We start from the raw sequence: 246,570 nt of genomic DNA on the forward strand, positions 1-246,570 counted from the left end.
GAAGTATTTTATCTTTTGTCAGCATTCATGGGTAGTGAGCTGCTACAGTGTTGTATTACACAGAAATAGCCTGCCGTGCCCCAGTCTACTCTTTGGTTAATTTATATTGAGGAGCAGGAACATCAGCAAATTACGGGAAATAAAACCAAAGGATACTTGGTCATCTTGAGCTTTTGGTGCAGGAAAAGGGTTAGTAGCGACTGTGTCTTGTTTATATTTGTTACATTTAATCTCTTGCTGCTGTTTTTAGTATTTCTTATTAAATGGATTTATGGTGAGTTTTAATGGGATTTTCTAATCCTGAACCATTTCTTAGACAAGGTATTTTTGAAAAATTCTGTTGTTATTTGCTGAGTTTCCTTTAATAAATTAGAGTTTTAAAAACAAATACTTTTTTTTTTTTTTCTGGTTACATTGTATGGATCCTAGTTTAATTTATTAATAGAACAATTCATTAATTGAAGGCCTAATTTGAAGGTTTAATTTGAGGCCTAATCCAAAGTCTTTGCCATTGCAGGCATTTTCATGTGTGCGACACAGATATTGTATAATGCCCGCCCGTGTTTGGCAAACACGAGGTAGAAAGAGCCCTGTACTCGGTACAGAATGAATAGCTGTTGGAGAGTCAGTGTGGTGTTCAGGAAAGGTAAGAGCAATGGCAAATGAAGCTTGTTTTCATTCACTTGGTATGGGCACTCACTGTCCATGGAGACTCTGGGTGCTGTTGTGACAGTGTATCCCGAGACAGGTCTCTGGAGGACTGCCTTTGCAGGGTCATTCCTGCATAGTATTTAGTCTTTCTACTTACATTAATTCTTTAATGCAAACACATGTTCATGTGGAACTTGACTGAAAGTTGCTGCTTCATCTGAGAGGGGCCAAGAAGGAACTGTGACAAATCATCGGGCGTATGGCAAATTACCATTATTCCAAGCATTTCATCACTTGAGTGAAAAATGCCACCTTTTCCACTTGTGAAGATTTAGCTTCCAGATTAACCGATCAGATAAAATAATTAATATTGTATAACTGATGTGTGTTCCCCAAAACTTCATACCTGTTACCCCTCTTAAGTACGCTGTTTTCCTATTAATGTAATCCCCTGCTATAGTATTTCTTGTTGTGGTTTTTATTCTTGCAAAGTTGGGACCCGAATGCATCCTCTGTACGCAGTCTCTCTGAATCTCCCATCTGATAGTTCCAGAGCGTAGACAAGCTGGGAAGTTAAGATACCAGCGTTGAAATCTGGGTTTGCATTTAAGATAATGCCTAGTTCAACTAATCTAGCAATAATAAAGTGCCTTAAAATGGCTGCAAATGTATTCCTGCCTACTCAAAGACATCTTCTCACTGGTAGCACATTATAGAGGATCTGTAGTGTAGTTAAGAGTTGGATCCTTGCCAGTAGATGGAAGCATTTTTTAGCGTCTCTTCATGCCTTGAGCTTTTTCCACATTTTTTTAACATAGTATCAAAATTGCCTCTTTTTCAGTCCCTTTCCATTTATTATAAGCTATTCCAATTTGTGCTAGTTCAGATTACTTCCATTTGACATTGTAAATATTTTTTACATTCTTTTTTATGGAAGATATTTCTAATTTTATATTTTTAGAGCTCTTTTCTTCTGTTCTTCATCCTCTCTTTATTCTGAGCACGTCTCTGCTTGTCAGATTTCTCTTCAATTTCTGTTTTGCTTTTGCAGTAATTGGCAGTCACCCTCTTGGAGCTCCTGAGGGAAATCATGCATGTAGGGTATAACCAAAGCAGCACCTGAGTGATACCACTTTAGGGCAGGAGACAGAAGAGTTCAGCCAACCATCAGCAGAAGAGATAAGAAACTGTGAAATGCTCAAAGTAAGCAAACTGGAACAGCAGAGACACGGGGTCTCCTTCATTTATAATGATCTTAGGTCTCAGTAGGCACATAATTTTTAGGTGGAAATGTATGTACTTTTTTTCAAGTGTGATGGAACCCTTTTTTAGCAGTGTGTATAGTTCGTGGAAAATCTAATAATCACTGGGTTATACATTGTTGTGAATATTCTTGACTCCCCTTTGTAGTTATTCTTTTTGTCCTTGGTTTTTATTTTAATATAATTCTTACACTAACTTTGTATTAGAAAAAGAATCCGTCTCTGTTGTCAAGTTCTTCATTTTTTCAGGAAATCCAAACCTTATAATTTACTTCTAAAAATTGCTTTTTGTTTAAATATATTACATTCATATCTGTAAGCATGCTTTGATTTTTGCATTGATCTTTGTAAGGGGAAACGGCTGCTGAGAGTAAATGTTGAATTGTAAACAAAAAGCTCTAGGACCTCCAGGTAATATCTTTTCAAAGTGTTTTTTGGAGACTGGTAGCAGTTGATTAGATCTGTGTTCTTCTGTGTTGAATGGTTACGGACAAAACAGTTATTACCTGGGAAGAAAGGAACAAGGAAGGTGGATCAGAATAAAACCAATGAATAATAAAGCTGTACCGTTGCCCTGAATATCACTTGCCCATAAGGCTTGTTGGCTTAGAGCACTGGTAACAGCACAGCACGTTTCAACGGTAGGTTGCTATCCATTTCAGATTAGTAAAGATTGAAATTTGTGGTTAATGTATGACTGACTGGTTCGTGTGAAATGTGTTTGATGTTCATGATGCAGTTGACAGGCCTTGTCGTAAATCACAAACAAAATTGTCATTAATTGATCCATCTTTTCAAAGGGGTAACGGAAACTGAATCATTTTCCTCCACCTACAGACCAAGAGGGGACATGGTGGTGGTATAGATAATCTTGCCCTGCCTCCATAGGTATTTCATATCCCTTTGAAAAAGCTTTCAGTCCAATTAAATTTTCCCTCACCTCCATTTTTGCATGCATATAAAGCCTCTCTGAAGAACTTTGTAATATACTAATTTCTACTATTTCCCAAATATCCAAAATTCATCTTAGCTTACAGAGGTAGAAATATACATGGCATCAGAAATTGCACTTGGATATGGGAATGGTTTTGTTGGCATACAAAGCTGTGAGATTTTATTCTGAGTTTGGAAACAGTACTATTAGGAGTGCTACTGTTCAGTTCATTAGTTTCCTGGAATTATTACTGTAGCTTATTTCTGAAAAGAATAATAAACAACCCTGGGAAAATTGTAGTATAACACTGACTATCACTTTCATGCACGGAGAACTGATTTTTTTTTTTTTTAGCTCTGTTCATTTTGCTGGAGTTCTAAGATATTTTTTTTTTTCTAACATATGCTCCTTCATCAGGGCGCTAATAAGTATTTCAGCTACCTAACAGGTCAAATACCAGCACCAACAAATCTTAAAATATGAATATAACTTATCTAACTCCTTGTTCTTCTTTCACTGCCATAAACTAGTCTCTTTTCTTCACTCGTGGCTGTGTTGGGTTTCTGAGCTATGTCGACTGTTAGGATGCAGCCTGTGGAAATGAGCACCTGACCTATAGAAATGCTGTAGTTTGGAGAACAAGACAGTTTTTTCTGCAGACTCTTTTTGCTTCGATCCTCCCTGCTATTGAAGGTAGATGCTATTGTGGTTTTTGAGAGAAGAAGCCTTTAGGAAATGAAGGGAGCCTAAGATTGTAGGGGGAATAATTTGAAGACAAACAGTTGTTTAGCTGTAACAAAATCAGTGGGAAGCTGATGAATACAGTTTACGGAATTCAGAGGGACGTGAATTTTTGTTGAGTATCAAAGCTACTAGCTCTTTATTTTTGGAAGGCCTATTGTAGTGTAATATAATTAACTTCAGAGGCTAGTTTTATAAATTAAGCGTTACAGTCAAGGTCATCAGGAATACAAGGACGCTTGAGTTGCTGTCTCACTCTGTGGGTTTACAGTTAAATGAAGAATAATAGTAGGTAGGAAGCAATGTGTTTTTTATTAACAGCTTTTTTCACCATAAAATTGGAGTGCAATAGTGGCATTGTGCATAGATCCCAGAATTTAAAGCCGCAAATGTAATCCAAATCATTTGAAGGCTTGCAGCATTTGCCAAATGTGCCTGTGCTAGCTGCAGTCATCAGTTGAAAAAACATGGTTTTGTGGCAGAATTACCAATCATAAAATACATGTTTATATTTTCTTTCCAGGATCAAGTAGAACACACTGATTCAGCAGAACTGGCTGGTTGTGCTGCAGTCATCATGAGTAGGCACAGGGTCATTCGTTTCTTAACATATGTATAAGAGAAAAAGGTAAGAGGCAAGTTCTGCTTTAGAATATAATGATTCAGGGGTATGTACTTGAAATGCACGTATTTTTATGTATGCTTATGGATATATATTTATATACACACAGCTCTATATATGGATATATAACTTATATAGAAGATGATGGAGTATTTTTAGCATTTTGTTGTTTTGGTTTTTATTGAGAGTAATTGCCTTGTTTTAGAGCAAAGATGTGTTTTATTTTGTTTGGGAGGGGGAAGTGGGCACAGTCTTTCTTACTCAGTCTGTGCTGTAGGCAGATCTCATCAGTTAAAAATACAGTTATTGCTGAACTCTGAACAAGCTGTTCATTACAGCAAAGGTGCTTGACTTCTTCCTCCCAGGGGCAAATAATACAAAGGTCAGTAAAGGAAGCTGGAACAATGTGTGGACTTGACCATTGTTTCTTGGGGTTTAAGGAAGTCCTCAGGAGCACTAGATCTAATAAATTAATTTGTCCAGTTGATATGTAATTCCGTGTTGTCATGCTATGGGAAAATGACATTTTCTGGACGTCTGTTTTTTATTGGGATGAACGAGCAATGTTTGGCTTCAGTTTGATAATGCCCCTTGTGGCTTTCATCTTAGGAGTCTTTCATATATATTTTTGGTGAGGACTATAATAAACTACTTGAGTATTTTGTTTAGTAAGAGTTTACTGAAATGTGTATGCTCACAATTTCATATTGAAAGAGTGTTCTACACAGGAGAGCATGATAAAAAGTCCTGAGATCTTACTCTGGTTCTTTACATACTCTCTGATTCTTAGGCCTTTGCTTTGAAGCTAATAGATGTATTTTGGTATTATTTCCTTTCGGTGCATTTTTTATTATAGAGTTTTAACGTGATTGCGTGCTGGTCACTCACAGTTAAGTGTCAAGAAAATTTGAAAGACTGAAGGCTGTCAGTTCCAGTGGTGAAAAACTCTTGAGAGTAATTTCAGATGGGCAATGCAGAAGATCATGGGTTACATAATTCCTTATTGTAGAGACCAAAACAAATCCAAGTCTTGCCGCTTTGCAGGTATAACACAAGACCTTACCTCTTTGCACGGATCATTTCCCAAGAAGCAGCTGGCATGTGGGATATCTGAGCTGTCTTGAGAGGCAGTCTCTAAGGTTAAGTCTGCTCAGAATATCATCTAATTTTAAGGAAGGTTTTTCTGTCCTTTACTTCTGTCTCCTTCCCTCCCCACTAATCAATTAAAGTTTGTTTTATGTCTAAATGCTATGATGACTAGGATAGTAATTCTGGATACATATGACAGACATTCTGGTACATGCTCCTTTATATTTAGACATTAGGGGAGAGTAGAGCTTGTAAGCTTGATAAAACGTAAGTTCTTAAGTTTTAGAGATGAAGATGATGATGTCCATACTGTTGTATGAAGAATTTGATAAGTAAACCACAGTTTCTGAATTACCCATAAACTGTGATCCAACACGAGCTTGAAAATAATCTGATTGACAGGGTGCGTATTTTCATTTGCTTTTTGCCATGAAAGGCAGGAGCCATTAACGCTCAGAAAGTCATTAAATTTTTTTTTTTTTGGATACAGAATGAAAAAAAAATAAATTGGCTATTTAATGGGGTTTTTGGCTATAGTTAGTCTCTGCCAAATCTTTGCATGGAGGACTGCATTTTTGAAAAACCATCTTATGCTTTTCCCTGGATTGGTGATTTATGTCTCCTTTTCCTTGCACTGGCACAATATCCTCTTCTTTACATTGTTCATCCCAATATACACTAACTTAGGAAGTGTCTCCTTTTTGGCAGCATACAGCTAAAATTGCCATTGAAATGTCTTCCTGATTTGCTTATGGTTTTATTCTCACTTTTCCAGAGTTTGAGTTTTGTGTTTGCTCATCAGCTTTTCTCCATGCCGTGGCTTGGAATAGTTGAGCAATGCTAAAGAGTTTCACAACTGTCAAGGATCGTTTAAAAATGTAATTTCAACCTTTATACTAGGAGGAAGTTTGGGACTAGAATAATTCTAAAACTGTTCCAAACTTTTATAGTGGTATAGTGGTGAGTTACAATCAAAGTTTCCAAAGATCTGTAAAGGAATATGTTTCTTTTTATTTATGCTGGGTATTTCATAAAAATATTAAAAATAAAATTAAATTCTAAACCACAGGGAAAACAGCTATCCAATTATTATAGCATACTGTGTTGAGAATGTTCTTTTTCTGTGTTGATCTTGAGTTGCTGGCTATGCAGAGTTGAAGCATTAGACCTTAAACTGGCAAAAGTACGAGTTGCTGACAATATATTGGTCAAGAAGCATTGCGGGTATCTCTTAGGAACATGAGCACTCGTCCTTCTTTTCGGTCAGGAAGAGGGCAGTAAGGACTTTTGTGGATTTGGCAGTGGGTTTTGCCTTTGGGCAGAAACTTCTGCAAAAGCTCGGGGGAGTTGTTGTGTTCTTTTATATAATAGTAATAATTTTAGATGTTAGACCTGAAGATTTGCAGCTGACCTTTTCTGAGAAATACCTACTTGCATAGATAATGAGATCTCAGTTAGAGTGGCTGTCAGCTTAGTGATTGTGAGTTTAAAAATAAAAGATTCTCTGTATATCCTGGTACATTGGTAAATAAAATAACAATAATGATATAAAAGGTCTTTTCTCTCTTCAGTTTGGACTATGAGCATCCATCAGTCTGGATTTTGGCTCACTGCATGGTTGTGCACCAGTATTTGAGTTTCAGAATTCATATGGTTACATATGTTTGTTTACACATAATTCTTTCTACTTAGAATTTTTAAAAATATAGAAAAGATCCCTCTGTCATATTGAGCCAAATTTAAACTCACAAATATTAGATCTTTAATATTAGATAATACAGATGTTAATAAAATAATAATTTCACAGAGATGCTATGAAGTATTAACTACATTGGGACTGTAAAGGCGTGGGAACAAAATTTTACGTCGTCTTTATATGCTCTTGTTATTGTTAAACATGTGGTCTCCTAAGTCTGAATTTCTGTATTTTTTCCAAATCTATAAATTGACACAATATAAAACTTAAAAAGCCAAATCCTGACTAAAGTCAGTTAAAATGATTATATTTATTATTAACTTCTAACACTGCTTTCTTTGGTTAGGCATATCTTGTTCCTGATTTGTACGACAATGAAAAATTTAGGAAATGTTAGGGACAAATGTGGCTTATATTCTACTTACTCTAAAGTGCATACATTTGAGTTAGTTCTGAATTTTATCAAGCTTTCAGTCAGATTTTGAAGTTGTATGAATGGTCAGGTCTGAATTTTTCTAAACATTTGAAAGTTACACAGAATCAAAATGCAGTTGTCCAAAGAGTTACTTAAAATCGTGTTTTCAGCAACTGTATAATCAGCATAGGGCTCCTTCCCTATCAACTTGCTTGTCAGTAATCATTATCTTCTCTTAAATAAACAAAACAAAAAAAATCAATGCTTGTAGCCTATTTCTTTAGGGCCACCCATGTTGCAGAGTTTGTGTTTATGTCCTAGTGAATGCCTTGACTGGATGCGCTTTTTCATGATGAAAGTGCGTGGAAATCTGCGTGTGGTGGCTTCAGACAGCATCACAGTTTAACTTTTGAAAACAAAAATTTTGTGTGACACTTTTCAGACAAATACTATTTGCATCATTGACCTTAGTAGTAGGACTTTGCCTAGGAATAATTATTCACATCTTTATCAGTTGTTTGCTAGACTGGAATGTCATCATTAGAATGTAAATTAAATACGTTATAAATGGATGTGAAATTATATGGTATTTTGTACAAAACAGTCTTACAATAGTGAGTTAATTTTGGTTGTTTAGAACTCTTGACTGGAAAAGAAAAATTCAAGTGAAATATTCATTGGGACAGGTTCTAATTAACTTTTCAATATTTGATATTTACTGAGCTGGTAAAGATGCTTCCTATTAAGGAGTTGAAATGAGGTGGAGAGAAAGGTGCAAGAGAACCTCCAAACTCTCAGTTTGGATGTAGTTTGAATGAATTTAGTATTTGTATGTCTAAGGAGAAGCATCTGCTTTTTAAAAATATTGTGGTTGAATTCTAATGTGTGTGGTAAACTTAATTGTTTCAGTTAAAATGGTATGAAATATTTTTAATACAATGACTTGATGGGCAGATTGGTTAACTCAGGAAGACCTTACAGTAGGTATTTACGAGATCATAGAGTACACTCTCATGGTTAGAGGTCAGAACATGGCTTTGGGTACAGAATGTAAAATGTTGAGGTTTTTTTGACTTCTGAAATGCAGCCTTTGATCAGGGTGGACAGCTTCTTCATTGCTTCTGTTATAATCTTTGCATCTGTATACAGTAAACGATATGGCCAATCATCTGTTTTCCTTGACGAAGGAGTTAATCTGAAATACCAGAAGAGAGGACAAATCTGAGAGTCTGTAACGTGACAAGTCTAGTTTAACTCAGAATTTCTTTGCAAAGTGGTCTTTTTTGAGGTGATACTTATTGCAATTTCTAAGTTGCCATTACACAAATTTTCTTTAAAATTGGCTTTTTGCATCTATCTTCAAAACTTAACTTAATCTGATTCTATTTAATAACAATGTATTTATGTCATAACGCGGTCATCTTTTAAAAACACCATGTGTCAAATTTGAGGTCAACCTCAGAAACCTGAACTCTGCATTTTGTGATATTTTAATGCATGATCTTTTTGTACCAACGACCTAATTGTAACTGTCGCCCACAATAAACACAAAGCCATATTTAATCTTGTAATTGAAATTAAACTGGTTGATGTTTTCCTCAAATCCAGATACTATGGAGGTAATGTTAAAGTGAAGTATAGTTTTAAATCGGAAACTTCCTCTGACGTGTTTCTTGTGTCTGTTGTATCTCTAGTGTAAAAGAGCAGGTTTTTAATTGAGCTGGAGTCTAGCTGTCAGGTCTAACACTGTTTCTTACTGCAAAACAAGGTTCTCACCCTCTCCTCCTCCATTTCCTTATTTCACAACATTGAAAGCCAACTCTGAAGAGAATAAGGCTGTTTTGGATGATGTTCAGAGAACAGATCAAGTCAAGGTCTCTCTTTATGGTATATAGGTTATGGCACATATTTCTCAGTAAAAATGGCTTCGCTGGTAGTGAATGTTTTTAAGAAATGAATCAGGGTGGCTTGTTGCTACAAGCCTTTGGTAGCGAGAATACCATATTCCTACTGTTAGGGCAAAAATGTTATTTATTATGTGAAGTTGTAGAAAGTTATTTAATTACTTAGTGTTGGGGTTTTTTTCATTTCTCCCTAGTCATCTTCCTTTCTAGCCTGAGAGTATTATCTTTTGATGAGACTATTTACTTCTGTGCATTTTGCTAGATTTCCAGTGCATGCCTTTCAGGGGAACAAGAATTATTAAAGCAGACATTTTAAGAGCTAGCACAATTCAAGAAACACCCATTAGGTCCTTTAACAACTTTTACAAGTATGAATCTCTGAAGCATCTCTGGGAAATGAGGAGTGACACAGAATACTGCTAGCCTAGTATACATTAAAAAATCAGAAGCACGGAGAGTTTAAGCTACTTGTTCAAAGCCACATGAGCTAATTAGTGGTAGCACAGAACTGAAAGCCTGATCTTGAGATTTTAGTTGGGTTTCCGGTTCTCTAGACTGTTATTTTCTGACTGGAGCAATTGGAGCAATTTTGCTCTTACCATTACGGTAGTTCTGGTGGTTAGACACATGAATGTGGCAATGCCACCTTAATGACGGCATTACACTGCCGTCATCATTTGGGTTTTGAAATATCTTAAAGCTATTGTTCTGTTTAAAAGTTCAGGTGGAGGTCAGTGTTTTCCTTGGATGTGAGAAGCTGAGGCAATGCCTTCAAACGCTTGGAGAGGCATTGATAGTAAGCTGGGAGGGCCAAAGCATGGGACTGCATTTGACGTTGTTCAGTTAAACATATCCTTGATCATCTCTTACAGTGGCAGTGCTTTGGTAACTACTGGTGAAAATTCTTCCTTTTCACTCTTTCCCTGTTTATTGTGGTGGAAAAAAATCTGTCGTCTAAATAATAATGAAAATTGCACTCATATGTAATAAAAATATAAGCTTGAGATGTGAGAAAAATTGTTTCCTATATAGGTGGCATTTTACAGATCCTAAGCAAACATTGCTTGAGAAAGAACTACGCGACTTTCATTTTTGTTACATTACCCTGAAGAGAAGTTTCTAAGCAGTCAGGGAATTTCTGAATTGCAGGATTCAATTGGATATGCTGCCTGTATATAACTTTCTGCCAAATTCTGAAAAAAAAGTTTCCTTTTATTTTGGCCTCTCAAAAAGATCTGTCACACTAAATGGAAAATGCATTGAATTAAGCACAGGGACAGATATGCATATTGTTTTAAAGTTCTATGGTGTGGCATACATTCTACTTTGAACTGACATGGATTCACAAACTCAGTTTGCTTAGTATTCTTTTATTCATCTGATGGGGATATTTTCTGTTGCTGTGACAGCCACCATGTAAAAATGAACATGTATTCTTCAAATGTTGTTGCTGCAAACACCCGGTTCACATCAACACATTTACTTTTTTTATTTGTGTGTGGCAGGATTTTTAAAAACATTATTTTGTAAGTGTTTGCAAATACTATGATCTTAAAGAAAAATCTGGGTGTTGCTTAAATTTTAACATTTTAAAAACCATATTTATAAACTTGGAGACAGGAGGTAATAAAATCCAATGCAAGTCTGAGGAGGCTGTTAATCTGAATTAAGCAAGTTTAAGTGCACAAAAAATTTTTATTCCTGGAAAATACTTTTGATTTATGCATGTAACGTATGTAAAATTTGATTTACAAAGGACTACTTTTCCCCTTAAATCAGGGCAATATGTAGTAGAAGACTGCTGACTGAAGGTTAAATATCTGATTGTAATTTGTTCTCTGGCAGGTTCAGACAAGAATCTGGTGGTCTTTCCCTGACAAATGGAGAACTATTTCCAGGCAGAGGCATATAACCTCGATAAGGTTTTAGATGAATTTGAGCAAAACGAAGGTGAGTAATTTTGAACAAGATGGTAGATGCACATTAGATATATTCTACAGAGAGCACCATTGAAAAGGGAGAGTTCTGTGATATCCTGTTTGGTTTTGAGTTTTAAGTTAATCTCAGAACTTGCAAAAAAACATCTGTTAATTTTGCATGGTGGATCTTCAGTATTTCTTAGTTTTCTCTTCTGTTTCCATTAGTCTTGTTTATGTTTTTAAAATTTCTTGCTCTTTTAATAGAAAATCTTCTGTACACCTTTTAAAGAAAGGTTTTGTGAAGCTTAATCTCAGTGGCAATATTTTAATCATTTATTTTAAACAAATTAGACAAAATTTATTTTAAGCTTCTGCCGTTTTGGGAGACTCAAGCATAGAAATGTTTTATTAGGTCACATAAATCATATACTGAAAGTTATCATATTTGAAGTATTAAATTTTTTTCTTAGTCTAATTGCTACTTCTGTGCTGTCAAGGAAGTTGAACATTTTATAGGAGTGGGAATCTTTCTAGGCATTTCTAGCTGTCTAAAGTACATTAATCAATAGCTTAAAGTTGCTTGTGCAAATTCAACCTGACACCAGTTGGTGAGGCTCTAAACTTCCTAAGTTCCAGAAACATTTTGCAGTTACGCTACTAATAGTTGAACAAGGATGTTAGTTATGGCAGATGTGTTTTACTGTTGTACTCATATTTGAACATCTCCACATTTATATTTGGGGCAATGAAATGCAACAGAACCTGTAATAGAACCTGTAGCGTTAATAGGACAGTAAGTTCTCTTCTTCAAACACTTTTTCAGATGCCGCTGTTTCACCTGCACTACCTGCAAAGTGGAATCAGATTCTAGATCCGCCTTCTCGTCGCCTGTCATTTAACCCTACCGTGGCCAATGTGAATGAAGCTACAACTCCTAATGAATGTCAGCAGAGATTAAAGTCTTTCTCCTTGTCTCGTTCAGTCACTACACCAACGGGAGAAGGGGATCACTGTGCTAATGGAAAGGATTTTAGCATAAACCCAGAGGTCCCAGTCATGTGGATTGACGATCAGGCAGCAGCAGACGATCAATTGATTAAAAGAAATAGTAATCGGGATGATCAGTGTAACACTGTGGAAACAGGAGAAAAGAAATGTGGAAATATAACTTGCTTGCCAGAGGAGAAAAATGTACTAGTGGTGGCAGTCATGCATAACTGTGACAGAAAAACACTACAAAGTGGCGATTTGCTGGATTGTAAAAATTACAACAGTCAGTCCCTAATGAACACTATTAGCTTTACACTGGATAATGAAAACCGACAGAGTGATCAGTTTAGTGTTACTGTAAATGGATCCACAGAAAAAGATACAGATACAGAAAAGCAAGTGAATCAGCTGTGCACTGAGGATGACTCTATAAGTCATTTGATTAATGCTTCAACTGAAAGCCTGACTGTTGCATGTCCCTCCTCTCGATTAAAGGATGACTTTAATATGAGTAAAGATTCACTGTTTTCAGAAGCTACAACTTCAGGGATTAATGCAGTGACTCTCTTACAGGCACCGGTTGATGGTACCGTTAAAATGCAAGAAAATTGTGTATCAGTTGAAAATTTTACTAGTAAAGCCATTCCCCAGAGAACGGATCTAGAAGCTAACAACTCTTCTTCTGGTTCAAGTAATGGAAGCTTAATCGTAGAACAGGAAACAACCCAACAGTTACAGTCTAGACTATCTGGGCTCACCGAAACTTGTCAACCTAACGTGGCTGGAAGTGGCAATTACAAGGAACTTGTTGCAGAGCACTTTGCCCCTGAGGATGTTAGTGCCACTGAAAGCGAAGTCACTGAATGTGATAAGAACCTTGGCACAACAGAATTGCTCAGCGTGGCAGAGTGTTACCCTGAATCTCAGGAGATGGCTAATTGGGAACTGACAAAGTTGAGTGAGACGAATAATAAGCAAACTCTGGGAGACAATGAAAGACTTTTGCAGGCAAAACAGCCTGATGAGGCATGTAGTAGTAGTAAAGAAGGTGGAGATGGGATGATGGAGGCAGGCATAGACTTAAAAGGGACTGGTATAGAGGAGCTTGAAGGGTCCAGTCTCTCTGATGTGATGGCTACATCAGCAGCAAGCTCTCTGTCTAATGGTTGTGATTCCTATGGAATGCAGAACCCAGTTGTTGCTCATGTTCCAAAGACTTTACCCTCCAAGGAAGACTCAGTAACAGAGGAAAAGGAGATAGAGGAGAGCAAGTCAGAATGTTACGCTAATGTTTATGAACAGAGGGGAAATGAGACCACAGAAGGGAGTGGTCTTATTTTAAACAGCACTGGTGACCACATAAAGAAAAATTATTTACGTAATCTTTGTAGTCAGGTTTCATCCATGCAAGGGCAAACTTCACCAAAACCAGTGACTAATCTGCAATCTATCAGTGTTCCTTTCGGTGGTGCAAGACCTAAACAGCCTACAAATCTTAAACTGCAGATTCCGAAGCCATTATCGGACCACTTACAAAATGATCTTGTTCCCCCAAATTGTGGAGGAAATAGCAAAAACAAAAATGTCTTTGGTAAGACACAATTAGGGGATACAGCAGATGCGTTTCCGGGTGGAGCATCTTTAAATGCCTCTGGTACTGATGCTAATGGGGAACATTTGGAAGAGTATGAATCTGGAGTCTCTACTAGTCCGTGCCTTGCAGTAGCCCCAGATAGTCCAGATAATGATCTCAGAGCTGGTCAGTTTGGAGCTCCAGCCAGAAAGCCTTTTACAACTTTGGGTGAGGTGGCTCCAGTCTGGGTTCCAGATTCTCAAGCACCAAACTGTATGAAATGTGAGGCCAGATTCACATTCACCAAAAGAAGGCATCATTGCAGAGCTTGTGGGAAGGTAGGTTTGTATTCTGTGAGTAAGCTCCAAATACCTTTTCTTTTCCTGATACTGCTTAAAATCAGAGGACTTCCTAAGCTGTAGTTACCTGTGACATTTCCTAAAGAGCCGTGTTTGATCTGTGAAGGAAAAAAAGAAGTTTCTAAGCTGCAACCTGTTTAGGGTTCTCCTTGAGAATAACTAATTGTTATTTATAAGTGAAAGAATTATTAGCCTGTATAAGCAGTGTATTAGGTGATTGCAACAATCAACATCATTGGATTCATGTAGAACTGCTGTAAAATGGGTAAGCGCAGGAAAGTAGTTTGCAGAAATTACTGCATCAATAATCCCGTTAAAGATACTGAAACATATTGATGGGAATTGGAATTGCGCTGTTGAATTGCTGGCATTCCTGCTGGTTTAGATGGCTGATCAACTCAGTTCTTTTAAGTCTTCTTTATTAACTTTTCTCATATTGCTTACATTATTTTAAAGAATATGCATTTCTTTCTGGAAAAAAATATAGTAAAGTATGTGTAACCTGAAATACGTACACATGGTGAGAAATTTTGTAATGCAGACAACTCAAACATATTTTCTGTATCATCTTGTGTTGTGTAAGAAATATTTTATTGTTGACTTTTTTTTTAATACATTTTATATATGTGCCATCTAGATCAACACAAATTCTTTTGTGGCAAGTTTATAGTAAATGAATGGTTTGTAAAGTATTTCCAAATATCTTGTTACTGAAATACAAGTCAGTGACACGTGGGAAGTAGGAACTTAGGAAAAAATACGATGATTCAAAAGCGGTAAACTAACACTCTTGTCAAGTAGTTACTAATGAATATTTTTAAGATGAAACACTAAAGCCCACTAAAAACTGGAGTAAAAGTAATTTTGGTTAATTTAGGCCCTATCCAAAGGTTTCTGAAGTTGATTGAAAGACTGCTATGGGCGATAACTTTTGCTACTAGAAGAGTGCAGGGAAGCAGAATGACTTGAACAAAGGATGTAAAAGAAGCAAATGTATCTGGAGTGCTCAAACCCTTGTGCCGCCTGTTTCTGGAAGCAGCCTAGCAGAAAAAACAGGCTTGCTCCTCTGTAATGGACTATGTATGTGTCCCATTTGTCCCTTTAGTAACCAAAATGCATAGCACTCGGTCTCCTTGCTGCAACACCGGATAAATAGATTTTATTCAAATTTGATTTTGAAAAATGCTGAAAAATCTTTCCCATGATACTTTTAAAAGCTGAGCAGATATTCATTGTGCACTGGTCCAGGACTTCCAGTTGCTTGCTTCTGGCCATCCTCTTGCAGGTTGTTTGCAGTGGAAGTCCTGGTGTGGAGCTAGTAACCACAGGAGATCAATAAGCATCGTATGAGGTACCTGCCTACCTTTTGTGTACCTTTTGGTTAGTATCAAAGGGCTCAGTCTTTCTCATTGCAGTTAAGGAGAATCTGTAAGTCATATAACTCAATGTCCATCATTTTAGCTTTGATATATTAACTTATATTGTCACTTATATAGGTGATTATTTTGTTCTTTGTGAGTTTAGCAAATATGACTACAATTTTAATTTGCAGTAATGTTTTCTCTTTATTTTTGTGTGTTAAACAAGTTCATTGCTTGGATTTAATTACTTCCCTGTAATGACTGAAGCCCTGAATTACACAAATGAGAAGCAGAAAATGAAAATATCTGTAAACAAAATTGATAAAACATGCACAGATAGAGCAAGGCCAAAAAATGTAGTGTGGGTTCTTTTTCTTTTTTTTTCTTTTTAAACTCCTGAAGACAAACCTTGAGAAGAACAAGCAGTTTTGTTTTGGGTGATATGTGGGGAATGGATAAAATAAAAGGTCCCTCTGCTCTGTAGACAAACTTGTTTCTCCGATGTGAAAAATTCACCACCTATTAGTATTTAATATTCTTAGAGTATTCTCACAACGATCCTCAGAATGACTTGTTTCTAGAACTTTTGTTAGCTAAATTTTGCCTGGGCCAAATTTGCACATATGCAGTCAAGAGATGTGGCAGAAAATTCCGATATTTCATGCCTTCATATGTTTCTTTCTCTAAAAAAAAGCACTTATACTGATTCTTGGTATTTCTTAATAAGTCAAATGACAATTAGCACTTACAGCAAATTGTTTTACAACACCTAATTCCTGTAATGGTTCTGGGAGAAAAGAGATCAAAGGCTTTAGCGGGCAAGCTTTAATGAATCTAGCTGTAGTGCCTCGAGGCATAGCTATTCTCAGCTGCCTGCTCTTGCTCTCTGGTGAAGATAACCATCCCCAAAGCAAGTCGTGTTGACCATGTGCCTGTGGTGAAGGTCCTGAATCACAGTGATGCTTCCAATGTTTCTATTAAATGTTTGAATCTCGCTTAAAGAACTGGGGAGATTAATGTCTTCAGCTCTTGCAATTAGTTGTTTCTAGGAGGAGTCACAGGACTAGGTATTTTTGAGCACAAGCTTCAGCACGACAGTTTATTTTTAAGTTTAATTAGCATCATGACAAAACATTGTAGTAGGGGTGAATGCATCTTTCTCATTTGGGAATGAAAATTGCATTTAAAAATAGTTCAGTGGCACCTGGGAAGCCTGTCTCGGTTTTTAATTTCAGGATAATAATTGCAAAATTAATGGAAGATACGAACCTCAGGGGAGTGGTAGAAAGTAATACACTTACAGTAAATTTTGAATTAAAATTAGGAACTTGAAAAATGTGTGTCAACACATTCATACATTTTACCATATGTATTTATGTATTTTCTATTGTCAGATGAAACAATCATCCTTGATAGGAAAAACAGAATATTTGTGTGTCATCTTTTTACTGACAACCAAAACGATATTTTTCCACTAAAATACAAAAAAATCACCAACTCCCCTAGCAGCTAGTGCTTTAACAACTCCCAGTGAACCTGAAAACCCGAGTAACATAGAAACTTGCTTTCACACTGGTATGTGATTTTTTTTTTTTATAGCATGAAATACTGAGTTAATGACTTGGTGATTGTTAGTAACAAGACTGAATTGCCAGTTGTGCTGGCTTGTGGTCTCCCTCTGCATTACTACTGATGCAGAGGAGGGGTAGATAATCTGTCACTGTGTCTATTTTCTCTTCTAATATTTAGATCATTGCATTTGGGAGCTTTGCTGAATGCACGATGTATTGTTTGATTAATAATTAGATATTCATTTGCTTTAGTCCTTCATTTATGGTTGACGACGTTGACTTTTCCGTGTTCGATACTGAGCTTCTGACTGGAAGTTTCTCCCAGAGAACTGAAATGATGTCAAATGTCTCGAAAATATGCTGTGGTGGTGTCCCTAGAATGCTTGTAAATTGGGTTAAGGTGTAAATGCAGAAATGAGATTTTTAAAGTACATTTGAATTTTTGTTTTTTAGAAAGTTTTCAGATGTGGAAGGGTCTTTTTTTATTTTTGCATGAAAATGCCAGTGTATACACACTTATATTTTGTTTCTGAAATGTTTGAGTTGACATAATTAGGAAACATTAAAACTGTTTGAAATGAGACAGGGTGAGCTCTTCTTTCTTACCGTTCGATTTTCAGCTCTCATGGTGAACTCGGAGCTTATTTTATATGTGCATATTTTAAACACTTGCCATTAAAAAGCTGTGGCAAGCATTTGGTATGATCTTTAACTTGATTGAAATTTAGTTAGGCTTATATATATTTATATATGAGAATCTTACATAGTTTCTTGTCTCTGTTACAGAAATACTGCTGTTGTAGTGATGATGGAATAATTTTTTGGATTAAGAAAGCATTACAGATCATCATAACGCATAATGATTTGTAGTTATAATACCCACCTAGAATTAAAATTTGAAATTCTCTCTTGATATCTGAACTCCTTTGTTAGGTAGCTGCTGCTGTTTCTGGATTTCCTGAGTGTGACATTACCTTTCTGCATGAAACGGGTATTCATCTGTATCTTCACATGTCACCAGAATAACAACCTTGAGGAAATACCGATTTCTTTAAACAAAGCAGTTATTCTTTAAATAAGAAATCATTAGGGCACCCTGATTTGTCTGTTCTGCAGGATTTTGAGATTACAGTTGCTATTGTAGAATCATATCTGCATGCAAGTGTTTGTTTTGGTGCAAAGCCATGCTTATACTTTATGGTTTTGCTTCTCTGGAGGAAGCCCCACCACTGGTTCCTGGCCAGGACTGGGGAGTTGTGAGAGCTGGTTCAGGTGAGAAGCTCTGGCAACACAACTGCATCTCCGCAGCAGATTCTTCACAGTTGAGATGCTGTAGTGTTTGTAATCATGTAAATACAGGCTTTATTTAAAAAAAAAATATATAAATCGAGCAAGATTTTCTTGCAGTAGCAATGTCAGTCAGCTTTTTTAGATGTCATTTTATATGTCGAACACTTAAAACATTTTGCTACATCCACTTCAGTCCGAACTGAAGAATAGCGCGTTATATATGAAGAGATTTAAAAGGTAGAGTTGCCCTGCTGCAGATAAAAATGACTTGTTTGAATTAATCTGTGCCACAGCAATTTCTTATACAAAGAAATCTTGTGCATTTAAACATAGTTAATTCTAGAAGTACTCATGCTTTTTCTAAGACTGAAATTAATTCCCAAATTGTTAATTCTGTGAGAGATTGTAAAGTGGTAGGGATTTTTATTAACCCATTGTCATTTATGCCAAACATATTTTAAAAACACCACTGTGCAGTGTCAGCACAACACGCATTTATAGGTTCCACATAATACTGCTTCATCAGGATTAGTAGGAAAGGCATTGGTATTGCTTACTGTGGCTTTAATGGGAAAATACTGGTTATTCACCTCCTTGTTTTGCATGTCTAGAGCTTTACAGATATTCTCTTGTCTGAACTCATCTGTTCATCACATATTTTTGAACAACACTTAAATTGTTTCCCCTTTGTTTCCAGGTTTTTTGTGCAGCGTGCTGTAGCCTGAAGTGCAAGTTGCTGTACATGGATCGAAAGGAAGCTCGAGTCTGTGTAATCTGCCATTCAGTGCTAATGAATGGTAAGTGGAAAGAGAATCTGAGGTGCCAGGCTTCACTGGCTTTGTGTTGAGCTGCACTGATGGTGTTTGAAAAATAAAAGAAATAAAAATATTTTATTTGTATGGATAAGTATGCTAAAACAGCAAAGGTTCTTGAGAGATCAGTATGGGGTCCCTGTAGAGCATGGGGATTCCTAAACTAAATATGATTAACAGAAGGCAAAACCTGTTAAGATTGTGATGAGTTTGGAAGCTTTCATTTGAGAGTGCTATACCAAGATTGCCAAAACTGTGATTTTTTGGTGGGTTTTTTGGGGTTTTTTTTGTTTGTTTTTAATTCGGGAGCCTACTCCCTGTCCTTTGATGGCTGAGTGGATAACCTGTGACACTTTTGTATGGGATGCCAAAGAGAAGAGTAATGCAGTTGTGCCTCTAGATTATGCACTGCAGGAAACTGAGAAAGTAGTATTTATCTACAAATTAATCCAACTCTTCTTTCTCCTGAACTCCTTGGTGCTGGAGTAGGAGGCCTTGTCTAAAAACCTGTCCACAGAGTGGACAACAGATATTGCTTTGGGCACGTTACTGGAGAGTCTGTCAAACCTGGGATGGTGCTGCAGCTAAAAGGCTGATGTGAACGTGGCATGTAAGAGAGAGGTCACAAGAGTTATGAAGCAGAACAAACAAGAAGTTACATTACCTCTGCTTGGTGTAAGGTTTGGTTTTGACCAAAGGGCCATGGAATCTATGTTGTGTTTTGTAGATAATACTTTATAGTGTGAACACTTTAGATATGTGGTATAAATATGGACAAACACAGAGTATTCTCCTCACTGTTTCTTGAGGCTTCTGAAAGTTTCAAGAACTTCCTGAGCTGGCAGTTACCTTTGGGCGATTATGCTGTCCAGTTGACTTATTTCCATGACACCGAGACAGCTGTTGTTGAAAGACTTGACTGTCAGATTTTGTGTCTTAAATTGAGAAGGTAGAAAAATTGCATTAGGTTGAGAGAGGATCCATGTGAGTGCTTAAGCCATGAGAAAACCTGCCTCATCATGAGAAATTCCAGGCACTCTGTCTTTGGTTTCTTAATGGAAAGGTGAATAGGTGACTTGAGCTCGAGGTTTAAATATATATCTGGATAACTGAAACTTGATGACAGAAACTACTTCGATTGTAGAGGAAGGTCTGACAGGTGCATACTAACATGTACTAGATAGAATGAGAAGTCAGACAAATTCAGGTTCTAAAAGCAAATTAATCGTTAGGATAACTAACTATCCCGGTCATTACTGAAAAGTTACCATGGAATCTCCATTGCTGCAAATGTTTAGTTAAACTTTGGAGACTTTGATGAAGGATTGCTGCTGTAGTTTTAACCAAGAATTAGTTAGGAAAATTCTGTTTTATGTCAGTGTTCAGACAAGGTAATTTTGATGGTATCTTTACATGCTACTGTATAGTAGATTATTTGAGCTTCTGTTTTCAGAAAGATCTGTTAATTTGTTGAGCATCTAACTAAACTTAGATGCTGATAGCTTTATTTTTTTCCAAAGAAGTTCAATATTATGCAGGTTCAGTTGAAAGGAACTTGAGATGAGCATCCAAAATTAGTAGACAGTTTCTGTTATTAAACAGGAATAATTTTTTTCTGTTTTGAAGAGATTAAAGATTAATCAGTTTGCAGTGGTAGGACATAATTCTTTACTGTAGGCCAAATGCATAAGGTGACAGCAAGTTGTAGGTTGTAATATCTAGAAATTAAAACCAAGTCCTGATGATGATGTTGAAGGGGTGTGAAATGTTAAATTTTGAGATGGAGAAATTAGTATATTTCAAGGTGTACAAGAACAAGGATTTACACATACACCTGACAAAAGAGAGCTGGCTTCTTTTGGTGGTGAGTAAGATTTGCTTTCATCTGGGGGAAGGGAAGAATCTGAAAATATTTCAGTTGAAACCAGAAGTGTTCTTGTAAAAAGGCATAATAAAATTGATCATATTATAATGATTTCCTTTTAAAAGCCTTTCTGTCCTGTTGCCAGGACAGATACACATTAATGGCAGCGAACAGTGACAGCACTGCTTGGTTTATTACAGGGAGAGTGCTGCCTGCATACTTAGGTGTGCTTGCCTCAGGCTACCTCTCTGTTTCTGTCCCTGCTGCAGTGCTTTGTGATGATGCTTTTGGTTACGGGTTAGTTAACCTGTAGCCTGATCATATCTCATCCCTCCTGATCCTTGCAGTTTCTTTGTCGGTACAGGTTTGGGTTTTTTCCACTCAGTGCAGCAGGTTAAGCATTAATCTTTGCACAGTCTTGGAACCAGGGGTAGGAATAACACTTTAAAAGTAGTTATTTGATTTGGTTGCTTGGTATCTGCTTTGTGTTTCACTGGGGTGTGGGGAGAGGGTTGTGTGTTTTCTGGCACTTTTGCACTGCCAGGCTGTGCATTTAATAAAGTTCCAAATGCTATTTTTACTGTATTTTCAATTGGTAGATATGCTGAGTTGGCACTTCGCTTGATTTACAGAAGGCTTTAAAAATGTTCTTTTACCATGCTTGATTTTTCTAATAAAAGGATCCTGGAGATGTAGCTTTTTTTTGTGCATTTTTAATACTTTTATTTCTAAATGAATACAGAATTGCTGTTAAAAAAAATACTTCCATTTAATTAATCTTTCTCAGATTAAAATGTTAATACCTTTTCCATTGGTAGGCATTTCACTCTACTGGTTTTGCAGGCTGGTGGGAGGAAGCAGGAGGGGTTTGTGTTCTGTTGTGTTCTGTTTGGGGTTTTTTTTGGTCTTATTATTTTCACCTTGGTTTTCTGACAATTTGTAGCCAAAGGAAATATAAGTGCCCTGACAGCTTGGGTGGCACGATATTTATGCCTGACTAGAGGAATGTGTTTATTTGTATAATACTAATATGCTTGAAGGTGCAAGCACAGACATGAATTTTCTGGTACCTTTCATAGCTGCAAGCCTTCCTTCTAGACGAAGAAGAAGTAGTACTGTGGAGATACAGTCTGTTTCACTAGCTAGGGGAGAACTTTCCCTCTGATAGATCTTGTTGACAGTTTTATGTGTTATTGTTTGGGCATTGAGTTAAGGCTCAAGTCATGCATTCAGAATTAATAGCATAAGGGTGTTTTATTTTTTGTAGTTAAGAATATAAGTTCTTCATCTGTACTAATCTGCCCTGGATATAAAGAAATGCAAAGTGCTTTTTCTCATATACAAAACATAAATCTGCTCAAGTGTCCTGTAGGTTATAAAACATTTGTAATAGGAATGTCCATCTGTCCATACAGTGTGATAAATATACATATATATAAGAATTGAGTGTTTTCAGTTAAATCTTTGAAGAGGAAACAAAATGAACCATGAGGAACTAAGCATCATTCAGGTCAAAGTGTGTTGTTATAACTTTTAGAACTGATATTTTTATTGCACAGAACTATTGCTGTCTCTCCTCCTGCTATGCATTTAATTGCTTAATTACAGTCTCCTGGGCTTTTAAATAAAGTAAGAGAAATAGTCTTTGGAAGGTGGCAGGGTCTATACCTACTGTAGCTGAGAACCTAGCTGTATTTTGATCTGTTAGATACCTTCCTCTGTGCTCATGCTTCCTGTTCTTTATTTGCTTTAGCTCAAGCCTGGGAGAACATGATGAGTGCCTCAAGCCAGAGCCCTAACCCTAACAATCCCGCTGAATACTGTTCTACTATCCCTCCTTTGCAGCAGGCTCAGGCCTCGGGCGCCCTGAGCTCTCCGCCTCCCACTGTCATGGTACCTGTGGGAGTCTTAAAGCATCCTGGAGCAGAAGGTACAAGTATTTCTTTTTTTCTTTCCATTTAACCTGTAGTAAGAATTTGGAAAGAATATCTGCACTTTGTTCATTCCAAATACTCCAGCTAATGCCAGTTGTGATATTCCTGCCCTCAATAGGGACAGGCAAAGTATTCTGAGTGGATGGATGTGTTTATACGTGATGCTGCCATAGGGAATGCACTAGATGATGTCTTAAGTCCCTTCCAGTCCACATTTCTCTATTTTTTTATATTTTTTTCGGTTTTGCTCTTCCGTACTCAAATTTTCCAGTCAATGTTGCTGTGAGATCTTAAACCCTAGTTTTTTTGTGTTCTCTCCAGTGGCTCAACCTAGAGAACAAAGGCGTGTTTGGTTTGCTGATGGGATATTACCCAATGGAGAAGTGGCCGATGCAGCAAAACTGACAGTGGCTGGGACAACTTCCACAGGAACCTTAGCAGTGTCGCATGATCCATCAAAGCCCGTGGCCAACAACACTTTATCAGCAGAAGTAAGGAAGCGTTATGCTCTTCACCGCTCAGAATCACAAAATCGCAGAATCACATAGGGTTGGAAGGGACCTCTGGAGATCATCTAGTCCAACCCCCCTGCCAAAGCAGGTCCACCTAGAGCAGGTTACACAGGAACTTGTCCAAGCGGATTTTGAATATCTCCAGAGAAGGAGACTCCACCACCTCCCTGGGCAGCCTGTTCCAGGGCTCTGCCACCCTCAAAGTGAAGAAGTTTCTCCTCATGTTTAGATGGAAGTTCTTATGTTCAAGTTTGTGCCCATTTCCTCTTGTCCTGTCCCTGGGCACCACTGAAAAAGGACTGGCCCCTTCCTCTTGATACCCACCCTTTAAGTATTTATAGGCGTTGATCAGATCCCCCCTCAGTCTACTCTTCTCATAATACCATGCTTGCCTGGGTCATGAATAGTATATCAGCTTCTATGGTGATTTCAGTAAGACTGATCTAGGACATCTGTTGAGGTTTATCTTAGTATGTTGTGTAGCAAGTGTCCTTGCTTAATTTAGTATTTGCAGAGTGCTGAAACAACCGTATATTTTGAACTGAAATGAACTACTGTGGGGCAGAGCACCAAGCAGTGTTTGAAGTCTGTGTGCTAGGTGGCTTCCAAGTCTTTGGCTGTGTATGAAGGCTATTCGTGTAAAGCGTGTTTTTAAAAAGCTGAGTCACGGTCATGAAGAAGTTTGAAACAATAAGATTGTCATAGCACAAAGCAGAAAAATATTTTGTTTGACGCTTCTCACAAAATGATGTGTGCAGGAAAGTGCAGATAAAATCAACCAGTGTTAAATCCACCATACCCCATGTGAGTGGATTTGAGATTTTGCAGAAAGTTCAGATGGGCATAGGTACCTTCAGATATTGGAAGTAAATGGGTATGTGTGGGGCTGGAGGAGGGAGATGCAGTCTCTGTCTAAGCAGGCTTTTTAGTAATAGTTCAAATACAGGAGTCATTACATGTTCGTCTATTGTTAAAGAGCCAAATGACTTGGTTCTCCAGCAGACAGACTCCACCTACATCTACGAATCTAGTCAGCCAGCTCTTACATTTATATTACTTTTGTAATGTTGTCCTTTCTCATTGTTTGCTTCTTGTAGACTGATAATGCTTCTGTATTCTCGGGAAATATAACTCAGGTTGGCAGTCCTGTTGGCAGTGCAATGAATCTAATTCCTGAAGATGGTCTTCCTCCAATTCTCATCTCCACTGGAGTAAAAGGAGGTGAGGGTATAATTTGGCAGCTAAGCTTTTATGCTTACCAGTTGCAATTAACCTAATAGTTGCTGTGTTTATTTTAAAAATAAGATGCTGGCAATATGCTGAATATTTGAAGAAATTCACAGTGAGTACTTGTGCCTAAATGTTGTGACACTCATTTGCACCATTGATCCATATTAGCATCCAGGAAGAGCCCCATCTTGCAATGAAATAACTGTACGAAGTAAAACACAAAGCAAAAAGAAAATTAACTTCAGTCCAGAAATATGTGCTAATTTCTTCACTAATCGGACTGTGGGGAATGTTTCACGCAGAGATACATTTTAATTAGCTTTATGAATATTCATGTTTCCTTTCTCTGAAATTCTCTTGGAACATCCGCTCTGTCTGAGGCATCCCCAAGCACTGCATTCAACAGTGCAGTTGCACATCTTGGCCCACGGTGAAGCTTTTAGCAATTGTGATGCCCCCTCCCAGAGTATTTAAGTGGAGGAGAATTCAGAAAATTAAAAACTATTTTTTAAAAGGTTAAAAAAATGTATGTATTTGTTTATCTGACAGTTGCTTTCCACAGTCTGATTCATGATATTTTTTAATACATTCCTGGGGTTAACTTGTTTTTTCGTCTTTGATTTTTTTATTTCTATTAAATATTTTGCTGATACAGTGCATTTCTGATGTTAAGCTGGAAGTAACCTTTTATTGCAGGATAGTGTGAAAACAAAATGTGAGCAGCATTTAATTTCAAAACAAATCTGTTCCATCCTGTGTTAGCTGTTCATGTGGGTGCCTGATTATTCAGTCTCCTCCACAAAAAAGGAGTGAAACTACAGTATACTTTTCAGCTTTTGTGTAGATAACCTCATATAAATCGTATTTTGCATGCAAAGTTGATTCTGTTTCATATGCTGTCACATAGTGGATTTTCTTTGCAGCATTTTACTTCTGATATTCTAATTCTATTCAAAAAGATTCCAAAAATATTTTTCACATTAGAAAGCCAAATTACCTTTCTTTCTAGATAATTTTAGCTGGAAAGGAATACATTTATTTCAAAATCTGTTTTCATCGGTGTAACTATTTGTCATTAAAGCTTAAATGCAGAGTAGATTGTAATCACATAAATGAAAAATTTTAATTTGCTGGTCATCTAGGTCTAATCATAGAGGGACACTACAGACATCTTTAAAGTTTCATGTTGGGATCTATTTTACACTGGATTTAGACCTTCTATGAGTTATGAAAAATGCTGTTTTGTATAGTGTTCCCCCCTTTGTTATCTTCCCAGTAGCTAATGCACAGAAAGTGTAAGTTATGTGACATAGAGAGAGACCATGTGTTGGTGTTTGTAGTCCAGGACTGATGCTCTTGTGCTTTACTGTGATATAAATGACAATTGTTAAGTTTTTTCATTTGGGATTTCAGTTGGCACCATGACACATTTCTCAATTTGATTTCCATTTTCTTCTCCAGTTGATACCAGAAAAAAGTTGATTTATAAAACAAGCTGTGCTTTTCTAAAGGATGTGCACGGGTTATGGACCTAAATGCTATTGAAGTTTGAAAATACCACCCTAGGAAACAATCAATCAAAAGAGCAATACTTAAATAAGTTTTTTTTTTTTTAAAGGTCAAAAAAGCAAAAAGCATCAAAATCTGGGTTATCTGATTATAATGTAGAGTACCGTGCCAGTAAGTTAAGGACTTCACCATGTGTTTATTTGTTTCTTTCATAGACTATGCTGTAGAAGAGAGACCTTCTCAGATCTCTGTCATGCAGCAGCTGGAGGATGGTGGCCCTGACCCTCTTGTATTTGTTTTAAATGCTAATTTGCTGTCCATGGTAAAAATAGTAAATTGTAAGTTTTTCTTATTAAATATGGCTTCGGGTATGAGAGGGGGAATGTTATATATATTATTAGTAGGAACAGCAGCATTTTTATTTGGTAGGTCAGTCTCTGAAAAGATGCATGGATTGAAAACTTTGTACTTAGCAATATTAAGTTAAATTATAAAAGGCTTTTTTCCAGTGCTTTAGACATCAATACAGATAATTTTGTGTAGAAAATATAAACTAGACTCTAGACTGATAAGAGTCTAGTGAATCTAGTCTAGTCTAGTGAGTCTCAGGTTTGGAGATCAGTGTCTTCTGTCCGACTTGGTAGGGCAAGGTATTTTATCACTCGTTCTTCCTTTGGTTACTTAACTCATTTTCCTGTCATCCCATTCTGGAAAAAGCAGTTAGGATCCGATCCTACTCGGGTTGTGTTCCATTGTGCACCTCTCCTGTCTTTTTCTGTGCTCTCTGTGTGTGCACATGTGCTGAGGGAGGGAGGAAGGAATGGATGGGGAGGCGTATAGATGGCTTCTCATGTTAGTACCTCTTCTCTGTTCATCTCTGCAGGTTAAAACATTATTTGAGAAATTGAGAAGGACAGTTTTGCTGTAAAATGTTTTGGTTCTGTGAAAAGGTCATACAATAAATTAAGATGTTTTTTCGACATCTGGTTAGATAGCAGTACAATATTTTACATATTTATATATAAATGTAATTAGTATGCATATATACACATATATTAGATGAAAGATTTGAATTCAATAATTTCGTATTCTCAACAACTAAATTGTGAAGCTTAGAGCGTGTGTCATCACTAACGTTCACAGAAGCAGAACAACACAGTGACATCTCATGAAGACACCTGACGTCCAGCTATCCATCTTACGAGAGAGTTATCACTGTCCGAAACCAGTTTAGCTGTCAGGATCATGATACGCACAGCCAACAGACTAGACTGGCTTTTTCCCAGGTTCCTTCATGCCCATTTAAATCCTGTCCTTTAATTTGGATACAGAAACTGCCAAAAGTCTGTTCTGTGGTGTTAATCCCACGATCCAACTGGGAGCTGTAATGCTCTGACTCTTCCTTAGCTGTAAACTGGGAATTACTGAGCTACTTTTGGTTTGGATGTGCTTGCTTGCAAGGTAACAGATTTAGAACCTAGTTTATCTGTGTGACAGGTATCACAACTAAACAAGCTGTAAAACTGATTCTTGAAAGAGCTATCTTCCTGTAGTGAAATTTACGCATATTTTATGAAATTCTGATCTTCTGTTCTGATATGTGTTTTCCTCTCTGCAGATGTGAACAGGAAGTGCTGGTGTTTCACTACAAAAGGCATGCACGCGGTGGGGCAGTCAGAGATAGTCATCCTCTTGCAGTGTTTGCCTGATGAGAAATGTTTGCCTAAGGACATCTTTAACCATTTTGTGCAACTTTACCGGGATGCCTTAGCAGGTAGGAATGCTCTCTTGTTGCAAATGGTTTGGATAGATGATGGTACTGGGTCAGATACTCACATTTTTGTCAGTTAGCAAATGGCTGTTTTTGTATAAAAGAATATAAAAAGAGAATAAGGATCAAAACTGACGGGGGCTGAGTTGTTATTGTTTATTAGTATCCAGTATTATACTGAACTCACCAAATAAAAGTATTAACGAGGTGCTGGTAACCTGGGGACCTGCTCCAAGGATCTTCCAGCCTTCCTCTGGGTGCCAGCAGGACAAGGAGTTTGGGCTATAAGGGCCGTGCATAGACTATCACAGCAGTGGAGCAGGAGGGCTCTGCCTGTGACAAGCTGGTGTTCAGCAGCCATCGCTGACTGTCTGCTCTGCCTGCTTCTGAAGGGTGCTGGGGGCAGAAGTTGAATATGGTTAACGTCTGAAATTAGTACGGTACTTCATTTAGCAGTAAGTGTAGTAAGGTACTCAGCAGGGCTCATGGGTACACTAATGACATTGCTTCTAATATTATTTTTTTTTTCAGCTTGAAGTCAGGGTAGCTTTTTTAAAGATACAGAAACAAAATTTTGAGAATCCTTGTGGATAGTATGTTAAATATCCCCGAACCAGGTAGTTTAGAAATTTGATTCCCACAGTGTGTGTGTCTATTGCCACATTAAGGAGCTACTATTTACATTATAAAGTAATACACATATGTATGTATATGTGTGCCTGGAATGAATTATAGGGCATTGCAGAAATTATCTCCAAATTTTGAATTTTAGTATCTCAATTACAAGATTGTGTTATGTAAACCTTTACACATTCTACGTTTGCTAAGTAATTTCCACTTTTAGCTATTGTTGGACCTTAGAATTTAAAAATTGTGTAAGGAAAAAAGCAAGTATTTCGTTCCACTGACTAGAAAATAAGGCTAGTTTTCCAGAGGTGAAATTGGATCGCATTAAGGTTATATACTGAAAATGTATTTATGAAGGCTTCTGCATATCACTTGCAATGCCTTTAGAGTGACTGAATCCAACACTTTAATAAAATAATGAAAAAGATCTTTATTTCCTAAAATGTCTTGATACACCAAAGGTCAGGTTGTTGGGAGAGGTTGCCAGGTTCAGAATGTGCCATTATCACATATTGTAATGGATCTCACGTACACTGGAAACAAACACCTTTCCACACCTCACTTCATTTGCAATGCTTTATCTTCTAATTATTATGTTGATATAGGTATGAAAAATTGCACACACGTGTGTGTGTGTGTATATATATATAGAGGAGATATAAATCCAGCTTGGTGTGTATATTGCAATGAAGTTCTGTACAATTACACTACAGAAATACATAATTTATAACTCCTACATAATGTATTTGGAATTCTTTTTTTAGTGCTCTAGTGGTAGTAATTTGATGCCCTACAATTGCACTGGTGGAAATAGCTGCCCACTATTGTACGATTCTTAATCAGAAACCAAATTTCACTGTTTAAGAACTCCCCTGTGTAATGTTCTTTTGGTAGGATTTGCTCTGTGTTGCGTTTCAGAGATGTGGTAGAAGTAGACAGACACCGGGAGTTGCTGTGTAACACCAGACTGCGTGGAAGTTTTTGCAGAACATAGCACCTTGATAAATTCCCATTGCGTTTTGTAATGCGCTCTCTCAATATCCATCCTTTTTTTCTTTCCGAGTTATGTGTATTTGGGAGGGAGAAGTATATATTAGCATATTTGTAGCTCAGGCTGTTTTAAACATCATTCAGGCAGAGAGAGGAGGATGGTTATGATGCTGCAGGGGCTTCGCTTTGGTGGCTTAATCCCTTGGAAGTGGTTAGCAGTTTGCGTGCTGTTGTAGATGGAGTCAGGCTTCCAAAGTTGTTCGTTTCAGAGGCACTGCACCTCTCCTGGCAATTAGATGATAGACATTTAGAGTAAACAAGAATTCCCATTAGAAGTTAGAGACTATTTAAAACCCTGCCTCGCAGTTTCATTTTTCATTATATAGTGTATTGGTTTAAATTTGTTTTGCCATCAAGAAACTGAAATAAATTCTGTGGATGTTTTTTATTTATGTCCTTTAGTAAATGTTTTCTTAAAAACAGTCATAAAATAAAAAGACACATATAGTATTTTTAATTGGAATGGAAACAGGAATTACTTTTAGTGGTGTTGATGTTGTTTTGGAGTGATTTTCTTGTTTTTGTTTTCAGCTGAAAAACACAGCATTCCCCTTTTGTTTATTTAATTAAATCCCAGATCTACAGCAATTTGTTTTTTCATGAATCACATTTATTTACCAGCTCTTCTTGCTCAAGTTTGGATTCTGCCTTCAAGCCTGCACAAACTTGTATGCACTTACACCTCTTCCCAGGTGTTTCTGCTTTCCTCAGAGGACAACCTGTTCCTTGAGGCCGAGTGGTGACCTCTGTGGTAGTTACTGCTCCCGGCTGTTGGCAGGGTATGGGTCTGGCATCTGCAGTAGCCCAAGCAGAGCTCAGGCCCACAGGCAGCAGCCTTTAGTCTGTACGCTCAACGCTTTGTATTTTGTCCTTCACACTCATCTGCTGTTTCAGCAGGGATTAGATCACCCTGGTGCAGGACCACCATCAACCTTCATCAGTTTTTCTTATGGGAAGTCCTCAACCTCAAGCTACGGTCTGGTGTTAGGACTTTATAATTGTTAAACAATGGAGAGATTTTGAAGGAAAAATGGCATTTTTCACTATAGGTTGTATGTATGTGAGTTAAAATAAATTGTGACTTTGTTAATTAAGGCAAGTATTAATTGCTGTTCAGTTTCCATCACTTCATTTTTCCTCTGGCCCTTCTGTCATCGAGCTCCCTGCTGTGTTGCTTTTCTTGTTTGGAAATTGAAAGCTAATGATTTCTGTTGTGGTTGTAGTAGTTGTACTGTTGTAGTAGTAATCCCATGATTATCCTTGTCTGTTGGCTATAAGCCTGGCAGGAGGTCTAGTGAATGGAAAAATGAGAACTTCTGTCCGTCTGAATGTGTTAATATAGAGCTGCCAGATATGCCCTAGTGCATCAACCCTTTGGTGGAATACAATAAATGCTACTGTTACTTTTGTAGTGAAAATGCAAATCTGGCAACCGTTTGAAATGGCTTTGTGATCTCTCTGGTTTTGGGGATAATCCAGGTGAGGGTGAATCTATCCCAGTCACAGTTCTGTGTATTTTTTACTCAGCCGGGTTTCAATTAGATAAGGTGGTAGCTAATACAGAGTAGATCTATAAAGAAGCCCATGTAGATGTTCTGAGCAGAGAACAGGTGAACTGAGTGAGTAATACACACCTGCAACTGTAATGTGGATGTCCTGTAAGGTGTGAGAGTGATTGTTTGGAATTCTGCCACAGGCTGGTCTGAGGAAGTTTCAGATGCTGGTAACTACTCCTCACAGTGATAATAAGTGAAGCATTATGTCCCTTGTCCCTTGTTCTTTCCAAATTACTTGCTGATGTGTTTGAATAAAAAGATGCTGATTATGTTCAGAACTTTGAATGTTGAGTTTCACGTGTTTTTTCCAAATGTTGGCATCTGCTATAGATGTGTTGTGCCATCAAGTTACGTTCACGGTCTTGTCTCTTCTGTGGCTCTTTGTGGCTCTTGGTGTGGTAGCAACTGGGTTTGTATTGCCTTTTCAAAGAGTATGTGCTCATTTGCTCTTGAAGAAAAATCCATCTGGCAAGATTGTTCCCAGGTGAATATTGCTCTGCATCTCTTGCTGCAGATCTGGGATGTTTGGGTTTTCAGGATGCTGGCATGGTGTTTGGTCCTTGGCAGTTCTTGTTATTGATGATGGTGGAATGAGGTTGGCCAGATGCAGGTAGCTTCCCCAAGCCACATATATGCCTTCCCTGAGACTGGATGACCTGGGATTAACCAAAAGATAGGAAGCATACATTAGGAATTTAACCTCACTGGTTTTGGTAAAATCAGCTAAGTAGCTTCACCACAGAATGAGGACAATAAACAAATGCAGGTATCTTTTTTTTTTTTTCTTTACCTTTCCTGATATAAACTATTTTATTTGAGTCCAGAATGGGTTGCCAAACTGATATGCAAAGTACATTGTTCATCAGAAGAAGATACCTAAGTGAAGAATTCAAAACAGCAAGGATCATGACTGAAGAGAAAGTCATATTGGGGGATAAAAGCATTGTTTTTTAAAGGACTTTATAGAGCTGCTTAGGATTTAAAGTCAAGGGTAACCCAGCATAATTGAGAAGAAAATAAGCACTGACCTCCCGCAGACCTGCTTTAGATGCATCATGCACACTTAAGGCACTTCCTAAATAATATCAACTGTCTGATGTCAGGTGCTGGAACTTAATATAAGGAAAGGCACCTTTCTGTTCATTCTGAGAGTACCTCTTCAGAAAGGAAGTTGTGATACTTTGTAAATTAAATTACATGCTTTTGAGTAGTGTAGCATTTTGGAAGGTCTTTCTGACAGCTACGCTTTCTCTATAAGCCTCTGAAACAGTTCTGTGCTTAAAATGTGTAACAGTGAGTGGGTTGGGTTTGACCACGTCAAGCTGGTAATAGCAACTTATCAGTGGGGCTTTGACTTGGAATCACCTTCAAAGCCGTGGCAGCAAAGGCGGACAAGTCCTGGTTAGCGCAGAAATGTTTGTGGGACTAGCCCAAAGTGGCTTTTTGACCTGGGTTTGCTGGTTGAAAAGGGCACTAGAGAAGTAGGTAGGAAAACGCCTCCTTGATTGTTCCCATGCTCTCCACACAGCAGGGTCTTGCATTCTCTTATAATAATGAATTGCAGCACAACTACCTAATCCCAATAGTTTGTTCTCTTAGTAGTGGTAACTACTCTGTGAGCTGCTTGTGTCAAAAGGAGTAATTTATAACGCTGTGGCTTATGGTAGCAAAGTGCTGAACAGCTGAGTCGCACATTCCACTCTGAGGGATTTTTTTTTTTTCATGTTTCTGTTGGCTGAAAAAATTCTTGTTAAGGCATCCCAAGCGTGTGAGCCTTGAATCTCCGTCTCCTGAAACGGAAAAAATAAGTAGTCGTCCCCTTCTGCTGCAGCACTTGGCATCAGTCACCAGTGGAAATGTCTGATTGCTTTGTCATCCCAGTGGGCAGTACCGCACGTCTCAGAACTATTGGGTATCCTACAGCTTCGCTTTGCCTAACCTCTTTCACGCAGAAAATACTTCAGAAAAGGGCGCAGAATTCGATTCAATTTAGCAGTTCATACACTTCATACATTTTCAAGTTAGAGAGGATTATTGTGGTCGTGTTGTTGGAACAGAGAAGCGCAGCAAGTAATTTTACTATCAGGCCTGTAGCTTCTATTTGGGTAAGAACAGATGGGAAGGCAAAAAGGAAGTATAAATGAAGAAGAGGAGATTAGTGAGGGTAGGTGGGAACTGCAAAAGCAAACGAGTGGAGCTGAGATAGAAAGGTGCCAGCAGCTATTTTAGATAAGAGAAAATCTTGTTCACGAACACCTATCGATACATTGGTTTGCACTCGCCAGCGAGATGCCCGAGTTGGTGCATTAGCAGGGCGTTCACTGAGCAGGCGATAGTGTCGCAGCACAGGCTGACAGAGAAATGCATTTGCACATGGGCAGGATCAATGATTTTCAGCAGCTGACAACATTTGATGTGGCTCTATTAATCACGTTAGTCTCTCAGTTTGATGAGTAGCTACTTTTCATCAAGTATGCTCAGCTGAGCATTACAGAAATTGTAGCCACTGTAAGAGTTCCGGAATTTGATCTGAGTTGATGGTGGCAGCTCTGGCTTGTGTGTATCTGTAAAATTAAAAATTGTCTTCACAGGGTAGTGGCAAGGTACAAATGAATCGCACCCTGCCGTGGGGTGCCTGGGCTGCCGAAGCTCCTTCCAACAGAGGACTTGAGAACTTGGTTTGTGCAGCACCTTGTGGGCGCAGGAAAACAAAAAATAATCCACTAAGCCCACAAATTTGAATAGCAAGGAATCCCCTGAACTTACTTGTTAGTCGGAGTGTAAAAGGAGCTCTTTGTCTACAGACCTGCCAGTAGCTAGATTTAAAGCTGGAGTTCCCAAGGTCATGTGCAGGAAGCAATACTCTGTGGTGACTGTGCCAAGGGGGTCTGGAGGAATGCAAAGCCGCATGGCCATGCCTCTAGAGGGAGGGCAGGTATGACTCTCACGCCGGTGCTGGCTTCATGGAGAGTTGCTGTGACTTGGGACTTTCATAGGGGTTCAGTGTAAAGGTCAGACTTGAAAGGACTCATTGGTTCACCTTTCCTTTGCTGGCCTTGCACTTGTAAATGTATGATTTTTAGGCTGTTTTGCAGTGTAAAAATAAAGAAGGCTCAAACTTGAAGGTCATACCTGTATTACTGAGGATGTCAAAGTTGCACGTCGGCGACTCATGTTTTCACTTAGTTAAAACCTAGTGTTTGTGTGTCTGTGTGTGTCTCCTGTGTGTAAAAGGGAGAAGCCCTCCAGTTACTGTCCAGTTGATGTGCATTTTGGAGACATGCACATCGCTGCCTTGAGGTCAAATACAAACACTCCATTATGAGGTGGTGGAGAAAGAGCAGAAACTCCTACTTAGCAGTCTCTCTGTCTGCGGGTGGGAAAGCCTGGGATTATTGCAGTAGCCCAGGAGGCCTGCAGGAGTGCCTCAAACCCACGCGATTCCTCATGAGTGGTGTGATCAACCACACCGTGCTCTCTGAAATTACTTGTGTCTTTCTTTGAGAGCAAATCAACACTATTAATATTCACATCTTCCTATGGAGAATTGTGATCAGCTGTTCTTTTTTGCAAACATTATTTGCATGCTGTTGTTGTCATTTGATAAAAGGAATCACACCGTGGTTCTCTGCTTCAATGTTAAATGCTGCGTTGGATGCTATAATAATCTAATCAGCATTCAGATTCATTCAGCCATTCCAGTGTAAACACTTTCGGAAATTAAGAGCATCAAAGAATAAAAATGTGAGTGAAAATTAGTGATGTTTCTCCCCTGTGTCTCTCTCAGTTGCGTTTTACATTAAGTATACTAATTAAATAAACACTCTTTTGTGTAATTCTTAAAGTGACCCAGATCTTCAATACATGTCTGAGCAGGCACCCCAGCGGTTTGCCTAAATGGAAAGACAACCAGTGGGCATTAATCATTTGACTGGGTGCACATCTCTTTCTAAAAGTTTAGTTCAGTCAACAACAGCTTCTGCAGTGGAAACCCCTTAAATATCTCGAGGACAATGAAAATAAGACTTTCTTGGGTGCTTTTGTAGCGCTAGGGGGAGACTGTAGGTACCGCTTCCTTAGAAGCAATGCTGGCCTGAGCTGCCCTTCCTCTTCCCTGGCTATCCTGGGATGCATCATCCCTTCCGTTACACTGCCTCTACCGCTTGAAACAAGCGGATCTCCATGAAAGAGGCAGGTCACAGGAATGGTTGAGGTTAGTGTCCCTCCCTGCTCTCTCAGGAAGGGTGGTGGGTCCATGGTTGTATGTACAGTCCTGGTAACACTTGCTGGCATGGCTCAGTCAGGTCCTACAAAACTGACTTCCTACTAGTGACAGTCGCCGAGTACATGTATTACTAAAGCTGGGTCAGCTGGAGATACCGTGGCTCTAGTCTGCAGCGGTTACTCCATAACAGACCTGAGCCCGTGTGCAGCAAATCATTGTTTCGTCTGTGATTAATAGACATCAGTGCTTCGGGAAGCAAAGCGAGTTTAATACGTATTTTTTTTTCCCTTCTGAAAAACTCTTTGACTTCTTGATACAGCTCTCAATCCAGTGAAGTAATGAGCATTTTTCTTCATAGGTAACGTTGTGGGCAACCTGGGACACTCCTTTTTCAGCCAGAGCTTCCTTGGAAGCAAAGAACACGGAGGGTTCTTGTACGTTGCAGCTACGTATCAGTCCCTGCAAGACCTGGTGCTCCCAACCCCACCGTACTTGTTTGGCATCCTCATTCAGAAATGGGAGACTCCCTGGGCTAAAGTGTTCCCCATTCGGCTGATGCTGAGGCTTGGAGCTGAATACAGACGTAAGTAACATGCGTTCTTCTAGCTGCAGTTATTCCTGCAGGAGGATATATTCTGGTTTAGAGCACACACCCCCAGCCCTAAATTGTTACCTATCAAAGTTGCACAAGCTTAAGCAGGTAATTAAAAATTGTATTTCATACCCATGTTGCATCCAGTTAACAGCATGGCAATCCTGAGCTTGTGATATAACCTCCAGCCTTTTTCCAACCGTACTGGTTGCTCAGGGAGATTTTTTGTGGAGACAAATCTATTTCTGAGCAGCTGTTTGTAGTTCACTTAGTGACCTGAAATAGTTGTGTGCGGAACGAGTCTTATTTAGCTGGTGTGGTTAGGACAAGGGAGAGCCATGGAGATGTTAAGCTTTTTCCATGCTGAAATGAAAGAGCGTTTGCTTTTAGGTTTTTAAAACCACGCTTATTTTCCAGAGAATAACAGTATGTGTGCAGGGGCAACGGAGGTGGCGGTTTGTTGCAAAAATTCTGTTGCAACTATTAACAAATAGGCCGGAGAGAGTGTTTCAGCTGAACAAAATCTTAGCAGTCAGCCTGAAATTAGCATAGAGTCGGGATAAAACCCTTTTCGAAAAGCATTTGCCGTCACTGGAGCAAAGAGATTATTGGAAGTCTGTCCACCACGATGGGCCAAAAATTTCCTGTCTTGCTCATCTGCTGTCTTAATCGGTACATCTTGTAAATCTGAATTACTGTCAAAATGGTCTGTTGTTAATTTTTTTTTCAAAACTTTTTAACAAAATAAGTTTTAAAATATACTTTATAGGGATTTGTAAATTTAACTTGTGACTCTTAAGGAACACTGGGATTTTTTTATAAAATACATATGCTACTGGAGAGGAGAAAGAAAGTCTTCAAAATTTGCTTCCTGCCCAAAGAAACGTTAGTGTTAAAGGTCTTTAAATTTTTGTGTGTATCCATGAGGTTTTTTTAAGTCGTGTGTTTATTCCTGTCAATGTTTAGAAAACCAAAGAAAGATGCTCATCTATTGGATGTGACATCTGTTTTTGAGCACAGAAACAAATGTTTTGATTTTCGCAGACAGAAGTACCTGCTCTGAATGTGCTGGGACGCTGGGGTTTGAATTATTTCTATACCTGTGGTCGGGGTTCAGGCATCTTCACTTCTGCTGTGACAGAGTTGACTGCAGATCACTTCCTCAGTCCCCTCTTGGAAACCTGTGTCCCAGGATTTCCTTGGGTACATCCTCTTTTCTGCTGGAATTGTCAGATTTTGTCCAGTGCTGCTGAACACGCAGCAGCTCAGGTGCAGGAGTCACTCTGGGTTGCTTAGCTGTCCACAAAACATCTGCTGAGCATCTGCAGGTCAACTCTACATCTCCAGCAGAGGGAATTCAATGCACCTGGGATGTAGCTGAGCTGCTGTGTGCACCCAGGGTGGTGGACATGGAAAATTCAGCACGTCTTGGTGCCTGAGGACACTGTGCACGAGCTGGTCAGCTGTCTGGTGCACGTGCAGGAACTACCATCTTTCCAGCTCACCAGTGCGCAGGAGCTGGAGCTTGTTTCTATCGGGAAATCGTGATGACGCTATTCAAACCTGCTGAGCGTTTTGCAGCCCCCTCTGACTACACAGGGAACTGTGAAGACGTGCGGCATTTTGGGAAATCAGGCTGAGTGTTTGCCTGAGGATAGTTTAGGAACCTTCCTTCAAACATGCGTTTAGAAAACCTTGGCATTACATATTACTGCATGAGTCATGTCTCAAGCACTGTTATGGCTTCTGCTGCAACATAATGCAATGTAGTCAGATCCATACGCTACACTTTGAATTGCATCATAGATATATGTGTGCCTGGCAGCCAAGGAATGCGGGTATTTTGCATTGCTGACATACCATACGTGTAATTTTAATTGTTTTTTATATACTCCTGTAGAGAACTTGCCACGTTCCTATGAAATTACGGAAACAGAAAATGAGATAATCTCACTATTATCGCTTGAATGTCACGTGTCAGCCACGGAAGCTAAAAGCTTATGATGCTCTAGTGGAGAGCAGCAGAATGGCCGTAAAAAAGGGGGAGGCCGTTTCCAAGAAATAGCCTGAGAAAAGCATTTAGAAAGGTCATCTTTGCAATCAGTGTCCCCATCGCTAGGTTTTGGTCCTGCAGTGTGGCACTTGTTGGCATTGCGCATAATTCTTCTCGCTGTTTATAGTGTGATGGGCAAGGAGCCATGACACACGTGTAAGGTGCATGATAATGTTAAACCCTTCTTCCCTTTTGCTTTTTAAACTCTGGTCTTCTTTCCAATCTCTTCTTTTGCTGCTGCTTACCATGTTCGACTGAGGACATGGTATTTGAGTCTGGTTTTGCAGAATCTCCGTATGCAAATTTGAATCTGATCCTTTCTGTTTTATTTTATCCTAGTTTATCCGTGCCCACTTTTTAGTGTCCGATTCCGTAAGCCTTTGTTTGGAGAGACTGGACACACGATTATGAACCTTCTTGCAGTAAGTGCCGGGACTGAGCTTGCGCGTTCCGTCGGTGTGGATGGATCAGTGTGGGGAGAACTTTACTCCCGTGGCACAGAGTAGCTGGCACGATTAGAAGATGACAGGAGGAAACAGGGGGCATTTGGGTGAATTTACCTGCTGTTACTGATATTGAATGGTAGCTTTTGACAACACGGTGAAGTGTAAAAAGGTACCCAAATCAATATCCAAAACCTGGCCACCTGGGAATGTTTGGATCCAGAAACAAGCGCAGTAGGCGCTGAGATTCCTCCCTCCGAAGTGCTGGGTCATCACAGTGTGCAGTCACAGCTCTCTGATTGTACTTCAACTGAAGCAAAGTTATTAGCTCTTCCTACTTCGCTAATGTTTTCAATATAGAAAATTCTCTTTGATGCATGACTTAATTTCACTGCTAGAAACACTAATAGCTCTATCCAGTAATGTAACAAAACACAGAGAGCAAATTTTCTTACATACAGTGATGACATTCAAGGCTGGAGAATAATAAATTTGATGTAAGAAAATCAGTGAAATGGCTAACAGTCGTGATGATGGGTTTTCATTTGTGTACTGCAATTATGTAGGTTACAAGCTGTGATGTCTCCATTCCTCCCTGCCTTTCAGTCACTGATTACAATTACTTTAATGGGCTAACTAGGAGTCACTAGGATAGTTATGAAACCTACAGTGCTAATGTTGATCATCATGCCTAACTTTTAAAAACTTGTTTTAATTACCAGGACTTCAGAAATTACCAGTACACACTGCCGGTGGTCCAAGGTTTAGTGGTTGATATGGAGGTCAGAAAAACCAGCATCAAAATTCCCAGCAACAGATACAATGAGGTAATGCTGAAAGCACTTATTAGTATTTTCTGGGTTGCTCTTTATTTTATGTAAAACTTCTCCCAACATGTAAATTTTCTACTTGATTTCTGATGTGAGAAAATCAGTGCCTTTAGGATTTAGTGCTGTTGAGAAAGTGTAGTGCCCGGATAATTGAACAATAATGAAAGCGAGCAATTGAGAAGGTGATGGATTTCGTGGTCTGTCTGAAGAGAAGGGGGTAATAACTTGGTGTTTTGAAACCAATCAGCGTTTGGGGTGAGAGCAAAGCTCCTGGGCAAAATGGCATTTGTAGAAGTTCTTGTAATATCAGAGCGGAATACAGCTTTATCTCAAGAGAGAATTTCCCCGCAAGAAGCGTTTGAGTAAAATAACAGCGAGAATAAAGAAATAAATCGGGGAAAAAAAGGAAAACCTCTTTTAATGTGAAGTTTTAAAAAGCTGAAACTGATGAAGCAAGAAGTTAAAGGGTGTGTTAAAAGGTGTGTTAATTCTTGACGCGGTTGTGAGAAAGAGGCAAAGGTCAGTAAAGTTTGCATGAATTAAATAGGGGTTGGCACACAAGGTGTCGTTGAATAAGTGTTAGCTGTGGTATTTAATTAGAAAACAGCATCACTCAAACTCTAGAAAGTGGAAAACTAATTTTAAATCTCATGCAGGAATTAAATGTGGAGAATCCAGACTGTAATTAACAAATTAAACATTAATATATAGTTTTTCTATTAAATATGTATTTTTATCTTCAAAACTATTTTAATTTTCTACAACTTCTACAACTTCCTTTTCTGAAGGACTAAAAGGCAACTAAATGACTGTCATTTTTTGATCAGTTGCCTTGTTACAAAGCACAGTTGCTGTTTCCCGTTGTTTCTTGTGCTAAAGGCAGCTACTGGTCTCCAGAAAGACGGCTGCTGTGGAGCTAAAATCTTGTTTCTGGAGCATGACATGATAAACGAGATAATGAAATACACTGTTGTCTGATGCAAAATCTTAATTAAGTTTCCTCCCCAAACATTACACCTGTGCACATTTGTCAATAGTGAGCCATCAGCTAATATTCCTGACGCTATAATTAAGGTTTTATGTTAGACTGAGAGAGACAAACGTGCTGTGTGTAGCGTGCGTGCTTACCAGCTACAGGAAGCAGAGGATGGGAATGAGTGCTGTTAAGAGATGTCAAATAATTCAGCATTTTCCTTCTCATCAGGGTTTTCACTGAAGGTGGGGGCTAATTTAATTTGCCTTTTTTTTTTTTTTTTTCTTTTAAGCAAACGTAGTTTTTGGTTTTGAAAAGAATTCCAGAGATAGATGACTCCCTCAGTTTTCTTTTGGATCAAAAATCTCATACTCTGAGCCTCCGTGAAGAGGAAGAGAGGAGAAAAGGAAAGAAGCTATAAAATTTACAAGAATATTCTGTCAAGGCACGTAACTAGGGTTTTGTTAGATGATAATCAGCAAAACTGAAGTGCAGACCATAGAATCACAGAATGATATGGGGTTGGAAGGGTCCTCTGGAGATCATCTAGTCCAACCCCCCTGCCAAAGCAGGTCCATCTAGAGCAGGTTACACAGGAACGTGTCCAAGCAGATTTTGAATGTCTCCAGAGAAGGAGACTCCACCACCTCCCTGGGCAGCCTGTTCCAGTGCTCTGCCACCCTCAAAGCGAAGAAGTTCCTCCTCATGTTTGGATGGAAGTTCTTATGTTCAAGTTTGTGCCCATTTCCTCTTGTCCTGTCCCTGGGCACCACTGAAAAAGGACTGGCCCCTTCCTCTTGACACCCACCCTTTAAGTATTTATAGGCGTTGATCAGATCCCCCCTCAGCCTCCTCTTCTCCAGACTAAAAAGACCCAACTCCCTCAGCCTTTCCTCTTAAGAGAGATGCTCCAGGCCCTTCATCATCTTTGTGGTCCTCTGCTGTGCCCTCTCCAGCAGTTCCCTGTCCTTCTTGAACTGGAGAGCCCAGAACTGGACACAATGCTCCAGATGGGGCTCACCAGGGCAGAGTGGAGGAATATAGTAGATGTAGTAGATATATCACAAACGCTTTTGGATGCTTTTTGGAGGTCTCCTTGGCAGAGAATTAAAATTATTTCTGGATGTCTATGATTCAGATCTTTTTTAAAAGTCATCAGATTGGGAACATAGATCCCAATTTCACCAGTTCATGCAGGGGAAGCACAGGAGACACGAAAGCTTTGGTGTCTGGTCGTGGCAGAACCAGGATTAAATGCCCCAAGTCTCAGTGCCCATCTAGCACTGAACTGTGGAGGCAGCATTTATCATTGATGTCATAAGCAACTGTAGTTGTGTGAACAAGCCAAATATTTCCTCCCAATGTTTTTCTAATGTGTTGGGTTTTTTTCTGTGAATTTATTTTTTTAAAAGCAGCCAGAGATAATAGCTTTTGCAAGCAGTATAGCTCAGCTATCCCTTATACCGCCTATTTTAATTACATAAAAGGCGGCACTTTAAAGCATCTAGATGGTATAAGACCTGAATCCTCTTTTCAAAAGCAGTTTATGGTTCTGAGTGCTAAAATCTGGCACGAGAATATGAGCCCTGTTGAGAAGCTTGCTCTGTCCCAGTAGACTGTTCCAAGAATCACCTATTTATGGCAGCGCTTGATGAAGCGGGTAGAAACAATCAACCTTTCTGTTTGCAGATGATGAAAGCCATGAACAAATCCAACGAGCACGTTCTAGCAGGGGGCGCGTGCTTCAACGAGAAAGCAGACTCGCATCTGGTGTGTGTGCAGAACGACGACGGGAATTACCAGACGCAGGCCATCAGCATCCACAATCAGCCCAGGAAGGGTGAGAAACCGGGGTTCCCTCCCGGCGCTCGGCGTGGCTTATTTGCCGTTCGTGTTACCGTTCCAGCGCTCGGCTTTGGGAATCGGTCAGAGCTGGGTTTGTCTGCATTTCACTGGGTTTCTCTTAAACGTTCAGAGAAAATAGTTCTGATTGCTGGCGTTACCGACCGGGCAGCTCTGAGTTAGACAGGCAGCACGGGGAATAGTATTGCGTCGCTCTGTCTGCACTTTACCCCTGTGGTGTTTTATTCCCCTTGGAGAGGCCGTGATCTCAGATGTCGGGGGGCGCACGGTGCAGTTCGCATCCTGCGTACAGTCCACATCACCCTTCTCTAGGTCAGTGCTGCTGTTTGAATTTGTCTGAGGGCTGTTCTAGCAAGTTCATAGATCAAGCAGGCCTAAAATAAAGCCCATAGCAGCTTGCTCCCTCGTAAATACGGTAGTACCGCTTGCACCACACAGCTCAGGACTTGCGGTGCTCCGGAGGTCACGGTGCTTAGGCAACATCTCTACATTAATAACGAGACCTGTCTCTGGCGTTGTTGGAGACCGCAGGGGAGGCTGTGCTTGCCTGTGCTTCACCTATCCTCTGTGAAAGGAGGGAGATGAGATTTAGTGTGAGAGAAAGGTAAATACGAATAACCAGGAGCAGCAGCATTTTAATAATGCATCTTCAAGAAACTCCTTGTGTTCACCTCAATTAGACCATCTAATTTCCTAGCTTTATTTTTGTTAGAGTAGGCTGAAAGGCTGCAGCAGCAGCGTGCTGAGAATTTGAATGTTGTGGGTTTGGTGAAAATTTCTGGCAAAGGCATTTCTACTATCTCCAAGCGAGAACAAGCAAGACAGAGGCCAACTTCTATGTTCAGCAAGTATCCCCGGTCGCTCCAGTGAGTATACTGGCGTGGGGTGTCACTCAGGACTGATGGTCTTACCTGACTTCTGTTCATTTTACATATGGGACAAGAAGAGGGATTTCCAGCAGGAATTTCATGATGCTTAGCGGTCATTTAAGAGATTTTTACTTTAAATCAGGTGGCCTTGCCCCTGACGTGGGTTGGTGTTACAGTGTGATCCATAAACAGCTCGCTCACAATCTTTGCCAGCTGTGTGGGAACATTTAGTAGTTATTTTCTTGGTTTACCTAAGTTAATAGTCCTGAAACTTAGAGGTGTGCATGGGGAGAGTGATGAAATATGAGCATTTATTAAGGTTGACAAAAACTGTTGTCCAGTTATTTTTCTAAACTGGGTGATTTGCCCTTCCGCATCCAAGCCTGTGACGTGCATTAATCACCATAATTCCCAGCAGCTTTTGTCCTGGTTTAGATTATCCGCCTCTCTGGATGATAGAGCTGTGATACCTGATTCTTGTGTAAGGCATTGTTTGACGAAAGCCTCGCTAAGTCACTCCTGTTGTTGTTGTTGTTGTTGTTGTTGCAGTGACTGGTGCCAGCTTCTTTGTGTTCAGTGGAGCTTTAAAATCCTCTTCAGGCTACCTTGCCAAATCCAGTATAGTGGAAGGTAAGAACTGACCTGCTTGGTTATAACCCGCGCCTTCCCTCTTAACGCGGCTCAGCTCCGGAGTTGCCAGGGCTCTGCTGTTACGCCTTGGGCATTTGAATCATTCTGCTGCTTTGGCTTTACCCTACTTTTTAGCCAAAAAAAAATCCCTGTTTTCTTTAATGAGGAGGAACTTGTCCAGATGCTGTAGAACTGGGACACGAGAAAATGAGGGTAAGATACGAAATACCTGGCTTGTGAGCCCGTGATCGGTTTACTGGTTTGGGCTGAGTGAGGAAACCGTGAGCCTAAGAAGTGGAACGTGTCCTCCACTGACCAGGAGAGGAAGCCCTGCTAAACTGAGTGCTCCCAAATAGCTCTGCGTTATGCCAGATTACCAATGTGCGTTGTTTATCTGCTTGTATGTGGGCAGACGAGAACGCGACAAGTCGAGATCGCTGAGCTGGCGCCTCTCTGATTTGGTTTGTTCTTCTTTTACCAGTTGTCGTATCACAGAAATAAACGCCGACTGCATTTATCGCCGGTTTGAAAGCCGTTACTGCTTGTTAGCTGAGCTCCGGAACTGCGTGGTGTAACCTCACCGCAGACGTGACACTGCAGACAGTAGTTTTTAAGTCTGCTCCTTAGAGTTTGTGAGTGAGGTGCGCAGGAAGCCCGTGCGTGCGGTTCGTTAGCACAGCTCCGCTGACGAGCAGGAACTCGTTAAGCTGTGCCAAATTTTGAGCTTGCAGCTGTCTGAGGGTGCGTTCCGCAGGTGAGCGGTCACTCGGGGCCGAAGAGCAGTCATCTGGCTGTGAGTCAGCGTATGCAGGGCATTGTACCGTTTTCTGTGTCTAACTGGGTGGTTCAGTACAAGACAGAGGTACAGGTGGATTCGTTGCTAAGTTAGTTCTGCGCTAATTTAGACTGAGCCAATCCAAATTCTGTTTCTTTTGCCACTGGTAGGCAAACATCGGCTTCCCAAAAGCTGGAGTGCTGCTTCCAGTGCCAACAGTGGTGCCACCAGTGCCAGGGGACAGCTGAATGGAGGGGGTCACACGGGATTTCTGAGGGTCGCCTAGAGCCGGTGCCAAGTCTTGAGGCAAACTAACGCAGCCGTCGCTGTAGCTTCACCTGGTAGAAGGACTTCACATTATCCTTGTGTTTTCCCTAGTCAGTGCTCATCAGCGCTCAATTTTAGGAATCGGAGAGTTCAGGAATGGTCTTACATAGCATTGCTGCCTCCGATTCTTAAAAATAGATGCTTAACCTGTTACAAAAAGAGGAAGGATGTTTATTTCTTTTTTTTATATAGGCTCTGTTCAGTGTGGCTTATCTTGGCTGATGAGGATTTGTTGGTTCCCTAGATGGAGTAATGGTCCAGATAACGGCCGAGAACATGGACTCTTTGAGGCAGGCCTTGAGAGAGATGAAAGACTTCACCATCACGTGCGGCAAAGTAGATGCTGAAGACCCTCAGGAACATGTTCATATTCAGTGGGTAGAAGATGATAAAAACTTTAGTAAGGGGTAAGTAGAGGAGCAATCACTTGACGTTGGGTGATGACTGACTGTATTTGTTAAAAATTTTAATTGATCGTATAAGGTGCATGAATCTTCAAATCAATAGGAATTACGACTCTGCGCCTTTATTTTGAGGGATAATATGCAATTAAACATAATGAAAATGGAATTGAGATACCAGAGCTTTGGGGCATCAATTTAGAAAGTTGTCAATGCTATGGATTTTTTTGCCATTGCTAATACCCAGTTATTGGAAACCACTGATCTGCCTCCAGTGCTCGGTGCTGAACCCTGCACATTGTGGTGCTCTCCTGCTGCTTAGTTTGCATTAAGGAGTGCTGGAAATAAAATTGCTGAACACCAACGGTATATTTGGACTCGTGACAGTTAAGCCAAAAGAAAGGTGTGTGTGGCAGCTTAAGTATTTCTGGCTGTTGTGATGGGTACAACGTTTAAGGACTCAGCATCTAGAAAGAAGGGTGTTTGTGTAGTTTCGTAACACTCGGTTATGAAATACCCTGCAAGGAGGCAGCTGGAGGAGTCGGGTGCAGCAGAGGAGCTGCCCTTCGATGCTGATGTAGTTCTCTTTTGCAGTGGACTCTGTTCAGCTGTCTTCTGCTAAGTCGGCACTTACCCTTTTCCCTCCCTTTCCCAGTGTTGTGAGCCCTATTGATGGCAAATCAATGGAGTCTATAACAAGCGTGAAGATATTTCATGGCTCAGAGTACAAGGCGAACGGAAAGGTCATTCGGTGGACAGAGGTAAGTCCATCACCTTGAGCTGCGTGTAAACCAGCACCTGGCATTCTGGGAGCGCAACCACAGCCTCGTCTTCCTTGGACCCGCTCTCCCGTCTCACCAGAATTGAACAAACCTGTATTCCCTTTCCCAGCTGGAAGTAAAGACTGAGTACGGGATTGCGCAGAATGAAATACCCCATCACTGATGTGCAGCTCGGGCTCTGTCCCAGCCCACTCTGTGTTGGCCACCTCTTCTCGCATAGGGTTGTTGGACGTGGGGGCAACCAGAAAAACACTCGCTCACTGCGTTACCCAAGGGAACACGTTATTCTGAGCCACCTTCTCTAAAACGTTGCAAGTTAAAGTGAAGGTGCTGTGGCATAAATGATGCGTGGTATCTGCTCCCTGAAGCAGGTGCTTGCACAGGTGACGTCAGCGGTGACGCTGCCAGCACACAAACGCTGCTCTTAAAAGATTTCCTGAAGCGTTTCACTTAACCTGCCCAGGAGGAACCGAGTTACTGACTGCAGTTTGCCACCCGAGTATTCTTTTTCCCAGGTCAGTTGGGGTCAACAGAGACAAGCTCAGTGACAACAACAATACACACCTTCAGGCTGGGGTGGCTTCTAAAAATTTGAATTTTCTGAAATTAACATCTGGTTAAAAGAAGGTTTTTATTAAAAACTATGTGCAATACGTAGTGAATTTCCATAATGAGGCTTTTGACCAGAACTGAAAGCTTTTTAGAACACAACTATTGAAATCTTTCTTTTGAAGCTTTTTGACTTTTTGCCCTCTAAGGGGGCTTGTCTTTGGGGGTCTTTTGCTGGTCTTCCCTGAGCAGCTCTTCTTGAAGTCCTCATTTGCAAAAAGTTTAAGTGACATCTCAGTAACCTTATTTTCTAGCGAAGCCGAGTGTTACGTCTTGGGTTAACTCTTTCCTTCAGGTGTTTTTCCTGGAAAATGATGAGCAACATAACAGTCTGAGTGACCCGGCCGATCACAGCAGGTTGACTGAAAACGTGGCAAAGGCTTTCTGTTTAGCTCTCTGTCCCCACCTGAAGCTGCTGAAGGAAGATGGAATGACTAAGCTTGGGCTGCGCGTTACGCTCGACTCCGATCAAGTAAGTCTCGGATAGTTTCGGTTTAACTGGGTGGGTTGTTCCCTCCTTTGTTCGCCAAAAAGGAAATACAACACTTCAACCATTCTCTTGGTTAAAGAAGTACCAGTATCGGGTGCTGACTGTCGTCTGGTGCTTCGGGCCAGCTGGTAAATTTGGAAAGCTCCTGCCTTGCCTGAGTTAACACCAGGCCTGACCCCCATATGACAGCTGACCCCCGGCAGCACCTGCTCTGTCATCAGAGACCTGTGAACCGCCCTCCCCAATTTGGGGAGACCCTAAATGGGCCTTTTCACCAGGAGTTAAAGACAGGAGGGTATTCAGTGTGTTCTCAGGTGAGCGTACAGCATTGCTCACAAGCGTGAGTTCACGTGACGTGTGAGGCAGAGAGACAGGCAGAAGGTCCCCTCCAGAGTGCTCTACAGCAAAAGCCACAAGCGGCGCGAAGGTCTCCTGGCAAGACAGCTGGCCTGGCCTCGCCGTTGATGTGGTCGTAGTATCCACCAGCTTTTAAATACTGCATGACTTAATCTGATAACGCAGGGTGCGGTTCCTGCTGATCTGAATGATCTGCTGGCATTGGAATGGGCTGCCCAGGGAGGTGGTTGAGTCACCATCCCTGGATGTGTTTAAGAGCCGTTTAGATGTGGTGTTGGGGGATATGGTATAGGGGAGAACTTTGTAGTGTAGGGTAGGTGGTTGGACTCGATGATCCCAAGGGTCTCTTCCAACCTGGATGATTCTATGAAAAAAAAACAGGCTACTTTTGTCTCAGTGGCCACTGGAAATATAGAGAAGAACAAAAACAAGCGGAAAAGCCACTTTAGTGCCCGCTCCATCCTGTTCGAGGGCCCGACTTCCCCGGGCAGAGGCCACGGCCCCTCACCCAGCTCATCACTCCCCACCGAACCGCGGCCCCGTGTCTTGCTCTCTGTAAACCCCCCTCTCGCTTTGTGTTTTGTAGGTTGGTTACCAGGCTGGGAGTAACGGGCAGCCGCTGCCCTCGCAGTACATGAATGACCTGGACAGTGCCTTAGTTCCGGTGATTCACGGAGGGGCCTGTCAGTTGAGCGAGGGGCCGGTCATAATGGAGCTCATCTTTTATATTCTGGAAAACATCTCATAAGAGGACTTCATTTTCTGTTCAGACCTGTTCCAGCAGCAGTTGTATCTGAATCATTTGCACTTTAAAACTGGAAAATTAAGCTTTTGTTAACACTATTGGGGGAGGGGGGGGAGGAGGGAGGGACAGTTGTTCCATAATTCTAAATCTTCTATGCATTGTCAACAACCAGAGGATCAGGGCAGCTTCTCTACAACATGGCTATGCTATCCTTGCAGCTAATACACTTCTGTTACTGTTTAGAAAAAAAAAAAAATGCTCATGTTTAAAGACTTACAGTCATGTACTCTCAATGCTCAGACGGGTGCAAAGATCACTGGGGAGTAAATAAAAAGTGAAACTCCAATCTCGTCCTGTTTGTAGATGGACATGTAAGAAAGAACACTCGAGACCTCCATTCTGACCTCATCATAATGCCGTTTGTGGTTATTCTGTAGACATTAAAAAAGTAACGTTTACATTATTTTTGGCCGGGTTATTGGTTGAAATACGCTTGGAGTAGCCCTTGAGAGACATGGAAAGATTATTTAGCCATAACTCCGTTTGTACGTGCGTCCAAAGGAGCAGAAGGGCAGGCGTCGCTCTGAAAGCGGTATTATGTGAACTGCAGTTGTGTGTGTGTGTAATAGGCTAGTTTACTTTTTTTATTTTCCCCTCTATTTACTATAAAACCCCATCACCTCGGTGGATTTCTGTAATCTCCTAGGACAACTCTGCGATTCTGTACTTTTGTTTACAAATCTGTATGAAGCAGAGGAAATATTAGCCCTCAAGTGCAGTTATATCCCGTTCCTCTTCCCCGGTAGGTCCTGCTTTTTAAAGACAAGTACCACCCAGGGCAGCTTTAAGTCTCCTCCTTGCTGTTCGCTGTAGTGTTAACGCCAGTGTCATGTAACGCAGGACAGCTCGCACTTCATATTAGCAGCACCGTGTAAAAGCTTACCCGTGATAAAAGTACAGAGTGGCTGTTTTTGCATGTTCTGCTGAAAAAGAAAAAAAAAAAAAAAAAAAAAAAAGGCTTTCTGGTCAGCTCTGAACACTTGCCCTTGGCCCAGCGCTCTCGGTCTCACCTGAGAGGGCTTTAGTAAGGAAAAATGCTTCGATGTTGAGACTCAGCCAGAGGAAATGTGGCTCCACGTTCTTACTGTCTCCCTGGAAAGCTGCTAAAACCAGTGGAAAGGGCTGGAAGCAGGAGAAGGGGTTTGGCTTGTTTAGCCAGAGGTGAGCAAAGCGGCTGTTGGAGCCCCTCCCAGGAAGCAGGGGGGGGCCGTGCAAAGGTTTCCCCTCCTGTCGATACACAATATTAATTTTGGGGCTAATGTACGGTGAACACAGTGTCTCAGACCTTGCATCGTCCCCTCCTCGCAGTCGGTTCTGGTGGATGCAGCAGGGATCGTTGTGCTTTTTGCTGTCTGTGAGTAACCCAGGCGTCCTTTCAAACATAAAGGGAAGTGCAAGGCTACTGTCAGAGTGATGCTATATTTTTTTAAACAAATATACAGCATTAGCTGGGCAAAGGAAAAGGTAACCGTACACGTAGCAATGTATTTTATGTAAAGACAGCACAGTGTATGTACGGAGTGCGTTGGTGAATAAATGGCTACTGCTTTTTTAAAAAAAAAGCAAAGTCTGACAAATCCAATATTGCGAGTTACAGCTGTCCCCACCCAGCACCAGGAGAAGGCAGGGCAGGGAACTGGGGGCCAGCTCCAGGAACACAAGCCAGAGGTACTGCCCGTCAAAGTGAAACCTTTCCTCTGGCGTTTGGGGAAAGGTGGAACGTTTCCTGGTGGAAACACCTGAAGCTGTGACACAGTCCCGCCCGTTCCCTGGTGTCTGTGTGGCGGAGCCGGGCTGGGGCTGCTCCCTGCCTCGCCTCTGCCCCCTGTTTCCCTAGGACACAGCACACACCACAGGGGGTAGGCAAGACCCAGCACCTGGAAGAACGTTCCATAAACTAATAACAATCTCCCTCCTAGAGCCCACACTCCAGCTTCGCCACAGCAGCGGCTTTGCCAGTGACCTTAGTTGCATTGTTACGCTTAATAATGCGGTAAAAGAGGTGAAAAAAAAATCTTTATCTTCTCTTCCTTTGCCCCAAAAGTCTTTTAGATTTGGATTATGTTTGTGCAAAACACTATCAACTGGTGACTGACATGTTTGCTTCAACCATAGCCTTTTAAATGACCTTAATTACCATGTTGTTAAGAAATGAGTACTTGTTTTAGAAAAAAAAAAAAATTGTACTTTTAAAATTCAGTTAGTTAACACTGCAAAAAACTGCATATTATATTTTTATTTTCAACATGTAGTTTTGTATATTAAATTTATTGAAATTGAAAACTAAACACTGTATTGTCTTCATCTGCTCAGAAGACAGAGGCGGCGCTGCCTTGTCTGGACTCCTCTCTGCCTGCAATCGCCCTCCCCCAGCAGCCGGTACGGGAGCGCCCCGACCCCCTTGGGCAGGCACGGCCTCTCCTCCCAGAGCGGCCCTTTCCCTTCGCTCACGGACATTTAAAACCAAACACTTATTTGGTACCACTTGTTGTGTGCTGCTGCCGAAAAGCATTCCTCAAAATAGTCACCATCCAGCTTCCTACAGGACAAAGGGGGGCTGCTTTCCCCGTCACCTGGGAGAACCGCAGAAGCCTATTTCTGTAAAAATCCAAGGACCATGGGGGAAGCAGCAGAGTCTAACGTGCTCTTTTTTTTTTTTTTTTCCATTCTTTTTTAAATTTAAAAACAGAAAAAGGATGAAGGCACAGTACCGGGGCTGCACTGAAGAGGCAGCGCGGCAAGCACGGCAGACAACTGGTAGCCAGAACAAAAAGGTAGCTCTGTAAACAGCCGCCGGTAAGAAGCCCTGCAACATCCCATTGAACTCCCCGTGCCAAGGGCACGCAGAGAGGAGGGACACGCCGCAGAGAGTTCTCTCTCCTCTATTTTAGGGAACAAAACAAAAAAAAGCCAACAAAAAAACCCAAAGAGGCCTTGCGAGGAGAGAAAAGCAGGAGCTGTTGACTGCACCACACTGGCTGCTCCTACGCTTGAAGGAATGAATTCTAGTGAAAGGTCTTACCTGTGGCTTGACTGAAAAGTTTCTGCACTGCCTCGGGGGGAATTTTTAAGGGGCTCAACTCCTCACCCACCGCTCTGCATAGTTAATGTAACATTCATCCTGGCGCTACGTTAGTAGTCCCGCGTTAAGGCAATTCTGTCTATTTTGCGTAGACGAGTGACAATCCCCTGCAGCAGCAAATTTCCAGAGCCTTAGGTTTGCCTTAAAAGTTATTAATAAGCACTATGGCTGTTATCAAAATAGACATTAGGTTCAGTAGTGCATTCGTTGAACATCTTTGGTGCTTGCAGCTAGCAGCATCTTCCCACCTACGGTCATCCCACATCTTCTAACATTTCAATGGATCTGGGGAAAAAAAACCAAAACAACAACAAATAAAACCCAATGAAGTTTCCGGATGCAGCACCGAACAGATGTTCACAGTTCAAGGTCACATTGTATGTAATTCGCTGACATGAATTTTCTGGATGGTCAACTAGAAAAAAAAAAAAAAAAATCGATGGAGCAAAATGATTAAGCTCTAGTGATGGAAAATGCTTAGTGTCCAGTCACGGCACGAGGCCAAATTGTCACTTCAGACACGGCCAAACGTGTCCCTTGGCCCAAACTGGAGCTCACTCACAGGCAGCTTCCTGATCCCCTGGGCTGTGAGGCAGAAATCGCTACACAAAGAGTCCCGTCGGTGCTACACATTCAGACTCCTGGATTGAAACGAGACCTCTCAACGTGTAAAATCCAACACAATTTGAAAGCAAAGGTGATGTCGCTGTGAAGTTCTGAAGTTTAAGTGCCATTTATAAATGCAAAACAACACGCTAAAGAAGAGGGAGCACAGACTTCAGGAGCTCCTGAAGCAAAGAAAGAAGGATTACTTATTAGAAACTTTCTATTTATACGTGGTCTGTTTTCCATGAGAAAAGGTGAGGTCTGTTCCATGCTCTTAGAGCAAGGTCATGGTCCAAGAGGAGGGTCTACCTGCTATTGCAGGACTTTCATGGGACAAAAATGCCCTTCTCTTGCTTCTGGTGGGGGAAGAAGGGTCCTTGCTAACTCTGAAAAGTGTTTTGCTACCAATACAGATGGACAGAAAGCGCCCTCCCTCCTAGAAAGGACTCATCAATCCAATTTTCTAAAATTATTCTAAATAAAGGTGATACTAGAAGCTCTCCCTGTATTTCAAGGGATTGTGAAATAGCATCTTTGATAGACAAACTAATCAGAGATTCTGTAACCTCATTTCTGAAATGATGTCAACTCACCACTGCAAATACAAAGATGGATGGTACCAAAGCCGGAGCTACGTAATTAGGTCAATGTCAACAAAAGACAAGATTCAGCAGAGTTTATCTGTAGCCCTGTCAGGTTCTGACCTGACCATCTTTAGGTGCAGAATTCATACCTCAGATAGAACTAATGTTCGAGGACCAGCCAATTTTCTGTAACTGTTTGAAGATCTTGACCGCTGAGGGGCTCCCTGAGTCTCACTTTTACCTCCAGTTTCCCTCCGGTGGGCTTTCTGCCATCAAAAATCTGCAAGAACCACAAAAGGAAGAGCAGTTAGTGCACAGAGAAACGACAATCTCAAACTATTGTGCCTCGGGCAACCACTGACTTTATATCCCCGTGACCAAAAGATGACAGAGATCACCTGCAGGTGTCACAGCCATGTGCTTTCCTGGACTCCTAATTCAGCAGAGCAGGTTGCCCACCTAGCCGGTGCAAGGCAGCTGTGCCACCGGCTGCACCACCTCTACAAACCCCAAGGTACAAGTGGACTCCCCGGGCAGCTCAGAGGACACTACGGGCAGCAGCGTCCCGAGCGTGGCTGTGATGCACCCAAGGGATTATTATTTTTGAGTAGTGATCTACTGGATCTTACAGCAGCTCCCCATCCACTCCGGCAGTCTTCACCTAACCCTCTGATCGGTTTGCAACAACACAAATAATTTTGGGAATCACCTGAATTTCTGATCCTGACAAAGAAAACTATCTTGCTACAGAAAACTTGGAAAAGGGAGTCCCCAAGAAGTTCCCAGTACCAGAACGGTCACAGCTAAGACAAGCTTCAAGAGATGGTAAAAGAAGCAACAGCCCGTGGTTTAACGAACTCATCCATTACAGAGCTGTCACCTCTTACAGATACATTTATCCAATGCAAACATTCCTTTTCCCTTTGTGCTCAAATAGCACTTATTAGAAGAACACACCTCCCCCAGAAAACATACCTCGATGATCTCTCTAACTTCGCATTCTGATTCCAGCTTTTCCAGTTTCAAGTGTGCTGTCCCCACCTGCTTGTCACTTCTGAAAAAGGACCTGTTTCAAAGACACCTCCGTTAATTGAACGGGTAAGGGTTTTTCAGAGCAGTAAAGAGAAAGCAAGCAGAGAGGTCACCATTATCTGCACCTTCACCGCATCCAGGAGGACCAGTCAAGATGTGCAACTTAAGAGCCCTACCAACCAGGCTGCAAGGGGCAAGCCCTTCCTGAACCAGACTACAAGGACAAGATATGGAAGTACTTATTTTTTAATTATTCTCTTGCAACCAAATTAAAGATGAGGACAGTAGTGAAGAAAAACAATCAACCAAACTAGCACTTGGAATGGCAGCGGTTTTTGTCCCTGCACAGGGTGACAGGGAAGAATGGCAGGGAGAGACAGCAACCTTCTGCTACGGGCTGTTCGATACAACAGGCTGAAAAACTTCCCAAGGAAGTCGCATCTCTCATCAAAACAAACGTTTCCCAGGCACATGCTGGTTTTGGCAAACTACTTATTAGGGAAAAAAAAAATAATAAATCACATGAATCATTCTGTTTCATTTTAAGAAATCAAACCACTCAATTTCAACAAGTAAGAACATTTCATTTCAGCTATTGTTTTGATTCACCTTCATCCTGGTAGTTTTAACAGTCAGGAAGTGTAATTTTAGAATGTCTAATCTGCTGAAATTAAACACCATTTTTATCCTGCAAGGAAAACAATCGACTTTTCCCTGCTACAGTCGCTTCTGTTTTAACAGTTTGATCAGCAAGAGACTCATCTTTACCTTAAGAGACAGGTGGTGCAATCCTCATCCAGACAAACTCCTCCAAAAGGCAACAGCTAAGACTAAAACACGCTAATTCCGAATAAATACTCAGCTCAAAGCACTGGATTTCTTTGCCTGCAGCCAAGCATTTCCCTGAATCGTTCTCCAAAAGGTTTGATAACTAAAATCTATAGAGTTTCTGGAGGTAGGAAAGCCAACCAGCCATGCCTTTTTTATGCCATTCTATTTAGGAAAAAACCCAGCAAGCAAACCAACAAACGTCCCAAGAAGAACCCAACCCCAAAACATCCACCCTTCTTCCTATTATCACTATCACTAAGAGATATTATGATGATATCAAGCAAGACTTGACATACGCAATGAGAACTCTGAGGACGATTATATGATCACGTCATCCGTGGCAACAGTCACCAGTATATTAACACACAGACGTGATGTGCCATCAGCTCCTGCAATTTCCAAGTGAACATCTGTGAAACCGACTGTCTAAAAATCTCTGATGGAAAAGGAGGAAGGTTGTTTCCTTACATCCAGCACCTCAATGACTGCTTCGTTCGTATGTTCTCCACACAGCTCATCTCAACTGCAGTTATAACCTCACTTTAACCTCACTTACTGCCTCCCATGTTCAGAAATAGCGTCAGGGATGCTATGGCTCATATAGCACCTAAGTCTCCATAGATCACAGAATCATAGAATTGTCTAGGTTGGAAGGGACCTTTCAGATGATTAAGTCCAACCATCAAACCAACTGACACTATGTCTACCCATCTTTTAAACACCTCCAGGGATGGCGACTCAACCACTTCCCTGGGCAGCCTGTTCCAATGCTTGATAACCTTTCCAGTGTAAAAATTTTTCCTAGTATCCAATCTAAACCTCCCCTGGTGCAACTTGAGGCCATTTCCTCTTGTCCTATCGCCTGTTACTTCAGAGAAGAGACCGACCCCCGCCTCTGTACAACCTCCTTTCAGGGAGTTGTAGAGAGCGAGAAGGTCGCCCCTCACCCTCCTTTTCTCCAGGCTGAACAACCCCAGGTCCCTCAGCCACTCCTTGTAAGACTTGTTCTCCAGACCCCTCACCAGCAAGTTCACAGGAGGGAGCTCACACACTTCTAGGTGGGATAAAAAAGTGCAAGACCACAACTACTCTGAATGCACTGGAACGTGCAGGGAGTCACTGTTAGGAAGTGCATCTCTTCCAAAAACCTGTTGCTGAAGGACTTGGAGGACTCCAGCTCAGTTGCTCAGGTTGCTTCTTACTTGTCAGTTTGTCCACCACAACACAAGTTGCTGCAGAAAAGGAAAAACAATGCCACAACGGCCAATAGTGCCACCTCCAAACACGATGCCTATGATTTTTTTTGAGAGAAAGCCTTCCAAAGATGGAACTGTATTTGCCATCGACGAGACTACAGTAGACTCAAAGTCGTTTAGAAAAGTTCACGATTTATTAGCTTACCCACTAGAAATCTTCCTTTACTTCACAAGCACCTTAAAATGAAGCAGGGTTACGTAAGCGTACTGCAGTATCTTGGCCACTTTTGCTCATAAACTTAAAAAGAGAATCAGCAATTCTTCTAGCTGTATTTTTTAAACCTTTTTTTCCATTATATAATTCAAGAAATAATAAAGACTGGTTCGTCCCTGATCAGTTCTAGGGGGTTTGCAGTGAAGAATGTGAACTTGCTCTAGGCCATGGCGTCAGAACCAGCTCTGGGGAAAACTTCTTTTATCTTCAGAAGCTTTTAGGAGAGGTTTCAGGAGAGACTTTTCCTTTGGAAAAACACATTGCTTGGGTTTCTACTTGAAAGCGTTTTTTTAAACTGAAGTTTAATATATGTGACCTGAAACAAGTCTCCTTTGCTCACCGAGAGAAGATAATTCTTGGGAGATGGTCAAAGAGCTATGAGAGACCCCAAAACTACAACATCTACAAGAATTTCTGAAAGTATTATTAATTTAATAAGTCTTGAAGGAAGAGAGGGAGCAGCCAGCCTTTAGAAGAGAGCCTGGATCACTGAGTCCTCTCCTCTCTCTGGGGAAGATGGCTGGGGGAAGGTGATCAGGGGGCACTTCTTTTTCTCCTTCCCTGTTACTATTTGCCCAGGGAACTGCCACCCCTCCACCCCAATCCAGAAACAAGCAGGTATTTAACTTCTCAGATTCCTCTTCTAAGAACAACAAATAATTAAAAAATCTCAGAATGAGAAAAGAGACATCCTGCACACATTTTTTTTGCTAATCTTCAAAAAGGCTTCCAAGGACAATCTGGAGCTAGCACCCAACTCATGAATCACTGGAGTTTCCTTATGGATGAACTTAAGCCTGAGCTCAGACCTTAAAAGCAAGCACAGTTCCAGCTGGTAAGAGAATAGGATACGCCCCATATGCACAACGGTATGCAAAAGAGAGGGAAAAATATTTTAAACAAATGTAAACACTTAACAGTTCTATGCAAAAGAGGCAGGATCCCTAATGATGGGATCTTGAACAAGAGAGTAGGGAGCAGTTGGGACTGACAGAGGAAGAGTAAGAAAATCAGCTTTTGCTTCAATGGAGGTGCAAATGGAAGATCTGGAGTAAAAAGAATGTGACTTTAGCTCACAAATTAAAACACCTACAACATGAAGACCATCTCGGAGAAGCTATGGATCATTTCTGCATGTCCCAGGAATAGAAACAAAGCACAGCACAAAGAGCCACCGAGACAAAACCAGGGTATCGAACATCCCACGCAAGTCACGGATCACAACCAACGCGGGGATTAGTGAATCTAGGCCACTCCGATGTTGAATAACTCAGTAACGAGCCGAGATGCAGGGCCATTTCCCTGAACGTTACCAATTGTTAACATCCACCTCATCATCCTGAGCTCCGAGATGAGGGGAGTCCGTCTCTCTCAAGACGGTCTTAACAGTTTGCTCGCAGTGTTCGGTAAATAGTGTAAGATCCTCAGAATGAAGGTAAGTACAAAACCGTAACGCTAGTTCTGCCATCATCTCTCATCTGCTTTACTCCTGGGAATGTTTTGCTGCCACTTGTACCGCGCTATTCTACAAAGTCATCCCATGTAACATTGAAATCTTCTAGTCCTGACAACTAAAACCAAATTGGTTAAGAGTCACAACAATTCGAAGCTGAATCGTCACCTTCTCAGTCTCATCAGTTCCTCTTAACGCACTGATCCTCAACTGATCTGCCAGTGCTCAACCAGCTTCACTGAACTTCTGCCTTTTTTTCACTCCCAAAGGGGAGATCCAGAGCTCAGGCACATTTTGAAAGGAGCTCTCAGACACGAGAACCAGACAACTCTTTACTGCTACCTTAAAGATGGTGCTTCATAAATTTCAGCTACAACACTCTTTTCAGCTGTTAGGAGAGAAACAACGAGAGGGGAGGAAATCATGGACTTACCCTTTATGAAATACTTCGAATTTAATTCCTTTGGACCGAATTGCTCGTCGGAAACCTCTGTGATTTCGGTTGATGTTCAACTTAAACAACTGGTTATATTCTACAGTTAAGATATAGAAAAATGAAAGAAAGCTGTGAAAGTCAGACTGTGTGCAGTGATCTATAATATGCACGTTCTCAGACCTGTTTCTCTGAGTTTGGCCCATTTGTGAGAGACACTTCCCATCCCTATGAATCTCCTTCTCAGGAGGTTATTTCAGTCATTAACAAGTTAGTGTCCCTGCGCAACAGCTCATCTGTCACCCCCACTTTACAGGGACAGAAACCAAACTGCAGAAAAACCAGGTCATCGTGAGAAGGCGACAGCAAGTTACTGGAGAGCCAAAACTGGAGAATCTAGGTCTTTTACCAATTAAACAGAGCGTCTGTGGCTAAGAAAAAGGTACAACATAATAAGGAAAAAGCATAGGAAGGTTGGAACGACTAGGAATTTGTTAACATAATTAATACTTTTTGAACACCAGTTTTATTAAGGAACGTGACAGGAACTATGCCACAGGACACCCTTTTATCAGGAAGTCTCACAACATCGTACAAGTGATGTTGAAAGACTTCTCTGCTGCGCTGCCCAGGAACACTCAGCTCTGCTTGTCAGCCCGGGAACCCGAACCACTGAAGCTAAAGTGGCCACTCAGCAAGTACGGATGAAGTTACTGGAAGATGTGGAACACGGCCCTCAGTATCAGAGCTTCAGGACTTCTAACAGAAAATATGTATAAACTCAAAAGGAAAAAAAAATCCAACATATATATATATATATGTATCTCTTTTGAGATAAATTCACAACTAGTAATTTGGATTCTGAATTCAAAGCTGTTTTGATACTAGATGGCTGCTTACTGTGAGAACTGAAAAAAAAATTAAAATAGCAGTAACCCAAACTCAGAGCGTAAGATTAATTCTAAAATTCATGATGAGTCTAATACCAGTATTCAATGCCTGGGTACAAAGAGGTATTTTTCAAAAGGTACAAATAAAAGTATTTTAGTTGGTTTCAAGATACGTTGCCTTAAAAAGAAATACCTATCGCTGCAATGATGCTTTGTCAGGTTCAGAAAGGTTAGCTGATTAGCAAAAATCATGACAGTGTGCAATCTCACAGGACACAAAATCTGACTGAAAAAGATCTGATCCATGGAGATATTAAAAATAATAATTTAACTTATTTCATAAAGGAAATGATTTATCTGGCCCCATCTCCCAGCAGGGATGACAGCAACAGCTGGAGCATGACCGGTAATGTGATAATTTTACTAATTCATAACACAGTAACTACCACCAATATTGGGATGAGGGTGAAGAAACTGCCAACACAGCGGGACTTCACCCTCCAACAAGCCCTTTCATAAGAAAGAAGAACAAAGGTGACGTGAGGTCCTCTGACCTCATGCACAGCATGAGACCGGCCTGTTCTCTCCAGTGATTCCTAAGGTGCAACATTTTCCCCTCTGTCCCAGAAAAAGTACTAACCTGGAGAATTGTTATTGTTAATTACAGGTGTTTTACTCTTTTGAGGTTGTTCCTATTAAGAGAGACACACATTACATAAAGCCATGAGAGATTGTTTCAAAATACAAAGTAGTAACCATTGTTATTACCAGCTCTTTTTTATACCTATACAAGAAACATGAGGTTTAGGGGTTTATCTGAACGATAAGAAGAGTCACGGTACATCCAAGACTAAAATATTTGGATTTCACTGTGGTAACAAGTATAATACTAGATAAAGAATAAGCCAAAACATTACATTAAATGTAAGAGCCTCAGATAAGCTACATGGTCACACTCAATTCAATCCAATCATCGTAAAGTCACTGACGGAGGCTGTTAAACTCCGTGATAAACTGTGCACGTTCCACGACACAGTAATTCTGTTCCTTCTGCGTTAGTTGGAATAATAAGCTACACAAGGAATTCATCACAAATCATTCAGGGAATTGCCCTACTATTATTTCGCCTGACAACCAATCTGCCACCAAAATGAATTAACTTTTAACCTACAGCGGAGTACAAACGAAATCTCTGGGGACTGAACAAGGACAACGTGACCTAATTATTGCAGCTACTTTGCGAAACTGATTTCAGCTCTGAAGGAGAAAGGTGGTACATTTGACTGTTGGCTCAGCAGTAGAGATCTGGCTTTTTTAAAAAACAAATTAAAATAGATTAAAAAGCAACTATGCTGATTCTTACTTATTCCCCAGAAAATTATTCACCCAGACCAATTCTGTCTTCTGCCACCTCGATGGTGGGGACTTCTCCATTGAGGCCTCATACAACCCAAACCTAAACACAAACCTGATCTGACCATCGCCAATTTCCCACAGGTAATTGAATTTATTGTAGTGGAATTGCTGCAAAATTTATTAGGAGGTAGAAATCTAGGCTCTGCACCCTCACAGGGCTCAGGATTAGTCCTGTAAGAGCAAAGATTGTTTTTGCCCTACAGAGAAGGCAACAGAAGCCCCAGCACTTCTACTGACAGTAAGAGTGGACAGTCCTCCTTAGAAGCCCTTCCAGCTCAATGGTTTCAGGATTTTTCAGACCACAGACTGCTTTTAAAGGTGAGAGGAACAGGATGACACAGGGAATTTCAAGGAAAGAAGCAATATATATACATATACATATTTTTTATATACATGCACATACACATAAGTATTAATTAGTCACGTCAAGAAACTCATATGGCTTAAGTCCTTTCTCCAGATACGCACATATATATATTTGATAACTAACCAGAAGTCACATGTATTTATTTGATGACAAAGATTAACCTTTTAAATCCATTTCTATAATTATAAGAGCAATGACTTTAAAAGCTTGTTTTCTTAAAAAACGGGACTCAGAGCGAGATCACACCTAAGGGGGCCCCCTCTCCCCTAGTGACAACTTTGTGCGCTCTTGTGTTTGGTTGAAGTTACCAGCGCATTTGCACTCCTGAAAGAAATGAACTTCTACAAATTTTGCAAACACTGGAAGTGGTCTGATTAGCATCTTTGGGGGTAAAAGGTGGGCATGGCTCAGCACTGTGAATGCTGTTCAGCAGTAAGCTGGCGGCCAGCCAGCCGGAGAACGTGCAAGCCTGAAGCAGACATCGCACCGCTAAGCGTAAGGTGTGGAGAACATCAAGAGAAAAGTGCAGCAAAGTTCAAATCCGCAGGAAACAGCTTCAGCAGTTCTGTTTCTCAAAAAAGCTTTCTGTTTTAAAAGTAAAATCAGGCAGTATGACTAGAAGTATTTTCCCTTTCTAGAAGAAAACCTACGCTTCCTCCTTGAAGCCCTCACAAGCTCATCCAGTGGCAAGGGCCACAGGCTGAGGAACAGAAGAGCCGGGACACACACTCACCGCACTGGGATACTGAAATTCAAACTTCACAAACGCATCCAAATCTCTTGGCGACACACCTGAATGACACAACAAACACCAAAACAGACATTTTCATTGTATCTGTGACGTTGAGCAGGATTTTCACAAGCACCGAACTGATTTTCTGTGGGACTCATGACCCATCTCTTGTGAAAAACCCATCAATCAAACCAAAATCCACAGAAAGCTGGCATCCAAAGGAAAACATCTGCTTTTCTCAGTGCTGAGCTCTAAGACCTGAGACAGTCTAGCACAGATGGTTTACAAGCTCCCAGAAACAAGGGACTAAAAGCAGTAACATTGGCAGGAGCAAACCCGCATACTGAAGGGTCAATATACATTAAGGTGGCAGGCACTCATCACAAAATAGGAGACAAACATGAAACTTAAAATATGACCCAGTTATTAGTGAACCCAGGACAACTTAAAGTTCTTCCATCTGTCCAGATGGAACCCAGATTCTCTTTAGTCTTTTGGTTTTTGTTGGGGCTTGTTTTTTTTTTTTAATACTGTTTAATGGGTTTGGGGGGCTTGAGCCTGAAACCGGGTTATTTTGTTTTAATGAGTGCTGGCTACAAAGGTCTTGACTCCTGAAATGGTCTTCAAGGTAGAAAAATCTCACTCCCCACTACTTTTCTTACCTACTCTGAGGAAAAAGCCCCCATGCCCTTTCGAGTACATACCTGGTGGCGCTGGGAGGTTTATCCCCCTGACAATAATAAGGTGCATTTCTGTGCTGTTGAGCTCAGAAAATATCCTGTGAAAAAATAAAGACAAAAAAAGCGTATTCATCCCAGTAGCCCACCACCACCTGATCCACTGTAGTGCGCTCCTGCACGGATCACCTTCATAAATTACCAAAGAGCAAGGAAAGAGCACAAACTCAGATAGAAACATCTCTGAGGTACAGTGAAAAGTGCCACAAACAGAATCCAAAGGCAACAGGATTGAGGGAGAAACACAGAGGAAGGAAGAGTGGCTGAAGCAGCAGGATATGAGATGGAGGTGAAGATATTTTGAAAACAAAAGAACCCAGAAGAGAAGATGGAGAACAACTTCTTTGTATTTAAGTTGTTGAGAGTGTCCCTAGGTGACTCCCGAGTTTGCTGAAGCCCACAACTCCCTAAACAAGAGCTGGAAACCAGAAAACTCATTCCAGCCTGTCTGAGAAATCCATTTGTTTTTCCACACCTTATCATTTTAAAGGTCCTTTCCTCGAAGTGATGGCTTGGAGGATCCATTCCTTGTGCTCGTGCAAGCTGTAGGATGTCCATGTCCTTTTTACAACCTTGTGCCAGTTTCTCAAACCTATAGAAAAGGAAAAAAAAAAATAATAACAGAAAAGCCACACGTCCTGGAACATTGAACAGAGCATTCTGCCAGATATAAGCCTCAGAGTAAGCCTCAGACCAGAGGTCTGAGAGCAACCTGGAGATGCAGCATAATGAGAAGCTTATCAACCATTATCTTTACGGGGTTCAGACAAGACTCAAGACTGAACTGACCACATTGTGGGATGATTAACAGCGGGCAGCGGGTCTTACCGAGTCGTTTCTGCTACGTTTCCCAGATGCATGAACTGCTTGGAATACTGCAAACACCTCTGTCAACAGAAACAAAACCAAAGAAATACAGATGCACTCAGTGATCCTCACACACACATTCATGACTGGCAGAGTTTTGAGGCTGACGAGAACCTAATTTAAGAAAAGCCAAGAGTTTTCCCAAGTTACCCAAAACCACCCTTTTTTAGGGTGTTTTGTCCTTTAAGTCCAAAGCTGGGCACAGCATTTGTTTGAGGTGTTCTACCCTATTACTTTTTAATCACTTAATTTCTAGGTGTGAGGTTCACCCAAGGGCGAGGCTTAATCATCCAGGTACTATTTTCAAACTTGAGTGCTCGTATTTAATAGCGATAACTTGATAGTCCCAAGCCTCCAAGCACAACCTCTGACTTCCACTAGTAGAGAATCCAACACTGAAAATTTTCCACTTTAGAACACATAAAACCAAAAGTATTTCAGAAGAAAAACAGAAAACCCTAGAGAAACTACGATGGGATTATAACATTAATAAAACCCAGAGAAATGTAAAAAGAAACCCAGAACATTTCTAAAAAAGATAAACCGGTCACCTCATGTTGGTCCTTCAGCAATTTTATGAGCTGTGCATATACTTCATCTGCTTTCTGAGACAGTCTGACGTCTTCATGGTGTATGAAGATAAAATCCCCCTCGTCATCTGTAGGGGGTGATGGCAGCTGCAACACAAGAACACCACATTTCAGAGCCCTTACAGGAAACAAATGAAGCAGACAAAAAGCAGTCAGAAGGTCAGCGAAGGAAGTGATGGGAAGGTCAGTGAAGGAAGATGGGTTGTTCTTCTCAAAACATTTCCAATCCAAGCACTACTTGCACCACTGCCTGACGACTGATAAAGTCATATAACCCTGCAGAACGTCTTACAGGCCTAGTTCCCTGATTATTCAGGTCAGGAGAGCTATTACAGTGCAGTTTGGCTTCCCCATCTACCCAAATACCAACAGAAACCAGGGCATCACTGTATCACGTGCACCTGAGCCTCACCCCAAGATGGAGTTAGGACACCGATAAGAGAAATACTCACACCCTGAGCCCAGGGAACGCTTCCAAGCTGCATGGTTTCGGTGTGCAATTGCAAATCAAGGAGCAAATGGTTCATGGAGACTAAATTTTCTCAAAATTTGGCACATTTGAGGAGCAGCAGAGGAAACAAAACAAAACAAAAACTAGAACAAAAATACAGGGGAATTTCAGGGCTCAGGAATTTTCAGATTTGTCATTCGAGCAAACTAACTTGTGTCAAAAAAATATCTATTAAATCATTCACTGTTTGAAGTAAGCCCTAAAATGTCCAAGAATATGAAACGAAGCAGAATACTAACAGTTCTACTAACCTTGGAAATATCAATGAGCTTGCCAGATTTTGCTTGCTCAATCTTTAGGTCAAAGCTCTTAGCTGTTCTGAGATACATCTTAGCCTGTTCAAGGTTATTTGCCTTCTTTGCTTTGACGGCCGCCTTCATGTATTGCTTCTTTCTGTTCTCCAGAAATTCCAGCTGTTCTCTAGCTGAAAAACAGTTGTATGAAAACCCTCACTCATCTGACACTGCCATGCCCCTGAAACAGGTTTATCATGTTCAGTTTATAGGCAGAAAAAGGTCAGTAAATGCACAGATACCAAATAAGGACATTTCCTTACTGCATTTAATTGTTTTTTGGCCAGTTTCAATTTCCAGTATTAGAAAAAGAAACAAGCTTCCTTCTGTCATGGCATCCTTCATCAAAAAACTTTACAGCACTTCACAAGTGTCACAACAGTAATTACAGCCCCTTATTTGCAGGCAGGAGACAGACTCCAGTACAGCTGATTGGTCCAAAGCAGATGCTGAAATCAAACTTTCAGCTTGACATCTTAACTTCTAAAAGTCAGTGATTATTATGAGCATCTTCAGTACTAATTTCCTTCCTGAAACCAGATGAACCAACGTGTGCAGGCACATTGAGACATACCCACTTCTGTTTATTTATTATTCCTTGCCATCTTAATTTCCTATTAATTCTTGGGTCTCCTCTTTCCTTCCCAAAACAGTAAGGACAACCTCTGCCTCTTCTATACCTCACTGCCTCTTCCTATACCTCACTTAGGAAACGGTACAGCATGAGCTGACTACAGCCATTTCCAAAGATACTCATATTGGATTCACCACTGTACTCTACTCGTCACCGCACAAGCTCAACAACACTTGCAAGAGGTGCCTGTCTCAGCAAACAAGTATACCCATGACTCTCATGCTATGGTCACTGCTGTCAGATGACGATCAACTTATTCCCATCCTCGCAAAAGAGCCTGCTGTCCTGCTGCTGTAAGCAATTTGCCCAATCAGCCAAAACCAAACTAATTAGACAAGGCAGGTAGCCCAGATTCCACTGAGACAAACAGTGTGCTCTGTGAGGCTGAGACACAGAACACAGGTATTTTCAAAGAAAATCTGCGGAGAATGGACTGAGCAAAGCCGTTAATCCAACCGATCCCGGCTCCTTGACTTTCCTGGTACAGGCCTTTAGTGCCACTGCTCCGCTCCATTCCCACACCTCCCTACGCCTTGCACTCTCCAACAAGAAGAGGGATAGGTTTTTTTTATAGTTGATTTATCAGCTACAGGCAGCTGTAAGCCGCACTTTGCAATTCTGGGGGGAAAGGTTACATTTGGATGACAGAATGCTCTTTGGTTAGTGAAACACAGGTTACAGTAGTGAAGTACTGACACTTTGTTGTGAAAAATCAAGAATCTCTCCAGGTTCTTGTTGCACCTATTGGTCTCTTCTTAGAATACTTGGAAGTATCATTTCAGGAGAGACTATTGTAACACCAGAGACCAGGTATTATCAATTCCTTAACACCGTAAGTCTAGGGCTATTCACTTAAGAGATTAACCTATCAGCTAAAATTGCAAAAAGACCAGATTTCCTAATGATTCATAGATTTTTCAAAGCCAAAATGGACAAGCACTGTATTTTAGCGGTCTTTATAAAACAAGTCATGGAATTTTCTAGGGAGAAGAGCTATGAACTAATCACAGTGGCCCCGTGAAATGCCTTTGCACTCTGCAAAAGAGCTCACCGCAGCCAACTAGGCAGCTCTGCTCTGCCCCGAGGAACTACCCAGGGCAGAATGGAAGAAGAATGATGGAGCCTCAACGCTGCTGGTGTGCGCCCAAATCACATCGTGAGGTGGTGGCTGTCCCTCACTATCTGAACAATTAATCTTGAGCAGACAACTGTTTAGTGACCTTAGCAACAGGAGGACTAGAGATTGATGAACCACCGCTTGTGTGCCAGTCTGAGATCCCTGGATGAAGCACGGCAGAAAGAAACCACTGTTTGATGTAGGAAGCCACGTTAGATCAATGAATAATTCACGCTGGCAAAGTCACCTACTTTAATGGGACTATACGTGGAGATCAACTGCGAGCAGAGTTAAACATCGTGAATCGATACAACTTGTTACATCAAAATTAATTAAAAACCCTATCACCCTTATAATTACACACGTTGCCTCTGTGAAATAAAGCTGCATGGCTGGTCTGGATCTGCCCTCCAGCAGACACATATATTGAGTCTCCTGTCAGAGGAAATCTATGCCACACATTCACAGGCTCATGTGTAAAATATAATGAAAAGAAGTCTTTACTGAGGTATTAACTAAACTAGTGCAAACGACTTGCATATGGATCACTAGGAATGATGATCCCTTCACCTTACCAGCTGGAGGGAGATGATCCATTGACCCTGCCTTGTCCTGGGTGGAGGGTGACGTAGCTCGTTTGACATGCTCAGGAGAGCTCTCCTCCTTGGCTACAGCAGATGGCACTGTAATTGGCTTAACAACCTGAGTCGGCTTTCCAGGCAGCTGAGCGGGCTTCTTGGCAACTGGGGCCTGTGTCAGAGGTTCATTCTAGCATAACAAAAAGAACTTCACATTAAATGCATAAAAATCTATTCCAGAGTTGAGGACAGCATCTCAAGCATCAGCAGCCATGGTTATCGCTACATCAGCCTTCTGGTACTGCTTTTGAGGGGAACATAACATTCCAGACAGCAAATTTTAACTTCTGGGGGTTTATGAGCCGTGCCACGCCAGTAGGTAGTTGACCTACACAAGCATCGAACCTCTGCTATCAAAGGGACAAAAGGAACGTTCACCAAGGCAGTAATTTCAAAAAAAGCAGGTGCATGCAGAAAAACCACCATCCAGGCACTCTGTCCATTAAAAGCTACTCCGGCTGAAAGCACAATCAGCAACCAAATCCAGAGAGATCAAGAAACCAAACTGAAGTCTAAAGGCTGGTACTGCCTGACAAAAAGCAGTAAGCATTGAACATCCTGGCAAAGCACAAACATAGGAGCTACTGGGATGGAGGATCAAAGTCAAGGATTCATTACATCAGAACAACATAAGGGGCGGCCAGGATCCGAAGTGTTTGCTTTGAAAATAAACCCACGTACAAGACACAAGAGAGCCAGACTCTGGACTCATAGACTCTGCAGGTACTGACTGTAATAACATCTTATCTTTCTCTCTCCCCCCTACACTTAATGCAAACTGAAATTACTACTGAGGATCCTGTACTCTTCAGAATTTTGGGAAGCATATTTCATCTCAGCACCTTTGCTCGACTGGAAATCCAATGGCCTCATCTCTGCATACCACAAGAGACAGCATTTTAACTTTTACACATCCTACTAACCTCCTCCTCTTCATCGTTCTCCTCCATGTTTGCCAGCTTGCTGGCATTTTCCAGAACAGCAGCTACTGTGCTGTCGCCATCCGTTGCTGCAACACCAGGAAGAGGGGGAAATCCTGAGGAAAGGAATACAGAGGCAGAGAGTTGCATAAAACCTGTGTTCTGTCTTCCATGTTTCTTTTTTTTTCTGCAAAGCTCTTTCTATCCAAGCGTCTATTATCTAATATATTTCAGAATTCAGTGTAACCAGACTGAGGCCAGGGTCACAAAGCCTTGCTAGATAAAGTCTGAGTGGTGGGCTTAAGATCAGATCTCACAGATCTACAGGCTTAAAGGGACAATGCTAAAATGACGCAATAACAGAGCACAGTTTTCGAAGTTGAACAACTGACAGCCGGCCAAGGAACCACACAACCTCAAGACTTTGGTAACAGAGATGCCCCCAGAAACAGCAAAGAATTTAGTCTCTGTCTTTTGCACAAAAGGACAGTGGATTGTACAAAATGTTGCTGACTCTTTTTTCCCCCCTCTCACCACTGCCCCACATTAGTGGGTACACGGTCCAGCAGAAAATCAGTGCTACCCCACAGAATAATAAACAACGCATTGCTGACATCTGGATAACACACAAAGCCTCTCCTGAAAATCTACTGCAATGCAGAGGTTGCAAAGTAAGGCCAAATCACAGAAGTTAAATGTGAAGTACACGAAGAAAAATCCTTTTATTTTATTATCCTTCTAGGGATAGGAGTAAGGCTTGATGATGGAAGATAAACTCTCACTTCCACACTACCAGTTCAGTGTCAGCTTCAAAGAACAGAGATCCAGAGCCACAGCTAGAAAATGTCTGTTAATAGGATTTATCTCATTATACGTAGCAGGTATTTTTGTTGCCAGTCTCATTAGAAGTGCTAAGAAACGACTGAACTGCTTCTAAACCTAGAGATGGCTGCTACAGGGACAGAACAAGTTTGAGGTACACAGGCAGGCAGAACACAGAATCCTACGCTGCTGCCACCATGTGACATTGGATCCATTACTCAGCAGCATTTCCATCTCCAAGGAGGTCAAGGCTGGCACTTATCATCATCCAGATGCAATGACATGCACTGCCAGTCCATTATAATCTCATTGCCGGTTCCAGTGACAGCCAAATGGTTGTCTTCAATGCAAATCATACGGCCTCTAAATGATGGCTGAAAAACAAGCAGCTACTGTACAAGGAAACCGAGGAGTTATAGGTGTAAATATAGAGTATCTCACTCTTACAGAAACTGATAATTAACAAGAAACAGATCGTGTTCTAGAACAAGGGATGCTAAACTGCTTTTCAGGGACAGCTTCAGAGCAGGGAACCTTCAAAGCAGCACATGACCTGAAAGAGCTGGCACTGCCTACTTTACTACTATTTCAGTGCTTGCCATTGCCACATTTGACAGTGACAAAAAAGCCACTAAGTCCATGTCCTTTTCCTAGGCTTGGTTTGGCTTTTTTTTTTTTTTTAAACTAAAAAAATAATATCTAGGGACCATTTTGCAGCGCTGAGTGTATCTTTTCAGAAGAACACATCAGGCACAAGATAGAAGGAATGATGTTTCCTAGGGGAGAAACAGAATCACGCAAACCAGAGGTGGAGCATTCATAGATGACCTTGCCCAAACCTTTGCAAACACAGCACTACACATTCTGAAGAAGAGACAAAAAGGACACAGAATGTCTCAAGAACCAGGTTCAGTTTCTGCCTCTGTTGCTGTCTCGGTGTGGCCACGGGCATGATTTGCTTCATCTGTGTAGAATACTTTTACTAGCCATGAGAGTTGCAATACTGATCTGACTTGTCAGGTGTTGCAAGATGTTTAAATTAAATACAGAGTTCTGAGGCTCCTGCTGGGAATAAATAGAATGGGAAACATCACAAACTTTTTCAGTTTCAAAAATCTCCTTCCAGTAAACTAAAAAGCCAATATATCCCAAGCTTACTCTTTCCTCTAGGAAACACAGAGGATAGACAGGTGACATTTTCAGCACCTGCCCATGGTTAAGTTGTTTAAGTTTTCAAAATGGCCAGTTTCAAGTTCCAGTTCTGTCAAACAGGCAGTCAGTAGTCAGGAATATTTACCAGCCTGAAAATTTGGGAGGGTACTAACACGCAGTTTCACAACACCATCAAACAGCAAGGCCAGCCTACTCACTGAGAAAAATGAGGAGCAGTTCCACAGGATGAGGAGGCAATGTCTGCACACCTCCTCCAGGGCCCAGTAGATATACAAAAATTGGTATTAGGACATTTATACTTGAACTTACCAGGAGGAACAGGTAGCTCAGAAAAATTCACTTTTCTCCCTGCTTTATGGGCTCTTATGGCGTCCTGGTATTGCTGTAATCAAAGGCACTCAGTAAGATATAAAAATCAAGTTGACTAGAAATCAGCAATCATCTGTATTTAACCAGCATAAATATTGCAGAATACACAGTATTTCACTATAATACATGCATTGTCTCTATTTCTCCTTCCTCCAAATGCTTTACAGCTTTCGTGCAGGAGCTCTTTCCAAACAGAAAGACAAGACACAAATTATTTCAGCCTTGAAAAAGTCTTCAGCAAGAAAACTAATTCAAATGGCTTGCTACGCTTTCATTTTACCTTGGCTATCCTCTCATGCATCCTGCCTTTCCGATCATCCCCGCTCGCTTTAGCCTGTGCTGCTGCTGACTTGTACTTCTCAAGCCTTTGCTGCAACGCTTCCAGCACTGTTTTTGGCTGCTGCAGGGAACCTTGAAATAGGACAGACAATAAAATGCCACAATTCAAATCTCAAAACAGATCAGCTGCCTTTTTCCCCACTTTCCTTACCTTCTGCAGAGACAAAACATCATTGCGAAGTCTTACTGTGAATACAATTCTTCTAAAGAAAGTTTATTAACTTCTACTTCCATCATTGATCCAGAACAAAAGCAGAGATGGGATCAGCAGCAAACAATATTCAGGAAAATTAGCCCGGTTTACTCAATCCTGCTGCAGTTCAGTGGGACACTCAAAGTGCCTTCCAGCCCTGCTATTTTTATGGCTTGCTACAGAAACCCAAAGTCCTACCTGAAGCTTCTTGGGTGTAAGGTTCAAGTGTTGGAAGCTCCTGGGAACTTCCCCCTGGAGCTGGTACCTTTTGCTTGGATGCATCTCGTACGTTTCCTTGGCTTTCAAGATCTGCAAAGCAAGGAAAGCAGAAGTTTCACAGTGTGTTCCACAAACAGCAAGTCAACTCATGTTACTCAGAAACCCATAAATTTGATCATATCATCTTCCTGAAAGCTTTTTGGCTTCAAACCAACATCTGCTTGGCTAGGTAAGTCTAAGGTTCCCATTACTCAGAGAAAATGCTTTGTAATAGAAAATCTCAAATGCTGATTTAATTTAGGTTAGTGCTGCTTGAAGGAAAAGAGGAAAAAAAAAAGTAAATCCAGTTCAAGTATTCTAAGAATTCTCACCCCAAAATATAACTTGGTATCTTGGCAGATGGAAAAGAGTGAACAAGATTGCTAATTGACTAAAATATCCTAGTAACAAAAGATGTACTGAAAAAGGGAAGCAAGTAATACCATCTATTCAGACACCCAAGCTTCTGGCATTGTATAATAGTGGTTATTTCAGAAAACTATAAAAATATCTGCTGCACTTCTTAAGGCAAGATTATATCGGGGTGAAGTTTCTCTCTAGTGCCATTTGGTGATCAGTTTATAGTTTAAGGAGCCACAAATCTCAATGACTTAATAGAAATAAAATAATCTGTCATTTAGTTTCTTAGAATAAACTAAAGTTAAGTTGTTTAAAACATTGAGTTACGCAGACCAAATATTAATTGGTGGTGGTGGTGGTACTAGATTATTTAAAAAAACCCACTATCTTACAGTGATCGAAGTATCTTTAATATTGATAACTTCCTTTAAGATTTAGACTTTAATGCACTGCAATCTGTTTGTTGATCTCTCAATCTGAAACATTATGAACTTCAGTTGAAACACATAACACCATCAAATATTATAGTAAACGTTAAGAATGTGCTGTTACCCTTCTTTCCCTTCCTCTTCAAATACTGGCTGCTATGAGATAAAGTTATAAAAATAAGAATATTAGACATTAATACCTGCCTGAACTTGCGATTCACAGAGAGTAACTTCAATATAAATAATGATACCTCATTTTTCTTCACTGGTCTTGATTAGAATTTGAATATGCAGTAAGACTCAGACCTAAGTGTTCTTTGATTCTTCTTTGCAATCAAATTCAGAATCATTCCATAACAGCACAGGGAGACTTCCTAAAGGTTTTTTGTAAGACAAGCCTTACCCTGAGGAGACGGAGGCATGTTCTGGAGGTCTATTGGCTGCCCACTATCCAAAGCTTCTAAGACCACATTAAATTTCTAATGCAGAAAAAACAAAGCAGAATACTTATTCTAGTATGTCCAAGACTTGCTACCTGCCACAATGAATATTTGGCACTCAATGCATGTGGGTACAGCATAGGGTATGTTTAGAACTCAGGATTTCTTGTGTGCATACCTTGCCTGCCCTCATGTATTCCTTCGCTTTCTCCAGGTCCCCTTGCTGCTTGGCTTTTAGAGCTGCTAATTTATACTCCTTCTGCCTCATAAGAAGTATCGCTCGTGTGCTGCTGTTCTGGAGATCTGCGAGAATGAAACAATGTTGAGACTTACGCAGAGCATGCAAGTGTCATGCATTCCTTGCTATGTCCATCTATTCAGACCTGCATTAGCCCTCTTTTGCTTTCAATCACACAGCCATCTTATAGAAGTCCAGAAATCCTACCAGACATAACAACCCCACTTCTCCCAATTAAAGAAAAAAAAAAAAAATAGAAACTGAGGCAGAGGAAAAGTAAAGTGAGAGATAGTGACACAGTGCATATAAGAGCTTTATATCAATAACTGACTCCACTGCCAGAAATTCAGCATCCCACTGACAACTCTATCTGAAACATTGAGCAGACAAGTTCCAACTTTGCTACACAATACAAATATCAAGAAAAATGTAACATTAAAATAATGTTGCAGCTGTTTATCCTCTCAGATCGTGGTACCTGTTTCCACAGTAGGGCTAGAAGCAGCATGACCCTGTAGAGACTCTGATTCCAGATGCTGCGCTGCCTCATGAGAGGTCTCCTGCTCATCGTCTGCAGCAGACTCGGCTTTACTCTCTGGCAGGACACTGACTGAATCTCCTGAATTCTCTAGCTCCACTCCTGTGGCTTGAGATAAGTGAGAAGAACTCTTTCCTGTTGCAACAGGAGGTGGCATTTCTTCCTCATTGATTTTTTTGCCTTTCTTCACCGCAGCCAGCATAGTTTCCAGCGTCTGGCAGAGATGGAACAGCAAAATCGATAGGTATTTTCATCAAACATATTACTAGCATAAAACCATTAAAACACAAATTCACTCCCTTATTTGTGATGGGCTCTATTACACACACCACTACAGATTGCTGCCCTTTAGCTGCCTATTCTTCTGCACAGCCAACTTCAGCATTAGTGAAAGGTGTCCCAAATTATCAGAGCAACACAACACAAAGGACTTGCTACCCAAACTACATCATTGCAAGTACCTCAACACCTGGAATCAGTGGATAGCTGATGGGGTCTGCTCAGCTTTGTCACAAAAAGTGACACCAAGGAAGCCATTTATACCAACTGTAGATGTCTTTAAGCCAAAATAAAATACACTACTATGAAATGTCACTGCCTGCATGGATTCAGGGAAGGAAGGAGCCTGCAAACCTATTTAATGCAATGAGAAAAGCCATTAAATACTAACAAAGGAAATGGAGCTGGTGAGCTATGGCAAGAAGCTCTCACCGTCTGTAACACAAGTTACAGATGGTGCTGCTGCTCATTTTTTCTAAAACCCCTTCATTCGCCCCAAATATAACCTTCCTCAGTACTTATTTATTTTTAATTTAAGGTTCAGACAGAAGACCACGATGCACTTTAAGCCAAAACAAAAGTTTTCCTTCTTTCATCTTCCACAGAAACTGAAATGGAAGCACAGAAAGACGACAACAAAATCTCATCACTGCTGGAATCACTACTATTTTTGGTTAGCCATGACATTGTCTGACCTATTAAGCAACAGTGGTAGAGATACTGTGGACTGACTACATGTGAGATTGGGGTTCAGACCAGTACAGCAACCCACACACAGCTCTCTATTCTCCATGTGTGGGATGACAGACTGACTGGAAATGGAATTAAACGCCGAGATTAAAGTTCACAGTTCCAAGAACTACGTACAAGAGATAACTGTAGACCATTAGTTGGCATGTCATTATGCTAATTAACGAACTGTGAGCTGTGAAGTGAGATCTAGTTTATTATCTTTAGCTACACTGCTTAGGCACAAGGAAACTCCCTACTTTGAAAAATAAAGGAAGTGGCAAACAGTGCATGAAGCTTCATTATTGGATGAAATAAGCTGGTTTGCCTCTCCCTCTTGCTCTCTGAAAGGTCAGGTGGTTTCATGTACATTCCTTTCACAGCTAGCAGGCAGTGGACACATGCAGACATCTCCTTTCTTGTGCATTTCCTCCCCTGGGTTTGGCCTCAGTTGTTCCTTTTGTGCCCTAAGACACCGGGTAGCGAGCGAGACATTACATTCTTCCCTCGGCGGACAGTGTTGAGCTATAAAGCTTTGCTCAACAAGACAGAGCTGCCTGAGGTGATGCAGGAGGCCAGATGAAAGCAAACAGGGAAATACAGGCACTCTGCACAGCGGGAATCACTCAGCACTACCAACTAACTACAAGCACGCCACCTGGCTGAAAAGATGCAAAGCTGAAGAACCCGCTCCCTGCCGCAATTTTTAATTGCCTTAATGAAAAATCCTGCTCTATTCATTTTCAAGCACAGCCAACAGACTCAGGGGAAGGTATCACCTTCCTTTGTCTCACAGAACTGAGTGGAAGGTTAGCTCATCTGTGATGAACCGGCACGTTTACGTATTAAGAAAGCTCCTAAAATTTGCTTTAAGGTAACACCAAACAGCCATCACAGGTCAAATTCAGCTCTAGACAGGAGGATTTAACATCAGCATTCACCACCAACCCTGCCTCCAGCTACCACTAGCCACAAGGCACACAAACAAAACTCATGCACAAAAGGCACTTGAAGTTACACTTTCTGTGTGCGTTTGTTACATCAGACTGGTAGTAAGTAACAAGAAATGTTTTTAAAGTAACTCAAGGCAGCGTATTAGAATTTCTCTCCCCTTTCAAAAAATTCCCACATCTGGAAAGACTCTGAACTACACTTTGGAGAACTGACTTTGCCTCCCCCTCATTCTCATACCTGAAGAACTCAACTTACCTTAAGGCCTCTTTCGTATCGGCGTATTTTGGCACCCTCACCTGACTCCTTTGCATTAGAAATTGCTGTCCTGTAGTCAGCAATTCTCTTCTCTATTGTCTGTTGCAGCTCACTGGTAACAGCAGGAAGTGAGGTGGTCTCAGAAAAAATAATAAAACAAAACAAGGAAACTTATTTCATCCAACTTTATATAAGTTTTCCCACAGCACTGAAACACAAATACTCCTCCTCACACACACTCCCGTTAATCAAGAGCGCAAGGACGAAACAGTCTCTAGAACAGAGGAGCACTTGTACTACGCTAACGGTCCCTGGATCCACCTCTGGATTTTCTCTCAAAGGCGTAATAGAGAAGAATGGGTGGAGACATTTAGAAAACTCACAGACAGGGGGTAATTGGAGCCATGTGGTTAGGGAGTAGGTGAAGAGAACAGTAAAGTCTCTCAAACCCCACACAACAGAGGGTGTGAAGGGGTATTTTGGCACAAATCTTGACTTTTTCCTTTCTTATTTTTAAAACATGCTAGTTTACTCCCTTCTGGGCTTCTTCAACCTGGTTTTACTACAAGAGCTCTTTTTCTTCCTCCTACAGCCTGGAATTAGTTCAACAACAAAAGCAGCCCAAGCAAAGTTATGAGCAGCCACTTACAAACACTCCACAGCTGCAAGACCTTTCAGATGGCTACTGATGTAATTATTGCCATTATCTCTATAGAAACGCTCTCAGACCCATTTACTAATGGGCCCAATGCACCAGGGCACTGGAATCTGTAGCACACAAGAGAAACATGGCAGTAACTGAATAAAGCATTTAACTGCACGAGGACTGACAAATTAAGCCAAGAAAGTTAATGCTACTGAGAAAAATTCCACCAAGATGTCAAAGATGCTGAATTATAAGAAGTGTCACAATTTCAGTGCACCATTCAAAACTCTGAGGGAGAAGATACGAACTCTGGAAGCCTGAACTGCAGTCTGCATGCTCATATGTATAATGAGGGACAAGACAAGACATGCTTGATTCCAACTGTTTACTTCCTCAATTCTATGCTAACATTAAAAATCACCCTCCGAACAAAGGAAAAAATTCACCTGTACCAATACAGCACTAGTTTCCACAGAGAAGACAGCAATAGTGCAGTCTTTCTTTCCACTGAGGACAAGGAGACCTCCCTAGATCCTTGTTTGTGACCCCCATATAAGCTGCATGACAACAGTGATTCAGCAAAACCGTGAGTAACACAAAGCTCTTTCCTACCTCTGGTTGCAGTTCAGGTTGCTCATTTTCTGGTTCGGCTGTGGATGGCTCCATTGCTATCATTTCGTCCTCACAGCTTCCTGTCTCACCTTCCACCCCCAGAACTTCTTGCAATTCGGCCTAAAGCAAAAATAAAAGTCAACAAAAGGCTTTTCCTCAAAATTTTCTACTTCCTCAAAAGACAAAATAAAACCAAGTCTCAAGCTCCAAAATCTCTGGATGGACCTTGAACCCAAACGAAAAGTCTAAACATCTTATATTCTGTTTTTTTTGGTCTGTATTCACAACAGAAAGCCACACTGCAGCTCCAGGATCACCACACAAGTTTGTGGTTAAAGATCAGAAGCTGGAGAAGTTCAGATTAGTACCTTTACACAGATTATTCAACCCCAAATTTGAAATTTCCAAAAAGCACCTATTAACAGTGGCAGTCAAGACCACTGCTTAACACTCCTTCCCTAAACCCTGGCAACTAGATCACTGAAATTACAAAGAATTTCTTGGGAGATATTCTCACAGCCCAAGCACCACTCGAAGCAGCAGCAAAAGGGTGACAGACATCACTTTAAGGAGAATGTCCCTGGCTGTATTTCACCAGCTGACATGGAACGGAATTCCTGCTGTTCCCCTCATTTCTCCAAGACCCTCACACACGAACGTTAGTTAGGAAATTCTCTTACTCCAGTGTGCAGGGGGTTGGATTCTAAAAAGCCTTATACCTAATGGAATGCTTTTGCAATATTTTAGCTTCTCACCACAAAGTTAACAGACATTTTTGCTAAATGCAGTTCTGTTTTTAAAAGAAACCAAAGACACACTAAAACCTTTTGCTAACAAAGTTATGCATACCAACAGGTCTGTATCTTTCTCCAAGTCTTCATCATCTGCTTCTTCCTCCTCATCTTCATTCAGGTCTTTCATACACTCTGCAGCCATCTTTTCAATATGATCCATGGGCAGAGGAGCTGTAAAAAGAAACCACAAGGAGCCACAAACCCTAAGTAACAGTTATGCAGTCACCGGATATAAATTCTGAAGGAGTTGCCACCAGCTGAAAGACAGCAGTGACTTTTCCTCTTGCATCCTCTTTATCTGATAGTGTCATAGGTAAATGAGAGTATATTCATGGATAAAGGGCAAAGACTGGGGAAGTGAACATCCAGGAAAAAAGCACTACTAGTGTTTCTGAGAGCGACAGTCAAGGCAGGCAGTAAGCCAAGGAAAATGACTGCATCCAATAACCTAGCTCAGAAATCAGATCTCAGGGAGAAATAATGGCTGTTTCCAATGAGCCTGAACAGCAAAACCATAAGCACCATGACAGACTAGCAGGTACGGTGGGACACAACAGTGCTCAGAAAGCGTGGCCACAAAAGAGAAAGATACTGTGGTAGGTTTGCACAGTAACGACATTTAAGACTGTGCGAGAAAGACAAGTAGGAGTGGATGAAACAGCTGCTTCAGGGAAAAATTATTAGAACTCACCTCCAGCTCCTAGGCTGATTTAAGATACAGCTAACTATGATATTATTCTATAATAATATTTACAAAAATAACTGGTAACAAACTTTGTCATTATGAAGAGTTCAATTTTCTGAAGAAAAACTGGAGAATGCTACTATTCTTGGATGTTATGTCAAAACTGTACTCCTCAGTTAAGATAAAAACCCATGGTAGCACAAAAGCAAATGAATATAAACTGTTGATGAATAAATCTGATTAGAAGTTTCTATCCATGAAAGGGAATTACTGAACAGCTTGTGTCCCCGGTAGGAATAAACATCTGAACTAGTTATAAGCTGTTGCTAGATATTTATGACGTGATTGTCCATATTAACAGGTCTGGACTCTGAAGCCTTGTCAGACCTTTCTGTTCTGTGTCCTTTGTCTCATGTCAGTTTATCCTAACAAAATGTAATTCACTCCCGCTGTAGCCCCTGACAGAATAAATTCCGACTCCATATGGAACTGAAGTGGTCCACATCCATTCATCTCTAAGTGCCAAGAAATCACTTCTTTTTCGCAGCTCTATCCCTTTTCTTCTCTCCCTCATGTTGAACTAATTTGAGTTAAAAGTACTGTAGTTCCCAAAGACCTGTGGATATGGATATGATCAAGTTAGCCAAACAGTGAAATGTATGAGATGCAAACACTTGCATTAAACACCCCAGCACACCTGCCGGTAAAACTTCTGTTCACATTTTCTTTCAAAGCCAAAAAATATGTTATTGTGTGTATTGCAACAGCACATACAGACATAAATCCGAACAGAGTTCAAGGCAGTTACCATAAATAGTGCTGAGCTCAAAGAGTTCCCAATAAAACTACAATTAAATAACTGGAGTTTTGTATAGGGTCTACAGTACACTTCAGACTACAATAGCTAATCTATTTTCTCAATCTACAGTCTTCAGCACAAGAATGTCTCTCTGTCTTAAACTGGGTACATATTTATTCTTTGAAACTGATGATGCACATTAACATCAATTCTAGAGACATACTGAACAGCACAAGCCATGAGCCAAACTACTGGTTGTTAACATGACAAGAAAGGAGGCACAGCGAACTATCCATATGTTTGAAGACAGCAAGAAAGGAAGACAGGAAAATCTTCCTACCTTGAGGAGTTACTTGTTTTATACATCAAACACTACTGCAAAGTCACACTTGGCCTACACAAATAGAATGCTCCAAATTCAAGGCATCATACTTGTCCTGATCGCAAGAGCAGCAGCAGCAGAACACTGGCACAGAGATCTGCTAAGCAGACCAGGAAGAGTGCTGTTCCTTCTGCCTCTCTAACAACACTTCTGCATTTTCTGCATTGCTGTCTCGTGCCCATGAGATTTTCCCTTTTCCAAATCTTTCTTGGCTACTTTGTCTGGCAATTTCTCTTCAAGCTTCTGGTCTCTACCCTGAAAACTCTACTTAACTCTTTCTCGCCCAGTTCTCTACTTCATGCTGTTCCAACCACATGTCCCTTAACTATCAACTTCCTCCACGCACTCTCAAAGGTGGAGCTATTTGCACACAAATCCCAGCTGTCCACCTAAATGCCTCCGATACTTCCCTATGCAGACATGTGACTGTGACTCACCAATGTCAGTAAATGTTGCATAAAATATAGATCTTCAGGACGGACTTTTACAGTCAATTTAAATGGATCTCAAATGGATCTCATTCTTCCCCTGCATCTGCTGAATCAGCTGAAAATTAACGCAGGTACAAAGCTGTTTCTGTTCCAATAATGTCATTTACCGTATTAGTGCTTCAGTACCTATTATCAAACATGTTGCTCATATATTTGACCCTTTGCAAAGCTCTGCAACTAAAACAGTAGCCCATATCCAAAGGCAACTGGCTGTACTTCAGGGGTCACTAGAGGCAAAAAAGCCAACCAAGCCTCCTCAGATGTTTGGTTCAGCTCTAATCCAGTATGGTGAGTTGAGGCTACAATTTCAAACACTCGAGAGGCTGACCAACTGGCATTTATCAGTCACAGATAGCAGAGATCTCTGTACGTAAGATGTTGCAACAGCACAGCTTTTGCTGCCTGCATCTTCAGGTTAGAGGCAGAGATTACTATTCCCCCATTCCTGATCACAGCTCTATAATGTTAATCCAGGAGTGAATTATTGCACCTTGTGCTCAGCCAAGAACCAAGCACTAGTACGTACTGTACTCCATCCCTTTTTTCTGACCCTCTCCAGACAGCATCTGTTTCTCCCCCGTCCTTACCATACCCTCCTCCTTTCCAGGTGCCAGCCTGCACCCTGTCCGCATCATGCACCATGTCCCCATCACTACACTGTAACTAGGTCTCAGGAGTCCCCAGTGCCAGTTGTCCAGTTGCTCATCTTCCACAAGCTTCTAACCTTTACACTCCCAATTCTACCAGGAAAACAGAACAGTTGTAAATGATTTCTTCTGAACCATAACACATACCTTGTAGAAAGCAGAGTAAATGTTAATTTTGCACCATCTGAAGCTTCATTTTCCTCTTATGAATAAAGAGACGGAAAAAACACATGAAGCGACATGATCAGGGTGAGAAAGAAGTCAGCACTTGAAAAGGTGACAACAATTGAAGAGCTCCCTACACACAGATTCATCCTCAAAACACTATCCTGCGTGTTTTAACCATGAGTAACCTATGTCCAATGGCAGAAGTGCCGCTATTGTGCTTATTAGCACAACTATACTTATTAGCTTTAAGGGCTTACTACAGTCTTGCAATCTGGCGAGTGGAAGCGATTTAGAATTTAGTTTTAGATACAAACACCTTCTCTGTCTCTCATCAATTACACTGGTTAGACAGTAATCTTTTCTAAATATTTTAAAATTCTTCATTTCCCTGTTGTTCTGTGTGATGTCCCTTCAAATATTACGGTCAAATTACTGCTGCTAAGCCTTCTTTCCAGCATCTGCTCACACACCTGTAGCAAGCTCCTTGCCCCGTCTTAACCACTTGCTGTCACCCCTCCCTTGCAGCGAGCCAGGTAGCAAAAGAGATCAAGGAACTGATTCAGCTGAAAACCTAGCACAACACAAGTTTGTTTTTATAGATCAGTTTCCTGAAGCAGCTCACCCTGCAGCTCCCCACATATGTCTACCAGCTTAGAGGCAGAGCATGCTCACTAGAGACTGCCCCTCTCAGCAGCAGTCCTGATTTACAGTAACCCTGTAAAACACTGCATAGCTGCATCCAAGCACCACCAGATTAAACAGATGCTTAAAATACTAAAAATAGTAATGATCCATTCCAAGATACACTCTAACCTAACACAAGCTACAGGATTCTCCCAGTAACTCTGTCAGTTCCAGGATTTCCCTCTGAAAAGAGTATTCACTTTTGGTTACAGACTCCAAGAGACTAAAAATACAATGTTCATTCAGTAAATTCAGTCTTTTAAAAAAACCCAGAAGAACAACCAAACAACAAACAACCCACCCTCCACAAGAAACACCATTTCCATTTTTAATTCTTCCAGCACCTACTACAACTTTTTACGACTTTGTAGGCTAAACAAGCATGTCTTAGTCATTAAACTGGCTAGCCTTCATATATCTTTTTCCTATAACTACAAAAACATAGACCCAAAAAAATCTTACCCCTTTTGTGGAGTAACACCTTAAACCTTTCAAAGTAAAAGGGAGAGTACTTGCAATTTCAAATGCATGATGAAAACACCTTTTAGATAAATCAGTGATTTGTAAATAGGCATGTTTAATAAATTATTCAGGTTGTCAATAAATAAAATCCAGATACTTTAACTTACTTTTCCCTTTTGGTTTTGATTTCCCTTCTTTCACCTTTGCTCCTGTGAGAGCAGCAAGCTCTGCTTCTAGGTCCCCATCATCCTCACCTTCCTCTGCACCCAGCAGCATCTCTTCGGGGTTGAAATCTACAAACAGCCCCAGCTGGAGCCAAGTGAAAATAAAACATTTTTTGAAAAACTAAATACTGCAGTTAGAACAGAGATGACACTCAAAAACATCACACTGCATGGATTATTTAAACATTTTCATGCATTCTGGATTCTGTTCATTTTTTTTAAAAAGCCCACTATCATGCCATTTCTATTACCAAAACAATGTATACCAGGCACCCATAACTGACATCAGGTACATAAATCTTAGTAAGTCACAAATACTCCCTCTAAAACTCTCCACAATCAATGAGTTCTTAAAATCAAGCCTATCTATTAGTCCGACATAACAAGGTAAAGCAAAATTATGTCTGTTACAGTAGGCCTCATGAAGCAGATATCATCAGGGAAGTTCAGGGCAGTTCCTGCAACAGCTAAGCTAAAAAATATTCAATAATCATACACACGATACAGGTCTGGCATGTGTACACGGCAGAGATCTCACCCTTATCTTTCATTACCTCGGTCTGTAAACCATAAACACATGGAAAGCGTGCGCGCACAGAGAAACACAGCCATTACAAACCCAGCAATGCCAACACCACACTGGAGAAAACAAACTACTGCCTGGGACAGCCCATCAGCCAAGGGACAGCATCTCAGGTAATATTATTAATAACAGTAATCAGAATTTGAGGAAGTAGTGGGCTTATCACTCAATTGTTGTAAAACTTGCCAAAGAATATAAGCATCAGAGAAATCTCGGAAGTCTTAATCTGAAAGGTATTCTTCTAAGATACCATTTTATCCCGATTTTTATATCTCTGATTAAGATACTAACTGCTCCAGAAATAACATCTTTTATTCAAAGTATGCCAAGCTTTTTTATAAACATGAATTAACTGAATTAAGATTCATCCTGTGAGGTAAGTGGAGTAGCTTTCCTCAGACTTTTTCAAACCACAAGCCCCTGCTGGCCTATGGGTCTTCCCATGGCCAAGTAGGCAGCAGTTCAGCTTCTCTCAAGCAAAGGAATAAAAATTAATTGTTATTATTACAAGGGTTAACAATCTCCTCCTGCTTCCCAGGATCTGAAGTGCTGCCAGAAGCTGAAGCTGCCTGTCAAGAGATCAACTAGTGTGGATCAGTAATAACAACTTCTTTTTTAACCCAGTAGGAACTGAGGTGCTGGCAGCTATTGCCTTGAAATATTTTGTGGCCCTCTTTCAAGCCTTTTATGATCCCAAAGGAGAATGTGAAGCTGAGAAATACTGATCCCAAGGAGCAGGAACAGTACTCAAAACCTGCAGCTATTTGTTTACTAGCCCTGATCCCGCTCTTGACATTCTGTAAGGCACTGGGCAGATCAGTTAGCCACCCTCTGCCTTATCCATCTCCCTTCTGTAAAACAAAACTAATACATTTGCAGCCTTAGAATGGAAAAAAAGGTCAGGACAAGATTTAATCAGGCAATGTTTATAATGGTGATCTAAACATTCAAGTTCCGTGGAACGTATGTACACCTTTTATCAACGTGCAAAATGTGTCAGGAGCACGTGATCTGTCCCTTACCACACTGCAAGAATCGAAAGTGAACCAAGTGGAGTCACGAGTGAGGTCAAGAACAGAATCCAGCAGTTCTAGCTCTAAGTTTCTCCATCTCTTCACTAAGGCACATTTCCAATTAAATTAATACTATTAAACAAATGTTTAATAAAACAGAAAAAAGAGGTTATAAGAACCTTGCAGTTGATACACTATGTAACAGAAGAACAGTTTAAATTGAGTTAATTTGCAAGTGAACAAGCCATCAGTGTATTTTTTCAAGAAACAATCCTCCACACTGTAAGACAGGCTGAATAACTAACTGTATTGAATTAGAAATTTGTAAAATTTATTTACTCTTTTTCTTTTTAGAATTTGGTTTCTTTTTTGGGGGGGGAGAAATATTTTTACCTTTTATCTTCTCCCTTGTTCAAATGAACTAGATTACACATGACTTCTCCAACTGAGAAATGCAAACTTTCATATTAGAGCAACGGTGACATTACAGATTTCTAAACTAAACCATTCTGCCTCCAGTATGAGAAAATTCATTCCTAAAAAAATCACCAAAGAGAACATAACTATTTTCTCTATTTTAATATTCTATTCCAATCTCTTTTCATATTTCCTTATATTTGTATCAGTTATTCCTCCTCTGTATGTTTCTCATCTCTATTCTACCTTCAAAAGTTTCTAAAGTTCCATTCTGGTTCTAACAAATTCTTTACCTCTAACTGTATTCTGGTTGTCTTCCGCTATTGCACCCAGAATTTCGCCTTGGCTGTATTTCTAATTTTGACATTGTTGCCTGACTTCTTACACCTGCCAACCATGACCAAATCACATTTCTGACCTCTCAAGGCTTCTGAAACTACATCCAAATGTAAAGAGTATGAAAAAACCCATATCGAATAGACAGATCTAAGCTCCCTTTTAGGTACAGGAGAGGGACATAGGCTTATCAGTCTATCTGTTGCAACAAAAAACAAATGACTATACACAGGAAAATTAAAAATTAACTGTCTCTGGTGTAGCACCTTCATCTTCTCCCATATGTGCCCGTGAATGTGTTATTTGATATTCTAGTCGTCTTATTTCTGTTTTCTTAGCGGTGTAAGAAAAACCTCCATATAGTTATTGAAGTTATTGCTAAATCTCAATATAGCCGGGATAGGAAAATACTATAAACATGAATCATGAGGGCTTACGCAAAGATTACAGCATTACGACATTGTGGCTTCCCTGCAAGACCTCCACTGCTGCATATCACATATTTACTTTAAGAAAAATGCACTAAAGGAAAAAGCAGGAAAACAGCACCACACAATTTAATTTTTTTCACGATCCTGCCTTATCTTATTAAGGCATGGGAAACTGTAGCAGGAAAAGAGCAGCAAGAGGTCTGAACGAGACTACCCTGAAGAGCAGTAGGAGCTTTCCCTACCTGCTTTGCAACCACATCTCCCTGGCCCTTCGCCTTCCTTACCTGCTTTGCAACTGCAGCTCCCTGGCCCTTTGCCTGAGGGCTTTTTTTAGGTCTTCTGCCAAGCATGCTGCTGGTTCATGGATTTCAGAGGACTGTGTCTCTAAGGGACTGAGAGCACACGAAACCGAGTGTCAGTATCCCCTCCTGTCTCAACTGGACGAAGGCAGGCAGCACAGACCCGCAGCTTTTACCGGCACCGGGCACTCCCGTGAGGGAAAGGTGGGGGCACACACCCTGTAACACACTTCCCTCGGGCCCAGGCCCTTCCGTGCCACCTTCCCCTCCCCCGGGAGCCCAGCCCGCCCGCACCCCTCCCTCCACCTGAGGCGACCCACCCCCGGCGCTCGCCCCGCTCCCACAGCCCGTCCCGGACGGACAGAACGGCCGGACCGCCCCCCTCCCCGCCGGACCCAGCGCCGCCTGAAGGCGGGGCAGGCCCTCCCCGCCCCGCCGCAGGGAGGAGCCGGCGGCGGCAATAGGCTGAGCGCCGTATAAATAACCGCCGCCTCCCGCCTAGGGGCCGCCGGCGGCACCGCGACAGGCCGGGCAGGCCCCGGCTCACCTCGGCCTCTCGCCGCCCGCCTCAAAGGCGCCCGGTGAAGCGGCGCCCGCCCGGCCAGGGGACGCCTCGGCAGCAGCGCGCATGCGCTGAAGGACGCGGGGGGGGGCGGGGGGCGCGGGGGCGGGGCCAGGAGGGGGCGGGGGGGGAGGGCGGCTGCGCCCCGGGTCACGTGGCGAGAACAATTTAAACACAGCAAAACACAATTTTAAAAAGTGTTTTCAGAGTATCCATCTCCAAAGGTGTAACGCGTTTCAGTGAACAGTGCGATCACAACAGCAGATTTCAACAGGGCTGCATTAGCTGAGGCCACGTCTTTGAAGCAATCCTTGATATCAATTAAAAAAATATAAAATAATCATATAATTCTATAACAAAGTTGGTTACTTGAAATGACAAATTTCTTCCGCTGTTTTTCTTTCCTGGGAGCAAACAGTCGCTTCAATTCAAATATTCAGCCTTGACTGCGAACTGAGAGTTCCTTTTCATTATATCAGTACCAGAAGTTAAAGCCCATTTTAACGTCTTTTATACCTAAAAGCCAACGACGAAACGAACAGCGCCCCAAAGTGCAGTGCCACAGACCCCGCCCCTCTTAACAGCAAAAAAAAAGCAGCTCGTTAGTTGCAGCAATGGAAATATTCAAGTTCAACACCTCAGCTGAAAGGGGAGCACGGTAGCCAGCACATAAAAATATTTTAAAAACAAAGAGCTCGATTTCAAATATTTAAAACGCTTTGAAGCCAATTCTTTATTATAAAAAGGTGCCTTAATACATCAAACGCTTAAGCAACGTATTTAGAAAAAATAAATTTCACTATTTCCATTTTATCAACAATTTAAAAACAATAAAAATAGACGGTATTTAAAAATCTTTATACATATTTAAAAAATAAAATAAAATCTCTATTGCCTTATTCATCCTTGAGCGCGTACACGACATCGTCCTGGCTGATGTTCAGTCGCACTCGCGTGTGAAGGTACTTCGTGCTGGACTCCACCAGCAGGAGCCTGCAGGCGCCAAGTCTTGAACAAATTGCCATAATTTCTGACACCGTAGGCCTCTGCACGCCTTCGATTCTACACAACGCTGTGTGCTGGTGATAGACCTAGTAAAACAGAGAAAGGGACACGGGTCACGTTTGCCTCCCGCTGCACAATCGAGTAGGCCAAGATTAAAAAGAGAAGCTTCCTTCCCCCCACCTCTGTGGGAGGGGAGGTAAAATCAGCTCCAGTCCGTTCCATGACAGGCACGCGTTGCTGTTTTAACACAAACTGTTAGGACTTCGTCAAAGAAACAACAATTCCAAGCTATAATTTCCTTTTTTATATAGCCAAAAGGCAAAACAATTAGCAACCCACCTTGTCTGCAATTTTTAAACTAGATTGTTTTATCTGTTACTACACCTCTTCTCCCCTGGACTATGGGGACTGAGGCTTATCCAGCAGATTCAGAGCTAATGACGTATCAGCGCACGCAGAAGTGATATTCAGGCAAACACAAGTCACACTGACCACAAACGTGACCGATCACAGCTCCGAAAGGCACGATGAAGGAGAACGCATTTGTCACAGGTGATGCGGACTAGTAAACCTGCAACAAGAATCGGCTGAGGTCTTCTGCTTTGCTATTTAGAAAATGTGGAAGAAAACCCTTCTGGTGTTAGAAGAAAACTAACGGGGAAAAAACTTAACAAATCAGTCTAACAAAATACTCGTTGAAGTTCAAGAACTGATTGCAGTGTATCTATGCAGTCAACTGATGCAGATGTTCAGGAGCCAATAACAGAAATTGCAATTAAAATGCTTACTTACAAACCTGTACAATGAGGTAAAACTAGCAGGTTACTTTATATATAAAGTATATAGTTCTAAACATTTCTTTAAGTATCAACATTTAGCTTCCACACTGCGAGTCATGAAATGGACTCTGCGCAGAGTCTTCTCAGCTCTGCTGGTGCCAAGTATTTCGTGGGTCTATTGAAGCCACTAGTGATATATCTGAAATATCTGCTGATATATATCTGAAATAGTGATATATCTGAAATATATTGCAGCTATTAGTGATAGATCTGAAATATATGAATGGTGAAAATTGAAGCTACTAGTGATATATCTACCTCTGCTGAGAAAGACAGTGATACCAGAAGTTGGAATCAACTTTCACTTTTCCTTCTTGAACTATTGCCTGGAGAAGAGAAGGCTCCGGGGAGACCTCATAGCAGCCTACCAATATCTGAAGGGAGCCTACAGGAGAGCTGGAGAGGGACTCCTTGTTAGGAAGTGTAGTGACAGGACAAGGGGTAATGGTTTTAAACTGGAAGAGGGGAGATTTAGATTACATACCAGAAAGAAATTCTTTCCTGTGAGGGTGGTGAGACACTGGAACAGGTTGCCCAGAGAAGCTGTGGATGCCCCATCCCTGGAAGTGTTCAAGGCCAGGCTGGACGGGCTTTGAGCAACCTGGTCTAGTGGGAGGTGTCCCTGCCCATGGCAGGGGGTTGGAACCAGATGATCTTTAAGGTCCCTTCCAACTCTAACCATTCTATGATTCTATGCTGCCTCATATTTTCAGGTTCTCTTTCATTTTTCCTTTTACAAAGCACATTAGGTAGAGGCATGCAGTATTTTCAGATGCAAGCCAGAAAAAAAAAAAAAAAAATCACTTTGTGATTCAGATCACTGGTATCGTTAATACAACAGCAGGTCTTTGCAATTTTAAGTATTTAGTCCCATTGAAAAAAAGGTGGTACCATTCAATTAGGCTTTACACCAGGTATTCACCCGTTTACCTTGCCATCATATTATCTTCCATCAAATTTTAAGAATAAAATCCCCAAATATTTAGACTTTTGCCTGATAATTTTGAGTTTCCCCTCTGTTTTAAGAGAAAGAAAGAAAGAGAAGGAAAAAAAAAGCGTACTCCAAAACATGAACGTACCTGTTGAACTGTTGCCTCCTCAACTCCTGCCCTGCGAAACTCTGCTAAAATTGCTTTCAAAAAGAATTGTTCGTGCAATGAGGCACTCCTGAATATCAAAACAAAACAGACAAAAATTAATCTGCCAAGGTTAGAACTTATGAAACATCAGGAAGAAATCTGGAATGGAAATTGCTTGGTAACCACCTATTTAAATGCAGGGTATTTTTCTACCCGAGTGGGGCAGTTTATGTCAACTGGCCATTATATTATACCCTCCAACTCTGGGGCCACAAAACACTGCATTTTACTTCCCCTCTCTTTTAACGTATAACCTCTCTTTTAATGTATCTGAACACAACGTTTCATTCCATGCTTCATATGTGTTGTGCAGTGTGTCATGGTCAACTTACATTTATGAACTAATAAATAACATTGACATTTTCAGGCCCAAGTAGCACAGTAAAAGCAGTACTTCCATATCCAGCAAAATACTGTATTTGCATCCCTAAGCCTCTCCTGCTCCTTGATGAAACATTCTTTTCCTTTTGACCAGAAAGCAGTAAAGCACTTTATCAGTTACGGCTTGTGCAGACAACTGAAGGGCAACAGAATTCCTCTCTCAGGAAACCTTTCAGAAGTCCTAACGGAACCTCTTTATGTCGAAAAAAGACACCAGTTCAAATGGGAAAGTCTTGCATTCTGCTCAGACATCTGTGGCTGCATCAAAGCGAGCAAAGACAGTGGCATAATCCAAGCAGATGTCGGGGGAATAGTTGAGTCTGGAGAGCCTGATGCCTACACTTTGCATGTGTGAGCGTTTGGGTTTTTTTCCTTCAGTTCAGCTCAAAGCCTGGTCCGGTATCTTGAATAGCCAGTAGTGGTTGTAGCTGTGGGCTCCCGAGTGTGTCTTTCAGATTTAGTTTCAACTGGAAGGAATTCAATTATATATACTCAGAAGCTGCTGCTCAGAGAAATCAATGTACAGTAAGCAGGGAAAAAATCAGGAAATTTCAAAAGCCCCCTCCTGATCTTGATCTGAGCTAACACACTAAACATGGAAACATTCTGTATAAGCTTGTACGAGTGATTTCTATGCCTTGGTTTCCCCGTCTTAAATTCCTATTTTGTACCTCTCTTCCCCCAAGCTGCGCTGCAAGGTTTGTTTCGTACCATTCTTCAACAAAGCACAATGCGCCCCGTGTGCTCCCAAAGGGTGGGGAGAACAGATTGAACGTTGGTGAAAAAATAGCCCACCAAAAAACACACAAGAACAAATAAATTCCTCTGAGAAATGTTTTTACCTGATTGCGTTTATATATGGTGATGAAAACATTTCATCTATGGCTTCCGTTACGTGGGCCATCCTGACTATTTCAGGGGTTCTCTTTTGGCTAGCAAACTCGCAGATCTCAGTGGCCCTTCTGCAGATATCAAGGCAACGCCTTGCATCACCTGACAGTGCTGCGACCTGAAAGTAAACACGACAGGTTTGTAGCAGCGTTTCCTACAACTCGACACAAGAGTTTGGCAAGAATCAACAGACACAAAAAAAACCCCCAAAATGCCCGACCGCAAAACAGGAGAGCAAAGCTACTGTGAACTGTGTTACTAGAATCCCAGTTTTTAAATAACAACCTTTCTGACCAAAACCAAGAGAAGCGACCCTCCCACACCCCCACCCCGATCTGGTCATCACAAATTCAAGGCTGAAATTTTTTCTATAACCACGGAAGTGAGAGTTTAAAAAAAAAAAAAAAAATCCAGGAAATTCAATGTGAGCAGTTCAGTTCAACACCAAGGTTTTAGAAATTTTGTCAATAAAGAGCCTACCACAATCCGTGTTCATGCAAGGCGGGGGGGGGAAGGAGGGGCAAAACACTCCTCAGTTTTTCCATCCTCAATAGAATATTGATTTTAAGAGTACAGTAATATTTTTTTAGTCTCAAAGAAATATCTGGGATAGTGAATTTACAAGCGCCTGAAAATTTTTAGGTCTCTGAAATTTCTGAAACTCGATTACTTCTTGAAACCTTGTGGGTTACAATTTTAATAAAGCTATGAACATTCACTAGATACAGTACCAGCCTAGTTTTCCCAGTAGATGCTGATAACATATGAAAGCCCTAGAGCCCAGCTGGAGCCAAGAATGAGAAACCCTTTAGAAAGTCTAGTTGCAAGTTATTTTTCTAGATTTTCTGAAGAAAAATCATACTAGAAAAACATTACAGATTATTGAGTCTGCAAAATCATCACCATTGTTCTTACAAAAAGGTAGTTCCTTCATAACAAAACAAATGCTTATAATTACTTCTGACATATAAGTACTCTTTTTTAATCCTACAATGATGCTTAGCAGAAAAAATTTAAGCATATACTGGTTGACAGATGTTCTAGCGTAATTTTAATAGATTATCTTAATTTATAATTGCTAACATAAGACATTAAACAATGCGTACATCTTAATTTGAGAAGCTACTGATCTCTAATGCATTATTTATTTTTTGTACAACTGAGCATTCAGACTGGGAACAGAGCAGGTACTATCTATTATGCCAGGGCTTTAAACATCTTAAGAAAATGAATATGGATATTTCCACTGCCACTGGCACACAAGCTTTTTTTTCAAGATCATCCAATGACTCATATTATGCCAAACCCTGGAGAAAGCTGACATCTTATCATTATGCATTATCACGACTCTCGTTGTCATGACTCCAGCTCTTGGAATATACTGCTGCCTCCTCAAAGTAGGTAGAAAAAGCAAGGACAGTGCTTTCGCAGTTTCCTGTGAAAATACCTTCTATACCTTACAGAGAGCATAATGAATAATCCACTACTTGCACTTTGTCTCCAATACAGAATACATAACCACAGAAACAGCTTGACTACTGTTACAAAATTCTTCCCCTCCCTTCACCTAGCGCAACAGAGAGGACACACACGTGTACCGTGCTTACCTTTCTGGAAACTAGCTGAATTGCATCCTCTTCAAATGCCCTCACGCTGTTCAGTCTGGATGAAATGATTTGCTGTAACTGTTTGTAGGTGTAGGGCTGAAAGGACATTCGGGTGAGGCCCTATAGTAAAGAATACAGCGAGAAGTGTTTATAGCACTTGAAAACTCTCAACTGCTCAAGCATATCCTGTAGACTTTGAGTTTGCTCCTATCAGAGAAAATATCTCTCTTTCACATCCTTCCCCTCCAAGTCATACGCTTTAATCAATTCTTTCACTCCGTATTTGTGAAATAAACGTGCAAATCCAGAAAACTGAGGACCGCTGGTTGGATCTCCCCACAAAAAGGCCTGAGGAGCAAGCGCTGCTGCTATTGAAATTCTAATTTCTCTTACAAAACTTGTAAACAAATCAGAGCCACCTGTAATCTTTTGATTACAACTGTTTACACTTTTTTTTTAATACAGTAACAGCAGAAGCTATGAAAAAATATTCACTTCTCCTTTAACAAATCTGTATACATTTATACAGTCATATTATTGAAATCACACTAGCAATCAGCCAAGAATTAAAAATCTTCTGGCTCAAGCTGATAAAAACTGCTTTCAGATGAGAAGGACAATCTATGTTACAGATGGTCCACTGCTTTTCATTTTTCTATAGGAGGCCTGAGTTTTGTGTTTCTTATGCAAAGTTCTTCTCTCTTGTGACTGTATGGGCTCAGCTGATCTGCAGGTCTAGTGGGTGGAGGAAAGCAATTCACACACTGTGGAACTATTTTTGAGTCACAGAAGGATGGAGGCAGAGAGCACTGTTTATGCAAATCATTTTTCAGAGCAGTGATGAAGAGATAACCTATGAAAATGTATTCAACACAGGTGTAGAGTGTATCTAACTGTCTGTTCAAAGGTATCCTACCAAGAAAATCTACCAGCTCATGGCAAACAGAGAATAGCTGGGTGTCTGGAATGAAAGGGGAAAGAGGAAGAGAAACCAGAACAGAATTCTTCTGAACTGTAGAGTAAGCAGCTTAACCATGAAGCATGGCATTTGATTATCCAGATCTTAATATGTTTAAAAAGACATCTGCATTCTTAATTCATTCTTACAAGAACATGGTGTACTTACACTGCATAACATCCAATTACCAACCTGGCTCCTTAACTTACTTTACTAAGATTTATGTGTTCATTATCAGCCCTCTGGAGGGGGACTTATAAAAGCACTGTTTAACCTCTGATGTAACCAGTCCCACCTTTCTCCTGGATTATTTTTGATTGCATGCAGTATTTAATCTGTTCGTATTTTATAGCATAGCAACAAAACTGCTAGGACATACCAGCCTGCTGGCTACTCTGTTCATCATTATTCTCTCCGGCAAGTCCATGGTGTTAGCAATGGCCAAGATGATTAACTTGGAGTGCTTTTGAGTTGGCCAGTCAAATAAATTGTACATCACATTCTGTTTCCGGGTCCACAGAAGATCAAGCTGCAGAAAGAGAAGAATTAGACTGAAAAAGAACGGTCTTGAATTTACAATACCTGATGAGGGGTCTGAGAGCAATAGCTCTGCCACAGAAGACTTCTTACATGATTCTGAACAAGCTCTCTCTTGTATTGCCTTTATCCATCTACTAATAGGCCTGCATTTTCTGAATTGGGGCTTTAATCTCTTTTAGAAAAGCACAGTCCTACTAGATGCTTGAACAGTATTAATCACAGTAGAGTGATTAAACAGCTGGAGTTTTTGAACACTGCTGTGACATTAATACTACATCTAACAAGATTAAAAGACCCTCCATGTGAGAACCTGAATTAGCTTACAGCAAAAAATAAGTGTGTATTTCTTTATTACTGAACTTAGCACATTCGAGGAGTTTCAAAACTCGGTATGACTTATTTCACAGTGGGTATTCTCACTGGAAAAGCAGCAGCTTTCAGACAAAATACAATAGAGTTCTGTGGTATTTAGGAGTTGACAAAACAACTCATTCCATGACCATAACCAAAACAAAACATAAAACCAATGTGAAATCCAAGACAGAGAACACTATGGCAACAGGATACTTGTCCCTTTAAGTTCAGTTTCCTATTAAGGCTAAGAGGAACTATTTGTGTGTCCACTCTCCTAAGTCCATCTTTTAAGATCACATGTGATATACTCTAAGCATGTCTTTTACCATCCTCCAAAACCTCATTTCTTACGATACTTCAAGGAAAGAGAATGAAGGATTCTTTGTCTCACCTCATCCACTATCAGCACTGTGGTCTTCCTCTTTGGTCCAGGTGTACTGAACAGTTTTGCCAACAGTACTGCAGCATGGGATGCTGTCACCTTCTGACCTGTCAGTAACTGGACAAGGATTCAACAACGTTGCAGGTTAATCACACCAAAACCCTGGAAATAGGAAGTTTTAACTTTTCTCTAACAATCAACACCAGTCATCTGGATTTTTTTTTTTCCCCATGGGGGAGGAGTTAAAAAAAAAAAAAAACAAAAACAACCAAAATCAAAAACAGTAGCTCATAAGACAACTCAAGGTCTACCAGGAACTGTCCATAAAGAACATTAAAAAAAAAGAATATATAACTAAAAAGAAAGGTCATTAGAATTTCCTGCAATTTGTCTTAAATGTAGATTCATTAAGAAATCCTGAACCCAGCCTCCAGAGGACTCTAAACCTCAAGGGTGTCTCTGAACAGAAAACACCTACTGAAAACCTAAGTCAGTTGACAAGAATAGCCTGACTTCAGTAATCTTGAATTCCTGTTAAAATATTAATGTAACATCAGCAGGATCTAGAAGTAAATAATTTATTCAACTCTAAGCTAAAAAATTACCTTCATCAAGAACTGCTTCTGCAATAATCTGTGTTGCAAAACAGATGAGCTGATTGTACGTTACCTGTTCTCTTGTAGGTCCAAAGCTATATAGAAATTAAAGCATGACATTTCAAATAGGCTGAATCAATTGTTCAACATAGTTCAGAGCCAAGCCGTAAAGTAAAATGAAGACTGCATTTGGAAACTGCACTGGTTCTCCAGAATCCCTTAAAAACCGACCTAAGAATTCATAATTATTAAACAAGCCAGAGCATGACAATAATGTATAATACTTGCTTCATGTTTCCAATTCAGTCAGGACAGCCTGAATCAGTCAGACAAAGCCGTTAGATCCCAGAGGATCCTGATCCTACAGCTCTGGGACTAGGCATCCAATACGCCAGAGTTCAGTTCTTGTGGTGGAACTGGCACACCTACGTATTTAACCTATTGGGTGATCTTAAGCCAGTCCTCAGGTTAGTTCGCACCCATTATAAACACAAGCACAGTCTTTAGTCCCAGATGAGATATTGTAGACTAGTTTGTCAGGGAAATCTGAAATATAGCATTGTTGACAGACAGTCCCTCTTTAGCTAGATTTCTATGATGACAAAATAACTAACCATTAAAACCCCCTTAGTAACTATTTTACTGCTACACTTACTTCCAGAGCTGTCACCTCAGTAACGTTTTAAGCACACGTGCAGAAAGCTATAGAAGGGGAAAAAAGAATCTGGTTTTGATTTTTGTTAAACCTTAGTGGAGATAATAAATCAGGCTATTTCCCAGCCACTTCCCTTATGCAGCTGAAAGCAAAATAGTTCAAGAAGTTGACCATGGCCTTAAGTTAATTATTTTTTAACCTGCTCCAAGATAAGAGCATACAGTCTCTCAGAAGGGCTACTTGGAAGTATTGATATGTTAAGTGCCTCAAATACTGTAACACATTGAGGATTTGACGGTAAAGCATAAGATCTCGTCTTTCAAACCAGAGCGCCACCGAAGAGGCTTTACTTACCTCTAGTATCTGCACATAAGCTTGGTGAGGGTCAGTCAGCTTCATGCCGTTGATTTCTATGAACTGGAATGATGGTAGGTCATCACTTTCTGCAGCTTGCTGAAGACAGCGAATTACTTCATGAACGGTCGCGGTTTTACCTGTTCCAGGCACTCCAGAAATGTACATGCACCTACAAAAGCACAACATCTTTTCAGCAGCCTGAGTAAAATGATAATGCTTTTAGGATTAAAGAGCTGGAATCCCTGGGCTCTGAGACCAGCCTTGAATACTACTCCTCTGTCACTTCAGGAAATTCCCTGTATTTCAGCTATTTTATTTGCAAACTGGGACACATAACACATTGAAGGATCATGAGGATTTTTATTATTACTGAAGCAATTAACAACCTAAAATAATTTATAAATGTAATTTACCTCTTTAATAAAAAAAAAAGTTTCCCAGACATCTAAAATTGACTAGTTATATTTTGGTCTTTAATTTAAATCTGCACAATAAAGAAGTCCACATTATTCTATGCACAACCCTTCTTAAGGAAGAAAAATACCGGGAAAATTTAAACTAGGAACTTTAATTCAGCCAAATGTCGCTAACTTTTTAAATAAAAGTAGTGTTGATTGTCTGACTGCTGTTATGCCACAGGTGGATGTGATCTCAGTTACAGTCTCATGAAAAAACTCACCCTCCTGTACCATCAATAAGTTTGCTTTCCACAAAGTTATAGATATCCTGGAATTCTTCTTCACGACAAGGTAGAGATTCTGGGATAGCAGAAACATGCAGCCTTTTGATTAAAAAAAAAGAGAAGAGAAAGAAAAAGAAAATTTAAATAGGAGGTCCAAGGTCTGCATTTTCGCAGTTGTATCTGAAGGGTCTACTGAGGAAAACAAACAGCCAGACACTCCACCTTTCACAGCTGTGCGTAATTTTTCAACTCTCTTACATACATCGTCTGAACATCAATGTCAAGTATCCCAAAAGAAATAACCTAGTCTTTCTATACGTGCTTTTAAATTTTAACAGTCATCTTCATAAACAAACAGCATGAATATGCAGCAATAAAGATCTAGCTGTTTTAATTCACAAAAAAAAAATTGTAAGCCACCGTAGAAGCAGGATAAAACAGCAAAGACTGCTTATAGGATAAGATAAATCTGATTTATCTGAGAGAAATCTCAGTTTGGAAGATATCAGTCCTGAACGCCTTTTTTTTTTTTTTCCACTGTAAAGATCTACAACGATACACATAAAACTTTTTCACACACCAACACAGATATCGTACCTTTATAATCTAAAGCTAGTAAGAGAGAGTCTTTGTTTTTCTGATGTTGCAGAGAATGAAGTTCTAAAGAACTTAGCATGGACTGGTTATAATAATTTGAAATTGAAGAAGTAGTATTGTAAATACTACTAGTATTTGTAAATCTAGTACTGTACTGTAAATCCAGAAATGCTCTTCTGGTATCACTGAATTTCACTGAATTTTTTAGAGTTGGAAGGGACCATATAGATCATCTAGTCCAACTCCCCTGCTGAAGCAGGATCAAAACACGCATTTTTACCAAATCTATTTAATATGGTAATGATGACATTTCTCTATTTCAGCATAGCCTCCTGCTACGCATACTCGATGCAAAAAAAGATTATTTCCTCCCCTGAGCACACATTACCTTAATCTGGCTTCTTCTAGTATACTGGCTGGTTTCTGTGCTGCATGGTTGCGCCTGGGAATTTCAGGAGTTGCATTCCGAGGTGTCTTCGGGGTTCCTGGTAAAGACTGTTAAAGAAAAGTTACAACCTCAAACAGATTTTCCTACATACACCAATTTCTGTTGGAGACTGATCATTCATACAAGTTTCCCAAACACTATTTATGCACAAAGACTACCTGGGGATGCCACAGTATAAGATGAAAAGAGAAATGGTTTTTACAAAAGGGAGTTACCAAACAAGCCTCATGGTCTTTCTTCCTCAGGGAAGAAAGAAACTGGAAGGGGGTGGTGACAAAGACAACTACATCTTTTAACTGTCTAAAGAATTTTTAAATTGTTTATGTCTTTCTGAAGTGCTGTGTTACAAAGTGATCCAGTTCTTAAGAAACAGCAAGCAAACAGAAATTGATCTATCTGAATTTCATTGTCCGAACAAAAAAGCCATATGGTATCTTAATCATTCTACCTTGTTGTGCTTACAAGTTCTAGTTACACTAGGATTTCCGTGTTAGACATTTCATAAAAAAACATTAGCCACTGACAGCATGTCAATGACAGTATGGCTGTGATACTGATAACAGTCTGAATGAGTCAGGCCTAAGATTCACATAACCTGGTATCCTGTCTCCATCAGCAGCCAGGATACGGTGAGAAACTGCTGGCCACACTCTCGCTGGTGTGGCTGTGAATCCTGTAGAGCATCCCTTTTGTGTTGGCAATCATTCCAAGAACCAGGACAGCTCTACTACCAAGCACAAAGTGGGTCTTAGGGCTTTCTGCTATATATAGACCACACTCAATACAGACTGTACAAAAATAGAACTAAAATGTCTCAGTGCTCAGCTTACAATAAAAGTAAAAACGGTTGCCGTAACTGGATTCACCAGTTTGTTAACTGTGGTACACTGCAGTCAAGCATTCATATAATTTGCTTAGAAATAACACAACAGCTCTTTTAAATGGAACCTTACCGTTTTCTTCAGGGTCTTCGCAGGAGTGTGAACTGAAGATTTCCTTGAAGATTTTGGGGTGCTTAATATCCTGCTTGATTTCGTTTTCTTTTCCGGTGTACAGAGTACATCATTCTCCTCTTCCTCACTACTTGAAGAGTAAGAGCTGTCTGAGCTAGACAGATCCTCTTCCTCGTTCAACTCTAGCATATTTAACACGCTATAAGAAACAGAAATGACGTGAGTTTTAAAAAGAATACATACAACTCCAAACGTATCATTTGTATGTTTGCAGCTTTTTCTGTAGTTAATGGTAATCAGCAAGCCAACATGTTTTCCATTTGAACTGTTAATTTTCCATGGCTATTTAACAGATTGGTTTAAAGGAAGTCAGTTTTCTGATGAACACCATGAGTTGGCTTTATGTTTCTGAACATCGCACAGTTTTCACACTACGGTTAAGTTGTGCTTCTAGAACCCTTTGCATTTCATTATTAAACTAGACAAACTCTCAATGCATCAAGCTATCGACAGCAATCTGAATAAGATATCATGGATGCAAAAGTTTACCTGACTTGCTCTCTAATGCGAGCGCTTGTGTTCTGTGCACACATTCTACGAGAACGAGGGGTCAACACCGGGCTCTGACTGCCCCGCTCCTGACATCCAATTAAACTGTAAAGAAAGAACACAAAACTATTTGTATTTTCTCTTTGCATCACGCTTGTGAAGACAGAGAGAAGGCCTTTCAAACTTCAGGCTCAATTGTTATGGCTGTCAATGCAGCATGAAGTCTCGTTTACCGTTATTTACAGACTGGCTACGGCATAGATATTGGCAGCACAGTTTCCCCTATAAAGGTGTGTAAACCAGTTGAGGAAAGCTGCTAAGGCTAAAGCGAGACCCTGAGTCCATACAAGTCCGACTTGCTGGCTGACCTACGATGCCATGACAACAGCGACTGCACTAGGATTAGTTCAAAACAGATACTCTGACTTGAGCCCTATCAACATTTTCCCAAAACATGGTACGCACAGAGACTTCATCTGCTTTTCTCTCCAGAAGCCCTTGATAAATGTGCTTTAAGAGAACTACATACACGTAGAAATCCCATTCAAAAAAAAAAAATTTATTAAAAGGCTATCACTTACCATATAATGTCCTCTTTCACATTAAGATTCTTGGCTTTCTCACTGGATTCTTTGACCTTACAATAAGGGGATAATCGTATTGTATCACTGAACTTCTGACAGCGCTCTGCAGTATCAAACGTTGGCTTTGACTTATCACTGGTGCAAGGTATTTTTGGTGGTGAGCCCAAAATGCCAGTGAATTTCACTTTTCTTTTAGTAGCTGATGGCTCTAACGGTGCTACAGCATCACAGTCATCATCCAAAAGTTCCAAAACTTCACATCCCAGCAGCCTGCCTTTAGGAGATCTTGTGGGACCTAGGAATCAAGAGGAAAATGAACTTTTGTCAGGCTTTAATATGGCTGGTTTGGTTAACTTTCAGAAGACATGGTATGACTGGCTCAGTGGCTGTCATTTAAATGAAAGGGGATGACATTACACTCCAGGAACTGAATACAAACAGAAGGCACACATTTCCTCTAAAAAGATGATTAAATAGAATATTAATTGATTTTTTTTTTTCCCAGTTTTCTAACCTGCCTCCATCACTTACAACTTTGCTCATGCTCCACTTTGAAAATATGGCACGTTACATATGATCAAATGTATTTATTCAACCAGGCCAATGTAAACATTCCAGTGCACTACCAAAAGGTTAAAGTGAAATGTTCTGAGGTCAAGTTAGGCTGACTGGTAGCATTTCAGTCAACAAGCACTTTAACTTAGACTTACCAGTTACGAATAAAACATCTGCACTTTAATTGGATATAAGCAGTACAGTCGCTTGAAATAACAGGCATAAGACAAACAACTGATGCGCCCAAAAAGGCTTGGGGTAACCCCAAAGCCTGAATTAGGCAGCTTAAAATATTGGTGTTAAATATTACCATTGTTTAAACTACCCAAAATGAAGAGGCACAAAACGTATTACTTTCCAAACTACCGAACGGAGTATTGCAGTATACATACTGTTTAACTGTAACTTCTTCCTTGCTGTTGGAGTTTTCATGCCATTAGCCACTCTTTGTGAATGTCTCTCTTTAGCGAGGGAGGACTTGGAAGCAGAATGTTTTGACTCTATTTCCAACTCAACATTTTTTGGTTTTGTGGCACTCCGAACAACTCTCTCTGACTCTTTTTTCAGGGGAGAAACCATGTCCGAAGGAATAAATGAGTTTGAAGAGTTTGGGATGCCCCCTCGTTTCTGACTGGCTTCTTTCAGCTTAGAGAATGTGTCAGGGGACAAAGGTTTAAAGCATTTCCCATCCCAAGACTGTTTTACATAGAAAATCTGTTCCTTATTTAATGAAATAGGTATTTCCTCCCCCAGATGTAGCGGTATCACCTGTAAAAACAGAAAATGCCAAAACACATTAGCATTTACAGTTAATTTAACATTTAACTGCTTCCTGTTCACAGATCTTACTATTGGAACTCATGCAATCCTTTGTTATATAGGGCAACACCTTCAATCTACATTTACACTCACATAAGTTTATTGCACTACGGGACCCCCTTTCACTTTACTTCTTTCCATGCAAACCCCTAAAAGAGCTGGCTGCCAACAATCAAAGTCATTTTGGGATGGAGGAAAGACAGAATATCAACTGTTCTCAACTATCCCATCCCCAAGTTAACTGCATTAACAAATATACATCACATATTTGGTTTGGGAGGGAATAAAGTAGTTTCAACTGTTCTACTGGGCTGCAGTACGTACCACAACTCTTTTAATAATGGTCTCCACAGCTATATCAACGTCATAGCAAGAAACTTGATCAAAAAACACCTCTTGGGGATAAGCCTCTCTTTTAAGCAGTTTCCGCTTATTGTGAGGTATTTCTGTAATACGGCAGAACCACTGCACAACTGCATGTTTCTCCCGAGCACCTGTAAGAATGAAAAAACAAGTCAGTGAACACTTTTATTGTATTGCAAATAGTTATTACCAGACCTCAATGACTTAGCTGAAATGCCACTGAGGATAGAAATCCCCCCCTGGACACAAGTGAGAAAGCATCTGGTAAGAGATTACAATTCCTATTTTCTAAGTAAATTAAAATATTTGAATTGAGACTTTTAAGGACTAAAATAACACCTACATAGGCTCTCAGTCACAACATGCCTGCACATCAGCTGATCCACCAGTCCACTATAACAAATGAAGAGGTTCCTTATTTGCATAAATGTGTTCTAATCAAACCCCGCTAACTGAAAGCAGTGACATAAAAGGAGAAGTGAGAAATTTCAAAACAGTAGTTGTAATTTCAATGTTATTTCAGAGGTAAACCAGAAATGCAATTTATTAACTGCTTAACAAACCGGAGAATCCTGCTGTTGAAATGTCTAGAAGAAAGTCTGAATAAAAGAAACATTGAAAACTTATTACAATCAAATATTAAGTTCCTCTCTACATTTTAAGGTGTTCATCTTTGAATGAAAAACAAAGCCACATATCTTTAACAAATTTGTAAAAAATACGTAACAAAAGGAAAATCTTCAAGGAAGTTTCACAGGTTTCATTCCAGCATGAAAAGAATATTCAGTTGTATTACAAAAAATCTGCATTAGTAAATAAGATGGAGTGATATGTATTTATGTTTTTAAAAAGTAAATGGTTAAAAAAACCTCAAAATATTATCATGATGGCCGAAATCAAACATCAAAAGCTGTTCAAAGAAATCAGACATGGCTAATGAGTACTTTCTAATTCAGACTCAAGAGATAGCCTTTGTATTACTCACCTTCCATGATTTATTTTTTAATATCTATCTTTTTAGTACCTACCTTTATCTATAAATAAGGAGTTCTACAAGGGACAGAAGCAACAAGCCTCATTTATTCAGCCTCACACCTTATTGCTAAATTCCATGCTGGCTAATAAGATGCAAGTTCAGGGCTGCAGTGCTCTTGCTCCATTTGGATTCTCCAATCTCTAAATAAAGCATGAGCTCACACTGTCTTCCTCAAGGACCACTTCTTTTAAATCAGACAACTAAGCAAAAAGGTTATAAAAACTTAATGTCTTTAAGTTTATCTATCAAATCTGATTTAAATGAGCCATTGACCCCAAATATTTTGGGAGCATGTGAATACAGATGCAGTGATTAGCAAAGCCTAATTTACTTAATAAATTAGGCCAGCGATATGAGGTTATGAGCTAATACATTCCCATGAAATAGGCATCTTTAAAACATTTTAAGATTTTTCAGATAGGAGGTAAATTTTTGTTTTTCTTACCATCTTCATATAAATCCAGGAGTTGTGCCACAAAAGGTTGATCCGCATTCTCCCCTTCTACTAAAATAAATTCGCCGAGTTGTATACAGCTTTCTGTTCTGCTCCTTTCCGATTTAATAATGATTCCCCTAGAAAGCGATGTACACGTACAGATTAGTGGGATTTCACATTCTTTATAATTCACATATCATTAAAGCCGACGGCCTGTCAATCTTACTGCTAGTTATGCTCCCTCTTGCAAAGCCTACAACTGAGTTTCCTCATTAAGAGCTTTCGTACGTATTTCAAGTAAACATTTAATGCTTATTCACAGATTTAATTAAATGTTTTGTTTAGACGTTATACAATTTATAACTCAAGAGCTTTGTAACATTTTCGTTATACACACACAGTGGCACCACACAATGCTCAAAACATTACTCGCATTCTCAGTGCCTGCCACATCAACATAAACGATGTCAGAAAGGCAAAGAAACCTTTGTTAAGTTTCCCTGAGCAAGCTATAAATTAGTGCTACTTACTCGTACTGCAAAGTCCTCAGCTTTCTGTCTGAGTTCATGGGTTGTCCATACCAGGAGTAGATAATTCTGCTTTGCTGCCGGGTGTTCATGATTCCCACGGAAAATCTAAAACAAGCAAACAAACAAATAATTTTTTTTTTTTTTTAAATATTATTTAAAAATAAAAACGAGGAGATGCTTAAGATGGCCAAATACACAGAAAAGCCATCAGTTCTTTCAACGTGTAGGAAGAACGTGGGGTGCATTGGCTGACTCAGAGAAGACCACTTTCCCTCCCCAAAACCTCCAAACGCCTCTCCTGAGGCGAGGAGGAAAAAGAGAAGATGTTTAGTAGCGGATTGTTCTTTAATTCCTTTTTTTTTTTTTTTCACGTCCAGCCGGCAGCTTTAGGACCGTGCCTGGTCTGGTTTGGGTCCAGACCTCCCTGCGTTTCGCTTACGCTCCATTTGTATGGCTTTGTTTCGTTTTCCTAACTAAGAATCTTTCCCTCTGGAAACAGCCCACAGGGGTCAGGAAGACGGGTCCCCCACCCGCCAGGGCCCTTCCCCCCTCGTCCACCCAAGCCCATCGGTTTAGGCGACCTCGGGGCAGATCTCCGCCTCGTGGACCCCCTCCCCGTCCCAGGGACCCCCTCCCCGCCCCAGGGGGCCACCGCCACCGCCGGGGCTCGGACCCGCAGGGAGACACCGCGGCCGCTCCCCCTCCCGCTCCCCTCAGGGACGCCAGGCCCGACGCCCGCTCACCCCGGCGCCTCAGAGAACCCCGCGCGCGGCGGCGACAGCAGCAGCGCGAGCTCCGGCCAGCCCCAGCATAGAATTTCGCGCCAAAGCCCACCCGGAGCCCCGCCCCCTCAGGCTTGCGCGCGGGCGCGCGGGGATTGGGAAGGGGCGGGAAGAAGCCCCGGCGCCCCCAGCGCCATGTTTGAGCCTGGCGCCCCGAAGCCGCGGGCGGAAAGGGATGTGACGGTCCGGAGCTAAGATGGCGGCGGCGCCCCGGAAGCGGAAGGCGCTGCAGCCGCCTCACGGAAGGGGAGCGGGGCGGCCCGCCTCGGAGCTGAGGGGAGCTGCGGAGCGGCGACCATGGCGAACCGGACGGTGAAGGACGCGCACAGCATCCATGGCACCAACCCGCAGTACCTGGTGGAGAAGATCATCCGCACCCGCATCTACGAGTCCAAGTACTGGAAGGAGGAGTGCTTCGGCCTGACGGGTATGGCGGGAGGGGGCTGGGCGGGGGGGGCTCGGTGAGGAGCCGGCGCTGACGGCCCGTCCCGGCCCTTCCCTCTTCCAGCCGAGCTGGTGGTGGACAAGGCCATGGAGCTGAGGTACGTGGGGGGCGTCTATGGCGGGAACATAAAGCCGACGCCCTTCTTGTGCTTGACGCTGAAGATGCTGCAGATCCAGCCCGAAAAGGACATCATTGTGGAGTTCATAAAGAACGAGGACTTCAAGTAAGTTGGTAGCTTGAGGTTTTTGTGGGTTTTTTTTTCCCTGTCATTTTGGTTGTTGTACTGAATGAAGCCGTCCAACAGGAACAGGCTGCCCAGAGAAGCTGTGGATGCCCCATCCCTGGAGGTGTTCAAGGCCAGGCTGGATGGGGCTTTGAGCAACCTGGTCTGGTGGGAGGTGTCCCTGCCCATGGCAGGGGGTTGGAACTCGATGATCTTTAAGGTCCTTTCCAACCCAAACCATTCTATGATTCTGTGGAAGCAGCCAGGGGAACTTCAGTGCAGGGTTTAGCTTTTAGCAGGCCCTGACAGTCTCTTCTTGCCTGTCCGTCCTCTTGCTTCCAAAAGATGGCTGTCCTTGTCACTGGGGCTGGTGGAATGGCTGGCCTTTGCAGTGTGTTTTCTTCGTGGTAACACCCCTCTCTGTGAAGTATTTAGAACAAGTTGTGTTAAGGGAACCATATTAATCTATTTCTTTTCCCCCAGTATTTCTTTTGTCTGTGTGAGTGATAGTGCACCTATACAGAGATTATATATGTATACTTGAGTGTATACATATATATATTTTACATATGTACACTTGAGTACCTGGAGAAAATCTAAATGGTCGTGTATTCTATTTATTTTAGTGTACTGATTTTCCTCAAAAACTTATAGGAAAAACGCCTCATTTATCTAAACTGCTAACTATGCAAAAAGATCAGATCCACGAAAAGGTTTTCTTTTCAGGTACGTCCGAATGCTTGGCGCGTTGTACATGAGATTGACGGGCACTGCCATTGACTGCTACAAGTACCTTGAGCCGCTGTACAACGACTATCGAAAAATAAAAAGTCAGAACAGAAATGGGGGTAAGCACTCTTATGAAGCTGTGGTTTCTTAGTACCTCATAGGTGACCTTCTGTTAAAAAAAAAAAAAAGTGTCACGCTAGATAAAAGTAAACAGTCTATTTAGTAATACCAGCTTGAAAAATTGTGGCATAACCTCTTTTTGAAACCTTGTATTTATTCATCACTTGGATAGTCGGTTGCTGGTCTTGCTGACTTGTACAAACGAGAACCGCTTTGCTTATTTTGCTTTCCCCAAGTGCTTGTGTTTTCTCTTGGGTACTGAAACGCAGTTCCACAAATACGAAAGAACCACCGTTTGAGTGCTGGTTTAAGCACTGTGAGTCCGCTGATCTTAGCTGCGAGTGCTGGTTTAAGCACTGTGAGTCCGCTGATCTTAGCTGCGAGTGCTGGTTTAAGCACTGTGAGTCCGCTGATCTTAGCTGTGAGGTAGTTTCCTCTTTTTGCAAGGTAGGCCTAGTGATTTTCCTTATCTTCAAGAATGATTTTAGAACTGTTGTTTGTGCAGTCCACTTGACATAAATAGTCTGAAGTATTTAATATTTACTCCAACCGCAAGTGTTAGTCGTCTTTATCTTTTCAATGGTGTTTTTACCCCCCAGAATTTGAACTGATGCACGTGGATGAATTTATTGATGAACTACTCCACGAGGAACGCGTATGCGATATCATTCTGCCTCGATTACAGGTTTGGCAAAGTAGATGGCTGTTGAATTCTTAACTGCATCACATTCAGTAGTTGTATCGGCCACTGGCTTGTTCCATAAAGCTTTTGCCACATGAGATGCCTCCTTAGGTGTTCATTCTTACTTGGGCTATAATTTCTCCTAGAAACGTTATGTTCTGGAAGAAGCTGAGCAGCTCGAGCCTCGTGTCAGCGCTTTGGAAGAAGACATGGACGATGTAGAATCTAGTGAGGAGGAGGAGGAAGAAGATGAAAAGGTTGGTGAAATATTTTGCAAAGGGGTAGTCAGAACCGGCGCTGAACCACTGCAGAACGCTTTATGGCCTGTGAGAGATATTTGAGGGGAGACACAGAGAGGCTGCTTGAAACTCGTATCTCCTCCCTTAACATAGTTTCATGTAAGCTGTTTGTGAGAACTTGTCAGACCCTGAAGCAGTTCTCATGTGCTCTGTGTTTGTCTGATTTTCTGTCTCCTGAAATTCACAAATCTGGATCTGTTCTGTGTTGCTTAATTTACCTGAAATATGTTTAAATACATATATATGGGAGAGAACTAAAGGTGATGATGAAAGTTACGACGACCACCATAGTTGATTCTGCTGTACTCATTTCTGAGTACGTAATACTTGAGGATGGGGAAGCTTGATCTCATGACTTTTGTCATTTATATGAATTGTTCTGAAATTTTTACTGATAGATAAAAGCCTTGATGAAACAAGACTTACAGAATCTTTCTCCCTGGCCATTGTTTGCAGCTGGAGCGAGTACCTTCTCCTGACCACCGCAGAAGAGGCTACAGAGACCTTGATAAACCCCGCAGATCTCCAGTTGTGCGCTACAGGCGGAGCCGAAGCAGGTCTCCGAGAAGGTGATGCGGCTCTTGTGAGCAGTATTTTTACCTATTGTGCTGCAGATGGCTGGAGCAAGGCACGGAAGCGAAGGTGACGATTCAGCCAGAAACTCTTGTGCCTCCCAATTTCTTTAGGCATTTTCTAAATGAAGGAATTGCAGTGCACAGCCACGGCCAATGCATCGGCCTCTTTCTCTAGTCCTTCAGTGACTCTTGAACTTGCTGGCCAACTTGAGCTAAATTTGACAATGCAGGGAAGATATTAAGGAGAACCAAGTGCTTTGTTTTCCTGTTAATTGTTCTTACTGTTAATAAGCCAGGGAAAACTCATCACTGACCTCATTTCTTCACTGTATGGGCCAGTCCAGAAGCATGTGCTGCCCCTTGTGCAACGCAAACTGGGGACATGGGGGAGTGCAAGGGAAGCCCTGGTGCTGTCGCTGGAGAATATGGGAAATTAAACAGCTCATTCTGCTGATGATTTTTATTAAGTTTTTTGTTTTCTCCCCCAATTACAGGCGAAGCCGCTCTCCAAAGAGAAGAAGGTAGGCTGTTATTCTATTACTTAATCTTAAAATGTGTTGCATTTTTAGTATGACTGTCTTCAAAAGCTTCCTTTCTCTCAGTCCGTCACCACGCCGGGAGAGGCATCGCAGCAAGAGCCCAAGGCGACACCGGAGCAGATCCAGGGAGAGGCGCCACAGATCAAGATCGAAGTCTCCAGGTATATTTGTCACTTACAGATTAACTCTGGCAAGTCTTTATCAGCACAACATCCACTGCAAGAGCCACCTGTGTCACAGTATTGAGGAAGTAGCACAGGTGCTTAGTCTAGCTTATCAAACTGTTACGTGAAAGCACGGCTGGAGAACTCCTTTAATACAAGCAAAATTGTCCCAAGTACGTTTTTCAGGTATTTGCCAGGAGGTTTATTCGAGTGCTTAATTAAGGCTAGGGTTGTTGTGGCGTTATCTAAGACACTTGGTCACTAGAAGCAGATTGCATTAGCAAAACAAAAAAATAATTCCAGGGTCTACGGAAGTAACTGTTACCTTTTTATCTCACAGGGCATCACCGTAGTCATAGACACAGAAGTCATTCCAAATCACCTGAAAGGTAAGGTGTCTTAAGGGTGTCTGTCCTGCTGTAGGAGCTCTTACTTGTCATTTAATCTCGGGGAGCGAAGGTCTTCTTACAGTGTTGGAGATCAAATATTTCATACAGTACCTCCGTCAGTGCTGTAATCATGTCACACCATCCATCTTTGACCATAGAAAACACCACTTACTGCTATAAATCACCTTGTTCTTTTAAAACAATTACTAGTACTCGTCATACGGCTTTTTTTTTTTCCTGTTTCAGGTCTAAGAAAAGTCATAAGAAGAGTCGGCGAGGGAATGAATAAGAGACTAAATCCAGCGCACAGTTTAAGGACCTTGACCTGCAGTCTAACTCTGTCCAGTTTGCTTTACGGGACAGGTGGATACGCACTGGCTGCTTTAGCAGTCCATTCCTTTAATCCTTCTCCTCTTGTACAAGTCTTGTTTGGGTTTGTTTTCATTTTTTTTTTTAATTAAAAGAAAGCTAAGGATACTTTTTATGTAGTTAATTACTCATCCTCGTGATAGAATTTGAGGATTGTTTTTAAATTGTTTTTCTCAAGGCCTGTAAAAACTCATGAAGAGCCATTAAAGGGGGGGGGGTTGCTGTTTAAAGGCTCCTTGCTCTTTCTTTCACAATACCTTGTTTAGGCTCTTGTAGCTGAAGCTGGCTTCATTCTCACGTCAGGACATTGTTTTGACAAACAGCCACTGCAGTCAGTTGCCAAAGTGAGAATACGTTTTGAGTTACAGATGCCGAAGAGCTACTGGCCTAAACCGTATCACACCTCCAGTACCGGAAAGGAAGCGAGACTCACAATCCAGTATGTTTACTAATGGCTGGAGATGACTTGAAACCACTATTACTGGTTCCTTTGGCAGAAGGGAGGGCAGGGAGAGGGGACGTTACAGCGGGGTCTGCAACAAGCCACAGAACCAGGAAGACGGCGTAGATGAGGCCCTTTATAGACAGACAGGAGCAGCCTCACGTTCACAAGCCCTGGTCCTCACAGGGGACTTAAACCACCCTGATATCCCTGGAGGGACAACACAGCAGGGAATAAGCAATCCAGGAGGTTCCTGGAATGCATTAATGGTAACTTCCTTCTCCATGTGATAGAGGAGCCAAGGAGAGGTGCCATGCTGGGCCTTGTCCTCACCAACAATGAGGGGTTGGTGGGGCACGTGAAGCTCAAGAGCAGCCTTGGCTGCAGTGACCATAAGATGGTGAAGTTCAAGATCCTTCAGGCAGTGAAGAGGGTGCACAGCAGGCTCCCTACCCTGGACTTCAGCCTCTTCAGGGATCTGCTTGGCAGAGTACCATGGGATAAAGCCCTGGAGGGAAGAAGGGGCCAAGAAAGCTGGCTAATATTCACGAATCACCTTCTAGACAATCTCAAACAGAAAAAGGAAGCCTACAGAGGGTGGAAGCAAGGACAGGGGGCCTGGGAGGAATACAGAGAAATTGTCCAAGCAGCCAGGGATCAGGTTATAGGCAAGCTAAAACCCAGATGGAGTTAAATCTGGCCAGGGATGTCAAGGGCAACAAGAAAAGCTTCTAGAAGTGTGTCAGTGATAAAAGGAACACTAGGGAAAATGTAGGCCCTCTTCAGAACGAAAGGGGAGACCTGGTTACCTAGGAGATGGATGAGGCTGAGGTACTCAACGACTTTTTGTCTCAGTCTTCACCAGCAAGTGCTCCAGCCACACCGCCCAAGTCACGGAAGGCAGAGAAAGGGACTGGGAGAATGAGGTACCACCCACTGTAGAAGATCAGGTTCAACACCATCTGAGGAACCTGAAGGTGCACAAATCCATGGGACCCAATGAGATACATCCGTTGGTCCTGAGGGAACCAGGTGATCTTTCAGGTCCCTTCCAACCCAAACCACTCTATGATTCTGTGACTCATCCTTAAGCGTATCCAATGATCTGCTGCTTCTGATGCTGGTAACAGACAGCATTCAGCAAGTCCCCATTTTTCAAATTAGGAATATTTAAGCTCTTACTCAACTTACAGTTGTCAGTACACTTAATTATGCATTAATTTATGTTGTGTTAAACCCCTTGTGTGCACCATCCCTTTATTCATAGTCTTGCTTCAGGAACAAGGACTGACAGTTCTGTCCCCTGAACGCTGCATTTATGGTTTAAATATTGTCACGCATTGCACGGTGAGTGTTGACAACAGAAAATAGTGATGCCAAGTGAATTTATGGAGGGTGCTCTTTAAAGTTACTTCACAGAACAGCCTGATTTTTCTAGAGTATTTTCATATGTGAAATGTTCATGAACAGAAAAGCAGGTGTACTCTTCCCTCAAATCAAGTATTTTACAATAAAGACACACTGGCTGTAAACAGCACACGTAACGACACCGGCACAGGGAAAAACAGGAATACTGATTGTACATCTCATTAAAGCTGCTCATCTTTCTTCTCTGCTTTAGGATAACTAAATTAAAGCTGGTTTTATTATTCTGGTTTCCTAATTACAGCTAAATGCAAGCATGCATAAAAACAGGGAAGAGGAAAAAGTCTTACGTCCTTTTTTTGAAGTTTTATTTTTCTTTTTAAAAAGTTTTTTTGGCACTACATAGTTCTGTAAAGAATAGAAGTGACAAATTTTTAAACACATGAAATCCCCTTCTAATTTTATTTTTTTTAGAACAATATATATAAAGTCTGAAGCAACCAAAGTATGAATACAGCTAATAGAAAATAAAGAACTTAATTTTAAAAATTCTCTCTCTTTACAGTTTATCAAGATAAAACAAAACACAATTCCCCTTAAAAATAGGGTAATAAAATAGATGAAATTTGTATCACTCAGTTTTGTGATACTAGTAAAAACTATAGTTCATATCTATGTACAAATGATACAGTTTAAAAACAGTCTTAAATAATCTTGTATCTAAACGTTGCATTAAGATTTTTAATCAGAACCTGAATTTTTTTTCCTCCCCCCACCCACCCACAAACCCATTAAATTTCACTTTTTCTGTTGAATGTAATTCAGATTCAAGTGTGGGTGTCCTTGAGACAGAAGCGAGAACCGCTGGTTATTCTGCATCAGTGGACCAGCTAAAAGAAAATGGATTACAATTACTTCAGCAAATTTAATATATTTAACAGTGCTTGGCTATATTAAATGTATTAATCTTAGAAATAAAGCCATTTACTAGACTGACACATGCTATCCGTACGACTAACCCATTTAACGGGACAATGCAGTACTACTTGAATCCTATCTCCAAAATTCCCTCAGAATCATCGTTTTGTCCCATTACTTGAAGTTAATGAACAAAAATAAGTTCAGGATTTTTCAATATGGGTCTCACTTGGAAACCTCGCTATAGCAAAACGCTTAGATTTTGAAAAAAGGATTTGGTGCCACTATCTCTCATTTTTAACTGGGTGATCCAGCAGCACGAGAACTGCAAAGCCTCCAAGTAAAATTTAGGCATAGTTTCTCTCTTAGTGGAGCCAAAGGTGTTTTTCCCTACAGTCATTCCCAATCCTCCTGGATGCTGAACACCTTTACCACTCGCCAGCATCAGGAAGAGCTGACATAATGCCAGTCCTTCAAAGCACCCTCAATAACTCAACCTGATCCAGCTCTGGAGTTAGGACCTCTTTGTCTGCAGGGGGGTTGGACTAGACAACCTCCAGAGGCTCCTTCCAACCTCAGTTATCTACGGTCTTGCAAGTTTTTCTGTATGTAAAGTCATTGCACAAGGCAAGATACAAAAGCCAAGTAAAATTAATGAGGACAAGAACGTCTTCAAATTCTCAACACACTCATGGGCAAATCATCTAAACTTCTACTGAAGCAGAGGTGGCTCTACAGTGAGACTGCAGCAGCGAAGGAGAAAGAGGTTAGAAGTGCAACAGACTGCAAATCAGCTCAGATTTCACAATTTGATTGAACCCCTTCCCTCCCACAACGATTTTCATCCATCCATACAGAAAGCTGAAGCGTTGGATTTGACTCTTGGATTCGTTACGGTTCCAGGGAGCCTGGCAAAGTGAAACACGATTCCTTGGCTTTTAAAAGCCTTTGAGACAGCAAAGAGACATGTTGCACGAGCTGTTGATTCATTAACTAGTTCTAGTACCTTGAGGGTAGAAAGGTTTGTTCGGTGGGTAGCTGGCATTTCCCTGCTGCATGTAGTTCTGAGGCATATTGTAAGGCCACGCTCCTCGGAGGAGAGGAAAATGGGTAGGGGTCCCATGGTCCCAAGGGACAGAAGGAGGGTTCATTTTACCAAACTGTCCTTGGAAACCCTGATCTATTTTTCAATTGAAAGGGAAAAGCACATTGCAAGTTGAAATAATTAAACAGTAAGTCACAAACACAATTTACATCTTAAATAACAGTTTGCGGGGGACTTAATGCGATTAGTCTGATGTGCTACTCTTTTATTATTATTTTTTTTTAAATATACATCAATAAAAATTACCACCTAAATTACTCCATTATTCACTGTAATAGAATTTACGGGGGGGAGGGGAAGGGGGAGACAGAGGATGAATCAGTATTAATATCAAGACCTACAATTTCACTATTCCTATGTCATTCTCATGATGAAAAATACAAGGTCTGAACAACGTTACTAATATCTGATTCCACACAGATATTCACTATCACTGACGGAGCTGCGACATGAAAGCTATTATCCTACGGCAAGAAGTAATTCTCAGATGTACACTGGAATTCCACTAATACCTGTATGCTTAAGAAACTCGACACACAGATCATCGGACCAATTTAAAGAGTTTTTTTAGAGAGACAATTAAAACTTTTTGAAGCATGTATATAAATCAAAAGCTGTTCCATTTATAAATCCAGTATTAATGCAGCAATAAGGATGAGAAATCAAGCATCCAAGGAGAGAGGACACACAACAGTTGATGCCAAACGCTATATTACTATTTCTGCTCTTTTTTTTTTTGTAGCTCCCAATTTTATAAGACACAGCAACGCCTGCTAATTGAGCAAGGTGTGCAATGTACATTTAAAAATAAAGAAATAAATTTAAGTAACTCTCCTCAGTTCCCCTTCAGGCTCATCAAAAAAAAACCAAACTTGTAGACAGACTTTCATTAAATAAAAGCAAGCTATATGTTTAAAAACAACAGTAACTTTTACACAGTAAAACATGAAGCATGGCTCTGGACTAAGCGTGAAAAAGCTGTCTGTCTGAAACTTCTAATGATCCTACATCTGATCAATTGTCTACTGCAAAGAAAGTAAAATCGCTCCTTCCAACTCAGTTATGTGAGCCAAGACAAAGTTTCCATAAATTTAACTGTTCCCAAATTGTCCCAAGCAAGAAAGCAAGCAGATGTCCAACAGAGAGCCAACAGCTCATCCCTACTGTGCACCTACCTACTGACCCCACCTCAATGGCATCTCAGCCACAAAGAAAACAAAAGCGATTAAAATACAAAGAGGAAAGATACCAGGATTGGAAAATAAGAAAAGGAGTGTGATGAGACTGGAAACAAATCGAAGTTGAGGGAAGAGAAAATAATATCGTGACTGACAGCACAAGAAAACTGGGAAACCTTCTGCGCAGGCATGATGAGAGCGGAAGCAAACACACCGAGAGCAAAAGGAAAACGACTGAAGACAGGGACTGAGTGACTACAGGCTGAGAAACAGGACTCGTTAAGGGAGAATGGAGCAGAAATGAGGACGTGGGGAGCTTGTCTGAAAGAAGGCAGCTTCCTGGGTAACATGAATTGGATTGGAAGGAGCTGCTTGAGAAAAAGTCAGAGCTGACGTGGACATGGAGGAGGGAACAGAAAACTTCGGACAGAGAATTAAGATCAGAAATAGAGAGGCAGGGACAAAGCACACTGGAGGCACAGAGAGCACACTGGTAGCAGTTTCTGTATCCTCTAAAATATACTCCCCCAAAAGCTCTGAATAGAGAAGCATGCATCTTCAGTATCTCAACAACTATCTGACACTCACTGGTCAATTATACCTCATCCAACACTGTTGACTCAGCTGCAAATCTACTGTTGCTGTCCATCGCTTTATTAGTACAGAGAAAGGCTGTGCAGGAGATTCAAAACTCCCACCTCAAGATGCACAACTGCATCAGCATATTGTATGATAGATTTTTTTTAAACATAAGAATTACACACTCAGAATAAATCAAAAGACAATTATCACGATTTAAAAGATCACAGTTAAAGTTTAGGGGCTGCCACGTTTTATGTTGCACAGAAAAACTGCACGGGCTTTAATTACTACTCTGCTTTTCTCAGCCTCAAACATACAAATGTACTCGGCTTTGGTAAGAGGCAGAAGGCTGTTGCCCAATTGTTGCAGAGAGAACGTATATGAAGTATTTTCAGGGAATAACATTGAGATTAAGGAAGATAAACACGACAGGATAAACTATAGGAGAAAAGAATGCATAAGATCATGTCATATTGTGCTAAATGCAAGTGGGCAATATTCAGGCTGCACAACCATAATTCTGCCGGTCTCTAAGCTTGCAGTTGCAGCCTCAGCACTCATCTAGTAAACTACGTAACAACATAAATGGAAACTGTATTTGGAAGCGTATTCACAGAAATGTGCGTTAAGACTCACACAATTATTAGAACATTTCTCAGTTGTTGAATGCATGATTTCTCATCTGTTGCACAGCCAGCAACAGCAGACAGGACCGATGTCTGAAAGTTACAACAATCCAACTTGCCTAATTTTTTTTTCCTATGAAAACGTTGAGAGAGTGGAAGTAATGACTTAAGTTTCTTAAGCATTGTATTTTTAATGTAAAACAAGTTGAAAGAGTTAGCTGTTTCTGTAACACTTAACGTTTGTACACAAAGTGCGAGAGGTTTGATACAACAGAGAAGAGTTACCTGAATTCCCCACAGTGCCATTGTTCACCAGTGAGTTTGGAGTCACGGGATTGTGCCAGTGTCCCTCATGAGAAGTGCTGGGGATTCCCATGGGCCTGGCAGCAGGCTGTGCAAAGATGATACTGGGATCATTCAAGCTTACACTGCTCTGGTTATTTGCGGTGCTGCTGCTGCCAGATCTCATAGAAAATGGAACATTTGTAGAATGAGGAGGGTTACCCGGTGCAGAGTGAATAACGGGCCCGTGAATAGGCCAAGAAGTGTTGGGAAGCTGAATTTGGTGGTGATGGTGCATCTGAAGTAGTCCCAGGTTATGCAAGGTGGAATACTGACCTGGGGGAGATTGGGGAAAGTTAAACAAAGGCAGCTGGACCTGATGGGGTGGCTGCGCACCCTGCTGTGGTTGCGGAACGTGCTTAGACTGGGATATTGGTTGTGGCTGAGTCTGGTTAATGGAGGCTGGCTGAGAGGAATTCTGTGTAAATTGTTGAGGTTGTGGAGAGTAAGATGACTGATGCGAATCAGACTGGAGGGGAAAAAAAAAGTATGTATTTCTGATTAGTTCACTAGCTATTTAATGGTGTTTTTCTTTAATAAGCACCCACTGCATTAGACTATTCATAAAAAAGGCAAAGCAGTCCCCACCCCAAATACTGCACCCAAATTCCTGCTGGTTTAAATAAGTGCAGTTCGACTGACACTGATTTTCACCATCAGATAATTTGGCCTGTTAATGTGGCCCATCCCCACCATCAGAAACATCATTCTGAGCAAACATTAGCCCCAAGCTCTTCATTAGACTCCTCAGACATCTGTTCCCAATTTTTTCATCCATGTCTTCCCCACCCTACATATTTACAGCCCAGAATCTCATCAACTAATTACCTTACTTCCGAATAGAGTGGTTCTTATTACTACAGACTTTTTAAAGTAATTCCAAAGTAAGCACCTAATATCTCTTTAATTTTTATTTAATCTGTTAAAGAAGAACTTGAAACCCAAACATATCCTGACGTTAGGCCATGGCTGAAGGCACAGAAACAGCAATTATTAAAGACTTTGCAGAGCTCTTATAAAGCTTTCCCTTTCACCAGCAACAGAAAGAGGCATTCGGTATTGCAACTAAGCAGAGAAGCACTCCAGTAACTGGGGAGTTCCCCAGTTTGTCTGCCAAAATTTATTACCAATGCCTGGATTAACCTCATCTGGTTTTAAGCAGTTAGACAATGGCATAAGATAGGCGCCGCCAAAGAGAAATTGAAATGACAGATATCTGAACTGGAGATTATTGCCTGAATCTCAGATCTCAACCTCCCCCTGGAGTTGCTTGTCATCCTCCACAGACTACAGCAGACAGCTAAGCTCTAAGGAACTCAGCTGCTGTCAAACACCTGAAGTTAAAGGTCTCTGCAGCTTGTCACTAGCCGTGGCTGCTCGCCTGTCTGTTTAAACTGGCAGTCACTTTTCTTCAATAACCAGAGGTCTGCAGGACTCCCTCATGCCAGCCTTTCAGAGCATTCCCTACAGCAGCAGCAGGCTGCGTGCCTTTGCCTGGGCAAAAGCTGAAGCCCAAGATGCTGGGATCGCTCCCTGCCGCTATTCCAACTGTTCCTGTTAGGAGTGCCTCCTATGCCTTTCTATCAAACCAGGAAGAGCCGGTAAAACCTGGGATTTGAAAGACAGCAACTAGTTTAATAGTTTAAATGTTACAAAAATAGAGCACATGCACTGACTACAGTTTTCTTGCAAACAATAAACCACCACAGGCATGCACTGGACATGCCAGCAGCAGGAGAGGAGAAATGTTAAGCTCCAGCCTCTTGGTCTGCTTCCACACCCCCGCATTCCCTTTTCTCTCCCTCTTGCTCCACTAACATTCCCCCTTTCCGTTCTCCTCAAACAATCCCTGGACAGCACATATTCCCCAAGAAATCCTGGCCAAATGACAACGATGCAACACACACACAGAGTCCAATATCATCCAGATGACAGAAGACTCTGCACAAGACTAGGCCCAGTGTGCGTGATGTGCGTGCACCCACACACGCAGCTTCAATTTCCCCAAGCAGAACTACAAGGCTCCTAAAAAGATACTCCTGCATCTTGTGACAGCACGGTGGCAGTTCAGCCCTTCAGTGAGATCAGGGCTGCGTCAGTTCTTCCTTAGCAGCATATTATGATAGTAAAAATGATGTCATCAAGTCTCTGTTGCTGGAGCATTCCAATAAATGCTTGTTGAACAGTCAGGAAATACTCTATACACAAAGTAGTAAACTGAACAAAGAGCACAGTGATCACTATGTTTGCTCATTTGCCAGCTTCATTAGCGGGCACATGTTTCTCAGACTAACAGCTTAAAATTAATGAATTTCTGCTGTATTCTGTATTCCAAAAACATTAAATGCCACCAGCTGTATTTGCTCAAATACCCTCTGCTATCCATCTCCACTTAGAAGCAGGTTAAACATACTTTATCTAGTTCTATAGAGACTTGAACAAATTCTAAGAGAAAGATATCAAAAATTTCTCCATTGTTCTCTTTGTGCTTCTAGTGTGCTCTGGCAGAGTTTTTCCCTTTGTGTCACATCTGAACTGAAGTATGACTTGTATGCGTTCCCTGCCTGTTCACAACAGTCCCTGAAGACAGTTCTCTTAAACCACAAGAGAATCGTGACAGTCACAAACCTAAGTCTGCAGCACGTTAACGATGAGCTACGCTTTATTTCCCTTAGTAACTCCAGAAGATTGCCAGAACAAGCATGAGACTTCAAAAGTCATCCTAGCTTAAATCTCAAGGATAGCGAAGCTGGCCTTTCAGAATTGCAAGCTATCTCAAAAGAAATCTAACTACACAGTTTCCGCATTGGAAGACCATAAATGCTCTCCCAAGAGACACTACGTTATATATCAAAGTTTCACTAACTGGCAGAGTGCAAGGTTGTCATTATAAAGTCCAGAATCTGTTGAGAAAAATCCATGCAAACCTGTTCCTAGCATGGCCCAAGATCCTTTGTTTGCTACAGCTTGCTTACTTCAATACTATTGCTAATTGGAACTTACGCATTCTGATGACTGTCTAGTGCGCAAGGGTCGTTCCACCTGCTGCTGACTCACAGCCACTAGCTGTGAATTTACCATGCTCCGGACCAATTGGGTGCCTAATCAAGGAACAAAAGTGTTAATAAAAACCACAAGGTTATAGATGACAGAATAATGAGCAGAGAACTGGGACTCAGCGATACCTTAACTCTCGCACGACACATTTTAGGTAAATCACTTTAACCTCTCCTTTAAATGGAAAGCTTTCCCTCTACTGGTAACAGTGAAAATTAATACCTAGAGCAGCTCAACCCAAAATCTGAGTAAGACAAATTCAAACATGAACAAAGCTCACTTTGCTATCAAGCAGGAGCACTACCTTATACAGGTTTCCACGCTATTGCTGTAAGCAGTGGGATTTTAAATAGCAACAGGAACAGCAGAAATTTTTTGGGGCAAAGGAAGGAGAGAAAAAAAAAAAAGAGTAAAGGATATCAGAATATACAAAAGCAGCAAGGTTCTCTCTGAAGTTAACTTATGATTGTTTTCTCTACTTTTTCAAGTACCGCAGGCACCTAAGGGCCTAATTCGAATGGTTTTGCAATTAGACTTGTCTCCAATTGCTAACAGTAATTTGAAAGCTGGATCTAGCTTCCTAACGACTGTACGCTTTTGGAAGTGTTACTTTAAGGCTACTGATTTTTGGTGAAAGTACATTTACTTACCTCTCACAGATGATGGAGGGTTAGCTAACATTTAAGAAACGTTTGGAAGAGGAAATGCATTCAATGACTACTATTATTACTACTCTTAAATGCACCCATTGTGACTGAAATAATACAATCCCCTGATGTACACTATACTTACTGCCGAGTACATTTTTACCACCCGTGCAAAGACTGTACTTCAGGAGGCATTACTCCCCTTGAAGAAAATCAACACTTAAGCAAAAAGCTGTATTTGCAATGACCAAAATCATTAGCTGCAGACATTTTTTTAAGGTAACTACCAGGTCTGTATAGAAACCTAGAGAGAAGGGATCTCAGAACTTCCAAATTATACTAACAACACATAAATTAACTTACCCGGCACACTATTATTTCTCTGACGGGTTTGTTTGAATTCAGGACAATCTCTTCTAACGTGACCCACATCCCCACAGATGAAACACCTTTTCTCTCTTGTTTCTCTATCATCTTCTTTCACTTCTTTTTCATCATCTTTCTCATTCTCCTTTTTCTTCAACCTGAACAATAACTTTTATTAGCAGTATTACAAAACCACAAAAAGATTAAAATCTCTGTAGAGCTGTTAAATTGGTATGTACAAAGGGAATGGTTACACAACCAACAGCTGGACCAGAATACAAATATCTTCAGAATCCCAGAAAAACCCTTCCAGAATCTGGGCTGGTTAACAACCTGTTTGTATAAACTTAACCAACTTAGAAACTCCCCATAATTGTCCTGAAGCTATCTGACTGTATTAGGGCAGAAGTATACCTCCAGTTAAGTAGGCTTAGCCTGCCAGTTAGTTTGGGAGTAGTTCTGTGCAACAATTCCCGAGTCAGAATATACACAACCAGTTAGCTGTATCACATGGATATAAACACACACACACACACACACACACACACACACACACTCCCTCCGGGTACATCAGCATCCTGAGCCTCGGCAGGATGTGAAAAAAAGCACTGAGGCTCTTTCAAACACTCAGAAACAATACAACAAACAGGAGAAGAACTAGCGATCGGGAACCAAGACAAGAAATAAAGGTCTTTTCCCATATTATCTGTAGGATTGTTAAATACCAATACTATTTTGTGAGCTGTATGCACAATTTGAGAGAGATTCTGTGTGGCTGTGCTGTGGTAGCAGTTTGTGTGAAGAGAAGGTCACAACTTCTTTTCCTAAGGCACATGTAAGGAAAGAGGTGACGTGATTCCATGTGCTAGTGCTTATGAGGAGTATGTTAAGGGAGTGACTGAAAGAAAGTCAACCTGTGACCTCAGGGTCCCAGTCCAGTTTCATCTATCTTGAACTCTGTTGACTGAATAAAAGGCTGTAAATATGGACTTTGTAGCAGGAAGGTATCAATAATCTTTTGGAGAACTATGGAGCACACAACTGAACATAAGGAATAAATGAAAAAGTCCAGGCTTTAATCTGCATTCTAAGGGTTTCAACAGGTTTTAGGTGGAGTCAGACAACCTACACGGAGTGTGTCATTACAAATCCAAAGACGTAAAAATGTGAGGAGTGCACATTCTCTGTAGATTTCTGCTAAACTCTCTTTGGAGACATTGACCTGCATCTGATAGGGACTCCTTTTGCAGGAGTATTGGATTCAAAACTCCTAAGTGTAATTAATGTACAAGTGCAAGATCCCTAAGCGACTGGCACTGGTAAGATGTTACAGAAATGCACATTAACTATGTACATTTTAACTACTCCTAGATTTTAATAAATGAACTTTTACCTGCCTTGCAGAGGTACGTTATCAGATCTACAGAATAATGCAAATTCAACACTGTCTTCCAAACATGATCACTACAGGAAATCCAGTTTAATATGTTACAAATGGTGTAGTCAGGTTATATGGTCTCCATCTGAATGTTTACACTACAAAAAGATAATTCAGTAATCTAAATTTTAAGGTAAGCTGTAACTACAGATAGATCATGAAGCAGAAGTGGTAACATATTACAGACTGTTGATGTTACTCTGTGTGTGCTTGCATAAACACTCTACAATTTAAAGAGTAGACCAGAAGTAGTCCTAAGAAAAGCAAAAACAGGATGGGAAGTTGAAGATTAGATACAAAGCTTTGATTTTCTCTGCAACTCAGCACATTCTTCATTTTCATTAAAATTTCAAATATCAAAATCTCTCTCCTGATTTAATCTCAAAGATTTTATGTTAGCTTTGTATATTACTTACCTCCTCCTCTTTGGACAGTCTTTCATGTAATGACCAATTTTTCCACAGACACGACAACATCTGTCATTGGGTGCCAATTCCCCATCTGTCAGCACTTTTGAGTCAAAAAAGTATTCCTATCGAAACACATCAGACAGACAATATATAAACCACTCAGTTAGAAGACTGAGGAATGAAAGCAAAACAGACAGCTTTCATCTCCTATTGTTCCCTAAATTTTACTGCTTCTTAGATTGTACCTAGTCCTTTTCTTCCCCTAGATAATGGCAGCTTTTTCAGAGATGCGGAGCAATTTGGGCTAAAATGGGGTCTTTAGTCTTAGGGCCAGAGGCTGAATTTGCAGAACAGCTTAACCAGGCTCCAGCCTGCTGCCTACCTTCCACTTCCCCAAATGCTCTTCAGAGAGCAATTTTTTGCATATGATCTATTTTGGTATCTGAGTCACTGCCTGTATGCTTTCCGAAGCAGCCTATGTCCCTTCCCAAATGACATGATTAAATCCTCCCGGAGAGAATAAAGCTCAGGTGGGAAACAGATGGAGCATCTGCAGGCTGACCTGTATCCCTTCCCTCTCCCGGAATTTGCTAAGGACAGCTGCAGTTCTGATGCGTGTCAGCACAAAGGCCACAGTTTACAGTCTCTGAGCAACATAAACATTGTGAAAGTGCTTATCTTGCCTGAAAGACTGAAATAGAAGAGCAAATAGAAATGTTCTCACTCCAGCTAGAACAAAGTCCTACTGTAGACTTAGGTATTTACGGAAGCTTTTCGCTACGGTTTCCTCTCTGTACCACTAAGCTGCCCATACAGGGCACTGGCGTAGGAAGGAGATTCAAGAACTCTTCCTCTGTTGGGCATTTTGGAGATATAAAATGCTATGTAATACTACTGGCATTATTTCCTTCACGTAAGAGACAGCTCATTTGCATGCTAAGGCTGCTTTCTGTCATGCCTTTTATCCTTACGTAAAATGTCCAGTGAAAATGTGAGACGAGGCAGAACACAAACGAACACTACACAAACACACAGTATGTGCTTTCCAGAAGCACTATAGCCTTGTATTGAACGTGTATGCAAACAATTAAATAAACCCAAACTAATTAGCAATAATATTTATTACATATGCTCACATATTGGTCAGTTATAGATAACTGTCCATGTCGTAATTCGTTATTATTTGCATCAGAATAGTACTTAAAAGTCCCAATAAAAACAGATCCTATTTTATTAGAGACAGCACAAAACAGAGCACAGTCACTGCATCAAAGAACATTTTAATACAAACTCAGAAAAAACTCAGGAACCCAATACTAAGCTGCACATTTTATGCAGATGATGTATAATTACATATATTGTGCATACCAAATTGCTAACTACATATAAGAGATGTTCTCTGGATGCATCAATTCAGTGGATGAAGAAATGTAAAAAACATACTGAAACTGGAAAACTTACAGCTTCTCTTCCAACAGTTGGGTAGAATGGGGTACCAAATAATTTTCTCCCATTGATAAATGCCTTCATTATGAAATTGGTCACTATTGAAGAAAGACAAAGTTATTAGAAAACAACAAAGGCACACCACCTTAGAAATCAGCAAATATTAATCATTAGTAGACATTAGCAGCTTACTTTTCCTGGAGACTCCAGCACCGAGATTATGATTCAAGTCAAAAGGATCTGTGTAAAGAAGGGGGAAAATCAAATTAGAGTTGGAAAAAACATGCTGCAGTAAGAATTTTTATTTTAACACAGAGAATCCCATTTTAAATGTACTCACAGAGTAGATGACAGCAAAGCAATGCTGTGTGTTTTAAAATATATGACTAACCATAATAAAGTAAGAGCAATTTACTGATGTATCCTAAAAGTTAGGAGACTAATCTCATTTTGTAAGCTGTAGGACTTGCAAACAATGCTTTTTTTAAACACTGATGTTTCCTCACATAAAGATCCTGTGCAACAAGGAAAACAGATCCCCAAGCAACAGCATTCATCAGTCCCTCATTAATGGAACAAAAATTCAGCAGGGAAGTACCTTCGATGGCAATACATTTGGATGTCCACTGTTTCTCAAATGTAGTCAACAGCTTCTTCTGCCGGATGCTGATCACATATTCCTTGAAATCAAATTCTTCAGTGTAGAATCGCAGCAACCCTAGCCAGAGTTCTCCGAGTGATTCAGTGTTCTTCCCAAGAGAAGGCAGACGTTTCTTCTGCATGCAATTGAAGACATCGTTCATACAGGTACAGTTACTGAAGGACTTCTCCTCCTGAACTACCTCTAATTATGAGTTTGTCTACCACGAGCAACCACTTGGTTAAAGTAAGGTTATATCACTACAGTTAACACTACCTCAATCCTGGACTGTTTATTAAGAGTAAAAAGTATTTTTCCTGATTTATATTACTTAGAAATGATTTAAAATAAACCAAGAAAAAGCAGACACTTTGAATTTCAGCAAAACATGACTAATTTGGGAAGTTACAATAATACAGATATGAAAGTTTAACTACTCTTTTATATTTTACACTGTTAGAAATATATTACTTTCTCATAAAAAAAACAAGTGTTAAGTTTTAGTGACTCTTCTGGAATTAGAATATTACCAATTCTTCCATGTCATCAAAGAAAAAGGCATTCCATCCATCCACCATTCTTTGTGGAATCTGTTTTCCATCAAATATCTGCCAAAACAGAGAGGGACTCAGTTACCACTCTAATGCAAAGTCGCCATAAAAGACTTGTAGTTTTGCTGCTAAGAAATATCACAAAAATATAAATCTTTTAATTTTAACAATTACTTCTTATATCGGCAGAATTTCCCACTGGTAAATATCTTTTTGCATTATCGCTATGCCTCTCTCCAATTATTTGATTATTTTATTTTTACTTGTTCTTTGCAACTAAGAAAACATGACTGAATTACCTCATCAAGATTCCAACATCTCTCTTGCCCACAAAAATCTCTAAGGAGACTTTATATGACTCCTATTACATTTTGACTTTAGCAAAGCCAAGGGGAAATTCCACTGCTATTTAAATGCACTCTCAGGGTAGCAATAAAATAACAACCCCCAACCACTAGTAAAGTATCAGCAAGAAAGTCTGAGTCTCAACTGCAGTGCTTAAGCCAATTTTCCTCTTGTACACAGAATAACAAAAAAGGCAGAAAGGGGTAATTTTCAGAAGTGCTTGGGAGTTCCAGCATGTATCCAGGAAGAGGTACATAGCTGACTAATTATATTCTCCACACACATGCAATGGAGGTACACAACGTTATTTTCTTAATAAAGTTTCCTGGCACATGTAAAATAGTATCTTTAAAGTTGTACCAAAGCATTAGGTATCCTTTTTTTCCACTCATCAAATCATAAAATAAACTTTTTCTCTTACAGAAAAGGTGTTGAGCAATAAATATTGCTTCTGACAATAAGTGATGGAAGAGCTGGACTCACATCTCAAGAGCATCTGGTGCAGTCTCATAATTACAATTCCCTTCTCTCCATACCACCTGCCAATTTTTTTTTCTATTCTGTTCAGCATATAAATATCATCGTAAGACCAAAATGCCAGAGTAAACGTAACAGCAGAACTTAGGTCAAAAGATTCCTGATTTTGTTGTCATTTTCTTGGTTAAGTTTTACCCACTGAAACCAAGCGGGAGTTAGGAACCTGTTAGCACAGAAGGGCCCCATATTTCATTCATCCCCCTGATCCTAAAAGCCCAGAATTCTCATATTTGGCTTGAAGAAACAGTGCATCTATTTTCACAGCTTTTTTCTCAAAACCTACCTCCTGAAGAACTGGAATAACAGGTGGATTTCTCTGTTGTAGAAAGTACAAAACCATGAGAATATAGGCATACGAGGACAGACTACCACGGGATGCATCACCGATGTCGCAGCGCTGAAAAAGTACATTTTAAACAAAATATTTAATTTCCATTTTATTAAGGCGAACAAAGATGTGAGAGAGCAAACAGAAACCCCATCAGTAACAGAAAATACATTAATCTCACAACTAAAAATTGGTTTATGAAGCCTGAAAACCAAATGTCCTTGGAGTCAAGTGCCATCTGGCAAACCCACAACATAAATTGACTAACATAAAAACAGAAAAGCTTTTTGTAGCCAAAATTACTTTTTTTTTTTTGGTTTATAATGTGCCAAATTTAAAAAAAAAAAAAAAAAAAAAAAGAATCAAAAACCCCAAACCAGAAATTCCAATAAACCTCAACATCTGATGTCCAGGTTTTAATACTGTAGAAGTTAGTTATCCTAAAATCATGTTACTAGAGCTGTTTCTATGACTCCTTATTGTTTCGGTTTCCCCTTTTTTTAAAAAAAATAATTAATTAATAGGCATTTCCATGTCATACTGGCAACTTAGGCAATATCTGGCATTTTGCTAGCATACATACACGTATCTAATTAAACCACGGTCCAGCCCGCACAACACAGCGTAAAACAAATATCAGTGAATTACCTTACTATGCTTGAAAATCTTATTACAGTATAACCTTCCTACAGCACCTGCTTCGAAGCTACCCTTTGCTTCAAGCTTGTGTCACAATAAACAACACATTTTTTACCTCCTAGGTCTGTAAAAGATGGGGATTCACAAATTACTTTGACACCAGCAGCAGAGACAGCTGTTCCTGGTTTTTCCGCCCATGCAAACAGAGGAGGAAGGATTTTGCTTAAACACAGAGTATTTGTACAGCTATGAAGTCACCTCCATACACAATACGTTCAAGAGTGTACGCCTGCCAATTTGGAAACTTGGTCTTTACAGTAAGATTTTTAGAATGTATACAGTAGTATGCAATACTACAAAAAAAAAATTAAGACTCATTATTATATAATGAATAATGTATAGGCATAGTCAGCTTAAGAAAGTGCACTTTATACTAACAGCGTTCTACTGCGTCATTTCCAGTTGGTGTTAGCAAAAGGTAAACTCAGTGACTGTATCAGAAAACACTGTATTATACAAGTACCTTCTTTTTATATTACCTTTGCAAAAACTTTCATTGTATAGCCCAGATATTGCACTCTAGGATCAATAGCTGCATATGTGGCCAGCATTCTTGTGTTATGCTGTGCCTGGGGGGAAAAAAGAATATAATCAAACAGGTGTTTCGACGCAATTTATCTGCAGCTCAAGCACAAGTGATGTATAATATAATTGGAGGGCAAAAAAGCACAACAATATTCCATAAAATTCATGCAACATTTCCTGCACAAACATAACTGAATGCTGTAATGAGGACACTATGAATGCAGTAACAACAAGGAGAACCTTGGAAAACAGCAGCGAAGAAGTCCGTAAGATGACACACGTTAGAACAAAGTCCACAACCTTCAGAGGTGAATGTGAGCCAATTACATAAGAAATTGTGCAATTTCATTGTGTTAGATGTAAGCTGGGATGAGGTGTCCTATTCACGATGGCAGAAAGGCCATGGGGAATGTGGCACTAACAGCTTTTCAGAAGCATTCACAAAAATGCTTTGTGTGCCATGAGGTTATACAGCTACTTAGCTTGGGCTGAGGGTGTCGGCCACCAAATTTAAATAAAGTAGAAAAAAATCCCCAAACATGCAAAAGCATTTCAATTCTTGTTTAAAAATTATTCCCTCAGATGATTATTTGAGTGAGTTACAATGAATTAAAAAGCTTTCTTTGAACACAAACAGATGCTTACCAGTGTATTGTATAAACTGATGTCTCCTTCTAAGCCACTTCGTCTGTGTTCAAATTTTACTATAGGCACTTTGGCTGTTGTTATAGGCAAGATGTTTCTCAAACCTGGAGAAGCAACACTTTAGTACATAAAACATTTCCATTAACTACATATACAGTAAATGTAAATAAAAAACAAATACTACTTTAAACCACCTACCTGGATGCTTCTTAAGAACTTTTGCCAAACCTTCTATTATTTCTTTACAGTTTAATTTCTAGGAAAAACAAATATGACAGCTTCAGACGTTAAAACATGGATTCTATCCCAACATTTACTATCAAACATGTATTTCCTACAGGAAAAGGCTATGTACAAAAAGAAGTAAGGAATAAACCAGCACATAGCATCATAGAACGGTTTGGGTTGGAAGGGACCTTAAAGATCATCGAGTTCCAACCCCCCTGCCATGGGCAGGGACACCTCCCACCAGAGCAGGTTGCTCAAAGCCCCATCCAGCCTGGCCTTGAACACCTCCAGGGATGGGGCATCCACAGCTTCTTTGGGCAACCTGTTCCAGTGCCTCACCACCCTCACAGTGAAGAATTTCTTTCTGGTATCTAATCTAAATCTCCCCTCTACCAATTTAAAACCATTACCCCTTGTCCTATTTCTCTACTCCCCGATATAGAGTCCCTCCCCATCTTTCCTGTAGGTGCCATTCAGGTACTGGAAGGCCGTTATAATTGTGTTTCTCTTCTCTTCTTATTATAACAATATAATTGTTATAATTCTCTTCTCCAGGCTGAATGACTCCCAACTCTCTCAGTCTGTCTTCATAGGAGAGGTGCTCCAGCCCTCTGATTATTTTTGTGGCCCTCCACATGTAAACTGGTAACTCGTATTCTCTATGTGGACATCTACAGTACACTAAATGTGTGTCTATAGAGCATTAGAAGTAAAATAGGCTACATCTTGCTTCATTTGTGCAGAGTGCAACAAGCCCATGTGCTACCAGCAAAATCTTAAAATTTCTGTACACAGAAAAGGTAACTGAATTAAAAAACCTTAAAGAATTCAACTTAAAATAGTAAATTTTATCAATTTCAAAACTCTTACCTCTGCATTTTCATGGCCTTCCAACGTCATGCAGATATCTAGATCACTGTCCCGAAATCCAAACCCATTCTTTGAAGAGCCAAACAAGCAAAGCCTGGCTTTGTCTGATCAAAAGAGTAGACCAAAAAAAGATAAATTCTTTTATAAGTCCTTACTGTGGAATATTACTTGACTGAGATGTGTAGGTGCCCATAAAAAAAAAAAAAATCAACTTTAAGAGAGAGCTCACATGTCACCTCTAAGACTTCACCTTTGATAAAGGAGGAAGCATAGTACTTTAAAAATTATTCATAGAAAGTAAGGCAAGATAAATCCCATGTAATTTTTATGAGTGAGGTATGCTACAGAGTTACTATAATCATTAAACGGCACCTCTAAATGTGGTGCCGTGTTTTGTGGTATGTGACTGCACTTTCCTGTTTTGAATAAATCAAACTAATGTACAAACCCAGTCACCAGTACAGCTTTACCCCACAGATAGGACAGAGCTACTCTCAACGCAGTCCAAACAGTATTTCTCCTTCCACTCATACTTTATCTTTGTTGCGTATTTTTCCTGTGACTAGGTAAATTTCGTCAATCAGTAAGTTTCTGTAACCATAACATACTGTTCAAGAAGACATAAGCAATAAGATTAACATACTTTATGGAACATTCTTTCCCAGTTGTTTTGTTTACATTTTTGTTTGAAACAAAATATTGTAATGTATTTTCATTCTTGTAAAGGAAAGTCAAATTGTGTAACTGAGAATCAGCAATTTCTTCCGAATTGAAAAAAATACATTTATCTGTTCAACTGAAATCAATGCTAGGAAAATACATATAACCCCTATTCACAGCTTTTTCCTAACCTTTTATAGAATTGGAAATCTTAAGTCTTTCAAGGTTCTGTAACAGGTCTCAATCCTCAGCTGCTGCCAGTAAGCGGAGGGCACAGCCAGTGGCTGGAAGTGCAATTCCCAGTTCCTTGACCACAGGCCAGTGACAGCAGAACCAATGCCCCTCTGGGTAAAGCAATGGACTGCAATTCAGGAGACCTGGGTTTGGTACCTGGCTCTAGCACTGACTTACACCACCTCCAAAAAAAAAATAAAAAAAAAAATCACTTGGCATCTCTGTGCCTTGACTTCCATCACTGTAGTAAGATACTTTGGCCTATTTTATAAAAATCATAGAATCATAGAATCGTCCAGGTTGGAAAAGACCCTCGGGATCATTGAGTCCAACCATCTACCCTACACTACAAAGTTCTCCCCTATACCATATCCCCCAACACCACATCTAAACGGCTCTTAAACACATCCAGGGATGGTGGCTCAACCACCTCCCTGGGCAGCCCATTCCAATGCCCGACCACTCTTTCTGTGAAAAATTCTTTCCTAATGTTCAGTCTAAACCTACCCTGTTGGAGCTTGAAGCCATTCCCTCTCGTTCTGTCATTAATTACTTGTGAGAAGAGACCAGTACCAACCTCTCTACAGTGTCCTTTCAAGTAGTTGTAGAGAGTGATGAGGTCTCCCCTCAGTCTCCTCTTCCTCACACTAAACAATCCCAGCTCCTTCAACCGCTCTTCATATGATTTGTTTTCCAAAAGGGACGTGAAGATAACAAACTCATTAGGATTTCCAAGATACTTAAACACTGGTGATGAGGCAACAAAAGTACTTGGCCCACGACCCAGGTAACACTAACCCCAACTGGCCAGGGCCCATTCAAACTTTCTTTTTGTCCAGACTGCAATAGCCCTGTATCTGCATTATTCTCTTGCAGCTATTCCTCCATTCTAGCGATGTTTCCACGGAATAGCACTGAGGGATGTTCAGTTTAGAAGTGTGGTTTAGGTTTACATAACAGGGGGAAAAGAGATGCCACTGCTTTAATAATGTCAATAATGAGACAAATGATATCTTCATGCTCTGGACAACGTGAACGAAGACAGCATTATCAAGAAGCACTACCTACTGTTACATACCATTATACTCTTTTCGAATAAATCTTTCCAAACTTGCCAGAATTTGTTCTCTGTTTTGTTGCTCAGATAAAGGAGGAGATAATTCATCTAAGTAAAAAGAAGTTAAAACACAGTCAGATGCGTCGTTCAGCTACCTCAAAAATCTTTCTCAGCTAACTAAACGTAGTCGATACCTTTTTTTTTCCATTGTTGTTACATTTACTTTTCTTGAATATGTGTTTTTCTTTATTATATCATTAGAGTTTTTAGGATTTTATTCCAGACGCCTGACTTCTGCAGTTATTCAAACACAGAGCAGCTTGGCGGGCACCTGGCATCCAGCCAAAGTTAACCCACCACAGCACCCAAAAGCCCCCAAAAGAGCTTTTACCAAAAGAAGCCATGGAATTTGACAAATTCACAAACTAGTTTTGCCCAGAGCCTAATTTCTGGGAACACTAGTAACTTTTTAAAAACTAAGTGAAAAATTCTGTACAGGATATTAGTTTCTCAAATCTGTTATAAGAATTTGATATCACAACCATGGATTATGTGAAAATAAAAATACTGATGAATTTGTACCTGAAAGAGCTTCTTCCCACTGAATTTACTGGAACCCGACAGTCATTTTTTCCAGATTCCAGATCACAGTTTACAGTGGAGTACAAACACTTTTCCAACTTACCAAAACATCTTTTACACACTATATCAAGTATTTCCCGAAATCTGTCTGTCATTGGTGGTAGTGGTTTTAGATCAATTTTCTTGAAATCCTCTGGGCAGTCATTTTTGGAATGTCCATCCCGTTTGCAGATGCTGCATACTATAGTTGGTGGCTTTTGGGAAGAAAAAAAAAAAGTGCATAAATGCAATTTTACTTTTAAGATAGTCCAACAGACCTAACATTTCCATGCAAGTCATGCAACCCAGAACATTTAAGATAAGAACAGCAACAGTCTCTACAAAGAACAGAAGAACACTTCTCAATAGGCTGCATTTAGTTCTCAGAGTGCGTAAGAGCACCTGGAAATTCCACAAGGAAGTAGGAGAGGAAGGGGCGGGGGGAAACACAAAACAAACAACAAACAAAACCTAGGATTTTTTTGTGTGTACATCAGAAAGCTGTGCATAATATGGGGGTAGCAGACCATCTAGTCCAAATGGCATGCAGGTTTGGTGTTTTCTCATCGTAAACAAAAGGCTAGAGCTACCATTCATAACAGAGACTGAAACAATCCCTGGGGGAATCCTGTCATCCACTCACCCTTAGTTTTGGTGATTTAAAAGTAACTGCCCACTGATACACAACCAGCACTGCTTAAATACACGGCTTACCTTTCCTGAAGTCAAAATAAACTTATCAAACACATAATGCATTTCTTCCGTAGACAGTCTGACTTCATCTTTGAGATCGTGAGCTTCCACCGTTGCTTTGCAGTTGGGCGAGGTAGCTGGTGTGCCAGTGCACTTACTCTTCTGAGAAGACTCTGTTACCAAACTCGGTCTGCTTTCAGCATCAGAAAATTCATTACTAGAATTTGCGTCATAGGGCTGATGTTCACCGCAGTTACAATGGTGGCTTAGCTCACCTTCAGTTATACAAACTGAAATTTCTAAATCATCCTGCTCTTTAAGTGATTTTTGCTTTAATTCACAGCATTCATTAGAAACAAGGGATAAAGCTTCTTCTTTGTCTTCATCATAACTAGAGTCCAATGTTGAATGTAGCAAAGAGTCTACGTTCTTGGAAGTACATCTTTTGGCTACAGCTTCTACCACTTCATTACATTCAAGTTCATTCTCTGGTATGTTACATCCACTTCCTATATTTTGTTTATCTACAATTTTTTCCCCTTGTGGAAGGCAACAGTTGGGTACAGGCTCTTCAGATCTCGTGGATTTCTTATTATTCATTTTCCCTTTTTCTTTCTTCTTGGTATCTGGCTTGGATTTAATCCCATCTTTACTTTGTGGGCATGCAAAATATTTATACGCTGTCCTAAATCGCTCCAGGATGTACTCAAATACCATCTGGCTATTTAGACTTCGTGCAACATTCCTCTTTAGTGCAAAAGGATCTAGAAAGAAAAAAAAAAAAATTTCATTAGTAATCTTTAATTTCTACATTTCTCTAAAGCAGCTGAAATACCTAAGTTATGATATGGCAGTTAAAAAGAGATTCTGATAATATAATCCAGAATTGTGTTTGGATATACTTAGAGAACATAGGGCCCACAAGGTTTTTTGGACTTCTTCCATACAAAACACAACACACGTGTGAGCCATGAATGGTTGGCTATCATAAACCATTTAACACAGTGTTATTTAAAAAAAAAACCACAGGTATTATTGTACCATTATATTATGATCAATTTCTAAACTAGAAATGAAAATAAACATACAAAGGCAAAATAAACATAGGCCTGACTGAACTTTTTTCCTTCACTGAAGAAGGATTTGCATTTCCCTTAAGAAATTAATTTCTCTAAGAGTAACATTAAGGTTATAAGGATTATATGAACCAATCTCACCAGGTTTCATTCTTAGTCCTTCCTAGCGATTTCTAGATCAAACATGTTTTCCAAGTAAAAAGAGCACTTGCATAGTTGCTATAAGTTTGCCTGGGAAGATAGTATCAAACTGAGATTCTGTTACTTTATTAACTTCAGTTACAAACTTAACATTAAAAAAAAAAAAAAGCAAAACTGAAAACCAAAAAAGATAGAACAAACAACCAAAAACAACACAAAAAGACCAACAATAGCAGGTATCAGAACCAGAATGCCACCTGTTTTTTGCAAGCATTTCCTGTTTCTTCATCAGTAATTTGCCCTTTTATCTTACAGGTTTTAGTCTCCCACATGCTCAGTAAATACTACTCTAGTTTTAAAACTCTCTAGCTAAAAGTGATTGAAGAAAAGGACAGGAAATTAAAGCCACAGGAGTGATCTCAAGACCCACGATTCAAAATGTGCCTCAACAGTTCATTCCTTGTTTTTCTTTTTACTTTTCCTTCTTGCCCTTTACCTTACTCACTCGTCCTTCAATATACCTTTAGTAACTCGTTCTCTGTCTTAATCATAGAATGGTTAGAGTTGGAAGGGACCTTAAAGATCATCGAGTTCCAACCCCCCTGCCATGGGCAAGGACACCTCCCACCAGAGCAGGTTGCTCAAAGCCCCATCCAGTCTGGCCTTGAACCCCTCCAGGGATGGGGCATCCACAACTTCCCTGGGCAACTTGTTCCAGTGTCTCACCAACCTCACAGTAAAGAATTTCTTCCTTATATTTAATCTAAATCTCTCCTCTTCCAATTTAAAACCATTACCCCTCATAGTATTGCTAAACTCCCTCATAAGGAGTCCCTCCCCTTTATGATTCTCTATTTCTCCTTGTCCTTTCGATCACCTCACATATGTTACAGAAAAGCTACTTCACCAACATCTCTAGAAAGCGTCCAAAATTCATTATTTATGCTTTTATGAAAATATCACCTTAAGTGCTTTCTTAACCTGCCTTAAATACCCAGTTTGTCACTTCTTAAGGCCAATTCAGAATGCATACGTTGCTCTGTGACTTTCTCTGTTAAGTATTATTTAGATTTTTTTCTGAACTGAGGAACAGAAATGAAGTCTTCCAGTTACAAAGAAGTAACAGACAAAATCACTTTCTTTCTTTCTCTCCCCAACTTACATTAACTCAGGGTGTGTATTATCATCAAATTCACATGGTCTCACTCTCTGAAAAAAGCCCTTCCCTCGGCAGGATATTCAGGCGCTGAAGCACAGCCTATGACATGACATTCAGTTCCACAGGATGGAAATGCTGCCAACAGGGAAAGGGACAAGGGAAGGTGCTGGGGGAGAGCTGGCGGGTGTCGTGTGTGTGTGTGCGCGCGTGTGTTACTTTGGTGGGTTTGCTCCAGTTCACTCTGATCAGAGCCAACCTCTCTGCTCAGTCTACATCAGAGTCAGAGGAAACAAACTGAGAGCTGGTAACGCTCAAAATACATTGTGGTTTTTGGAAATGCAGCTAGAGGCACTGGAAATTCATATCAGAATTATTAAAAAGGAATGAATAATAGTTTATAGAAAGAATGAAACAGATAGAGATAAGAACAGAATGTAAAGAAACAGTGAGACAAAATCACACTTTGTACTTCAAGGATCAGAGTTGCAAAAAGTAGTATTAAACAAAAAAATTTTATTTAAACAGACTAAACAGCTGACAAAATATGAAAAAAAAAAAAAATAAAATTACTTTCTCCTCCAATTATTGATTTAATGTATTGTCCAGACTCCTTGTGACAGACCTGTAAGTGTCAGGCAAATAGAGATAATAATGCAGGACGATTAAAGAACTAGAAAAGGGTATTATCCTACCTTCAATGGCTATTCGCCTTTTAGGCCAGTTTTTATTCTCTCTGGTTAAGAGTTCTTGTACCCGTATGCTGATGACGTATTCCTCCAAAGCAAATTCCAGTGTGTAAAACTTCAACAGTTCTAACCACAGTTGCCCCAGTGAAACTTGGTGAGGAGTTTTGAATGCTAAGAGAGACTGAAACACATGGACAAGAATGCTCAACTGCAATAAGAAATTAAATTTCCCATTTTTTGCCTAGTTCCATCCAGTATTAATGTTTCAACATTAAAAAAAAGGATAAGAGAGAGAATACGGTTTTCAATGAAATAAAGCCATGACTTACATTGCCGTGTTTCTCCTTTGCATTACTTTGGTTGTCCACTTCCGAGCTTGTTACCTTTTTACCACCACCTTTTTGTTGTTCAACTTTAGTTTTACTCTCTGCTCCAACCGAGTTCTTTGCTGCACCATTTGTTGGTGGTTTGTACTCCCACCGTACAAACTCCTCTTCCTCTATACCTTTCAGCTGGTGGTCATCTGGCCTCTTTGAATCAAAGCCTTCAATCTAACAACAATTAAAGTAGCTTTGAAACAAGACTGTATATAATACATACAACCAAAAGTTTTCACCATATGGTAACACTGACACTGATATTTATCCTCCTCAAGAATAACTGCTACCAGAGAAATAAATTCAGAGAATTAAAGAAGAAGATAATTGCCTTTTCTTCAAAGGCATGACACAATCGCACAGGCTATAGCAGATGCCTTTTTAAAAAAGTCATCCGAATCATCAGGGCACCAACTGTGTGAGGATTAAGTACTAATGTGTTTTATTTACAAATTTCTTAGGCAATCAAGTTCTGCACATTTTATAGCCTTGGAGAACACAGAAATAATGTCAACAATTTAACAATAAGGATATTATATTACCAAAGCACTTACCCAGTTGCCCAAATAGGATGGTAAAATACGTGGTTTTCTTTGTTGAAGGAAAAATATCACCATTAAGGCAAAGGAATATGAGGGAATCCCACCTTCAGCCTGGCAGTCAATGTGACAGAGCTGTAAGAGAATAAATCATTACTTTTCTGATATAGCATCAGCATTTAAATTGAAAATCTACTATAAAAGGACCAGTATTAAAGAAATGTGATGCATACTAGAGTGAAACAGAAGATCCTTTATCTCAGAACGTGCAGTTGTCATGCCATGCCACGTACAGACAAAATGCAAATTATAGTAATTTTTAGAGTGCCTTAAGTTACTCTCTTCAGTTTCATCCCATTTTGTGATTGTGAGACACATTCATGTTCCTATCTAGAATTTCAGTCAACTATCAGGCTTTTGTTATTGTGCAATCTGCCACGTATGCAGATGGGGATTCTATGCATCTGGCTGTTACCTGATACTGATGTCTTCTATGGGAACTCAAGATGTAATAAACATATTAGACTTTAAGCAGTTCTTTGTAGTTTCTACTGCTGCTACTTATATGTTGTAAACCAGGAATTTTTGTATAACCAATTTGCTAAATGAAGCAACAATAATAATACCATGCAACTGATTTTTCAGTAAAGCCAAGACATGACAAGTATGGCCTGGCAGCAATTTCAGGACTGAATGAAAAGACAGTTAGGTTCACCACCACACAGGTGGTGAACACTGTAACTTGGTTCCTGTGACCGCCATTTATGTCTGTAAGAAGTACAGCAGGGTGTGACAACAGACCCTTCTTCGAGCAAGTTAATTTTTTTCACTCTGACCTCAATAGCAGAAAGTTTGCAAGACCCGATAGCCCAGTTGAGAAGTTTTTCAAGGATCAATTAACTAGTTAAGGTCGTAAGGAACAACCATAATAGCTTGCTAACAGAATAGTGGAAGCTTCATATATATCTACAGTTTCACACCAAAATGTTCAGTCTCATTCTGGTCTGTTCAGTAAGAAGTGAACTAGCAGCACGAAGTTCTTTTCTACAAATATATTCATGGGATATTATACATTACATTGTATGCAGTACTTAAAAAGAGGAAATAAGCATATTTAATGCTCCTCAATATTTATAAACTTACTCTAGCCCAGTAGCGGAAAGCCAAAACCAAGGGAATAAGGACAGGCTCCAGTTTACCAAGTGCAGCCAGCAGGTCAGTTGTAAGGCAAGCCACATCGTTTCTAGCGCTTACTTTGCATGTCAAACCACTGTAATTACAAACACAAAACAGAAAAAAAAGAGTTATTGTCTTGTGTATACAGATGATGCTTGGGGCAGAAGGGATGTGGGGCATCACATCCACCATAACAAAAATCTGCATCAGCGTCTCCTTATGTAAGAACTTGAACTTCTTAAATGGAAGCTACAGAATGTAATTATATTTTATTTACTATTAACTCATCAGGTGGATCTAGAACTTACTGAAGTTCATTACAGCTAAAAATATAAAACAGCATTAAGCATTTGCTCTAAGTTCTGCCTTTACTTAATTGTGCAATCTTACACAACTCGAACTCTGCGTTTACCTTCCACATACCAAATCAATCAATCAATCAATCAATCAACCAACAACCCCCACAGGCCTGCTGCATGTTAAAGAGCTGATAAGTCCACAAAACAGCTTCTGTAAAAACTTTCCATTTGCTTCTCAGAATAATTATTTTTATTCTCTTAGTACTTAACAAGGCATTTGCATAATCTACAAACACAGGAAAAGATATGCCCACCCTTGCTGCATTTATTTCCCCAGAGTTTCAATCACATACCTCTAGCCAGTCAAAGCAATGTGGGCATCATATAATAAGCCTGTTTCATTTTAGAGGTTGCTACTTCTTAGGAATTTACTGGAACTGTCAGATGATGTATCCTTACTGGTAATGTGTATCTTATAAAATGTTTTTAAAGCCTTGGATTAAACCACTGGCAGAAATTTTTAGTATCAACTGAAAATCATTCCACTTTTCCCCTCTTTAACTAAAAGTAGAACTGGCATTTTCAGACTCCTACAACTAATGAGCTCTACGAAGCACAAAATCAAAGCTAAGCTTTCTTTCTAGATTGTATTTTTGAGTATGAGCAATTCCCCTTTAACATGAATGTTAGCTAAATGTTACATTAATACTTCTTGTCAGGAATGCAGGCAAGCACCTGTTATGAACACATAGTAGAAACTGGTATCTCATTAAAAATCCTTTTCAATGTCATGTACCTTTTAACATCTTTGCAAAAGACAACAGGAACTTTGGCATGGAAATCTGACTCCACATCTGAGTAGACAGCTAAGTAAGGAGAAAAAAAAACGATACGTATGAACATCTTTTAGTTTTCCCAATTGTGTCTTTAAAACTATATATTAAAAAAAAAAACTATTACACTTAAAAAAAAACAACAAAACAAAACAAAGAAAAATCCTTGTTAGGAAACTGGGCTGGCATCTCTTCTAGAAACTTAGTGTCTTTACAGCACTTAAAGACACAAGGTTGAATCTCTGGCAAACCATCAGCATAGTATGAGAACCACTTATGGAGGTGACCTATTAAAATTTCTTGAAGGATCAAAAAATGCAATGCTACTTGCATCACTTGGTTCAAGAGGAGTGGATTACAGGGTTAGATAACTTCCTGACAGATCAAGGAGACCACTAGTTTCAGAAGTCTTGTATAGTTCTCACTGATGTTCATATGCAAGTGGAAAACTGGCTGCTGGGTTTGCTGCTTGGAATTTCCCCTACAAAGTTAAAATACTTTTTAAGCTGGTATCTCACAGTGTTACCATAACTCCTGGTGATCTGAACTGGGCTTCCTGGGCTGCCACTCTCCAGCTGCAGGTTCTCATCTCTCACTTACACAAGCACTGGTATTCATAAAAATCACATTCATAAAAGCAGCTCAGATATTTTGGTTGAAAACTAATCTATTTTTGTAAGTTAACAGAAAAATTAAGCATGAAAACAACTGAATAGCAGTTGGAATGTTAATTAAATAGAAATGCGGTACAACTAAAACTCACCGCTGTTCTTCAAGATTTCAAGCACCTGTATCAGAACGTCTGGTTGACTCATCTAAAATGGCAGAATTAGAGCAGGTTACGTCATTCAGACTAACCTATATTATTCTACAGCTCATTTAAAACTACTTAGGTTGCACAACTAGTAACACTATGTTCTTTCACAGAAGTGAAATCATATGTCAGTATTAATGAAGAAGTTAACTGTATCTGTCCGTACCATGAAAAAAGGTACTAGTAAACATCTGAACCAGCTTTCCTTTAGCCTACAGCTTTTTTAGTTAATACTTCTGTTCTAGTTCCACATTAACAGACTCCATAGAGTTAAAACAAAATACTTTGCCATATATTCAACAATTTAATGTCAACATACGCCACTAGAAATGCACAACAGTAAGGAATTTAATGTCAGTACTTTCCCAAGGGTTTTTAAAGGTTATAATTTTTAAACGTGTCTTCTTTTCTCCCCAGAAACCAATTCAAGTGGTGTTTCAAAGGTAAGCTGTAAACAGGTCAAAAAAAGCTAAAAATTAGGTCCACCTTTGTGAAAAAGTGACATGGTACACTCCCCATGCAATTGTTTAAAAAAGGGCTGTTTCACTTCCTAACTGAAATCTTATTTCCAAATGTTATGCATACGTATGTACCCAAAATAGGTACCTTGAATTCCACTGGAGCACGTATACGCAAAAAAAAAAGCAAGTTCAGCAGTTGTGGCTCTAACAAGGACGTGCTGCTAATATCACGTAATAAACATGAACCAACAACTTCAGTGTTTAAAGTTAAGTTATACTGCTCTGTAGGAATTTTGTGCCACGGTAAACTGGGATGTGACACCTAATTGCAAATGACTAAAACATAAAAGGAAAATTGTCACTTTAGCCCTACCTTGAGAGGGAGGGAACAAAGACCTACAAGATTTTATTGTCTGAATCATAAGCTCTTAAAAGCACACTTATCCAGAGCCAACTATTTTCATATTGCTTCAATGCTTACTCAAAAAATTAAAAAAAAAAAAAACAAAGCTACTATAAGATTGTCCAAAAAAACCAGAATTAAAGTTATCTAATAAGCAACAAAAACTTTATCCGCTTGATTCATAGCACATCTGCACAAAATCAAAGATTATATGCTTTGTGCTACTCTAACACCCTACACCCCAATGGAAGACAAAGGCAAGGGAACAGAAATAAATGTTGATGGACTTGAGTTAAAAAACAAACATTCTTAGTTAATACAAGATAATATCTACGCACCTTAGGGGGGAATTTTATATCTATGTTAACATCACTGGTCTTAAAAGCAAATCTAGTTAAGCAGGAGCCATACATCCTCAATGAACAGTCTGGAAGAGAGAGAAGCATAATTACTTAACAGCTAGTAAATAAATTATTCTTCAATGGATGACACATACCTTGCTTTAGATACTGTACCTGCCAAGTGTTACGCCCAAATTAATGAATATAGAACCACTTTCTCACTCCTGTGAAGGCTAATCGTTTCCATAACGCGGCATCACAGGAAAACAGATAATTCAAATAGTGTAATTACCAAACATCAAAATTTTTCAAGGTGTTTTAAAGTATTTTTGCAATGCAGCCTTAGTTTTGTTTTTACTATAAAATTAAATACAGAATATTAATTACTGCCAACATCTCAGGGCATGATTTTAATTAACAGCTTTTGTTAACTACAGCTTGATTTCACTGCAGTTAGCAAAACATCAAATTCTGTGTAAAAAATTTTGTGACAAGAGTGTATGTGCGCTACAATCTGTTAATTACATTAGCAAGTTCCTATGCACTACGAAACACACATTTAAAACATAACTTCAATATAATCCAAGACACAAAATATATTATCCATTTAGGAAGTGTTTTTATAGTTAACACAGTTCCTTATCTGCAAAGATGTACAACAGATCTAAACTAATTAGAAAGTAACTATTCAGCAATAAGATAATGAGAAATGTCATTCCACTCCATAAAGAGTAACCCACTTCATGATACAACTTTTGCAGATGAAGACATTCCTGTAATATATATTAGGGCTCCAACATATTTATGTCAGCTGAAAAGTGAGACTATTCTCAATCCCTTCCAAATGCAACTCCCTACTCAAGCAGGGTCCCCTAGAGCAGGTTGCCCAGAACTGTGTCCAGTTGAGTCTGGAACATCTTCAAAGATGGAGAGTCCCCAACCTCTGCAGGCAACCTGTGCCAGTGTTCAACCAGCCTCACAAGAGGGGGTTTCAAGAGGGGGTTTCTTGTATTTTTTCTTAGTACCTTTATTTGTGTTCTAACCAACCTCTCTCAAACAGAACCACAACAGAATAACTCTTGAAAATAAATCTTACACATACACAGCTTCAAACAAATCTCTATTTTTCACTACTTAGAAACTAGCCCTCCCAAAATTAATTTCTGTGTAATAATAAAAATATATAATAAAAAAAAATCGTAATTACTTCCAATGGCTTTTCATAGTAGTAAGAATTTTTGCATAGTTCTAATGCGAGCTCAAGAGAAAATCATGCCAGAACATCCCATGTTTTGTACATGGTGCGTGAATTAATTTTTTCTTAATTTACAACTTAGGAAAACATATTGACTAAAATATAGCAAGCTTTGAAAAGGGGAATAAAGAAAATTGTCCTTTACTACTACAGACTCCTCCTCCACTACTACACCTCCACAGCAGCTCATCAGCCCAAACAAGTCAGCCAGCCGAGTAACACTAACATAGTAATTTTCATGAGTATTTATGTAAAAGTATTATCTTATTTTGCTTTGTCTTACGCTAATATACTATCAGTGGAAAACTCAATAGTGTGTCTGAACAGAAGTTTGCACTAGGAGCCACATATGGCAATGTTAGAGAGCAAACAGATTAGCAAACCTCCACTCTACAATCCTCTGTTCTATTCAGCAACTTATGTTTAAGCATATATTTAATACAGCTCCTAAAACTAAAACTGATCATCCTGCAGCAAACAAATAACATCCTTCTTACCACTGCATTTTTACAGAGCAAAGGGGAAAAAGAAGGTATTTCTAAAATAAAAGGACAGTACAGAATATCAACCCAGTTTCAATATAGATGAAATAAAAAGACTGAAAGCTTATTGATACTTTAATTAAATGAAGATGTATTTATTAATACTTTCTTCTGTTCAGACTCACTGAAAACCAAACCATTGTTAACAGAATGTCAACATTACCATAGCTCCACAAATCAGCTTTCAAACTCCCAGTGTATTAACTATAGGAGATGATGGGAAATCAACGCACAGAAGTAAATGTCAAAGGTTACCTTATTGTTACATTATTTATACGATTTTATTTTTCCAACAGTAGTATAAATTGGATTTGAATGTTTTAAGTGTCCTACTGAAGAAACACACTGTAATTCTGAAGGGAGAGGAGGGGGCAGACTACCATTCAACTTACCAAGCCAATTTTTATGAACTTTATTAATGCACTGAACTTTATTGACCCACGAAAGCAAAAAAATGGGACTAAGCATTTAACCTACTCAAGACTATTGGGGTTTTTAAATTATTCTTATTTTTAATCAACACAAAGCACTCAATCAAGAAAAAGGCAGATTAGGTATGATATTTATACATGGCTTAGTAAAAGTAATATTTTGACATATTTAAGACAATTCAAGAGACACTGGGAAACTACAGTTGATCTCAAAGAATACCTCTCCCCATTTTAGGATGGATTAAACTTAATATCCATGAGAATAAATATTTGTTAAACAATAACCCTTCTTGATTTTAATGACCTGTTTTAACAATCAGTTACTGATTAGTACCTGCAGGTATTTCAAATCACAATTAAGTACTGTAAATGTCTCATATTCTTACCAAAATCACTCATAGCTGAGGTCTAATTTTTTTTTTCCTAAAACCATGCTTAAAAAAAAATTTCCCTCATGCAACTTTTACCTGCCCTGAAAGATGTTATAAACAACTGAAAGACCAATAGGAAAAAAACAAAACTCAAACATTTCAAACTCCTTCTCATTTTCCCTCCTGCTACATTTATATTAGTTTAATTAAGTGTAGTGAAAAAAAAAATCTCTACTTGTAACAGGCACAGACACTCAGTAATGCTAGGTAAGGCATAGGTGGAAAGGTTTGTAGGACTAGAGCCTGAGGGAGATCCTCAGTGGCTGAGGCTTTAAACATGACCAGGAAGGAAATATTTCATGCCCTGGAAACTTCCAATCTTCATCAGAAATCATCATGTTAAAGAAGACCAAAAGCTTCAATAAAAACATACCAGAAAGAAGCAAAAGTGAGCACAATCATATTTGCCTCTTTTTGTAGGTTTGTTAGCTCCTTTTACATCAACTGCTAGTCTCTATTAAAATGCCTGTACATATTATTTTTGTATAATATAAAGATAATGTAACCCCAAATGCATTAATTCACCATTAATGTTGGCATCAAAATCTGTGTAAAAATGAAAAATTTTCACCTAAAGAAAATGGAGAATTACTATGAATACCTGGTAAGGGCTGTTGAATAATTTTCTCCATCTCGTTTACAATTTCTTGACGAATTCTGAAGTCATCATCTGATATGCCTTGTTCATTTGCTGCCTCAATGAGTGTAAAACTCAGAGCAGCCAACTGCGCAGAAGAGGGGGGTGGGAGGGCACGCAGCTCATTTTCTTCTTGTTTTTCCTGAATAATTGTTGGATGATAAAAGTAAAAACTGATATTTTAAGAGAAAAAGGTTATCTCATACTGTTGCATGATATCAGAACATACTGTTGCTGTTTGTGTTCTTGTATTTACATGGTGTCCTGACCAAACACTTTCAAAGGTAGGAACTCTGTCCAGTCTAACTGGCAAACGTACCAGTAAGGCTCACAGAAATGACAGTAGATGCTCAGTGTTTAAAAGAACGTGTTGTTTCACAGCTGGCAACTTGGGGAGGAAATCTGCTGTGTTACATTCCTGAACCACATTTTCTGACAGTTCTGAAACAGAATTCATCCAAGGAAATGAAAAGCCGTAATTGTTCCTACATAATAAAAGTAACTGAGCTGAGAAAGCTTTTCTGGATTCACATATTTTTTTCAGAGTGGATTGTATTTGAAGGGAAGATATGAGAGGCAGAAAAAGTATTCCTAGCTCCAAGAAATTTTGATAAGTTGAGTTCTGCTGCTGCCTACACAGCTGGTGCCAGAAAGTGCTATTTTTAGTGCACTAAGTTATTATCAATTTAATCCAACAGCAAGAAATACGTCAGATGCATCAAGTCATTTCGGAGTAAGTACAACACTCACTTGTTTCAGAAATTCATCAACTAAATGAAATATGTGACTGACAACAGAAATAAATAACAACCAGAAAAAAAAATGAACTAAGAAAACAGAGTCCAGTATGAAAATGTTTGGTTAGTTCTAGGCTGCATCTCTCAACTCTTCCGCTCTTATTTGAACAAATTTAACATAAAAAAGAATATGCGCCTTTTTAAGGGCTGTGGGTTTTTTAATGTCACTGCTTTTCTTGAGTTTTTCTTGAGTGGGGAAGCCACAGCTGCTGCTAAGCTTATTTGATAGTCATGTATCTCATAGTTAGAGCTGTAAATAGGTGTATTTTGTGAAGTAACATTTAGTTACATACCTCTTATCACTGTAACATGGCACACAACATAAAGCTATTTGAAGACAAGTGTCAAAAACTGAAAGCACTCCCTGTCCTCTAGCACTTCCATTCAGTGGTAAAGAAACTTCATTCCTCAATTCTTATCTCCATGCCCAGATGAAAAGCATGATACAAAAGTGTTTCCATATCAAACAAGGGGCTGGTTTGTTGCCGGTTTATTACATTTTTTTTTCCATGATGCAATTTAGCAGACAGCAAGAGAACCAGAATCCTTTACAAATAATAACTGAGCATAATACAAAAATGCTTCTTTCTGAGATGTAGTGGATTTATGGCATTCAGAGTTTTCCAGGTGATGGTTTGCATATATGATAGAATTAAAGCGTTAATTACAAACAGAAGTATGGTAAGAAATACATGGAAACAGGAGTAATTGACTGAATTTTGGGGAATGGCTGCAGGAAGAGTAGTTTAAAGCACATGAATGACAAACTCTGAATCACAATACTGGGGAATTTGTAGCTCTTCACCAGTATTTACAAAAATGGGTTGGCAAGAAAATCTGTGCGCCTTTTATTGGATTTCATGCTTGTAACAGTTCTTTAAAGCAAAGCAAACAGTAACACCACAGCATCCGATAAGGAAACTGTTTATTTCTTTGAGAGCCTTAGAACTGTTCTTCATATTTAACACGTACATAAACCCAGGGAGACGATGAGCGACTCAGGAACTAAATCCCTCCTTACTTTAACTCTCTTTTTTTAGTCTAGACATACTATCCACTCCACTCACCCATCACAGAAAGGATGTAGATGAAAACTTCAGAAGGCAGACAAAAGGGAAACCAGAAAACCAACATCTCCAACCCCACCTCCAGTCCCTGCTACCAACGATACTCTAAGTTTCTCACCTAAGTTACCCTGCATTCTGTTACTAAAAGTATGATGAACTGCCCACTACTCAGAGACACTAATTTAGAAGCAATGACCAAAAATGTTCTTTCCTCTCTGCCTGGACAGACCATCAAGCCATTCCTCTCAACCAGAAAACGAGCAACAGAAATTTGTGAATCTCTGCTCAGCACACAAACTTTTTCACCTAAATGAAGATGTCCAAAGAAAACATACCACATAACAACAAAAAAAAAAATCCGTAAAAAAAAAAAAAATTCAGAAGAAAAAAAAGAAAAAAAAAATCAGTCAAAATTTTATTTGTTAACTTACCATTATATTTTTCTTATGACGCTTTTCTTTAATATGCTTGTGAGCTCCCTGGATATTTTCAATGTGAACTAAGCAGAGCTTGCATAGATACTGACAGTTGGTGTATTCTGGGGAGCGCTGAGGAAAAATGGCCATAGATTAAAAGAAAATGTTTCTGCCAATAGTGTCTGAAAAACTCATTTCTTTGAATAATAAATTGTATTTAACAATTATGTAACACTTGTAATGTCAAGGTGCTTTGCAAACATTGAGTAATTTTCAAAAAACACAGTGGAAATGGAATTTTACTCATATGACAAGTGGGGAAAATGAGGAAAGGAAGTGAGATGACTTGAATATTACACTTCTCAGTAAATTTTAGTGAGGCAAAATTAAGACTGAAGAGTTTATGCCTCTTAAGGCTGACCTAAAGGCCAGTAAGCCATTCCCTTGTCAGCTCAAGCTTTTAATAACTATGGATTTATTAAATCTCAGCATCTATCCTCCTTTCTCTGATGAGAAAATGGGAAGTATTCATCATATTATCTAGTATACGTGTTACGACAGATGGTGTTGTTGTTTGGCTAGCATATTCGCAGCGGACTCTGCAAGTACTGCATTTTTTGTTCTATTAAAAAGGGTGCGGCTGGCCAACAAGGAGGAAGATAGCCAGTTTCTGACTTACTAATGACTGACTGTACTCTGGATAAAGTGAGATCCTCCAATAAGGGGTAAGATTATTCCATTTTGATGGATAATTTGGGATGCCCAGAATTGGAGAAATATGCAGAGCAAGCACCTTTTTGTACAGACAGGCTGGGAGAGAGGGAGTACACAAATGGAGAGCTGCCACCTGGGAGAGCCCCGAGGGTCTCAAAGAAGCAGCCAAGCCTCAGGAGATGATGGGGGGTGGAACTCACTGCTTCCCTAGGGTCCAAGAGGGGATACTGTGAAGTGTATTCAACCAGGAAGCCACCAAGAACTACTAGACTGAAAGGCAGAAAGGACCACCTCTGCAAAGATGAGGGGTTGTTCACAAATACCTCACTTTAATCCATCTCATCCTGGAGTTATATTTTCTTGCTCTAATAAAACATAGCTATAGAGAGACTGGAAACCTTTTGAAATGCTCACTGCAAAGATAAAAGGGCCCCAACAAAAAGCCTTAGTTTTCCTCTGGACTTGTAAGAGTTTTTCCGGTAACTGCTATCGGTTATAGCCAGGAAAGAAAAAACCCTGCTTAACATTTTCATCCTAATTCTAATACATCTATATTTACTAAAACCGAAAAGTATACTGAAAACACCAGATGTTTAAGCAGTGACATAACAATGAATGGAGAACACCATTTTGAGACACTAAGGTGGACTATAGATCAGTTAAACAAATTTGACTTACTACACGGAAACCTAAACCACTGCTAAATGTGGGCAAGTTTTTCCACTTACTGAGTCTGATCTTTTTAGTTTTGGAAAAAAGTAATAAAAAAGGTGTGATACCCTCCAACTGTAGGGTAAACATAACTTTAAAATAACATGGTCATTATGCTTTTATTACTAATTCTCTTCACCCTTATTTCCTATGAGACAGACAACCAGTAAGACGAAATTAAACATCCATTTGGAAAACAACTTAAAGAGTTACACTTAGCTAGCTCAGAAGATTCAAATATTCGATACCCGATGACTGAAGTAGATAAAAATAGTTTACCATCCTTCTAAAACTGAGTGATTATCAGCAGTAATAATATTTTTAAAAATTGGGTATTTCTTTACAATACTGATCTGCAGTGCTATGTCAACAGATGTTGGCAGAAAGGTTAAATCATGTAATGCCTTTTACTTTGCCTTTATTAATAATCTAGTTATGCCTAACACAAAGCTACATACTACTATTTGTGTAAGATAGATGCATCCAAACAAGTGAGGCCTCATGAAATTTGTGCTTGGATATTCAGGGAGCTAATCCATCTCAGAGCCAGTTGGATTTAAAAAACTCTCAAGAGAATGGGAAAGTTCCAGATCACTAGGAAAGAGAAACTTAAGAATATCTTTAAAAGGCTAAAGAGGATGAGCCAAGGAATTAAAAGACCAGTCAGAATTAGCACCCAGAAAAATACTGTAATAAATTAAGATATTAATAATCACATAAAAAGAGGTCATAGGTAACAAACTGATCAGCTATAAACAAGTTGCACTAAACCAATTTTAGGGTTGCTTTTGTAAAGATAAAATCATAAGGCTTGAAGAAGCAGCAGCAGATGTTGTATCTTGAAGTTTTTGTCACTTGTCATAGTATCAGTCTCAAAACGAGACCATAAATACTATCTAAATAAAGAACACCAAGGTGGGAGCAAAACCACTAGAGAACTGCCCTCGGAGCACACACACCTAGACTGGTTCACCCCCAGTCTAAAAGCATGTGCCTTCCGGGGTCCGAAAAATTCGTATTTTCATTGAAGACTTAGAAAATGCAACAGAATCATAGAATGGTTTGGGTTGGAAGGGACCTTAAAGATCATTGAGTTCCAACACCCTTGCCATGGGCAGGAACATTTCCCACTAGACCAGGTTGCTCAAAATGCAATGCTGACTACAAATGCAAAAGATACCAAGTTGGGAGAGGTTACAGAAGATGCAAGATGACAAAAATTCAGTGATCACAACAAATTAGAGAAATGGAATAAATAAGCTACAATTAAATAATATAAAAGCAAAGTATCATTCCTCCTTAGGTATTATCAACTGCAGAAAATACAGGGCTGGAAACACCTGATTGGGCATTTCTTAGGAAAAAGCTATGGGGAACATTGCTGGTCAAACTACAAGACAACATCATATTGCTGCTAAAAAAGCAGATACCCTAAAAACAAATGCTTCGTTTCAGACAGATGAAGCCAGCTTTCCTATTTATATGTAAGACCTCAGCTGAAATTGCATGTCCAATTTTGGATACCAGTTACATGGTGGATGGCTACAGAAGAACAACAAGAATGAAGCAGTAACTAAAAACCCCATGAGACCAAAGAACAAAGACCAAGTCTGAGGAAGACAAGAATGCAGGAACGGTAATGATATTCAAATGTGTAGAAAGTTGCTGAAAAAAGTAATAAACTTATGTTTATTTTCCTAGGACAACATATGAGGGATTAAAATGCTGCAAGAGACACTTACATTAGACACTAAGAAAAAATTCTGGGTTACCTCTACTGACTTTGAAATTTGTTTCACTGGAGATAATACTAAGAACAGTTTAGACCAACATTTTTAAGGAGTCGTCTTCAATACAGGTGATGCAGACTGGCGGAAGGCTAATACACTGAAGATAGAACAAGGTTCCTTTTGATCCTGTATTCTGAGTTTCCAGATAACCAGACTTTCTAGAAAATCTTAGGTAAGTGAAGGAATTGTAAATCCTTTGGTCTGTAGAATTAAAAAATACTGTTCCACAAAGGCTACATGCACCAGAAAAAGAACACCAAGTTTTCAATCCACCTCATCTGCCATGATGAATGAGTAGTCAACTACTAGGGACAGTATCCTAGATCACTAAAGTGTTTCATTATAAAGAAGAAAATAAACAGAGGCAACAGGCTCTAGTAGAAATACCACCCAAGTAGAAATATGGTGAAGATAATGAAAGAAGACACCCCTTTTCTTTTTTATCTGATCAACCTACTTTTTCAAGTCGGGAAATATAATCTCTTTCCAGACGTTCTTCAGCTTGTTTCAATCCTAGTTGCTGTTCAGCTGTCAGATTAGATTCGTCAATAACAGCAGTGTTTTCTAAATAATCAGCTTCCAAAGTATGTTCCTTAGTTGATTCAGAATTCTTTATTTTACCTAGAGAAAGAAACAGTCATTTTCTTCAGAGTAACTCAAGGAAAGGAAAAGTGAAAGTACAGAGCAGTTAAGAACATCCCACTAAGGAGCCGGACGCAAATTAGAGCTACATTCCACTCAGTTTTTTGTCCAAAGGCTGGCTAAAATCACCTTAGATGTTAGAATCTTTCCAGCATATTAACCAGTATTTTGGAGAGACTTTAGAGACTAGTCTGCTACTAAGAGTGTTACCAAAAAGAGAAAAAAAAAAAAGAGGCAGATTCATTTTGTGTTTCTGTCATAACTTCACGGCCTCTGTTAAGTTCTTCAAGGCAAGGAAGGGGTTTTTTTTGTTATGCAGAACAGAGTACGCGAGATCCTGATGCTCTACTATAACAGAAATAAGAAGTATTAGGCTTAAAATTTTTGTTTTATACAATACATTCTGTTAAGGAAAACAGTCATAGAACTGCCTTAAAGACATTCACCCAAATGATCTTACAGAGCCTGTCATCAGGCACTTCCAGCCCTCGATTTAGAATGCTGCTGGAGCTGCATCAGAACACACAGTGACACCTTGCCGCCCACGGCCAGCAGCCACCAAGCTCTGGAACGCTGCTGCTCACAAACACACAGGTCAACTCCGAAAGGCCAGTTCCTCCACATGCCTATGAATTGTTCGTAGTCCACTAATTTGTACAAGCATCTACATCTTAAATTACTCCAGTAGTTTTTACATCAACAAAAGTGAGGGTTATTTGAGGTTTGTTTTGTTTTTCTCTTTTTTTTTTTTTTTTTTCCTTTCCTTTCAAATGTGTTCTGTGCCCCCAGATTAGCTAGGAATCAAAACTGAGCAAGTTTTCGAGTTCTGGTTTCTCAGTGACAGATGGTCCCGACAGTACCTGATGGTGGTCTACAAAGAGCTGACTGATCACAGGATGCTGCCATTTCAACTTGTTTTTCTTGTTAAATTTTATTAAGATATTCAAAAAAATACGCACTTTTAATATCTTCCTAGTATTTCTATACAAGCAACTGCTGTAGCTGTTGCGATAGTGGGAAATACTTCAAACAGGAGGTCTGCGCTGGCACGCCGTCTTAAAACAGCTTTTTTATTAGAAAAAACTGCAATTTGAAAAATTGTCACAAATCCTAAACTAAGGAGTTAACCTGAAGTGAGACAAAGCCTGATCCGTATATTTAATTCAGAAATTGAAAAATACGTATAAGAACTGGGTATAATAATACGTAAAAATACGTATAAGAAAGGGTAACTACTGATGGATGGTATGGATTCCAGACCTCCCTAAATTGAAAAGCCATCTGCCAAAACATATTTTAAACATTTTTAGTAACAAAAAGAGCACGATAATCACAGAAAAAAAGGTAAATATTTTCCCCCTCCCTGTAAAAAAAAAAAAGAACTTTTCTTGCAGATTTTTCTCCTGATCTTTCTGAAAAGCAGTAATAGCTGGCATTTCCGTAAGTGGCAATGTTATTACGAAAGGTTCCCCCCTCCCAATTCACTATATTCACAAAATTGCCTGAAACCTACACACACTAAGTATCTTGCAAAGATGTTTAGGTCTTAGACATGAGAAAAAAGGACAGCTATTATCATAGTCTCTTATTCTTTAAGTAATACGTTTGTATTAATAGTACGCTCTCTCTAAATGCTAGCAGCAACTTACTCTGTGTGAAAAAACATACGCAAATAGAAACATTTCAAAGCCCATTTCAGATTGTTAACAATTTTACCAGAAGAAAATTGAATAAAGTAGTGTTGAATAATACTCACTGACGTCATCAGGCTTATGTTCCATCTTCCTTTGATCCGAAGCAGTCTTACCAGGATCACCAGTTTGATCAACACCAGTCTTCAAAGTAGGAATTCCCAGTGGATTTTCCAACACCAGTTTCCCTTTCTGTGTAGCTGTTAAGCTTTCCATGCTGACCCCGTTCCCCGAAACATGGGAGCCTGGAAAGTTTTCTCCCACTGGTTGAGCTTTTGCCTGTTTCAGGTTTTCCGCTGCTGCTGATAAATTAGAAAATTTTTTTGCTTTTCCATGACTTCGATCCTGAACATTTGACCCCACATCTTTAGCTCCAGGAATACAACTATTTACTTTGCATGATTTATTTTCTCCTTGTTTTTCAGAACAAACATCATTTTGTTTACTTTTTTTGCTGTTATTCCCACTTGGAGAACTTCTCCCAACATCCTTCACAGATTTGTCGTTTCTATTATGTTTATAATTTTGATTATTTGTAACTTTGACTGCTTTGCCTTCCTCACAGACAAGACGGACAGACTTCCTTGGGTCATGATTTCCATTCTTTGAGCTCTTGGCCTCTTCCATTATAGTGAAGACCTGCTTCTCCTGTCTCTTGAGACCACTTGAAGTGCAATTCTTCAGCAATTTGCAGTTGATTTTAAATCCACTGTGCAGGCAAGGATCGTAGCTGATTGTCTACTGAAGAAATAATGATGGACATTTTTATCCTGAAGGAAAAATATCAAAGCTCTATGCAGACAATGCATTAAAATAAACCTCTCTAAAGAAAAGTGTAACTATGAATTATTGTAAGAAGGATGTTCTCCCCACAGGTGTAAGTGAATTTTCCTAATACATTCTGTATTGAAGTATAACCCATGAAAATTTTGATCATCTTCATTTCTATTTAAAAAAGGAGGAGATATGAAGAGAAGAAAAATGGCAGAACATGGTAAAAAACACTCAGTGATAAACCTGCCAACAGCTTGCTTTTTTTCTTCCCTTCCTATTTTTGGCTTTCTGAAAAAACCAAGAACCAAGATGTCTGCAACTACACTGGAAAAAAAAAATTAACACATCTAAAAAATACCACTCAATAAGCATACGGCTCAAATTAGCCACCGGAGAAAACTAATTCAGTTTCCAGCAAGCAAGCTCCATTTTATTAACTGATAAAAAAAAAAAAAAAAGTATTTAGAGATACAGCTCAAAGTATTAAAAATAAACCTGACCAATCACATGTATCCATAGATACTTAAGCATATTTCTGACACATACAATTCTCATATAAGTTAACTGCCATCAATTAAGTAAGATTTTGCTTAGCCAAAAGCCCCCACAAATAGTAATTATTTTGTTTAGCTGCAGATTATAACTAAAGTTATCTAAACCTCAGTCCTTTAGGTGGTATATCATCTGAGCTCTATGCTGGAGACAACGCAAAGATTGTTTTTCCAGTGGGAAGCTAAGCATGAATAAGTGGGTCTGTTTGTAAGGAATTACTCTTACTAACATAGAAAATGAAGGGGGAATCTATAATACAAACTTACGTTTACTTTTGTTTTTAAATAACCTTGAGATAGCAATAAAAAATTATGAGAATGAAACATCAGACATTGAAGAAAATAAATTTTATAAAACTATAGCAAGGTAAGAGTTTGGGAATACAGAGTTTCTTTCTTTCCTGTCTCCCTACATATTTGGCAGGTAAAAGCATGATTCATGGGAATTTCTGGGTTTTAGAGAACCCATAAAAATGAGTAGCTTATCATTTAGTGAAGAAAAGGAATAATATTACAACTATTAGAAGTATTACAATGTACTTTGTACTTAAGTAATAAGAACCAGAAGGAAGGATCAGAATAAAATGTCTGATTAAAAAAAAAAAAAAAAAAAAAAAAACAACTTTCTGAATATTATCAGTATAAAGGACAGTAATTTTTTTTTTCGGGTTACATAGTGTAGTTACTATCTCTCTCTTACTTTAAAGAGACACAAATCAGAAAATAGTTCAGGACACAAAGCACGTACTAAAAATGGTTATCTTAAGCTTCTATTGACAAAATTGAAAATACATATTATCTTTCAAAAATGAAAGAAACACAACCAAACAAAACCCACAAGAATTTTCATGAAGTTAATCTCAGCATCACAGCCTTCAGAAAAATATATATAAAAAAGTATTACTAAATTAATTCCAATGGCTAAGTAATTTATTTCACAAATATATTTAGTTATTATTACAACTATTTTCTACTAAGCACTGATTACCCTTGGTTCTTATTTCTAGACCAAAAGTCAAAAAAATTAAATAGCATTTGCCTTTGGATTGCAGTCACTGTCTTTCCCACAGTAATTCTTATTAGCTCGGAAGCAGGAACTACTGCCCACCTGCACCAGCGTTGCTCAAGCCTCACTGTGGTAAGAAGAGCCCAGAGTCCCCACAGGTTGGCTAAGTTATTCTAGTCTCTGACCACCAATATAAAGCCTCGCTCTACAGACTGGGGAGATGTTACAGCTACGTAAAGGATGTCACTATCTTTAAACTGTACTCTACTGAGAAGTTTTTTTATGTAGCCAGGAGAAAAAGGACAGGAAGATTTTTCAAATTCTAAACTATTCCTTATGTTTTAGTTGCTCAACCTGAAGAGGGGTAAAAAAACAAACAAACAAAAAAAAAAAAAAAAAAAACACCCCACACATCAGTTCCACTTTCATTTCTGGTTCATTTCTGACATCCACACCACCCTTCAACTCCTGACTGGAGTCCGCCAAGGCCACACTTCCACGTTCCCTGAAAAGCAGCATTAGGTCGGCACCAGCTCCAACAGGAGCAATAACACCCTTCCTCCAACCCCAGGTACTTACTCCCACTCCTCGGGCTGCTCCCTCCCTTGGGCAGCTCTGCAGTGAACAAAACCAGAAAACCAATCCAGCTTAACATAAAGCTGGCACAAGGGAGGAGGAGGAGCAGGAGCTGGTAATAAAAAAACAACTAGTAGGGTGGGGACAACTCCTCTTGGCACCATTTCCAGCTAAAAGCTACCATGAAACTCCGGCATTGGGAGGAAAAGTGGGGCTTCGTTTTGATCTGCTTTTTTTAAGTGTCAAATTGTTAATTCATATTTTGCAAGAAGGTTTTAAAAAAAAATCCAGAAAAATTTTACAGTAGGCTCAAATGATTTGATCTTATCCATTCAATAAAATACATAGTTATATATTCAAAGATAATATATAAGCTTTAATCAAATGTACAAATGAGATGGGGAAAAACAACTTAAGGACACTGCTAATAAAACCTATCTTTATAACCCAGCTAATAAATTGTGTACTGTGATAACATTACATATTAAGAGAGTGTAATAATGTAAGTAGTTAAGGTTAAAAAGCACAGATACATTCTTTATTCCTGAGAAACACGAATAAAGATAGGCCATGAAATTTCCTAAGACAAGAATATTTTGTACAAAAAAAGCTAACCATTCCACAATGAAATTCAGAATCCGAAATGCAAGTGTAATAATAATGTTGTTTTACTTTGGTTTTTTTTTCTTTTTTCTTTTGCTCTTTAATGCTGAAATGATTTAGGAAACAAAAAATAATCTAAACTGCTGTACAATACTCAATACTAACCAAGCCAGCCATCTCACAAAGAACTGCAAAGTAAACCAACAAATGAAATTTAAGATGTAAAACAAAGGAAGAAACCACTATTAAACCCGAGACAATCTCAAAAATCTCCTGAGACCTCTGACAGATACCGACCATCTACATGTGAGAGAAGGCAGAGAGGGAAGCGGGAGGAGGGAAACAGAGCACCTCCAAAAAGAACAACATGGTTGGAAACAAAACACAAGAGTGGAGTGAATCAGTGCTGAGGTGGCATCTTTCTAGAAATCTGGATGGCACGTCTTATTCACAAGCTCAGGCTCATTCCAAATTGCCAGACCTGGAATCAAACAAGAATCTTCTCCAGGCAGGCTGGCAACAAAAGCAGAGTGTTTCACCTGCGTCTGCAAACTGGGGTGTGATTCACTTGTTTAAATCATTTCAGCATACGTCATTTATTCAGTATTCCGGTGTTACAGGGGACTTGGTTTCCCCTGCTTTCTGAATGTACAGTGCCAGTTACCCCTCTGAAATCTAGCTCAATTCCTGGCAGTCTGTAGAAAAATAAACTGCCTGAAATACAGACAAGATACCATCTGACCTCAAACTCTGGAAAATTATTAAGCCTATACATATCTACAACAATCAAATTAAAAATGTTTAAAATCAGCTTTGACTTCACTACTGTAGAATTCATTTTAGGCTCACGAAACGAAGGAAGGAGATTGTTTCACTTTCTTTTCTGCCAGTTTCTTTTGTTTCCTCCTCCTCTCAGACTAGCATGAGAAAATTCTGCATTTGAATTGCAAAAAACTCAGGGTAACGCTTACTTCCAAACACGAAAGAAACAAACCGCTTTCAAGAAGATATTTCTACCCATTTGCCCTTCCACTCCTTCCTCTCAAGTTGTTCAACTGTATTTAATTCCTTCAGAAGCACGCATTTTGGGTCAGATTTTGCCATAACAGGGCCTCTTCCAAGATGAAGGCCAAGTTAAACTGTGAGCTCTTGCATTCCGAGTCGCGCTTTCACAAAGCATTTCTTTTTTAATTGTTTCATCAACAGCAGAACTGAATATACCTGGCTTCCTATACATTCATTTTGTGCTCCTCTGTCACACTCTTGATCGCAGCCCATTGGGTAAGCGGAGAAGTGCTGTAGCTGAAGGAACACACACACTGACTGGTTCTGAGCTACTCCCCAAGAGGAAACATAACTTCCTCCTGCTTTGCCCTCAGCAGAGACCCCTCCTCTACTGAGGCATGATTTTTCCAGAAAACATACAGAAACTCAATGATCTTTTGCCATGACTTCAAATATGTTCTAATATTTGGTCCAAACTACCCGAAACGTCCTAAAGGCAAGAATGTAAAAGAACAACAAAAAGGGAAAGAGAAGAGTCTCCTAAGTTTCATTTCCCCAGGGAGTACTAGATTAAATATAAACAGCGAAAGTACTACAAACATAATTGTTATCACCCTGTTTCTGGAAAGCACTCCCTCCTTCAAGATAGAGAGACCTGTATTTTATCTGAGACCTGCTTTTATCTGTCCCATTATGACTGTTCCATAAGCTCAAATCTCCCCAGCCAGCCTTCCAACAGTACGCGGGGTGATTAACCTCATTCCCCCCCCAGCTGATTACCAATATAGCCCAGCTGAACTTCCTCAGCAATAATAAAAGGAAATTCAGCAAACAAAGGTTACAGCCATGGACAGGAACAAAAGGAAAGGTTGTCTTCTGCACTCTGCTCAGATTGCAGCACAGGTAATGTCTACACACAGCCCTAAAGCGCTGGGGGGGTGTCTCTTTTTGGACTGTTTACAGCCTTACACCCATTTTTGTGCCTCTGAACTTCTACAAATCATTCAAGCTTCTCCCGTGTTCTATGCCAACAGTTCAAAAACATTATCACACGTTTATGTTTGTTTTATGATGAACTAGACGTAACTTAGTACAAGCCATTATCAATCCTTGATGTTTTTCCAAACTACTTAAAACTAAAACTACCCCAGATTACTGGCCACTAAAGCGCCTCAGGCTCTACCAGCAATAAACCCACTGGTATTCTTAGTAACAAACAGAAGTGCTATGCAGTGTTTCAGACCTTCCTGTTTCTACAGGCTGCAGAATTTAGACTACTAAGTATAGTAGCACCAAAATCTATCTAGAAGGAAGCCAGTGCAGCATACACAAAAATTTAATGCACAAAACTACCACTCTGGGCTTAGTGAAGGTACGTAACTCAATAGGAAGCCCTGATGTTGTATTTGTGATGTGGAGCATTAAAAACTTCTAAGGAAGTGATCATTATGTATATATATATTTGTTTATCTAACTGTAACAGGATTACATCTGAATTACAGAAGTACCGCTGAGTAACTGAAGTAACAGGAAAGGCTTTCCTTGATACAGAACTAAGTAACATACGTAGGTGCAAATATCTTACAATTAAATTATGAAATGAGCAGAATATGCTGGATAGGAGATCCATACAAGATGTGCTCGTTACAGATTATTCTCTCTTTGCATTGACACCCGCCGTCTTTTCTACAACACGGTATGACTCACTGAGAAGGTAAGAAAGAGGCATGTCACCAAACGCCAAGAACTACCACTTTCTAAACCTACTACTGCTGATGACTCCCATTCCAAACTTGGGGAAGCCACCCTCTCTCAGCCACCCCAGCCGTTTAACTAAGTTACAATGGCTTCCCTTACCTCTCTCTTTCATATAAAGATTCCTAATGCTTTAGTACGGTTGGGTTCTGATCCTAGGTTTTACTGTAATAGCCCTTTAAACATTTCACAATCACCTTAAGCAAGCACTGAAGCCGGAAGAGGGGTACCACCTGCCTCAAATGTCGCTGTACGCTGTACGATACATGCTGTAACCAGATCAGGAAACCGACCCAAGGTAGCTCTAACTTTAAAAAAGAACACACACAACAATTTGCCCATCAATACAGGTGAGGAGGCTGGAAAAAAACAGTACAGCGCTGCATAGGTTTAAAGCCTTTCAGAGGCCTGAACCTATAATGTAACTGGCTTAAATGGCAGCTGTGCATTTAAACTCAATTCATCCATCTTATTCCTAAACCTCAGTTTACACTTGGCACTTCCACTAAATAAAAATACAGCAGTATGTATTTGTGGTACAGAAGTTTATCTGGATCTTGTATTTAAGCAAGTGATCCCTTCACCCAAACTCTAATCCTTGATGCAGGGACAGCCTTTGAACTACTTCGTACCAGTCACAAATTAGTTCACAAACTACAGCTAAAGCAAAAGGATCTTCTACCAGTATCCTTACGTCTGCTTTACCAGGATCCAGCATTTTCACTACTCAAAGATATATGCTGAAAAACACCACTTTAGAAAAGTCATCAAAAATACATCCATGTCGTTGGCACCTACACTGAGCCACAACAGTTTGTAACAAAACTGATTTCAGACTCCCCAGCCAAGCTTTGCTGACATCAAAAACTAAAATCTAAAAGTTACTTCTTGCTGGAAATATTATTTCATACATCAACAGAAATAAAAAATAACATCTAAGAACATCTTGAAAAATAGTGTTTTTTCTCAAAGATTTGCTAAAACATTAGAACCAAAACTATGAACCAAGGATACAGCATGAGTACATATACATGCATGCATGCTTCTCTGGTTAAAAAAAAAAAAAAAAAAAGTAAAAATTAGATTCATATGCATTGTTACTAATTTTAGGTAATATTTTTTTAGTACTTCTAAGTTAAAAGAGTTACTGATCTATTATTTACATGCAACTAAACAATCTAACAATATATGATATAGTATGAATGTGCAAAAAGCATCAGAAATGTTGACTTCCCCTGGATTGCTTCCATTCTGCAAATTAATCCACTAAATAAATTGCAGGATCCTTCTTTCTATGAGTTCTCAGTCTAAGCGAGTACCATTATTGCATTATTTCATTAAGATAGTGACAAAAAAAAAAAAAAGTTAATTCAGTAGAAACACTTTGTAAAATTTCAAAAGCGTTCTGACTAGAAAACAGGATATACTCTCCATTGGGCAAGATTTGGAACTGCCTTACGGTATCAGTATGAACACACAATCCAAATGCATTACTTTGACAAGCCGATCCATAAGACATTTAAGAGGAGCTCCCCAGGGATATCTTGCTTTCAAGTAGGACACAGGGAAATCCTGCTCCCTTTTCTCTTTCTCCCCGTAGCAGCAATTCCCTTCAGAGGAAGAACAAGGTAAATGCCCTGCACTGTGCAGGTGTCCCATGGCATCTGGTAGTTTCTTTTCCTCTGCTTAGTTGAGGTACGAGTGAAAACTCCCAGCTGTCTTCTGTGTACCAACAGAATACAGGAGGAACTTTCTCATACCTCCGTACGTATCTTCTGGGAATATATCCCAATACATATGTTCTGGGAAACAGTAATTTTATCCCAAAATTAATTTTATTATGGTATTTTCACTAAGGTTAAGTAGAAACATGAGTAGAAAAGCCCACTGGCAAAACTGATGTTTGTAAAGGAGACCTCTCACTCCTTGCATAGCGTCTTCTGCCAGATACTGTAATTAAGTCATACTTCCATGGCTCATTTAATTTTCTTGTCACGGAAATAATTATGTCATAACTATCTGGGGTCAGACTATCCAAACAGCACCTACTGAAACTAGGAGCACGAGTCAAACAAAAACAGAAACAACGCGTATCCTCTATTTTCAGGCAAATGCAATGACTCTGGAATCCAGGGCATAGTGCTCAGGAATCCAAGTGACGTGGAGGTGGCACAAATACAAAAAAAAAAATAATTATTAGATCCATACTCAGATACAACTATTATTTTAATGTACTAATCCCTACCTTAGCCCAAACCTGATTGTATTGCTTCTCTGCGTGTTACCAGCTCGTCCTCCTTTGATATACCCAGAAACAACCTTAGAAGCAAGGCGGCCTCAGGTAATATGACACATTCAGCCAACTGGCAAATTGCAACATATTGCAAAAGCAGGAAAGTCGTTCAGCTGTATTTGTATACAAGATAAGTCAACAAAAGAGCACAAACAGGCAAAGGGATGCTTCTGTGTCATTTCAGGCACATCATAACCCACAGAAAGGAGAACCTCTGGCTTTGGCAAGTAACAGCGGGGGGGGGGGGGCATTTTCACCCGTGAGGACGGCCAGGGAGAGGGGGCCGTTTCCCCGGAGGGCCTCAACAACTGCAACGGTCTCTCCCCCCCCCCCCCCCCAGTATTTAATTCCACAGGGCGTGAGAACAACAAGCCGCACGCACCCCACTGCAGACCCCGCCGGACACTGCTCTCAGGACGGGCCACCCGCTCGCCTGGATACGGCCGTGGGGCCGGCCCCGCTACCCCGCTGACCTTGGCCCCGGCCCCCACCACCCCCCCCCGGGGACCATGACCGTCGCCCCCGGCCGGGTGTGCGGGGCAGCCCCAGCGCCGCCAGCCTGCCCGGGCGCGGGGTCGGGAGGCCGCCGTGGGCCGTCGAGGCGGGGCGCGGGCAGCAGGGCCCGGGCAGGGCGGAGCTGGGGCGCCGCGGGCTGAGGCGGGGGGCGCCGGCGCGGACAGGCCCCCCCCCCCCACGAGCCCGCCTCCCCCCGCCCCGCTCGGGGGGAGAGGGCAGAGCGCGCCCAGCCACCCCCACCCCTCGGGGGAGGCCCACGAAGCCGGGCGGAGCCCCCCCGGCCCCTGGAGCCCGGTACCTGGCTGCGGCGCTAGGGGTGCCGGGGCTGCGCCCCCGCCATGCCCGGCTCCAGCTGCTGGAGGCCCCGACGCCAGCGGCTCAGTCCGGCCCGGCCGCCATGTCAGCCGCGCCGCGCGATGCATTGTGGGGCGAGGGCGGGAGGGAAGGAGGGAGAGCCTCGAGGGCGGGCGGCGCTGCCGGGCGGCGGCGGGTTGTGCCCGGCCCGGCTGCATCGGCCCCGGCCGCCGCGGTGGGGGGAGGGTCCCCCTGCGCCTGAGAACGCAGCCACGCCGGGGGGATACCCCCCTTCCCATCTCCCCCGGCCTTTAGGGCCTCCCCCCTAGCGCCACCGCAGGAAACGGGGATGTGGGAATAAGCGGCTCCGTTTTTTACTTCATCCCCCGACAGCCACCCTGGTTTTTTCGATTTTTTTCCCCACGCACGGAAGGCCCCAGGCACTCTGGAGCAGGATTAAGGCTCACCTGCAGGGCCTGCCCCGTGCCACAACCTGGGTCTTTTCCTCAGGGCCTTCCCCCTTCCTCAGGGCTTTTTCCCTTTCCTCAGGGGTTTCCCCCCCATTTCCTCTGCTCCATTTGCTGGAGTAGGCCGGGTGTGCTCCACACAAAGCAGCCTGTGGTAAACGGGGACGCTGGGGGGGGGGGGGGGGGGGGAATGGCTCCTGGCTCCCTGACCTTGGCTAGGAAGCTGGCCCCGGCTGCAGCCAGGGACAGCATCTTGGCCAGCGTGTCTGCTGGCAGTGCCGCAGGTCTCGGGGGAGAAGAGCTGGCCCGCCTGGCTCTTGGCAGGGCTGGAGGGTGACCTAAAGAAATTGGCAAGTGTTTGCGTAAGGCAAATCTCTCTGTGATCCTGTACAGCGCTACCCCTTCTTGGCAGAGAAATGCCATGTTGTTGGCACCTCCTAGCCCAGCCTAAGGAGGCCTTTCCAGAAAAACAAGGCACATAAAAGATTAATGTTGAGCTACTAAAAGGGTTCAAAGGAAAGTATTAAAACTGATGTGAACAGTAGTGCTGGAAACACTACCTCAAAGAGCCTATGTAGGTAAACGAAAGTTGCAAAATCTGTAATACCGGATTCTCTAAATACTGTCAAGGTGTACTTCTGCATTCGTTGTGAAGTCAGTGCGATCCTTAGAGTTAATCTGCTTTTTTGTGGTTCCCGTGAAGTTCACAATTTTGTGAAATGAGGACTGGGTTGTTGCTAATGGGCTGCAGCGCAGAGCTTTCACCTTCAGGAACATGGGTTGATCCAGTGCAGGTCAGCAGTGACAGAAATCGCAGTGCTGCAATGCTGTTTGGGGACAGCTGAGGTGACCAGGGCTGGGCGGTGATTTCACTCCCGTCCTATTTGACAAAAATTTTTATTAGGTTTAGTAGGACAAAGAGAAAATTGCAAAAGTAACTAAATTATACTTGCTACTGGACACAGTCCTCCTAGATCAACATTTAGACATGCTAGTGAGCAAACACACACCGGTTTGCAAACCTGACTGGCGTTTTTCCTGCAGGCCAAAATTTATTAGAATACATCAGATTTGGTTCAAATAGTTGGACAGACTTTAATATGAAATGTTTGTGCAGTTTGGCTCTGAAAACTTGCATCACTATAAAGCCAACGGTCTTTGATATAGTCTCTCTCTCTGTGTGATTCAGGAACGATTCTCTCTTCTTTGCCGATGTTAAAGAATATTTTATTGCAGGGAGCCATATAGAAACATGGCAGTAAAAGAGGAAGCTGAATTCTACTGCCAGCTGGCCATTATTTAAAGAATTCCCAGTTCAGTGCCAGTGATCAAAAATTTTCAAATTCTGGGCTCAGTTTGCAGGAGAAAATATAATTTTGAAAGCCACTAAATTTTATCTAGAAATCAGAGACAAAGATCATAAAGGTGTAGTTTCCAGAGCACAACCTTGCTTGTCTCATGTTCCAATGTGATACCTCATTTTTAGTCCCAAACTACTATAACATTATGCCTCAAAAAATGTAAAAGTCTATTGCAGGTTTCTTTTTAAACTTCTGGCCAAAAAAATGCTTATATTGAATTGTTTTCATTGTTGGAATGATATTTTAAATTATTTTTAGGATTTACTAGGTTTTAGAAATTTATTTAAATGTATAAACTATATTAAAGCCCTATTCCCTGTCTCTTTCCTGTCTGAAGAAAGTCTAAAGCTTCTTAGATAATTTATTTATAAAATGAGGAAATCATACTTGCTTATCATCTAAAGGAAAGGTTCTTGGTCAATATTAGAGCCAGGGAAGTATACAGAAAGACAGGACTTACCTGCAAAGATGAGAACTTCAGATCTTTAACAGAGTGTATCTTCCCCTATAGCCAGGATGGTAGAAGATTTTCCATCTATATATTTTTCTAGCATATTGCATTATTTCTTGATGCTGGATGTCTACTTAAGCTGAAATACATAAAACACGTGAAAAATCTGAAGTGTTTAAAAACTAAAATTTTTCAACTATTTATACATGGCTTCTTTACTTACAGCAATGCCACTTATGCTTGAATTACCTAACGAAATTTAATCAAGATGTCAAAGATCTACCAAAACTCAGTTAAAAAAATAAAACAATAAAATCACAAAGCGAGATTACAAAATGTAATTTGCTCTTCAAGAGATAGATTTCCAATATGCCTTGGATGTGCTACTTAATTGTTTTCTATAAATCACTACATTTGGCTTTTCTTTGCCAAGAATTATCAGAATCATAGGCATGGAGGACCAGTTTCTCGGTCCAAGAAGAAATCAATGACCATCAAATGCTTTCTATTGTTGTTACTTTATATATCCAAACCCTTTTCCTCCAGCAGGCGTAGCAGCGAATGGTACAGAGGGCTATTTTTTTCTTGCAGACAGTCTAAGAATGGCATCAGTGCACAGAAGCAGTGGTTTGGCTCCGTAGATCAGCAAGCTTTGGTACCAAATTCAGCTCCTGATGCTTAATGCCGCCTTTCTTGCTTAAAAACCTTTTGGTAATGTAGTTTTTCCCAGATTACACTGTCAAGACCAGTGGTCTGCTCACTCATTTCAGGCGTGTGCAGGGAAGAATTTCCTGCAGGCCTGGCTGACAGTGCCCGGTTTCACATGACAGGGTGCACAGCACGTTGGCAATTCTGGTTTTTGCTGACTGTGTGCTGTGACTCGTTCTGAGTGAATTAAGTCCTGATTTCAGCTTTTCACGGCATCAAGAGCACTTGCACTGTAACCACTAGCAACCAAGCCACTGGTATCCTTTGACATTACACCATAGTTACTAGATGCTATAGTTAGTGTACGAAACAAAGGCACTTGCAGATCCATCAAAAATCATAATAACTCTACCCCTTATCTTCCTAGGACACGGTTAAAGCAGATCTCCAAGTCTGGTATCCCGCAAACGCACAGAGTCTTGCTATTCTTGAGCCAACCAGCACTTTCATTTGTCTTGTGCCCATAAATGGCCTTACCACTTAATACACCACTGCCACCGCGAAACGCTCAATTTTGGCGTATCTGAATCCTCCCTGAATCCACATACACACACACCCACACACCCAGGTCTGGATGGACGCATCTCCTGGCCCTTTGCAGAAGCCAGACTGTTGCAAAAGCCCCGTTTGCAGCAGTCCCTTTCTTTGCGGCAGCTCTTTCCCCCAGCGTGGCGAGTGCCTGGGCGGCGCGGCCGTGCAGCATGCTGGATCCTGAGGGCAGTGTGGAGCATCAGCCTTCCTCTGCCTTCCCTAAAGTCCTCCTCGTCCCTCTAGCCATGCTCCTCGCCATTGCCGCCCTCCTGCTCTTAGCCCTTTCCGCCACGCAGCAGAAAGAGCCTGATTTTTACACTTTCAAAGTTGTAAACATCAGGGGCAAACTAGTCTCTCTGGAGAAATACAGGGGCTCGGTAAGTCTGCGCGGGGTGGGCAGCTCGCCCGGACTCCCAACTAGCCGGTCCTTGCATGCCTGCAGAAGCCGAGCGGGGCGGAGAGGTTGTACATTCATTAACACGGGGGTTTACGGCTGGTCTTTTTAACTCCTTCCTCCGGAGCGTTGCCTGCGCCCTGCCTTTGACACCCCTCCGCGGGGCTCAATAAAACCCTCTGCAGTCCAACCTCCGCCTGTCTCCGCGGCTTCCCCTGCTGCTGCCTGCAGACGTGGCAGGCAGGGAATCTTCCCTCTTCCCTGCCTGCCTGCCTTCCCCTCAGCAGGGGGATAGCTGCACTCGTGGCTGTTAAAAGTTGAAGCTCAGGAAGTTTGTAGCTGTGTATAACTTACTTTTTGGAGCTTATTTCTGCCTTTTAACTGCATGACTTTTAGTATTTTTTTTTGCCTAAATCCCATTCCTTTTTAGTGTTCTGTATTAAACAAAAAAAGGATGAGATTTAATCAGTTCCTAATGGAGTTAGCAGATTTTACCATCATTAGTAAAAAAGCAAAAGACATTATAAAGTAATTATTTTAATACCAGTGTATAGTGAAATTGTAGCAACACTATGCTACTCCCCTTGTCACTTTTTAGCATGACAGCAATATAAAGAAGGGCATGTAGACGGACTTACACTTTTATGATGTCTTTTAAACTCCTTTTACATATTCTCTTAAGGAGTTCTAGGCAGAGCTTTCGTTCCCATTTTAAGAACAATATCCTCGAATGTAACCTGATCTTTTACTATTTTTTTTTAAGTGGTTTGACCATCTAGGAAAGATGGTCAGTACCTGTGGAAGAGTGAAAAGGGAAGTTAGCAGCCAGGGTGCTCAATACTATTAAGCTCTCATAGCCACATTCACAAACTACAGAAGATAAAACCAATGTAAAGCCCACAGCCACCACCCTTAGCGCTCAGGTGACCCATCTTCTGTGCCACACTCAGGCAGTCCAGCAGCTTGGCTGGTGCCCAGAAAGGCAGGCACCACTTCTCACTTTCACCCTTAGTCTCCAGCTCTCTGTCGCCCCCCCGCCCCGTTCCCCACGTCCCTGAGGTGTCTGAGCTCACTGGCCCACAGCAGCAGGTCACTAAAACATTGGCAGGAAGACAGAGAAAGCCCACGGGAGGAGATGTACATTTTCCTGACCCCAGTAGAAAGGGATACTGGTGGATTTGGGCCAAATGAGAGGTCTGAATCTTATCTGGTCAAAGTCCTCCTCCCCTCCCCATTCACAATTCAGATAGAGCAGAACTGGTCCAATGCGCACTCAAATATTGGAAAAAACATGGAACCTATTTAACGTTAAGCAATATTTGCTTTTTTTTAGGAGTTTCTTCCAAAGGCTCTGTCAATAAATCCGGTTACTGGGGCATGCTTTGTCTGCAGGTCATCTGCAAATCTGTCTGAATAAGCAAATACCACTGAGCTTCTCTACCTCAGGGCCAGAATCCACGTGGAAAGGAGCAAAGGGAACTCAGAGGAATTCCTTACAGCCATCCTGCAGAGAGCTGAGGGTGTTCATCCCCTCCAGAACAAGCTGCAGAGCCTGCCCCGGCTTCTCATGACTGGGTTAGGGGTGTGTGTCTGTATCTCCAGTGGTGCTGTGATACCAGGCCATCCTCGAGGCGTGACTGGTTTCATAAGGGAACGCTCTAGAGCCGTACCTTGGAAAAGGTAACACCATGGCGGAATGGCAGTCCTCAGTCTCCGCTAGGCCATTCGGAATCGTTTATTCCCAGAAAGTGATGGCCAGCTTCTGCCTGGAACAAAAAAGATTTGCATTCAGAGAGCCGATTAATGTTCAGGCCTGCTGCTGTTTGAGGATGCATGTGCACAATTTTAAAGAAAACTATAGCAATAAAACACATCCCTTTCTGTCATTATGTTGTCAGAACTTAATATCAAGGTAGACAAAGGTTAATTTAAACTCCTCTTTATTTCTTAAAATAAACCTGCTTAAATCTGCAGTTAGATAAGTAATGTTAAGATGTAGGTTTATCATATTTTAAAGCTATTAAAAGAAAGCAAATAATATATAAGTACTACTTATGTGCTGCTGGTGTTTTAAAGGAAGTGACTCACTAGTTAGCCCCTGGAACAATAGCGTGCTAATTGCTAAACAGGCTTTTAACAGCCGTAAGCTTTCTGGCAGATGCAGAGACAACATTTTCTTCAATTCAGTCACTCAACTAATTTAGTTAAATAACTACTTAATTTGTAGTCAAGAAACTAACTGGGAATTGAAAAAAATCCAAACGCTTCCAGAGTATTAAAAAAAAAGTCTGCTAATTCTAAAACCGCAAGAGCCATGCTAAGCAGAAACAATCAGTGCAATTCATGACTTGCAGAATCTTTCTTCAGTAACTACTATTAATGTAATTCATTGTGTATTCACATCGAGATAATTTTTCTTAGAAAAAAGTAAGACTGATTGATAGTCTTTAATTTTCCATTCAACTGGATCTCGATACAAATCACAAGTGCCCTCTGTTATATAGTAAATAAAAAATGTACTAACAATTCTGAAATAACAAAAATGGAGAAAATTAAGGAACAGATTTATTTTTTTTCTGAAATAAATGTGCACAGACATAACCTATCCTCCACTTTTAATAAAAATACCAAAACTACGTGAGAGAGTACTCCGTTTTTATGGGGGCATAAGAAATTATATGCCAGATGGCTAAAAATTTGGCCCACATGCTATGAAATCAGGTGTGATATTACATCTACCTGAAAGCAGAGAAAGGGAGGACTATTACTACTGAAAAAAAGAGCACCACAAGTGAAATAGATCGAAAGGTTGTCTGTTTTACTGTGTTGCGCAAGAAAGCCCCGGACTCATTAAAAATGAAGGGCAGTGATGCAAGGCTGGAAAAGAATCAACAGGATCCAACTAAGATTAGTTTTCTATCTAAACTATCTACCTATCTAATTCAGGAAAGCTTACATTTTATTTGTTGATCTCTATCAGATATGCTGTAAGAGGCAATATTCTTACCAAAAATAGTATCTATTTGGGAGTCAGAACTCCCAAGCATCAGCTGTTCCCTGCTCTGCTTATACCTATCTAGATATAATAGTAGCTACCTACCTGCCTGCCTACCTGCCTACCACACAGCTCAGTGCAGGATGCTGAGGGGCAATTAAGCAGTGTTAGCGCAGTGCTTTGGAAATGTTGAACCAAAGGTACTATAATAATGTAAAAAGCATTAGTCTCTATAACAATGCAAAGTATTATTTTACTATTGGAAGTAATGCTAGGCACTTTGCATCACAGCTCTCTGCAACCCGAGAATGTAGTATTACTGAGTGTGTATAAATCCAGGGTATAGCTACTTAATTACACTACAAAGTATTGCTATTTTTTTCCATGAAGGCAACAGTTCTGTGAATCGGTGTAATCTGGCACTTGTGGCTGCTTCTTCCATCAGTCAGATGGAGCCAGTTAAGAATCTCCTGGTCTAAAAACCTAAGAATCTGCCATCTCCGCTAACAGATCCACAAAGGGCTACTTGAAGCTGATAGCAGATTCATAAATCTCTCCAGGGATCTTTTCATCAAGGAGGTACACTGCTGTAAACATTAAGTAAACCAAGAAATATTTTTGCAATGTTAAATAAATGAGTTCATTACCAGAATGCATGGGTTTCCTAAGCAAAGGGAAGGAAAGGATAGTATTAAGAAGTCAGACAACAGCCAATACAGAATTCAGCTTAAATTAAATAATTTTTGTAAGGTCCAGGATGAATTGTTTTTACTGCACACTAGGTGGTGTACTTGACTTGCACTCTTAGAACATAAAATCAGTCAAAAGGCATCTTGAACTTAATTTAAATAATTAATAGTTGTAAGAAGTCAAAGTACAGCCTTTTCATGAGAACAGAGTGACTGTTATTTATAAAAAATAAAATATAGAAAAAAATCACCACATTTCATAGACTCATAGGATCATAAATAGTTTGGGTTGAAAGGGACCTTTAACAGCCATCTAGCCCATGAGCAGAGACATCTCCAACTAGATCAGGTTGCTCAGAGCCCTGTCCAACCTGACCTTGAATGTTTCCAGGGATGGGGCATCAACCACCTTTCTGGGCAAACTAGGTCAGTGTTTCACCACCCTCATCATAAAAAATGTCTTCCTTCTATCTAACCTAAATCTCCCCTCTTTTAGTTTAAAACCAGTACCCTTTGTCCTATCACCCTGCTAAAAAGTTTGTCCTCATCTTTCCTGTAGGCCCCTTTTGGGTACTGGAACAGGCTATAAGGTCTCCCTGGAGCCTTCTCTTCTCCAGGCTGAACAACCCCAACTCTCTCAGCCTGTCTGCATAGAAGAGGTGCTCCAGCCTCTGATCATCTTCGTGGCCCTCTGCTGGACCCGTTCCAACAGGTCCATGTCTCTTCTGTGCCGAGGGCCCCAGAGCTGGACATGGTACTTCAGGTGGAGTCTCACCAGAGCAGAGTAGAAGGGCAGAATCACCTCCCTTGACCTGCCAGCCACACGTCAGCTTTTAATTTAATCACTTGTGGTACCAGACACTTGAAAGATAACTTGGTAAAGATTTTTAAACCATCACTTTAAACATTCCATATGAAATACTAATAAATCCTGACAGTTTTTATTATATGTGTTAGTCACCCTTTTAGAAGGTTTGCACTATTAAATTATGGAGTTCAGTAATAGAACACATTTTTCTAAGGAAAAAAAGAGAAGCATAATATCTCTGCCATTCTAAGAAATGCTGCATGTAGTTTCCTACTATTTTCTGGGAGAACATTTGGAAGTTGGGACGATTTGCAGTGTGAGCTCTCAAGCCTGTCACCACCGTGCTGAGTAATCACTGGGTTTAAGCAGCTGTAAATTAAAATCATTTCTTTTTGAGTGAATTCTTTCAAGCCCTCCTAACTTCAAAATCAAATAAAGGTTATAAAAGCTTGATTATTTTCATTGGCAAGTCATCTTTCATATCTGTTACAATATGAACATAATACCTACAAAATCTTCTTTCCCCCAAATCTCCAGCAATAAATTTGTACATTATCATTGTATTTGGGATAAGTACCAATAGATATGAGTGCAGTCAGGTATGAATATTTCTGCATCATGAGAATGCTCAGACTGAAACTATATTTGAAAAAACCCTCTAAAATTTTATATGAAAGAACTACATGTGACTTCAACTCTTAGTGTCACAATTTATCTTTACTTCAATCATACTAAACTACAGTTGTTACTATTCTTGGTAAATACAGATTATTTATAAAGATATAACTGCCACTAGTTATTTTTTATGTCCAATATAGAAGTTCTATTTGAAATGCTGTCAGTCTACAACAGGAATGCATCATAAAATTATTACCTCTTCTCTGAAAAAAAAGAAATCTAAACATACGCCATTATCTTTGGATGTTTTAGGAGACTGAAATTAAAGTTTCAGGTAGAGCTTGTAAATGTAGTCTGAATGAATGTGATGCTTTGGAAGTTTGCTAGATGGCTCCAGATCATATTTCATATGCAAGTGTACAGGGATTGCTTAGATTGTATTCTGTTGACACGCTACACCACAGAGATTACATCAACTTCTGCTTTATAAGATTACCTGTCCTCCAGGGAAAACAGTGCCGCTCCGAAACCACTTTAAATATAGCCATATACCTATACAAGGTACAAAATACACAAAGTAAATGTTAATGTTTAACGTAAGAAATTATAAACACCAACGTCCCCTTAGCTTTTTCTTTACTCTTCCTACTTTCTAGGGATGTCATCTTATGATCCCATACCTCACCCAGATTATGGGCTTTTATATGCCAGGTTTTTTTCTGGCCTTAAAAATACTATATACATGTAATGCTTTATTTTTCATATATTATAATTTATTTGATGCACTCTATCCATATTTCCTATATAATTTTATATTTTGTATAAAAACATGCACATAGGAATACAGAACAATAGTAACATAAGAATCCAAACTTTAAAGTGAGCAAAGCCAGTGGTCACAGACACAAGAGTCTGAAACCTGAAGTCAGAATTTGTTACTTACTTTTTCTTGCCTTGCAGCTCCTTGCTGTGTTTCTTGATCAGGTCAGTTCATGTGTACAAGGTTCAGGCTTTCCTCTTGCAGCACCGGGCCCTTCAACACTGCTGTCTCACACTGACAATAAAGAAACCAACATGCCAGCTTCTGTGAAACTTCCAAACTCTTGTAGAAAGATCCAATATAAAGAGCTGCTCTTCTTGTACTAACACTGGGGAATGCGTTGGCTACTTTGATTGAATTATTACTTTTTTTTTGCAATTCGAGAATGAAGGACCAGCTTCTGGGCTGATGTATAGTCTGTAGAAACCCACTGGATTCAGAGTAAACCAGGTAGAATTTTGGCTCCCAAATCATAATGCTTTTTCTGTCCTATGCCTGATTTTAATCTAGGCGGGTAGAAACATTTTAGTATTGTAATATTTATATTGCTGTGTGACTCTTACAAATTGTTCTGAAAAAAGGAACAGAATGTAGTTATATGTAGAAGAAACATCACTGTAAAGTGCATAATGCTATTTTTATTAATAAAAGCATATTGTATCTAAAAATCTATGACACTCAGCTTTAACACACTCTCAAGAAAGCATTAGAAGGGCCTCTATGTAGAATGAATGGCAATTCACACTTACAAAATTTCTAATAATAATAAAAACTGTAAATCTAAAAATAAATTCTAGAAGTTATTTAAGGATAAAATATCTCAAAAAACAATGGAAAGCTCTTCATGGACTTGAGAAGCTGTGTACTATGTGTCATCTCTGGGTTAGGTCACTTAATTTCCCCAACAAATTCTCAGTAGAATCTGTTCTATCATGTATTCTCCATACATGCCTCTATTTTCTTGTAGTGCTCATCCGTGTTTGGCATCTTCCTCTCTCCTGGATCTGCCTGATGGTAATGTCCAAATGATACAACGCACACAAAGGCAAAGATGATCAGCTACAGGAATAACTCTTTTAACGGATAGTGGGCACAGTCTTCACTTCTTGGAATCTAATTGAGGCAGTAAACCTGTATACAAAATATGTTGTCATTTTGTCACCACTAAGCAGACTTACTCTAGATGTGGTGGGAAATTTTACAGTCCAATACTGCATAGACCAACCCAAAATCCTCTAATTGCTTCTGTTAACTTCACGTTGAGAACGATCTGGAATCACTCGCAATGATAAATGGATCTGCCAGTTCTGTATGAGTACTAGATTTTGTACAGGGACAGATGCTGCAGATGCCTCACTACAGATTCATGAATTCTCATTTTTTTTGCAAATAATCTGCATCCCAGCCTACATGTTGGAAAACTGATGTGTGCAGCACATTTTTTTAATCTCTCTTGTTCTTCAGGTGTCGCTAGTTGTCAATGTTGCAAGTGAGTGTGGGTATACAGACAGCCACTACAAGGCCTTACAACAGTTACAGAGAGACCTCGGCCCATATCATTTCAATGTGCTGGCATTCCCATGCAACCAGTTTGGGCAGCAGGAACCAGACACTAACAAAGAAATTGAGAGTTTTGCACGAAAGACTTACGGTGCCTCCTTTCCTATGTTCAGCAAAATTACAGTCAGTGGAGCCGGTGCAATTCCTGCCTTCAAGTACTTAATTGGTGAGTAATCTGCAACGTTCAAGGGTTGTTTCCTCAGTGTAGAATTCCTCCGACACAAAGTACCATCTGAGAGAAAAAAGATACCTATGACTGTGATCATGGGATCATAGTGCAGAATTGTCAGGTTCAAAGAGGTCAGTATTTCTCTCTCTGTCACCCCTGACGCCTTTGTCTAACCTTCTAAAAAGATCTCTGGGGATGAAGACACTAGGATAATAAATGCCCTGTAAAAGCTAGTGTAATAAACCTCTGCATGGAACGCAGGCCTTTGAAATATTCTCCTGTGTGCATACAACACCTGATCTTCCTTTTTCCACTTTGCAGTCTCATAAGTGCTTCTCCGGTGACACGACTGCTGCAGGTTGGATTTGTAAGATTCATCTCAAGCTGTAGGATAAGTGGAAGCAAAGTGCCTACATAATTTACTTCAACAATCAAAAAGTGCAACAAGGCGCTAAGAGATGTCCTTGAGTCCTCCCTTCCTCATTCCTTGCCAAGCATTGGGATAGCCATACTGTCCAGTTCCTCCACTTCTAATCTGCCATGTAACTAGCACCGAGACCTGAAGAGGTTTTGCTGCTTCTTAGCAGACAGCTGACAAAATACACTGTAAAGCAGGATATTCTCTATCAAGGCACTACTTTTCTTGCACTGAACAAACGCTCTAAATACTATTTAGACGCTAAAGTGTCAGTCTTTATCCAATGTGAAGCACATGTCTTCCAGCAATGATATATAATAAAGCCCAATGTGACATGGTACCACCTGACCTGCATTCTGCAAGGACCACACCGCTGCTGCTTCTCTCCAGCACCACAGTGTTCTTCCACACACCACTGAATTTAAAGGCGTGTAGTTAGTATTATTTTTGACTACTCCAGGCACACCTCCTTCCAGGTGTCTGTCACGGATCCCTCTGCCAGCCAAACTTCCCTTTAATCCTCTCCCCATCCTTCTGTTTCTGTTTTGCCCTGTGGGGTTGTTACTGCAGACATGTTACATGAAACCTGCAAAGCTTCTCTTTTTCACTTGGTCCACCTGCAAAGGGAGGCTGCTGGACGCAGTATATTAATGACAAGATAGTAAATGGTGTAGGTCTGGGTCTGTCTTGATGATACTTTGAAATATCCCCTGATTGCTTATGAGATTTTGCCCAACGTATAACCGATGGGAAAAGATGCTCATTTGTCTGTAGCGTCTGTATTTGTGCTATTAGTGGGATGAGGCTCCTGGTCTGATTGAAAATCCTCAAAATGTTGTTAGTCATGTAGCAGAATAGTAAAGGATAAGAATGCAACTCATAAAATGAGTGTGTGGTGATGGAGGGAGAAACTCTAGTAGACGAGGATTAGGAGGAAACCTCCTGGAACAATTTACTTAGTTATTTCTTTATGTAGCATTTCTTGAAACTTTCTGAAGCACGTGGTACTGGGTGCTTTTGGAGGAAAAATTCTGGGTAAGCAAGCAAATAATCAGTTCTGGTACAGCTATATTTTTAGGCCAAATTCCATTTTCCTATCAATGTTCAACTGTTTCAGATTTATCTATATAGCACAGACACACACACACTCTAGCACCAATTAGAGTGCTGTCTCCTGTCTGTCTGTCTGTCTCAAGCTTGACTGTTTCCATTAGTCTCCAGCACGCTACTGTCTAGTTAAAGGACCCTGTCTGTCAGAAAATTCATATTATTATTGTCTGAACTCCCTCTTAATTTTACATTCCTTCTTCCTTATGGACAGTAACAAATGTTAGGAATTGGCTAATGTGGTTTTCTTTTCTAAGTTTTCATATTTTTTTTTTTTCCTGTAGATTCTACAGGAGAAGAACCAACCTGGAACTTCTGGAAATACCTGGTGGACCCCAATGGGAAAGTAGTAAAGGCCTGGGACTCTACTGTCTCTGTTGAAGAAATAAGACCTCATGTTACAGAACTTGTAAGGAAAATCATCCTGAAGAAGAAAGATGAATTATGATTTTCAAAAATTCCAGCATGCTGATCACATCTGTATTGAGAATTAGAGCTGGACTTTGTCTTTTCACATTCCAAAAGAGAGTATGTGGGGAAGGGAACTCATGGCCAGTGGAATCTATATTCCATCATCCTAAGAATGCAGAAAACAGCAAGTTAGCTTGGTCAAAGTAATTTAAATTTTTTCTCCAACTGAATTCAATTTGACCTTTCTGGGAAAGAAGAACTCATCAGCAATTGTTTCTTTCCCAATTCAAATTATGAATTGTTGCTAACAACAATTAATAATTTGAAGTCAGTTCATGTACCTGTAGCAAGAAGGAATAACGAGAATTTCGTGATTGGGCTTTCACTGACATCTACAATTCTGTTGTCATATTCTGATCGTGAACTGAATGAAAAAATAAAAGAGTAAAAAGTGCATGATTTAATTAAGGCATGTGCTCGGAAGAGGGCCAAAACAGATACCTTCAAACCAGGCAGACTTACATAGATGTATGTCTTTCTAGTTACCAAGGCCAAGTATATTTGATTTCATCTGCCTAGAAAGTCAGTTAAGAAGGGCATGGGGAAAAGACATCTATAAAACTTAAATTAAAGAAATGTGAAAACAAAGTCTCTGTAAAAATTCTCCAAAAGCTATGAGAAGAATTTCTGCATTATTTCACTCAATAAAGATTATCAGATGATATTTAAATAGCCATTTGAACATCTGTAGGACCAGAGCCTATATGAAATGGCTATTTCTTTCTTCTGTTAATATTTTGCCTTAGAAGAATTACTCTTGCCTCATACAATTGATGTTAAATTTATTTTTCAGTTTATAACACCATCCTATTTTGATGCATACACAAACATGAGAAAATCAACATTTTTCCATGGAAATTATTTTTCAAATGTTTAGTCATTGCATAAGGTTACATTGTTTCATACCACATTAATGTCACAAACGTTTAATGGCATCTTTTTCAAATGTAGCACTCGGGCATCTGCTCATACTTCAGACTGCAGAACTTCTTAGCTCATACTAAAATAATAACACTAACAATTACAGCCCCATTGTGTTTGACAGAAACCCTTTGAAAATCTTGTCAGCCAGAACTCTTTTTATCTCAACAAAAACACAATGTACAGGTCCCCTCCTCTTAACCCCGGGATGCTTTAAGAAGACTCTAGCCTTGTCCAATTGCGGTATTATTGACAAGTCAAAGCTTTTTTTTTTTTTTTTTAAAGCCTTTAAAAGCAGCACAAACAATATTTGTCCATACAGTTGTCAGCACCCAAGTGTACAAATAAGCCTTAGTTGACCTGACCACGGTAAGAACTTTTTCTAACTCATCACTGCCATTATAGCTCTTCAGTATCCAAACAGGCTCCAGTTGAAATCAAAGGCAAGTATGGCACGCACTGGCTTGCAGAACAAGAGGGGAAAGAAGAGTACTGACAAACTATTGGAAATAAAAGGGTTGATCCTAAAGTACATTATAGCTCCTGTGCTTAAACAGCTGCTGTTTTCTTAAATCTTGGACTCATTCCATGGAGTGGTCTAAGGAAGTAAGAGGTAGAGGTACTTTCGGATTTGCAGAAAGACCCTGAAGGGCAGAGAGTGTACTGTACGAAACAAACTGAATTTGCCTCAAAGAAGCTGACAGCAAGGTTTTCCAGTTTTTAGTAAAAAAAAAAAAAAGGGTGGGGGTGTTTGGAAGAGAGAATAAAAGAAAGAGGTAACAGAAGTACAAGAGCACAAAGAGATCAAGTAAGAAGAGAGAAATGAGAAGGAAATTAAAAGACAGTTTGCAGCTAAAGAACATTGGGACAAACTGGGCATGGAAATGTTCAGGTCATATTGATACTAATGAGTATGTTCCAAGCTATATCAGCTCCCTCTCACTTGGGGTGTAACTCAAGAGTGCGGGAAATTGGTGCTTGTGGCAGTGAATATGCCTGTGTTTTCCTTCTCTGGTGGTGAGAAAAGTGAACTCTACAGTCCATTCAGTCATTTACTCTATTCTTATATGAATCACTCTAAGGCAACATTTACTAAGGATATCACAGAGAAAGGAAAATAAGGCCCAGCTGATGCTGTGCTGGGACAGAGAATCCAACTACTGGAAAAGGAGGTCTTTTATTACTCTATAGATTGCTTCTTTTTCCCTGTCTGTTCATACTAATGCAACACCCCGGGATGCTGTTAGCAAGTACTGCAGGGATTAAAATTTTCTCCTTAGAAAGAATGTTTCTATTTTATAACTGAAGCCTGCATGAGCCCAGAAAATACTTCGAAAGACATTTTAAGCCCTCTCAATACCAATTTTGGGCGTCCAACTTCAAACAGAACTCTGGATTTACATATATATGCCCTTGCGTTCTCTGTTAGACAAATTCTAGAAGTCTAAAGAGGCAATGATCAGTTAGAAAGGATTCATACTGTATGGAGAAATATTGTTTGTGCTGCTTTTAAAGGCATAACAAAGCACAAAAAAGCTTTCACTCATCAATAATACTGCAATTGGACAAGACTAGATTCTTCTTAAAGCATCCTGGGGTTAAGAGCAGGGGACCTGTACATTGTGTTTTTGTTGAGATAAAAAGAGTTCTGGCTGACAAGATTTTCAAAGGGTTTCTGTCAAACGACGAGGCTGTAATTGTTAGTGTTATTTTAGTATGAGCTAAGAAGTTCTGCAGTCTGAAGTCTGAGCAGATGCCAGAGTGCTATGAATAACTTAATACTGATGACTGTTAGAGTTGATATTCTTACCAGTTTGGCAATTTAAAGGGAACTAAGGTAAGTATTACATATGGAAGCTTTGAAACAACAGCAAATTTGAACAGGCACACGATTTTAAGCACGTAACTACTCTCTCTCTGAATTAAACAGATTAAGTTAAGCATGGTGCATATATTCCATCTCCTGTTGCATTGGCATCAGATTGCAGAACAAATGCTTTGGTCTTTTAATCAAAGTTACAGAGTAAAAGTAAGTATTATTGGTTGTAGATTAATTCATATCTAGTCATGCTGTAAGTACTTCATGACTTCCTGCTCAGAAAATTGCAAAGCAAATTGCACTGGGTTGAATTTGTCTGTTGAAACTACGTAGAGGGCATGCAGAGATCAGAAATTACTTTTTTGGCTCATGAGTTCCAACACTCTCTTAATCTGACAGAGATCTTCCCTACAGCAAGTCCCAAAAACTGTAAAACGGCTCTGAATATATAGCATGAGACTATTTGCAGCTTGTCTGCTTTGCAAAGAAAATTTTAGTGTGCATTAAAAGATGAGCACATTTATGCATGGAGAGTGATTATCTTGATCACCTAAGACTTGATCTCTTACAGTTTGCAACTTTGAAGGTGTAAGCTCTTGGCATGTTGAGTTAAACGCTAAACTAAGCACTTAGACACACGATTGTATGGAGTCGTGCCCCCTGCGGCATGCCAGAGGGAAAAGAAATAATTTTAAAGCCTAATTATAAGTTTAAAACTAGATAGGGCACTTTTAATCTTTCAAAATTTTGTCTCATAAAGAATGTAAAATCGGACCTACATATATACAAAGCTCTGTTTTGAAATGGAATATGCTACATTGAAATAGCGCAATAGAATGGAGCAACAGAGAGGGGTTTAACCTCCCCTTTTTTTGGCATTGTAAGGAGAACAAAACCAAACAGCCTAGTTATCCGTACGCCCACCTCTGGTATTTTAGTTATACGCTAGGGACATTTCACTCAATTTTCTATTGTGATTCTGGTCTGAATCCTCAGCAGCAAACCAGACACAATTTCTCTCTGCTGGACGGTACTAAGTTTATCATCTCAAACACATCAGCACCTGGTTCAATAAATAGTACTGACCACAGTCAGCACTTTCAAAAGACTGGACATCCCTTTGATTAAGCAAAATATATTTTATGCCATCTTCAGTTATTGGATCAACTAAATAGGTCCTACATACAAGTAAATTTATACTGCAGCTACTTGGAGAGCCAAATGACATTTAACAAGTTTACCTCTGACTCATTCACAGAAGGAGTCAGTAAGCAGAGAAATCAGGTATTCTCTGGACATGATTAACAGATCCTGGAGTACAAACATCACCGACAAAACACAAGGGAGTTTACAAACCCTTTGATGGATGAGATACTAAAAGCACAAAGAGGTCTGAGAACTACTTCTGAACTGTATTAAGGTTTCATAGCAGAGACATACACAGAGCAGAAGGAAGTAACTGAGCTGTACCTGACCATCATCACAGAGCTGAATGCCATCTAATGCCACGCAGCCACCTCAGCTACCTGGCCAGCTCACAGACACAGCAATGCCCACAACACAGGATGAGAAACAACAAAACTCAGCTACATCTTTTATGCCAACTCTGCAGCAGCTGGGCATAGGCCGCAGTGGGGCCTGGCTAGTGAGAATGGCTGATCTTTTCCAGCTGCCTCCACACTGGAGCCAAAGTCAGCGCCCAGTAACTTTCCATTCTTAGCCTAGAAAACCTGATCCAAGCTGTCAGTCTTACAGGCCTAAGAGATAAGGCATGCTGGTTTAGCTCAGAGCATTGCACGATACCTGCTCAACAAGAAGATCTTCTAAACAAATTCCAGAAAATGAGAACAGTTGAAGGATCATTGCATTTTAAGTCAACAGACTTGTATTCCAGAAGGTAAGCACAGACAGGAAAGTTTTTGAGGCGATTCTCCTTACATGGATTGTTTTCCCCCCCTCAAACAGAAATAACAGCACCCAGAGAGTCAGGGACAGATTCTTTCCTAAGCACTAATTGATGGAACAACAATAGTAAAAGGAAATAATAGTATTCTAGAACAAAAGAAAAGACTGAAGTACAATTTCTTGAGGAACAAACTTCTGTAACACCTATCTATAAATGCAGTTCTGTGGAACGCTTCCCCATCAGACAGAAATTAGAGAAATCCTAGCTTCAGGGAGCTGTAGTTTTAGTTTCCTTAAGTGAAAGATACAGTAAGAAAGCTATCACTGTATTACATAAAAGAATCATCTATCTTTTTGTCCCACTTTCCCTAAAGGCACTGCTGTTTCATCATAATTGTTTTCATCTGAATTATATGATAAATCATTATATTTTTATTTAGGAAACAAGTAAATTTGACAACGATAAAGAACAACTGCAGAGGCAAATGTCCATAACCCACAGATTGTTCATCCATCTTTTAAAAAAAGGGCACAATAGTCAAACTGTTCTTATAATTAAAGAGCTTGCTGAATTCCCAGTTTAAATCACAAATCAGCTTCTCTAACTCTAATTAAGAGTCCCACTGCTTATTCTGATTTGTCACCACTTCTATATTCAAAATACTAGTTATTTTTATTACTGGTACTTTACTGTCCTCTGGAGAGACCACTAACCACTAGAGATAGGTAGGGAAATGTTTTCCTGTCATGTAAGCATTTTACATTTGAAGTCTCCTCTTCCAAATCCAGACAAAGTTTAAATATTTTAAGTTTGGCTAAGCTGAAACATTTTGTTTAGATACAATTGGTGAGAAATATTTCACAGCTGATATTCAAATTTTCAAAATTAAAAAATATAAATAAAATATTAAAAGTTAAAATAATTTCAAACAAATAAATAGACTCTCAATGCCAATATAGAAAGCTTTGATGATTTTAAAACTTTAAAATTGATACTGTGGATTTTGTCAAAACAAAGCTCTTTAGGGACTCTTTAGCTTGGAGAAGAGAAGGCTGAGGGGAGACCTTATCAATGCTTATAAGTATCTAAAGGGTGGGTTGAAGGAGGATGGAGCCGGACTCTTTTCAGTAGTTCCCAGTGACAGGACAAGGGGCAACGGGCACAAGCTGGAACATAGGAAGTTCCATTCAAATATGAGGAAAATCGTCACGGTGAGGGTGACAGAGCCCTGGAACAGGCTACCCAGGGAGGTTGTGGAGTCCCCTTCTCTGGACATCTTCAAGACCTGCCTGGATGCAGTCCTGAGTAATGTGCTCTAGGAAATCCTGCTTTAGCAGGGGAGTTGGATTAGATGATCTCTAGAGGTCCCTTCCAACTCTGACAATTTTTGTGATTCCGTGAAATATTTTTCCACAAGCTTCAGCCTATGAACAGTTTGTTTAAAAAAATTGACAATTCCTAATAACAAAATGTTCTTTTGCAAAAGTCTTGCTAACTTCAGAGGCTGCCAATCTATTCTGCACATACGATACTGAACTCAACAGGAATATATCATTGAGTGAAACTACAAGACCAAGTCTCTGTATTACATGAATCATTTAGTATGGGATACCGGGAATTGCAGACACCACTTCTACTTGTTAACTACATGCACAGTAAATGTGTTTGTCAAGGCCAAGATTAAGAAACTGGTAACTAAGAGTTCATTGCAACAGTTTCAGAAAACCAAAATATTTCAAAGAACTGACTTGAAAATTAATGTAATGTGAATAATCCATGTAATAAACATGCAATCAATGCAATTTTAATAACTTCAATAGAAAAAAGCACGTAATACAGATTTGGCTTTTAAGATTTAAGAAGAGAACACTATTAAACAGCCAGCTAATTAAGGACAAACCTTTCCTGAGTTTCAGGTGTTAAGCTGTATGCAATGAAAAAGTATCATTGCATGTGCAGATGGGAAGTTCAGGGTAAATGATTTCAATGCCAGGGGAAGATTACAGAGCAGAGGCATTCTTTTGTTATCAATTACTAATAAAAAGCTGTATTACTGCAAGTATGGCAAGTAGATGTATCATTTATGATGACATCTATCAGGAAATTTCTCTGCCCTGTGACTACCTAATCTGGTCTGATTGAGTTCTCTGTCAATTCTGCCTCTCAATTTTAAAAGTTCATTGCTTTTCTACCCTTTCACCTCTGAGAATTTTTTTTTATTCTTTTCCATGTCTCTTTCTACCGTAACTTAAGTTGAAAGCATCACTCTACAAAGTATCATGATTAAAATGTGTTCTTAAAACATGTTAGTAGGTAAAAACACAACAGATAAAAGGAGGAAAAGGGGTCCAATGGAAAGTGTAATAATTTCAAGCCATTTCGATTTTCTCTTTCTTCTGGTTTAGTTCATAATCAGTGTGGATTTTCTCCCTTTCTCTATTAACAGTAGGACAACAGAGGACAAAAGATGTTTTTGAGATGCTTCTGTTGGCAATGTTTTGAAGGGGGAACCCAGTCTTCATGCAGGATGGAAGAGGATCACTCTAGTTTGGTGCCAGGCGTAGTGGTAATTAGATTTTAGCACAATGAACTACTCTTACTTGGTAGAATCATTCTGACTTGGCTCTCAAAGAATGTTCTGGCCATGCTTTTGTGCCATAAAACTCAGGAGTTGAGCCTCACCCTCTACCTCTGCTTCTGCTAGAAAAAACATTCCACTGATGTAGCTGAAATGCAGTTGGCGAGGATCAAGGTAAAAAGCTTTCTTATGAGTCTGTCCTAAGATATGCTCTTCCTTATATTCTGTACCAGATACATGAGCTCTGTAACTGCTACTGATGACAATATCAATGAACATAAATGACCTGAGTTTACTGTGCATTCCAATCTTACAAGAAATAGTTATCTGTTTATTTTACATCCTTCAAAACATCATTTCTAAGTGCTTCAATATTTATTGAAAATAGCCCTGAAGAATGTTTGAAATAACATCTCCTAGGCTGAAATGCACCTGGTCCTTCCAAATAAGCTATATTCTGAACTCCTTGGTGGAGACTTGGTGCTTTGTCAAAGACACACATAATTTTCTTCTTCTTTCTGAAAGCATTATACGTGCGCTAAAGCACTGCATGTGAAAAAGCTGCCGCAGATTTCTGCATCATGTGATGTGCTACCAATCTTGGACTTTGCTTCTTGCATTGTAAATGTCTCCTTTCTGATACTAAACACGGGAATATGTCAGTCTATATACTCTCATTCTCCTCTCGTTTCATAGAGTTGATAATACTATACAAAATATTTGTAAGTTAATTAATAAGCGCATGAAATAGCACCCTACATGGAGGCTGGTGCTCAAAAAATACAATACAATATGAACAGAAGTCATAAACCAAGAAGCAAACAAAGCTGTATACTAGGAATAGCTACATAGATGCGTTGGAAGGGCCGAGTGCCTATTTTCTATAAAGATTTGGCCTTTTTTGTGTATTACATCACTAATAGACAGTTATAAACTCACTTTCTTGCAGCTCCCTATCAGCTTGAATGGCAATAAATCATCTGTTCTCAGGAACCAAAATCATCTGGAGCCACAGCAACTGGGGAATAATGAAGTAAAGTATGTTTGAAAAAACAGATACTTGTGCTTCTAGCACCTCACTATCAATATAATTTGGTTATCAATCTTAGTTCATATACTTTAGTGGCTTCCAAAATAAGTTTAAAAACAATATATATACACAAACTCCTATAATTAGTATTCCACTTACTGGTCCTGTTTCCTGTTTGCATTAATTACCTGTTGGGAATAGTAAGATGATGTCTCTGGGACTAGGTGGTGACTCACCAAAACCTGACTTCATGGTGGAGGGCTGACTTTGTTACCACTATTCTAAACAAATTTCAGCCCTTTTATTATGGTTTATTTTCTAAAAGGAACAGAGTGGCAGCAGTAAACATCCATTATTTCCAGAAAATTAATGAATGCTCAGCACCCTCCTAACCGTCAGGCCAGGTTTGCTTTTGGCATAGGCTTGCAGCAGTGAACCACTTGTTATTTTCTCTTCCTTTTACATTCTCATGAGGAAGATAACTACTTTTAAAGTTACTATATTTAATTGTTTATACAACCATGATTCTTGCATGTCTTTTTTTTTTTTTTAAACATGAAATTCTCAGACCTTCTGAGAACAAATTGCAGTAATATAAAAACATTACAGATTTCCTACAGGCATTATTCAGAAGCAGAAATTAGATTAGAATTTAGAGTGGGAGCTTCTGTTGTAATAATGTCTAGTGTGACCAGAATTCTGAATTTTAGACCTATAATTAGATAAAAATTCAAATTTCCCTTAAAATAGGGAGGTAAGTGCTTGTGTCTCAGTCTGAACTTTTTTAATATGAAATTTAAAATGGAATTCAATTATAAAATAGCAACCAGTGAAGCAAATAAAAACAAAATTGAAATTCCACCCTCTTTTATTCTTATCTTTCTTTACTTTGGTGCAAATGCTGATTTAAAGTCAGCAGTAAAAAGAAGTGTGCAGAATCACTCAAACTGCATGATTTCATCACATTCATATATGTGCACTCACAGCTAACAGTCATGGCACTAGCTCTGAAGCAGAGGTTTCATGTCATATATATGTTTATAAAGCTGTATATATGCATGATGGAAGCATTTCCCAATAACTAAACCAGCTAATTTGGAAAAACATCTGCCTTAGAGAACTTGTTAATGGGAAGCGAATCAACATGGACTTGCCAGCAAACGCCCATGATCAAAAGTGATAGGTGACATCAGACTTTTTTGTAACCTTTTCCCCCTGACTGTACGACTACACACAACTCTCTTCATAGGCTCTGGCTTTTATGACTCAGTCCAGAATTCACAGCTCAAGACAAGCCTTGCATCCTGTCCTCACCTGAGGATTCCTTGTTCTTTACAATTCAGATTATGCAATTCTTGTTTAACACCAACCAGGCCTTGGCTGCCTTGCTGTCATAAATTTCCACTATTTGGGCAGTTATTCAGTGAACAATTAAGACTTGACTCCTAGTCCAGTAGGATGGATTCTTACTTATGCCAATAGTAAAGCAATTTATTAGCAGATCATTTTGTTAACTTCAAAATTGTCCCTTTTAATTTTAGAGCACAGTTTTTCCATTTTTTTGAGAAATAATACATGCCTTATTATAAATATATTCCATACTGAATTGTAATGAGGTTCAAAACATGAATATTTTTAGGGAGATGAAAAACAACAAGCATATTTGTTACTGATGGAGGAACTATACTAATAATAAGGAACAGTAAAGTGGAACATTTTTAGTCAAGGATGATAATGAGTGTATTCTGTTCCCGAGACTCATAAAAATCTCACAGCATCAATAAAAAGGGCTTGATATTGATCTTATAGATGAAGCAACTAAGCATCTGGGTGACACCATTTTCCCAAAAGCATGTAACGAATGAAAAGCAAAGAACAGAACTTAATCTTCTGCTTCCAAGTTTGTACAGATCTATCACCCTTAGTTGATCAAACAAGAGAAAGCAAGTTATGTCATGTAAAAGCTGATTGATTTGGCAGCCGTTAAAGTGGCAAATAACAGGCAACAGACATGAAGTAATTACACTCCCTTCCATAAGATAAACAGCAATGCTACTGTAAATTAAGATAATTTATCTTGATTCTGCTTTGACTACTTCTGTTGAGGTGTTCGTCATGTCTGTGAGTGAGCCGCACTGACACATTCAACTTCAGCAGCAATACAGAAAAAATTCCTATAAAAATCCCTGGTGCAAATTCCAGGTACTGAAGAATGATGAATGCCACAGACTTCATTAGAGGGGTATCAGCTTAGTCTTGGCTGAAAGAAAAACTACATCTGATATCATATTAGTCAACACACTAAACCGTAACTTACTCCTTGCTAATGGGTAACACATCTGTGATGGCTAATGCCAATAAAAGAGTTACAAAGATATGCCCTACATTCCTTTTCAGGCTTTGGACCTTTCCCAAACTATTCACCTTCTCACTTCCTCTGAAACGGAAGTGTTTAAATGTCTTTTTTCCTCAAGTTAAAAAACACTGCCTGCAAAAAAACTGGATGATCCTACCAACAGACCTCAGCCAAGATTTGAAGAAAATGAACTAAGGTGAGTTTTAAGCTTTTGGCACGACATCTTTGATCTCTACATACGAACACTCCCAAAAGAACCAAAATGGGAAGTGGTCCCTAGACAACTAGTGAGAGACTAAAACCAATTCATTTTGGAAACATCTGATGTGACTGAATACGTTATCTATGAAGCTCTAATATTTGTTTACTGCTCATTTCCGTGTCACCAATCTTTTTCTTTAGTGATTTAGTGTGGTTAGGCAGCAAATACGAATCAAACCGCAGCAGCTTAAGAAGTTGTTACAGCTTATTAATTTTCTTCCCCGGAGAAAAGCACTCCATATGAAAGCATGTGAGCATTCTTCATCCAAACCAACACAAAGCCCCCTGACATTCTAAAAAGTCTTTTTCAGCTATTTGAATTAAGAGGGCAAGTTGTGTACTGAGACAGTGCTGAAGCATGCTTGTGCTGTTGTCAACTGTTTTAAGTGGACAGTAATATCTAGAAGATGGTTAGGATGAACAGATATAATAGATCTTATCACTTCATCCAATTTCTAAGAGAACATCTGGCTACAAACTAAGACTAACAGATCAAATGAATCATTCGTCTGAGATAAACATTAACTGGTGACCATTTCACCAAAGCAGGACTGACGAGGTGGAGACCTGACCAACAGCTCACCTGGTCCAGCTTCTAAAGGCCTAGTCTATCAGTAAGAGTAATTCCATCCATTACAGACTGAGGTAATCAGGTGCTCTGACATAAGATTAAAAGATAACAATCAGATGCCTCAGTTGCATTTTAGTAACTATTGTGTAAATGGAATTGAGTTGAAAGGCCTGTAGCGTCTCGAAGACATACAAACTCATTTAGGCACTAGTTACTATTAGTAGCCTATATTGTTTAATGTTATGAACCATCTTATCAAATCATAGGCTATGTTATGTGTTCATAATAAGAATACGCTTTTTTTCTTTCCTTTGGATTATCAGGTCATGTTGGACAACTGCTCCCTGTCTCTGCTGCTGAAGTGAAAAGGGATTTGAAACTGAATAAGGCTCTCTAACTTCAGCCAAAGGCAGAAGGGCTATGGAAACTGATTCCCTTTACAGCGCCTCCAAATCAAGTAGTGTTCCAAAGATGGAAAACAAATGCACCTTCAGCACCAGAAAACAGGTATAAAAATGAGCTTTTGCAGCTAGAAAATAAAACTGAAGCTCTGTCAAGAAAACAATTGTTAAGAAAGGCATGTCATTTTTTGTGACTAACACAACAATATCAGGAGTGAAAAGTCCAAATTCCCATCTTCCTGTAAATACATATAATACACGAACCAAGAAGAAACACACTATGTGACTTCTTCCCCATCAAATTTAGAGCACTGCCAATAATAACGAGGTTGGACTGACACTTCTATTATTATTCTGATTCAGTATCATGATTTTTTTTTTAAATGAGGACACTTCTAAAATGCATTTTTAAATGCAGAGGAAAAATGCACTCCAGCTGTCAGCCAAGTGACAGACAGAAAAGTCCTCTTTACAGGGTTAGTAATAATGTTTTTGCATGTTAATAAAATGTTGTTGTAGTAATTAGAAGCAATACTTTAAGCTTTTCTATGATTTTCTGCTCAAGGATCTCATGCATTTTACAAATAATGTCTCCTCAGCTTTCTTACCAGAAGAAAAACTATCAAGTTTATTACTGTTACCAAAAACCCATGGCTGAAAGAATTCTGTATTCACAGTAGGTATGGTTAACATGCAGTGGATAAACTTTTGACCATGCATTAGAAAAGGGTAAGAGAATAAAATCCATAATAATTGCATTGACAAATGAGATGGAATCTCTTAAAAAATATTGTGTGATCATATTATTAGCTGTAAGTCTGGCATTTCTAAATTCTGAGTAATCTAACATTCCTTGTATGTAATTTTGTACATGTAATTTCTTACATTTGAAAACAAATAGGGAAAACAAGAGTGGAATTTCATAGTGGCAACCGCGAGTCATCTGAAATATTTCAAACCATCATACAGAACTTTGCCACATGGATCAATGAAGTAAGTAGGAGTCATTGTTTGTCATCATATATATGAAAGACAACTAAATGAAGCATACGTTTTTCCACAGGCTTTAAACATATTTGCTGAAAGAAAAGGAAGTGGGACAAGCAGGAAACTTGGGTTCTATTGCAATGATGACCTCTGGTGAGCACAGACTTCTTCCTGTTACTCCAAAGCCTGGTCCTCATTGCCTTATCCTTTCAATTTGCCTCTGGTCACTCTTTCCTACTCCCATTTCTTCATCCTAGCCCAGTTACCTTTAACTAACAAATCCCAGCCCCTGATTCTTATGTTTCTCATGCCAGTTCCAGTTCCCTACCCCAAAGTGTGTCAGAGCCCAGACCTTTGGCCTTAACATCTTCTTTCACTCAATTCCTGTTGGGTAAGCTGTTAGTCCTCCACTTCAGCCTTCAGACCTCCATCCATTTCTTTGTTTTCAGGTTCCTTCCATCAGCCCCTTCCACTGGTGTCCCTGTTTCTCTTTTTGGACTTCTCAAACACAGTCTCCCTCCCATGGCTTCCAGCCTCACAACATACCCTTAAAGGAAACTAAAGAAAAACCAGCTAGGAGGAGACAGAAACACAGAATAGAAAACTTCAGTCCCAATAATAAAGCTTGGCAAGATAAGAAGGGGTTGTAAATAGGCTCCTGTAAAAAGCCTCTCTCTTGCTGCAAAACTTTAACTTGCTTCCCCCTCCACCTGAAATACAAAAATAGTTGTGTGGGACGGTTAAAGAGGAAAGAGTTATTGCTGCTATAAATATCTGAATCTCCTTGAATTACAAACCAGAATGGAAGTTCTCTATGATGGCCAAATGCGAGAAAGGACTTTGAGCCAAGGTGCACCAAAATATGTAAAAAATATTAATATAATTGTATAAAAAACCAGCATTTGATTTTTAAAATTTAAATTTTTGGCCTAAGAGGTTGAACCAAATGAAGAAAATTAACAAGCTGCAGTTCAAGTTTACAGTGAAAATGGCAGGAAGATGTTTTATTGTATTATTTGTTCACTGATATGTAGAAGTCAATGCTTCCTACCTGTTTTCTTAAGGTCTTTTTCTTTGATCTTCAGTTTCAGACAGGGTAAATTCAAACTGTGATAGAAAGTGACAATTCAATGCTGAATGAACTTACATGTTTTACAAGTGCTACCTCTAACGGATATCTTGCTTAAATGGTCTGAAATAACAGGCCCATCATTTCTAACTTCCTTGCAATTGAGTAACTCAGTTTTAGAATTATCCCCATAATCATCCCCTCCATGCAGAAACTACATACTTACTGGAATCCTTTAAAATTTATATCCTCCTATTCAAGTAGAAATTGCATTACAACATATAATTGTATCTCTAAAATTTCAAATAATGATATTTTACAAGCAGGGTAAATAAAAGCAAAGGTAAATGATTAAGCCAGTGTCACATTACAAATTTTTGGTAAATAAGGAGCTTCTATGCTGAAAGCTCAGCTGAGTAAAAAGAATTTTCCCCTCTGAAAAGGAAAAAGAAATTAAAACTACTCCACAAAGACAAACTGCAGTCAGGACTATTTGGCTAGGTTCATTGTTGCAAACTACATTATCCATCTTATTATTCTATTTCTAGACAGATGAGTAAGTGTAAAAGTGTAAAATTTGCTCATGAGCCATTATTCTGGAATATTTACCAATAACAGCATATAAAAAACTGTAGTTACTGAGGCCACTACACATACAAACACAAACTACTTATCAGAGCTCCATCCTCACCTCAAAATTACCAGTGTCAACACTTAAAATAAATCTTCCTACTTCACTCTGTTTCACTGATTCTCCCTCTTCCTTTAAATTTTGACTGAAACCTCTTCTTACTTCCTGATGCTCAAAATTACTTTCTCCTTCTTCATTATTTAGCTCTGTAAAGCAAAAAAAGAGACAGTATAAAAGCAAAATCTATACTATATATTGACTGGGGGAATTAAATTAAAGAATAATGTATACAAAAGAGAGTTAAAATGACTAGAAAAATTGGTAGGCTCTAAAGTGACATGAAAAAATCGTAACGATACTTTATACATGTGTTTACAGAGAGGATCTCAAAACACAAACACTTTTGCAAACAAGTCTCAGACAACTCCATCATTATCACAAATTTACAGAGTTAAACTGAAGCACGCACTGGGAAAGCAACTCGCTTACAGCTGTACATCAGCAGAACTGAGAGCAGAACCCAAGACGTATCATGTCCTCTTGACAGATTTCAGTTCTTCACTGATGCACAAGAGTCACATATCACAGCGCCAAAGCAGGTACTCCCCTTTATAAGGCTCCGAGCACCAGTCCTTCTTTTTCAGTCCATGAGTGACAGCATCTCGCTGCACTGCAAGGATGCACCCCTTAAACTTCTGTTCTTTCAGTTTCAAACCTTACGCTGTCATCTATCTGCCTTCCTGAAGCGCCTACTACTCATGTGTGATAAAACATGTTGTCTATACTAAACCTGATGTCAGTCTGAGCTGTTACTCCTAATCAGAGCTAGTTATACCATCTTGGCATGACAATTTTGTTTTAATTGCATAATTTGCCACCAGAATACTTTTGAAGGTAATTTATGCAGCTGTTTGCCCATTAATAATTAGATTTTGCTCTTAAGGAAAATAATTCCATGTAGGTCTCACTGACGCTGATCCAGACAGCTCTAATAGTAGTTCATCATTAATTTTATGTTTCTTAGAAGCTTGGCTGGTAGAAATGTGTCCCACAATTGTTAATATGAATGTTTGTTCTCAGCTCTTCAGTAGTGGTCAGTGCAGAGATACAATCCACTTTGAGTTGTCTCCAAACTGACTAGCTGAATCAGAAGGTTTAGCTTCTTCCTCAAGTCTCCTTTGCTCTAAGACGTATTCAGTCAGAGGAACGCTTTTAATTTGCTGGAAAATTAAACCAGGCGAGTTCTGCTGGCCAGTATGTTGTGGAGTAGGCATAATTAAATAAAAGACTGAATGCTTTTCATGTTAATTGCAGTTTCAATGAAGATTACAATTATTTTTAATGATTACAAGAATTGCTACTCTTTCAATTATTGCATAGAATAATATGCAATATGGATGTTATATGCATATTGCCTGCATATATTTACATTTATTACTTCATTGAGAAGGCTTGAAAACAGTTATAAGAAAGAGAAAGCCGAAGACCCAGTTCCATGGCACCAAATATTTTGAAAAGGGGCTTTAAGTACAGCCAAAACAATCTCTTGGAAGCCAACATGAGTACCAGTAAGTCATTTCAAGATTTGCAGAAGAGTCTGGGTTGCAGGCATCTGAGAAAGTTGGAGGGTTTTACCAGACTTTGTAGAGCTAGAGCTTGACTGCAGAAGACACTCCTATTCACAAGGATGACAGTTCAGCACTTGGAGAATAGAAGTATCCTGTTTTGGATACAGTTCTGAAAGATGCTCCTGAATTACCTAGATAATTTGTCTCTTATACTTGTCCTGAAAAGGTCTTTGATCTGTGTTTGTTTTTCTGAAAGCCGAACGACCTCATTCTTCAGTTGAAGCACACTCCGCACTCAGCCGAGAGAACTGTTGCAGGCATCTGTGCAGTAACTTAAATTGGTATTGGCAATAGGGGAGAGAGAGAAGGCAACATATTTTATGAGGTCCAAACCACTAGCTCTTACTGGAAGAAAAAGTCTGTGTTATGTAATTGGAATGGGAAAACAAGGTGACATGGTTTTCTTCTGACATAAAAGACTATGCACGTGATCCACTGGTCAATGAAGAGCCTCCCACTCCCACTTCGAGTCCTGTTCCTGAATCAAAAGAGAATGTTTTTTATTTCAGTCCTCCAGCAATTGCACAGTTAATTTAGTCACTCAGGCAGGTAAATCAAAGTTCATTTCTAATGTTTCATATAAATCATTCCAAATAATTGGAACAATAGAGTGTACTAATTATTATCACTCAAAAATCATGGCAAGTACAAATTAATTGCATGATAAAAATGAGTTTACTGATTGATAAAGATTTTAACACTTGACATTTCAGCCTTCTTTGAAGGCAAACTTCATTAGGTTTGGAGAAATAATCCACTCTCACTCCAACTCTGATCTGCCCTATACTCAGTAAGTACAAAAGATTGTCTAAGACTGATCATAAAACTGTAATAAGTAATTTTATTTGTTCCAAATCAGTGTAGTAGCATTTCTGAGTAGAAAATTTTTCTGAGTTCTGAATAATAAGAGAAAAATCTCCAAAGGTAAACTAACAATATGAAAGACAAAAACAACTGAGATTATTCTATATTCCTAAACATTTCTTGAACACTTAATTTGGGAGTACTCAGTTGAAAAGATGAATTGAACTACTCCTAGAGCTGACTCTCTGATAATGTCTTTTGGCCATGATTGCTGAAGCCTGGTATGAACAGAACCTCAAACGAAACAGACGGAGAAATGATAAGACGGGGAAAAAAATCCCAGGGGAATAGAGTGTCAGAAAGAAAAACAAGGATGGGAATTCAGGTTTTGGAAGAAAACAGCTATTAGCAGCATAATAAGGTCCATAAAGACATTTGAAAAGACAAATACCTATTAGACTAGAATCAGACTGTACTGACAACCTCACAAAGTCTTGAATCAGTCTCCAAACTCATGACATTTACCACTGTATTGGGTTTGTTGGTTTTTTGGGGTTTTTTTCTTGCATGTCTGCTGTCTACACCTAACAATCAGAGAACAAGGCTTACACAGCTATGCTGTCTGTGGGTCTGTCAATCCTTCAGTAATAAATTTTGAATACACTGCTTGGTTTCAACCACTTCACATGTTGATTAGCTCACTGATGCATACACTCAATTGGGGCCACTAACTGATGACTTTTGAGCTGAGATTCACGCATCTTTCCCTCACTAGAGACTCTTTCCGCAATCACAGAAATACAGTCCTCATGTCTTTGAAAGACTAAGTTACTGTATTAAGATGAAACTCACTCTGAATCAAATGACCAGGAGAGTGTCACAAGAGGCATGATTAAATCCTAACACGTAGTGACACTATTGACATAACTGAGGTAAAAAGGCTGCCTTCTGGTTTTTGGTAGCTATTTTCCTGTATGTATTCTGAATAAGTTAATCCTCAATTTTATCACAAAACAATTCATCTGATTAAATCTGATTTTATCTGAACAACACAGGTGATGAAATTACAACTCTCATTAAATGTCATAGTAATCTAGCCTTTTTCTTTGTTAATGTTCAGTACTCACTGATTCCTCCTGGTCTCCCAGGAGTTTTTGCTCCAGCCACATCACTGTTATTCATCCTCTTACTTTGTGTAGTGCAACATCAAGTGTCAAGCCTGGTTTTGAGGTTCCTGAAGTCAAATTCTCAAATTGCTCGAGCTTACAGCACCCAACAGTTGAATAATTTGAATCTTTCCTGGCTATTCACATATACATCTAAATATCAGGAAGGCAAATCTGTAATTCAGCAGACAGACTCTGACTAAGTTTCTGCATTCATTTCAATTGGTGCCAAGTCAGGGTTGATTTCACACAATAAAATCGCCCAAGCAACTAAAGAATATTTATACTTTTTAGCAAGTACAGTCAAACACCCTAATGTAGGGGAACTGTATGTAGTGCTGGAAGATATCAGTCAGGGGTGTAGGTGACCACTACCAAGCCCTGACCAGCATCACCTAGGTGCTCACCACATGCACACCCTCTGCTTGTTGGTCCAGAAGCCACATTTAAGCTCACGCCAGGGCAGCCTGACCTTCCCTAAACTATGCCAGAGATATGCCTGTGCTCAGTCCTGTCTCCTTCTGGCCTGGATTGCATGCTGGTTCTCCTGGATGAACTTTAGACCTACGCTATAGGTAACTTGCCTCCCATCCTGTCACCTGGATGGACCCCAGATTTGACTTGGTATCTTAACTTGCCTGGGACTGCTGATGGCGCCTGTCACTGTCACCAGCCTGGCCATGGCTGACCATCCTGCAGGACTGTGCCCTGGTCAGTGAGGACACTGCCCCTCTCTAAGCTGCCATCACTCCTGGCTCTCTCCATTGCCTGACAGTCAGCTAGAAGACATGAAACTCCCTCGTCTGGAGTTCATCTCAAGGCAAGACCTGAAATTAAAATATAAAGTGTTAGTTGAATTAATGTGGCCTTATTAATTCAAGTAAAGCTTTATCGATACTGCACAACTTCCCCTTTCTCTCTAAAACCTGAACTTTTCCTTGAGGAGGTCGTTTGTGTGGCAAAGCACTTGATCTAGGCTTTCTTGAAATCTGGAGAGGAGACTGAGGACCAGGTTCTTGGAGGTGGTAGCACCATTGCTCTCCCGCAGGCTTTTTATTATCCTTCTTTCCATGAGCCAAATCACGTGCAGAAGTGCACAGGACGTGCATGTGTGTTATCCCGAGGCGAGATCCACCCACCATTCCCTCAGGAGAGGCTCTTTCATACAGGTAACATAATGCCTGGGCCCCACTTTTTTAAAATAAAGTGGCCTAAAATACTAAAAGGAAATGCCCTCTGAAAAGAGTAGGAGAGTCGTCTCTCAGAAACATTAAACGTGGAGTTTTTACCTCTCATAAAGCCAAGGGGTCCTGAGCCCCACTGAGGTGTGACCCCTCTCAATTACCTCCTCGCTTTGGCTTTCCTGACACCCCACTGAGGCTGACTGAAGTCTCCCCTCGACGTGGGGCCGAGCGCTGAGGGGAAAGCCAAGCCTCAGCGAGAGACACTGGGGTGCCGCCTTTGAGGTGAGCAACCCCGGTGGCGGCCAGCCCCACACGGCGCTCTCCTTCCCTCCCGCGGGGTGGGCGGGAGCCGCTCCGCTTTCTCCCTCACCTCAGGGCGCGGGCGCCTCCCGCCGCTCCCCGCCTTGCGGCGGACCCCCGGCGTAGGGTAGCGGGAGGGGGACGCGGCGGTTCCCGCCCGCCGCCTGCCCCACTCCTCGCCGCCTCGCCCGCCCGAGCTCCGCCCGCCCGCCGCCCCACCTCCCGCCCGGGTGCCACCGGAGCCGAAGCGCCGGGCAGCCCGGCGAGCGGCCGCCGCTGCTGCCGCCGCACGATGAGCGCCGAGTGCAGCAGTTACCTCAACGCCGACAAGGTGCTGGTGAGCGGGTTCAGCTGCCCGCGGACGGGCGGCGACGCCCGCGCCGTGTACTGCTGCGGCTTCCAGGACGTCAAGTACTGCTGCGATGACCCCCACAGCTTCTTCCCCTACGAGCACAGCTACATGTGGTGGCTCAGGTAGGGGAGCGGCGGCACCCGCCCTGCCCCGGGCCCGGCCCCGCATGGCGGGGCGGCGGGGAGGCTGCGGGCGGGCGGGCGGGCGGCGGCCCCGGGGGGCGGGCGACCCGTGTTCGCCCGAGCTTGGGTTCGTGTTTCTGAGGTACTTGTAGCCGGGCGCTTGCAGGCTGCCTCTGTCCCGCTGAGAGTAGCGTGGAGCTGCGGCTGCTGCCCAGAAAGACTTCTGCTTGCACCGGGGGTGGCGTCTGAAAGAAATAACTTAACAGAAATACTTTCCTGTGTGTCTTTTAAGATCAAACGCTACATAACTTTCCACTTGGAAGATGGTGGGTGGACTTGTGCTCTCCTGAGTCAGCGCAGGGGTCCACCCGGCTCCCACGGGATCTCCAGCAGTGGCAGTGAGGGCAGCCTGGCTGCTCTCTGTGCCTGACTCCCCTCAGGCTCTTCAGCATCCACGCTGGCTGTGTCGAGCTGTTAGCACACCCCTGCATGGTGCTTTCACTATCTTTTTATGGACTTGTTATCCCTGATTTTGTCTAATCCCTTTCTGGGCTTGCTTCTTCTCTCTGCTTCTGCAGCCCCGGTGGCAGCAGTCACTACCCGCTGTTTGAAGATATATCCTTTTATCTGTTTTATACTGTTTCCTACTAGTTTTCAGGAGTGCCTGGAGGGCATTAGTATTGTGAGATTTGGTGAACGACAACTGCATGTTCAGTTTATGCACAGTGTTTAAAATTTGGTAAGTGTTTGCATCAGTTCTCAGCTTTCACATCTTCATACAGTCTTAGTCCTTTTGGATTATCATTGAGGCAATTGCAATGACCCACTCATCATTTTAGGTGCGTCTCATCCATCCTGTTTTTCACTCCGCAGCACAGCTTTTAGAGGCGCATCGTCTGGAGCTGCGTGCTCAAGATGTGGGTATGGCAGGGTTTTACACTGGCAAAATGCTGCCTTCAGCCTTGCTCTCAAAGTCCTCCCTGTTGTTGGCCAATGTTTTGTTGATGTCTTTGGCTGCCGCTGCACATTGACTCTGTGATTTCAGTGAGCTGTCACTAATAACTCTAAAACTTTTTTTGAGTTCAGAACTGCCAGTTCTGAGTTCATTGTCATGTAGGCTTGGTCTTCTTTATTTATGCACTACATTCTGTGCCCTGAATCTCATCCACATCGCTTTTGCCAGCTTACTCAGTTTTCTGCAAGTTGCTTGGCATTCCTTGCCCTCATAGCGTTTGATTGCTTTTAGGGGCTTAGGATCATCAGAAACTCAGATTTCATTCTTCTCCAGGTCTTAGATGAAGACACCGCATAAAATCAGCCTCAGCACTGATGTCTGTGACTTTTCCTGGTATTGAAAAGGGACCACTTAGCCCTGTGCTTTGCTCCTTATTCTTTTAATCAGCCTTGAATCTGTAACAGAACCTTTTCCCTAATCCTGTGTCTTCTTAGTCCCACCTTCAGTGTGGGGCTTTGTCAAAGGCTTTTTGAAAAATCTAACTCCATCCACTGAGTTCCTTTATCCATCTGCTTATTGACACTTCATAGACTCCAGCATGTTAACAAGGCAGTATTTTCCCCTCCTAGTAATGCTGACTCTTCAACGAAAAGATTTTATGTCAGGAAGCAGCAAGTGCCAGCAGCTTCCTGAGGGCAGAGTGTGGTAACGAGGTGGATGAGGGTAGTGGCTTCACTATCAAAGGACATGTCCCTCATATCCAGGTAAGGTGAGCGGGGACAAGGCTGGGCATCGTGGCTTGGGGATAACAGCCAGGGTCAGATGCAACCCAGATGCACTCAGCACCCTGACGTTGTGTTTCTCTCTTGGCTTAGTGATATTATTCCTTTTTTTACAGATCTTTCTGTCTTGACAGGGGTGGAGGTCGGATTCACTAGCTTGTAGTTCCTGGGTTCCCCTCTAGAAGCCCGTTTTGGGTTGGAGTTACACTCCCAGGCCACCAGCCCTCTGGTAGTGACAGTTTGCATGCCTTGGCCAGCAATTTTTGCGATTTCATATATAAATTCCTTCACGGCTCTTGGGTGAATGCTATCCAGTACTGTGGGCTTACTCTCATTTAATATATCTTGTATAATATTTAGTGTATAATTACTTAAAATCTAGTCTATCTGGTACAAATAGTGGGTTGAATGGGAATCTCCCAGCCATCCACAGCTGTGACTGATACAGAATTACTCAGCTTCTCTGATGTGAGGAGACATCCCCATCTGCCCTTTTTATGCTTTTCTCATCAAATACCCATACTGTTTTAATGTTATGTGATTTTTTTTTTTTTTTCATAGTCTGACTTCTTTGACTGTTTCGGTCACAGGAAGCCTTCTCAAGGTGGCAGAACTATTGAAAGATTAAGATAAAAAAGTTTTGCTCTTGCACCTGGATGAGATGTTGAAGACTGTTAAAGCTTGATCTTTTCAGAAAGTACCTCAAAGAACTGAATCCCATGAGAGGCTTTAATGAAGCACCTCTCTGAAGGGTCTTCCTTTACAAAGATTTTCTAGGGTCTGAGAAGTGTGACTGCTTAGCCTCCACCTGGGTGAGAAATTTGGGCCAAAACTTTGAAACTTCAAGATTTGTTCATCCTCTTCGGTTTGTTCCCCGCCTCCCCTCCCCCCCTCCCCATGATGGCCCTAAGCTGCTAAAAAGGTCCAAGGAAATTGCAGTTGGTGGGGTTTTGGTTGTGCGTAACTTATGCCATAACTATAGAGTCTATATCCATCGTAGATAAGAGGTGAATAAATACAATTTACCTCTCTAAGCAAAGCTACTGAGTGGTTAGAATAGAAATTTCTATTTTCAGAAGTGTTTTCCAGTAACAAATCAAATCACAATGTTGAGTTACTAACACACTGGAAACCTTATGGTATTGCAGCACTTTATATATATTTGCTCCTGATAGTTCCATTAGGGGTTTAAGGAAAACATAAAAATAACATTTTCTGGTCTCTCTCTTTGGTGATCACTGCCTCGCCTGTCTTTGTCTCAAACTGTTACTTATATTGGTATGTAACAGCCATATGTTAAAATAATCCTTCACATGCTTCTTGCAGCTTTTGAGGACGTACTTTTAAGATTTGAAACCATTAAGACTTAAAACTATTCAAGAGTTAACCAAACCAGCCAAGGTAAGTCAGGAGATGAACATACTGAGGAAGGGAAATGAGATGGAAAATTGTTGCAGGTTTTGCTTTATTCCAGAGCTTTAAGTTTCTCATCCTAAATCTTCATTTGCTTGACTCCCCCCATTAATTTGAAAGCGGTGACTGAATGCACTATCAAGTGGTTGGTGGTATCTCAGGGTTTACTTCTGTTTGGTGACACACCAGGTGGAATTTCAGGAAGCTATTGCATATTTCTCTTGTGTTTTTCCTGCTGTGGGAGACACATTGCCAGACCTCTTGGCAGCCAGCTCTGACGGAAGCAGTTCATGGAGAAACCAGCAGCCTAGGCAACCTGAAGCAAGAGTCGCTTGCAGGCCTATGCTTTTCTTTTGTTGTCAAATCACTACTGCCTGTACTATGTTTAGAGCTGTACACTGCACTGTCCCTTAGCAAAATGGAACCGTCTTTTCCTGTCCCACTCCTGTAAAACCAGCAGTATTTTACAAGTGCGTCCTAACACCTGCTGTACTAGGAGCTGCTGAATAATCATAAATAATTGACCTTTGAGCAACTCTGACACATTTCATACTTTCCCTTGAATTTACTGTCTGTAATTTATGTTATTTTCTCACTTATCCTTTCTCTTTTTTTGCTGCAACTTAAAATCAAATAGTATAGCATCTTCTTTGTTCTTGTTGTTAGAGCAGCCTAAGTTCTTTTTCCACATTTCTTGAAAAGCTGACCTCAGCAAAGAAGAGCGAAGGATGTGTTTTTAATAGCTCTTATAGCAGTCAGGAGCCCATGGAACAAGGAAGCAAACATCAGTAAAAGGCAGGGGGGTACAAAATTCACCAGAAGGTTATGCAGCTTTCGAAACCACAAAACAAGATGCTATAAAACACCAGTGAGCAAAACGTGGAATAGCTCACCCTTCCGAGCCACGTGCTGTGCATGTACGTGCGGTCATCATGACATCTACTTTACTGCCAGAACTGCGTGGAAGGGGAGAAACGCTGAGCGTGTAGTATTTGTACTGAACTGTGATGCAGTTAGGCTCAGTCAGCACCTTTTTGGTTTCTCATTGTTTCAAAATATCTTAGAGTTATTTTTGTCACTGTTGAGTGAGGTTTTATTACGCAAATTGAATGGCTTCTTTCAGTATCAATAGAATTACAGTATCCATTCCAAATCCATACCTTTTGTACGTTTCATGTACTATGACGTGTTTGATTAAAACTCAGGCAGGCCAAGTATAGATTTTATTCAAAATGCTTTATTAACTAATACCCATAGAACCATGGTGACCTAATGCTGTAGCTAAGCTTTGCTTAGCTGTACGGATCTCTAGGAGTCTGTTTTGGCTTTCCAAAATAGCAAGTCTTTCATTCCTATGTGCCCGTTCTTCCAGTCTTCTGGGAATATTTATCTGTTTGCTTTGCAAATCCTACGTACGACACGTCACTGCAGCAGTGGCATTAGCAACGTTTGATTCACTCAGATGCAGATGACTCATGAGCTTCCTTTTAATTTATCAGTGGACATACTGCATCTGCCTAGCCAATATTTAAATTTTTCCTAGCTGTTGTTGGTATGAATGGACTAATTTTATGGACTAAAAATAACTAGGTGCACGATGCCAAGCATCCTCTGACAGAAACAGCGATGACCCACTAAGCAGCTCTCTGGACAGCAGATGGGAAGCCCTGGGGACTCTGCTGGCAGAGTGGAGCCTCTCTGCTCAGGAAAGCCTTTGGCTGTGCAGAGATGTGTGGCAAGCCAGTGTAATAGCAGTAGGAGCATCAGTGAAACGTGTGTTAAAGCTGTACCTTTATTATATGTAGATAGTAACTTGGGAGAGTTTTGTTTGGTCTGTGGTCTTTCTTCACTACGAGAGCGATGAGACACTGGCACAGGTTGCCCAGAGAAGTTGTGGATGCCCCATCCCTGGAGATGTTCAAGACCAGGTTGGATGGGGCTTTGAACAACCTGGTCTAGGGGGAGATGTCCCTGCCCATGGCAGGGGGGTTGGAACTCGGTGATCTTTGAGGTCGCTCCCAACCCAAACCATTCTATGATCTTCTATTGAACTTAGCATTGCTCATGTTGCCTTCATTGCCATCTTCATGCTAGATCATCATTTTGGGGGTGGGTGGGTTGTTAATACAGAGGTTTTTGCTCACTAATGAGGCGACAGTTGTGGGCAAGAGTGACTTTTTTAGTTTGCCTGTTTAGTGTCTCTGCTGTTGGAAGACTGATCTTGAAGATACACCCTGAGGCCTGTAGACTATTACCAAGTGGACTGCTGGGTGGACTTTAAACACCTAGGTGTTTAAGGTAAAGATAGGAAGATGGCGAAATGTTTTTAGCAAGGGCTTTTCTAGATGGATACACAGCACCATAGTAATTGCTGTGGAATCTAAGGGACATGCTGAAGGGCTGTCTTTATTTTCAGAGGAAGGGTGATCATTAAAATGATCATAGTTATTTTGGTGTTTTTCTTTAATGGTAACTATGACCATTAAAATGGTCATAATTATTTTGGTGTTCTGTTTCTGATAACTGTTTTCACTATTAAAAAAAAAAAGAAAGAAAAGATTGTGCTCTGGTTAAGACACTTCAGAGCTCAGAGCTGTGGAAGGCATACTAAATTCCTCTGAATTAATTGAATAAATTAAGAAACAACCCCCTACCCCCAAACTTTAACCCAAAATTAACCTTAAAGAAATTAATTTCACATTCCAAGGGGGTTGATGGCTTCAGCACATTGAGAAGAATCTGGTACTGAAACATTATGTTTAAAAAGAATATGTAGAAACTGAATCTTCGTTTCTGATAGAGTTTTTTTAGAGTTGGAAGGGACCATAAAGATCAGCAGGGGAGTTGGACTAGATGATCTATGTGGTCCCTTCCAACTCTAAAAAAAAATTCAGTGAAATTCAGTGATTGATTTAGGAAGTGGAATCCAGTGTGTCTGGTTGGTTTTCTGACGCTGATCTCCATGTTTTGGGTGAGATCTTTTCACGTTGCTGCTGGAGCATGGCAAACATTTTTAGTGGCATATAACCTTTAAGTCTTTGACCTGTTATAGGAAATACTGGAGAGTTCCCTAGGGACTGCTTTTCTTACCTTTGCCATTTGTAACTCACCATACATCTCACACAAGTTATGTAGTGATACTGAAAATGCATTGGGCTGTACAATAGACAACTGTATTGTTAATGTCATATTCTACAACTGCATGGAGGAGAGCTACAACTGAGAAGCAATAGACCCCTGAATAGAAAAAAATATATTCATTAATACGTACTTGATCTATTCAGTTTTAGGACAACTGACTCTGCTTGATGTTTGGATAATGGCGAGCAACCTCTTTTGTCCTGCATTGTAGACTGCTATTGAAAAGGAATCTTAAAATAGGGCTAATACTGACATGGAAAAAAAAGCACAAATACCTGTTTCTGAAGAGCCTTTGGGTTTTTATTACTTCCTCAAATAGATTCAGCTGTGGAGATCATTCTTAGTTCCATGGCTGCCGACCTCAGCCCCTGTAGTGTATTTCTTCTGTTTTGTACATTTGGGTCAAGATGTTCCTAGGGAAAATGCAAAAATGGGGCTAGAACCCAGGTGAGACTTCCGATTGTAAGGACATACTAGAATTCCACATTAAGCAGAATATTGCTTGCCTGTATGTTGATAAGGACAAATTTGCTTAATACAAGCATATATAAACAAACATATAAGGACACTCTAGTTCACGCAGATGATAAATACCATGAAAAGTCTTCATCAGGACAAAGCTATTCTCTCCAGAACCAATCATTTTGCTGATAATGAATTATTTTAGTTGTGTGTATGGAGCTAAATGTTGCATAAACATCATTAATGGATCTGACGGGTAACTAATGAGAACTGCATCTTAAAGTCATACCGATACCTGCTGTTCTCATCCGGCTGATCTTAAGAGTTTCTCCAATAGACACATCTGTCTACTGGTGTTATGGGGGCTTGTAGAGAATCTTTGCAGTAGCTTGAATGTAAAATTAAGAAAACATCCAGAGGCAGAGTTGTTCTCATCTCGCTGCAAGGCCACAGTAGAAATGACTTCTCACCAATAGCAGTGATACATAAAGGCATTTTTATCACTAGAGGATGGAGTTCGTAGAATTTAAGACATTGATCTCTCTTCTGTCCTTTCTACATCTGTCAAAACTGTAAATGCACCGGAGTAGTAATACAAGGATTCTTGATCCTTGGACTCTCTTCATCTATGACCAAAAGGCAGCTGCTTAATTTCACCAGAAGTCAGTGTCTTTGGCTTGAGCTGTAGAACAGAGGACTGGAACACTGAAGGCATCAAATGGCCCAGGAGAGAATAGTAAATGATGGCTAGACTGCGTTCCAATCGGTTCTTTATTTCATCGTGAGAATTTTCTATTAGGAAAAGACTTGAAAAGAAGGAAACTACCAAAGAGATTTCTGTATATACAAATACTGTCTCACCAAATGTCTATGGAAGCAGTATAAAATAGCTTCTATCCTGCAGAAGTAGTTCCTGGATAAAATCTACATCTATTGCTGTATGTTTGGCATCCTGAAAATTCAGTTCCTGCTCCGTTGATATTGTGTGTAAATAAATTCATCTTTAGTTTTCCTTTTACCCTGACAAAGATCATGGAAGAACTTCTCCAATCTTCATTGGAGATTTATTGCATTAACGCAAAGGCACAGCAGTGATCACAGTACTCCACCCTGCTCTACAGAGCTGCTAACAGAATTGAGTAACATGGCTTGCATGTTTTATATCCCCTTTTTTATGGGCACGTTATCCTTGGTGAGAAGTCTGACAAACGTACTTTGTTTCAGACTGAAAAATATAGCTTTAATAGTCATATTGTTTGAGGAAAAAGGAGTTTGCGTGGGCTGCCTGGAGCTCTGGAATTCCTCTTTGTGTGTACATGTAATATTTATGTGATATCATGCTTATCTGGGAACATGGACTGCGTTGGAGAAGTTTTTGATCTCACTGATGCCAGTTACTGCATGAAATTATTTCTGATTTTCATAAACACAGTTTAAATCAGACTCAGGAGTAATATGCATAGTCAACATGAAATGTCACCGATAGCCAGATGTTCAGCTGCTGTGTGATGACATTGGCCCTGCTGAGGGCAATGAAATAATTCCAGAGCTCTAAACTTTTGTGTACGGTGAAAACATACAGTCACTCCCCCACCTGAGTACAGGTAACCTCCAGGCATCAGCCTGACCATTGTTTTAATGGGTATTCCAGGCTGTTTGTACACTGAATTTCTTTGTTTTTCTCTCTTCTTAGTGTTGGAGCACTCGTGGGCCTGTCGATAGCAGCAGTGGTCCTCTTTGCTTTTATCATCACTGTGTGTGTTCTCTGTTATTTGTTCATCAGCACGAAGCCACGCAGCAAACTGGATACTGGTTTAAGCTTACAAATGGCAGGTAAGACCATTTGTTATTGACATACATTATCTCCTGCAGAGGAAAAGCTTTATTCTGTCTTTAAGTGGCTGTGGAGGAATCCAACAGTGTGTATTTTCTTTCTGATAGGTCCTCAAGATGTAGTCAAGCAATCCTGCTGTTTTACTTCCTGAATGAAATTTGTACCAAACTCAAATGAAAAAATTTAACACAAGCTCAATGTATTTATTTAGTAGTAGGAAGAGCATAAAACTCCTCAATAGTGAGTGAGGGTGCAACAAATAAGTCCCTTTTTCAGGAAGAGGCTTAATCAGTTAGTTGCTCTGGATTTCCTGTCAAGAGTACATAAACATATTGAGGTGATTTCATCCTAGGAATAGGAATCTCAAAGGGAGACTTTAAATGCATTTTTTTGTGACAGAGAGAGGTCATTCTTTTTTTCGTCCTTCCTGATGTAGGATCCAGTCTTTGAAATCCAAGACTCTTTGCTTCAGTCCCAGTAGTCCATACCTTTGTGCCCAAACTGCATTGGCGGATGCCTGCAGGAGCAGTGCGTGTAGCCAGCGCTAGGACGCGTGGCATGGAAAAACCTGTGGCTGCTGCTCCATTTCACCACGCTTGTGAAACCTGACTGCAAGTTTTGATGGCGGGATGGGGTGTGATAAGTTTCACCCTTTGTCTTGGGCCTCATAAGCGTATTAATGTGGCTTCAGTAGTTCAGCCAGTAAAGCTATAGGGAAGTAAAAGGAACGTTGTACTTATTTAGTCCTTGGAAGTTGAACAAGTTGAAAAAGGGGAAAAATTCTTGGGAAAAAAGTCCCCTCACCTCAAATTCTTTCTTTTTTTTTTTCTTTTCTTACTAGTTTTTAAAATGCTTCCATACTTGCATGGCAATTAAATGACCAATGAGTTAAGGTTATTATAGCCTATTATACAGCAGTAAGCTCCCTCCTGAGTGTCTAGTTAACACAGTACTTCATGTCAGACTTCCTGTCTTGTTTTGTTCTCCAGAGAATGCAGGCTTTGGTCTAAAAGTGGTTTATAGGGCTGTCAGGAAATGCAAACCCTCCTTTTGGAGCTACATAAGCTGAGCAAGCTGCTGAAGTGAAAGTCACACATTCAGCAAACTGCTACTAATCTGCAAATTGAAAACTTCACACCTGTCCTGAAGAGAGGGAGTGGAAATAAGACCCGCTGCCTAGAACAGCCTAAATAAACTCTTGGGTGGGATTAACAAAATGCCTAGTGATCTTTTACAAGATGGTTGTGTTCTAATTATAAACTGGCATTATGCTTTTGAACATGTTGCTGTTTAACTTCTTCCCTCAGGTTTTCCTGATATGGCATCAGCTCTTCATCCATTGCCAGGACAGCAGTGCTGGTTTTTCTCATGCTTTGTATTTTTGTGCCAGGCCTGTTTGGCATATGGGGAGCTGGGAAGGAGGCAGGTGCTATCGCACCGCTGCTGCCAAATGATTCCATCTTTCTCTACAGACTCAAACCCTGCTGCAAAACCACATCCTGCCTTGGCATTAGAGAGCCTTCCTCCCTTCCTGTCATGAGGTGAACAGCATCCCAAGATCCCCTACTGATGGCCCAGCGTTCACGTAGGCATCCTGTCTCTCATGATTCCAGGTGTTAGGACTCCAGGAAGCTGAGAGATCTTTGGTTTTTCCTAACCATCTCCTGTGTTGTTCTGAGCTTTATTCAGACTGCATTATTTTGTGTTTAAACACTGTTTTGACTTTGCTCTCATCCTGCGATTTTCACTTTTATTATTCTGCTTCTTAGGCTGCGTTGAATGACAATTATTTCACATCTAAATTCTGATAGCTTTAGCTGTTTATGAGGTGGACTAGCAGAAATTGAAAGCCAGTTACTTTGCCAAGGTTGAGAGATCTTTGAAAATGTTGGAGGATTTCATTGACAAGCCTGAGTGCTTATCTTCATCATACTAGGGTTTCTTTTGCATGGAAGTCATGCAAAGTGCAAGTATCTTATGAGACGGCTGGTTAGCTGCTTTCAGGCCTGAGGAACAATGAAAGCAGCCTCTCCTGCTCTTTCAGTTCTTCTGAGATTTGAGCATAATCACGTGTAGGCAATAAAAATGAATTAAAAAGATTTAAACAGTTCTTAGAAGCTTCAGAAAATTTTAGGCCTGAGGACCAAGTTTTTACTGTGGGACTCAGTTCCACCCTGCTTTTTCTGAACGAGCATAATCTTGCCTTTAGGTGAAGGCCGTTGTCACACATTAGGTGTTGTGCAACGTCTGTACCCCTGGAGCATTCAGAGAGAATTTATGAAAGCAATATTTTTGATTATATTCAGTTTCACCCATGGTATGTCAGCTCAGCTGGAGTTTTCAGTTTCATTAAACACCCAATTGATTATTGTATGCCTTTCTTCCCTCGTGTAATAGTCAAAGTTGGTCATTGTTCTGTGGGCTCACCCAAGATCTCCTAAATATAGAAGTGGAATTGTTGAATGTTTACAGAAATAATTGCAAGGTCAATTGTAAATCTAACAATAAACTGGATGTGTGGCCTTTGTTAAAGTTTCTGATTCTGCAGAAGGCAGATCAGCTGAAATTTGCCTCCATTTTGCCTTGAAAAAATGGTCTGCAGTAGGATCAATACAGTTATTGCATACGCGGTTCCTCTGTTAGCCCTAGCAAAAATTAACATTTTAATCTGAGAACTGAATTTTAGGAAAAATGAGCTTAGTCACTGATGTAGACCAGGAGTAACTACTTAAATGTTAATGGAATTATTCTGATGTAAACTGTTGTTCCTAATTCCTATTTGTAGTATCATATTGTAGAGTGCAGGATAGATCCTTTATATGCAAGATAGGGTGTACAGGCAAACGAGAAGATCCCATATCTCAAGTAGTTTGGAGTTTAGTTTTTTACCATATCTAGTATTTCCCAGTAAAAAGCAATGTACTTTATTTACGTCTTTCAATGAAATCCTGTCCTTTTACAGTCAAAATCTCTGATCTTTATACATTGCTTTCTTATTGTTTGCATTCTGCCTCAGAATGCAAGGTTCACCTAGGATTTGGTGTGTGGGTTAATGGTCTGCCTTACTGAAACGTCAAAGTGCTTCACAGTTTTTCCTCTATTTGTCCTCACAGCTACCTTTCTGAAGTAGGGAGATGCTATTTGTCCCATCTTAAAAGGAGACAGAACTGCAGAGAAGTGTCATATTTTTGATGCTTTGTGTGTCAGTCTAGACATTAATGTCCAGTGGAATTTTGAAAGGACATCACTTACCGGAAGACCTTTGTCCTTTTGTTTATGATACCTCTAAAAACATGGCTCTAAAACTATCTTGACACAGGAATTCTGTGGTACAGAGAACTGAGCCGTGCTTTTTGAGACCAAGGTGAGTATTCAGCTCATTGGAGCATATTTTTTCTTAGTATAGTGAACTTGCTTTTTAATCATACATGTTGCTCAGTAAGATCTTTCTGAGAGAAAGAACTTTTCACTGGGCTAATTTTAAGTGTTTCTGTTTCTCCCATTTGAAGGCTGGAGACCTATAAAAGTGTTTCTTCTTGGTGAACGAAGGCCCCAAAGACATCCAAGCCCCAAGAATGCAAATGTTATGGGTTTTCCCCCAAATGAAAGGGAATTTGGTCATATGCTTTGTTATTCTTCTAACCATAAAACTTATCTTTGTGCAAAACTTGTGGCCTTGTAAATTACTCTTAAGTGCTGGGAAAAATGTGCTTTAATAGAAGAGATTGATTCCTTGTTCTTACAAAGCAGTGATATCATAGTATGCAAAAGTTCATTACTTCATTTCATAATAAGGAAAAACTCAGCTTGAAAAATAGCCAGATGGCCTTCCTGTCCCTATTTCTTTCCTTAATTAAAGATTGCTCATGGGACACTGTTCCAATAGAAAAATTACTCAGATATTTTGATGAGAAAGCACCAAATGCTCCCACTTTCTTCTCCTTAGCTCAGCAGAATTACCTGACTCTATTGGTTCTGAAACCAGATAGCTGCTGTCTGAATTCAGAGGCGCTGCTTAGCTGTTGGAGTATGCATTGATAGATTTTCTTTCTAGGTTTATCAATAATTTCCACTATATGGCCTTTCTGCAGTTAGCCATAAATTTCCTCGTTAGGCTACTTTTCTCTTTGCCAGCCAAATGGTGTCAACTATATAAAAAAAAAATAAATACAGATTTTCTTTTTTCTTTAGGAAATGAAAAAAATTCCTATTTTGGAGCTGGGAATTCAGATTTAGTGGAAGGGGTAGCATTAGCTCAAAGTAACATCACTAGGAAAGATTAAATTTGGAAATGTTTAAATTGGACTCCTTTGCTTTTAAATTTCCCAGACTTTCTTGTAGCTCATTAAGAGTCAAGTTTTTTTTATTGCAAAGATACTCATAGATGCTGTGAGCTGTTTTAGATATGAAATCTAGATATCCTGTTCAAAAATAGGGTGCCTTCCTCTATAACTTTTTTTATAAGGCTTTTTTTTTTTCGATTTGGGTTTGGTTTTTTGATCACAGCTGAAATAACTCACTGAAAAGACTTGGTTTCTGCTAAGATCTTGGCTTAAATGTTATTGTACAGATATTTTGACACGTCAAACTATCAAATCCCATTTTGATATTTTGAAACCAAACTGCAGGTTTTTTAATTCAAACAATGAATTGCAACTTTCAAATGCCGGAGTGGATGGAGTAACTCCTCTGACAGGGCCAGGGGGTGGGACAATGGCTCTGGGTGAGAGCAGAGGCGGGGTCCTTGGGAAGAGATATGAAAAGGGAGCCTTGCAGATGGGAAGCATGCACAGGGTTGGCTCAATTAGAGATTTAGGGCAGAGAAAAGAGGTAGGAGGGACTCGAAGTAAGAACTGAGGTGTTTGTTCATTGAGATGGGGACTAGCATGGGAAGCATAGGAGCAGAAAATTATGAGTGGAAACAGCGTGGAAAGCAGGAAGGGAATGAAAGCATGAATATAAGGTAAGAAAGAAAAGAAATGAAGTTCAAAGTGTGGTCAGAAAAGTCTTTCCTTCTAGAGCTTTGCTTTCTCTGCTGCCAGCAGGCATCAGTGAAAACCACTGGCAGAGCATCTCTCTTCTCCCTTCCTGACAGTGACCCTCTGCAGACTGCTTTTGCTTTGGTTATTCTGATCAGTTGGGCAAACTCAAGTTGTATGCACTAAATCTAAAGACTCCAGCTCTTCTGCTCCAAGCAGGTGTCTGTATCAGTTACCTGCTGGAATTTTAATGAACTGCCTATTTCAACTGCTCTGAAAAAATATTCAAATACTACGAAGCTTCAAAACCAAGCACTCAAAAGATGGAAGATGCCAGAACTTAAGATTTTCTGGACAACTGGTGAAATGCCTAACTAAAGTTTGCTTTATTTATTCCTGTCATCCCTTCAATCTTTCTGAAAAACAAGGGTGACATTTCTTTCATGCAAAGAAGTATTGTGAGCCTCCCCCCATGCAGTCCTTTGGAAGGTGCAGCGAAGGCAATAGTGACTGATCATGTTTGGAGCGGGGTGAAAGTTTGAGATTTCTGATCTCTTTCCATGAATATGGGATTTTTTTCTGCCTTTTCTTTTAGGACACTCTCTGATTTCCTGCTATTAGTCCTACTTATATCACAGTGCTGCTACCTTAAGTTGCTTTTCATCTTGATGTTTATTCTTTTTTAACACAAGTTTATAATAGGCTCAGGAATGGAAAGTGGAATGGCTGTGGTCCATCCCATCCTCTAAAGACTGTAGAGGAAGATTCCAGGAACTATGTTTTTCCTAGTGCAGTGGGCACATCTATGTATTACTGCTTGCAACTAAAGGAAGAATAATGCTGTTAGTTTTACTAAAAATGCTTTTCTTTTACAGACAGTGAGACTAGGGGGAGTTCAATATGTTAAAAAACAGAGGCACTGGATGGATTCTACCAATGCTGTAATGAAAATAGGTACAGTGAGAACACTTTTCATCTTACTCTGTTGTATTTGTATACTCTCTGCTGTGTTTTATATATGGTGATGCAGATATGAAAAGCATTTTTCAAATGCCATGATTCTTTATGTGGGTTTTTAGCTTTCTGAAAAGCACTAGTGAACTGTCTCTAATTTACTTACATATTGCTCTGATGCTTTCCTTGCACAGGGAAGTAGCTGCAGAGACTTGAACAGAATCCTTCCACAGAGAAATCTGTTCTTGATTTATTTGTATATGAATACTCCTTCGTGGTTGTGTGCCAGAGAAGATTACATTCTCCTTATGCTGTCTTTGTCCTTTCCCTGGTGCTGTCCAGGATGCACCAGAGCTTACGAAAGAGGCAGCCATTGTAACTTACCATTCAAAAGAAATTCTTTATCAATGAACTGCTAGAAAGGCTCCTTTGTGACAAAGTGCAGTGAAGTATCTGGTGGGTAGTTCAGTCATATTCTGCTTCTTGCGGATGCTACCTTCAAGTGCTGAGTCAAGTCTGATAGAGAACTGAAGAAGGTTATCTTGCAAAAAGTGAAGTTTCATATGCTGACTTGATTTTTATGCTGAAATCGTGTTTAAAGGTCAAACTGCCTATGGCACAGACCATGCAAAATAGTATTTAAAATGTATGCCAGTACCGATAAATTGTACCGTCAGACTTAAGAGGAATTTATGAATAATGCAAAAGACTTCAGATGGCACGAAACATGCGTTTTACTTTCTGCAAGGGGTGAAAGCTCATGGCTAAACAGCCACAGAATGTGAGAATAGCCATAGATCATTAATGTCTGTCAGAGGAAAAAAAAAAAAGTGGGCCTGTTTGCTCAGCAGTTGTTCTTAGAAGAGCAGGAAAGTAAATGTGTCAGAATTCCCTGCTTCCTGTATTTTCTCTTGTACCCTTAAAAAAAATGTAGCCTGTGCATCATAAGTGCAGATATGTCCTTCTCAGCACTTTTTATTATCAGCATAACAGGTTAGTTTGGGCTGCTTGTCCTCACGAAAATACTTAAGTGTAACAAAACTCATTTTGAAACTCTTAACCACCTCCACACATTATTATTTTTTTTTCTCCTGTTGCAAATGAAGTGGCTTGTGGGAGAGAAATGCCATGGGAAGACTAAAAAGGATCCTGCAGTCAGAAAGCCGTCTGTAGTGAGAAAATCCAAAAATATCTGTGGCAGGCGTTAAGTACTGAGATGAGACCTCAGTGCAGGTCTGTGAATGTGGTGTTGCTTTCTGAAGGCCACGAGTGTCTCATTTGTTCGTGCTTCAGTTTGTCTGCTTTCCACCCTGTTGTAGAGACTAATGTTTATGGGGTGCCCTGAATTGTAGCCTGCTAACCACTCTTACTTACAGAAAGAGAAACAGAGGGAGAGAATTGAAAGGCCAGCTGCAAAGGAATTTTTTCAGGGTTTGAATGCACACATTATATAAAGACCAAAAAATGTAAAAGCTTTTTTTTTTGGTGGATGAATTACGCAATTTTTTTTTGTTGGCAAAACAAGGCTGCCATTGTCATGAAGACTCAAAATACTTGAGACCTCTTTTTGGGCTAAAACCAGGAAAACTACGCCCTTAGCCCGTGAGCCTTTTTGCTTCCAGGTGCAGAATGGAGCAGCTGGGAACTTCCTGTGAAAATGGAAAGGGAGGGAGGCAAGGATCTTTTCTGACCTTCAGCAAATAATCTGGTTAGGTGTTGGTAGAAATCCCAGGTCTCTAATTGTTTTTCATGTTTGCTGCTTGTTGCAGATTTCGTGCCCTCGCCTGTTAAGGGGAGCCACTTTGCAGTGCAGTGCTAAGCCAGAGTCCATCAGTGGCTGTAAACCTTTCACTGCTGGGAGAAAGCTACACGTAGCAATTAGATTTGATTTAGCATGCATATCTCCTCTGCCAAATTCACTGGGTTTTAATTAGGAACAGGACACCCTGCAGCCTTGCAACCGATGTAGTTCAGGGTACAATTCAAGCTTGTTTGCATGCTCTTTTCTAGCAAGAGGGCAAACACAGCTCTTAGCATTAAAAAGGGAAAGGAGAGGACCTAGGCAGCTGGAGGCATCGCTTCTAACTTGGAGTGATAATATAGCAAATTATTAAACAATGGAGTTTAATCTGACACAGATTTCATGGAGAAAAATCATGACAAACAAGTCTAATTCGTCTCTCTGCCAAGGTAATTTTGCATGTCAGGTAAATAGGAACAAGTGGCTGTGACTTACAAGTCTTTATGAAAATGCAGTCAAAGAGCAGTTTTCAGTATCTCGTTCTCAAACACATTTTTGGAGGGAAGGATGTCTCAGTACTCTGTCCCAGTTGAGTAGTAAGAGCTGTGCTGGAGTAAAGAGCATATGTATAAAATTTATGGATGACACCACCCTGGGAAGGGTTGCAAAACTTTAGGGGATAAAACTACCTTTCAGAATCATCTCAGTGCCCTGGAGAAATGGTCTGAAATCAAAAAGGTGAAATACGATAAAGATAAAAGCAAAGTACTGTACTTAAAAATGAGAAATCAAATCCTCAAATATCCCTAAGGGAGGATAACTGACTAAGTGATGCGGGGGAAAAAAATATCTGGGGGTTTACAATATGCCATAAGCAGAGTATTGATGTTCTGGGCTCTTCTTTTAGTCTGACATGCTGAAGAGGGGAACTGTATATAGGATGCAAGGTAATAATTTGCTCCATGCTGGCAGTACATCTATTACAGTATTGCTTTTAGTTGTTGATATACTGGAGAAGAGAGAAAACTGAGAAAATCATGGAGATTTTGGAACAGCATGACAGGCTTAAGATGGCTTAAGTCTAGAAGAGAAAAGATGAGTGACAGAGTTCAGTTATGTAAAATAGAGGACAGTGATTATTTTCCATGTCTGTGGCCGGCAGGGTAAGTAATGCGCTGAATTTCACATTGGAGTAGATCCAGATTTAGTAATAGAAAATCTTCCAAAGTATAAGGGTAGAAGTAGTACTGGCCCAGCCAATAAGGCAATTTGCGGGACTTTCTTCCAAGGGCATTTGGAACAGGCTAGACTCTCACTTGTCAAAAGTGAGATGAAGGATCTCTACAGCCTTAGTGTGGGGGGGACTGTGTCTTAGCCCCAGGCATCCCTTAGGCCACAACAGCAGCCCCTGTCATCGTCACCAGTGGCACAGGATTACATTCTTAATTTATGGCTTTCTTTATATGAAATCAAGCTGTTCATCACCTAAGGCTAATATTGTGTCTTGTTAGAGTCCAGCTTTATCGTGTTGCCATCCATCCGTGCTCCTCCTAAGTGTAACTACAAAGTCATTTTGTCTTTCGTGGGTTTTGGTAGATTGTGCCCAGGTCTGGGAAGAAAAGTCTGTCAAACTGCTCTGAATAGAGACAGTTCTGGGTGCTGTTTCAGGCTGTATGGGGTCTCCCCCCTAATCTGGAGAAAAAGTGATGGCCATAACAGGAACATCTGAGCTCCCTTCTGATCTGGTATTTATTCAGAAATGCTGTATGTTGGGATAGAATAGAAGAGACTGTTTCAGTTGGAAGGGACCTACAACAATCATCTAGTCCAGCTGCCTGACCAATTCAGGCCTGACCACAAGTTAAAGCAAACTACTGAGGGCATTGTCCAAATGTCTCTTAAACACTGACAGGCTCGGGGCATTGACCACTTCTCTAAGAAGCCTGTTCCAGTGTTTGACCACCCTCTTGGTAAAGAAATACTTCCTAATGTCCAGGCTAAACCTCCTCTGGCGCAGCTTGAACCATTCCCACGTGTCCTATCACTGGATACCAGGGAGAAGAGATCAGCACCTGCCTCTCCACCTGTCCTCCTTAAGAAGCTGTAGAGAGCAGTGAAGTCACCCCTCAGCCTCCTTTTCTCCAAACTAGACAAGCCCAAAGTCCTTATCCACTCGTCATAGGACATTCCTTCCAGCCCCTTTCAACAGCTTTGTTGCCCTCTGGACACGTTCAAGTACCTTAATATCCTTCTTAAATTGTGGGGGTCAGAACTCCACGTGGCACTCAAGGTGAGGCTGCACCAAGGCTTAACAGGTTGCCCAGAGAAGTTGTGGATGCCCCATCCCTGGAGGTGTTCAAGGCCAGGTTGGATGGGGCTTTGAGCAACCTGCTCTAGTGGGAAGTGTCCCTGTCCATGGCAGGGGGGTTGGAACTAGGTGATCTTTAAGGTCCCGTCCAACCCAAACCATTCTATGATTCTAAATAGAGCAGGATAATCACCTCTTGACCAGCTGGTTATGCTGTATTTGGTGCAACCCAGTATGAGGTTTGCCCTCTTGGCTGCCAGGGCTGACTCATATTGAGCTGTTGTCAACCAGATGGTAGTACTGGGGGAGGGTAGAAATCTAAGTTTATATGTGTGCCTCATATGTTTTCATTTAAGTTGGTTGGGAGTATAGAACCATCTTCAGAGCCTTAAGCAGAAGAAAATCTAGAATCTAAAAAAATTGTCACTGATAACTCAGATAAGCGTTATTCCTTTCAGTGAACCAGTATTGAAGTGATGCTCTTTGCTGCTAGTTGCCATCTGCCTTGAAATCCAAGATTTCACGCTTCAGAACTTCTGTCAGTAGCGAAATTAGCTGAGATTTTCTGGCCAGACTTCAGTGCGTGTCCATTGTTTTTTGCTTATCCAGACAAACATCCACTTCTAAACCCAGCTGCACTAACAGCTGTTGTGCTTCACCTAAGAAGCAATCCTGTTTTAATGAGCACTAGCGTAATTTCTTTGTATAGAAATTCTTCAAGTGTAGTTTGAAGCACATTTTGGTATCCTTCAGGATTAAAGGCACACATTGTGACCGTGTCTATCATTAAAAAAAAATAATGAAACGCACAGTTTCATAGTAGATAGATATTGGTAGTAGATATTAGTGGTGCAATTTTCCAAGAGGCACTGCATAGAAATGTTAGATGAATGACTCTGTCTTTATCTGCTAAACCTTCTTTGTCTTATTTTAGCACCATTGTGCCTTGAGCCTTTATCACGTACAAGGTGAAATCCTCATTTGCACAGCAGAGGGGCAACAGCAGATCTACCCATCCATATACAGAGGAGGCATTTAGCATTTCAGAGATGTAGTGGTGCCCTTCAGAGGTGTAATTCTTCACATCTTAAAGATTAGGAATATAATGAGATGCTTGGGAAGAAGTAATCCCAGTGAAATGGACTGAGCTGTAAGGTTTGTTCTGGATTTGTTTGTAGGATCTCCCTATCAACTCTGCTGTGCGGAGGAAAAAAAATCTTCCCCTGTTAAGTCCATTTCTTAACTGTGATTGGTATTTTGCAGATACAGAGCTGCATCCTTCACAAGGCCCCCACCGAAACAAGCTGTTGACAAAGCCAAGTGGCCTCAAGACATTTCCTGAGCCGCAGGGATGAACTGTGACTGTGAGCCCCAAGGACCAGACTCACTCTTCCAGAGGTGTTTTCTGGCTGTTACAACCACTGTTGATAACCAATCTGAGGCCAATCTGAAGCTGTGCCAGAATTATGTATTTGTGTATGGTTGCTGTACTGAGACTTAGTGTATTTTGAGTTGCACACACCAGCTACTGCTGCTCATCATTTTCGTGCAAATTGTTGTCTTTACCCTGTGCAATTCCAAAGAGATAACACAGTTGTCAAGCAGAGCAGAATTTGGCACACCATGTTGACCCAGCTTTATTTTAAGATTTCCCTGCCTGCCATCTCAATGTGGTGTCTTCGTGTTGTGAATATGATTGTCTTTAGCCAAATGTGATTGTTCAAACATGTGAACGCAGTACCTCAATAAAATCTGGCATTTGTTTGTGTTGTATTTTTCTTAATTTATCATTTCCCCCCACCTTTGTTTCCTCGGAAGATTCTCACAGATCTTAAAATTACTTTGATGGGAGAATTTGCCAACCAAGTGAAATTAGTAAAAAGTGAATTTTCGTAGGGAAGTTTTCATTTAGCTGTTTTCATAGGAAACAGTAAACACTGAAATGAATTGAAATAAACATCCACAAATGTTTTGCAGATTCTACAACAAAATATGTTGGATTACTTATTTTGGAGCAAACTTTACAAATTTTCCAGTAGTTTTGCAGGTTGGAATGCTGATTTGTCAAGTGTTGAACTTCCTTCAGGTAACCAAAGAGCTCTGATCGCATATTTTATTTCCCCAGAAGTCTTAGGAACAACCAGCATAGTCTTAACTGTCGTATTTGAGCTTTCCAGTCTTTCAAGCTTTTCAGGCTCCAAATCGTGGACATTAATGATAATGATTTCATTTTATCTTGTGAGAGTTCTTTAAGATCAGTCATCAGAAGAATTTCAAAAATACTTAATCATACTGTTTACATGAAGGCAGCAGACAGATTATATTTTCCATTTGCAGATGAAGCCTGACATATTTGTCATGTCAGCTTTGTCTCTGGTTATACTTCATCTTTTTAAGAGCAGATCCTTGTCTGCTGTTTGGGAGCGACATCTTTTTGTGTGATAGTACTTGAAATTCAAAAAACGCCCGAGTGTTTGCAGTCTAAGCTACTTTTAAGTCACATTCCTTGTGTGAAAGAATACAGCAGTGCCTCTGAAAGAAATAGAGAATGCGGTATATAATGTTTTGCATATGCGATCTCACTAAACTGGCATTTGCTACTCTGGACTTGTAGGAAATTAAAACCACATTGGATACACAAAGTAAATATTTTCCTAACAGTAGAGCATAAACCTGATCTTCCAGCCTCATGACTTTCTTGGTTGGAACTGTCAAAGAGCAAAAGGGAAAAAGGTTGATGTTTTTTGCCACCTGATTTCCCTTGAGGATCCCAGCCCTGAGATGCATATTGTGGAAGCATATGCTTCATTTTAAACCACTGATAAGAGACTTAAAGAACATGAACAGAAGAGGATTTAAGTTATTTCAACTTCATACAAACTTGAACCACCACTTCTGTAATTTTTAAATTTTAAAGTAATAAAAGATACTATATTCTATTCTATTTTGAATGTTGCAGATAAAAATATCTTTGATTTTCATCTCTTGGGCAATTTCTAAGTGTTTGGTTCCTCAGCTGAGGAGGTTATTTTCCCCTCAGATATTGGGTTCTCTATTCATTTTGAATATCTTATGATGCCAAAGTAACAGAAGAAGAGTAAAACCAGAATGCAAAAAAAAAAATGTTTCCAGTTCTTTGCCTAGGTCCAGTGCCTGTTTATGTTTTCTGGTGCTGTGTTAGGACAATCCATTTCTTTGCCCTTTTAACGAGTTATGTTGTAATTGAGGGTTTCTGAATGTCACAGAAGAGTACCTCCCACGCTGGTTTGATTAGGGGATTGGATACGCTGCCCGTAGCAGCTTTCAAACGTAATGTACTGTTGCAACAAGGGTGGCTCCCTGTGCTTAATAGACATAATAAGGTTTAATGTACTTGTTAGGCATAGCTCTAATTTTTGCCCTGGGAACATTTTAAGCTTAAGGTGTTTAAATGACAACAGTAAAACAAAGTCAGGGCAGTTCTGCTGCCATCAGCCATACAGAAGCTAGTAAAACTCACAGGAGTTGCTGTGAGAGTTGCTTTTCAAAGTTGAGGAATTTTTCTAATCGTTAAGGGCAAAATAAAAATGGGAGAAGAACTCTGTAATTGTATGCAATAGGCCTCCCGGGCTGTGGGGTACAGAATTCTCTGTACATTTAGGGATACCAGCAGAGCAGCGTGAGCAGCAGCCCTTGATGGGCTTCACTGGGACCAGGCTGGCTGGGTCCCACTGGTAGTTCTGGGACTGACTGCACCTTTCTTTGGAGTCACACTGGCTCGCTCCAAAGTGACCTACCTTTCTCATCCCTGCCATTCTCTAGGAATTTCAGTATTAATAACTGGCAATTGTATTAATAACTACACGTGGAATGTTTAATCTGACTTTGGGTCTAAGGAGAAAATAGCAAATCAATGGTCCCACCATATCAATCAAGTACTTAATGACTTTCATAATCAGTCACGTTAGTTAAGTGTAATTTCTGAAAGCTTCGGCCTTTGCAATTTCTAAATTATGGAAGAAAGAAAATTTTACTGAATGAAAATAATGTCTGTTAATTGTTTTCCTAACATGACAAACGCGAGAGATCCTCAAGATTGTTCCATCCTTCAAGTTTTGGAAAACATGAGGCAGGAAAAGCATAAAGATTCAGCTGCTTCCTAGCAATACAAATGAGAAACTTTTAAGTTTTCATCTGTTAGCCTGAAGCTCACAGCAATCCTGTCTCTCTTAATTTGAGGTAAGGAATTTAATATTTGTCAAATAGATGTAGAAGCGGTTATAGCTATAAGGTCAGAGGAGTGATCAGTTAGTAGGTATCTATGGAAGAACTACTTGTTCTTTTCTTAGCCATTTATTTAGAAGTTTATAAAGTTAAGAAAACAATACAAATAGACTTCATATTTTAACAGATATTGCATAGTTGGATAAAGATCCATTAATACATTGCATTAAAAGCAGAGGATGAGAGAATTCTGCAATGGACGGGTTTTTGGACAGTTAGTTCCCAGCCATATGAAGCTATTTCTGGTTCAAAAAAGTGATCTCTACTACACTGAGAAATTGGAAAAAAATTGAAAACCTGATCTGAACACCCTTCAAAATATGCCTGAGCTCCCAACCACCATTTATTTCTGGAGCAGATCTTTGGAAAGAGTGTGCTGGTTTCTAGTGGTCATCACGATTATTGCACTTACCTTCCTTTTTCTGTCATTGTGTTCCTTTGTGACTGCAAGAGTGTGGTCTCCAGGTAGAGATAATTGATTCATATGTATGTGTGTGTGTCTCTATATAGCGCATTTGTATAAAATGCCTTTGTATGGGTAGAATCTATCCGTGTATCTGTAAGTCCATAAGTCTCTGACCAATATACTAAAATTTACATTTTAGTTACGTTATACACTTGCTACTTAAAAACATCTTCTAGTCTTCTCCATTATTCCTATGCTTTTTCCAATCCACATCCTCTAGAACAGCCGTTGAAGAGCCTTGCTTTATGTACACAATGGTACATTTTGATGGCAACAAGAACACAAAGCATTAAAAAAACTGTTGAAGAGCCTTTCTTTATGTACAGAAGAGTACATTTTGATGGCTACAGCAACACGAGAAGTGTTGAAACTGATTAGTGGAAACAGTGTAAGTACAAAGAGCTGCATATAAGCACCTTTTTTGCAGCTGATGTTTCAGGATACTCTAGCTGAAGAGTGTCTTATGAAACCACAGCTTCCCTTTCCCCCTTGCTAAAAAGAAGCTGGTGGCAATAGGAGGGGTGTGTGTGACTATTTTTGGTGTTAAGGACCATGATTTTTTTCTCTGCTCCATCAGCTCTGCTGAGCAATACACCAGCTGGGCCAAGCAGCGTCGCTTAGAGGTTTTGGGAGAAAATGGGTGGTTCAGGCTTTTTTTGGCTGTGGATGGACTTCTGCACAGGGGCATGGAGGTGTTGATGGGGCATCCTCCCGAGCCCTCATTCAGGCAAAATCTTTATCAATTCTTTAAGGGTGTGCAGAAGCAAGACGCAGGGTTTGCCCCTAGAATGAGAGGGAAGCGGCAGGAGAGAGCAGACAGCAGGCTGGTGAACATCTTGTGTTGTCAATTCTCATCTTTACTGTGATAATCTGGATTCCACAGATAACATTTTTCAATAACACAGTCCTTTGCCATTATCTCTGCCTCTATGTTCTCCCTCTTCTTCCAGACAGTGTGTAGCAGATGGAAACCCTTCAGATGTTCATGTAGGGTCAAGAGAGTACCAAAATGGCTCTGCAGATGGCTTTCAAGTAGCCATGGGACTGGACTCCACCTGGGAAACCAGAAAAACCTTGTGGAGACCAGGGCCCAGATCAGAACTGTCCCTGCCCAAAGTTGTGACTTACCCCGGGGAGGAGAGTGATATGTTACTCTTGTTCCTGAGAAATGACTACTTAGTTTTGCAGACAAATGTAAGTACCTTTTTCCCTTAATGAATGCACTGCAAAATGGAATCAGTATTTTTTCCTAAATGCATCAACCACAGAAATTTCAGTAAATTGAGTCTGCTGTTTTTACAATGCTGAATCAAAATGTCAAACCAGCACAACTCAATTATGGGAGAGGAAATAAAGCAACATGCTGAATACCAGCAAGTTATTTATGAAATACTTCAAATTGCCAATGCCATAACTACCTATGGAAAATGAGAACAGACAAGAGCATAGATTCAGCTGTGGGAAAATTGACTCAGAGCAACTTGTTTGCAAAGTTTTAAAATTAAATTTTTCACCCCATCTGAGTTTTATAGACTGGTTGCACCCTTCAGTCTGTTACTGGTTTTGCTAAAAAGATTTTTTAGGTGCAAAGAAGTGAGGGAAATGGAAGAAAGAATCAGAATTCGTGCATTTGAATCTTAAAAAAGGTAAAGGAACTTGTTATTTTGTCAATACAATATTGATTTGCGTTTTGCTGTTCTTAAAAAAGATCAGTCACCCCAAAATCCTTTCTACAGAGGAGACAATATTGCAGTTGAGTAATTTTTCTTTACATTTTTAAGCAGAGTACCTTATTCCGTATTTTAATGATGCTGAGAGATAAGGTGCAGTGACTCTAATGTCACATGAGGTTGTACCTGAGTGCTTCATAATTGAATGAAAAGCCAGATATTTCCAGTGAAATAAGTAGCTTTATTTATGACAAAGGCAACAAATTCAGAATCTCTCCACAACTAATGGGAGACATTAAGTAACTCCAAGAAATACATTTGGTATTAATGCAATACATTGTTTTTCAAAAGTAATAATAACAGTTGGAGCCACAGTTGGGAAATCAATGACTAAAGTTATTTGCTCTAATGACTACATGTACAGATCACCTCTGAGTAATATGGTTCTTCTAAAGGTCAAGTTATTAGATCCTGTAATTTGTGAATATTTTTTATTTTCTCCATTGCCATGGGAAGGCAGGAGCTGGGAAAGCAAAGGTCATGAGGTCTGGTTAAATCATTTGAAGAGCTGGGTAAAGTAAAGTAGTACATGTGTCCTACAGACCCTGACCTCTGCACCTGAGGACGAACGTATTGAGCCCGAGCACAGGTAAAACCGGTACAACAGTATTGTGGTAGGACTGTGATTTTAAAGATATATACTATCATGACATGTCCATATCATGATACTAATCTCATGCTCTATTTGGGGCTCTTGATGCGGTTTGCCTTGGTCTTGCTGTGCCTGGGATTTCATTCTTTCCTCTTCTCTCCCCAGGGCTGTACTGGTGCCCCGTTATGGCACCTCCGCCCCAGCGGGAGAAGGGCTGGAGGCAAACAGCATTTCCTCCTCTTCCCCATCACATCCCTCTTTCTTCCCTGCAAAGCAGCAGAGCAGAATTGGCTGCCTCATCTGCAGCTGTTGGGTCCCAGGAGAGATGTGTACTCGAAAAAGGAATCCTCTATGCTAAAAAGTAACTCTGCGAGACAGAGAAAGTCCCAGTAAGTGCAGTGTATCCCTGTGATAAGCGTTGGGGTTTATCATGGGTGATCCCAGCCCTCCAGTGGGACTGCCTAGGAAGAAAAGTGAAATAAGAAAGAAACCTACAGTCCTCTGGATTTCTACTGACCTCTTCTTCAGAAGCTGTAATAGTGCTGCAGAATGTGGGAGCAGTGAGACACTTGATATCCGCATCATGAAGAATTCAGCCCAGTCCACCTGCCCACCATTCTAAGTCTCAGTCTGACGACTGCCCACCACGGCCATTTTGATGACAACAGTGTACGTGAGTCTGAGGGGTGCACAGATGGGAAGGAAGTGCCTGGTTTTGTGCTAGAACTGGTGGAATAGATGTAACCACTGCTGGGAATACTCAGTTCTTATCCCACAGGAGCCAGGCCATGAACTCAGTCCCTGGCAAGATAAGACCCACCCTTTTTGGCAGCTCTTGAGTTTCAGTCATGTCCTGGCAACATTTTCTCATTTTGGTTATACAGAGGAAAAATGTCAGAATTCACTCCGTGTGATTTTACAGCAGACAGAGTTTGTAATATATGGTCTCTAATGTGTTAAGTGATTTCACTTTTCATTGACTAGATGGAGACCTGAGAGCACTCAGCCCTTTCCAGGATGGAGGTCTAAAGAGCAGTCAGCAAGAAGTAGCATGCTGCCTCCTGCATAGCATTGCCTGTACTTAAGCTGCATTCATGCTGAGAAAATGTGGAGGTAATGCACCTGAGCCAACACATTAGGGGTGTTCCTTTTGTGTAAGAGACAAAAATGGTACGCACAAACTGCATTTGTCATCCCATTTCTTTCCAGGTAAGAAACCTGAGAGTTCAATCTGAGAATGTCAAAACTTCATTCCTGAACTCCCCACCATATTTAATTGTCTAACGTGCAATGTACTTTATCTGATGCAGCGTAAGTGCTCATAGTGCAGACCAAAGCACGTCTGTCCGTTACAATAGCTGCAAACCTGGGACTGGAAGGAACTGTCACTGTAAACCCAATCCGCTCTCAAAGCTTAACCTCCCACCTATGAGTAGCCAAACTACCCCTTCAGATACAGAAGCCTTTCTCTCTCAGATGTGAATTTGAATCCCAAACCTGTAGCACAACCCCACCTCCAATGTTAAGGCAATAAGTAGAAAGGATGAGACTATGAGGAAAATAAGTAGCTATAAACCTTCAAAGTTACCAGAAGTCTGAGTGGTGTGACCTAGTGTTTGGCCAACTCAGATACACACGGTGCCTTGGCAGGCCTGGAAGCTTGAAGGAAGGAAGATATTTGGAAATGCGTCCACTCAGGAATGGCTTATAGAGAGGGAAAATGCTGGCACGTTGTATGTGGTAGATGATCACGGACTATTTTCAGGTGTATTAACTGCATTTTTTGAAGGTGGAGTGATCAGATCACTTGGGACAGGGAGGGAGTCTAGGTCACTCATGGGAAAGTAGTGTGAAAGTTTGGGTTAATTACTGACTGTCCCGGTTTGAAGTAAAACCGAACCAATTTTCTGTTCTGTAACTTTACATCCTAGCTAGGCCTCCTCTAACTCTCTGAAATTAACGGCATATTGTGGAGAAAACTGCTCCTTCTCAGAATGATAAGCCCAATGTTTGTGCTCCATGCCAAGGAATGGTGTGCAGGGAGGCCCTTGCTTACACTTATGGCTATAACAACCAAGGTCAGCCCAATTTCGTTATTTGCCCCCTTAGAGGGTCGGAAACGGAAAAAAACGTAGAGGGGTCACATCGGTGGGGAGGAGCGGACAGGAGAGGTGACCCAAACCTGACCAACTGGGGTATTCCATCCCATCTGCCCCACGCTCAGTATAAAGGCTGAGGGATCAAAGGGTCAGCCCTTCCTGCGATGGCCGACGTCCAGAGAGGACTCTGTCTGTTCATCTGCCTTTGATCCCGATCCGTGTGTTCCTGACTCCAGAGCTGGAATCCAGTTCCCATTCATCACTGAGTCCAGTCTGGGACTTCCCCAGTGCCTGCCGGTGACTTGACTGGCATCCTGGGAGCTTGATATGGTTTTGTATATATTGTATCTATTTCATTATTTTCTTCTTTATTTTTATTTTAATATTAATTTTTCATTAAAGTAGTTTAGTTCATTCTAAACTTCTGAATCTCCTTATCTCTTTCTCTCCTCTCTCTCTCTTTTAGGGGGGGGAAGGGGGGGGAAGGGCCATCTGCCGGTCCGGTTTTGGTAAATTCAGCCAAAACCACGACACTGACAGCAATTTGGCCTGGGTGTGGGGAAGGAGGTGAAAGGGAGGTAGAAGAGGATGGGGCTGGCATTCGGGGACTGCAGGGGAAATCTCTAATTCTTACACCCTCTTCCCCTCTGACTCCACTTCTCATTCATGCGTGGTGATTCATCATTACCTCTTACTATTCCTTCTTCTGTGTAGGGATTAAAGCTCCCAGTCACTATGGAAAATACCTCTTACATAAATGTTATCATCTGCTCTGTGGAGAAAAAAACCCAAAAAGATCATAAAGTTTTAGCAAATCTATGCCAGCCTTAATGGTGAGTAACACGGAAGTGATTTCCTTCAAGTTTTGATGAATTTTTGGGTTTGAAGTTTTGGCTCTGACTCTTTACTTTGCTGCTGATTAGCATGTTAATGGGTGGCAGTTGGAGTAAAGATCCCTCAAATACGTCACGACTGGAGAGGTTCTTCCACTTGAGGAAAATAATGTTCCTTGCCGGTTATATTTCATATTTATCAGCTTGGCAACAGTAAGTGTTATGAGGAGCTGAAGAGTCCTCAGTGGTAGCAGTAACATTTCAATAAAGTAATTTTCTAACTTATTCAGAAGACCACGATATCTTAAATAATAAAAAAAGAAGTGGTAAGGTGGTTGCACTGAGCAGTCACTGTACTCTCTACTGTTAGGCAGGGGATGTGGAATAATACTTTAACTCACCAGATAACTGTTAATTATGAGCCAGCCAAAAATAAAACCATGACAAAACATGATGCTTTCTGCAGCTGTTTGCGTGTCTTTTTGGAATAGGATGAGGAAGCATAAAATATCCCAGGACAGAGAATAATGAAAGTGCAGAGCTTTGTTTCAGTGATATAATGGGACTAAATTAAATCTGGATGTTACACTTGGGGAGTTCAAACACCCATGGAGGGAATTCACTGGCAGATCATTGGGCTGTATCTGAACAGTACTCAGCATCCATTGCTAATCCCACACAGTAACATAGAGGAAAAGGAAAAGGGAAATAGAGGAGCAGCAAGCGTGCAGAGTAGGAAAGGATGGAGTTAAAAGGACTCTTTCTGCAGCATATGTCAGATAACAGAAAGCCTATGGAAGGCATTGGTCTGTCTGGTCATTTACACCAGAGGTAAAAATCTGTAAAATTGTGTTGATACGTCCTGTCAAGGACACTGGGCAATAGACAGCCAGGTTCAGCTTTATCATAATCTGCAAAAAATTCTGTGGTTCAGGCTCATTTGGGACAAAGTTGTGAGGTGCAATGCCAGGGGTACAACATCTGTTTTCTTGCGCTATTTGAAAAGCGCGTAAAGAAGGACCAAGTGAAACAAAAAGATTCTCCTCCCAGGGCTTATTGATCCAGAGGTGATGCAGATGTGCTGTCGTAGCACGAGAATTCAGCACAGGTTGCTTTCATGTTATCCTTCTTCATCTGCCAAAGCTCACGCTGTCGTACTCAGCAATGCTTGTGTGACAGTCACCCTTGTGACTTGCTTTTAATGGCAGACCACATGACAGCATGACACGTTGCCAAGTGTTCACATCCAAACGGGTGCACACTTCTGTACTTTTTCTAACGTGGCAACAGAAATGCGAGAGAAAGATTTTTGGGAAAGTTATTTGCAGCCTTACAGATTTCAAATTCTTCCTTGTTTCTGCCTCAGGAGGGAACAGTGTTTGTGCAGATTTCGTCTCACAGCATAAAATGATTCAGGGAAAAGTACTTGGAGTTTTGACTTCTGGCTTGTAGCTCTCCTAACATTTACACTTTTCCAATTTGTTCTTCTCTTTCAGGAACACTATGTTCAGAACCTAAAACTCTGGGGTTTAGGTGGAAAATGTTAGGCTAATCCCTTATAGCTTTCAGAGTCTAAGCTCTTCTGAGTTTTTTTAAGGTACATCTTGAAACTGGTTTGGAATGTGAATATTTTAACAAATGTTTGGGAAACACATAGGCTTTCCAGTCTAATGATTAGGAAGAATATGGTCCCACCGTATCAAAGACACATAACAGCCTTTTATAGAACAAGTTTTTAGGAGGCAGGAAAGCTGCACATGTTTAAGAAAGGAACTGGAAGGAAACACCCAGGAGCACACACTTCTCTGGCAGCTAAGGAGCAGACTGCAGGAGCATATTGTTAAGCATGAATTGAGCCTGAGAGTTAGATCAGTGTTTATCCATTATTTTGTGCTAATGAGGAGCTTAAGTTTAAAAAGAATAGTATCTCTTAATAAGGCAAAAATATCATTACAGTCATTGTGTCTTACTTTAGCATAAGGAAATATAGTAGTTACATGGTGCAATTATATTATTGGAAGCAATTTAAATGTTATCTTATTTCTCTGTAGAACATAATTAATACATGTCTAATATACCAAGAATGTTGTTGGATCTTGTACTAATTTCATTTTCAAAACACAAGAACTTTCAACATAGAAACCTTGAAACCCTAAGTAGCCACTAGCTCCCAGTGCTAGCAGTTGTATAGAATATTGCTTGTTTACATTGAAGTGATAAGTTCTCACCTCGCGGTTTCTGCTGTGACTGCAGTTCCCAGGAGCTCTGAACATCATATTTTGAAGGCTGAGAGTGCCATTAGACAGGCTTGTAAGCATTTCTTAGACTTCTGCTGTCTATATTGATTCTGTGCCCTTTCCCGCACTTCAAAATCCTTCGCTCCATAAGAAGATGCTGAGCTTCATGGCTAATGGAAGCGCACAGGCATCTCTCAGCGTGGAAAAGGAGCCCCAGCAGCATGTGGCAGCTTGGTACAGTAGCTGTGGATGGGGAGTAAAGAATCATAGAATCACAGAATGGTTAGAGTTGGAAGGAACCTTAAAGATCATTGAGTTCCAGCCCCCTGCCATGGGCAGGGACACCTCCCACTAGACCAGGTTGCTCAAAGCCCCATCCAGCCTGGCCTTGAACACCTCCAGGGATGGGGCATCCAAAACTTCTCTTGGCAGCCTGTTCCAGCGTCTCACCACCCTCACAGGAAAGAATTTATTTCTAGTATCTAATCTAAATCTCCCCTCTTTCAATTTAAAACCGTTACCCCTTGTCCTATCACTACAATCCCTGATAAAGAGTCTCTCCCCATTTCTCCTGTAGGCCCCCTTCATGTACTGGAAGGCCATATAAGGTTTCCCTGGAGCCTTCTCTTCTCCAAGAAGAAAAAGTACACACAAGATGCACGGAGCTGGTACGTAACCAGGAACTTAACTGGACAGAGGGTTAGAGGTGGTGCAATGAGGGATTCAGATGAATATAGACTTTTGTGATATTGCTGTTAACAGTAGAAGGAATCTGGCTTTTCCTGTGGATTGCTTCTGTGAGCTGCTTTGAGGGGAGGCAGTTGTTCTTCAGTTGCCCATGGCCCATAGCTGCAGCTTCCACTCTGTGTCTGTTGAGTCCCTTTCTGCTGCGTTACCTGCATCCCTGGCAGATGATGTTTGTGAAGCTGAACCTCTGGGGAATGATCAATAAGGAGGTCACTAGCACCAGAGATTAGGCAAAGCGGTGTAGCAGGAGAGAGCTGCTCGTCCCGGGAGTGCAGCAGCAGCACGTTCCCACCAGTCACAGCTTTGCTGCCGAGGGTGACAAGCAGAGAATTGGACCCTCACTGAATATATTCATACATTTTTTCTTTTCTGTGTACTGGGGCTGAACAAAATACTTATGTCTAGCAGGCAAGCATCGCATGCCTCAGCCAAATTAATTTCCTCCATTTTCCATTGCATTTTTTTCAGCAGCAAAAAGTAATGAGAAATACTTGGCTACCGGTATTTTCAGCTACATCTATCCAGTCTTCCAGAACCAAACAGTTTACCTGGATGCTAGAATATCAGAGCAAAAGCCTCCTCACCCGTTAGTGCTCTGAGACCAGCTACACTGGGCTTCCGCTTCCATTGGGAGCTCCTGTAATATCTGTCAAACATCTTTCAAGTCTGTGTTTAAACTTCTGGGAAAATACACACTTGACTCGCTCTTGGACGATGCTGTGTGGCCCTGAGCCTCCCTCTCTGCATCCGTGCTTCAAAAGGACTTTCATCAGGTCACAGCTGTCAGCAGAAGGGGCCTGATGCTGCCCTCGTGTGCACAGGTGTGAGTTGGCCTTGGTTCTTTCAGAGCCCCTGGTATGCATGGCTCTAAACAATACCAAAATTAGACCGTGAGTCTTAAATAAATATCGTGATCCTTCTAAATTAGTCATTTTTTCTATCTTCTATGCTTTTTTTTCTCAAATAACTCTTAGCACATAGTTAATTATTTGCATTGTCGGGCCAGAATGTCCACTCTGTTGTGCTTGGTGCTACATAGTCCCTCTCCAACACACCTTTCCCCAGCCCTTACAGCATGTTACAAGAGCAGACAGAGAAAGAACTGTGGGGTTTTTATAAATCCACTGAATTAAGATTTTGGGGCAAAAGTGAAAAAGTACTTCACTTGAAGTACTTTAATACAAAGGAAAAATATTTTGATTACCAATGTTTGATGCATCTACCACTTGAAGTACCAAAGTGGCATAATTTACATGAAATGTAGAGTTACAGTAATAATCTTTTCATTCAGAACTTCCGATTCATCCAAGGACATCCTAAGTACCTACTTGAAACTCAAAAGCCCTTAGTGATACATGTGAACATAGAGAAGGAGAGGTCCACTGGGACACCTGCAGTATGTAGGTGCTTCACTGCAGTTGACTTTGGTGACATTAGCACCTAGATGCCTTGAGACACCTTTAGGTGCTTACCTATGTCCTTCCTGTTGCAAACGCTTCTTTTAAAACTCACCTGTATGAGTGAGAAATCAGAGGAAGATAAAGCTCCTCTAAGTAGCTTGAAAAATGGGATGTGAACACTTGTAAAAGGTACTTTGTTGTTCTTCTGTGCCCCTGTCTCCACATTTCTGAACAGAAGCGAGTGATCCTGGGTATGCTGTAGAGGTAATGTTTAGTAGTCAAGTATGGTCTGCTCCAAAGTGCTTTGCTCCTGAACCCAGTCATGGTTGCTAAGGGACAACAATCTAATTGTCTCTCATCAATTTGACTGAGCCAAGCATTTAAAAGCATGAAAGTGAAGTGCTAAGGACAATGCAGCTCTCCTGCTGTCCATATAACAAACTAGGTTTGGTACTAATCTGTTTTCTGGAGCAGACAAAGGTATTTGTTTGCTGTTCTTCTCCAGTAACTTTATTATTCCCAGTAGTATTATAAAGAATTACATTAATTGCTATGGTAGTCATAACAGGAAGCAATTACTTTCAGAAAATAGCAATTACTTCACCTTCCCAAATTTGTTTGTGACCACACCTGGCCTTAATCCCAGATTTATAACAAACATCTTTCTAACTAAAAAAGAACAGGTATCGCTTGCTCTTTGGTGGGGAGGTCTTGCAAATCTGCATGCTGTGGTCTTTTCCCCTGCCAAACCCCAAGGACATAAACAGTTACTTAAAAATCTCATTATTTTTGTAAACATCTCACTGTATTGTCAGGGGTGGCTTGTGACTGCTTTTTATTTGTGATTGGTAGCTTGGTGTAGACAAAAATGCAAAATACCAGGATCTGGGAAAAGGCTCGATTCCAGGTAGAAACGGGGACCAGCTTGGTTTCACTGGAGACAATCCACTATGTTGCTGTTACATTCGTGTCTAAGGACTTTAAAGAAGGTACCGATGTAAATACAGATTTAGGAGAAAATCTTAGTAGAGAACGTTACAGCGCAAAACCGCTGTGTTAATATATGATTCTTACTACGCAAACTGATAAATACTGTGGCATTAACAGCACTAAAATGTTGCAGAATGCCTCACAGAGACATTAAATGATGTCTAAAGATCAAATTCTTTAGGTTAATACCATGTATAATAGCTTTCCCCGTGTTCCTTTTGTTTTTTAAGCAAGACTTGTATTTTACCCAGTACTGCTTGATAAACTGCTTTTATTTAATCCACCATGCCTGACCTAGATTGAAAATTTTCCTTGATAAACAATTACAACGGTGTGGGGCTATTCACAGCAGTATTCCTCAACATCGCTGATGCTCATTAAACCTGGCTGAATGAGAAATCCCCAAACTACTAATTACTAAGGTGCTGCGATGTTCACATAAGTAAACTGAAAAACATTTTGTCCTTGTTTTGTACTAGGAAAGATGGATGGCATTTTCAGCTCTGTTGGTGCTCTCCCATGCAAGACCAGCACTGGAAAATGCCCAGGGGTACCGCTGGCAAGGGATGCTGTCCTCTAGCCAGGACGAAGGTGTAGATGGAGGATCGATAAGAATTGATGTCCTGTTTCTCACCCTGCTTCCACGTTCAGAAGTGTTCTCCAGGGACTCCAGAGAAGTACAATCCATGGCTGGAGGCTGGAGTCAGCGCAGCAGGCTAAGAGAAAATGATGGGCAGCTCCCACCAAGTTGGCTTATGAAAATCTTCCATATGTACTTGGTAGCCCAGGTTCTGTTTGCCACGACGCAAGTACATCCCAAATCCAAAAGCTGTGTTTCATCCCTGTGGCAACTGTATTTTCTCTGGAGAAAGAGCTCTTACAGTGTTAAATAACGTTGATGTTTTTCACTGCTACTTATTTCTAGTACAATGATTTATGGTCCTGGGCCTGATAGCCAGACCCAATACATTCCCCGTGGGTTTGCTGGCTGAGAACATTTGCCAAGCCCTGAACAGCACAACACATAAACAGAGTATTAAGGCCAGATTTGCTTTTAATCTCTGCTTCGCTCTATGTGCCAGCAATTTGGAGGAATAATTGGCGTTACCTTGATACCTAACGGTCTGCCTACACATTTTTATAAGCAGACATGATCTCACTCTGTGCTTCTACCTCCAAACAATGGGTTAGCAAAGCCCCGACTCTGTGCTGATATCTGCATTTGTGCAGCTTTAGGACTGTGCTATTATCATAGAATCACAGAATGGTTTGGGTTGGAAGGGACCTTAAAGATCATCGAGTTCCAACCCCCCTGCCATGGGCAGGGACACCTCCCACTAGACCAGGTTGCTCAAAGCCCCGTCCAGCCTGGCCTTGAACACCTCCAGGGATGAGGCATCCACAGCTTCTCTGGGCAACCTGTTCCAGTGTCTCACCACCCTCACAGGAAAGAATTTCTTCCTAATATCTAGCCTAAATCTCCCCTCTTTCAGTTACCATATTTAAAAGTTATGTTCTTTCAGTGAGCCGTATAGCTCACAGCCAGCCACACAGGCTGGGAGAGCTGAGGAGAGAGCTGGAGAAAAGAAAGACGGACCGGTCTTCAGGAAGCTGAAGTGAGGTTTGTAAAACAGACTCTAGCCTACTTCTCCACCAAACCATGTGAATTAAGCACTTTGCTGAATCTCTCGATACACAAATGTAATTAAAAATCTTGCTTAATGTGAATTAATGTGTTTGGAGTCAAAATTCATCTTGCCAGGTGTGTTCTTTAAATGAAATATAACTTAATTACATGTACCAATTATCAGAGAAACTGTATCATAACTCCCTCAGCACAATTCCAAAATATGGAATATATCCTAATTGGGGTTTTGGATGGTACAATGCTGCAAGTTTGGACACCAGGTGATTTTTAAATGATGCAAAAAGTGTGTGAACTGCCATTGTATGCATGTTGTCTTCCAATACCCATTTTTCAAATAACAGTTCAGTTTTCCAGTTTTGTTTATGTGGCTCGGAAGAGTAGAGGACAGAAATAAAACAGCTTTTCCAACAAAGCCATGTAATTAAAACCTGACACTCAGCCACTAAAGAATTCCCCAGTGGCCAAATAAAAACTGAAGAGTGTTAAGGGATATTAGTGACGTGCTAAGTCATATCTGGCTCCCAAATTAGATACAAACAGAATTCGTTGAGAAAAAAAAATGCTTCATTCGAGTCAAATTTTAAAAGATAACTGAACTATTAGAGTGAGGTACATTCATGGGGAATGTGAAGGACAGCTGGGAATGAGAATTAATTAGTAATACGGATATGTAGATCATGAAAACCAAGTTGTTCAACAAATGTGGGGTTTTTTTCCTGTTCCTAGACAATTAACGAACAAGATCGTGTCTCCATTTTACCACTGCTAAAAAAAGCTGACAAAGTCCCATTCTGATATTGCAAGAGAAGGCTTCCAGCTGTAAAGCCTGGGTACTGCCATTGCCTCATGGACACTCACCACTGATAACGGCTCTCTGGATACCTCCCTGGTTACACCCGGCTCCTGGCTCTTGGTACTTAAATTCTCTAGGTTTGCTGGAATTGCTGATCGCCGTTGCGGACTTCATCACCACAAAGAAATAAAGAACTTGAAGCACAAATGGCAGGTAAGATACTGTACCTGGTGTTGCAGGGCTAGTCAGGCAGTAGACTACTTTATTCCTGAATGTATAAAATTAAGTCTAATTGACAGGAATTTATGCATCTGCCAGATTATGTAAAGGACCATGTGCAATCCTCCTGTGGGACTGAACCACCACCCTTTGAAGATAAAGACTGAGCTGTTGCAAGTTATGCAAAAAATGTGACCATCTTTAACGTTGGGCATAAAATTCTAATCCTCTAGGGGCACAAGAAAGGCACAAGAAAGTTTACAATGCTGGATGACTAGTGAGTTACATCCACAGGAACTAACATCTGACTGCGATCCTTCCAGATTACCCAAAATCTTACTATAAGGAGAAGGAAGCATATCATTTCAGTAGCCAAACAGTATAAATAATAATGGAGTAAATTATCCTTTGAACAAGCCACCGATCCTCAATGTGTATATGAACATTTTGGGAATATGGGAATTTTAAAAATGCTTACTAAGTGTATATTAAGACTCCACAAAAGTAATTTCATCTTTATTTTACGCAATGCAAATGTAATTCACTTTTGCTATTCATATTCCCTGTTCAAGTGAATAAAAAATCAGCCTAGGCTTTAAAAAATGATAGTATTAGCATGAAGTACAATAAGCATCTTTCTTTTGGCACCATGGGAAAGCTGCAATAACCATTCCTGTAAAGAAAAGACATAAGTGCCATTAATCTAAATTACCAGGGAGCAGATGAGGAGGCTGGCCAACAAATCATTTATTGTTATAAAATAAAAGCATCTTTTTATGCATATGAGCATGGGAGATACTGGGATAGCTAAGATCACATTAAGAAGCTTAAGAAGCAAGTTCATTATTCCAGTTTCTTTAGCATGATCTTCCAGGCTTTTAATTATTTCATCATGTCCGTATGGTAACCTCATTATACAATCCTGCTCTCAGACTCTTCGGGGAACCCTCCTCTCACCGCCTTCTTGCTTGTGGTGCTAGGCTGGCACCAGTCACAGGACTTAGGCAGTGTGTCCTCCCTCCCTCCCACCGCAGCCCATTGGTTTCTAGCACCACGTACCTGCCGTGCTCCTCCCTGGACTCAAAGCGCATTTGGCTGTTTTTCGTGTTAGTAACGAGGTTGGGTAAGATGATTACTAAATGCTTTGCCATGGTTTGTCTCCCAGGAGCTTGCAGAGATCTGGGAGGAGACTGCTCTCTACGGGAGCTACTCTGACAGTCTGCTGCTCAACCACGTTTGTCCGTAGACCTGTTAATTCATTTTTTTATAATCGTTTTCACGAGTCGGCCTGCTGGAGCTGTCAGCTTCAGTAGTCTTTTAATTCCCTGTATTTCCTCTTGGAATACTTTTTAAATCACGCTGTTCACCAGGGAGCTAGTAAAACACTTGAGCAGTTTTGGCTGTCACCTCTCTCCAGCAGAGAACAGCCCTGGCATGTACAGGCTCTGTCCCCCTCCCTGTGTGCTCCCCAGCTCCTTTCACCTGCCTTCAGCTGGAGAGAAGTAAATACAAGCGAGAAAATAAGGTGGAGTCATGCAATGTTCTAGGTTAAAAAACAAAACAAAACAAAACAAAAACCAAACCAAACCAACAAAACCAACAACAACCAAAAAAAACCCAGACCAAACTAGGCTAATTTTAAGTTTATATTAGCAGAAAAAAACAACCACCACCCAAACCCTTCCCGCCAACCCAAACCCTACTGTACAAGCAAAACAGTTACAACACAACAAATAGGTGTAAAAGGCAATGTCTTTCCCAGCATCAGGTGTGGACTATAACATATGGCTTTCCATTATGGATTCCTCTGAGACTCCTGCAAATTAATTGCAGCTAACAACTACTGCTACAATTAGTCTCTTATTTTTAAAGGACTGGGGGTTTTCTCCTTCCATGCGTAATTGATAGCAATGATGTTAATTGATAGGGCCTCCTTTCAGTGGTTCTAGTTAAGGGCTGCTGTGGATTGTCACATAAATAGAACACTAGAAAGGAGTAGGGTTTTGCGTATGTTTCTCTTGTTAAAAGCAGAAGCCAGTCAAGGGAAAAACGGCCCAACAACCCAGTTTTACACTGGGTCCCCGCAGTGTAGGCTGGTGGAACGGAAGATATTCTTTCAAACTAGTAATTGAGGAAGGGCAAGGAATAGGCAAACGTAAACTTTTCAGCAGTGTGCCCGTGCATGATTTAGGATTAGTTCCAAACATCAGAATTGCTGAATTCTGAATTGCCGGACCCTTGCAAAGGTTCAGTTCAATCCAGCAGCTACTTCAGAGTGCTTTTGCTGGAATGAGGTTAAAAAACCACAGTAGTAGATGGCCAGGGAAGAATAACAATGTGCCAACGGGGAAAGGAAGTTTCTTCTTTAATCTTCCTGGCTTTGTCCTGCAAGCAAGAATCTCGCTTACGTTTTGTAAATCCAAGATCTTTTAAAAGCAAAGCAAAACAGATACAGCTCTAAAGGGTAGATTTATCTCACCTTGTTTTGACCATCTAAAAATTAGCAGTCTAAGCTATTTGTCTCACCTTGTTTTAACTATCTAAAAATGAGCTGGTTTCAGCTTTTTTGTCCACGCTTCTCCTGTAGCCAGTGGAAATAATAGATGGTAACCAGCACTTGGCAATTCATCTTGGCTCAGGAGAGGTATTTCACCCTGTAGCAACATGTCTTCCTGCCATTTGCTGGTGGAAGGGATCTAGGTGGCCGTTTTGGAGCAGAGACCTGCCTTTCAGATCTTTACAGGCAGGTGAGATGAATCCCAAATGGCAAGACTGTGATGTGCTTACCATTAGCAATAGGTAAACACCTATTTTTTTTTTTGAAAATAAAAAAAAGCAAAGAGCATGCATTTTGTCCATCTCTCACAGTTCCCACAAATATTTATGTAAGATATCAAATGCAGATCAACTCACATTGTGATAAATAAACTGTATTGATCCTACAACTCTGAAATCTGTAGAAAAACAAACAAGTAAACATCCTTTGGTACTGATATGAGTAAGCGAGGATCCAAAACTACCCATGATGAAAGCTGCTGCGAACTTTGCCTCACGATGCTCTCCTTGCTCCTACTGCTCTCCAGCAAAGCCATCAAAGGTTTCCACAGTGCCAGGAGGGAGATGGCTCTGGTCCCTGAGTGCACCTCTAACTGAGAGCAGCAGGGGGAAGGCATTTAACATTTAATCTGCCTGAGGTGCGTGACATCCTACTAGAGCTGTGGGGTTAGAGTTAGAGTATAGTTAGAGTATATAGTATATATATATAATATATATATATAAAATAGTATGTTAGAGTATAACGAAAATCTGTTGTATAAGGAGGTGCATCAGGCTCAGAAAGTCTGAAACTGTAGATGGCTATTTTAGTGGAATATGAAAAGTCAAGACAAACTTGCTTTTTAAGAATTGCTGTTATCCTTTACCTGTGAAGTGTCTCTCCTTATCTGTAAATGTTCTGAACACCTCAGAAGTTTAGGCTGCTTTAAGGAGCGGTTCTGAAATGCAAAGAGTGTGTAAAAAGCAATGTAATGGTCTGCTCGAAGAAAGAACATTTTGTCTTCTGACAGTCAGATTCTGACCACGTTGACCAGACCTCCCCTGCTAAGACTGCCTTTCAGCAGAACTGGCCTGCTTCACTCAGTTTCTTTTACTATCTCTTGTCCGTGGCAAACGGACATTTTATTTTATAAATGCACATTACGCTTATTCTTACATACCATCTGCAGTTTTCACTGCTTCTCATCGGTGATTATTTCTCTTGAAAAGAAAAGATCAGCCCATTTAATGGTTAGATTTGCCACGAATCCTTCCTCCTTTTCCTTTAGGACACTCCTAAACACAAACGATGAGAACGAGAAACGGTTCAATATGCTTTATGACAGCTGTCTGTGTCAGTGTTAATTAGATTCCGTCAGGTAGCCAGATATTCCTAGAGAGAAAATTATCTTTGTCATTAATAAAAACATCTGGCTTGGATTTTGTAGCACAGAGTCTGGTAATATGACAGAATAAAAGAATGGTAGCTGATGTGGGCTTTCTTCCCAGCCAGATTTGACTCTTGCATTTAAAATGCATTAGGTGAGTTTGTCTTTTCTGAAGGCTGAATTCTGACTTGAAGCACGGCCTGTGGGCCAGATCCCCTTAGGGCAGAGACTGGATTTCGATGAGCAGGGGGAGGTCAGCATCCACCGTATAAATACGGTTAACGCACCCTTACTTCAACTATCAATTTGTCTTCAAAATTTGAAGCATGCAAATTATTTTCTAAAGCCCCAGAATGAAAATGGGTCGTGGGTTTAACATAAAGCCTAAGCTAAAACAGGCAGCACTTCATGAAGAAGGGTAATCTCGTTGCAATGAAATCGGAGCTAATGGAACGGGTTATCGCTGTAAAACCTTACTGCTGTGAAGGGCATGTCTGCTTCTCCTTTGCAGTCCAGCATCTTCTCCTCCCAGATGGTGCAATGCCATCGTAATCCTAAATCCTGGCATTGTGTAACAGGACAATTGCACCCAGGAGGAAGCGGCGGGGGTGTCAATTTGGGGCAGAGAGCGGTTAATGCGGTGCCACCCAAGGGACTCACGGACAAACAGACTTGGGAAGGCACCTTGGCTGTTCTCAGCCCTTCTCAACCTTCTCTTCTCCATTGTGAGATAAGAAGGTACATTTTCCATGTAGGACAGGAGATAAAACAGAGATACAGAGAAAGGAATCATGTAAGACATCCGTAGCAGATGTGGGAAACAAAACCAGATTTCCTGACTGCCAGACCTCTGCAAATGTGAAAAGCCCGTATTTCCCTCGGTACATTTTAATACAATTTACACTCTGAAAGGTGTTTTCCTTCCTCCAGGATTCCAGTGAGTTGTACTCTGCCTCTTAGGACTGCTTACCGACCGGTGCTGGTGTGGAGCAGGCAGGTTCCCAGCCGTTCCTCCACTCACAGCTGCCACCTGGCAGCTCCAGGGAGCCTTCTGAGGAGAGGCAAAGCCAACCTTCTCCAAAACTTAATCTCATTACAGAGATTTTCCTAATTTTTAAGAAGTGTGGAACTGCCATGGTGCTGTAGCAGCGAGCTTGCCATTATTTCTTCTCAGCAGGGACACAGGAGTTGCTGCGCTCTCTGAGATCAGCACTTCATACGCTCCAGAGGTCTGGCTCTGAAAGCAGGTGGGATTAGCTCCATCCAACAGGGCTAACACGGAGAAGACAGTCCTGGGAAACTCAGAGGAAGTTATTACCTTTCGGAAACTGATCTATTCCAGGAAGCACAGTCCTTTGCATCCCCATCGTGTTTGCCTTACCTCAGGTAATTGCTAGAGAGTGCTGTGCAGGAGAAACAGTATTATTGAAAGCCTTCCTGGAGAGCCGGTGTATGCATGAACAGACACGAGGCATTTCGAGCATTCTCTCACTGACACATCATACCTTCACATTAACCGTGAGACATCGGCTGTCCCATCTTGGCATGCCCAATGAGCAAATGTGTTTTTGCAGGACGAGCTCTTTGCTGAGTCTCTGCAGTACCCAGAACCACAGGTCAAAGGTGTGTGAGAAGGAGTCTTAGGCATTACTACGGTAATAATTAAAATACTGTCACTCAGTGACACAGGGCTTCAGTTTGGCCAACTGGAAGGCCAAATCCTTCCATTCCAGATGCTGTGAGAAGTTGTTTTTCTTCCACCATCTTTGTTCTTTCCCTGGCTGCAGGCTTTCATTTGCTTTGTTTGGGAGATGCTCCTTGATGAACAAAACACCACAGAACTGGCACATCTCGACATCCTTCAGGGACAAGCTTTGCCATTTTGCAAGTCATCCACTGTGGATGCAACCAGCTTTAGTTGGAGGTGGGAGGAGCAGGACAGGAGGGTGTTGTGATGCAAAGGGATGCAGGGAAGAGCTGCTTGTGCAGAGGCTCCTCCACTCCAGCCTGCAGGGGATGAGGGGAGTTAATCCCTTGAATAAAACCACTCTTAAATGGCTATGGGGTTTCCATGGAAGGGTGCTTCAACTCCCTATCTGCATAGGCAGGAATAAAAGTCACCTCCCCTCAACTGAAGGTCAGGTCCAGCAGAATACTATTATGAAGTTGTTATTTCTGGAAAAGAAAAGCAAATCAGGTTTCATAGCCTGGTTTCAGTCCCACATGTGTTTCTGATTTTCCAAACTAGGGATTTCGATTGCAAGAACCTCTGCACGGAGTTCTCTTTTTCCCCTTGCACCTTTGCTGACATACCCAGCTGGGTGCTGATGCGCGCTTGAGCAGACAGTGGCTGTGATTACCGCCCTGCAACATTTTGATAAGAGAAGTGTGGCAATTTTCTGTGTCAGACTGTGATGCAGTATAAAAAGCCTATTTCTGTTAGACTATTTCAGCTTAAGTACTTGTGCGCTCTTCATGCCAGCCTCAGCTAGAGAATAACACTGTGCTGCATCCTGAAAAATTTCTAAGTGAAGGCAAGCTGTTCCAAAAGCAAAACCCAAGGTATTCTGGACAGATGTGAAAACACAGCCACCAGCTGTGCTTTGAGATGGACCAAAAGAAAAGACTTTGAGATGGACAAATGAGAAGTCCCGATGATATTGGGACTAATCTAAATTCCTGCACCAAAAAACCTGCAGAAATGGGGATTCGTCATTAAAGTAATTGCAAAGATGGAGCTGGTTGCAAACCACAGGGCAAAAAAACTCCAAACACTGCAAAACCAGTGGCAGCACCTGCCCCTGCTGCAACATGCTCCAGTTTAGCTCGAGCAGGGTGCACGGCTCTTCCTCAGCTGTTGGAGGGAGCAGAGGCTTCTGTTTGTGAATCGGGCTCGGAGTTTTGCAGCTCAGAACCAAACTCCTCCAAGACAGAGCATGTGTTTAAGCTGACAGAGATACTTCGCACTGCATCACCTTTGTGTGCTCCTATGGGAAACATTGCCAGGTCGGGATGCTGCATTTTACAGGTCCATGGTGAAGATGTAAATGATCACATGGTGGGCAGATCTTGGGGCAGTGAAGGGTTCTTTTTGTTGGTAATGAAAAAAAAGGTGGGGGAGCAAGTCAGCATCTAAGAGAAGGTGGGATAGAGAGAGCAGAGAGTGATTTTTCCAGTGCAGGGGGCTCCTGGGCCTCCCCCTTTTGCCAGGAGCTGTGGGGTGAGAGGAGCCACGTGCAGTGGGTGCTGTGTGCCACGGGTGCTGGTGTGGGCCCGGGAGGTGGAGGGCTCACCCGACAAAACAGGCTGTGCCACTGCTCACCTCCTCTCTACCATCCACAGCCACTCTGCAATTCACTGGGTGTCTTCTCTGGAATTTGTCTTTGTCCTGGTTTTAATTTTTCTTTCCGGTTTTCCTCTTCCAGCCCAGGGTGTTTCCCAGCACAGAGCTCTAGAGCAGGGCTGTCCTGCTCCTCCATGGCTGTCCCCTCCCACAGCAGCTCCTTAAACAGGAACCCAGCCTAAGCAGCGAGTAGGTTTTGCATTCTAAAATGTGGAAACCTCCTCAGTGATTCTTGGCAGATCTCATTTAATGCCTGTGTTTACTACTATATGTGTGGTAACATGCAGCATATTTAATTTGGACATATTCTCAGAGCTTCTTTGCTGCAGAGAGAACTTGCTCAAATGAGTAAAGAAATGCATTTAATTCTTTAAAACTCAGTGAGTTGTTTTGCTAGACACAGACATCACCCACAGCAAACATTTTTAATTAGCGGCTCTCTAGCAGCTGTGTTCCCTTCCTCGCTTGCCTTACATTGAGGACAGTTAATTTCTGTGTTTATCCGGTCTACTTGGGATGTACATGATGTGCTAATGAAGAGGGAGAGAACAATAATAATGCTTAGCACTTATACAGCACTTACCCCATTTCACTGCATAAATATTAACTGATGAATCTTCACAAGAGCCCCAAGGAATAGATTAATACTGTTATCTTTCTATTTAGGGAAATAGAAGCAGAGGTGAAAGGCAATATGAAAAGGAAATTGAAGTGCACAGATGTACTTTTCTAAGCTTTTTTATGGCGTAGGAAAGAGGCCTGTAGATGTTTGTTTATAATTCTGCTTACAGTTTACATTTAGATGTAACAGGAATATTAAATCTTGCCTTTCTCTGGCTTTACTGGGAACTTGACAAACAAGAAGCAGAAACATCCTTAGAATTTAACTGAAAGGTGAGAAAGTTAAACCACCAGGGAGGATTTTTCTTCCAAATGTTTTATTTCAACAGGCTTTAAAGATAGTAAAGACTTGGAAACAGAATGAATAAAAGTCACTTATCTCAGTTAGGCACTGCTTCCTTGCCATTCTGTTTTCTTCAGAAGTCATCATCCTGCTCCTCTACGCACAGCCCAGCTTCGGCGTCTGGGCTGCTTTTGTGTCAGGGGCAGATCCCCACACCACAGTCCCCGGCCCTGTGTTTTAAACCCAGACGGAGCAAGAAGAAAGGGACCTGGCTTTGGACAGATGATAAGCACTGGCTGTTCTATCATCCTCCCTTTGAAAAACTCTCCAGTACATCTTTAGTGATGCTGAATATATTTAGTCCCAAAGAATAGAAATGAATCCTTTCAACAATTTAGATACTTCATTCGCTGATGGCATTACTATCCTTGAAGAAATACAATACACAAATGACATTTTTAGCTTCTATTCCTTGAAAGATGCATTTGTCCTTTCAAAACAGAGACATTATGTTCTTAAAGTCCACTTTTAATTGAAAAGTCTTCCACTGCCTACCTACAGATGCGGATGTTTTCTGTTTACCACCAATCAAACTTCAGGGTGGATGCATTTCATGTTCAAGGGAGCGCGAGGTAACCTCATGTCAATGAAAGGGAGGGAAGCAACATTAGTCTCGGGGGTTAAAATGGATGGGCTTCTCTTGACTTCCTTTGAGTTTGCGGAGAGTGAGCAAAAATTGATTTTAGATAGAGCACGTCCACTTAGATGCAATGTTATTATATACAGAGTATATAATGAAAAATGTGTTTATATACTTGGTGATGTCTACTCTGCAAGTTGAGGTATGAGTGTAACCATGTCAGTTTGCCTCCTCCCTGTATGAAGAGTGGTGCTGCAGCATCCTGTAGTTTAGCTTGTGGATAGCACGGCTGCACTTTGGACCAGACACGCAGCAAAGATGTCACCACAGTGGATTTGCCAAGACAGCAATTACTAGTGGGTGGAAGGAGAGACTCTTATCAGAGTTTTGAGGCAGTAATGCTAAAACTGGAAGTGCTTCAGGAAGATTTTCCTCCCCAGAGTCTTTTCTCTGGGATATTAGCAAATGTACAAATATTATTTTGACATTGTAGGTAGACCTGCCTTCTTCGAGACTTCCCTTAATGTACACCTTGCATTCTTTGGTTAACACATTTCTGCTTCGTATCTTTTCTGAGCCGCCATGGTACTTTAGAGATCACGTACCGTGGGAAACAGTGGTTGTGCTCACCCCTTTGCAGATTTTAGGCTTCCAGCTCACTGTGAACCTGGCAGCGAGCCTCTGCTGGAGATTTTTCTGCCTGTATTAGGTAAGTGCTTTTTCTCGGTTAGTGTTCCTCTCTCCACCACACTTACTATTAGTCCTGTGGTCCCGCTGCCTTTTAATGTGCAAAATGCAGTGTGTGATCAGAGCCACCTTGAGACTTCTTGTTTTCAGTAAGAAAATGTACCATTTTCTCATGTTGCTGTTGCAGGCAATGTTGCAGTTCACTTCTTTTAGTGGATTTTGCCATAGAAAAAGGCTCTATAATGAGCAGCAGTTTTGGGGGAGACTGTGACCGTGCAAATCTGCACTCACTGGCCTCCTAGAGCCAGGGTAGCTTCTATTGCCAGTTGTGGACTCCTGCGATGTCTGCTGGCTTCTTTGATGGAATTTTTGCTCACACCAGTTTAATGCTTTGTATTTTTTGGTTCCAGAAGGAAAACAGTGAAATTACTGGCAGTGATGTCCCAATAAATTTTCATTTCAGTAAAATAAATCGCCAGTGATCACAAGACAGAGAGGCTGTTCATGACTCACACTGTTTCTTTTTATTTTATTTTATTTTTTTAATAAGGACACCTGCACAAAGCACTGCACTTAAAATTGTTCATTTGATCTGAACTGGCCCCATTCAGTCTCCTGGCAATCAGAGGAACCACAAACCCCATCAATGGAGTTTTATTTTCTTCAGTGAACAAATGCAAACACGTGCTGTGTCAGTACGGTCAGACTGAACCTCGCTGCATCTTCTAGTCACTCTCAACCATTCACAGGCTAAAATCTTTCTAAATCTTTCTCTTCCTTGCAACTCCCCCAGGTCCTTTTGGGGAAGGTGCCTCCCCAGCAGGCTCTGGTAATTGCCTGTGGGTTTCCAGGGGTCGCTAAGGGCCGGTGGTTGGGGCTGATCTCTTGCATGAGCTTTTGAGAGAGAGGCTTAAGGCAGAGACTAAAACATGTTAAGAGCCAGCAGGTTGTCTCATCCCTTTGCTTTTTAATGGAGATTGCTTCCTCTAATATATACAAGGGTATTGATTTCTCTTTTGGGTCAATGTGTTTCTGCAGCTTTTCTTTCCTTTAGGCTGCATTTGTTACTTGCATCAATAAATCATGATGTTGAGCTAAATGGAAACTATGGTCTGTTCCTGGTGCTCCAACTGGGACCATCGGTTTGTTACATCCGAGGAGAGCAGCCGGTGCTGGGAGATGCTCCCCAGGAGCACGGCTGTACCTGGGAGGCCCAAAACAAGGAGTTCAGGAGCGACAGAGATTCTGGCAATCCTTCCTAATGTTTGCTACCTAATGGAGCTACCAAGCTAACACTCGGGATTTTAAATTGGGATCCCTGAGACAGGAGGGGTGAAGCAAATATTAATTCAGTTCTGTGTATGACCGAAGCCCTTCTGGGGAGGGCAATAAGGCAGCACTGATCTGACAAGGGCAGCTCAAGGGTTTTAACGCAAAGAAGAAATGGCAGGGTGTGCAAATGGGATCTGGTGTGTTATCCCTTGGAAATCTGAGAGAACTGTGCCAGTGAAAGGGGTTTGAGGCCTTTTGCTAAACAAGGTGCTTGAAAGGAAATGGGCCGAGTCGTCGGTTCGCACCAAGAGCCTTTCTACTGAGCTGCGCAGGTGGTGAGTTCTGTTTTCACATGGTCATCACTGGGCTTCCTCTGATTTCCTTCATCTGAAACGGCAGATTTTTGGCTGAAAAAACCGATATATTAAGCTGTCTGTGCAGAGGACAATGTGTTTTTCCCTATTCCACCTCATCAAATAAACCTGTAGAGGCACATTTACCAGATTAGAGGTGGAAAACCATCTCAGGCTGCTTAGTGAGATCAACAGCTTTTGCCTCTCGGCTGTGCTTCCCAGGGAGGTGACAGAGCAGGGCTGTCTGTGCCAGCAACGGACACTGCCACGGGCCCTCTCTTCTGGGGAACTGGAACACAGCCATTGGAGAGCATTCGTTTTCAAATAAAAGTATTTTAAATAAAATCAGGACGTAGCGCACTTTATAGCACCTCTTCTAGGATAGATACTGGGAGCAGCAGGCTTCCACCATTTGCCTTTCCTCTAATTCCAGATACTAGTCGGCTGGCTGGGATTTCTGATGCAATCTTTGTACTGGCGTGGAAATAGCAGCCTATCACACGGCAGGTAAATCTCCTTTCTTACCAATAAATAAACAAAGCAGTTAATTTCTAGCATGTTACTGCAACGACAGCACTAACAATGAGAATGAAGAGCAGTTACACTTTGACACAGTTGAAAAATAAATCTGGGCCAATCCTTAGCACTGCTGTAAGAGGCTACTTTCGTTTATTCTGCCTCTCTCTTTCATTGCAGTGAATTGCATTTTTACATTGACCCTTTGCCAGTTATCTTTTCTGATGCTGAGGAATCATATCTTGTCTGCGCTTCCCAGCACGCAGAAAGGACTGTTGTTCTTCACAATTCCCTATTGTAATCGACTTGAATTAAATAAATGCTTGAACCAAGTAGGGCTTCCCTTAGACTGCCAGGTCTCCTGCATCTGTGCTGCTGGCTCGTTCTTGCTTACGTACTGTCCTTTTACTGCATTCATTCGTTTTATTCGTGGTGCTTGAGGAAATCGTGAGCTTTCTGCTGGAAAGAACAGTAAACACAGGAAAAAATTGCCTGCAGCGATTGTGAAGCCTCCAGTAGAGGTTAGACAGGGCAGATAGCTGTCAGATATGATAAAAACAGATGATTCTGGCTTGGGACAGAGAAATAGACTGTATAACTGCAAGGCCCCTTCTAGCTCAATTTGCCCAGGTTTCTATATAGCACATACATTATTAATATGGATGTTAGTGTCCCAGTGTGGTGCGTTTTAATATCACTCATACTGCAATAAAATTTGATTTCCCCAGGAGAACATTCACACAAAATTACCTTGTGCCATCTTCAAGAGTGAAAAGAGTATGACTTTTGCATCTAAATACAAGGATGTTTTCGTGACAGAAAGCTGGTAAGCAGTGGCTGAACGTGCTGGAGGGCAGAGCCTGGTGTGAGCCTGCGTTGCTGTGCCCTGAAGAAGGCTGGGACACGCTCGAAAGTGGTGCCTTCCTGAGCAAACCAGGAAAAGCAGAGTCCCAGGTCGTGGGGTGATCAGAAAGGATTGGACTGCTGGGAAATAGCTACATTTGCAAAACAGAAAGAGGGGGACTTTGTAGAAATAAAAAGGAGAGTTCCATTTGTTTAATAGAAGATATGAGCTGTCACAGTCTGGGCTGGTTGTCTCTCGATGGACCCACTCACTGGACTCCCAGCACTTCCATGTTCTTGGTTTCAGGGCAGTTCTTTGGCTGCAGCTGCTGGATGCCAAAGAGAAGGAGAACTCTAACAATTCCCATTAACCCCACAGTTTAACCTCTTTGAGGTTTCATCCCTCACATCTTCCCAACAAGAAATGCAAACCAACCTGCTGTTCTGGAACTTGACAGGAATGGTGCAAATTCCTGAGAAACAGCTAAACCCTGAATGCAGCTCCTGCAGCAATGCCACCCATGTTCTCCTCCCCAGGCTGCCATCTCCATCCTCTGAGTCTTTCTGGCGGGCAAAGCCAACAGCCCTGCTTACAAAGGTGGGATCGTTCAGCACGTGGACCAGGCATGTCCCTGATTTATCAGATTTGCTCACATTGTCATCTGGTGTAGCCACAGCAGAAAACACGGGGGAAAAAAAATTAAAAGCAGTATAGCCTTTCTGTATTTGTGACTTTTCCTCTTTTTCTCCCAATACAGATTAGTGGTGTCAGTATTTGTTTTTGCTGTGCCACAGGGTATGGTGATTACAAATCACCACAAGTCCTTACCGGGTTCCCAGCTACCTGGCGTACAACTCTTCATCCACTCACCACATTTATTGCCTCATTTTCTTAACTTTTGTCTGAGATCCGATGGCTTTTGTTCATCTGATGGACCTGTGTTCTTGCTTCTTCATCTGCCCTGTCATTAAGACTGGTCTCCAGTTTCCATAGAGACTGCAAGCCTCACCTTGCCCTCTGAATCAGGGTCCCTTTGTTGCTTTTCATGACTGCAGAAGGACATTAGTTGGCTCCAGGCACTTAAGCGGAGAAAAAGATGTATTTGATTCCCTCAGCATAACAGTAATTTAAATGAGAGCAGCCTCAGACTATGGAGGGACTACAGAGGGCAGGTTGTTGTGGAAAGGTCACCGTGTGGCAACTTTAATGAAACACAGTTTCACAGAGCACTCGATGGCAAATGAAGGTGGGACCTTGAGGTCTCGAGAGGAGACAAGACTATTCTCATTCCTCTAATGCAAAAGCAACAATGTCCTTAATACAGAAAGCTGGGAAGATGAAGAGACACTGATTATAGCTCCCAGGCATCAGCTGTGTCTGCTGTGACCTGCCCCTCCTGTTAGCGGGAGGCTGGCTGTGCATGTTATGCCTCATGATCTGCTGCTGCGTGTGGCTAGAAGAAATATATCTGGCTGGAGCAGCTGAAGGTAGCGTGTACTATCTCCTGCGCAGGAGGGTAGAGAAACAAGCCCCAAACCTCACCTCCCATCAGCACTTCTCTGACAAGGCAGCAGCCAGCAGAAATACCCAGATCTCCTGGAGCAGAACCCAGAGGGGAAGGGTGCAGCAGGGCAAAATCACCTAACTCGATGCAGTGGTATCACCTACCAGAAACCTGTCCAGTTGTGTTCCCTGCGCTCCGGCAGGGATGAAAGAAAAACACAGCAATGTTTTCATCCTGTTAGTTCCGAGTGCCCAAATGCCAACCATTAGAGGCCAGCACTGGTAGCCAAGGGAACAGTCCTCCCACAGGAAAATAAGAACGCAGCTGAACAGCATGTAGAGAGGACAGCACACAAAAGGCTCATCAGATCATGAGAACATTTAGGTTTTGTTGTGGGGCTAGGTTGGTGGTTTGGGTTTTGTTTTGTTTTGTTTTTTGTTGGTTTTTTTTTTTTTTTTTTTTTTAATGTAGATGGCTAGCTCTAATCTTTTATCCATTCCGAGCGCCTAGACCACCTGCAATCTAAAGTGCTGGGGCACTCTTCAGCCTTTAATGGGTTCTGGGAATGCTTCAAACAGCTATTCCAATCCCATCAAATAAATGCCTCTCTGGGCCTGAACTAAAAAACTTGTTCAGTTTCCAAAAATCAGACCTCTGTGTGTGTGTGCACCTACCCGCTGGTTCAGCCCTGCCTACAGACAGAAAGTGAAGAAGCCCGTGATGAAAGACCAGCTTTCTGTCCCAGCCCTCACCTCCTCTGCCCCACAGGGGTTTAAACTCTCTGCAGGCCCTTATTTAATAAATGCACATTAACAGCCGTGTGTTGGTGCCGTAGGAGACATATCGCTGCTAGGAGCTTCAACCCATCTGGATTGTAGAGGAATTAACAGGGGAAATCTTGAACTTGTGAATGATTTCTGTTTCAGATTGCCCAGACACTTTGCAGATATCTGAGAGCTAATTTGATCTAATTTGGGATTATATTCCAGGAAAGGCCCGACCTGAATATGCCATGATCTGGATCTGATTCTTTCGTTAAATTAGAAAAATAGGCTTTGGATTGTGATGATTTCCTTTAGGAACACACATACCTGGGACCAAGCTCTGGAAATCATCATCTGTTTAACTCCAGAGCTGGACAAGGTAGTCTAGCATCTGTAAGGCGTCCTAGCAAGCTTTCTGTTACACAAGGTGTTACTGTAGTTCTTGCTGCACCCTGGAGACATCAGGGAAGAAACCAGCTTGATATGCTGCTTTCCTGCAATCAGGAGATGCTTCAAGGGCCAAATTGAATGACTTGTCTTTTTCTTTTACTGATTGAGCAATGAGAAGAAAATAGAATTCACTTCGAATTAATTAATCAGTTGATCTCATTCTGTATAAAGATGAGTAAATTCCAGCTAGAAATAATTCCTCTGCTGTGCAATTTATTCTGGCTTGTTTTTGCTGTGAACTCACCCTTCTTTTTTCAGACTCTCTAGTGGTTTGATCCTGCTTTTCTTCAACAGCTCTGCTATCTTCTTGGAGCGTTTGGGCCAAGATAAGTTACACTCCAGCAAGTCCTTTAAAACAACCTCACAGGTCCCAGCTGAGGGAAGCCAACGCTTGATGTGCAGCAGAAAGTGTGCAGAGTCCCTTTGGTTTTAACCATATTCATAGGCTGAGCAGGATTGCGCACAGCAATTTCTAGCAAGAAACAGCATTTATGTTTGTCACTTATTAGTTTGAGCCTCCAAGCACAGAGAGTACTCAATCAATTCCTCTCCACACATTCATCTGATCAATTTGCAGTGTCATAACAAAAGCAGAGAAGAAATATCCCATAGCCCAGATTGCACGAGGACCTTTCTGAAAGAAAATTTTCCAGTGTTAAGACTCAATGCAATTAGTTTTCAAGGTTATATCTGTTTTCCAGTCTCACAATATCTCTGATCCAGCCTAGCGAACAGGAACTGAAACAAAAAACTTTCTTCTTTCATATTTAAACATCAAAAGATGTTACTAACTTTCTTATGTATGTCCCTGGGTAACGTTAATGCCTTTCAAGAGCACTAAGCGAAGCGTGAGCAGCCTGAAGCTTGCTGCTCTTCAGCGGTGTTAGCACCAGGTGCCTTCCCTTGCCCCTACGTGCCATTTTCCCAGGGTGGGTGTGTGATGATGGGACCGCACTCTGGCAAAGCACCTCACCTTTGGCTCCCCACAGGCCCACGTTTCGACCAGTGCTTCTAAGACGTAAAGTTTTTCCACAATTTGGCTTGAAAGTTCTCACAGATTGTTGCAATGTATCTGTTTGTGGGATGACAGCAAGTATTCTGGCTCAGTACTGCAAAATGCTGAGGGAAAATATTAGTTGAAATCAAACGGAGGTTATTTATTTATTCAAATCATAGATCAAAACCCTTGCTTGAAATTGTTCCCCAAAGATCATAACGGGGAAAATAGCATATATAAAATGTTTCCAGGACTCTGCTATGTTATAAATATAGCCTTAGGTTGCAACTTGTAACTGTGCAATGTCTAAGGCAAAATCATCCTGCATTTGAAAGGACTGAAGGCTTTACATTCTGACCTAGAATGTAAAATCACCTATCATTTACCTAAAATCTCACCATTTTACCATTCTTACCGAGGGACACCTATAGGTACTGCATAAGAAAATGCATTCTGACCATAGGCTTTAGTTTAACACACGTATTAGGATGGCATTAGATTAGGAAAGAAAGTTCGTAGAGAATTAGAATGGATCAGCAGGGATCACCTATCTCCTATCATTTATGGAACTATATTAACCAACTCGTGCTGCAGGTTAAACCATCAATGGCCCAGCACTGTCACTATGGTGTGATCGTGTGATCTGGAAATGTCCGCAGCCTGTTGGGGGAGCAATAAACAGAACAGTATGCAAACATCACACTTAGGCATTTCATGCTGTAATACACAGAAAACAGAAATTACAAAGCCAAGTACACTGCAGAGACATTTTGGTTAACTCTTGAATGGTGTGGGAAGTTTTACTGTTTGCTATAACAAAACCTTTGTGCCGCTCCTGTAGAAACCATCCCTTGTATTAAATTTGTTCACACATTCTGTGGCTTTTGTAACTATACCAGTGTCTCACATCCTCTGGTATCAGCCCCTGGGTTCTGAGGAACATCTGAAACTCACAAAACCCAGAAAAGAACTTAGAATAAGCTCAGAGTTTCAAAAAGATCTAAAGCTTTTTACCTCAATTATATATTTATATATAATTATATATAATTATTTTTATTATACATAATCTCTCTGAGGGCCAGTGTCTGTTCCTCATAAATACCGTGGTGTGCGAGCTGCCAGTCT

The 246,570-nt window shown here is 40.6% G+C and overlaps 7 protein-coding genes across 8 annotated transcripts; 4 read left to right on the forward strand and 3 right to left on the reverse strand.

Annotated features, from left to right (window-relative positions):
* Positions 1-11,194: 11,194 nt before the first annotated feature.
* On the forward strand, positions 11,195-50,434 carry ZFYVE9 (zinc finger FYVE-type containing 9). Of its 2 annotated transcripts, XM_074152756.1 has the most exons (17): positions 11,195-11,264; positions 12,057-14,134; positions 19,075-19,174; positions 22,807-22,983; positions 23,309-23,478; positions 24,597-24,720; positions 26,454-26,576; positions 27,857-28,012; positions 35,826-36,050; positions 38,452-38,534; positions 39,278-39,382; positions 42,048-42,198; positions 43,640-43,720; positions 45,067-45,229; positions 45,879-45,984; positions 46,910-47,086; positions 48,048-50,434. In XM_074152756.1, exons 1-17 carry the CDS (start codon positions 11,195-11,197, stop codon positions 48,207-48,209), a joined length of 4,251 nt encoding a protein of 1,416 aa, XP_074008857.1. In that variant the 3' UTR covers positions 48,210-50,434. The 2 variants fall into 2 exon arrangements, with proteins under 2 accessions (XP_074008857.1, XP_074008858.1); XM_074152757.1 differs by lacking the exon at positions 22,807-22,983.
* A 74-nt stretch (positions 50,435-50,508) lies between these two features.
* CC2D1B (coiled-coil and C2 domain containing 1B) lies at positions 50,509-85,139 on the reverse strand. Its single transcript, XM_074152758.1, has 25 exons — positions 85,066-85,139; positions 84,504-84,611; positions 81,383-81,524; positions 76,953-77,068; positions 76,104-76,223; positions 74,846-74,983; positions 72,569-72,842; positions 72,031-72,155; positions 71,816-71,891; positions 70,565-70,675; positions 70,115-70,245; positions 69,775-69,847; positions 67,474-67,586; positions 66,488-66,680; positions 64,120-64,292; positions 63,319-63,444; positions 62,729-62,787; positions 62,376-62,492; positions 61,868-61,941; positions 61,164-61,222; positions 59,288-59,339; positions 57,758-57,857; positions 53,514-53,604; positions 52,688-52,818; positions 50,509-51,633 (listed from the first exon to the last, which is right to left on the reverse strand). The coding sequence occupies exons 2-24, from the start codon at positions 84,567-84,569 to the stop codon at positions 52,699-52,701; spliced, it is 2,649 nt and encodes an 882-aa protein (XP_074008859.1). The 5' UTR covers positions 84,570-84,611; positions 85,066-85,139; the 3' UTR covers positions 50,509-51,633; positions 52,688-52,698.
* A 662-nt stretch (positions 85,140-85,801) lies between these two features.
* Positions 85,802-102,443, reverse strand: ORC1 (origin recognition complex subunit 1). Its single transcript, XM_074152281.1, has 16 exons — positions 102,337-102,443; positions 101,816-101,943; positions 100,296-100,465; positions 99,545-99,920; positions 98,595-98,892; positions 98,014-98,118; positions 97,465-97,663; positions 96,452-96,558; positions 95,464-95,565; positions 94,782-94,953; positions 93,186-93,293; positions 92,280-92,429; positions 90,943-91,062; positions 89,287-89,453; positions 88,004-88,091; positions 85,802-86,171 (listed from the first exon to the last, which is right to left on the reverse strand). Exons 1-16 carry the CDS (start codon positions 102,423-102,425, stop codon positions 85,977-85,979), a joined length of 2,574 nt encoding a protein of 857 aa, XP_074008382.1. The 5' UTR covers positions 102,426-102,443; the 3' UTR covers positions 85,802-85,976.
* Positions 102,444-103,352: 909 nt separating this feature from the next.
* On the forward strand, positions 103,353-107,879 carry PRPF38A (pre-mRNA processing factor 38A). Its single transcript, XM_074151707.1, has 10 exons — positions 103,353-103,545; positions 103,627-103,786; positions 104,513-104,634; positions 105,235-105,320; positions 105,464-105,574; positions 106,073-106,185; positions 106,686-106,712; positions 106,794-106,891; positions 107,235-107,283; positions 107,530-107,879. Exons 1-10 carry the CDS (start codon positions 103,416-103,418, stop codon positions 107,570-107,572), a joined length of 939 nt encoding a protein of 312 aa, XP_074007808.1. The 5' UTR covers positions 103,353-103,415; the 3' UTR covers positions 107,573-107,879.
* Positions 107,880-109,840: 1,961 nt separating this feature from the next.
* Positions 109,841-159,133, reverse strand: TUT4 (terminal uridylyl transferase 4). The gene is made up of 30 exons (XM_074151706.1): positions 159,014-159,133; positions 149,702-150,377; positions 147,761-147,924; positions 144,104-144,220; positions 141,773-141,950; positions 138,510-138,598; positions 137,257-137,308; positions 136,457-136,526; positions 135,329-135,455; positions 134,201-134,320; positions 133,599-133,820; positions 133,276-133,450; positions 130,229-130,971; positions 129,579-129,729; positions 128,915-129,001; positions 126,943-127,046; positions 126,043-126,100; positions 125,845-125,948; positions 125,154-125,243; positions 123,931-124,044; positions 122,745-122,822; positions 122,173-122,350; positions 121,767-121,814; positions 121,590-121,672; positions 120,135-120,250; positions 118,278-118,438; positions 117,214-117,311; positions 114,154-114,679; positions 111,384-111,557; positions 109,841-110,349 (listed from the first exon to the last, which is right to left on the reverse strand). The coding sequence occupies exons 2-30, from the start codon at positions 150,261-150,263 to the stop codon at positions 110,258-110,260; spliced, it is 4,881 nt and encodes a 1,626-aa protein (XP_074007807.1). The 5' UTR covers positions 150,264-150,377; positions 159,014-159,133; the 3' UTR covers positions 109,841-110,257.
* Positions 159,134-162,631: 3,498 nt separating this feature from the next.
* GPX7 (glutathione peroxidase 7) lies at positions 162,632-173,243 on the forward strand. The gene is made up of 3 exons (XM_074152181.1): positions 162,632-162,904; positions 170,316-170,577; positions 172,390-173,243. The coding sequence occupies exons 1-3, from the start codon at positions 162,698-162,700 to the stop codon at positions 172,551-172,553; spliced, it is 633 nt and encodes a 210-aa protein (XP_074008282.1). The 5' UTR covers positions 162,632-162,697; the 3' UTR covers positions 172,554-173,243.
* Positions 173,244-192,435: 19,192 nt separating this feature from the next.
* SHISAL2A (shisa like 2A) lies at positions 192,436-201,858 on the forward strand. Its single transcript, XM_074151816.1, has 3 exons — positions 192,436-192,662; positions 201,109-201,248; positions 201,773-201,858. The coding sequence occupies exons 1-3, from the start codon at positions 192,481-192,483 to the stop codon at positions 201,856-201,858; spliced, it is 408 nt and encodes a 135-aa protein (XP_074007917.1). The 5' UTR covers positions 192,436-192,480.
* The last annotated feature ends 44,712 nt before the right edge of the window (positions 201,859-246,570 follow it).

The sequence above is a fragment of the Numenius arquata genome, chromosome 8 (genome assembly GCF_964106895.1).
Source record: "Numenius arquata chromosome 8, bNumArq3.hap1.1, whole genome shotgun sequence".
In the NCBI taxonomy this organism is placed as follows: domain Eukaryota; kingdom Metazoa; phylum Chordata; class Aves; order Charadriiformes; family Scolopacidae; genus Numenius; species Numenius arquata.

Excerpts from the sequence above, each read along its gene's own strand:
- ZFYVE9 (XM_074152756.1), top strand. The coding sequence starts at position 11,195 with ATGGAGAACTATTTCCAGGCAGAGGCATATAACCTCGATAAGGTTTTA. Across the intron at positions 24,721-26,453 it reads CTCCACTGGAGTAAAAGGAG|ACTATGCTGTAGAAGAGAGA; the intron begins GTGAGGGTATAA and ends TTTCTTTCATAG. Across the intron at positions 39,383-42,047 it reads CCAGCAACAGATACAATGAG|ATGATGAAAGCCATGAACAA; the intron begins GTAATGCTGAAA and ends TTCTGTTTGCAG.
- CC2D1B (XM_074152758.1), bottom strand. The coding sequence starts at position 84,569 with ATGCTTGGCAGAAGACCTAAAAAAAGCCCTCAGGCAAAGGGCCAGGGA. Across the intron at positions 61,942-62,375 it reads AGGACCTTTAAAATGATAAG|GATATTTTCTGAGCTCAACA; the intron begins GTGTGGAAAAAC and ends ATTTTTTCACAG. Across the intron at positions 57,858-59,287 it reads TAACAATAACAATTCTCCAG|AATATAACCAGTTGTTTAAG; the intron begins GTTAGTACTTTT and ends TCTTAACTGTAG.
- ORC1 (XM_074152281.1), bottom strand. The coding sequence starts at position 102,425 with ATGAACACCCGGCAGCAAAGCAGAATTATCTACTCCTGGTATGGACAA. Across the intron at positions 100,466-101,815 it reads CCTGGATTTATATGAAGATG|GTGCTCGGGAGAAACATGCA; the intron begins GTAAGAAAAACA and ends TCATTCTTACAG. Across the intron at positions 89,454-90,942 it reads TTCAGCTAGTTTCCAGAAAG|GTCGCAGCACTGTCAGGTGA; the intron begins GTAAGCACGGTA and ends GTTTACTTTCAG.
- PRPF38A (XM_074151707.1), top strand. The coding sequence starts at position 103,416 with ATGGCGAACCGGACGGTGAAGGACGCGCACAGCATCCATGGCACCAAC. Across the intron at positions 106,713-106,793 it reads CGCTCTCCAAAGAGAAGAAG|TCCGTCACCACGCCGGGAGA; the intron begins GTAGGCTGTTAT and ends CCTTTCTCTCAG. Across the intron at positions 106,892-107,234 it reads ATCAAGATCGAAGTCTCCAG|GGCATCACCGTAGTCATAGA; the intron begins GTATATTTGTCA and ends TTTATCTCACAG.
- TUT4 (XM_074151706.1), bottom strand. The coding sequence starts at position 150,263 with ATGGAAGAGGCCAAGAGCTCAAAGAATGGAAATCATGACCCAAGGAAG. Across the intron at positions 129,730-130,228 it reads TTATTTTGACTTCAGGAAAG|CCACCAACTATAGTATGCAG; the intron begins GTAAGCCGTGTA and ends TCTTCCCAAAAG. Across the intron at positions 118,439-120,134 it reads GACTGTCCAAAGAGGAGGAG|GTTGAAGAAAAAGGAGAATG; the intron begins GTAAGTAATATA and ends GTTATTGTTCAG.
- GPX7 (XM_074152181.1), top strand. The coding sequence starts at position 162,698 with ATGCTGGATCCTGAGGGCAGTGTGGAGCATCAGCCTTCCTCTGCCTTC. Across the intron at positions 162,905-170,315 it reads TGGAGAAATACAGGGGCTCG|GTGTCGCTAGTTGTCAATGT; the intron begins GTAAGTCTGCGC and ends CTTGTTCTTCAG. Across the intron at positions 170,578-172,389 it reads TGCCTTCAAGTACTTAATTG|ATTCTACAGGAGAAGAACCA; the intron begins GTGAGTAATCTG and ends TTTTTCCTGTAG.
- SHISAL2A (XM_074151816.1), top strand. The coding sequence starts at position 192,481 with ATGAGCGCCGAGTGCAGCAGTTACCTCAACGCCGACAAGGTGCTGGTG. Across the intron at positions 192,663-201,108 it reads AGCTACATGTGGTGGCTCAG|TGTTGGAGCACTCGTGGGCC; the intron begins GTAGGGGAGCGG and ends CTCTCTTCTTAG. Across the intron at positions 201,249-201,772 it reads TTTAAGCTTACAAATGGCAG|GAGCAGTGCGTGTAGCCAGC; the intron begins GTAAGACCATTT and ends GGATGCCTGCAG.